The following is a 249,432-nucleotide window of genomic DNA, read 5'->3' on the forward strand; positions in this document are numbered from 1 at the left end:
TTCTTTCCCAATTCTTAAAAATTATGCATGGCTGAACCATGCATGACTGAGCCTTAGATTTTATAACATCAAGTTTTTCTACTCATCTTTCAGAATAGCCCCATTGTTTTGTAAATCTTCAACTGTAAAACAAACAAAAAAAAGTGCAGAGTTGCAAGATATGTCCATGAGACCACATATGTAAAAACATTTTTTCTAAGTTAGAAGAGACCAATATAAAGCTGGTTCTGCTGTTTTTCTGAATCTATGTTTTAAAAATAATTCTTTTTTCCATCTTTCAACAAAAGCTTTACATCCTAGTGATGTGTCTTATTATGGAGAAAGAAAAAAAAAAATCCCTAAATCCAGTCTTTGAATTGAAGTGACAATCTGTAATTTAAGAGCAAGCCATTCCACAAAACCACTCCCAACTGTTCTGGGGCCCACATCTCCTCATCCACTATCTGCTGTTTTCTCATGAGCCAAATTTCCACTCCCAGCATACTAACTGTTCAAATCTACTAAAAAAAAAAAAAAAAAAAAAGCCAAGCCTATTTCTACAAATTATGTCAATTCTCACAAATCCTTCAATTAGGAAAGATGAAAACACTCTAAATTTCCTTTGAAAATAACTGCAAAACTTTGAGAATCAAAATAATGACATCACTTTAACACAACCTTAGCAAATCTGCTGAGCAAGAGGCAACATAGTTCACAGGGAGGAAGGTCCTATCCTGTCCATTGTCAGATCAGCAACTCCTGCACATGTGGGAAGAAGCCACCACACCCATGGAGGCACCTTGGGGCAGGTGGGCACCTCTCAACCACGTTACGATGTAACTTGTACTGGGGAATAATCCAAAAATTCTAATATCCACAGCAACTACATTTCATAACAGCATGGCTCAGTCCAATATACACAGTTTATTTTAAATTATACCACTAGCACTTGGGGAAAAAAGTCATTTATTTGCATTGCTTCCATTTTTCTACTGTAGTGTTAGGACTTGACATAAGCATCGCTCTTCTACTTCCTATTTACAACTCATTCAGAATATTACTACAAATACAATATACAACTTTTAAAAACTTATGGGGAATTGCAGTTTTTGTTTTTCTTTCCTCTTTACAGTTTTCTCAAAATCATTCAAATTAAATGAAAATTTATATGGACATTTTCTGTACACATCTGAAAGGGCAGAGATCACACTGATAAAGCCAAAAGAATTTTGCACAAATACAATAAAATACAGAAAACAAAAACTATAGAAGATGTTATTTGGGGTACAAATATAAACAATACAGTACCATTTCAGTAATTTAGCAACATAACACTCATACTTCATAGAAATAAAACTGCAAACCTGGAGAATGCTCTGACAAATATTAAACATTATATATACAATGAGGTAAATGTACCTTGGTCTCTTGAGAGGTAATTTAAGTTTAAAGCAATTGACATTTTGAAGCATCTCCTTGACATATAAAGAAATATCAAACACCCCATTCCATTGGCACAATGTGAAAAAGGGATATCAAAACACGGTTCATGATATTCAATTCACAAATCTCGTTAAAAAATAAAAACAAATTCACTTAAGTTCTTTTTTAAGCTTTAAGAAACAGGTTGAATGTTATTAAACACATTCTTTAAAGTCTACAATTACAAATAAGATTGCATAATGGTGTTGAAAAGTTTAAGTGTACTGACAATCCTCAGAATGTCTTAGAATTCCAGCATTCCTAGAGAGAGGGCCCATGGGTAGTCCAGCATTCCAAAACAGACACAAGGAGCTACAGATTACATGTGCAGACCTATTCTTTAGGATCTCAAAAATATCTGAACTGGCATTTCCTGCCATGCTGTAACAGAACCATTATTTGGAATCTCCATCATTTGGAGCCAGAACACTGCCACAGTCAAGAAACAAAAAGAAACAGCTGACTTAATCACTCTTTCAGTGCAAGGATAAAAATAAACTCTTGATAGGACATGTCTAAGGGGATACTGATTTTGTTCTGCATTTTAATTAGCACTATGCCATCTTGTTTTATAAAATATTCTATACGGGACAGCTCTCAGATGTAGAGGGGGAACTGAAGGTAGCTCATGCATGAGCTGCAGAATGGCCAAGTGACCACTGAAATTTTGTAACAAGAACTGAAATGTGGAATTCTTGATGTTACTAACCATGTCACTGTGCACGGACTCAAGGCACTTCTTGAGCACTATCACTACAGCAGACTTAGACTCCGGGCTTCGGACCTCGCCCTGTCCCTTAGAGGACCCGATGTGCCGCTGCTTCTGGCACAGCTCCTGCTGCCATGACTGCTACCTCACTGCCTTCCCACTCCTTGGCCACAGCTGAAGTCACAACAAGGCAGCCAGCAGGGCCATCATCCACCCCATCTCCAAACCTGGAGAACCCTCCCAGCAACATTCAGTGACTCAAGGAAATGGAAGCATGTCCCACATTTCCATCAACCATTTTACTCTAGATTTCCAAAGCAGCTATTCAGTCAAAAGGCGGCTGAAGGGAGGTGGGCGAGGAAGGGTGGTGGCAAGGCAATTCATCTCTAAGTCAGGGACCAGCAAGAAGGCAGGTTGAGAGAAACTTCAGGAAGGGCAGGCCAGGGATACCTGTGCCCCACTGGGTCACACCTCCCGCATCCCCACTCCTCCGGGGTACTGACGAAATGGATGTGGACAAGTAATTGGTCTGAAGGTATATTTTAAACCAAGTTTAATTTTGGAAGGTGAGCATCTGAAGACAGGCAGTATAAACAAAGGCTTGTGTATCTAAATGAGAAAATCAATACTCTAGTCAAACGTTATCTGCAGTTATGGCCACAGTAATCATGATCTATTTCATTTTTAAGTGACTTTCATTTTCAATATTAACTAATCGGAGTTTATCAAACTGTCATTAGCCAGAAAAGGAATTTGCTGCAGTAATATGTAAACCGAATTTAGAACTAAACTCCAACTTTTAAAAAAATTCCCTGACTCACCAAAAGTACATTTTATCCACTTAGGCAAGAGTATAATTGCAACTCAATCTCTGATTTAATAAAGAGTATCTTCAGTAAAAGTTGATTACCTTATATGAAAGTGAGAAATCATGTATCTCAATTTTAAATCAGACAAGAACTTTTGGTATGTTCTTAAAATTATATAAAAATAGTTTTAGCATTGGTCCCCTGGATTTCATAAAGCAGATCTGGTAGGCGTAGAAATGGCCAAGAAAAAAAAAAAAGTACCTAATCAGAGAGCTAGAGATTACTAAACAGGAAATATAACATAATTATAAAAACAAAGCCCTCAACGTCTGTCATTCGTTTGCTTTGACAAAATCATGGTAACTACAGAAAAAAACTCAAATTTGGAGTCAAAATATTAACCTCTAAGCACATTTTTCCCCATGATGTTTTTAAACACATGAAACTGACACTAAATTCCTATGCATATGTCATTCATTCTAAAATTACTTTGGCTTTAAGACCAAATAGTCTTTCAAATTTATTCTATGTGTAAGAGAAAAGAGATGATCAGAATGCAGCTCAGTCAGCGTAAATGGCCACTATCTCTTACTGACCAAATACTATAAAGGTTATTCTGACCCTTTCATTTGGAAATTGATAGCACTATAAAGTCAATGTCTTGCCTCATTGCTATGATAGTTTTTCTTCCATCAGAATACGATCACAGTGATAAAGAGAACTCTGAAAACCGTAAAAACCCTAAAAGACTTTTAGCACTGGAAGTAAAAATCAGTTACTATAAGCCAGTTTCAACTTAGTGTGAAGATCATGACAAGTTTGCTTTAAACACAGAATTTGCCTGAAAACATCTGTAAACGGAGAACCAAATTTCAGAATGTTCTTTAGGTACCACTCTCCCAAATATCAAGGGTATACTAAACTTATTACCTAACCATGTAAATTAAGCAGTTGCAGTATCTGCACACAGAAGAAAAGACTGAATTAGAAGCTGCCTTCTTCAAAGTGTAGTGAGACCTCAGAACCACGCTAACTCTAACCTTAGTTACAAAGACAGAAAGTCCACCGAACACTGACTCCTACATAACAACTGTAACTCTCCTGCACACCTGTTACCTACTCAAATGATTAACTACCTTTACCTTCCTAGAAAAAGGCCTATTATTTAACATTAACACACCCTAATTTTAAATGTAATTCATTTCTTAAAAAAATAACACTGTCTTTGATCAGATAAAGAAAAAAAATGGCTTACAGAATGCCATACAACTTTTCACAAGCAGCTAGACAAATTTTCCCTTTTAGAAAAATTAGTCTGTATGCTACAAGTTTTAAATTATTAGAGTACTATAAGCATCTACAGTGCCACTTGATTTTTTTAAGGTATACTTAGACAACACAATTTAGATGCAAAAGCTTGATGTAAGAATATTAAAAAATGACCATGATAACATTTATCAATTAATGCCACTTCATTTCTTCAGTGGTTTAAGCACATTTTGGTAGGAGAAAGGCATTTTCAAAATGGAATACCAAATGACATACTACAAAAAGTCTTCCAATAAACAAAACAGAAAAGTCTGGGTTACCCAGATAAATAAATTTTTTGAATTAAAATACTACAGCTTTTAAGACACACAGACTGTAAGCGTTAGAAAGACACAGAAGCGGCACTTACTGGTATAGTACAATCCCATTTTGAAGGCATGTAATGTTCTGAATATGTGAAAGAACAGTAATAGTATACAAAATACAATTGCATAAATTATGTTCCTCACAACTATATGAGGTCATTTTTAGACTCAAGATAAGAGTTTTATAAGTGTTAGTTTTAAGATCCTGAAAATTATAGAACAGTACATTCAAAGTCTGAATCAAGGAAACTCTTTAGTGGTTCAGAATCCTCTGAGAATGTACTAACCAGGAATAAATCACTTTCTTTAAAAATAAGAAATGTTTTATATAACGCAACAATCCAGCTCCTTTACCCTTAAAGATGATCTTCAGCACAGCAGAGTTAACCTAAAGTTAAGACCAGCAATCATCTTTAAAAAAAACCAAAAAACAAAAAAACAAGTTTTGTGTTAATAAAAAATAAAGGTAGACTACACAACATTTTGTAACTGTCCTGGGAAAGAAGTGTTCATAGTGCACAGAAAGGACCCACACGGCCGTTTCCTGGGTCCAAAGAAATCCTGGGGAGTTTCTCGATGACCTTATTACACTGTTGCAAAGGGAAGCAATATCCTTCTATTCCCTCTCAGTGAGGTAGAACAATTGACCTCCCAAATTAAAACCCAGGAGCAGATCTGAAGGAGAAGCAGAGTTCAGGCAAAGCTGCAGAACTACATTTTGATGCCTTCCTGTTGACTGAGTTGTGACAATGTTTTCTTAATACGCAAAGCTGTAAGCCTCGCTGCTCCGTTGGCATACCAACATTCTCTCATAATTTAGCCATTACTCTCAAGGCCTGCAAAAATAATAGAAGAAAAATAATTAATGAGTGCCAATGAGTGCTTTCCATTCATCTGAATAAGATCTTTATTCTGTACATCTTCTTTCCAAGTGACATATGTTCAATTGTTTTATTTCCGCATTATTTGTAAGAGCAAATAGATAGAAATGACTTCAATTCCCATCAGTGGGGTATTGGTGTCAGCAGCTGGAAAGCAGATGGATGAGGGCCCAACTTACTTAGCAGACCTGAAAAAGCTGAATCCTAAACCCAGAGCTGTCAAGGCAAAAAAGGAACCTAACTCACATAGAAACTCCCTAGAACCAAGGAATTAACTGCATTGAGTTCCTCTGATGTGAAGTTCAAGCTAAAAACATGAGGATTGGCCAAAAGAGCTGGAACCCCAGATACCTGCCCCTCCCCGAGCTTCACACGGTTGGGTGACTGCCCCACTCTCACCCCAGCAAAAGATTAGAGGTTGTTTCTGGGAGGGTAAAACAGAGATTTCTGACTTGGGGAACATGGGGGCAAAGTTCCATACTGACAACTCACAAATGAGAAGACCACAGGTTTTCTCCCTAAAACACAGGCAGCAACTTGTAGATATTCCTCCAGGCAAGAGACTGGAAGAGTCTTCTCAGGGAAATGTGAGCCCAAGAGGAAAGACCTGAAGATACCGACATATCAGTGGCTCCCAACAACTGATGTAAGCAACCCAGTTAGGTCACCCTAAAGGTCACAGTGGGTAAGTGCTGTTCATATGCATAAAGCTTCCATCAGCTTCCAGTGTCCTGCCTTTAAACATGAAGAGAATAGGAGTTTATGTGCTACGGTGAGAGCTGTGAATTGTGTAAGACTGATGAATCACAGACCTGTACCCTTGAAACAAATAATACATTATATGTTAATTTAAAAAAAGAGAGAGAGAATAGGAGTTTGATCAGACATCAGAGAAAGCAGTATGAAGGCAGAAGCTGATACAAACAGACCAAAGTAACTTGAACAAAACAGTTGTACAGAGAAGAAAATACCAATAACTTATTAATATCCTCAAAGAGATAAAGAAAATACTCATATTCATCACTGACAGTTTCCTGCTTCTTGTTTGACTTTGCAAAAACGTGACAAAAGAACTGGAAAATAAACCTGATTAAAAAAAGATACAAGTTGATAAACCTTGCAGAAAGTTTAGAAAAAAAATCAAGGATGGATAAGAGGGAAAAGATAAGAAAATGAGAAGGCCTCTTAAGGGGTCTAACATTCAAAACTAGAGTGGAAAAAAGAGAACAGAGGAAAACAGAAAGGAACAAATCAAAGAAATACTTCAGGGACATTTCCTAGAAATGAACACTGGTTTCCATATAAAAATGACCAAATGCCCAACTCATACATATACTCAATTCTACAAAATTATAAATTTATGGAGAGCCTACCATTTACCAGAATCCATCCTAGGTACTGGGGATACAAAAGAGAACAGACAAAATCCCTATCTTCATAAAGCTCACGTTCTAGGGAGCCAAAGCATATCGTTAATAAACAAGTGAAATACATGGACCGTCAGTGGTAAGTGCTAAGGAGAAACATCATTTAGGGAAGGAGATACAATATGCCAGGGAAAGAAGGTGATATTTTAAAGGGGTATCATGTCTACTAATAAGGAAACATCTGAGCAGAGACTTAAAAGATGGCGGGAGTTGAATAAACCAAGAAACAGGAAGTCATGGGGTCCAGGAAGGAAGAGTCACTGTAACAGAGGCAAAGAGAATCCCAGGACAAAAGGTGAGGGATCTCCCGAGATGAAAGCTGCTCAGTTGGCCTAGGTAGCTACAAGTCCAGACTGGAAAAGCTCAGAAGGTTCTGGAAGATACTTCTTAGTTATTCTATCAGTTTCATGTTCTTAATGTGTTTCAACTATTGAGAGGAGATTTATAAACCCCAGAAAAGCAAAAGACTGAATTAGTGTAAAGTGAAACAGAAAACTAGCCAAATGGAGAAAAAACAAAAATGACAGCAATGGCATTAATTCAGCACGATGTGACAGTAACTGCAAATTGCATGTGTACTCTTAATGTTTTCTGTTAACTTTTCCTCATGCTTAAAAAGCCATCTGTTTAATAATGTGCCCTACTTATTTAATGAATACATGAATACTTCCAGTTTGCACTTTGCAATATCAAGATCAAATTTGTAAAAGACAAAATCTAGCCCAATTTCATTTGTTAAACATGCAAATTCTCTGAGCATGCTAAGACGTATTTTTATCTGGGCCTGGACACTTGATTTTGTTGGGAGGTAGCTAAGGAGCTCTCTCAATGTCTCGACCATTGAGTCCTACATTATTATTATTTTTTGAAGATTTTATTTATTTGACAGAGAGAGACACAGCGAGAGAGGGAACACAAGCAGGGAGAGTGGGAGAGGGAGAAGCAGGCTTTCCGCAGAGCAGGGAGCCCGATGCGGGGCTTGATCTCAGGACCCTGGGATCATGACCTGAGTGGAAAGCAGACGCTTAAGGACTGAGCCATCCAGGCGCCCCAAGTCCTACATTATTTTGATATGTAAAATCAACTACTTAAGTCACTAGCTTTTTATTCCTCTTCAGCTATAAAACTTCACACCTGGAGGAAAATGCTCTGCCTTGCCAATATTGTAACAGTGACAGCTAGCAATTACATATAGATTAAATAAAAATTGTCTTAGGAATTCTTTAAATTTACAAGTACAAAAATATTTCTAAAGTTTTTGTAAGAGCTGGGGTTGAGAATCTCAGACACTGCTGGAAAGCATTTTTCCTACATTCCTGGTGAATGGTCACACAGGCAATCAGATGAGTAAGATGTCAAATCATCAGAACCATCCTCCCAATCACCTTATCCAACTTCCTCCTTTTAAAAGGCACATTAGAGGGTGGGGGGATGGGTTAGCCTAGTGATGGGTATTAAAGAGGGCACGTACTGAATGGAGCATTGGGTGTTATACGCAAACAATGAATCATGGAACACTACATCAAAAACTAATGATGTAATGTATGGTGATTAACTTAACAATAAAAAATTAAAAAAATAAATAAAAGGCCTGTTAGGGTCTGGAAAACTGAAATGATATGCCCAAGTCAAACTCTGAAATGGTGCCCAGGCTGTCTAGAATCCAGGCTTCCTAATTTCCATCCAGATCCATCCTATTGTTCCGGGCTGCCCTGATCAAAAGGACACATTCATTTAAAATGCAGGTGGGGGCGCCTGGGTGGCTCAGTCATTAGGCGTCTACCTTCAGCTCAGGTCATGATCCCAGGGTCCTGGGATCAAGCCCCACATAGAACCCCACATCGGGCTCTCTGCTCAGCGGGAAGCCTGCTTCATCCTCTCCCACTCCCCCTGCTTGTGTTCCCTCTCTGTGTCTCTCTGTCAAATAAATACATAAAATCTTTAAAAAAAATAATAAAATGTAGGTGACCTCTATTTGCAGAGGACATGATACTATATATAGAAAACCCTAAAGACCACCAAAAAAACTACTGGAACTGATAAATGAATTCAGAAATCAACATACAGAAATCTGTTGCATTCCTACACAGTAATAATGAAACAGCAAAAGTGAAATTAAGAAAACAATCCCATTTACAATTGTACCCAAAACAACAAAGTACCTAGGAATAAACTTAACCAAAGAGGTAAAAGACCTGTACTCTGGAAACTATAAAACACTGATGAAAGAAGTTCAAGACGATGAAAGAAATGGAAAGACATTCTATGCTCATGGGTTAGAAGAACAAATATTGTTATACTACCCAAAGCAATCTACACATTTAAAGCAATCCCTATCAAAATACCAGCAGCATTTTTCATAGAACTTCAACAATCCTAAAATTTGTATGGAAACACAAAAAGAACCAAAGCAATCTTAGAAAAACAAAACAACAAAACTGGAGGTCTCACAACTCCAGACTGTTATATTACAAAGCTGTAGTAATTAAAACAGTATAATACTGGCATAAAAATAGACACAGAAATCAATGGAATTGGACAGAAAACCCAGAAATGAACCCACGATTATATGGTCAATTAATCTTTGACAATGGAGGAATGCATATACTAAGGGAAAAAGTCTCTTCAACAAATGGTATTGGGAAACCTGGACAGCTACATGCAAAAGAGCAAAACCGGAACACTTTCTTACACCATGCACAAAAATAAACTCATAATGGATTAAAAACCTAAATGTGAGACCTGAAACCATAAAAATCCTTGAAGAGAGCACAGGCAATAATTTCTCTGACATTGGCTGTAGCAACATTTTTCTAGATATGTCTCCCGAGGCAAGGGAAATAAAAGCAAAAATGAACTATTGGGACTACATCAAAATAAAAAGCTTCTGCACAGCAAAGTAAACAATCAACAAAACTAAAACAACCTACTGAATGGGAGATTTTTTTTAAAATTAATTTATTTATTTTAGAGTGAGAGAGAAAGAGAGAAGAGAGTGGGGGAAGGGGCAGAGGAAGCAGAGAGTCTTCAGCAGACTCCACGCTGAGTGCAGAGCTCGACAGGGGGCTCAATCTCACCACCCTGAGATCATGACTGAGCTGAAACCAAGAGCCGGATGCTTAACTGAACTGCACCACCCAGGCACCCAGAGAAGATATTTTTAAATGACATCTCTGATAAAGGGTTAGTATCCAAAATATATAAAGAACTGATATAACTCAATACCCAAAAAACAAAGAATCCAATTAAAAAATGGGCAGAAGACATGAACAGATATTTCTTCAAAGAAGACATCCAGATGGCCTACAGACACATGAAAAGATGCTCAACATCATGCATCATCAGGGAAATGCAAATCAAAACTACAATGAGATATCACCTCACACCTGTGAGATTGGCTAAAATCAAAAACACAAGAAACAACAAGTGTTGGCAAGGATGTGAAGAAAAAAGAACCCTCTTGCATTCTTGGTGGGAATGCAAACTGGTGCAGCCATTGTGGAAAATAGTATGGAGGTTCCTCAAAAAATTAAGAGAACTACTCTATGAACCAGGAATCACACTACTGGGGATTTACCCCCCAAATACAAAAACACTGAAAGGGTTACATGCACCCCTGTGTTTGTTGCAGCATTATTTTACAACAGCCAAACTATGGAAGCAACCATGTCCACTGATAGATGAATAGATAAAGAAAATGTGGTATATATACAATGGAATACTGGCCATAAAAAAAAAAATGAAATCTTGCCATTGGCAACAACATGCATGGAGCTAGAGAGTAAAATGCTAAGTGAAGCCAGTCAGTAAGAGAAAGACAAATACCATATGATCTCACTCATATGTAGAATTTAAGAAACAAAGGAGCAAAGAAAAAAAGTTAAGAGCAAGAGAGAGACACACACAAACCAAGAAACAGACTCATAACTACAGAGAACAAACTGATGATCACCAAAGGGGAGATGCATGGGGGGGATGGGTTAAATAGGTGATGGGGATTGGAGAGTGCACTTATTTAAAAAAAAAAAAAAAAGATGGTGAACTTAAACCTATCCATACTGATAAGTGCATTAAATGTAAATGGAATGAACATTCCATGTAAAAGACAGATAAAATGAAAATGCAGGTGCCTTGGTTCACTGGTAGATTTAAATACTATTCTGAGACATTGATGGCCACTGCAAATGCTCCATGGCCCTTTTGATGTCCTTGAGATTAAACATGAAAACCAAATTACTCTGTTTTTCTTTCACTGGTTCAACTGCCATGGGGTAAAAAAAAGAAAAAGAGAAAGAAGAAAAAAGAAAAGAAAAGAAAAGAAAATTCCTGTGTCTATTTTCCTTAAAGAAAAGTAGCAAATTTCCACATACCAAGCAGAAACAGTTTAGAAAATTGTGTAGTATCCAAAATAAATACTCACTTCACAACTCTGCCATCTGTTTGGAATATTTGGCCTTAACTTCTGTTCACAAACAACTTTTCTCATTTCTTCAACTGATGGATCAGAAGGTACAAGATCATAATAAGGCAGCTGGTAATCTTCATGAATTCCTATATTGGTTAAAAAATATATATTTTTTGAAGAATTTACTCAGATAATGCCAGACCATTCTTTGTCCAGGAAGACCCAAGAGTCCTATTTCAGGGTTCCATTAATTAATTAGCGAAGTGGAACAGGGCTTCTAGCTTGCTCTATCTCATCTACATCTGCATCAACAACCCATCTCTCTGAGTTGGTACTGGGCCCACACCTTGAAACTAAATATCACTATGGGATCAGCAAAACCTATTTTAATGATGGTTAACTATGAGCTGTAATGACCTGATTGATATTTTCCCGAAGAACCCTCATGTGCAAGAAATGAGAGTTTTTATTCTGTGAGTGCTCAGCCTTGGTATAGGGATATACACTCTACCATGGAGATGTAAATCCTACAGGCAAATCTGAGGTGCAAATCCTTTACCTCTACTTGGATCTGTCCTCTTTGCTACAATACAGAGACACACTCTCCCTGTTACTGCCACATAAACCTGAGACCCTAGTCTCAACCAAGCCTGGGCCACCAAGGATGAGAAACTATTGCTCAAGTAAATATCCAAAGTGCTCAATCTAAAATTAACTTAAAATAAACTTAGTTTAAAAAGTAGTATAATGGCAATGTAATTGTATTCTGTATATACAACTTCCAGCTAAGAAGTTAGACAAAAGAACCACACTCTTGGCGGGAAGGGGGGTAGTTTGACCCAGGTACATGCTAGAAACAGCTTCCTGGGTGGCCTCTCAAGTAGTCATCCATTCTAAATAACTATATTCCAAGATAACAAGGGCTTGGTTTCTGATGCTTCCCAAGATTCAAATGGAAATAAAAAAAGAATACACTAAAATAAGCATGTCATGTCATTTCCCCTTACTGCAGGTTTTATCTCCTTTATTTTCTTTGGCACTCTCAGTGATCACCTGGTGAACATAATTTTAGACCGCTGATGTGTATAATTTCATTCAATAAAAAAAAAGGCTATCCAGGAACAGCTTCTGTTCATAATAAACTATTGGGGGAGGGGGAGAAATTTACCACCAATGGAACATCGTCGAGCTATTTCCCAGAATACTAAGCCCATTGCATAGATGTCGGCACGTTTGAAGGATTCAAAGTGTTTCATATTTATGGAATCATCTAGAACTTCGGGGGCCATGTACCTAAAAAAGAAGTCAGCAATTTACTTTATGGAATGGTGGTCACTTTACTTTTGAACTGTTTCATATACTTTTTTTTTCCTGAGAATTTTTTTAAAAATCGGTATTAACTTTAAGACTTTTCTCCCCTTTCAGCATGGTTCTGCTACTTTTTAAAATGACTCATACTTATAAAAATTTTCTCAAAGTTCATAAAGTACAAAGTGAAAACTCATTCCATTACTACCACCCCTTGTTAACACTTTGATCAACATTCTTTCAGATATCACTATACATATATAGACATATATATTCAATATTATATAACTGAGATCATATTAAACTCAAGAAAAATATTAAATATCCAAACTGATTTGAAAATTAATGATGTCAACTAAATGCCGTGAAAAGCTGAAACAGCAATTTCACGCTATCTGCCTTATGATCTTAGCTTCCAATGAAAGACACATATGTAACAATCATGGCTATTAAGAATGTCTTAACACACACCGCCTACTTTGTCAAGTACTATGTGGGGACCACATATTTTAATCTATAAGTCTTCTCACTAAAACAGGATGAAAGGATGAGGACATAATCCAGGGAACAAAATAATAGATAAAAAATGAATGCCAGTCCTCCTACTGATGCCACGTTGTAGGGTTCTGAAGTTTTAAAAACCCTACTAAAGTTATACATCAGGATTCATGAAGACCTGCAGTGACCACTGTCCTGGGCGCCTAAGTCAAGAGTTCCGAGAGTCCTTGCTGAATCCAGAAATCATAAACACCACTGAGATAGAATGAAGCCTGGCTCTATCCGAGGCCGAGGCAGTGATGTGGAGATATGCTGTGGCAACATGCTGTGATAATACACAGAGTAAGGCCTTTTAGGTCAGAAAGGCCGAGGTTTGAATCTCTGCTCTTCAGGTTACCATGTGCATGAGGCTGACCCTGTGACTTGCCTTCCACGGGGCTGTTTCCTCATCTGTGAAATGAGGACAATGTCACCCACCTAGTCATGTTCTTTAGAAAACTTGTGGATTGAACAAACACAAGGCTGCTCTCAAGCAGCTTGCAAACCAATGGAACATACAGACAAATAAATGGAGAGTTATAATGTGCTAAGTGCCCTAATGGTCCAGGTTCAGCCTGCTATGAGAGCCCTTGGTAAGGGTACCTCAGTCCGGAAAGGGCTACCTCTGAGAAAGGAAGGGTGAGTACAAGTCAGGGAAACAGCAGGGCAAAGTCTGCTCTAGGATACAGTATATGCAGAAATTCTAAGGGAGAAAGAAAGGTGTATTTCCAGGAACTAAAAATCAGAAAATAGTTGGGCTAGCTACAGTATAGCATTTGAAGAGAGCATTAACTGAGATTATATATATATATGACACATTAAAATGATTGGCACATACTGGGCACCCTGTAAACATCAGCTACTATTGTTATTATAATTAATATAACAAATGATAATATTTTCTGGAAGGGCCACCTTTCATCAGCAGGCATCTTTAAAAGTCAGGTAACCTTGGCTTCAGAGCAGGCAAGACCATGAGATCTTCTACCTGTGGGCAATCTGATAAAGTACAGGTTTGAGTTTCAGAAGGTGTGTACATAAAAATGAGAAGGAAATGAAAAAGAAGCTGATTTCAGAAGCTAATAAACACTCTTCGCAAGCATACCTTTTTGTCCCCACTCTGTGGTTTGGAGCAATGTCAATCGTATCTGTGGCTGAGTCGTGTCTCACTGCCAGTCCTAAGTCTGCAATACAGCAAGTTCCATTCTTCTTTACCAAGATATTCTTGGATTTCAAATCTCTATGAGCAATGGCTGGTTTCCCTAAAGAAACCAAAAGTAAACGCGATTGCTTAAAAGGTGATACCAATCACAATTCTCCCCTTTAGGTTCAAAGCCTCTACTCCTATCCCAATGTCAAAGCATTTCAGCTCACATCACCCACAATACCTGGACAATTACTAAACAACCTCAAGTGAATCATTATACCAAAAGTTGCTAAAATTACATTTCTTCAAAGAAAATAGAGAAAATAAGATGCTCCAAAAAATGGTGCCCAAAAATTGTAAGTCTAACAACTCAAAGACTGGGGGTTAAAGATGTTTGTTTGTTGACATCTTATGAATTATTTATGGAACTCTTGTCACAGACTGATATTTCAGTCCAAGGACCAAGCATCTACACCATTTCCTTTACCTACCAACTATAATGCAGTCAGTATTAAATTTACAACCTTTAAATACTAACAGTGGAAACCCTGGAGCCCTCCCACACTGCTGGTAGGAATGTAAAATGGTGCAGCCACTTTGGAAAAAAGAATCACAGTCTGGTAACGCCTCAAAACCGTTAGTTGCTGTATAATCTAGTAATTCCACTGTATAAGAGAACTGAAAACACACACACACACACACACACAAACACACACACAGTGTACACCAATGTTCATAGAAGCATTATTCACAAAAGCCCAAAGTGGAAACAACCCAAGTGTCCATCAACTGATGGACAAATGTGGTATATCCAAACAATGGAATATTACTCAGCCATAAAAAGGAATGAAGTACTGATACATGCTATAACATGGATGAACCCTGAGAACATGCCAAGAGAAAAGAAGCCAGCTACAAAAGATCACATATGATACAATTCCACTTAAAGGAAATGTCCAGAATGAGCAAATCTATAGAGGCAGAAAGTAGATTAGTGGTTGCCCAGGACTAAGGAATTTGGGAGGATATGGGGAGTGACTGCTATGGGCACAGTGTTTCTTCTTGGAGTGATGAAAACATTCTAAAATGGACGTGGTGATGCACAACTCTGTGAATACACTAAAAGCCACTGAATTGTAACTTAAAATGAATTGTATATGTGAATCATAACGCAATACAACTGTTATTATCAACAACAGTAACAATTACAAAGATGAGGGAGAGACTAAGATGTGAAAGAGCATGTGTGTGGTAAAGTGGGGAGTGAGGGAGCCACCTGGTGGCAAGAGGATAATCACTAGAGGACAGAGATATATTGGCATTTGACAATCCTACATGGCATAAAAATCATACCATAACAATTTCGTAACTAAAATTTAGTATATAATTTTTCAACTACAAAATGGTCTCATGCAGTCTCCTTATCTCAGAGTCAAATATAATTATTAGATGGCCAGATAACATTAGGTGGCATGTTGATTTTTAAAAAAGCATTTTTCACATTACATTTGATACTACACATAAAAACACACATTCTTTCAAACTTGAATTCTGAAGTCGAGATCCTCAAAAATCACAAGACTAGATGCTACTTTTAAGAACTCGCATACATATCAGTGTTGTTACAACGACTAGAGAATCTCTAAACAAATTCCCATATTCCTAACTCCACCTGAGATTTTCAACAGAAAGATAAAATAATTTCATTAAAAACTGCATTTTAAACATCTTTACTTAGGCTGTCTTCTTAAAAAATTTTCTAACAGACATTAGATTCATGGGAATTTAAAGCTTAAATAACATAAGTACTTTGAGTTACCTTGGGTACCAACAATCTCCATGTGGAGATGGGCAAGTCCACTTGCTGTGGACAAAGCAAGTTTTATCATTCCTTCCACAGTAACTGTGTATCTGTTCAAATAATCAAAAAGGGATCCATGCTCATGATAATCTGAGACCAACCAGAGCTGAGTCCATGTGCCATTATCTGTAGAGTAGAGTAACAATGTTTCAGATGGTTTGTAGAACATCAATTTATCTATTCAGAAGTTACCACTTTTTACTCTCAATCCTGAATTCCACAACTGCAACCTGACGACAGTACCTTAGGTTTGAATATTATTTCCTTCATATTTTCACTTTGTCTTATACTTTTACATACATATCTTTTAGATCCCCTGAGTAAGCCCCCTATTCTTGAGATAAGGCAAGGATAACTAATCCCATTTAAGAGATAAGGAATCATAGTTCAAAGATGGTGATTTCGAATCTACACAGAAGATGGTAGCAGAGCTGGGACTCCTGAGTGGCTAGAAAAATGTCTGGTTCAGGTGGGGTGCTCAGTAGTTGTTTCTGGAAGGAGGAAGGGAAAGGGGAATGGGTGGAAGATGAGCAGTATCTGGAGCCTAGTGTAGCCACAGTAGGAATGGAATAGTATAGGATAAAACTGAAAGTGAGCTTAAATGAAGAAATGCAAGCTTTAATCACAGACTATATATTCAGTTCACAAAGAAGCCAGATAAGAGGATTATTATTCCAAGGTTTCCAGCTTAGAAAAAATATAAAAATAGTGGTATCATTGACAAATGGTAAAGCTGGAACAGAAACTAAAATGTCAGGAGGAAAAAAAGCTGGGGCTGAACCCTGTTTTACACAAGGTGATTCTGAACTTTGACAACTAGGAATATGTATTCCAAAAATACATGGATTTGAAATGTGTTTTCCCATGGGAATCATGGTAAAAACTCTGGCTAGGCTTCTAGGTTAGTCTGGTCCACAATAGCCTATTTAACCTAGGAGTAGCAAGAAAACCATACACTAGGAAGCAGCACAATTTAGTAAAAGATACACATTTGGAGTCATTCTGACCTGGGGGGAAATCCAGGGCCTAGTTATTATTGACTATGTGACCTCAGATAAGTTTCTTAACCAATGAGGCTCTGTTTCTTCTTTTACACAGCAAGAATACCTTACTTTTGCAAAACTGTTAAGAGTTAAAAAATAGAACTGATTAAGCATTTCATGGAATGCATGGGTCATAAGAATTTAAAATGGGCTGTCTCCTTCCCTATTGGTTGTAAAAAACAAACAAACAAACAAAACCCCACCCCAACTGACATAAAATAGATTCTATAATTTTGAAAGCTGTACTTGAAGGAAAGCAACTCTGATTAGATGAGATTAAGAAAGGTATTTTCAGAAGATTCGGGAGGGGATTTCTGGGTACTTTCAAAACAATTTAGATACTCACGACACTAGTTCTTTACAAACTTTATATATAAACAAAGCTTACTCTTCATAAACTTTATAAATTGATTCTATTCAAACTTGTACCTTTTCTTTTCCCTGATAGAAATGCATCACTATTTTTATCTGCATGCTTATTAGTCATGACTGAATTCTGAAAGGCTGACAAATTAAGAGGAACACAGGCAGATGGAAGAAAGGGAGATTTTCTGAGGTAATTAACAAGAGAAGCAGAAGAAGGATATGTAAGAGGCCGTGTAATATAAAGGGTTGTCTGAGGTGGAATTAACTATATCAGGAAGATAAAGATAAAGGAGAAGGGAAATAGAGTGGATGGGCTAGATTCTGGGCAAAGTCCATTAACCCCTGACAGAGAGAGTAAGGAAGATCCAAGAGGGTGAGCCAGTTCCCATGGTGACCACCAGATGACAGCACCAGCTTAGCTTGGCTGCTGCCTGAGCAAATGGGAAAAGAAAGTTCAGGGCACAAAGGCAAGGGCATTTTGCGACAGGGTGTTTGCAACTTGGAGTATGTCTAAAACATGTTGGGACTGGGTCAGGTTTGAGCCCCAAACGACAGATTTAAAAGCAACCACCACAGCTGAGTTTGAAACTATGCATGTGGCTAAGTCCTTCAAGGGAGCAATTACTGTTTGTAGACTTAGAGCCTTCATACAAATTAGTAAAAAGAGTTTTAGAAAACAAACACAACTACTAAGAAATAAGAAATAAACAGAAAATCTAGAGTCACAGAACATTGTTTGTAAGGTTGTTTTAAAAGTTAGAGGGGACGCTAAATGGTGCCAAAGGCAGAAGAAAATGAAAACTAAGGACTTGGTCAAACTATGATCACTGCTTTTGTTTGTCTTCTTTTTACATTAAGTAATACTGAATTGGTAGTAGCCACTGATAAATCACTGCCTACAGCCATGACATCCATCACTGCCCTAAGTCACAAAAAAGAGATAATCAAGGGGCGCCTGGGTGGTTCAGTCGGTTAAGCATCCAACCCTTCGTTTTTGGCTCAGGTCATGATCTCAGGGTTCTGAGATCAAGCCCCAGGTGGGGCTCTGAGTTCAGCGGGGAGTCTGCTTGAGATTCTTTCCCTTTCCCCCTCTCTCTCCCTCACCATCTGCTCCTCCCCCCACTTGTGCGCTTTCTCTCTCTCTAAAATAAACAAAATCTTTAAAGAAAGACCTAGATAATCAAATATTAGATGGCTCTTAATGTGATATATATATCAATATATAATATACAATACACAGTATGTTGTATACAAGTATATAATACAAAGTATACAATATATAGGAAGGCATACAATATTTTCAGGAAACCAATCCAATTACTCAGACTTAGTCTCTCATCCTAACTATCAGTTTTTAAATACAAGGACAAAGTTCAGAGATACTAAGGAAATTCACTCAATCAGATTCACACAATCCAGAATGTGATAAGCCCTACAGGACAAATAATCCAGTTTCTTCAAGAAACTGCAAGAAGAAAAACAAGAGAAACAAAGCAATTTTAAGGGATTTAAGATAAATATCAACCAAATGCCATGTGTGGACTTCATATCCTAAAGTGAGTAACCAATTGTTTAAAAAAAAAAGAAGACACAACTGCAGAAATGTGAAACTGACTGGATACTGATGACATTTTAAAAATTGACAACAGGTGGGCGCCTGGGTGGCTCAGATGGTTAAGCGTCTGCCTTCGGCTCGGGTCATGATCCCAGAGTCCTGGGATCGAGTCCCGCGTCGGGCTCCCTGCTCCTTGGGAGCCTGTTTCTCCCTCTGCCTCTCTCTCTCTCTCTCTCTCTCTGTCTTTCATGAATAAACAAACAAAATCTTTAAAAAAAATAAAATAAAAATTGAAAACAAGTTTGGTCACGCTGCATTAAGATTCCTTAATCTAAAGATACAAAAGAAAGGGGTTTATGGATAAAAAGATATATTATCATATCTTTGGCTTCAAATAATTCAGACAGAGGCAGAGTAGGCAGAATCAGATCAAATACGATTGGCAATGAGCTAATAATCACTGTTGAAGCTGGGTGACAGGTTTCTCTATACTCTACTCGCTCCACTTTTCTATATATTGGAAATTTTCTAGAAATAAACTAAAAAAAAAAACCCCAATAAATGCATACTGAGAATAAATCTGAAAATACAGAAAAGCAAAAGAGAAAATCATTAAACAATATTCTGAAGAAATAAATATCGTTGAAGAAAATGGGAAGCGAGGGCGCCTGGGTGGCTCAGTTGGTTGAGCGACTGCCTTCGGCTCGGGTCACGATCCCAGGGTCCTGGGACTGAGCCTCGCAACGGGCTCCCTGCTCAGTGGGGAGCCTGCTTCTCCCTCACCCTCTCCCTCTGCCTGCCACTGCCCCTGCTTGTGCTCTCTCTCACTGCCAAATAAATAAAAAATCTCTAAAAAAAAAAAAAAAAGAAGAAGTGCCTGTTTGTAAAGGTTTCTAATATATTCTTTTTGACTTAATGGGTCTAATCTGTACGACAAACATTTATCTCTCATCAAATCTGACAATGTTTAGTAGCCGTATTTGTAGAAAGGCTCAAGTAGGTTTCATTATACTCAAAGGAGAAGCAGATGTTACTGACCTTTATTGTCTGCTGCTATAAATCCCAAGATGTTTTCATGACGTAGCATTACGGTCTGATAAATCTCTGCCTCACGGAACCATGAGCGCTCTTCTCTAGAGGAGAATATTTTAACAGCAACTTCTTCTCCTCTCCACTTTCCTCGCCAAACTTCTCCAAATCGACCTTTGCCAATACTTTCTTGTAACACAATAGTTCTTGCAATTGTTCTCTGAACGAGCAGTGGTAAACCTAAAGATAAAAATAAGCATTAAAGAGTGACAGAAGAACTCCAAAAGCTCTGTCTTTAAGGAACTTAACAATCTCACTAAGGAGCAGCAGACTACATTTGCAAAAATAGTAATTCATAATAAAATGAAAATAGGATAAAAAATATAATAAAAGAATCTAGAAACTCCTGCCTAGAGAGTCCAGGTAGGCTTTATAAAGTAAATTGAATCTGACTGTCCTTTACAGAAGGGATAGCACCACAGGAGAAGAGGAAATAAGATTTTCAGGCAGGAGGAATATTAAAGCAAAGGTAGAAGAGGGAAATGAATGATTGTTTACGGAACCAGCTCAGTTAAACAGAAGGCAATGTGTGTGGTAAAGCAGTGGAAGAGAAGGGAAGCTGTCATCAGAGTATGAAGAGTACTGAATGCTGAGCTCAAGATGACCAATGAGAGGGGCGCCTGGGTGGCTCAGTTGGTTAAGTGTCTGCCTTCAGCTCAGGTCATGATCCCAGGGTCCTGGGATCTAGTCCTGCATCGGGCTCCTTGCTCAGTGGGAAGCCTGCTTCTCCCTCTCCCTCTGCCTGCCACTCCCCCAGCTTGTGCTCTCTCACTCTGTCAAATAAATAAAATCCTTAAAAAAAAAAAAAAAGACGACCAATGAGAGCTGTGGATGCAACAGGAACTATTAAAAATTTCTGAAAAGGTTCATGAATGAGGAGAAAACTGTGAACACAAGAAACATAAAATCAGTATGTACAATCCATACTGATTTTAATAAATCAGTAAAAATTATCACAGAAACCATTTCAAGACAAGCAATTTACGCACTAGGAACCTTAATTGTGTTGTTTAGTATAGATACTAATTTATAAAATTTTCTTTCAGCCTTTGAATGGGGTCATATGATATACTTCAAGATTTAAAGTACACTTAAGAGTTAACTTCAGGAGGCTACTCTGGAAGTTAGAAAGGCAAGGAGTACAGAAGAAAGGGGAATTACAAATGGGAAGTCTGAAAATGTCTAACACATTCAGGTCCCATGTAAATGATATGGTCAAGAAAGGCTACCAGGACAAAGAAAATTTTTGTCTCCCCATTATCACTGGATTCTAGATCCCAAACTAAAATTCAAAGCCAAATCTAGATTCATCATATTATCTATATTTAGTCACCATACACATGAATACATGAGCATTTTTAAAAAGTAGTAATTTTCTTCTAAAGAGAAAAATAAATAGGGCTAATTCAAATCTCTATGTTCTCTGCTTTCCTCTTCTGTATCCTTAGAACTGCTTGAGAGAAAAACTTCAATAGGGAAACAGGGTCTGAGCAGTTTCGCATGCAGTGAACAATAGAAATAAGACCTGAACAACCTGCGTACATTGTAAGAGATTATAAGCATGAACAAGACATAATGGACAGTGGCCTAAGAGATTCACACTCTTTCAAAAACTGGCACATGTGCACATGTACACACACACTTTACAATCTAATGACAGCTTAAATAAGGGCACACTCACAACCTGTGATTCAAATTAATGCAACAGGGATTAGGTTAGCTTCAGGCATAGAGCTGCCCACAGTGTCCAAGTTAAAGATACAGTCTTTGAGAAATAGAGACCAGGCCTTTCCTCCACTATGGTCATGATACTAAATAATAAGTATATGAGTTCATAACATGAAATGTTTAGTTTTACCTTTTCTCAATAAGCGAAAGAACAAAAGGGTATTACATAAAGACATTTTACTTACAGTCATGAGTCCCATGCATGAGACAGCATTAAGGCTTTATAATGACTAGAAGGGAAACAGGTGGCATTTTCTGCTATCATTCAACATAAGATAGCTTCTGTCTCAATAAATTTGGAGGCCATTCAGCACATAATGAACTATGACAGGAAGATCGCGATCTTCAACGAAGTTTTTTTGGTACAATGCAGCAAATTGATACCATATGTCAGATTTTTCTTCCAAATATCTTTCCAATAAGAGTAACACCTGTCATTTGGACAGAACTACAATTTATCAAAACATCTTGTCTCATTTGAATCTCACAACAATCCAATGACGTGCACAGGGCAGGGTTCTTTACTTTCGTTTTAAAGATAAAATAACTTGGGCATGAGACATCAGCTAACTGCCCGAAGCCACAGAGCTAGCAAACAACGTAGACAAGTTTTTGCAGGGTAAGGCATAAAAAGAGAGAGAGAAGCTTTCAGACAACAGAGCTGTGGTTCCTGATGTATCTAAAAATACAGATAAAATGGAAAAAGAGTGATTTCATTCTGGACTTCATGTCTGTATCTTAAAAAGTAAATAAATGTATTCTTATTCAGAACTCTGCCGCCTTCCAGACAGCAATTTCTTCTAATCCTTTAGGTAGGTTTATTCCCCTGGAGGCATGATAGAGTGCTACTGTGCCAAGTGGCATGAGCAGCTGTGATTTCCCTGGGTGTAAAGTTTGGCAACAAGGGTTTAATTCCAAATGATCTGTAGTCACCCTGATTTTCTGTGACTTTGGTCTTTGCTTATCACAGTTTTTTTGATCTAGGATGACTTCTAGAATGAGCCCGATCTCCTTTGGGAACCCTTTAGACTAACTCAGAATCAACTGGAAACCCTGGGGAAGCCCTAAAACAAGCTCTCTCCACTCCTCTACCACTCCAGCCCAAAGACGGTCACATCTTCAGTGCCAAGGCTGTTCCATCTCAATCCAACCTCTAGCTGCCTCCCTGCTCACAATGGTCTCAGGGATCCTTAAAGGCTGCCTTGAAAGACCTGGGTTCCAGTGCAAGCCTGTATGTGTCCTAGTGTCATGGATCGAAGTCACTTACTGAATATACATGGCCAAAGTCAACAGACGACTTCAGGCCAAGAAGTCAGTTTCTTCATACTTATATGACTCAACAGATATGCATATAAATCAATATATATTCATTTCCTTAAAATAAACAGACATTTGTCATTATGTGAACTTTCTGTAGTATCAGATGTGATTTCATGCTTCAGTCATATTCTTCCTCCGGTCACAACTTCTGCTTTAATGTTCATTTAGTAACTCGATTATAAAATTCGTGAAATTTTCATTGGGTATATTTTTTTTTTTTTTTAAGATTTTATTTATTTGACAGAGACACAGCGAGAGAGGGAACACAAGCAGGGGGAGTGGGAGAGGGAGAAGCAGGCTTCCCGAGGAGCAGGGTGCCCGATGCGGGGCTTGATCCCAGGACCCCGGGATCATGACCTGAGCCGAAGGCAGACGCTTAACAACGGAGCCACCCAGGCGCCACCATTATGTATATTTTCAAATCTTCATTTTATCCATAAACCTAGGCTTTCTTTGAAGTTGATTTATATTTTCCAAAAGACAGTATATCTCAGGATCTGTTCCATATTTGTGATGAGGAAACAGAAGCCCAAAAGAAGAAAAACAGTTTAACCAAGGTCAGAGCCAACCAATGACAAAATTTGCACTGGAATCTAGATCTCTTGATTCCTGGCCCAGTGTCAAATTACAATATTGTAGAGGACAGGGGTCTTTCTTTCTTAGTGTCCTTTCAAAGCACATGCAAGTGAAAAAATAAATCCCTTTCAGTTTAAACATGAAGCACTGCTATACCAAAATCCACTTCAAGGTATGATTCTGGCAATTAACCAGTCTATTTCTGAAACCACAAGAATCAGCAAATGGAACTGAGAAAAGCAAACATCACAGAGGCCATGAATCCATAAAGCTAGATTAAATAATAAGGTGGTTAGACATTTTTCTAAAGTGAGAAAATCATCATTAGTTTAATAAAAAACTAGGTCTGAGCTAAAGACAGCAATTTCGTATGTTAAAAAAGCAAAAAACCTTCACAATTCCAAACACATTTTCTGTCATGCTTGCTTTCAAATATAAAACTAAAGCTGCTAAACAGTCCTGAATAGAATGGGTAGCCGCAGATCATTTGAGTGTCCATGAACTTCAGCCTCACCCATAAGAAAATAATTATCCTTATTCTATCTCATGGAGTCGTAAGAAGGTGAGAAAGCTTTGAAATTTATACAAACATGAAGCTGACTTACTTATTTCAACAGTAAAATACATTCTAATTTGTCTATGCTAAACTAGTCACAGTCAGATCTTTATTGGGCTTAAAGTTGGAATCTGTATTCACACTACCCCAAGTTTTAAAACACACTAAGCCAAACTGGCTTAGCCAACTAATAAAATAAATAATCCAGTTAACTTTTAAAAGATTTCTTAGGAAAAAGAAAAAATAATTCCATTACCTGATCCAGAACCTGATGTCGTCATATCATAAATTAAATCTTTTAATGTAGTGCCCTCTGAAATAAAAGGGCGATCTAAGGAAGGATCCTCTTCATTTGGCACGCGATGGTGAATGACAGTACGGTTATGGCAGATATAAACCATCAACATGAGTGAGATGCAGACAAAGCAGACTGGTCCAGCAATGACAGCTGCCAGTTCGACGGGACCAAGGCCAGATGATGGCTTTCCTGAAAAAGGGCCTCAAATGAAATAAACATCAACAATAGCAAATACACTGAAGGTGGCAACCACAATTTCCTAATCCTCCACATTTCCTATACTTGGCCACTACTCCCATTAGTCAGAGAACCTCATTCCAGAAGCTCATAAAGGCTCAAATCCAGAACAAGTGAATCATCCAGTCTTCGCCCACTGGCCCCTCTTTCATGATCACCAGCTCAGTCAACATCCACTTACTCTTCCTCTGCTCTTCAGCCTTCATCTAAGGAAGTAACTTTCCCATTCTTGAGATCTTTATTTGGATTTCTTATGATAGAATCCTAATTCTAGTAATTTCGAGTACATGGGTCCTTATACACTGAATATGTAATTATCTAAAGATGGCTAATGCTTTTATATATGGAAAATCTTGACTGATCTAAAGAATTTGGGGTAACAATTAATATACGATGTTCCACCGCCTTTTGGTATTTAAAAAAAGAAGAAAATCTGAACTTTTTCTCTTTTAGAGGTAAGCAGTGTTACCTTGGGCTGAATGCATAAACAATTTTTTTCTTTATTCTTGAAACTGACACTTTTTTATTATATGTATTTGGTTAAGTATTTTTTCATTAATTTCATTAATTTTGGTAGCACATTCTTTTCTGTCTGCTTGTATGTCATTTTCTGGAATTTCTGTAGTAAGCATACTGGATCACCTAGATTTATCCTCTACATCTCTTAATTTGCTGTCTTTTTCTCCCTGAATTGTAACACAATTTCTCAAGCTTGTCTTGCCTTAAGCTTGTCTCACACTAGGCTCTAAAATATTAGTCTCCAGTCTACTACTCACTTTCAATATTACATTTTTAAAAATAATTCATCAATTGAGCTTTTTTTTTTTAAGATTTTATTTACTAATTTTGACAGAGAGAGAGAGCGCGCACGCGAGAGCAGAAACACAAGCAGGGGGAGTGGGAGAGGAAGAAGCAGGCTTCCCGCTGAGCAGGGAGCCTGATCTGGGACTCGATCCCAGGAGCCTGGGATCATGACCTGAGCCGAAGGCAGATGCTTAACGACTGAGCCACCCAGGCGCCCAACTGAGCTTTTCATCTAAAAGTGATCTTTAACTGAAAATGGACTTTGGACTGTCTGAAAGTTCTTCCGAGGTTAAGTCTTTTTCATAGGATGACACCTACTCTGATTTACCCAGTTCAGTTCACTTCTTTTGAACCACTGAATCTTTTCATTTGGTAATTTTTTGGCTGTTTGCTTAACAGAGACCTGGGAATGAGGGATTTATGTATGTTTAGCATTAGAAATGAAGTAAGTGCTTCACAAGGCTTTATAAGCCTTCATTTAGATATTTCAAGCCCAAACAATGGAAATGGGGAATTCCGGAATTATAATTTTCCTTGTCATATTAGAATTGCAGATACCCTAAATAGAAGTCAGAAAAATTAGTCATTTGAAACTTGCCGTGGGGAAGCTTCCCTATAAGGCTGAAGATCTGGTTTTACTTTGCTGTTATCACTTGAATGAAGAGGAGGACTGCCTCCCTCTGTAGCCTGCAGGACTGGCCCTTTTCAGCTCAACCACGGCAGTGCTTCCTACTTCAGTTAGCATGATGCCTGGATGAACTGTGAGTGGGGAGTGAGCACTCTGGTCTGCCTCCCTGAGCAATGAAACCAGGTGCTTCTTCCTAAAGGAGAATGAGCGTTTGCTCCTGTAACCTTCTCACCCCAAACCCCTCAGGTTAAGGTTTGGTGGGATTTTGTAAGAGGTCCTTTCACTTACTTCTTTTCATATGGGTAGTCAAACTTCACTAGTCTGAAGTTATCTGCACTACAAATTACAGAAGTTTCTCACAAGCGCAGGCATGAGGTTGGTGTTCTTCCATCAATGTGGCTGGCATGAATACAGATTTCCCGCATTTTTATATTCCTTTGATTATGACAGCAGAAATTTAGGATTTGAGGAAGGTGATGGAGGAGTTAAATACATGTGCTCAGACTAACATCTTAAACCAGAACCTGAAAATTAAACTAATCCTAAGAGTGTATAAAGCCTTCAAATTCCTGGCTCTGCCAGGACATTGTAAAATGTAAACTATGGCGACGGACCAAAACCTAGAAATCACATATAATGATTTATACATAAAGATCATAAAGCAAGGTTACATTACAAAATGAAGGCATCTGGACTGTTTAGTGCTGCTCTCAATTCCTGCCCATTATCAATTGCTTTAAAAGGCTGGAGCATTATATAAGGAAAAGAAATCCACTCGGAGGACAAAGTAGGGACCCCCTGAGGACATACTGCTATGGCAGCTTTGTCAGAATTCCCCTTTAAAGAGGCTAGACTTTAGGCCTAGCAGACCTCAGAGAAAGTCTATTATTGGAACCAACGTCAAACAACACATACCCAGAAGTCAGGATCTTGGCTACTCCTGTAACTCTACAACTATGGACAGGTTCCTTCTTGCCTGGGAACTGAATGAGCTAGGGTAGACGAAGTTCTAAGATCCCTTCCCGTTCTAAAACCATATTCAGAATCAGCTTTTCTTGTAGTATTAAAAAACAAAATCTTATACAACAACTTACCAACAGTTGGGAGTTCTATTTTATTGCAGTGGTCCTGGTTGCAGCAATAGGTTGTAGTAACAGACCCAGTTTTTGAAGATGGTGCACATACAAATGGTCTGTCTCGAGGAATTAGGTCAATTTCAGCTATACACATGCTATTGTGTATAACTTTGTCTGTGGTCTCTGTGACAGAGACAAAGCAGAGCCCATCTGTCACACAAGTAAAATTGTCTTTTGTACAAAGGTGGCAGAAACACTGTAATGCTGGAAAAAGAGAACAAGATTCTATTAGAAAAATTCTCCAGGTTAACAATTTGAAATTATCCCATATTCACTAAAATAATACATTCCTGATCCTATTATAATCATACAATTTCTTCACACTGTTCAAAAAACAAAACTCTAACTACTCTCAGAAGTTCCAAAATCTGTTGAGAACCACACATACGTAGGAGCCAAATATGATAAAATCTGGACTCACGTTTTTTTCGAAAACTTTTTTGCTTCCAAGTATAGACAAATTCTTACAAGTAATTTCATTAAGTTAAGGCAAGCATTTGCCCTCCCATTTGAAACACAGTACATTTAAATTTTTAATTGTTATTCTTAACAGCTCAAAGCTATATATTCACATAGTCCCCCATTGGGAAGCAATGTGTGAAAATACTTCTACCTACTCATGGTAGATTGGAAATGTCATTTGGGTGGATTTATGGCAATGGAATGAAATGGAAATAGATTTGTATTAAGCCAGACACTCTTTCCTCTTATGCAAACCCTAAGAAAGACATATATCTTCTAGCTAGGATTAGTGTACTTGCTCAGTAAGCCAAGGAGACTGCACCAGTAATACATAAATGCTCCAATCACACACCCAACCATAGACTGGAGAAACACTAGCTCCATGCCCACTTCTATCTTTTGGTCTTTCTGGCTCAACTCGAGAGGTGACTCCTTTAGGGAAGTCTTCCCCTAATTACCAATACCTTCCCATATACACAGACACACACACCCTCTACCATGCTCTGCAATGAGGTTAAATGCTGCCCAAAGCACACACTGCTTACCAGATTGCTAATTTTTCCTCTTCCCTACGAAACTATAAGCTCATTGAGGGCAGAGATCCATAGTAATCATTTCTTAAATCCATATTTAACACTAGGCCTAGTACAATACCAGCATTCAAAAATGATTTTTGTTAAGTGAATGACAGAATGGATACTTATATTTCACTACAAACTCATGAAACTGCAAAACAGAGATATGTCCTTAAGTCCAAAAAACTTGCCAATTACTTGTTGGAGAGGAAAAAGTTACAGTCCAGGTATGCAGTATGTAGAATGGCTACTTATGGTGAGGCCAAGGAGGTCCACAGAAACTGTATATCTAGAAAAAGAATAGCTAGGCAGGCAGGCCAGAAGAAAGCTAACTCTGCACAGCTAACTTGCTGGCCAACTTGAGTTGCTCAAACCCTGCACATTCCCAAGAAAGGCCTGTCTTCAGGCCTGGCCCCTGGCCAATCCCTAGGAAATGAGCTCTGAGCCCTTAAAATATTCTCCCTGATAAGAATGCTACAAGCCTGTGTGACTGAGCCCCAGTAAAAACCCCGGACACCAAGGCTCTGCTGAACTTCCTAGGCTGGCAACACTGTGCACGTGCTGTCATACCATTGCTGAGCTATATGGCATGCACCTGTACTACTGCACTAGCCGCGGACACCTGGAAGCTGGCATCTGGTTTCTCCTGGGATTTGTCCCATGTGCCTTTTCCTTTTGATGATTTAATACGTATCTTTCCCACTGCAGTAAGCAATAACCATGAGTACAACAGCTTTTCTGAGTCCTATGAGTCCTTCTAGCAAATCACTCACAGCCCGAGGATGGTCTTGGGGACGTCGACTCACTTGCTAAACCCAAACCTGGAATGTCAGGATCCCCTCAAGCAAGTGCTTTTTGGTTGCTGGCTTAATTAATATACTTGTTTATTACCTTTACAGACCAGCAAAGTTTTACCTTAATCATTATAAAAATTCTTTCTTCTGAGATGGTTCAACTATTTGAATTAACTCCTCCCAAACATAAGAACTCAAAGAGTATTTAAAGAGACACAATCATAGTCTAACATTTAAAAATTATTTTTTTATTTTTAAAAAATTTGTTATTTAAATTCAATTTAGTTAACATATAGTGTATTAGTTTCAGAGGTACAATTTAGTGATTCATCAGTTGCAGTAACACCCAGTGCTCATTACATCAAGTGTCCTCCTTAATGCCCATCACTCAATTACCCAGTCCCCCCACCCACCTTCCCTCTAGCAACCCTCAGCTTTTTTTTCAGAGTTAAGAGTCTCTTGTGGTTTGCCTCCCTGTTTTCATCTTATTTTATTTTTCCTTCCCTTCCCCTATGTTCATCTGTTTTGTTTGTTAAATTCCACATGAGTGAAATCATATTAACATTTAAAGATTAATAAAAGAGATGGTGGTTATTCATGGTGAGGTATAGAGGTGATTATAGGTTCAATTTCCTAAGGAGGAATTCTGAATAAGAAACCCATGGACTGGTTTCAGGGATACATGAATGCCATGAAACTGTCAAATGTTGTATGTATTTCCATTTTGGAGGTTCATAGCTTTCAAGAGAATCACAAAGGGGTCTACCACCCACAAATTAAAACCACCACTATAGGAGATTATCATCATTCTCTCCTGAATCCCCTTTACTCATGGTCAGTCACTCAACCAATATTTTCTAACCATTAGCTTTATCAGTTACTGTACCAAAAGCTTAGTGTACAAAGATTGATAATTCATGGTCCCAGCCCTGAAGAGCTCCAAGGCCTACAGAAAGAGAACACCATAATCCAATGTGGTAATTGCTATATTTAAAAAAATACTGCCATGAATATTCTCTCAGTTCTAAGATCTTCATCTTCTCCCTGAACATATATGGAATGAGACCTATATATGAAATGAGACCTAAACACTTGGTCTAACAAGACTTTTACGTTTGGGGTTCAACTTACCACTCACATTACAAATTCAATCTAGGGCCCACATGCTCCTCACCATTATAACAATCATGTCTTTCATGACCACGGTCTTTACACATATTCTCTCTGCCTAGTTTAAACCACCTCTCATCCTTTAAGACCCTATTCAAACAAGATCTTTTCCATGATAGGCTCTAAACTCTCCCCTACTCTTAAGATAAGTTGGCAGGTCCTTATAATATGTTCCCATAGTCCTCTCTGTATACCTTTAAGATAGAACAAATCTATATATAGTTTGCTGTTAAAATGTCTCTCATTACACTAAGAAGGGCCAAGTTTTTTTAAAATTTATTTTCCCACCATTGAATCCTGGACTCTTAGTGATCATAAAAATATATGCTAAAACAGTGTTTCCCAAACAGGAGGTTAGAAGTATGTTTGGAGAAGGGGAATCTAAGAATTGTGTACAAAATTTTGTTAATGTTTTCATTTAAAAGATAATCTAAAATTAATGATAAAAATGCTCAACCATAAGTACCCACAATCTAAACAAGTACTGTCAGAAGGCTTTCACTGATGCTTCTTCAGTTGTGTTAAAATCTCCTTCAGGCCAAATGTCCTGAGGGCACACTGTACAAGCAAAGCTCTCACAGTAACTGTAACCAACAGTGAAAAATACAGGAAACTAGAATCATCAGAGCATATGACAAGACAGGCATGGTATATCCAAAGCCAATAGTCTAACAGTTAATACCATATAAATGATACAAGTATTACATGGATCCTGTCTTTGTAGTATAATTGCAAAAGTTCATTAGAAGTAAATGTGGTTGGAAGTATCCAAAGACATTTTTCCATTCTCACTTCCAGCATGAGGTAGCGTAGAGAACCATTTAATAAAGACTTCAGTAATGACAGAACGTTAACCTCATCTTCAAATGAACACCACAGCTGACATCTCATTAAAATCGGTATTTGAGGGGGGCGCCTGGGTGGCTCAGTCGTTAGGCATCTGCCTTCGGAAATTGGTATCTGAGGAATGCTTGCTGGCAAGTGTTTCGGTTAGATACGAGGTCTGACTATCCCGAACATGCAAACAAAGCTTGAAGTCATTAATAGCACCTTGTACAACATTACTTATGGAGATGGGTACTTAGAGCTTTTAGTATCACTGAAGTTAAAATACAGAAACAAATATAAAATGGAATGAGACGTAAGGCTATTTTTTTCCTACTGTGAAACCTAAACATCATCCGTCCCACTGAATAATTGTATTAATTTGAAATTTGTTAGTTTTGTAGTTGTCTTTGTATTTAATTTGCAGGCTTGGTTTATAGTTGTAAACGAGCCAAAAACAAAAATTGTATATCTAGTTTCATAACTACACAATTTAAGTAACATGAAAAATACATTCCCTATGTTTCCTTTCAAAGGAGTCATTGCTTAAGGCAAGTTTGAGAAAGTCAGGGCTAAAGGGCTTCTCTTAACAAGAGTCTTTCAGTAAGAACGGGTCACTGGACAAATATAAACATTACTTAACATAAAGCTTAACCAGGTAAGGGTTTATTTCTTGAGGGAATTTTAAAATTCTGTTTTACCACTTTAAATCAGAGTTGAAACTGAATACAAGATTGCTGTTAAATGTATGAGATGCAGTAATATAGTTTAGGGAAAAAATAAGACAATTTAAAAATTCCCATGCATTCATGAACTTTAATTCCCATTTTTTTAAATTCAAATTTATTTTATTAATAGATAGATCTGACCCCTAGTTATCTCCCTTTCTTAATTAGGTTGTTGTTTCTGTTGATTTTTAAATGCATGTACAGGGCAAAATTTCTCCCTAACCAAGGTATACAATGATGTCTTCTTCCCACCCCACAGCCCAAGTTTCACACCCCACCCCACAGCATCCTTTAACATCAGCCTCGTCAACTTGACTCTTTCATTTAATTATGCCATTTTTCATTAAGCACACCCATATGCAGATGCTGCACAGGCTGTGGCGTGGAGGGATGAGTAAGACAAGCTGGACTGAAGGAGTTGACCAGAGTAGAAGAGTAAGGCATTAAACAGATCATTAAAACCCAGAGTCTGGAAGAGAATGATCAAAGTGCCTCAACTCTGCCAAGGTAGAAGGGAAGGCAAGAAAAGCTTCACAGGACATCCAAGTCAGAACTTGGAGAATATGTAAATCTGATCAATAGTTGAAGGTGAGAAAGTTGTCCTGACAGGGTTTTCTTTTCTCAGTGGCAGGATTTCATCTTTGGTGGCTATTATCCCAAGTGTTAATGAAACCATCAAATTTAAATAACTATTCAAGATACTAATCATAATGGTTTCATTTTATCAACAAAATGAACATAATACCTTCCGGACCTATTTCTTCATCTCAATGAGATTGTCAAATGAGATACTGTACATTAGCACATTTTGAAACTACTAATATAAATCACATGTGACAATACAGAATTATCAAATATAATCAATGGCATTGTTCCAAACACAGATATTATTTGTAGGCCACTAGAGGAACACATCTTCCCAAAAGCAATGTGTAAAATTCCACTCCACAATCCTAGACAGACAGGGCCACAGGAAACCTCAAAGGTTATCTCATTTTAATTCAGTTCTATCATTTTATTAATGAAAAAAACCTATCATTTTATTAATAAAAAACAAAACTTAAGAGTATCAAAATAATTTATAAACAATATTCTACCCATATTACAGGTCAATGTGAATTCCCACTACATTATCATCACAAACGTGATGGTTTTGGCATCTGTATGTTTCTGTGCTGGTATCCAACTACATTATCATCACAAACGTGATGGTTTTGGCATCTGTATGTTTCTGTGTTGGTATCCATATGTGAAGTAACTCAAACCTTTCAAGACTCCCCAGTGGTTCAATAGTACGGCTTCCTGTTTGGACCTCTTTTGAGTTTGACTCTCCTGCCCGACAGTAAAGATAAGAATCAAACTCCCTGTTCAGGACCTTTCTTCTACCTTGGCCACCTTTTGCTTCCGTGCCCTAATATCTACCAGCAGCCACAGCTTCTTCCATTCTAAAATGCACATTTTCCCACACTTTATAACTTCTGAAATCTGCATCTGCATTACAATCAAGGTAAAAAGAAAACTCCTGCTTTGGGACAGAAAGTTAAGACATGATACAGTTGTTGCAACCTCTGCATGTGCAAACTTGGGCATGTAAGGAAGGGATTATTCATTTAATCACCACTTTACTCATCTGCATTGGTAGCTCTCCTGAAACTAAAATTTAACTTAACCTTAACCCCTATTAAAGTCTTCATGAAGATTTCACCATGGCTCAGCACTACAATGAAAAGCAGCTGTATTCACAGAAAACTGTCAATCCTGTGCCAGGAAATATAATTACTAGCAATAGAAATTTCCAAAGATTGCAGAATAAATCAGAATTTTCAAAAATTTGAAGATGTTGGTGTGATTTGAAAGACTGTCAGAAACCAAACATCTAGCTGTGATCAAAGAAAGTGACAACAGTAACTGAGAGACAGCAGGATCCCTGAGGTTATCATCTTCAGTGATGGTGATATATCCCAAGTTGAGATTCTGGCTCTTCTTCCCAACTATAAAGGAAATTTCCATCATTGCCTCATTTCAGTGTGTCTGGAGGTCACACATCAAAACCCTATTCTACCTAATGCTAGGCCACCAAGGGTTGATTCACAAGCCTATATATCTGGCTACACAAATGGAAAAGTAGACAGCCTGTGAAGAGTATACAGAAAAGACATCTATAACTTCCGTTGATTAAATAAAAACTAGTACCAGAAACCCTGTTTTGCCTGGCCAAGAGTGATAGTGTCTATAAAACTTATCCCCCTTTTTATGTATATACTTCAATACTCTTTTTCAATGCTTCTTATTTGGTGTCTCGATCCTTCTTCCCCTCTATCAAGAACTTGACTGAAACATCTGATAAAATTCACTAGTGAATTCACAATGTTCTTTTCTAAAATTCTTTAGGATATGAGACACACTGACACATCTTTCTTTATTAGTTTACATGACATCACACTTCCCTAACTTACGTCCACAGTCAGCCCTTTGCCACATCTCAGATCCACATCTCTGCACTTCTTGACTTTACACTTGTGCTCCAGACTCATATTTTAACTGCCTTCCAAGAAATGCTCTGCTTGGCTTTTAGTGAAAAGTCAACACGTTTAAAACCAAATACAACATTATTCCTCTAATAGTGGTATATGTGATTAAAAGGCCCCTGCAAGAACTCCTAGGTTCTTTCTTGCTGAGACAGCTCAGCACTTAAAAAGGAACAGAGGGATGAAGATTTCTCTCACCAGAGACTGAATTCCAATCTTTTCACTACTCTGACTTCGCTGGTCATGACCCTTCTTTTCCTTCCCCTTCTCATTATAGCACAATTACACTTTACTACATAGTGAGAGTATTTCCAAATATTATAAACATGCACCAAGCACCAACCACCAACGGGCAGGTGAAGGACATGCACAATGCCTTTTATTCAGTCTGCTTAGCTACTGTTAAAAACAGAAGCTCATACCACTGTTGGCAAAGATGAAGGCAAAAGTTAGAAGTTGTAACAAATCTTTCAGGTACTACCCGCAACCCCATTACAATGTAGTCTGTGTCTCTACTCCAGTTCTGCCTTGCCCTCTTGCCGCTTCTCCCAATGCCACACCCTCTCTCAAGGAGACTTGTCCTCTTCTCCCTGTTCCCGCTCTGGGGAAAGCATATGTATGTTCTCTTCCTCTTTTTTAAATATGCTGCAAATCTCTGTAAACAAGGCTAAAACCCTGACCACCAACTGAGTTTTGTTCTTCAAAGCTCTCAACTGCACCCCTTTAGGTTACCTGGCAGCAGTAATGTCAAAGTCAGCTTGTCAAAATACCGAGGACCGTACAATGTGAAAGTGAATTCTCTAGTCCAGTCTAGATAACACTGCACTCTCAAATTTAGGGCTTCAAAACAAAAATATGATTTATCCAGACCTTTCTCCAGAAAGTCCAAGCACTTAAGAAGCATCATTCTGATTCATACAACTCCAACTTGGAAGACCAGGGGCACACCTAAATTCTCAAACACTTGTTTTTCCATTTTCTAGTCTTCTGAGCTCCATGGAATTAGTTGATATAATGTTAAATGGTATCAGAGAAACGCACACTAAGAATAGGCTGCCTAAATGGCAAGATGAGATTTAATAGGGGCAATTAATACAAAGGCTTTCATTTAGGCTCAAAATAAAATAAACTGCACAACTACAGGATAAAGATCTGCTTAGCAGATTTGGGGAATCTGTTTAACAACAGATTTAAGAGTCAACAGCATTGAGTGTTAACTGTAGCCATGGTGATGGGGGAGACAGAGGGAGAACTGGGCACAAAATTCCACAAATGTCCAAATAATAAGTAATCAGTAAGTGTTACTTGAACATCAATCTGCCATGTAAATATGAGTCAGAAAATCAAAGAATGAGATCAACAAAGTTCGATCTGAAAGGTATCTTAGCTGTGGAGACAACCACCTCATTTTATAGATGTAGTGTCAATTTACCTTACTCCAATATTAAATCGAATCATGATGTCAAGATGTGGTAAGTTTTGTTTCATAAAAATCATTTCTTAACTGCAGCTCCTCCCTACAATGAATTAACTGCCTCACAGAAAATTATGACTCCTCTGTCATTAGAGATACTTAGCAGGCGCTTAATAACCAATAGTCAGAATTTGTAAAGTAGGGATCTCCTGCACTAAGTAAAAGGTTAATCTAAATTCTACAATTCTTTTTTTTTTTTTTTTTAAGTAGGCTCCAAGCCCAGTGTGAGGCCCAGCATGGAGCCCAACATGGGGCCTGAACTCACATCCCTGCAATCAAGACCTGAGTGGAGATCAAGAGTCGAACACTTAACTGACTGAGCCACCCAAAGGTGCCTCTACAATTCTTTAAAAAGTAAGATTCTATTATTTTATAAGTTACATCAAATATTAAACATTCATGTTTTCATTTTTTGACTAATTGAACTTAAGTTGACATCTTCAAGGTACAGCGATTATGGCAGTGCATCTCATTTTATAATTGTTTGTTCATCTATTTCCTCCATTAAACTGCGAACTTCCTGGGGTCAGGACCTAGGTTAGTATTTTATGAGTACATTATGCATCTCTGCATTCCCAGATCCTGGCACACAGGAAAGGATCCAGTATGTTTCTTGCATAAACATCTCAGCAGTATCTCTTTAGTATGTGGGTGGTCGCTACCACCAAGGTCCTCAATCAAATGGCCGAGCAAGCAAATTTTCTCTTTTATCCTGTACTGCCTTCATTTTTGAAGGCCTTTTCCCACCTCTCAATGCTCTCCTTTCAATTGTCCAAAATTCTCACTTAGGTACCTCCCTTGAGCCCATCTGATGTACGATATCCCATTATCCAGAATAACCTCTTCCTCCATATAAATGGAAGGCAACCTGATGCTTTCAAAATGACAAATGAACATACCCTCTGACCCAGAAGGAATGTAGCCTATAGATATACTTTACATGCATAAAGTGCCTTACATACGTGGCTATTAATTTCCTAAGGGTTTATACTGTATTGTTTCTAATCTTGCCTATGCATCTATCAATAGAACCAGTAAAATAACATTATGGTACCAGTATAAAATGGAAGACCATAATATCAAAAAAAATTGATGTTTTCTATGTATTAATGTAGACTGACCCCCAAGATGTATTAAGTGAAAATCTGCAGAGTGCAGAACACTGTATTTGATATGGTGACATCTGCACTAAAAAGCAAAGAAAGGAAGGAAAATGCACACACACAGATATTACAAAGTATCTCTCTGGAAAAACAAAGAAATAAGTAACACTGGCTTCCAAGGAAGGGAACTGGGTACCCAGAAGAAAGGGGTGGGAGGAGACTTTTCACTATGCACTTATTTATACCTTTTGAATTTAGAAAAATATGAGTGTATTAGATCTATTCAAAGTTACAAAAAAAATTAAAAATGCCTTTCCATGCTCCATCCCTTTCCCTATACTATCTTCAAAACTCCAACTCAGGATATTTACTCTATGGAATATAGACACTTCGTGCTGGTTTCAAAACTTTAAAGTCCTTTCTGGAAAACAATTTGCCAAGACATAGTAAGAGCCTTTAAAGCCTAGTTCTTTTTTTTTTTTTTTAAGATTTTATTTATTTGACGAGAGAGACACAGCAAGAGAGGGAACACAAGCAGGGGGAGTGGGAGAGGGAGAAGCAGGCTTCCCGCTGAGCAGGGAGCCCGACGTGGGGCTCAAACCCAGGACCCTGGGACCATGACCTGAGCCGAAGGCAGATGCTTAACGACTGAGGCACCCAGGCGTCCCAAAGCCTAGTTCTTCCTAATCCTGTAATTCTACTTCTTAGGATTTAGCCCAAAGGAATAACAGGAGATAAGCGCAAAGATACAAGTACACAGATGTCTGTTATAGTACTCTGTGGCTGAAAACAGCCTATATGAATGACAAGGGCAGTGAGAAATGAAATTATGATACAATCATAAATGGGATACTATATAGGCATTAAAGCTGATACTTTAGAAGCATTTCTAAGGACAGGGAAATGGTCATACTATTAATAATATATACAATGTGATTACAATTTCATCGCTATGGGGTGATCATCTTGTTTTTTCCCACGGAGTTGAGGGGGTATGCTGGTATACATAACATATGTATGCACTGTAACTCACCCTAGCCCCTAAAAAGAATGGAGACATTTTTATTTCTGATGGTTAATACTAAAACAATAACTGAGTATCTTATTTTTCCCCAATCTGAACACATTTTTATAGTTTCTCATTATATTTTATGTTGACTAGTGGGTATTACAAGAGTATGGTTAATATAATGGAATTCAGAGACAAGAAGATTTCAGCTCAAATCCTATTTCTGCCAGATAGCTTCTAAGTAATCTTGGGGAAAACTGCTTAACTTTTTTGAGCCTGTTTTCTAAATTTGTAACAATAGCAATCTATGTACATACGTATACATATATACATATATAAGAATACATATATAAGATATACATATATAAGAATACTTAGCACAGTACCTGGCACATAAAATGCTCAACAATTAATTTATGCACTCATTCAACAGGTATTTTATAGCACCTACCATGTGTCAGTCCCTGTTATATATGCTGGACAGAGAATCAGAGCAAACCTTTACACAACCTTAGAAGACAACACTGACACACAGTATATAATGTAAACAGTGTGCACATAAAGCAGTGAACATTCCCAGTAGCTATTTCTCTATCTCCCTCCACTCGCAGATACCCATACAGAGTTTTTCAGCAATATGACTTTTTGAACAGGGTTATGCCCAAGAACTTGACTGTAGCAGGATGAGATGTACCTACAAGAAAGTTTATTTTCAGTTCCAACCCAAATTAACAAAGTGTTGGAACACACCCAGTGTGCACATATCCCTAATAAAGAATCATAACTGGGTGGCTTGGTCGGTTAAGTGTCTGACTCTTGATCTCAGCATTGTGAGTTCAAGCTCTGTGTTGGGCTTCATGCTGAGAGTGGAGCCTACTTTGGGAAAAAAAAAAAAAAAACTCATAAAATGTTCATGCTAAGAGGAACCTGATAATTACCTGATCTTAACCTCGTATTTTACAGATGAGGAAACAGAAGTGCCCAAAGAGTTACGTCAACATAATCTAGATATATTCTAAAAGCACAGGGAAAAAAAGATTGTTAGAAAATCTATGGTGATTTCCCCCAAGTAGGACAAGATGAAGGACTCAAGCCTTTCCCTCTGGAGAGCAAGAGTGGCTATAGGTGACGTGACTTGGTTGCACAGGTACTGAGGTACAATGCTGAACCTAAATGAAAGTGGCAAATCATCCTGGGCTAGAATGAAGTCCAAACAGAACTGTGGTAAGAGAAGGAAGTGGTAACCACCCACCAGCTGCCTTTGAATTAAAGGAAGAGGAGAGTCACACCTGGGCCTGCAAATAGCAAAAGGCCTCTTGGAGCCATAGTTGAAAAAACTAGCTGGTAGCACTACGCAGTTCATAATTTTTGAAGCACAGAGTAAGGCCTAAACATCTTTTACCAGAAAAGAACGGTGTATGCAACCTGTGTAAGAACAAAGAACACACCTTTAGGAGGACAGAGATACCTCGGATGAGATTCCTGCTCTTGAGACGCTCACAATGTAATGTGGAGAGCCACCATGTTACGGATAGAGGGTAACGCACACAAAGTGCTGAGAGGGCAGAGAGAAGGGAGACTTCTCTCAAAGACGGCGCCTCCCCTGAGGCTTAGAAGACTAAAGAAGAAAGGAAAGTCTTCCCAGGGAGATGCTGTACAAAGATACTGTACATAGTTTCAGGAATAAGAGACTTAAGTAGTTTAGGAAAATGTAAATAGATCATATAATCATGACATAAACAAAACCAAAAAAAAATTAACAAAATTCAGCACCTATTCATGATAAAACACAAAAGTCACTACATAAAAAAGTCAGCTTTTCTTAAACCAGCAATAAATAGAAAACAAAAATTCGGGACGCGTGGGTGGCTCACTCAGTTAAGCATCTGCCTTTGGCTCAGGTCATGATCCCAGAATCCTGGGATCAAGTCCCACATCGGGCTCCTTGCTCAGCAGGGAGCCTCCTTCTCCCTCTGCCTGCCACTCCCCCTGCTTGTGCAGGCTCTCTCTCTGACAAATAAATAAATAAAAATCTTAAAAAAAAGAAAACAAAAATTCAAAAATATATCATTTACAAAAGCATCCAAAATCCAATACCTGGAAATAAATCTAATATGTAGGACCTGACCTCTAAAGGGGAAGCTTCAAAGCATTACTTATTTGACATACATTACGAAGGATATAAAATACAATTTATTTATTTATAAATGTAGGAACATGCCAGCCTCCTTACTGGAAGATTCAATACTATAAGATATCAATATTCTGCGAAGAGATCTGTAGATTTAAAAAAATCAAATCAAAATCCTACTCTGTGTGTGTGTGTGTGTGTGTGTGTGTGTGTGTGTGTGTGTGTGTGTGTGTCTGTGAATTCACAAGCTGATTCTAAAATCTATACGGAAAAACATCCCAAGGAACAACCAAAGCAATACTGGAAAACAATGCTTTTGAAGACTCACACTATTGGATATCAAGACCCATCATAACATCATAATAATTAAGACAGTGTGGTATTGGCAAAAGAATAAACAGACCAAAGGAAAAGAACAGAGATTCCAGAAACAGATTCTCACATATACAACTACTTGATTTCTAACAGTGACACTGCAGTGCACTGGGAAAAGGAAGGTATTACCAACAAATAGTGCTAGATCAACTGGGCATACAGATTTTAAAAATAATAAAATACACACACACACACACACACACACACACACGAATATTACTCAGCCACAAAAAAGAATGAAATCTTGCCATTTGCAACAATGTATATGGAGCTAGAGAGTATTATGCTAAGTGAAATAAGTCAGAGAAACACAAATACCATATGATTTCACTCACATGTGGAATTTAAAAAAAAAGAGAGTGAGGCAAACCAAGAAACAGACTCCTAACTACAGAGAACTAACTATAGTTACCAGAGGGGAGGTGGGGGTAGGAGATGGGCTAGATGGGGGATGGGGGTTTAAGGACTGCACTCAATGTGATGAGCACCAGGTGCTGCATTTAAGTGTTGAGTAACTAAATTCTAAATCTGAAACTATTATTACACTGTATGTTAACTAACTGGAATTTAAGTAAAACTTGAGTGAAAAAATATTACACTATATGTTAACTAATTGGAATTAAAATTAAAACTTAAAGAATAAACAATACATAGATTTCATCCCATAATGAAAAATCATCTGCAGATGGGCTTTACATCTCAGCATTAAAATTACAGCAAGAAGCCTTTTACATGAAAACATAGGAAACATTTTCAAGACATTAGGTCGAGAAAGATTAATCAAATAGGATTCAAAAAGCCCTAACCTTTAAGAGAAAATAAAAGAGGTTGGACTACATTAAAATACATTGTTTGTCAAAAAGACACCATTCTCCTTTACCATTTTTCTATTCATGTCTTTTTCTTTTTTAGATTTATCAAGTATTTGTCTATTTTAGTAATGTGCTTAAAAAGAACCAGTTTGGTGTTTTATAGATCAAATCTATTTTTCTGAAGTTTTTTCTAAATCCTTATTTCCTTTATACACACTTAGTTGTTCCTTCTTCAGGTTGATTTGGATTTAGTTCCTGCTCCAGCTTGAAATCTTGTTTCCAAATTTCCCTTTGGGTACTGCTTTAGCAAAACTCCCACTAGTTTGGATATGTTCATTTCTAAATGTTTTGTAATTACAACTTGAACTTCTTCTTTACCCCAGGGATTAGTTAGAAGAATAATTTTATATTTCCAAGTGGATATACTATTTATTTTGGCTTTTTCTTTTAGTTGTTGTAAATTTCTAATCTGGGTGTTCTTTGTGGACTTTCATATCATCAATTTTCTGAAAAACTCAAGAAGTATTTTAAAAGAATACTGTTCATGATTACAAAATTGGAATGCATTATATCTTTATTATTATGTTATTCGGGTATTCTTTTCTTCATCTATAGTGAATTTATCAATTTCTTCTTGTATTTTTAACAGTTCTGACCTTATATATTTCAACATTATTAGTTGCATAAAGATTCATAACATGTCTTAAGAGATAGTACTTCATCAATATAAAATACACCTCTTTCTTCCTTTTAGTGCTTTTGTAGCTTAAGTTTTGTTGGGTATTAATCTTACTGTATTGTATCTACCTTTTTTTGGGTCAAATATGCCTTTTTCTATTTTACTATTTTCAACATTTTCACGTCATTTTAGGTGTCTTTCGAAAAAAAATAGCTAAGTTTGAAGGCCTCTGTGTACATATTAATCCAATCTAAGAATCTGACTTTTCAACAGGGAAATTCAACTCTTCATTTTTATTAAGCATTCATGGACAACTAACTGCCATACATTTACCACTATTTTTTTAACTTAGGTTTTATTTTTATTAAAGTTATGTATGTATAGAGTTTAAGGTGTCAAATAGTTCTACAAGACTGTACCCCACCCAACAAAAGAAGATAGCAGCTCCCCAACACCCAGCCCTTCCTATTTCCTGCTCCATAGAAGCAATCACACTTTCTATACTTAACTGAGTCTCTTGGTATTTAGCTTTATGTCATTCCCATACCTTTTCAGAACAAAAACTTACTGAATTTAGCTAACAGAGGGATGGAAGAGACACTGCTGGAAATTTCAGAAACTTGATGAACCACACATAGCTACACGAGTTTTAATTTCTTGACTTCCCTAGCCTGAAATGTTCATTCTCCTTGTCAAACAAAACATCAAAGCAAGCAGTTCAATCCTGAGTGCGGTCTCCTAGAGGGATATGGCTAAATTAAACCAAGCAAGGACAGAAAAGACCAGCCAAAATGGAGGGACTCTCATAATATTTTACAATATTCATGTTTTTATAGTATTTTATAGTATTTCTAACCATTAAATCCATGACCTCTTTTGGGGCATGAGGATGTGAATATCTAATGTTGTCTGGGCTCCTTTCAGAAGAACCAACCAAATAAAGTTTTCAGACATCACGATACAAACATCCAGAGGCTTGAGAAGATGGGTTTCAAACTGCTGTTGGCATTGATGCTACCTAGCATTTTGGTTACTGAAGAAGACCTCTAGTAGGGGGTTGGTTATTAAAAGATAAGGGTCTGCCAGGGCTTGATGTTATTTAGTCTTCAAAGAATTGAAGATAACAACATAGAATTATGCTGTATAGAATTATGCAGCATTTGTATAGAATTGATGACACCTATATAGAAGTCAATAATTACTAGGCCCTAGCTATGGTTTAGAATGGTTCATAGGTGATTGTACCCATTTGCTCCATGAGACCTTTTCTCCAGTTCCAGGATCTCTAAGTTAAATTAGATGCAAACACCCAATTGCTTAGAACAGCTATTTCCTTAGGGTATACCATCTGTTTGCAATGCCCAGCTAATTCTGAGTCTGTTGCTCCTTGAAGACTACCCCCTACGGTTTTTGCCTGACTCCTAAATTCAAATTTATTGAAACTCCTCCCTCCTTCCCCTTTTCCCATCATAAGGCAGGGGAAGGCTAGATCTGATAAAACTCAAATGATCAATGACAAAGGGTGGAACGTCCCTAGCTAAAAGAATATGTGGCCATGTTTTTTTGTTTTGATTTGTTTTTAAGATTTTATTTATTTATTTGACAGAGAGAGAGAGACAGTGAGAGCACGAACACAAGCAGGGGGAGTGGTAGAGGGAGAAGCAGGCCTCCCGCTGAGCAGGGAGCCTGATGCAGGGCTTGATCCCAGGACCCTGGGACTGGGATCATGACCTGAGCCGTAGGCAGTTGCTTTGATTCAACTGAGCCACCCAGGCAACCCTGTTTTTTTGTTTTTTAAAGAATTAAGTGGAAGAAACAATTGTGATCTTGGAAGAAAGACTACATGAGGGCAGGAAGACCCAAGCTTATAAATGCATTATAAATAAGGAAGGGAACAAAAGTTAAAATTTACCATGGGAAAGGTGAAAGAAAAAAAAATAGAGCATTTGTTCACAGGAAAGTGATCTACAGTGATAATTGTGTTAATTGGCTTGTTTGTTGGGTGATTAGGGAATTTCAAATTTGCAATGCACAACTATCCTTTGTAATTAAAAAAAAAGAGAGAGAGAAAAAAAGAAAAGAAAAAGTCATGACAGATCTGTGGTTCTCAATCCTTAAAGAATGTCAAAGAAAGGACCTAGAATGTATATCCCAGAGGTGCTGGACCCTGGTTGTTTTATTTCCTTTGGCTATAGCAAGTACTGCTGGTTTGTCTATATTTAAAGAGATCAATGACAGAAACACATCTGGGATGAGGAGATATAATTTTTTTCAATTACCCTCCACCAACTTTTTATTATCAAGATTTTCAGGGGCGCCTGGGTGGCTCAGCTGTTAAGCGTCTGCCTTCGGCTCAGGTCATGATCCAGGGGTCCTGGGATCGAGCCCCGCATCGGACTCCCTGCTCGGCGGGAAGCCTGCTTCTCCTTCTCCCACTCCCCCTGCTTGTGTTCCCTCTCTCGCTGTGTCTTTCTGTGAAATAAATAAATAAAATCTTTTAAAAAAAATAGAAAAGACTTTAAAAAAAAATTTCAAACATTCAGAAAAACTGCCAACTGTGAACACCTATATACCCACGACCTAAATTCTGTAGTTGTTACTATTTTGCTATATTGATTTTTATCATTATTTATCCATCTATGTATCCATCTGTTGAGGGTCTGATTTGATGGCATTTAAAGAGATCTTCCATAAATTTAGGAAATTTAAAAAAAAAAAATCATTCTCCCAATTGGAGACTTGGGAAGGAAAAGGGATGCTAAGTGAAGTTCTAAGTGAGGAAGATGCTGGACTCCTGTTTAGTCATTAGCTGAATTATTATCCTGAAATTATCCTGATTATCCTGAAATACCACATACCTTCTGAGCCCCAGTTTCCTCATCTGTAAAATAAAGTGAGACAAAATGATAATCCTGGTCCCCTTAGTTATGATCCTTTCTAGCCTAGAAATTCTATGTTTCTATGAAAAACAATTTTCTTAATAACTGCCATTTACTTTGTGTTTTCTATGTGGCAGGAAGTACGCTATAATCTCATTTAATCTTCACAGGTCCCTTAAAATTTTTGAGATACCACATTCATGAAAACTACCAATTGTTTTTAGTAGCACGTAGCCACTCTGACCTATTTCTAGTTGCACTTCCCCTTCACATTTTCAGTACTTTTTACTAGCATCAATTTTGTACTGCTTTGGTGGAACGGGCTAGAACCAGCAAACAGAAATTATCTTTGCTCACTGAGAAACACGAGCAAACTCTAGTCCCTGATTTGTAATTCTTTTTCCCAAACATAAAATGAGATAAAATAGCTACAACTACTTTAACTTGTTTATTTTGGTAAAATAATTACATATAATTATTGTTGAAGAAAATCTACAATACATAATCTTGGTGTTTTTATTTAAATCTGTTGCACATTGAATAACAAAATTAAAATGTCAGTTTTTCAATTGGAGAAAGTACTCAAATCAACAGCCATGTGCTAAACAAAGAGACTCAATTAGAGCACATTATGGTTTCATTTGGGAATGAATACATCAAGGAAAAAATAAACAAAGACCATACATATATTGTCGTGTTTGTATAAATGAAAAGCCATAGTTAGTGACTTTCTATCTCTACATTCCTCTTGAGGCTTAACTGTCTCCTCCATTTTCATTACCCTCATGTATCTTAGTTCTCACTTCTAAAAGAAAAAGCCACTTGTTTTTGCTTTTTTCCATGGGAGCTATTTGTATTTCAATGCATATTTAAAGATCTTATATTGTAGAAATGTAACAGGATGCCCGCACAAGGTGTCCTAGAACTATAAATACACACTATTATGTAATCAGTGAGGTTCACACCTAGGAAATCTGGATGGAATGGTTATCCTGAAGCAAATGAACAAAAAAAGGAGGTTCAGCCCTATTGATTAGAACAAGGAAACACTGGCAGCCCTATTGATTAGAATAAGGAAACACTGGAACTGCAGAATAAGAAAGGAAAGTGAATCTACTCAAGTCATAGAGAGTGATAAACCCAAACTCGTCACTTGATTTCCCATGCCCCTTTTACAAAGACTTCTATAATTGATTCTGCTCAAGAGCAGGAAGAAACTTGTTTTTCCAATGAAATCGGCATGTCTCTAATCAAAGAATATCCTTCATGGTGACATACGTGGGTATCTTTGATATGAATATTGGGGTTACTATGCAACCTACACGTGCAGGAACACACTCTCTGAGTAAATGTGGTCTCTCCAAAAGGAAGTCATTGTTCCCAACATCCATCACCCAGAAAGGAGGCAGCTCTTCAAACAGGAAACCCAAGCGAAGACACTCTCTGGACCTCGCTGTTTTGGCCCTGTTTGAAGAAAGATAAATGCCTGGCTCTATTCACTTCTGGTGGCAGCACTCAGATGATGTCTGCCAAATGGAGACAGGCCAAAAGATAAGGACATGAGGAAAATGTCTTTGTAAGCCAGCTTGAACAGTTTCATGTTGCTTTCTCTATTCATTATCCTCCAGCTTTTAGCAAAGCTTGATTTAAACGCTGCAGCCTTACATCAGCTGTTCCACCGGCATTAGGGTAAGACTAGTGTGTCCATACTTGGATCACAGCCTTAGCACCTTAGCATGAAGAAGAAAAATGGTAGCATGCTCCTCAATACATGTTGAAGAGGAAAACTCAGAACGAGAATCAGGGCTGAAGTCCAGCAACCCCTTACCACTTAGAGATTCTCCCTGCATTGCATCTTTGCGTCTGGGGCTCCTTATTATTAAGGAAGGTGGCAGCGTCCCATAAATGCTCAGTAATAGGCAATGAGATGCAAACTATCAGGTTCCCTTATTGCTCTCACTGCTAGAAAACTCAGAGCTGACTATTGTGTTCAACTACAAAAGCTTTCCTCAGCTAAAAGTTATGGATAATTGTTCTTTCTTTTCCCATTTATTGGTTCTTATCTTTCTGATCATTAGTTCTGGTTTTACTGCATATGTTTTTATTTCAAGTTTCCTAAATCCTTTTCTGGAAAACAGCCAGACTACACAAGCCCATCAGTGAATAAATTTTTCCCATATGAGAAAGTTACAAAATCGTGCTCATCTCAAAGCTATGAATGCTAGGAAGGCTGAGAACCTGTTATGTTGGCCTCTCTTCTACCTCATCCAGGAACCAGAGCAGATTCCCAGAGGTCAAAAGGGAGCCTGAAGGCTAATGTCAGTACAATCAGAAGATCACAAATAATTCTGAATACTTACTTCTGTGGTGTTGGAGGGGTAAGGGGAACAAAGCATGGATCTGTAACTCAGGAGAGAAGAATATCTCAGTGAATGGAGCAAGGCCCCAGATCTAAGCTAGGAGTTCAGGGTCAAAATAAATACTCCACTTAGGGTGGCTTTTTAGGGCACCAGAATTAAAAAAAGAGAATGAGAATGAGGTGGAAGGCACATGTTGACAACTGCTTCTTTGCCTAAGACTCTCTCCCATCTCCAACTGTGTCCCGGTCTGACGTCTTCGCTGCCTACTCCACTGGGCTATGCTACCTACACCTCAAACTCAACACGTTCAAACCAGATTTCATTTCCCCTCAATCTTTCTTTCAGCTAATTTATTACTAGTTAAAGGCATTATCCGGGTGTAAAAATCCTGGTCATTCTTTTTTGATTTCATGCAGTCCTTAATTTTTGTACTTCAACTTTCTACAACTAAGACCTACTGCCATTCAACAAATATGTACTGAGAGCCTATGATGCACCAGGTACTTTCTATGCACTTTACACTGGTGAACAACACAAAAATAGCCATTGTCATAGAGCTTATATTCTAGTAGGAAGAAGGAGACAACAGACATAGTAAATAAGTAAATATGGGTAAGTAAATAAAGGATTTCAGAAGGTAGTAAATGTTACAAAAAAGAAAAAGCAGAGTAAGATAATGGCAATTTTAAAAAGGGTGGTCAGGGTAAGCCTCACTGAGAAAAAGGTTACATTTGAGCAAAGATATGGAAGAGGTGAGGGAGGAGGCTGTGCAGGTATGGAGGCAAAGTGACAGCCCTGCAAAGGCCCTACTACCAGCTCCTCCGATTTCTTTGAAATGTCATACAGCCACCCTTCTACTCCATTCCCAACGCCATCATCAAACTCCAAAATCTCCTAGGTAGTCACCCTGCTCCATTTCCTGTGTGGTGCACTTAGACATTCATTTTGCACATCAAAACCATTCACCTGATTTTTAAGGCCCATAATTCTTTGAAGCCACCCTTTACATCATGAACTTCTATTTCTCCCCCTTAAAATTCTTGAAACTTAGCATGCTCCTTCTCCATATGCATCATCTTCCCCTGCCTAGGAGAGCTTTCTCTCTGCCCCTCATCCACTCTAAACTAACCATCTCACAAGGCAGGAGATCAATTCCTACCACTTCTGTAAAGCAGTGCCTGTGGTTGCTATTATTGAATCTGTATTTATCATATTTCCCAAGCATCCTATTTCTTGAAAGCAAATCAGCCTCTTTCTCTACTTCCCATTGTGTTGGTCATTACTAAATATTAAGTGAGCTATTTCTTCTACAAAGCTGAAGCTCTTTGCCAACTTAAAAACACTTTTTTAAAAAAGATTTTATTTATTTATTTATTTGAGAGAGAGAGAGCATGAGTGAGGTGAGGGGCAGGGGGAGAAGCAGGCTCCCCACTGAGCAGGGAACCCAACGTGGGGCTCGATCCAGGACTCCAGGATCATGACCTGAGCTGAAAGCAGATGCTTAATCAACCTAGCCACCCAGGCGCCCCTTAAAAACACTTTTATTAGCGGGGTGCGCCTGGGTGGCTCAGTGAGTTAAGTGTCTGTCTTCAGCTCAGCTCATGATCCCGAGGTCCTGGGATGAAGCCCCGCATTGGACTCCCTGCCTCTCCTTGTCTACTTGTCCCTCTCCCTCTCCCTATGCCCCTCCCTACCACTTGTGCACTCACTCACTCTTTTTTTTTTTTAAGATTTTATTTATTTGAGAGGGAGAGAATGAGAGATAGAGAGCACGAGAGGGAAGAGGGTCAGAGGGAGAAGCCGACTCCCTGCTGATCAGGGAGCCCGATGCGGGACTCGATCGCGGGACTCCAGGATCATGACCTGAGCTGAAGGCAGTCGCTTAACCAACTAAGCCACCCAGGTGCCCTCACTCGCTCGCTCTCACTTGCTCTCTCTCTCAAGTAAATAAATAAAATCTTTAAAAAAAAAACCACTTTTATTAGCTTTGATAAACTACTGAGACAGAATGATTAAAAAATGGTTTTATCATATTAAAAAAATGCATGGGGGGTAGAACAAGCCAAAGTGTTCATGATGGACAGTGATAGCTTTTTTCTTTCCTCAATTCAAATTTTCAGCTACTTTCAGGTCTGTGCTCGTGTTACTTTGAAAAGCAAAGAGTCTGCTATGAAAATATATAAATCAATATAGTGAGTGATCAACTATCATTAGACTCATCAGAGAGATTCAAATTACCTAAAAATATAATCCAAAGACTGCAAGCATCTGAGTAACTTGCAGTTGTGAAGAGGCAAATATAATTAAGACAAGCTGAAGCAAATTCTCATGGTTAAAAAAAGAAGAAGAAAATCCTTCCTGATGGTGACCAAAACAAGGTATTTACTGTATATGAAAGTAGCATGATGTACAGGAAAGAGTACACCTCTGAAATGCTCAAGTGCAAGTTCCACCATTTATTAACATCATGACCTCCGTTTCCTGGTCTGTAAAATGGAAACACAGAAGCTCTTCTTTTTACAAACTTTCATTGATTCAAACTAGGTTCCAATCTGAGCAAAAATCCTGTTAACTCTGCCTACCCAAGTACAATCATTTGAACCTTGGTGGTTACACTACTGTTAGTCTACAGACCTCTATTCTATCTGAAGCAGTGTCTTTTCTAATAAATATATTTATGATTAAAAGATGAAAGAATATTAACGTCTTTGGATAACATCTAAGAGAGCTGAAAAGAATCTTGGGTTGGAACCAATGTGATCAAACCTACAATTACCTTTTGAGCACTACTGGTCACCTGGACCTAGTAACAAATGGACTTTAAAAAAATCTTTTGGAATGGGGCACCTGGGTGATGTAGTCAGTTGCGAATCGACTCTTGGTTTCAGTTCAGGTCGTGATCTCCAACCAGGTCATGAGATGGAGCCCCTCACAATGGGCTCCACACTCAGTGAGGAGTCTGCTTGGGATTCTCTCTCTCTCTCCCTCTCTGCCCCTCCTGCTTATGCTCTCCCACATGCTCTCTCTCCCTAAAATAAATACATCTTTTAAAAAATCTTTTGGAAATTAAGTGGTACATAAGAAGATTTTGTGCTATTATACAACTGCCATCCAGGGTTGGTTATGAGAATTAAATGACACAAGGCAGATAGAATCCTGGCACATTCTTTTTTTTTTTAAGAATGAATTTGTTTATTTATTTATTTATTTATTTACTGAGAACACGAAGCAGGGGTAGTGGCAGAGGGGGAGGGAGAGAGAATCCCAAGCAGACTCCGCACCGAGTGCTCCTGTTCCATCTCACAACCCGGACACATCATGACCTGAGCCCAAACCAAGAGTCAAGGCTTACACCACTGAGCCACCCAAGCGTCCCTGGCATATTCTTATATTCTTTTCAGATTGATAAAATGGTACATGGACCACTGAATCTTCAAGAAATGTCACAGCAACTTGTGTGTATCCCCTGCAAGTCATATTTTTTTTAAGTTAAAAATCATTCTTTATAATGTGTATTCTCTTGGAATGCCAAAATAAGAGAGTAGCTTTACAAACGGCCAGATCTCATCTATAAAACTGGACCCATACAAATTGAATCCAGATTTACTTCACTCTCACTCTTCATAGTGTTTGAGAAAGTGTTTTTCTAAAGCAAAAAGCCTACAAATCAACCAATCATAAGTCCATATCAAAAAAAGGTAACCATAAGAAACCTACCAGCATTATCTGGGCCAAAACTATACAGCTAAAACTGGATCTATTTCAAAGTAGCAACAAATCTTAAAGTTTATGAATAATGCTTGGATTTCATATTGAGGAAACTCAGTTAAGAAAAGCACTAATTATCCTAAGTATTGGAGTTAGGCTGGGTCAAGACAGACCATAATTTTAAAGAAAATTCTGAAAGTTTTCTCAAGCCAGTTCTACGGGACAAAGCATGCAAACCCCTGAGAAACATGCCAGCATCTGCCCTCAATTCCAGAAGCAGGAAGCAAAGATGTGACCCAATCACATGATAATAAAGCACAGTCCATCTGTTCAGAGAACTTGCATTATGTAAGCCACGACCGAGAAAGAACAGCAAAAGGCAGGCAGTTTGTTATGTGCAGAGGGCTCTGTGGTTTGAAGAAACATGTTCTCATATTTCAAAAGGGCCATCCATAAAATAATGGCATTTTCAAAGCCCGGGTCATTAGAAATGAACATATTTGATGCACTACAAAGGTACTACCAGAATGGTGCTGAGTTCGGATTAACTGTTTCAACAGGCCTAGAAGAACCTTTCAGCAAAGGTCTTCTCCACATAAGCAGCCCTCCCCAGAAGAACAGATTTATCTCCCTCTTGATTACTTTGATCATGTCAGTTCCCTATTTAATTTCAACAACTAAGGAGAGCATCTAAAATTCTAAACCTAGACCATGTAACTGCAAGGCCTTTCAATTACATCCATTTTAATTAAACCCCAAACAGTTTCACCATCTTTTAAACTACTAAAGCCTACTCTTCTCAGTCAATAAGCTCTACACCTGGGCTTTTTATCAACAATATAAAAACGATATTGACCTTCTCTTGAGGACCTTTTAACCACCACCACCACCTCTCCCCGTCCACAGCCCATCAGAAGTCACTTTTCATAAGTTCTGTGAAATTCAAGATAACTTCACTTAGGTAAGTCACTCCATTAACCCTGCCCTCCCCCCCTCCAAAACCTTCATACTCTTTAAAGCACAGATTTGGAATGAGATAATCTAAATTCTTGTCTTAGTTCTGCCTGACCCTGAGAAATTCACCTAACCTCTGATGTCATTTTTTTCCCTTGTAAACTGAAGTGACTTAGAACTTTTACCAATCGAATGCCTACCCCTGGTGGGCAGCCCATAATATTATCTTCCCTTATTCATCCCACTTAGATTACCTTTTTATTTTGTTTCCAGTCACATATTACAGAGTTTTCAGAATTGGGGGAAAGAAATAGTGGGGAATACATCCAATCCAAACTCCACAGTATAGAATAATGAACTTAACTCTAAAGAGGAACTTGCCATCCAGTCAATAAAAGTTTTGGTTCTGCCCTGGAGTAGGCCCCAGGACAGCCTTACCACTCATCAAATCCCCCCTCTCTGCCTATTTAAGTTTGAGCTACCCTTCAAAGTCAGCGTAAGCCCTAAAGTGTCCAGAAAGCCTCCCCCAATCACATGAGCCTGCATTAATCATGTCCCTCTTTGCATGCTGATGCCTCTCTGTAGGGGTGATATTAAAATATCTAACAACTGGCTCCACAATGGTACCAACCGATCAGAAAGGATATCTGATCAATCAAAACACACGTGGTCCAGTGGAAATTGCTGGAGGAACATAGGTCCTACCTATTACTATCAATACAAAATAGCAACCTCAAACTCCAATACAACTTTCTCATTTGGTCTTCAAGATCTCAAGAATTAGGAAAAGTAGGTACCATCTAGATTTTCTACATAACAAGAGGTGAAGTCGGGACTAATAACCAAACCTAATAACCAACTGCTTTTTTCATCACATTAACAATTTTCCCATATTATACACACAGAATTGTCAATTAATATTGCATAAACTGTACTTATATAAAACAGTATAAATATTAAAGGAATGCTCAAATGGAATTCATTTAATCAACAAGCATGTAAGTTGAACAGAATATAAAACACAGTGCTGGGTTCTGAGAGCATAAAGGAAAGAAAAGACATACCTTTGCCCTCTGGGGACCTATAACACATTCAAACGTATAGATAAATGACAGTGCAAGATGGTAGAAATAAACAACACAAACTGTAACCCTAAGTGCTATACAGTTCGGGGAAAAAAGGAATTTAGGAACTAAACCAGTACATGAAGCCAGAACTGAGAACTTCTCTCCTTATACTCCCAAAAGGGGCAAAATTAAGTATGTAGTTAAAAGGCTAAAAAAATCAGGAGTCAGTGGAAAAACAGAAATTGCTGGAATTGAGGGTTTACAGTAGCAGCAAGAAGTGAGATCTTTGGCTGAATACTAGAGATGGCTCTAATCATAAGCCTCAAGTGCTGCTCTAAGTGCTGAATAGAAATGGAAAATCTTGTAAACCCTTTGTGAGGGTGGCTGAGGAAGATTAGCTTGGCAGTAGCCTATAGAAAAGTCTAGATGAGAGAAACTGGAAAGCAACTAGATTCAAGGGATAACAGGCAGGACTAAACTAATGGCTGCATACAAAGAAAGGAAGAGACATTCAAGAGGCACTGATATAAAGAAGAGTTGGGTTCTAGGCATGTTTTCAAATAAAAAACTTACATGATGGCAGAAAGTAAACTGGATTCTCCACATGGGATATATATGTAGACATACTGGTACGGTACCGTACAAATCTGTGTACTAGGGACAGGGAACCAATTTCCCTAGAGAAATCAATGTTAGAAAGAGGAGAAGCTGGGCAGAGAAATACAAAACTGATACCCAGACAATAAGGAACAACTGCAAGGTCTTAAAAAGGAAGCCAAATTATAAATTTAAAAGTGCATGTGAGCTTCTTCAGAATGTATGAAAGATCAACATCAACACAACAAACAAGCGTGGGCAGACCAGTTGAGGCAGTCTAGACTTAAGAATAATAGCACCTGGATCAGCTGTGTATTGTATGCATGCCAGTGTAGTCTGTAAACTCCTCCCCAGCATGGACTGAGCAATGTTCCATACATCAGTTAAGTCTAATACTGTTACTTGAATACACGAACACTTAGTGTGACTGGCTACGTGGAAAAGAGTGAACTATGCCATTAGAGTTAGGAGTGGTGTAGAAATGTTACTTTTGCTTGATACATAACTATCGATTCTCTCACCTGTCCACATATTTACTTTGCCCGCATGCCTTAGGCCAATGTCAAAAATCCAGTTTCCTCCACTGTAGGCCCAATATGAAGGGACTCCAGGAATGTACTAGGAGTCAGGAGGAAGCCAACCTGGTTTTCATATTGTGAGGGTAAAATCAAAAAATGAATAATAAAGACCAACTGCTCATTGCTGGACTGAACAGAAATACGGGTTCTGCCCGACAGAGGTGCGTATACACACACACACTTTAATATATAGGTTTTGGAAACACTGAACTCTGGGTGCAAATCCTTAACTCCTGTCCTTAGTAATCGAGTACTTAACCTGTTCGAAACTCAGTTTTCTCATCTATAAATGGGGAAAATGCCACTAACCCTGAGGGTTTCATCGTGAGCATTTGATAATGTACTTTGGTGTACTTTATGCATCTACATCATAGTAAGCTCTTAACAGACAGTAGATATTGGCACTCTCACTCTTGAGGTTTTTGTTTTTTAAAACATTTGGTATTCAATTTGAGAGACAGAAACGTACTTTCACTGTAATTTAGTTTCTAACACTAAGGATCTATATTTCAGTTTCTAGTATTTTAGTCTGGATGTTAACAGTTTTTCACTGTTCTTTCCACGGAGATTGGTCATGACCACGTACCCCATCCTGATTTAGTATTTTGGAAAACGGAGCAAACATTCTCCCTCGAAAACCAACTACACAGAGACTACTGATTCAAACTACTGTCACTCAAGAAAAGGAACACTGGCGATATTCCTTCGAGGAAATAAAAGCGTTTGATCAATTCACAGAGTCATTCCCATTCAAACATTCCAAACCCCGCAGAGTGAGCAAACGTTCGTTTCTACTACGAAAACAATCTGTAGCCTTCTGGTTACTGGATTCACTTCAACACTTTCCAGACGCACCAAAGAAGAAACATTCCGCACATCTTCGTGCCTCCTTCTCACACAAAGCTTCGCGGCTCCCCTTCCAAAGCCACCCCTGGCTGGAGAAGCAGCCCCTCTCGGCGGGGTCGGGCCGGCACCCACAGCCAGGGCGGTCCGGTGACCCGGGGGTCTCCGCCACACGTCGCCCCCTCCCACCGCCCCGCAGGCTCAGAGTTCCTAACCCGCCCGGGAAGCCTCTGGCGACCCCAACCCCGCCCCGAGCCCCGGGAGCCTCGGGCACCCTCCCGCTCTGGGTGGGGTGCCCAGACAACGCCACACGGCGCCCCAGCTCCGCCAGGCCCGGCCAGCCGCACACCCCCTAGCTCTCGGTCCGCGCCCCCTCGCTCCCCAGAAAGCAGCCCGGTCCTCGGCTCGCTCCGCCCGACACCACCTCCCCCGGGGGAACCCGGAGCAGGGGCCGCCGCCGGCTGCAGAGCACGTCCACCCGCTCTCGGACACACGCCCCTGCCCCGCCCCGCCCGCGCTCCCCGTTTGTGGTTAGCTCGGCGGCCGCCAGGCCAGGCCAGCCCGGCCCCGGCCCGGCGCCGCCACCTGCGCCCCCGGCCCCGCGCCATGTTTGAGAAAGAGAGGGAGCCAGCCAGAGGCCGGGCCCGGCCCGCGCGCGCCCCGCAGTCGCCCGCCAGCCCCGCAGCGCCGCCGCTCACCCGTCGTCCCCGGGACCAGTGTCGCCGCCGCCGCCAACACGAGGAGGAGCAGCCGGGGACGCGGAGCAGCGGCCGCCGCCTCCATGGTCCCGCCGCCACCGCCTGTGGCCCGGTCCGGCCCGGCCGCCGCCTCGCCTCAGCAAGCCTCGCCTCGCCCCACCTCCTGCCGCCGCGGCGGCCTCGCTCCGGCCCTTTGTAACTGCTCGAGGGCTGCGCGTCCATTGGCTGCCGGGCTCCCGCCGGCCCCGCCTCCCGGCTGTCGGCGAGCGGCCGAGCGGGACCCAGCCCGGAGCCCCGCCTACAGGCCCGCTGGACAGCCAATCCGCAGCCGCGGGCGCCGGCCTCTGTACACGCCCCCAGACTCCCCGGGGGCCGTGCTGCCAGACCCCTGCCCCAGCCCGAGGCGCTCCGCGCTAGGAGGAGACCGGGTAGGGCTAGGGTCTAGCGCGCCTCGACCCTGCCTAGCCTCCGGCCCCGGAGGACTAGGGTTACGCGAGGGGTGTGTCTGGGTGTGAGTAGCTTTCGGAAAAAGGCTGTGGCCGCTCTACGCTCTTTTCTTTAGCCTTCTCCAAGCACCTAAGATCTAGTGCTGACCCCAATCCCAACCCGACCCCCATTCACAGCCCTGAACCACCAATCCCCAACACGTTCACCCAGATCCGCGGCATCGTCACGCAGGCTTCAACTTCCACTTCTCAGATCCACGCCTCAACTTTCAACATCTCCCCCAAATCTTTCCTCAGTGCCTTCCATATACGACTCACGTCTTCTTTTTTCTTCCCGTTGTCAGTGTCTAACCCCAACCAAATTCCAGGCCCTGAAAGTCCTGAAATCCTGGCCTCGGACTTCATTCAGATCCTGAGCTCGGGCACGCCCCCCGAATAGCCTCTCTCCCTCCGGAACAAGGAGCGGACCCAGAAAGGGGCTCCACACTCTTTCCTTCTGACCTCTTCCTGATCCAGGTGGGAAAGGGAGGGTCCCCACCCCAACCCCCAAAGGAGTGGGACTCCCCTTCTTAGCTCGCAGCACTTCTCCTTTGGTGGAGGGGGAGCAGTCAATACTTTGACTTGCCTCTGACACGCCTGCACAATAATTCTGAGGTGTCACTAGAAACCCAAATAAACTCGGCTACGTTTTCATTCTGAATTCCTAATTTACTGTGAGACGCTCCACCCACCTTCCCTCTGGGACACCAAAATGAGCTCCAGATTTGTAATTCTTCCTGTCAGACTAGTCCTCTCTTCAGACACAAACACAGCCGAGGAGGCTGTTACATAGAACAGAGAACATTTTTCCGCAGAACCTTTTAAGGAGAAAATTTTATTTTCTGTGTGATTTGAGCTTGGAATTAAATAAACCTTGGTAGCAGGAATCAGAATCATCCTCTGGCATCAATTTGTAGATCATTTTAGCGCTGCTCCTCCATGAGCTTTTGACCTACCTGCCAGGACTTCCCTCCTGAGCTGTAAAAGGGCAGGGTGGGGGTGTTGGAGCTGGGATCTGAGACCTGCCCTACTCCCCTCCTGTGTAGGACCCTTATTTGAGCAAGTCCGTTAAGCTTTCTGAGTCTCCATGTCTTCATCTGTAAAATGGAAATAATATCTCCCTTGGTCAGTGAGAGGATATAAGATTTGGGGGTTCCCCTCCTGCTCTTTCAAGTTCTATTTCTAGGCCCTCCCTCCAGACACTTCATCTGCTCCTCCCTAGACAGGTAAGGGGGCCTGGGTATACACTGACCTGCCCACCTAGGGATGCAGCTACTACCAAAAACATGGCATAGCCTGCTCTCTTGCACTCTCTTGGCTGCTGGAGACCATCAGCAACAAGCTCTCCTCTTGCTCCCTGCGGCAGGGCCCACAAGGCAGGCAAAGACTGCTTCTGGCTGGCTCCAGGCCTGATCTGCTCCCTCGGTTCCAGTTTTTTCAGTGGAGATGTGGACGGTAAGTCAGGATCCTAATGATACCTGAGGTCTGTAGACTGTTCTTTCACTGCTCTATTCTCAGTGTCTTCCATGAGAGCTCAGGAGATATTGAATGAATGAATGAATGATTCACCTCAGACCAGTGAAGTGTCTTTCTCTCATCAGATTCTCATTAGATTCTTCATCTCTAAAATGAAATATTTATTTTAAAGATTTTATTTATTTATTTGACAGAGAGAGAGAGACACGGTGAGAGAGGGAACACAAGCAGGGGGAGAGGGAGAGGGAGGCTTCCCGCAGAGCAGGGAGCCCAATGCAGAGCTCGATCCCAGGACCCTGAGACCATGACCCGAGCGGGAGGCAGATGCTTAACGACTGAGCCACCCAGGCGCCCCTTTAAAATGAAATATTATTCCTACCCCATTTATAAATAAAAGGGACTGAATGACATGTCTTAGGCCCCTTAGATGATGTAATGTGTCTGGACCAGTGTCTAGAACATAGTAAATACATTTTTTTAGAACATAGTAAATATTTAGTTAATGCCATTCCCTTTGCCCAGCCCCTTCAGGCTCTGTTTGATTCTAATCAGCATTCATGTTCTGCTAACCTGTGCCTTTGACTTACAGAGCCTCAGTTAATCAGTGTTAGATTATCTTCTATGACACACTTCCAGTTCCTTAACATTTTCCATGGAATTGAGTGTCTTCATTAGAACACTGAGGAACAGGAAGGAGGAACAGACTATTTTTAAATTTTATTTTCCTGATATTAGGAAGACATTTCCATGAGCCATGGATCCACAAATAAACTACGTTGGAATGGAACAATAAATTATAAGTTTAAAATCATGGTTCTCAAACTTTAAAATGTCTCCAAATTCACTGGAGAACTTTTAAAAATGCAGCTTCCTGGGTGTCAGCCCTAGATAGTCTGCATCAGTTCATCTGAAGGAGGTCCAGGACTCTGCATGTGTAACAGAGACCCCATGTGATTCTGCTGCGGGTGTCACTGGGCCACACTTTAAAAGACACTGGTTTAGAAAGTGTTACCTTGAAACTCAATAAATAAAAATGCATGTACTTATTTCCCCTTTTGAGAAAGGGAGGGCAATGGAAAGAAACCTCTGGCTTTGGAGGCCTAGCTGGGGATGCTGGCTCTACCATTTACTACATGCAGGATCTGTGCACACTACTTGATTTCTCTGAGATTTCATATCCCCCAGTGTGAAATGGGATAATGACACTGACTCATATATTTGTTGTAAGGTCTAAATGAGCTATTGCACATAAAGAATCTATCGTAAATGTGAATTCCCTTCACAGTCTCTATAGGCTCTGAAAAAGGCTTGTTTACTCTGTCTTGATTTAATAGGGAAGAAACTGAGGACCAGCCCCCAGCAAGTCAGCTTCAGAGCCAGGACTAAGAGACTCTCACTCCTGTGCCTTGTCCTCTGCACAATGCTACCTCTTAGTCTTCATGCCAGGTACATTGTTTGCTTTTCCTTTTGGATTATTCCCTCAGGTAAAGTTTTCTCCCAAATGGAGACCAGAGATGGTTAGTTGCCTAAACTATATTCATTCCTACATTCACTTTATGAACAGAATCCTCATTTCCTTTGGGAAAGCAGTTCATCTAGCTAAAAATCTTTTCTCTGGCACCTGGCACCTAGATATGACCATGTGACAGAGTTCTGGCCAGTGAAATATAAGAAGCCTACCAGGTAGAGCTTGTTGGGAAGATACTGTTTTCTCTAAAAGGACTCGTCACATTCTCACCTTCTTTCCATCTGGAAAAAAGCTGCAACGCCTGGAAGTACAGCAGCCATTTTGTGAGCATAAGGATGGTGGCCATAACTAGGAATAGTAGAGAGAAACTAGGAATGGATAGAGTAGATAACTAGGAATGGAGAGAGTCTGGGTCCTTGATAAATTCCTTGAGCAACTGTACCAGCTCTAAATGCTTATCACTGACGTTCATATTAAATGAGAAAAATAAACATGTCCTCTTTTTTAACCTTAAAACACTTCAGTTCTGGTCAATGCTATCTATTATATACTTTGCTTCTAATTTTTTAACCTACAAGCTAGTATTGATTTATACCATTATTATCTATTGCTAACTCCTGGGCTCCTAACTAAATAACAAATCACCTCAAAACTTAGTGGCTTAGAATAATAACCATATTATTTCTCATGAGGCTGTGGGTAGGCTGGGCTGTTTTTCTTGGTCTAGGCCAATATAAGCTGATCTCAGCTGACCTCACATATGAGTCTGCGATCGGGTGGCAGGTCAACAGGGAGCTGAACAGGTCTATAATGGTCTAGTTCAGCTCCTTTATGTGGTTTTTCACTCTCTAGCAGGCTAGGCTAGGTTTGTTAACATGACAGTTCGGGGATCCAGGAGTTTACAACTGGCCCATCATTTCTGCCACCTCTCATTGGTTTGGGCCTGAATTAGGCCCAGCCCAAATTCAAAGGGTAGGGAAATTCCACCTCTTGATAAAAGGAACTGCAAGATCACATTGCAAAGGGGTGTAGATACCAAGAGAGACTAAGTGTGGTGATTTTTTGTAAACACTTTTTACCACTTTTTCTGATCTTCATTTTTCGTTATCCCTAGACTTTTCATCTCAAATCACTTTAATTCCACCTGAAGTATATAACCTTTCGAATTCCCTTTAGAGAGAGATGACTTGGTAGCAAACAATTTTAGTTTTTGTTTGACTGAGATGACTGTATTTAATCCTTATTTTTGGACAGTGTTTTCACTGGCTACAGAATTCTGGATTCGCAATTGCTTTCTCTCAACAATCAAAGCTATCATTCCACTATCTCTGGCTTCCATTGTTGCTTATGGGAAATCAAGTATTAGTCCATTTCTCCTTTGTAGGTAATTGGTCTTTTCTGTCTACTTTTTTTAAATAGACTTTATTTTTTATAAATAAAAATATTTGTAAGTGTTATAAATAAATAAAATATGTATTTTTTAGGTTCACAGCAAAATTGAGCATAAATTACATAGAGTTCCCATATATTCCCTGTCCCTACCCAGGCACAGCCTCCCCCACTATTAATATCCCCCATCAGAGGGCGCCTGGGTGGCTCAGTCGGTTAAGCGACTGCCTTCGGCTCAGGTCATGATCCCGGAGTCCCGGAATCGAGTCCCGCGTCGGGCTCCCTGCTCAGCGAGGAGCCTGCTTCTCCCTCTGACCCTCCCCCCTCATGTACTCTCTCTCTCTCATTCTCACTCTCTCAAATAAATAAATAAATCTTTAAAAAAAAAATATCCCCCGTCAGAGTGGTACATTTGTTATAATCAACGAACCTGCACTGACACATCATTATTACCCAAAGTCCATAACTTACCTTAGACTTCACTCTTTGTGCTGTATATTCTATGGGTTTTAACAAACGTTTAATGACATGTGTCTACCACTCCAGTATCATACACAGTAGTTTCCCTGCCCTAAAAATCCTCTCTGCTCAGCCTACTCATCCCTCCCTCCCCCTAACCCTTGGCACCCACCAATTTTTGTTGTCACCATAATTTTGCCTTTTCCAGAATGTCACATAGTCAAAATCATACTGTAGCCTTTTAAGATTGGCTTCTTTCACTTAGTAATATGCATTTAAGTTTCCTCCCTATCTTTTCATGGCTTGATAGTTCATTTCTTTTTAGCGCTGAATAACATTCCATTATATAGATTTACTAGAGTTTATTTATCCATTCACCCCCTGAAGGGTATCTTGGTTGCTTCCAAGTTTGGGCAATTATGGATGAAATGCTATAAACATCCCCGTGCAGGTTTTTGTGTGGACATAAGTTTTCGCCTCATTTGGGTAAATACCAAGGAGCATGATTGCTGGATCATATGATAAGAGTATGTTTAGCTTTGTAAGAAACTGCCAAACTATCTTCCAAAGCGGCTGTACCATTTTGCATTCCCACTAGCAGTGAATGAGAGTCCTGTTGCTCCATATCTGGCTGCTTTTATTTTATTGAATTTTTCATCTCTAGAAGTTTCATTTGGTTCTTTTAAAAATCTTCATTTCTCCTCTCATTATGTCTACATTTTTCTTTATATCCCTAAACATATGAAGCATATTTATAATAGCTGTTTTAATGTACTCATGGGATAATTCCATCTACTCTGTCATTTCTGGGTCTGTTTCTGTTTACTGATATTTTAGGCTCACATTTTCCTGCTGCTTCTTATGTCTAGTGGCTTTTTATTGGATGCCAGACATTGTAAATTTTAGGGTATGGAATGCTTTATTTTCCTGAAGAGTCTTGAACTTTTTTCTGACAGTGAGTTCAGTTACTTGCAGATTAGTTTCACCCTTTTGAGGCTTATTCTAAAACTCCTTTGAGGGGGCGCCTGGGTGGTTCAGTCATTAAGGGTCTGCCTTCAGCTCAGGTCATGATCCCCCGGTCCTGGGATCAAGCCCCGCATGGGGCTCCCTGCTCCGCGGGAAGCCTGCTTCTACCTCACCCACTCCCCCTGCTTGTGTTCCCTCTCTCGCTGTCTCTCTCTGTGTCAAATAAATAAAATCTTTAAAAAAATTAAAAAAAAATAAAACTCCTTTGGGACAAGTCCAAAATAACCATTATTCTAAGACTAATTCTGCAACACTTGTAAGGTATGTTCTTTCTGGGATCTCTGTCAAATGCTCTATATAGTGCACAAGATCTCTCTGCTCCGGTTGGAGAGGACTCAAATGATTCCTGAATTGGTCTCAACTCTGCGAATCTGTTTTATAGATTCTCAGCATTTTTTTCTTTCCTCCAAAGTTGTTCTTGCCAGCCTTGTGGGGGTTCATTCTCTGCATGCATGTATTAGTATTCAACCAAAGAGTCCAGAGGACCCGATGCGGACTTCTCAAACTCTATGCAGAACTCCTTCCTCTCCAGAACCCTGCCTTGCACATTCTAGCAGCTGCAGGCTCCCTGAGCACTGATCTCGATCTCCTCAACTCAGAGGAAATGCTGAGCATCTGTGTTTGTTATTTATTTGCATATCATCTTCTGTGAAGTGCCTGTCCAAGCCTTTTGCTCCAGTCTCATATTAATGATTTATAGGAGTTACCTGTATAACCTGGATATGAGTCTCGCCAAATGTGTGTATGGTGAATTTTTTGTTCTATTATTTTATTAATGTTATTTTTTAAAGAGTAGTCATTTTAATTGTTTTTCTTTACAGTTAGTTCTTTTTGTGTTCCGTCTAGAAAAATATGCCTACCCTCAACCACAGAGATATTCCTCTACATGTTCTTCCAGTTGCTTTAAAGTTTCAGCTTTTACATTTAAGTCTTTAAGCCACCTTGAATTAACTCTTGTATAAGATGTGAGGTATGAGTCAAGGTTTAATTTTTCCTGTACTGACATTCGGTTGATCCAGTATGATTTGCTGAAAAAACTTTTCTTTCCCTTTGAAACTACACTGGTATCTTTTCAAAAATTGTATGTTTGCAGGCTTATTTCTGGACTCTCTTTTCTTTTACATTGGTCTAATTGTCTGTCTTAATCCCAGTATCACTGTCTTGATTACTATACTTTATGGTAAGTTTTAAAATCATGTAGAGTTTGCCTCACAATTTTGTTCTTCTTCAACATTGTTTTGCCTACTGTAAGAAGTGAATTATAATCATAGTTTGTTGATATCCACAAAAAAAGCCTGCCAGAATTTTTATTGGGAATTGCATTGGATCTATAAATCAATTTCGGGAGAACTGACATCTTTATGATATTTATTATTCTAATCCAAAAAATGGTATCTCCATCTATTCAGATCTTTAATTTCTCTCAACAATGTTTTATAGTTTTTATTGGTGGAAGTCACTCATAACATTTGTTAAATTTATTTCTAGCTAAATTTTTGTGTTACAGTAAATGGAATTCATTTTAAATTTCATTTTCTAATTATTGTTTCCATTAAGTTTCCTAAAATTTTTAGTTTTAATTCTAGTGTAGTTAACATAGTGTTATATTAGTTTCAGGTGTGCAATATAGTGAGTCAACAATTCTCTACATTACTCATCATGATAAGTGTGCTCTTAATCCCCTTCACCTGCTTCACCCATCCCCCACCCCCCTCCCCTCTGGTGACTGGTTTGTTCTCTATGGTTAAGAGCCTGTTTCTTGGGATGTTTCTCTCTCTCTCTTTTTCCTTTGCTCATTTGTTTTGTTTCTTAAATTCCACATGGGAGTGAAACCATATGGTACTTGTCTTTCTCTGACTGACTTATTTCACTTAGCATTATACTCTCTAGCTCCATCCATGTTGTTACAAATGGCAAGATTTCATTCTTTTTTATGACTGGGTAATATTCCATTACACACACACGCACGCGTGCACACACACACACAACGCACACATCCTGTCTTCTTTATCCATTCATCTATCAATAGACAGTTGGGTGGCTTGCATAATTTGGCTATTGTAAATAATGCAATAAACATGGGGTGCATGTATCCCTTTGAATTAGCATTTTTGTATTTTGGGGGTAAATACCCAGTAGTGCGATTACTAGGTCATAGGGGAGTTCTATTTTTAACTTTTTGAGGAACCTCTATACTATTTTCCACAGTGACTGCACCAATTTGCATTCCCACCAACAGTGCAGGAGGGTTCCTTTTTCTCCACATCCTCGACAACACCTGTTGTTTTCTTGTGTTGTTGATTTAGCCATTCTGACAGGTGTGAGGTGATATCTCATTGTGGATTTTGATTTGCATTCCCTGATGATGAGTGATATTGAGCATCTTTTCCTATGTCTGTTGGCCATCTGGTTGTCTTGTTTGGAGAAATGTCTGTTCGTGTCTTCTGCCCATTTTTAGTTGAATTATTTATCGGGGTATTGAATTGTATATGTTCTCAAACATTTTGGATACTAACCCTTTATCTGATATGCGATTTGCGAATATCTTCTCTCATTCTGTAGGTTGTTTACTAGTTTAGTTGATTGTTTCCTTTGTTGTGCAGAAACTCTTCATTTTGATGTAGTCCCAGTAGTTTATTTTTGCTTTTGTTTCCCTTGCCTCAGGAGACATATCTAGAAAAATGTTGCAATGGCCGATGTTAGAGAAATTACTGCCTGGGCTCTCTTCTGGATTTTTATGGTTTCAGGTTAGGTCCTTAATCCATTTTGAGTTTATTTTTGTGTATGGCGTGAGAAAGTTGTCCAGTTTCATTCTTTTGCATGTGGCTGTCCAGTTTTCCCAACACCATTTGTTGAACAGACTCTCTTTTCCCCATTGCATATTCTTGCCTTCTTTGTTGAAGATTAATTGCCCATATAATCATGGGTTTATTTCTAAGCTCTCTATTCTGTTCTAGTGATCTCTGTGTCTCTTTCTGCTCTAGTACACACTGTTTTGATTATTACAGCTTTGTAGTATATCTTGTTACCTGGGATTATGATACCTCCAGTTTTGTTCTTTACATTATTTTATTTTTTTTAACAGTTTTGTTCTTTTTAAGGATTGCTTTGGCTGTTCAGGGTCTTTTCTAGTTCCATACAAAATTTGGAATTTTTTGTTCTAGTTCTGTGTAAAATGCTATAGGTATTTTGATAGGGATTGCATTAAATGTGTAGATTGCTTTGGGTATTATGGACATTTTAACAATATTTGTTCTTCCAATCCATGAGCGTGGAATGTCTTTCCATTTATTTGGGTCGTCTTCAATCTCTTTCATCCATGTTTTATAGTTTTCAGAGTACAGGTCTTTTACCTCCTTGGCTAAGTTTTATTCCTGGGTATCTTATTATTTTTGGTGCAATTATAAATGGGATTGTTTTCTTTTTTTTAAATGTTTTTATTGTTATGTTAATCACCATACTTTACATCATTAGTTCTTGATGTAGTGTTCCATGATTCATTGTTTGTGCATAACACCCAGTGCTCCACGCAGAACGTGCCCTCTTTAATACCCATCACCAGGCTAACCCATCCCCCCACCCCCTCCCCTCTAGAACCCTCAGTTTGTTTTTCAGAGTCCATCGTCTCTCATGGTTCGTCTCCCTCTCCGACTTACTCCCCTTCATTCTTCCCCTCCTGCTATCTTCTTCTTTTTCTTTTTTCTTAACATATGTTGCATGGGATTGTTTTCTTAATTTTTCTTTTTGCTACTTCATTATTAGTGTATAGAAATGGAACAGATTTCTGTGTATTGATTTTGTACCCTGCCACCTTACTGAATTTATTTATCAGTTCTAATAGCTTTTTGGTGGAGTCTTTAGGGCTTTCTATACATAATATGTCATGTGCAGTAGTGAAATTTTTACTTCTTCCTAGCCTTTCTTTTTCTTGTCTGATTGCTGTGGCTAGGACTTCTAATACCATGTTGAATAAAAGTGGAGAGAGTAGACATCTTGTCCTGTTCCTGACCTTATGGGAAAATCTCTCAATTTTTCACCATTGAATATGATGTTACCCTGTTGGGTTCATATATGGCTTTTATTAGGTTGAGGTATGTTTCCTCTAAATCTACTTTGTTGAGGGGTTTTATCATGAATGGATGTTGTATTTTGTCAAGTCCTTTTTCTGCATCTATTGAAATGATCGTTTGATTTTTATCCTTTCTCTTGTTGATATGGTGTATCAAGTTGATTGATTTGTGAATATTGAACCACCCTTGCATGCCGGAAATAGATTCCATTTGATTGTGGTGAATGATTTTTTTAATGTATTGCTGGATTTAGTCTGCTAATATTTTGTTGATGATTTTTGCATCTATATTCATCAGAGATATTGGCCTGTGCTTGTGTGTGTGTGTGTGTGTGTGTGTCTTTATCTGATTTTTGTATCAGGGTAATGCTATTCTCAGAATGAATTTGGAAGCTTTCTTTTCTATTTTTTGGAAGAGTTTGAGAAGAATAGGTATTAGCTTTTCTTTAAATGTTTGGGAGAATCCACTTGTGAAGCTCTCTAGTCCTGGGCTTTTGTTTGTTGGGAGTTTTTTGATTACTGATAAATTTCATTGCTAACAATTGGTCTGTTCAAATGTTCTATTTATTCCTGATTCAGTTTTGGAAGGTTATATGTTTCTAGGAACGTGTTCATTTCTTCTAGGTTGTCTAATTTTTTGGTATATAATTTTTCCTAATATTCTCTTATAATTGTATTTTGTAATTGGTTATACAATTGTATATTGGAATTGATTGTTATTTCTTCTTTCATTTTTCATTTTGTTTATTTGAGTTCCCTCTCTCTCTCTCAATGAATGTGACTAAAGGTTTATCAATTTTGTTGATCTTTTCGAAGAGCCAGCTCCTGGTTTCATTGATCTGTTTTATTGTTTTTTAAGCTTCTATTTCATTTATTTTTGCTCTAATGCTTATTATTTCTTTCCTTCTACTGGTTTTAGGTTTTCTTTGTTTTGCTTTTTCTAGATCTTTTAGCTGTGAGGTTAGGTTGTTTATTTGAGATTTTTCTTGCTTCTTGAGGTAGGCCTGTATTGCTATAAACTTCCCTCTTAAGATAGCTTTTGCTGCATCCCAAAGATTTTAGACCACTGTGTTTTAATTTTCATTTGTCTCCATGTATTTTTTTATTTCCTCTTTGATTTCTTGGTTGACCCACTCCTTGTTTAGTAGCATGCCAGTTAACCACCATGTATTTGTTTCCATTAAGTTTTAATTTTAATGTTTTTTTCATCTGTATAGGTTGTATTTGGATTTTTTCCAAATCTGTTGGAAAAAAATCCCCTTATTGTTCCTTGTTTCCAATGTGTGTTTTTCAATTTGGTCTTTTTTTAAAAAATCATTTAGAGCATTGGTATGTTAAAAAAAACATTGCAATCATCATTATTTCATAACTGTGTTTGTATATGATAATTCCAGCATTTGAACTCTTGTGGGTCTATTTCTGTGTCTGTTGTTTCTCATTTACACTGCATCTGTATACATATTGTTCCTTTTTATTGAAAGCGGTGCATTTTCTTTGGGATTTTATTTGCAGAAATTCTTTAAGTTCTGAGGTAAATGTCGGGTCCTCTGTGGAAGATTTACATTTGTTCTTGCAACCTGTACCCCTAGCAGTCTCAGGTTACTCTAAGAAATTATTGACTTGAATTTGGGGGCTTTTTTAAAATGTGTTTATTGTTTAGAACACACAGGTAATATGAATTGGGGCTTCAGACTGCATGAGGGACAGCTTATGCTTCCAGATTCTCAGTGATGACATTCTTTTTCTTTTTCTTTTTTTTTTTTTTTTTTGGCTCAACACCCATGTTCTTGCAACTCCCTGGTGGTTGATGAGGTTAATAGTTATTTCTGGTTCACCTTTTCACTGGGAGTGTAGACCTTTGGGGTCTCATCTTTATGGAGGAGGTGTCCAGAGGCCTTGGATGGCCCCTGATCTTTGTGCTCTGTGATTCCCTGTACTCTGGGAGACCAGACATCAGAAAGTCAAGTTCATCTGGTGCAATAGGTGCCCTCATAACAACAGCCACCTGCAGTGCTCCAGTTACCATGATGAGTCCCTTCTTCCACTTAGTATTTTGGCCCAAGAATCTCCTTACTTTCCTGCCAGCTGATAAATGCATTTAGGAAGATACATTTCCCCGGCATTTTTAGGTTTATTCCACGGGAGGGTCAGTCCACCAATTGTCAGGAATGAAACTCCTACTGCCTAACCTCCTATTACATAGACATCTTAAAAATCACTATCGAATTTTCTGCTGCGGCGTAACAGTTTTGTAACTCTTATAGGTATCAAAGGGGATTCAAACAAAAGCTATTTTGCCAATACAGTGCAAAAGAAATTCAGCTTCTGGCATTGTCTCGGCTGCTTTTCAAACATTAAAAATATGCTCACAGGCTGTCTATCCCACTCGCCTCTGTCAAGCTGGTTTCCCCAAATGCTTGGGTTGCTTTAAGAAAATGTTTTGTTTTGTGTTTTGTATTGTTTTGTTTTCATTTAGACTTTTGTTATGGATGTCTCCTTTTAAACACACTATGGATAAAGAATTTGTCCTCTGGATACTTTGTCTGCTTTGAGGACCTTATTTGTTAATTTTTGATTAATTTTATAAACGCCCCATGGATACTGGAAAACAGAAGTGGACTCTTTCATGCCTGTGAATTTTTGTGTGTGTATATGTGCATATGTTTAATCCTGGTAGTTAATCTTTGCTTAATTTTGACTGCTTGATCTGCAAAGGCACAGACGTGCAGTAAGCTCTCCCCACTGCCTTCCCTGTCTCCCCAGAGACACATCCTCTGGCCTTTGCCACCCGCCTTACCATGTCATAAAACTAAAGTAAGGCCACTTCCTGGCCCCTGTGACTTAGGGCTGAGGGCCAGCAGGCTGGAGGCGTCTTCTCTCCGACCCGAGAACCAGTCCCACGGCTGCTCCCCGCGGCTCTGTTTGTACCGGCCTTGCCCTCCAAGGGCTGGGTGGCACGCAGTCTCAGCCTCCCTCTCCGGGACGCAGCCTCCACTGGGAAGACAGCTAGGCTTCTGCCTCATTCCCATGTCTAGGCATGTCGCAGCAGGAGCCAGGCCCTGAGAAGCATCTCACTGGAGTCAAAAGCAATGGCTAGGACACACTTTGAGGAGAGATTCTGAAGAGCCTGGGCATTGGATGAGCACTACTCAGGTAGGGGCACACCATGCCAGCATCACCAACTCTGGCCCCCAGAGTACAGGTCTCGGCTCCTCCTTCAGGCCCCAGGATATAATTCAAACTCTTTCCTCATTTCTGGTAAAACAGTGGAGACAACTGGATACTTTCCAAAGGAGTTCGACCGTAAAGCTTAAGGAAATGAAAGAAGAAAATGCCATAGACCATCAAGCTTATAAAAATCTATGTGTTTCAGTTTCTGGAAGGTTCTGCTCCTCACCCGACTCGAGAGTTCCATTTATAGATGACTTCATATTATTTGAGATGGGCTCCTTCCTCCCAATCCCAGCAAAAAGCCAGTGGGGGTGGGGAGAGAGGTCAGGCGTCCCGCATACATGTTTTCTGTCTCCCAGCCCTCATGGGCCAGGTTGTATAGGGAAGGGCAGGGGCCCCTGGACGGACAGGACTAAAGCAGAGGTCTTTCCATGCAACTGTTTTTTCCTCTCTCAAACACAGGTACCTTACCTCCTTCCAGCCCAGCCCTTGTTTTCCTTCTAGGAGCTCACAGTTTAGTGAGGGAGATGGCTGCATACAATTAACTTATTGTAGGATCCTACCTTCAGTATCTCCAGACCACCGCCTAGATCCTGCATCATGTTTCATTGCAGAAACAACAGTCTGACTTTCCAAAGCACACACACAAAATGTCATTTACATTTTTATTGAAAATGAAATTTTTAATGGTGCCAGAAAGATGGCATTTAAGTGACTAAATGTGCCCTATGCCCCCCCATCCTCTCCCTCCCTCCCAACAGGCATGCCAACGTCTACCCAGTTAGCCTTCTCCCTCTGCTTCTCCCACTACCCAGATCTCCATCACAAAAGCCCTGGGCGTCTGGTAGGCAAGAGGACACCAGGTCTTGACAGGCTGCCAGAGTGGGCAGGCGGGACAACTGCCGCTGTTTGTGTCCCCCGCGGGATAGTGGGCCAGGTGCAGTGGTGGTGGCAGTCTTCTCTCCTACCACTTTCTTCTGTCTGTCCCCAAGCACTGTTGCTCCCCAGGATCTGTACTGGGTCCTCTCACTTTGACTCAATTCACACCTCTTCCTGGACAACGTCACTTGCTCCCTGGGCTTACCCTGGCACGGACATGCGGATGTCTCCTAAATCCCTGTTTCCCCAGGAATTCAGCTCCTGAGTGCCCAGGTTCTTCCAACATGTAAACTCCTCCCTGGGGGAACCTGGACCTTGAGAGGGACCCGGGGTCACCTACCACACTCTCTTTAGGACAGCAAAACCATGACTTTTATAAGTAGGTTATTGATGATGTAGCTTGGAAATCACCCTGTGTCTTGTTTGCTTTTTGGTCTCTCCTCCCTCCCTGGCAAGTTCTGGCCTGGGATGGGGGTAGGGTGGACAGTGAATAGCCTTTTTGTGTTTCAGACCAGATTGGGCATCTCCAAAGCATTTATTTGTCATGTTTCTGGGCCCATCAAAGGATTTGGTTGGATTTCCTAAGAGACAGATCCCTGGATTAATTGGGTCATGTGTCCCCTCACTGTGGCCATAGACTAAGATGTATCTTAGTCTGGGCCTAGGATTACTGCCCACCCATGAACCAATCATGGTGGCAACTGATCGCGATTATGGTAACTGGTTTACGTCAGTCAATGGATACTCCTAGAGCTCACCCAAACCACAAGTCTCTCCCACTGCGGAGAAAGAGAGACTAGGTGGCAGATAAGTAAGCAGCCAGTGTCCTCTGCAAAGTTCCTCTTGGGCAATGGCTTGCAAACCCTTTTTTGTATGTGATCCATGGTAAGACCCCCACACAGCTGAAAACAGAACTTCCACAAACCAGTATCTACCCTTTGCTTGCTACTGGGAATACATGCTGATATTTTGTAGTCCTGGCTTCTTGACCAGATAACACTCAATTTTTTCTCAGTTTTTAAAAGTCCTGGTCTACATGCACTAGATTGATTTCACAACTCACTAGGGGGTCACAGCCCACAGTTTGAAAAATGCTACTCTAAAGGTTTGCATGAACCGCCTGCATTGTTTAAATGGTTGTTAAAATGTGTCATAAATTTTCCAGGAATGTAACAGGGAAGTGTGTAAGGAAGTGGAAGTTGAATTAATGCAGAGTACAAGGTCATGAAGCATAGAGGGGGTGGCGCTTGCCACTTAGGATTCAGAAAGCAAGCCTTGAGAGCAGAGTTTTGAGTTCCAAAGTGGGACTCCAGCTTCAAGTAGTAAGCAGTCTATAGGACTTTCCCCTGGAATAGATCAGATTTGTGGCCACAAAGGACTTCTCTGGAGGTGGTATGGGTATGTAATACAACTGGGTGCCCCAAGATGTTTTGTTCCATGATTTTTGTTACCCAGAACCCGATTCCAACCTCTGACTAGACTTCTTCAATCCCTTGGTGACTGGATTATAGCGAGTAGACAGACGCTTTTTGATCATGCAAAGGCCAGGCTAGCCCAGGCACCTAGCCCAGGTGCACGGGATGTGTCTGTGTATGATGTGGAGGCTATGTGGGGGCAGTAAGGATAAATGGGCCATGTGCCCATTTATATAACATTAAATGACATACACAGGTTAAATAATATATTTTTAAGGATACATTGATATGATAAAATAATTCAAAATAGTTTAGTAGATTGAGAGAGAGAGAGAGAGAGCTAGGGAAAGGACAAAAGAAGGGCCTTCAACAGGGATGGTAAAACATTTTATTTCCTAATCTAAGTGGTAGATACACGGCTGGTTGTTTTATTATTCATTAAACATTAAAGATGCAATGTATGCATACATACATACCCACATGCAAGCACCTATTGGCGTATATGACAAAAATATAATAAGCCATGGACCCTATGCTTGGTGAGCTCACAGACTCAAGTGGAAGACAGACATAATCACAACTAATATATTACACAATTAGATCATAAGAAATATAAAGAAGGAATTCATTCTGGCTATTTATATGACCTTGGGTAAGTCATTTGATTTCTTGAAGCCTGAGGCTCTTGTGATATATCTGATACATACATGGATGGATGGATGGATGGATGGATGGATGGATGGATGGATAGATTGGATAGATGGATGGATGGATGGATGGATGGATGGATGGATGGATGGACGGATGGATGGATGGATGGATGGACAGATATACACACATATAGAATGGGTTTATTGTGAGACTCAATTGATATGTACTGCATGAGAAAATGTCTAACAAACTGTAAAACATGTGAGATAATATTATCACTCTGGGCATCTTTGCAACTGCTTTATTTCTTCTGTGAAACTGCTATCCCACACAGTTTTGTGCTCAAGTGGCAGTCTGAAGGAAGCAGGTTGTAAGTGACTGTAAATTATTCTCAATCGCACATATTTTATGTCTAGCACAATGAGACACAGAAAGAAAGGCGGCACGGGCTACTACTGAATAGCTCGTGATTGCCAGAACAGGGACTTGGAGCTTCAGAGACCCCGGGGAGGGCTAGTCTAGGGGGACCAGGGCTTTGAACTTGTGGGCTATGGGGGGGTAGTGAAGAGAGGAGAGTACTGTGCCTCCCCTTCCCCAGGGGCTCTTTCAGTCCAGCTAGCAGACCCCCACTGCCATTGTCACCCAGGTCCTAGCAGGTGCTGCCCCTCCTTCGTGCTCAGGCTGCAACATGGACACAAATCCCTTCTCCCAGCTTTTAGCAGCCTCGGAAAGCACAGGAGCACTCTGGCTTCTGATGTTTGCAGGGTAAGCTCTCTTTCAGGGGTCCTGGGCCCTGTTCTTGCCTTTCTGCCATCGGAGACACCTAGCACAAGCCAGATAGCAGTATAGCTCAGCAGGCTCCTTGTTCAGGGTCCTGATTTCTGGCTTGTTGCCATCTCCACGTGAGGAGTTCCACCCCAAGGTTTGGAGGTTTGTTCTCAGGAATGAAGTGAGAATTCATTATCAAGACTTGGGAGTTTAGGTTCAAGGCCACTCCAGGCAAAATGACTCCTGAACTTAGGCTCAGAATGTTGTCTCTCTTAGGATAGAGTATGTCCCAGGGATTAAGAGAGACTGAAGTCCCAGGTTGCAGTTAGGCAGTTTATCAGCCTGAGTCCCAACTGAACAGGTGACACGTGCAAATGGGGTAATTTGAGGAGAGTTTAATAAAAGGACTGTTTTCAAAGGGATGCCGGGTATGAAGAGACCAGGAGGAGAATGCGGAAGCCCACAGTGTTCCTGGGGCACCAGTAGCTGCAGGTGCTCTTATCAGCCCAGGCCTGAATGGGATGGAGGTGCAGGGAGGAGGAGCCCTGGCACCTGCAGAGAGAGGCCAGCACAGGATGCTGCTTGATGGGAGTTGTGCTTTTCGATGGACGGACGCAGCCAGACCTTGGAGAGCCCAAAGACAGGAAACCTGGCAGATAAATCCCCAGACCTTGCGCTGCTCCCTACACCACCCGCCCCCCCCCCCCCGCCAATCTCTAGCCAGTTGGCCTAACCCACCTGGGAGCCAAAGCACAAGGAAACCCAGTGCTGTGTAGGGCACAGAGCCAGGTGGGTCTGGAGGAGCAAGTGACCCCCAGGGCCTCACTGTGAAAGTGGGGGGGCAGGTTGAGGGGGGCCAGTCTGAGCAGCACAGCCCAACAGTTGGGATGGGGGAACCCAGAAGGTATCAGAGATGACAAAAACACTGTCAAGCAGTCGATTCAGGGAGACCATCTTCAGACCACAGGAATTCAGAAATCCAGAAGGCCCCAGGGAGGCCAGGGCACGTCCTTGATGGCTGAATTCAAGTGTCCTGTGTTTAAACAAGGATAGAGGCACATCTTTGCAGAGATATTTTTGGCATGCAAGAATCGAATTCATTTAGCAATTTCCCTTGCAGCAGCAGGTTGAAATTTCCCATCAACTGTTTTCAAGGACATTTAGAAGCAACGCCGTAGCAGACGCTCCATTATTTACTTTATGAAGCAGTCCTGAGTGACTTAGAGGCAAGATTCAGGTGCAACAATGCCGAAGATCTGGGTGCGAGACTTCCCTTTGCCTCAAACTCACTATGGTCCTTTAAATCACTCTCTTCCCATCTCTGGGCCTCAGTTTCCTTTTCTGCTATGTGACAGGATTGGCTGTGATCTGTAAGATCCCTTCTGATCCTAGCATGTTGACGTTCATAGAAACTATAAGATCAGAACAAGGCTTGACACACTGGTCTTAGCAATGATTTTTGGGGATAGGAAACCAGAAGCTCAAGCAACAAAAGCAAAAATAAGCAGAGCTACATTAAACTAAAAAGCTTCTGCTCAGCAAAGGAAACCATCAGCACAAGGAAGGGGCAACCTACAGAATAGGAGGAGATATTTGCAAACCATATATCTGATAAGGGGTTAATATCCAAAATATATAAAGAACTCATACAGCTCAACAGCAACAAACACATAAAAGAGAACCCTGATTTTAAAAATGGGCAAAGGACCAGAATGGACATTTTCCCAATGAAGACATCCACATGGCCAAGAGGTACATGAAAAGATGCTTGATATCACTCATCATCGGGGAAATGCATATCAAAACTACAATGAGATATCACCTCATACCTGTTAGGATGGTTATCACCAAAATGACAAAAGATAACTAGTATTGGAGAGGATGTGGGGAAAAGGGAACTCTTGTACGCTATTGGTAGGAATGCAAATTGGTACAGTCATTATGTAAAATAGTACGGAGGTTCCTTGGAAAATTAAAACTAGAACTACCATATGATCCAGCAACCCCTCTTCTGGGTACATATCCAAAGGAGATAAAATCAGTACCTGGAATCTATCTGTGCTCCCATGTTCATTGTTGCATGATTCACAATAGCCAGGATAACCTAAGGACACACACTGGAATATTATCCAGCCTTAAAAAAGGAGATAATGCCATTTATGACAACCTGGAAGAACCCAGAGGACATTATGTTAAGTGCAATAAGCCAGACACAGAAAGAAAAATCCTGTATGATCTCGCTTGTGTGTAGAATTTTACAAAAAGTCAAATTCATAGAGGCAGAGAGTAGAAAGGTGGTTACCAGAGGTGGGGAGGCCGAGGAAATGGGGAGATGTTGGGCAAGGGGTACAAAGTTGCAATTATGTAGTATGAATAAGTTCTAGAGATCTAATGTACAGGGCGGTGACTATATTAATAATATTGTATTGTAGGGACGCCTGGGTGGCTCAGTCGGTTAAGCGTCTACCTTCAGCTCAGGTCACGATCCCAGGGTCCTGGGATCGAGAGCCCCGTGTGGGGCTCGCTGCTCAGCGGCGAGCCTGCTTCTCCCTCTGCCTGACGCTTCTCCCTGCTTGTGCTCTCTCTCTGACAAATAAATAAATAAAATCTTTTTAAAACATAATATTGTATTGTATACTGGAAATTTGCTAAGGGAGTAGATCTCAGGTGCTCTCACCACACACACACACACACACACACACACACACACAAATACAAATAGTAACTACGTGGAGAGATGGATATGTTAATTAGGTTAACTGTAGTAATCTTTTCACTATGTATATGTATGTCAAAATGCTGTACACTTTAAATATACACAGTTTTATTTTTTCAAAAAAGAACCAGTCCTGACATACCAGCACAGCCAACTTGGCAGTCAGTCTGTGATTCCATTTTGTAAGTTACAAAATGGTTTCTTTGAAATCTCTCTTTTAAAACTGCTCCATTTCTCTGATGCAGCAAGAAGGCAAGAGAAAATAATTGCTTTCCAGTGGACTCATGCCCATGAAAACAAACCCAAGTGTACTGCTGCTAAAAAGGATCCAGTCTGCCACACTTCCTATTTATTTGGCTTTGGAGAATCGGACAGAGCAGAACCGAGGAAGGCATGACACAGCGCCCTGAGTCATCACCTGAAGCGGCTCCCACCTCCCAGAGCCTCGGGCCGGCTGGTGCGAAGGCAGGACCTTCTCTCACCGCTAACCCTCGGTCCTACGGTCGTACGTGTCTCCACGGAGGAAGCCGTAGCGCTCACTTCCTCATTACAATTCCTGCCCACAACGCGCATTTCTGGTTTAAGTTAGCAAAGAAAACAAAACCAGCCCGAGCGCGCACTCTTTCTTCGGTTCCTGGACTGCATTCAATCCGATCTCCTGTTGTGTTTGCCTGCCTAACTCCTTTTCCCGACTTAACAGAAACGGCAGTCTCACCTCCCCTCCTTCAAAATCTGCTCCATTCTGGTGGGGCTGCCAGGCGCAGATTCCGGACCCCCTCCCCGGCGATGACGCCACCGAAGCGTGACCAATCACAGACCCCAGTCCCGCAGCCTGGAGACTGAGGGCGGGGACTGGGGGAGGAGGCCGGAGCAGCTGCTGGGACTTACGTCAGGTTAAGCACGGGGAGGAGAGAGCAGCGTCCTCACTGCTCGAGGCCTCAGGGCCTCGCTGAGCTAAAGAACAGGTTAGGAGTTTCTGGTGGCCATGCTTCCTGTGCCCTGTCCTCGCCAGGATGAAGCCATCCCAAGTAAGGGGAAATGGGGCCTGAGCACACAGAAAAGTCAAGATGAGTGATGCAGGGCTAGGCATGGGAGTCGAGGGCGAAAAACTTGACAATACAATCTGTTTACTTGGACACAGTGAACCCAATGCCGCCCCCCTTCCCCACCTTTGTACAAGCACCAGTAACTCTTCTTTTCTAGGTAAAGGAGGGTTAACTGGATTTCTGTCCCACAACCAAGGAAGCCTGAATCCTACAGCAATTGGTCCCTGCACATGGAGATTCGTAAGTAATAAGGTAACAGACCCTAAAAGGTGGGACTGGCTCAGGCAAGGTGGTGCAGAGCCACCAGGATTCCTCTTTCCTGGGGAGAGAGGCTGGTATTCCGGGCCTTGTGCTGTCAGCCGCTGTTACAAGAAGTCTCCCTCAAAAGATGTCAGGATGTTGGAAGGGGTCATCTATGCTCTATCAAAAAGGATGCTTCCATCAAAGCTGGGCTGTTTGAAAGTGGAAGGGATTGGCAGATAAAAGAGAAGCCCTTTCTCCCCGCAGTAAGATTCCAAGGGTACAGAGAGCTGGAAGACCTTTTTCCTTGAAGAATTGCAAAAGTGGTAATCTTGGGCTGGGAAGGAGAGAACTGGTGTAAAGAGGAAGCATCTCATCTTGGAGCAGCATTGACTGCAGCACAGCCCAGGGCCTGCGTGGAACTTCCTCATCTCTTGGAGCTTCAAGCCAGCTCAGGCCAGGAAGCTGAGTCCCCAGGAAATGGACACTCCTCCAGGCCTGTGGCCAAGAGAAGAAATCCCTCCGCTATGGGGTCTGGTTTGCTCAGCAGAATTCCCCCAAGTCCCCCAAGAGGCAGGACCAAGAGGAGGGCAGAGGAATTTCCTCCTCTGCCAGAGAAGTGAGTTTTTGCCGTCTCTGTCCAGAGGATGGGATATAGGGATATAGGTAGTTGGCTGATGACAACCGGGAATTGCTTCCCCATTCCATTTTTTAAAAATGGAATTTTGCAAACACATAGGGAGTGGTTTCATGCATCATTTAGTCATAGATGGGAAGAGAATGAGTAGGTCTCATCGGCTTCTCAATTATAACCTGATCCAACTGTTGCTTTTTCAATTATTCAACACGTATTTATTGAGCACATACGAAATGGCAGATCTCTTTTAGATCCTGGGGATACAACAGTGAAGAAAACAACCAGCCAACCATGACTTATGACTTGGGGAGTCATTCCCATACCAGGAAGTAGGGACACCATCCAGGCAACTGGCCAGGCCCAAACCCCAGGAATCATTCTCTGACCACGGAGCCCTTTCAGGAGGCTCCTCCTAAATCCAACCCAAATCTGTCCACTTCTCACCGTGTCCTCGGCTTAGCCATGGCCCAAGACATCATGGCGTCTCGGCTAAATCACTGTGACAGTTTTCAAACCAGGCCATTTGCCTCCACGTTGCCCCCCAGTCCATTCAGCACACAGAAGTCACAGTGGTATTTGCAAAACAAAAAATCAGTTCATACATTGTCAAACCTAACGGATCTGCTGAGAGCAAACATCTAGATAGTTGTTATCTATGTCAATAATAAAATGAATGCTAGCAGCAGGAGGCAAGTATGTTTGTGAGACTCTGTGTATATGAAGAGTCAATGCTGGTTTTGTGTTCTCTGACAGTGGAAAATATCATAATGATACATTCAATTGTATAATTTGCTGCCTCCAAAAAATAAATAAAACCAGTTCATGTCCCCCTCCGCTTAAAAACCTCCGGTAGGGGCGCCTGGGTGGCTCAGTCGTTACGCGTCTGCCTTCGGCTCAGGTCATGATCCCAGGGTCCTGGGATCGAGCCCCACATCGAGCCCCACATCGAGCCCCACATCGGGCTCCCTGCTCGGCGGGAAGCCTGCTTCTCCCTCTCCCACTCCCCCTGCTTGTGTTCCTGCTCTCGCTGTCTCTCTCTCTGTGAAATAAATAAATAAAATCTTAAAAAAAAAAAAAAAACCTCCGGTAGCTGCTCAGAGCAACCAGACATAAAATCCAAACGCCTTACCTTAGTTGGCAGGAGCGTGGGTGGTCTGCCGCTGCCTACCATCCCCCCTCTGCCGGCGCTGTTTTCCCCCTCACTGTCTCTTGCTTCAGCTCTCCCAGCTTCTTTCTGCCCCTAACACATACCAACAGAGGTTGCATCTCAAGGCCTTTACCTTTGCAGTTCTTCCTTCTTGGGACACTCTTCCCCCAGACCTTTGCAAGCCCGTCCCCTTTCCATTGTTCAAAGGTAACAGGATACCCAGTGGGACTTTTCTTATTGTCCAGGAATTCCAGCTAAAGCCCAGAGATGGGGACAAAGAGGTTCTAAGCATCTACCATCTCAAGAGAGCTGCCCCACCCCCACCCCCGTAGCACCAGTTTCCCCTGCTGGGGCTTACTGAAAGGTACCCGGATGTCCCTATCAGCTGTGCTCCATGCCTCCTTTCTAATCTCCATGGGAGGACTGGGACAGAAGGGGAAAAAAGGTGGGCTAGAGCCAGAACCCTCTGCTTTGTGGGGAGAGCAGTGTTTGTAATGAGAGGTGACCCTCCCCCTAAGCCAAATACTGGGGAGGCGCCGGGAATCAGCCATAGACAAGGGGTCCCTGAGAGACCTGCGGTTGACAGCTGTGGCCAGGTGAGTAAAGGTACTTTGTCCAGTTTCCTCTCCCTCTGCTCTCCACAAACACACTGGGAGAGCAGGACCTTGCAGAAGCAGGGGGAGGGATATCCCAGAACCTGATCGCATTCCGTCCCCATCTTCGCTCCCAGGAGTCGGCATCCGAGCTCAGGAGAGGCAGAGATTTAAACCACTTGAGATTGTAGTCTAAAGGTAGAATGGACTTGTAATCACCCAGGAGGTCATGAAATCTTCCTGGGTCCGTCCTGGGTCCATTTGCCCTCAAGGTACATTTCTCACCCTTTCTCAAACTTGGGGGTTGGGGACCTGATCCCGGCAGGCCACGCAGCCCAAGCCGCTGGGTCAGCTGACTTCTGGCTACTTTTGGTAGGTGAGGGATTGGAAAGCAGGAGGAAAGAACAAGTTCGGGCTGCTTCTTCCATCCTCCCTGCTTCCAGTGCAATTTCTGGCTGTGGGGTCTTCTTCCTTTAGGAGTCCCAGCCTAGCATGGCCCAACTTTTGCTGTTTGCTCCTGGCCTCTGGACTTTGGGAACACATCCTCCTCCATTATGCCTCTCTTGACAATATCTGGAGAGTCTTACTGTGCCCTGTTCAGTTTCTAGGCCTTTCAATCACTTGTGTGACTAATTGTCTGCAGCAAATTTCCTCTGTTTCAAATACTTATGAAGAACTTTTTGTCTTCTGGATGGGCCTTTACTCATATAGTTCCCCACAGGTTTATAAGGGCCTATCCTGAACGGGACTGTGTTATAAATACAGCATCGTTGGGGACAGTATTTGTAAGAAATCAAATAATTTTATATTTATACCTTAATCAAGACATCTTAATACACCAGTTACAAATATCCCAACTCAAATGCTATGTTTTCAGAAGGGTATCTCAGCATCCCCTCCCCCAACCATATACCTAACTTACTTTGTCTTCTTAGAGGAATTTTCAGTACCTGAATCCACTTATTTGTATATTTCTTTGTATTTTTTAAAATATATTTTTTAAACATTTTTATTTATTCATTTGAGAGAGAAAGGACCAGAGAGAGCACAAGCAGGGGGAGAGGGAGAGGCAGAGGGAGAAGCAGACTCCCTGCTGAGCTGGGAGCCTGACGTGGGGCTCGATCCCAGGACCTGGAGATCATGCCTTGAGCTGAAAGCAGACGCTTAACCATCTGAGCCACACAGGCGCCCCTATTTCTTTGTATTTTCCATCCTCCCTTCTGCTGGAATAGAAGATCCTTGAGGGCACTCACTCTTTTCCTAACCCCTACCCTATGTGCTCAGTAAATGACTAACAGTTGACTGAGCAGCATCAGGACCTGGTGGAATGACATGAACATCAGCCACAGACCCTCAACTCACAGCAGCTAGGATGTAACAGCTGGATGTCACTTTGGTTGTTACATCGGAAAGAGGGGCTGAGTACATCTTTCCTATGTGTGAGTTAAAGCAGCCTTGGAATTGTGTATATGGGAATTGTGGATAGAGAGAGACCCTCACATGCAAGAAGTTGGATGCAAGGGGTCTTTTATTTTTACTTGCCAATTTGCATTTTCTTTCTTCTGTAGCATCATCCTTTCTTTGAGGGATTGCTCTCTATCCTACTCATACTATCTAAGAATGCAGAATTTGGAATAGACGACCAGATTTTTTTTATAATCTTTTAAATTTTACTTGTGGTTACAATATTTAGGCTATTTCTTTTTGCATCAGTTTTGCTCCTTACATCTCCACAGCACATTATCCATTATATCTATGCTTTAAAATTCATTATCAGTAGATTGTATATAGAATCTTTTAATTTTAAAAATGGCTTCTGTGTCAGTGGTTTATAGACTGTTTCATTATAATCCTGTGATTCAGTGAACCACTTCAATCCATAGATAAAACTCTTTCAGCTCAGGAAATTTTCTCTCATTATTTTGTTAATTAATATTTCACTTCTGGGGCGCCTGGCTGGCTCAGTCAGAAGAGCGTGTGACTCTTGGTCTCGGGGTCATGAGTACAAGCCTCACAGTTCGGTGTAGAGATTACTTAAAAAAAAAAAAACAAAAAACTATCCATTCCTCTTTCTGATTATAAAACTCCTGCTACATAGATATTGGAACATTTTATCTATCTTCCTCTCTCTTATTTTTCATCTGATGAATTTATCTTTTTGTCTGTGTTCTGAGGGGATCGTATTAATTCTTATGAGTTTATCTGATAACTCACTAAGTCAGTTTTCAATAGTATACATGCTGCAGTTCTATTTTATTTGGGGTCGCAGACAATTATTTTATTTTCAAGGATTGTTACTTGTTCTCCCAGTATCCTATTTTGTGCTTCTCCTGCCCTCTGTCTTTTCACCGAAATACAAACTTGAATTGTTTTAAAAGTTACATCCTGCTTTCTATAATAATTCTTCTTAATTGGCTCTGATTGATCTTCTGGTTCCATTTTGAGGCCACTTCATCTCCTCAAATGACTAACAGATGCTTGTTATTTGCCGGTATTTATAAATATGAAAATCTATATTGAAAAGGATTGATGGGTCTTCCGAGTGCTATGAGCAACTGTGCAGGTCACTGTGCACTTTCCTAGCTGCTCCTAGAGCAGGTTTGCCTCCAACCCCTACTGGCACAGTCCTGCGGACACCAGCAGCCGGACAGAATCACAGGCAGACACTGCCTGTGTCGTGTTTGCCAGATACCTGCTTGTGCCAGGTTTCTATCTCCCAACAAGTTCTCGAGGTTTCTGCCTGGTTGGCGTTGTTCTTGAAACAAAACCTGTGTTGGCTTCCCGTTAGATGGAGCCTGATTTAGCAGGTTTTACAGTGCCCAGCCTGGAGACCTCCAACTTGTGCTTGCCCAGAGTCTACCCTAAGAGCCTTCTCTGGTAGCCTGAGCCCACTCTGCCTGGGCATGGCCGCTCAGAAGCACTGGAATTTAACGCACCCCTGCCTTTCAGTGACTGATAGTGTATAACTACCACAGCTCCCTTGTCTCTTAGGTGGGAAATTCTGTGGTGCCTATTCATTGCATATTGGCTCCCAGAGTTTCTAAGAGGAGAGCATGATCTGGTCATCCACAGTGGTGACTAGATGTCTCCTTTATAGCCTGCCTTCCCTTCTTTGTCTCACTTCCCCACTTCCCTGTCAGGTGTGTTCTGGGATCACCTGCCACATAAACTACTTGCAAATGAATGCTCATCTAAGGGGGAAACTAAATGACAGCATGTGGCAGGCTCTTTAGAAAGTTCTCTCTCCTGATGTGGAGAATGAACTGGAGGGGGAAGCTGGAGGCCAGGCGATCAGCCTGGAGGTGTGAGCAGCAGTCCCACAGAAGGTAAGAGAGGAGCCAACACCCCACTGTGTCTCAAAGACCAACACCTGCAGCAGAGCAGAGTGCTCCGCCAAGATATTGGTAAAATACTGTGACATTTAGAAGAACAGAAAGTAGCCATCGTGGAAATATCTAGACTTTGCTGACCTTCCTAGCACTTACTTTTTTTTTAAATTGTTGTTGTTGTTGCTGTTATTACTACTTCTAAGGAAGCATTCAGTCAGTGTTTGTTGAACGAATGAGGGAAGGAAGAGATAAATGACTCCTTGGCGGCCGGCTGGGTGGCAGGGCCATTCACTGAGAGAAGGCCCAAGGGAAAAAGAGCAAGTCTGGGAGGGGGAGTGGGGCAGGCAATCTCCTCTGCAAACATATCAGATAACAGGGCACTCTGGGTACTTTCTGGAACTCAGGGTGCCGGGCAGGCGCAGGCAGGGGGATCATCAGACTATTTCATAGTCACTGTAGCACGTGCTCCTGTCAATCAGGAGGAATCCAGCCCCAGTGCCAGAGCTGAATCAGGGAGCCCCTGCAGAGCCAGATGATAACACTTTAGCTGTTGGATTATGGGGAGGAGGGGCAGAGGGTGAGGGTAGCCAGAAGCTTGGGCCTCTCATCCACTTAGGGGCTTGGGGCAGTGGATCTTCACCGACAGGTATAGTTGTATCCAGCGTGTACAGGTAGAGCCCGAGCCCTGGGCTTGAGGTCAGGCAGGGAAACCAGGCAGATTAGAAGACATCACCCAGCAAGTCAAGAACCCCAGCTCCTCCTTCCTGAGAAACATCAGGGCAGGCCAAAGACAGTGAGCACTTATGGGTGCTTACTCAGGGTGAGAACACCCTTTCTAGAGCTTCCAACAACTTAACTCAATAGAGAGTAGTTTTCCCATTACTATCTCTGTTTTATAGATGAAGAAACAGCTGCAGGGAAAGGTTGAGTGTAGGGGACGATCTTCTGTAACTTGCCTATGATTACAAGGTTCTTTGGGGGCAGAGCCCAAATTCAAACCCACACCAAGGCCTGCCTATACTCTGCTGCCCTGCAAGTTGGGTATAAGGTGGAAGGCAAAGGGGAAAGTCAGCCAGTGGGGATGGAAGAGCTGTGAGGGGCTCAGTGGTGTCTCGGTGACCCAGGAGCTCAAGGAGTAATCAGAAAAGTGCTTCTCCAGCTGCTAGGTTAGGCAGAGATTGCACACATATACTTGCCTCAACTGGTGAGGTCTCTGCGGAATTGGGAGAGAAGGAGATATACGTGAGGTCTGTAATAGTCTGTGGCCAGAGAATGTGTTCGGTGGGTTTAAAAAGTGGGGAGCTTCATCTGTCTTTGAACTTCCAAATCCAAACATAGTCCTGGGTACAAAATCATCATTCAAAAAGCATTTCTGAATGGATGAATGAATAAACAAAAGACCTGCTTGATTTTTCTCAAGCAAAGACCTGATCCCATATCTCATCTTCTTAAAATCTTCCCAACATATGCCACCAATTGCGGGATCAAGTTCAAATGCCTTATCCTAGAATGCAAGGCCAGCGAGATCTCACCTCTGTCCTCATCCACCACCACACCGCCCACACTTGGCACTTCCTGTGCGTACTGGGATTTTTGTTTGTTTGCTTGTTTGTTGTTTTCTCGACTTCCTGAGTCCCCATTTTCTGGTCATTGTAAACCTCACATTCTGGGTGGAGGAACCGTTCCTTCTGCACAGCTCATCCTGGGTGGAGCTGCCAATCCCAGTTCCAGGCACACAACACAGGTGGGCCGGATCAAGTCCTTTCCGGGAATTAATATAGTCCCAGAAGGGAGAAGTCTCTTTCCTCTGAGGCCAGTCTCTGCGGTGGTGGGGCAACATAAGCCTGGGGCTGTCTGTGATCAACCCCTGCCACATGAAGAACTCTTGTTCCTCCCTGGAGGGAAGGAAGCCAAATAAAGAGAAAAGCAGAAGCAAGACAGCAGACAGACAGTCTCTCTCTCTCTCTCTCTCTCTCTCTCTCTCTCACACACACACACACACACACACACACACACAGAACAGACTAAGTGACCACATCACTTGAGTTTCTTGCATTCCCCATCTTTCCTCCTGGTTTCCACAGCCAACACATTCCTTTCTGCGTGTTTGCTGTTTTGTGTTTTTGGCTTGTGAATTTGGCTTGTGTCCCCGTTACTGACTAGCATTCAGCGGACGGTTCCCTGAAGTCCATGCTGTCTCCTTCTGGCACTTTCTACAGGTTCCGACAACACAGTGCCTGCCGTACCAAGTCCGGAGGTGCAGGGCATGTAAAAGGGGCTCTTGTGATCCGTCCTCCTGGTTTCCTCGGTTCCCCTCCTGGCACCAGCATGGGGCGGGCTCTGACTAAAATGGATGGCATCTTCACTTGGCATCCTCAGGAGCCACAGGCCCCCTTCCTCTCTCAGTTCCTGTCCATTGCCAGGCAGCTCCCAGCCCCATCAATTTGGTAGGTGGGCCGGTCCTCCACAATCCACTTCTGGGACTTTCCAACCTGTAAGTGCCTTTGATTCTATGACTCATTAGAGATTCTCATCACTCTTCCATTTAGGAAGCCCCTAAGTGGAGGTTCTGGGCTGTGTGCTTTTTTGTTTTTTGTCCTCAGTTTCCTTCCTACCTCAAGGACTATTTGGGTGGATTCTGTTAGCCGACTTTCTGGGCCAGCCCAGCTGAATGGGAGGAAGTATCCCGGCATGCCCCTCGCCTGGTGATTCTGTCTCTCCTGCGGGGTTGAGCCAAGAGCCAGAGCATCACAGACTTGGAGCTGGAGGGGTCAGACAGGCAGCCTCCTGCAGTGGCTCCTTGCAAAGAGCTGACACAGACCGAGTCTGAAAGTAGCCCCACCACTCACCAGCTAGGCGACCTGGAACAAGTGACTTCCTGAGCCTCAACTTTTTTTTTCTTTCATTTGTAAAGTGGAGCTAAAAATACCTACGTTGCAGGGTTATTAAGAAAGGTAGGTGGGTCTTATAATAAGGCTGATGTTTAATAGCTGGGAGCTGATATTCGGGGGTTTTTTTTATCCCAACCTCCTTGAAAGAACAAGGCAGGCTTGCCCAAGGTCATGCGTTGCGGCAGTCACGATTCACCGCGTTTGCCCTGCCCGGGTTCTTCTGCCCACCCCACGCTGCCCCCACCAAGGGGGACACAACAGGCAGGCGCGCAGGAGCATGCCGGGAAATCCTCCTGTTCTCTGATCATCTCCTGAGGGCTGTGTAGCAGGGGCAGGGTGAGCAAACCCGCCCCGGGGCCACTTCCACATCAGCGGTGGAGAATAAAGGAACTTATAGGGCAAAGAGTCAAACAGAAGAAAGTGCCTGGAAAAGCTGTTTTTATGTTCACTTACATGGAAAAAAAAAATCAAAGTATACAGCACGAAGATATATGCGTCTCAGAAAAATTCATCCTGATGAACCTGTTGGTTCAACGGCAGTTGTAATCCGAGAGTTGCCCCATGGAAGTCATAAAATTGGGGGTGGGGGCGGGGGGAAGGGCCACCAAGGGAAAGGTAGTTATTATGCGCTATTTCTCTTCTAGTTGCAGATCATTTGGAGTTTGCACTTTTCCAGCAAGTCAGAGTCATATAAACAGGTGCCATACTAAAATATGATTGGGTAAAAATATAAAACTCCTAAAGCACGATGGCAATAATATTTTAGGAAATAAACAATAAGGCTGGTAATATCAGAAAATCCAAATGGGGTCATTCGAGCAGTTCTGTCTGTCTGTCTGAGCAGCCAAGGACGGCTGTATATTACGGATGCATGAAGAGTAAAGCGTTCGGTCGGCACATAGAAAGGGGAACATGTCTAAACACTGACTTTGTGAGAAAACATGAAGGACATCTTACACTCAGCAGCGATGGTTAAAGGAGGAAATTAGTTTCTGAAGGATGCAGGGGGCAGGATGCCAAGGCCTTTGTTTTCAACTTGCTCTTAACCGTGTTGGGATGTGTTCACACTGCACGGGGTCTCCTGCAGAATCTAGCACCAATAGATGGATCAGATTTTATTTGTGATCTGAGTCCTTTATGTCTTCAGTTTGGAGTGTATTGAGGTATGTTTTCTTTGGTTGCTGTTGTGACGAATGTGTAATAAAAAACTAATATTTACAACATTTAAACCTTTTAGATTTCAGTGTCAACTCTTCACATAAGGAAAACTGGAAAACGCTTACGAATCATTGGAAGGTCATTACTTCCTGGCATCTGTCATGAAACTGTTTTCGATACACAGAACAATGAGCCTATTAGCACAGCTATATGTTTTCTGGTCCAGAATCTTCCCTGCGCTCAGTGGGGAGGCCAGTCCCGTGACGGCCATGTCAGCCGTCCGCCACGCTTCACAGTAGTTATCCACAAGACGCACTCCGTGGGGGCTGGAGCCGTGCCAAATGACCTTCTGGGGCCTGCAAAGGAATTGCGGCACATTACCTTTGAGATGTCGCTTCCTCGTGGTGTACCTCACCGAAGAACAAACTGGCATAAGTCATGAATCAAGTCCAACTCTTGAGCCCTTCATGGTCTGACCCCACCACTGGGAGCCGTCACTCTTTCCGACTAGCTGAACACCCTGTCCTCCAACCCCACCAGGCTCGTCCCTGTTCTCAGCCCATACTCTCCGCTTTCGTGAATCGGAACCTTTGCTCACAAGGTCCCTTAGTCTGGAGTGGCTTCTCTTTCATTTTCAGACCAGGGATTCCTTTTGGTCTTTCAAAGTCCATTAAATGCCCCCTCTTACAGGCTGCTTTCTTGACTGTCAGCCCCAAATAAGGATAAATCTTTCCTCCATGTGTCCATCATAGTATCTGTTACTCCATTTTACAATTACAGTGTTCTGTCTAGAACTGTAGCTAGCTGGTGACTGTCCTCCCCTATAGACTGTGAGCCTTGTAAAGGCTTGGGGTCATGAGGCTTATTACTATGCCTTCCAGGTGGGCATCGGGCAGACACTGAGGAAAGCTTTGCCGAGTTGTCCTAATCTCAATAGCACACATCGTGTCCAAGGACTTAGGGCACAGTTCACAGTACGGGGTTAAAGGGCCGCCAAGAACAGCGTTCCTTACCACTCGCTGGGCGCCGACAGCATGCTAGCCATTCTTACACTTGTCGTCTTACGCTCACAGCAATCCTGTGGTACGGATATGATTATCTTGCCCATTTCACAGGGAGGCAGCTGAGGCTCAAAGAGTGGAGGAAATTTGAAAGGTCCCTTCTTAAGGTACTGGCCTCAGGTCTCCTGGCTGCAAGGCCAGGGGCTCTCTCCACGGCTCTCAGCTGCCTCGCTGAGGCTCTGTGCTAGCAACAGCCCTGAGGGGCAGCCGGTAAAAGCATTCCATTGCTAGAAGGTCTCCTAAAACTGTCTATCACACCATATACCCGCTACTCACCAGGAAGGATCCGTCATCACGTCTCGGCCATCAAAGGAATATATTGGAACGTGTGTATTGAACTGACCTCCGTGGCCAGAAAAAATTGAGTCCCAATTGTTGAAAAGTACTTGGCCCTGTGGAGACAGAAATGCCACATGGAGTCACTGTGCTATGGGCCGGCTAGTGGACTCTTTATTCGTTCTTCAAGGCCGAGAGGCCACCCCATGCCAAAGCCACCAGCCCCAATCGCAGAGCCTGGACAGAGCAGGAACTCAGGAAATGTTTGTGGTTTGATTTTACAATCCATCCTTGAACCCTTTGGGTTTTATTCCTTATTTCTCGAGGTACTTTCTCTTATTATAGGTGCATAAAGGCTCCTCCCCATCAAAACTGTGTTTTAGGTCTTTATTAATTTTTGCCTTTAAAAATTTTCTACATATATCTACACCAAACTTCAAATTTGTGCCAGGGCTTATCCAATCTGCACTGTAGGTGATACAGAGGTGACTCTCTCACTCCTTTTCCTGAAGGAGCCCAGTTTCCTTCAGTTATTTGTATTCCTAGAATACCGGTCATCTGAGTGGGCGAATGTGGCAGAACAGAACCTCAGGGAAAGAGACGGAAAGGGCCAGGTGTGGGGTCCAGAGGTACCAAACTGGAGCATGGGGGTCGCAGGGACTTAAGGGTCTCAAAGTACCTGTGAGATACAGTGAGAGGTCAGGGTCTAGGATGTGTGTGAGCAGAAAGACGGCTGTCCCTCTGAGGCCTTAAAGGAGCCGGCTATTTCCATGGTGGAACAGGGGCCATAGAAGGCCCTGCCTTACCAGCGAAAGGGGGCAGAGAATTATCTGCCAGGTTTGGGCAACTTAGATGTGCCGAGAGGACCAAAGTAGGGGGCAGGACAATGTGGCTCTGGTTTGGGACCAGTGCTCACCAGTTCTCTGGTGCCGTCCAGCCCATGCCCTACAGAGAGCGGCCTCGGGTGGAACTGGGAGCCCCAGACTGGGTGTCAAGGACCTGACTTCTGGTTTCTAGTGCCCTCCGGCAAACTCCTTTCTCCCTCTGTGCCTCAGTTTCCACATCTGACAATGTGAGGAAAAAACAACTCCCTCTTTTATTGGAAGCATCTATTAAGATTACGGATATAAAGTACTTTGTACTTGTCTGCTCCAAGAGTTGTACCGTCCAACCAGGAAGGGCCATGGTCAATGTCAGGAAACTGAGGCACAGAGAGGTTCAACTGACCCACCCAGGCACAGAGCCAAACAGGGACAGGTGGGGTCTGGAACCAGCATGCTTCTGATGATGTCAGGCAGTGGCAGCTCCTATGGTCCCTGTGGAGCCCAGGGCCTCCAGGAGACAATGGGGAGATTATTTATGTTTACCTTGAGGTTCACTATTGGAAGGCTGTATCTCTCTGCTTTCCTCACAACCGTGGAGAGGTCTTGCAGATGGGAGGATAAGAAGGCCCGGTAGGTGGACAACAGCCCTGCAGCCCTAGCCTGCTGGAAGCACTGCAAATCTGCTCGAAGGTCCCCGGAGAATGGTGTGTTCAGAGCAACCAAGTGCAGCTAAAAAAGTAAGTGAGAGTTAAAAGAGTTAGAAGCAAACTCCAACCCGCATGCCCATCTCGGGTTGCTAGTACGACCCCGGACTCCCTGGGACGGAAGGCACTACAGGTGGTCTCACTGAGCCTCTTCCCGGGGCGGCGTTCCAGCCCCGGCCTGACCAAATCCGAGGCAGGAGAGCTCGGAGCCCAGGCAGCGGGCTTCGGCTCTCTGAACTGCTCAACACGGTGGCAGTGTCTTCCATTTAGGAGAAAACAAAACAAAACAAAGCACTTCAGAGATCTGAATCCAGCGCGCAGGCCATTTGCTGGAGACTGCTGGGTCTGCCCTAGTTGAGCTTCCAAGAGGGTTTTAAGCCAGCTTTGGTACGGGATCCCAGAGCTCCGCCAACCACTCTGGCCTTGCCCTTTCCTCAACCTCCCGAGTAGGCTTGGGGCTGATCGTGAGGGGCCAGAGGGAAAGGCACTGAAAGGAGAAGGTTATGACACTTCTCGCTAAGACTGCCGGGTAGACCCTTTTAGGAACTAGGGGTTACACCGTAACACGAGCCTCACATCCCTGCCACCTTGGGCAGTAGCCAAAATAAGAGTCCTTCCATAGTGTTTTCTCCCACCCTTTCTCTCCCTAAACCCATCCCTCTCTCCCGGCCTTCGTGCTGTGCCCTCTAGAACACACGTGTCCAGGAGTGGCCGTCTCCCTCCTCGATGTCACCTCAGGAGTGACTTTGTTCTCACCATCAGAGAGCTGGGGAGGGCTGGTGCAGACCCTGGGCCCAAGTCTCCAGAAAAGAAAAATATTTCAAAATATCTTAAACCAAAAGACATGAAATGAGCCCCGTGGGGTGAGGCAAGAGGTGGTCCGTGCTCCTCCCCCCATTCCTGCGCTGCCTCTCCGGTCTGAACATCTCCAGCACCAAGCTTCTACATGGCCCGACACCGAGGGCCGCCATATTGGCATTCTCTGGCTCATCAAGGGTCCGGCCAGGTGGGCACAGCTCACTATGAACCACAACATTCAGACCGCCCCACGCAGTCCCTGCACTTCTCGGGGCATTCTTCTCTGTTTCGCCACCCCTTTCCTTCCCCATTTTGAAGAGAAGAGACTCCACGCATGCCACACCTCCCAATTTCTTCCTGTTTATTCATCCCTGGTTCGGCCTGTATCGCCACACTAGATAGAGGTCCAGGTGAAGCACACCCCCTGCCCCCCACCTGAGACAAGGCTTCCCCTGCAGCGCCCCCAGCAGCAGCCTGAGGATGGGGAGGGGGCTGCAGCATGCTGCTCACTCACCATGACTGCTTTCAGGCCACCAGACTTCCAGCCCCACACAAGCTCTGTCTTCCTCCCTCCCATGGATCTGCAGACCAGCACCCCAGCGATGAGGCCCTATGGTCTCATCACCCTCCAACCAGCACGCTTCTGCTGGCTAGACCCAAGGGTGGTCAGCAGAAGATGGCGTGCCCATAGCAGGGGACACCTAGGGAAGGTACAGAGGTACGTGCAGAGCTTCCCTGCCATGCCTCCAATCCTACCCACCTCCACCTCTCCTTTTTTACAAAGAAACATAAAGAACTGTCTGGAATGATGGGTGTTTCCAAATGGCGAGACTAGGGGCTGTTGTGCCCTCATGTCTGTATTTCTCTAAGGGCTGGGACATTTTTAATAACAAATATGCTATCGTTTTTATGAAGACAATACTGTTTCAACAATCAAGTGTTAAAAGGTTGATCTGGGGGACGGGTGTAGTTTTGGTAAAGTTATCGGGGATTTGCTGTTTCCTTCTCCATTCTTTTTATTTATTGTCCAAATTTTCTACAAAATACATATGATTTTAGTATATGTGCTGCCGAAGCGAGCACAATACATATGATTTTATAATTTATAAAATACTATTTAAAAAAATCCTTCAGCTGCTGCCCTAACTTCTCCCCTTCATGGCTGAGCTTTTGGAAGGGTTACCTCCACACGCTTCTCTCTTTCCTTATCTCACCTCCCATTTATTCCTCAAGCAGCTAGAATCTTGCTGGCATCTCCCCATGCCCCAGATATGCTCTTCTCTGGTTTCTAAATTTGGAAGACACCGTTTTGTTCTTTTGATGGGCCTCTTGGCAGCACCTGACGCTGCTGGCTTCTACCTTGTTTGGCGTTCTTTCTTCCTCTCGGGGGCTATGGCTTCTATTTGTCCCCATGGTTCTTCCATCGGTTCCTTTTTGCTTTTGCTCCTCACACTCCAACGTCTGCTCAATGTGCAGACACTCTTTTGGGAATCCTACCACCCCCTCACCCTTGCCATGGCTCGGAGGAAGCCTCCTAGGTCTTTTATCTCCAGACCAGGCCCCCTGATCCGACTCCCTCTGGGCGGCCTCCACTCACATATCCGATGGGGACCTCAGACTCACTGTGCCCCGATGAGGTCCTGCCTGATGAGTGGCAACACCACAGGAAACACATTTCTGGTGCGAGCCCAGGCCTTGTTCTTTGAAAATGCCCCCCCAACACTCGCTCAGAAGAGTGGCCTTAGGCCATTCAATCTCATTCTCTTGGCTACGTTTGATTTGGTGGGGAGTGGGCAATGAGGCCAAGAGGACCTATGTAGACAACCTCTCCCCAGACCCTGAACTGAGTCAGGCAGTACCGGGCTCTGCAGCTGTAAGATCACCTGGAGTTGAGGCCATGATCAGTGCCACGGCAACTCAACATGGCATGCAAGCTTTGTGGAGGTGACCGATGTCTCTGTGTTGGGATGGGGGGGGGAGAGAAGGCAGGAAGAAAAAGCCTTGCAGAAACTGCTCTGTACTGGAGCAGACTAACAGCAGGGACAGGAGTTCCACGGGCCTAGTTGTACTTCCTGCCGTTAAGTGTCAGGAGGTTCCTGCAATTATCTGAACAAGACCTTCTCTTAAGCTAGTAAAGGAAAAGAGTCAGAGTTTTAATTCTGGCAACAAAATGATCCTTGGGAAGGAAACCAGCACCACTCAATTATCCAAGCAGAAACTCGGGCATCATTCCTGACCTCCCTCATCCTCACGGCCCCATATCCATACCAGAGACCAAATCTGTCACTTCTGCCTTTTTATTTTCTCTCCAGTCTTATTTTTCTACATGTTCACTGCTGTGATCCTGGTTCAAAGAATACAACAGCCACCTGTCTTTGGGCCCCTGGGCCTGTCCCTGCCGATCCATTTGTACACTGTAACCAAGGTAATTTCTGAAATGCCAATCTTAGAGACCCTGTCCTTGTTTAAGACCCTTCAGTAGCTCCCCATTGTCTGCTGCAACAGGTCAAAGCCCTTAGCTTGGCTTACAGGCCCTTGATGACAAGCCCTTGTCCTCTGCAGACTAAACTTCTCCCTTCTCTGCCTTAAAACCTGCCTCTTCAGCCAGACTGAAGTACCTGCCGTTACAGTTACGCGAATGCCCATGCCCAGCACTCCCCCTTGACCCCCGCTGTTCCAAATCCCCTCTGCCTTGAACATGCCCACTCTCTCCCTCCCGGCTGGCTCTCTCCTGCTCTCAACTTTCCTTTAGGTCTTAGTTTAGAGGCTCCCTCCTCTAAAGAAGGCAGAATTCTTTGACATTCCTCATACCCCCAGCACCCTGTGTGCACCTCGCCTCACTGACCTACTGTAACTACCAACTACTGTAACTACCTGTTTGCCCCTCTTGCTAGTCTCTATGCATCCTGAGGGGAGGGCCCGTGCTCTAAGCATGCAGCAAGGACACACTAGACACGCATGCAGCATTTGCTGGGGATATGCATGAACTGTACTTACTGCAGGCCTCTCGTAGCCGACACTTGAAAGCGGCATCAGCGGAGGTGGTGGCTGATGTGGCTGTTACATAAAAGAGGAAAACAAACGGTCCTGAATAAGCATCCAATCTGTTCTTCAGAGTGCACCGAGGTGCAAGTGTGATACTTTACATAGTCTGTCATTGTCTTCAGGCCACTCTTAACTGCCGGGAGTTTCATGCCCCCCCCCGCCCCCCATGAAGACATGATCCTCAGGAAGGGAGGGGATATTCTCCAATCTTTTACAGAGAGCACTGAACCGAGGAAGCAGAAGACCTGTGTCTTAGAGCCAACTCATCCATTTCATAGAGCAGTCAGCAACGCAGAGCCTCAGTTTCCTGAACGGCAGGGTGGGGATAGCAAGACCTGCCTCAAAGGGTTGCTGTAGGGCCAAAAAATGGACAATGGAAGTTGCCAATGTTCTTATCAGGCAAAGAAGTCTCAGAGTGCAAAAAATAAAGGGCTCTTCTAGATCGCGTATGCCAACCATGATTTCACAGGGGAATAAACTGAGGCCGAGAAGGGCTGGAAGCCCATTGCCCAAGAGGATTCAGCTACGACACAGAAATAGCAGGTCTCCAGCCTCTGGGTCCAGTTCCTGCCCTGCTCTCCTGTGAGAACATTCTGTTGGCACTTGGTAATTTCTGGCCTTCTGTCAAATCCTAAACCATGCAGAGGTGGCTGGCCAGAGTTTGCAGAGCTTGGTTCTGGACACCAAGGGGGATTTCATGGATGCTGATGAGCGAAGGAGCGAGAAGTAAGGCAGGATGACTACTCACATTGCTGGAGAGCGCAGGGGGTGGTGGGCTGTCAGCGGGAATGGGGATCAGTTCTCCTAGCTTCAAGAAAACAGTACATTAAAAATGAAACATCCACTAGAGATTGTTAGCCTATTTTCAAAACAGGAAAAATGGCATTTCCAGGGGCAGTTTATTATTTTTAGAGGGTATGTGGAGGCAGTTTGTTAAAAAGAAGCTCAAGAATTAACCTGTAATTTCTTCCAACCATCTCGGACCCGAATGAAGAACTCAGTGCTGTCTCTCAGGTAGATGAACGTCCCTTCAATGACCAAATGTGCTTTCTGCAGCATGTCATCCATGGTGCTAAATGCCGTAACCTGTCAGAAAATTTTCCATTCCCAACAGTGTCATTATCGTTAGAGCGGTGGCACGATTTGAAAAACCGGCTGTCGCAAATTCAAACAGGAGTCATCCCCTGACAGCCACTGAAAAGGCTCTTTGTGCCTTAGAGACATATGTAACTTCATTCATAGCCAAAGGACATTCTTTAGGAGGAAACAAAAACACCAATTGGTTTGGAGCACAAATCTGAACTGTAATAAATCAAGGAAAACAGGAAGATGATATTCTAGGAGCACAAAGACAGTTAGAAACTGTACACAGAGTTGTCTTTCTTGGGTCTTGGTATTAGCAAAACCATGGGTACATTTTCCCACTTGCATCTGTGTGAGCCACTCGGTGGCCGTGACGTTGTTAAATGTGTTTAACTCCTGCTTGTCCTTAAAGAGTTTCGAGTTTGTTTTAATTTGGAATAAGAAATGCAAGCCGGTGAGCAATTCTGCTTAGGTTTTGAATCTTTTTTGCCCAGCTGGGTAGTTGTAATATTAAATACATACGAGAGGCAGAGGGGGTCTGTAATTTCTCGGTCTAGAAAATGGACAAAGATTAGCTACCCATCTTGGCAAATCCAAGAGCAGCCACAAAAGCTACCAAAATCTGCTGAAAAGCATCACACCTCTGAGAAATATTGGCCAAGAGAGCTTTTATTTTTCATCTCAACTGAGAAAGATCATAAAAAGTTAATTTTCACCTAGCCTTGAAAATAATGACTTTGTGCATTGAAATGGCTTAGACATCCCCCAAAGGTACCAGATAGCAACATTCTGTCAGCCGCTAGCTGGTTTTTTTCTTTGGCAGCCACATTTTCCAACTAAAATCCAGCCAAGATCCCAGAGCATTCCCAGGACTCCTGACATCCGTGTGAGGTGTTTGTCCCTCTTCCTGTGCATAGTAATAATCTCAGAGTGCTACACTCTGCACCCATGGTGTGCAGGGTAACAAAGGTACAGGAAATATCCCTGGGGAAGGAGCAAGAAGGCGGAATGACCCAGGGGAGATCTGACCAGCAACGGGGCCTTCTGGGATCCTGTTGATACTCTGGTGCCTATGGTTTCGGATGTAATCGAATTGGTTCTTGCGACAGCTTAGTCAATTAAGGATTAGAAGGGTGGAACCGAAGTCATAACTGAGTTTGTATTCCGTATCTTTGTACTTGGTAAGTCACCTAAAGAGATCATATATATTCCCTGTGTGTGGAATTGTTCCAATTCTATGGCCACGGAGGCCTAATTCTTACCTAAAAGGTGTGCCAGCCCCTACACACTTATAGCTGAAGTTCTAAGGAAACCCACCCAGAGCAGAAGGAGGAACACGCACTGATAATAACACTGACCAGATTTCTGGATCCGGGAAGCCCTGGCTGTCCTGGAGGGCCGGGTGGGCCCGGAAGGGCCACAGCTAAGACAAAGCAGAAAAGAGGAGTTACAAAAAGGCACCCTCTCTGGAAAATGGCTCCAGTGTCGGCTGGCCACCGAGGGGAGCACTCACAGCCCCATTCAGAGCGCCGCAGAGCATTGCGCCTTGCAAAGTGTACCTGGGGGCTGTGGGCCCAGCCCGGGACTCAGCCACAGTGACAGGTTTGGGAAAGAGCAGGGATTCTTGACCGTAGCCCCGGATGAAACCACACTAGGACTTTTCAGTTTTGTAAGTGAATGAATTCCTGTTGTTTTTGTTGTTTGTGCAGGTCAGTCTGAGTGGAGTTTCCAAAAATGTCCTGACTCATGCAAGTTACCTCAGCCTAGAGACAAGCAGGGGACTGCTGAACAGAGGAAGCAGGCTCAGAAAGAGGAAGAGAGGGGCGCCTGGGTGGCTCAGTTGGTTGAGCGACTGCCTTCGGCTCAGGTCATGATCCTGGAGTCCCGGGATCGAGTCCCGCATCGGGCTCCCTGCTCGGCGGGGAGTCTGCTTCTCCCTCCGACCGTCCCCCCCTCTCATGTGCTCTCTCTCTCTCTCTCTCTCTCTCATTCTCTCTCTCAAATAAATAAATAAAATCTTAAAAAAAAAAAAAAAGAAAGAAAGAGGAAGAGAAGGTGCTGGGCTGCAGAAGCAGGGCAAGCGGGAGTCTTGGCCTTGGGGCCGGGAGACCCAGACTGCGGCCCCTGAGCTGTCGTTTCTCAGCCGTGCAATCTCAGGGAAACAGTAAGCCCTGAACCCCTGCTTCCTCCCCTGTGAAATGTAAACCAGCTTTTCCTTTTCACTAGGCTGTGGTGAGAACAGAGAAAAGATGGAAACTAGGGATGTGCCTTGCACAAACTGCATAGCATGCAGCCAGAGGCTTGCAGTGTTTAAAGAGTCCGTGCCCTGTTCCCTAGAAAAATGCACCTGCCCGTGCTCTCCTTCTACCTCTCCAAACCCCATCCCCCTAAAAAATCTGCAAAGCTCTTGGCACTTCAGGATGTTTTTGCAAATCCCAGTAAAATCATTCTGTGAGATTTTTCAGGTGCAAGTTAAGTCCACAGTTCTGACACAGGACTTGAAAGTCATTACAGAGATGCTGAATGTCTGGTGAAGAGAGGGTCAGAGGACTTGGATTTGGACCCCAGCCAAGCCTTTACTAGTATTTGTGACCTTGAGCAAGTCTCCTAACCCCTCTGAGCCTCAGTGTCTTCACCCATGAAATGCGTTTTACAGTAATATCCATTTCCTCTCCTTCCCAGGGTCGCTGTGACGATTGAGTGGGCTAATTGATAGGAGAACATTCTGTAAGCCGTGGATGGCTGTGCATTGGGTGAGAGGCGGTCCTTAGTCAGTGGAGCGAGGAGCCCCGGGCAGCATCTCACGTAGAGCTGCTATGAACAACAGATTCTCTGCAGCCTGTAATGTCCTTCCTCCTCCTGCCACTCCTGCTCACCCCCCAAGGTGAGGGTGGCACCTATGGTTTTATCTCCCTAGCACCTTCTTTCTTTGTGGGACCAGGATCCTCACTTTCTCTTTCTCTTGAGATCTTTCCCTTCGCCCCCTACAAACATTTGGATTCAGAAGGCACTGTCCTGTTCTCATGTGGATCCTGCCTTCTGGCCACAGATGACTGGTCCCAGGTTGGGCATCTGGGCCAGGCCAGGTTCGTCAGAATTCTTCCCTAGGACCTCTCCACCCCAGGACCTTTCTAACTAAAACCGAGGAAGAAGGCCAAAATTTCTAGCTGACGGTTGAAAGTCTGAGTTGTCAGTAACCCTATTTCCCACCATGCAGGGGATGTGGTCTGTGGTGAAGAAACGCGAAGCGAGCCTAGAGAGAGAAGCCGAGACAGGAGATGGCCAGAGAATCCTCGCAGGGGTTGAGTCCCTGGTTCTGGCTGAGCCTAAGGTCCCCGCTGTAGGCCGGCCCATCCCACAAAGAATGATTCACCTCCTTCTTCACATCCAAAAAATTCCCCTTCTGCTTAAGCTAGTTTGAGTTGCATTTCTATCACTTGCAGCCAAAAAAACCCCAGACTAAGTGAAAGGCCCAGTCCCAAAGTCACCTCCTGGGTAAGGCTCTCCCTGTGCCCCCAACACTTCCCTTCCCGGGGCTCCTTCCACCACACATGGCTCGTGCCAGTGCCGGCAACAGTGACACATTCGTGCTATGACTGCTGCTTTTTCACCATGGGCCGAGTAGAAAGAACACGGGCTTCGGAGCGACACCGATCTGGGTCCGCATCCCGTCGGTGCCCCTGACTAGGAGTGCGACCTTGGAAACATCCCGTGGGTCTCACTTTCCTCATCTGTAAAATGGAGATGCTAACACTTTCCTTGAAGGGTTTTGTGAGAATTCCATGAAATGATGGAGGAGAGTAACGAGCGGAGTGCCTGGCGCTTGGTAAATGTTCAGTCAGTAAAGGGAGATTTTCTTCTACTTCACCCATTTGTTTTTGGAGGGAGTGAGGCATCTGTGGCTAGGGAGATTTTTATAGAGGGTTAGAAATCAATGCTGGTCCTCGAGTCCTCTCAGGGCCAGGCGTTGACAAAGCAGCCAAGAAGTTCCCACCCACCCATGAAAAGATGTTCCACGTCGTTAGACTTTAGGGTAAGGCGAATGAACACCACCGCGCGCTATCAGTTCACGGGAACGGGCGCTGGTTGGAATAAAATGGGTAGAATAAAAAGGGTGGGTGAAAGGAAGCAGACACCGGGGCCTGCCGGCGCTGCTGCAGGGGACGCAAAAATGGGGTAGCCACTTTGGAAAGCAGGTCCTCAAAAGGCGAAACAGAGTGAACACGAGTCTCTGCCACCCGGCAAGGCCACACCTAGGAGTACACACCCGGGAGAGTCGAAAACATACAAGAACGTGTACGCGACTGTTCATAGCAGCGCTGTCCCCGAAAGCCACGAAGCGGAAACAACCCAGATGTCCGTCAGCGGATGAGCGCATCAACAGAAGGTAGTGTGGGCCAGTACTCGGCCGAGCGAGGAAGTGCTGACACACGCTACCACACAGATGAGCCTGGAGCACGTTATGCCAAGGGGAAGAAGCCAGACACAGAAGGCCACATGTGGTGTGATTCCATGGGCATGACAAGTCCAGAGGAGGCAAAGCCAGAGAGACAGAAAGTATACCCGCAATGCCCAGGTCTGGGGTGGGGGCTGGGGGAGGGAAAGAATGACGGCTCATTGGTGCAGGATATCTTCTGGGGACAATGAAAATGTTCTGCAACTAGAGAAAGGAGATGGCTGCACGATCTTGTGAATATATTAAAAAACACTGAACTGTACCCTTTGAATGGGTAAATTTTATGGCATATAAATTATGTATCAATTTAAAAAAAAAAAGAAAAGAAAGAAAGCTCTGTCCAGGGAATAGCTCTCTGTCACACAATGTGGCCCGGACATGCCACTCGGATGTGGCGACTGACCCTGAGCACAATAGCAGGGACAGCATGAATGACCACCATTCACGGTACTGACCTGCTCCAAGGATCGCTGGTGGTCCTGGTGGCCCTGGGGGTCCTGGTGGCCCAGGGGATCCAGGTCTTCCAAAGCCAGGAGGCCCAGGCAGGCCAGGAGCCCCCGGGGGTCCCTGGGGCCCAACGACAGTCTCCCCTTTCTGGCCCTGTCAAGAGAGAGAACGCAGCACCAATCTCTAGAGGTCCCAGCTCTTCTCTGTAGGAGGGTGTTTGTAAAAAGTCAGTAACTACCAGCTCGGGCTATGGCCATCCTCCATGCCGGGCACAGCTTGGGTGGAATGAGACCTAGAGAACAGCTGCCCGGTCATCATGCTCAATGTCACCGCGTCCAACTCCAGAGAGCCCTGGAGTCAGAAGGGCCCTGACTTTGCATTTCACAGATTAGGAAACTCAGGCACAGAGAGGGGATGGGGCTTGTTCAGTGTCAAAGCCAATTCGCAGCAGAGGTGGAAGTGGACCCCTGGTCTCCAGGCTCTGCTGGGTCCACCCTCACACTGGGCACTGGGACCAGAGTTTGCTTAGGGTTCTGGAGGGTCATGGTCTGGTCTTTATCTCACGGGAGGTATAACCTGAATTTCTCTCTTGTGAGGCTGGAGAAACCTGGAATCCTAAGAAGACCAAGCCTATCTAGGGGCTCCTTCTTTGATGAAATCTCAGAAGAATCAAATAGCCCCCTCTAAAAATATCTCCCTCACCTTCCATTCTGCCTTCATTATCTCCTATGTTCACCATCAGTAACTCCTTGGGTTGAGAGAATTTTCCACCACTGACATGAATAAGGCGGTGTGGTTAGTGACCTGGAAGTTGCCTGGATGCATATGGCCACGGCCAGCTCCCTTTCCTCCGTGGGCCTCAACCAACCTCCCCATCAATAAATAAATACGAGGGAGAGAGGCCAATGCCCAAGTCCTGCCTCTAGCTTATGGTACTGTGACAGACCCTTGACTCTCCAACTGCCTAGTCCCGCTGGGGGGCTTCAGGGAAGGCTGTGACTCACTGAGGCAGATGGCGAGGAGAAGTCACTACTCACAACCAAGCCAGGACTTCCTGGCGGGCCTGGAGGCCCCGACACAGAGAAGTCACCGTGAGAGTCTCCTTTTTCTCCATTGATCCTCCGGTCTCCATTCTCCCCCTGCAAGCAGAGAGCATTCATTAAGAGGAAGATGAAGCAGTCTATGATGTAAGCCCAAGCACTCAGAAACACAGGCCAGGGTGCCTGGGCGGCTCAGTTGTTGGGCGTCTGCCTTCGGCTCAGGTCATGGTCCCGGGGTCCTGGGATCGAGCCCCACATCGGGCTCCCTGCTCCGCGGGAAACCTGCTCCTCCCTCTCCCACTCCCCCTGCTTGTGTTCCCTCTCTCGCTGTGTCTCTCTCTGACAAATAAATTAAAAAAAAAAAAAAAAAAAAAAACAGAAAATAGTTAAGTGTTGGCAAGCATGCAAAGAAATTGGAACCTTGTACACTGCTGATAAGAATATATGATAGGGGCGCCTGGGTGGCTCAGTTTGTTAAATGTCTGCCTTCGGCTTGGGTCATGGTTCCAGGGTCCTGGGATCGAGCCCCGCTTCGGGCTCCCTGCTCAGCGGAAGCCTACTCCTCCCTCCCCCACTCCCCTTGCTTGTGCTCCCTCTCTCGCTGTGTCTCTCTCTGCCAAATAAATAAATAAAATCTTTAAAAAAGAAAAGAAAAGAAAAGAAACACAGGCCAAATGTTTGGTAGAGAAAAACTCACCTTCAAGCTGTTCAGAAAGTGTCTCAGGTAAGCCGGGTCCACCGGAGGGCCTGAAAAAGAAATGCTATGTAAAATTCACAACGATAACCTCAGAAATTCAAAAATAAAAGTCTCCAGGGGCACCTGGGGGGCTCAGTCAGGTGGGTGTCCGGCTCTTGACTTCGGTTCAGGTCATGATATCAGGGTTGTGAGATCGAGCTTCGCATTGGGCTCCGTGCTTAGTGGGGTGTCTGGTTGAGGATTCTCTCTTTCCTTCTTTCTCTATCCCTTCCCCTGATGGCGCTCTCTCTCTCTCTCTCAAATAAATAATCTTTAAATAAATAAATAAATAAAAGTCTCCAAGTTGGCAACCATCATTATTCCCCAGTGGAAGTGACCTCACGTTGGTTTGGCTCACAGAGTGGGCACTGGAGTCCTAGGCTCGGCCCCACGACCCAGACACTGTGGGATCCTGGACATGTCGCTGGCCCTCTTTGGGCCTCATTTTGCACAGGAAGCATGAATGACTGGAAGTGGTCTCTCTCGACAATGTTCTATCATGGGTATGTGTGGCCCATGACTGGGTCTCTCTAGAACTCCGTGGAGCTTGTGGTCAGGGTGGTAATAAAATGTGCCTTACTTTCTGGCTCAGCTGGATTTCTCGGGAACAAAAATCAAAGGCGAGATCCGGAGCAACAGTTGGAATACCTGGTGGTCCTTGGGCCCCCTGGTCGCCTTTCTCTCCTTTCGAGCCTGGAAGACCCCAGGATCCTTTTTCCCCTTTAACACCTGCCACCAAACACATAAATGTTTAAAAAAAAAATGGAAAATCACCCTCATTCTATATGAAATGTTTCTGAGACAAGTTTTCACACTGAGCGCCTTTAGCAAAGTCCACTCATTACACGAAGGCCTATCGAAGGTACGAAATCCTTTGCTAAATGATGGGGAGGACAGAGGTAGATACATCAGACACAATTCCTCACTTTGCAAAGCTCGGTCTTTGGGGACCGATGGGGAGATGGACACAGTGAAGGACAACGTGACGCAGGAGGGAGTGAGTGCTAACCTCAAGGTGTCCGCAGTGCATGGTGGGGGCCCAGCAGAGGCTACAGGTAACCCTCTCCTGGCCGGCTTCATGCACGCAGCCTCACAGGCTCAACATCCAGTCAAACTCCCAGTCCCATCTCTTCTCTACCTGTGCAGCACGGTGGTGTAGGGGAGGAGAGGAATCTCCCAGGAGTGCCCGCAGAGGACACCAAGGGTGCTAAGTATTCCATGTACAGAGTTGGAAGGAGGCCAGCTGTGTCCCCCACCACCATCTCTTAGGATTTATGAGAAGCACCCTCTCTCTCCAACTCTTTCTATGCAGGAGAGGCATGGAGGGCGCCTTCTGGAACTTCGGCATTGGGGAAGGGAAGCAATCCCCTGTCCCCACTTTGACAGGTGGGGGAGACACTAGATCTCTGCATTCCTAGTTCCCAAGAGGTATGACAGATCAACCAAGCAGTACCCTTGAGCCTAGAGATAGGGTTGGGGGGCTCAGGCTTCTCAGCATGGGGGAAGGGGTGTGAGTACCAGAGGCATGATGCCACCAGCTGGGGGTCAGCAGGGAGATGCAATCGCGGGGCCAGGGGGGCATGCCTCCACCCACCCACAGTGGTGAAGCCCAGAGAAGGGGATACTGAGCTCACCAGCATCGATGAGGCTGCTCACCTCAGGGAGCAGGAGTAACAACCACAAGTAAGTAGCAGGACACAGGCTCACCGGGGGCTGTCCTGTCCAGAAATGTCTGTTCCCTCCCCTGCCTCCCAGAGCAGCCCCGTGAGGACGGGAAAGCACCGGGGATCTGAGACAGCAAATCCAACTCTACTCTGCCTCCCCAAGATCCACCTTGCACCAGGGGCCAGGGGAGAGCTTTGAACTGGATCTGAGCATGCAGGGTGAAAGCCGTCTGGACCCTGTAACCAAAAGCAACAGAAAAACCACGGGGCCAAATATCATCAGGGAGACCACCGCCCGGCGGGCCATGGACAACAGAGCAGAGCCAGGGGTCAGTCTTGGGGAAAAATGACCTTTACCTGTTTAAATGGCAAGTGTCCAGACCTCTCAATCAAAAGGGGGACAGACAGAGTGACCGCGGACATGGGGACAGGGACCAGAGTGATTGCTCCCCTGTTGGCTCCCGTCTCCTGACCTACGCCCTCTGTGGATATTTACTAATGAGACACCCAGAGCCAGCGCCTCTCACACTTTACTGAGCATACACCTCAGTGAGGAGCTTAAAGTGCAGCCTCTGACTCAGCAGGTCCACGGGGGAGCTTGAGATGCTGCATTTCTAACATGCTTTCAGGAGAGGCCGCTGCGGCTGGTCCAAGAACTCTCTGAAGCAAAGGTCTTCTGAGCTCCCATGGCCCTTCCCTGTACTCGTTCTTGGTACATTGCATTATCATGATTTCTAAACTAGCTCCATCTCATGGAGTCTAAGGGCCTGGGTGGCAGGAACGGTATAGGATTCCCCTGCCTCAGCCCAATGCAAGGGCTACACTCATGAACTATGGTCTCAGTGGATGCTTTATGAACAAATTAACAAAAATGTGGACAAATGGAGTACTTCTTGCTAGCTGGAAGTCCCAGCCAAGATGTACAGAACATACAGATGTGTGACAAAACAAAAAGAGGTGCCCAACCCCACAGCGCTGGCCCAGCGACCCCTGCTCCCACCACATGCAGCCAGACTCCCAGCCATGAGTCTTAGGTCCAGCACTGGGAGTGGAGGCCACCTCCTGCAGAGCTACAAGGGTCTGGAAAAGTCCCACAGAACCATAAGGTGAAGAAGGGAAACGGTACCATGAAAGGTGATGAGCTCTGAATTCCCAGGATGAGTGGTGTCAGCCTGGAGAGAAAGAGAGTCAAGGTCATAAAGTGCAAACCCTGTCCTGGGATTTGCATCCACAGGCCACCACTGTCCCCTGTCCTGGGGGCATGTGGTAGGAGGCACGCCGTCATGGAGTCAGGCCCGTCTTTGGCTCTGGAGCCCCCAAAAGCCCTGAGCTCCCCGGCAGCCCTCAATGCACAGGCCAAAGCAGGCCTTCAACTGGGGAGCGGGGGCAGTGGGCATTATGCAGCCAGGCCGGGGGGAGACTCACTGGCTGAACAACTCCGCAAGGGGAAAGCGCAAAGCTTCGAGATAAATCGTGGCCAGTTAGGAGCGTTCTTAGCCTCCTTTCTTGCGATTTAGGACTGATTCATGTGAAAGGTCAAGCATCTGAGTGAGTGACGTACCCAGCCATGAGGCTGCGCTGGCCATGAGTTCTGCTGTGGCATAGAATCAAGGATGCACGTAATGAACAGGAGCTGATGATGGTAGCGGTAATTAATAAGGGGGATTAGCGTTTGGTTGAAGGGCTATTCTAGACTCCCCATGACGAGGCAGGGGTCTGGCACCCAAGTTATCCTAGATAATACTCCTTCCTAGTTCATTCCCAGATTCCTGCATTTTCTTATCTAAAAAACAGAGCCATCTGTGACCCTGCTTTTAATACCCAACTTCACCCTTTGCCAGTTGATATGTGGGATCAAAATGACCCCTCTGGCACCAGGATCCTCCTACTTTTGGGTGGAGGGTCACAAGCTGCTCAGGGGTCACCAAGAGAAGAAAGGGGGCAGGGAGTGGATGGGAATCCCTAAGAACAACATTTCAAAGCTACGGATGAAAGTGGCAGTGCCAAGCTGATATCTCGCGGCTACGCTGATAGGGTTCTTCCACTCCCGACGTGGGCTGACACCGTGGTGGTGTTAGAAAGGGGCTGAAAGCAGAGGGGCTTATGGCATGATGGATGCTGTCATGGAAGATAGCAGTTCTTTTTCAAGTGTTCATTTTGAGAGCTGGTCCAGAAATGTCCATGGTGTCCGGCCAGGCAATGTGAAATCAAAAACTCATCAAAAATGCCCTGAGCTCATCTTTGGTTTCTTTTCAGGAAGCTCATGACCCCGGAGGCCACGGCTACGGCAAAGGGTCCTAGCACAGGCCGTGGTGACTGCAATGGCACTTTTACAATAATCTCAAGTTTGTCGAGTGCTGCCCCGTGGTTGTTCCATTGACACCTGAAACTGTGTTAGCGGAGGGGGCTTCGGGCACAAACTCACAGGGGCCCTAGAGCCGACGGTCTCTCCTTCTGTATGATGAGGTGGAATGCAGCCATCTCTCAGAGGCATCCCTTCAGGCCATGGATGTAGACATGACCTGGCTTGCTATGGTCCTCATGGAGATCTGGGAGCCAGCAGGGCCCCTTGTCATCTCAGTGGGTCCTATCGTCTGCATTCTAGGCCAGAGTTCTGGGCCCTGGGCTGCAGACTTGGGTGCCTCAAAATTTCAACACAGACAGATGTCCAGGCAAAACACTCAGCCAGACGGCGTCATTTTAAAGCTCCTGACCCAAGCCTCACCACCACACCCAATTATGAACCCACTTCAAGGAATCTTTGTAAACTGTCATTTGCAAGCTCCTGAGAAGGGAGGCCACGCCTGTTTAGTTCACCCCTGTGTCTCCAGGGCCCAGCAGAGTACTTGGCTCTCGGCAAGCCCTCAAGAAATACTTGTTGAATGAATGAGAAAGTGATCACACATTGTTCTGTGACTAATGCCTGTGCACGGGGACAGGCCCTCTCTCCCTGGCCTTCCCCATGGAAACAGGACCCTCCCCATATAGGGAAGACCTCAGCGACAGTGCCACTGCCTAGCTGGGTGACCGGGCACGTGCCTGACCCCTGGGAGTCACAGTGCCTGCAGCTGCTGCCTGGTGGCCAGGGGACTCGAGTGACGACCCCAGCTCTGTCAGGCCCGTGACCCAGGCAAGTCAGTGAACTTGTCTGAGTCACAGTTTGCTGGCTCTTTAAGTGGGCGGGAGAGTGCTGGCCTCTCACGGTTGTGTGGTATGCAACACACCTGCTGGGAAGGGAGAGGACACACTCAGTTGTAGGTCTTAGCCCACAGTTCCTAATGCAACGAACACTGATCAGAATTGTTTTATTTTCCCATTGATACTTTTAAGAGGTTTGTCTTCCTTCTTACTATACTGCTCCCCGCATGAGGCTAATGTGGTTACAATAACGAGACACTGCTCTCCTGATGCATTAAAAGAAACGCTCTGACAGCACGTGTACCTTTAGAAAATGCAGTACGTTTCATTGCCACGGTCTGCTATCTAGAAGCTTCTAGCTACTCACTTCAGGGTCTGTATATAAGTGATAGGAGACATCAAAGAGGACATTGATGGATTGCAGGGGCTCAAGGCAAAGACTGATCACCTTCTCTAGGTTGCTTTCTATGCCGAAGTCTGGTCTGTAAGGCGGTGACTCCACACTACTTACCGGCGTTTTGCAGTGTGGCCGGACTGGTATGGGGAAGACAGCCTGTGCGAAGTGAGAACAAGAGAAGCGAGGCCATCAGGACCGCCGACTCCAGCTTAGGCCAGTCTGGGGTCTGTTCCCCGCTGTCCCCTGAAGGTCTCCCTCCCCCGCCCCACCCAACTTACTCCTTTGATGTTAATCACAGCTCCAGGGGGTCCTGGGGGCCCTGGAGGACCGGGTAAGCCAGGTGGGCCCTGAAGGGAGAAGAAAGGCCATGCCTGAGTTCAGGTTATTGTGAGTGCAGAGGCACTGCGGGATATTTTCTCCAGGATTTGGGGGACACGACGTGAAAAGAAGAGTCCTCTAAAGTTGACTAACTTCTCCCACAGGTAGGCCTGACACTTCTACTAAAGAGCATGACTGCATCCAGGACCCCCATGGCATCTTTATAGCAACCCATGGGGGGGCAGCGGAGCAAACAGTCTCCCTGGTTTACAAATGGAGGCAGAGGCCCCGAGAGGGGAAGTGACCTGCTCAAGGCCACACAGTCAGAACTCAGATTCTGACTCCCAGAGCAGTGCTCAGCCGACACAGAACCCACCACTTCTCCACCAGCACATCCCTAGTATGGAGGGGGATGTGGGGTGGGGAGGCTCCTTCACCAGACTCAGTACCTGGGAGAGTGCCTCATAAATGCAAAAATAAATGCAAAACTCTTGCTCAATAGCAGAGCTATTTTCAAAGCCAGGTCAACCTGGCCTTAGTATCACACAATGTTTTCTTCTCCAAGCCTGGATCTGAAGCAGGACCTCGCAGTAGGAGGGGAGAGGCTCTGACCACAGGCACGAGGAGTCTGGCCTACTCAGAAGCCGCACTCATTATCCTAAGTGAAGGCATGAGTGTCTGCTTTTCCTAGCAGCTGCAGCGGGCCTGACGAGTGTGAGCCAGTCCCCACAAGCCTCGGTAAAACTGCGTTTCTGATTTCTGGACATACAAAGGAGAGACAGTGTGGCCCAAACAAAAGCAGACTTTGCAGACAGTCTGGTACATAGTAGGTACTCAATAAACGTTGGCTTCCTTATTGTAGATCCTGGAACCTGCTGATGTCCCCAGTGTCTGCCATCTTGGGAGGCTCCGCCTAAGTAGCTGGCCTACCTTTGAAATGCACTCACAAACGCATCCTGAGCCCTAGGGATGTGCCAAATCCCTGGGACTGTGTATGGATGGAAGACGGGATACTACCCCAGGGTCAGAAGACAGGGATTTGAGACCAGATTTCCTGACTACACCCGGATTGCTTTCTCCCACCCTCCCTTTTGGGTCTGGACAAGGAAGCTTATGGTCCACTAAGGTGCTTTCCGTGACAGGGACCCTCCTGAGAGTGAGCTGGAGGACGGCGATGGGCTGGAGGATCTTTGGAAGTGGCATTGGAGAAAGGAGAAAAACATTCCTAAAGATGCTGTCTGCAAGCCCCACTCGCTGGACCTGGCACTCTCTCCGTCCTCCTCTGGGCACTGGACTCAGGGCTCTGCCCCCGGGGAGTGTGGGGCTGGGGCAGTGGTCATGTCACTCACCGGCATCATGATCCCTCGGTCTCCTTTGGCGCCCTTGAGGCCATTCAGTCCCGGGCGACCCTGAAACCCACAGGTGATGCCTTAGTAAACCCACTGCCCAGCCGCTAGCCTGGCCCACATGTCCGCCCCTCACGTCCAGTCTGAGGAGCACCCACACCTACAGGTCGTCCGGGAAGGCCAAACTCTCCTTTGTGTCCCGGCGGTCCTTTGGGCCCCTAGAGGCAAAACAATTACCAGATTAGAAAAGAACAGAAAGTCAAGGGCCAAGGCGATGGGAGACACTGGCCTGACTTCACGAGCAGGGGTGAGGATGAATCACTGAGGGGAGGAGAGAGGACGACAGGCAATTATGAAGTATCCACCTGCCTGGCACCTTGCCTCCCAACCTCTCTGCTCTTGGCTGGGACAATCTGTCCCACACCTTACCTCCCCGTGCGTTCCGGCAGGCTCTGCCCCACCCCACACTCCGGACCCCACCCTCTCAGGGCTAACAAGGGAGCAAGAGGTCAGTAGTTCAGGGCCTCAGGTAGGTAGCAGGGTGCTGGGGTAGCTTAGAAGCTGGACCTTTGGGATGCCTGGGTGGCTCAACCGGCTAAAGCGTCTGTCTTTGGCTCCGGTCATGATCCCAGGGTCCTGACTGAGATCAAGTCCCGTATGGGGCTCCTTCCTCAGCGGGGAGCCTGCTTCTCCCTCTGCCTGCCACTCCCCCTGCTTGCGCGCTCTCTCTCTTTCTCTGACAAATAAATAAATAAAAATCTTAAAAAAAAAAAAAAAAAGCTGGACCTTTGCTCTGGGTCTTATGTCCCAGGACTCTCCCTGTCTCCAACTGGAATAATGCAGACCTGCCTCACCCCTCATGGAAGCCCAGCCCGAGAACCTGCTCCAGAATTGGGCTTCTGCCTTGCTCCTACCTGTCTCTCAGGACCAGAGTCTTGGGCTGGCACCCCACTTCTCCAGAGGAGTCCTTGACCTGTGGACCCTTATTCATCCCAGTGCTGGCTTTCTATGTCTTCAGGCTTCTAGAAACACTGCCCTATTCCAATCTCCTGCAGGAACCCTCACGCCTTCTGGCATCTGAGATACATACAATGCACACGATCTCTTCCCAGAAAAGTTCTCCCTCCAGTCTGCACGCTCCTACTTCTGTAGCTGGGTCTGCCCTGTCTCCCAAGGGGAATGACTAGTTTAAGCCAAGTCCCTTCATCCTGCTGCATTAACATATATGGCCATGCCCTGGAAAATGGCAAATAAAGCTGAGTGGAAACAGGCTCTGTACATAAAAGACCCAGCCCACATTACTCCTAATACAAGAAAAGCAAGAACAGAAGGAATCACAGGACACAGGCCACTTGGTGGTATGTTCCAGTGCAGAGCTTCTCAAACATTAGTGTGTATGGGCATCACCTGGGATCTTGTCAAAATGCAAATCCAAGAGGTCCAGGGTGGGGCCTAAGGCTCTGCAGTTCTAACAAGCTCCCAGGTGATGCTGATGATGCTGATCCAGGAGCCACGAGTAACATGGCTCTAGGGAATCTGTAAAGGAAGTGTAGGCTGCACTGGTCATGAGGGCCACGGCTGCCCTATATGGCACCTTTATGCAAATGAGGAGCAGGTGCTCCCTTACTGTCTGTACTTGGCAAGCTGTGCACACACTGGACTTCAGTAGGAACAATCGAAGTGGCCACCTGCAGTGGCCTGCTGGCCACCATTGCTAACTACCGCTACCTCCCATGGGAATGGATGCTAGTAAGTGATTAACCAGTGGTTAACAATACTCCCCCAGTCTGCCTTCACCCACAGTTTCTCCCCTGCAGGCCATCCGTTCTGCCTGACAGAGAGGTCCAAAGGCCTCAGAAGCCTCCTTGAAGGATGCACCTTGGAGGTTATGGGCCATTCATTCACCAAAGACATGTATACGTCTGTGAGGTCCTTTCTCCCCAGGCCTGAGGTCCGGCTTCAACGAAACAAACCCTGTGTGCAAATCTCCAGGCCAAAATGCTTCCAAAGAAATGTTTCCTGGAGGCAGTCAGAAAACCCTGGACATAGAGTCTGACAGGCTTGGTTAAATCCCCAGTGTACCGCTTACAAGCTGTGTGACAACGGGCAAGCTCCTCACTCTCTTTGACCTCAGTGTCCTGGTCTCTAAAATGGAGACTCTGATATTCACCTCTCAGAGTGCTAAGGATGAAATGAGATGGTGTGAGGTGTCAGCGTGTCTGAGCCACAGTGGGTGTCCACCACCTGAATTTTCTTGTTCTTTGTGGTTGGCGGGGGGATGACAAGACATGAGAGGTTTGTAGTTCATTCTGGAGAGAACTGGTAGCTTACAAAACCATTCAGCAGCCCAACTGGGTTACAGATTCCTAGAGCAAGTAAGGTGAGAAGGGCCCTATCATATCATCTAGTACTAATTCAATACCTTCACCTTACAGAAGCCCAGACAGAAGTGGACTCGCTCAAGGCCTCATGACAAAGGAGCCGAAAAAGCAGAGCGACTCTCTGGGACTCCTCCGAGGGGCTCCCGGGGCACTGGACCCTCAGCTGGCAAGCACGGGCAAGCACGGGGTACCTGTGCATGTGCAGCACCATCCGGAGCTCCTTGCCTTCCTGGACACACAGCTCAACCACACGTTTGTGCGTCCCCCTATCCTCCCCCCTGGCGCATCTGAGTTCTTTCTGGCCGGTAGAATGTGCTAAAGGTAATGTTCATCATCTTCCATGACCTCTTCCCCCCCACCCCCCCACCCCCAGCCTCAGCCTGCCCGCTGGAAGATGTCAGTGTGGCCTTGAAGCCACCAGATGGAGTCACAGGACGGAAGCATCCTGGGTTCCTGAGTCACTGCTGGGAGGGGAGATGCCCGCCGAGGAACCACCACCCATGGGCTTGCGGGACCGAGAAACAAGCTGCTTCTCTGTTAAACCAGTGAGACTTTTACTTCATTACAATTAGCCTACCCTAATCCACACGCATCTTGCCACATCCCTTCTATTTTCACAACCGGGACAACTCAGTCTAATGGAGCCAAAGTACGATAAACCCTTCAGCCCCCAGGCCACACCCGAATGAGAGATGCTCTGGCTTACCATTGGTCCCGGGGCTCCATGCACTCCAGGTTCACCCTAAAGCAGGGAGACAGAACTTGTCATTCAGAGGGACACAGCCTGTGGCAGGAACAAACATGGGATGCTGACGCAGATGTGTGCCTTCAGGGTCTGGCGACATGATTACCTTTCTCCCCTGCAGCCGTTCCAGAGGAATGTCCCCGGTCAGGATGGCACCTGGCTCTCCCTTCTCACCCTGCAATTCAGAGAACCTTTCGATGAAGTGGGGCCTCCTCCTCACTGCCTCATCTGGAGCCTCCCTCGGCCCCGCAGTCCTGCAGCCTCGCCCCCGCCCCTCCAGCCCCACCACTCTGACATAACTTGTCACTGGAGAGAGAACTGCAGCAGCCTCCTCGGGGGGTGCCCTCTGGGTCATCCCCTCCATACACCACAGGACCAGGTGGGGGTCCTGCTAGCCCCCCCAGAGCTCCCGCTGCTGACGGATCTGCATCCTCAACCCCTGCCCTCCAGGAGCCAGCCTGACAAGGTCCTCCCCACCTCTTGCTACATGGCACCCCTCTGAGAACCTCTGGCTCCTAATTTATTTGGTGGCTGCCTTTCCTAACAATCCTTATTCTTGTTAAAACCTCTGCAATTGGTGAAGAGACAAAGGTATGAACACCAGAAGCCTCTCTCAACACAGAGGCCTTGTGTCTCCATGTGGAACTTTGTCCCCTAACTCTAGAATCCTGTGCAAGCCTGATCAGGGCAAAGTTATCTCAGATGCTGGGGAACTGGGGAGATGGGTAGACTGGTGGCAAATCCTGCCCCAGATCCTGTCCTCAGCAGAGCCGTCTACTTAACCCAGGAGGCTTCCAAGAAGATATTTGTGCACAGAGAAGGCCAGGTGGAGGAACCCTCTGTATCATTCTGAGGCTTTGGCTCCAACTTCAGCACTGGCCCCTGGGGGGCTGGGCTGGGCCCCGCTCAAGTCTCCCTTCCACGGGGCCAGAAGCAGCCAGGACAGCCTCTTCCATCCGTCCCCCTAAGGCCGCACCTCATATCCGGATCTTACCACTGTGCTGGTGAGAGAAGGCAGTCCTGAGCACGGCAGCAGCGAGAAGGACAAGCACAAAAGCGTTAGAGGCAGAGCAAGAGAAAGCGCGTTTGCCGTGAGGGCCGGAGCATAGCTGGCTGGGCGCGCATCCCAGTTTTCAAGATGGCAGGAGATTAGGGTGATGGCGTATAGGTCCCGCTAGAAACTGTGTTTAAGGCAAGAACCACTCTTGCTTGACCAGGCCTCCTCCCAAGCCAGAGCAGCTGCTTGCCAAAGGCCCAAGGCAGCGAGAAGCATCCCGAGACATCACCCCATGTGGCGCCAAACTTAGACCCCTTCGCCCAGCACACTGCCCCCCTCCCCCCTAAGATTGTGGTCCAACACACGCTGGAGCCTCTGTTGCGGGGCCAGGGTGAAATGGTGGGGGAGGAGAAAAGAGAGAAGCTTAATGCTCCCTCCTCTTGAAGACATACCCACCCTCCGAGACTCTCAAGGCAGGCTCCAGGGCTGCTCCTACTGGCTTCACACAGACCTCCAGCACAGCAATGGCCATACTTTCTGTTGGCTAATTGCACGTCTGTTCCTCCTATCTTACTTCTATGTCCCTAGTGCCTACTATGGGAAACTGGCCGGCACACCCCAGGGAACGGATATACGACAGATGAGTACACAAAGGGATAGATGAATTAATGACCCAGTCCCCAGTCATTGCAATCTGTGTAGGGATGTCACTCTCTGCCTTATCCATAAAAACCAACTGGGATGTTAATTCCAAGAGGCAAATGTGGAAGGATATAAAGGTCCGTTCAGTGTCCCGGGAGCTCCAAGGACATGCTTTGCACGCTAAATATTTATTCCAAAGCTTTTGGACCAAGACTGCCATCCAAATGCAGAATGCCCAGCTTATAATTTCTAAATATTAGCATTCATTGTACTTATTAATTATATATTCTTTCATCCAATAAATGCCTTGGGTGCCATCTGTGTACCAGGACCTATGCTAAGCACTGGAAGTATAGAAAAGAAATTGGCATGTGGTCTGCCCTCGGGGAACGCACACTCTAATGGGGGTGCCCAACAGGTAGTTAGACAAAGCACAGCACATGTGACAACAACATTCAAGGCGTGTTGAGTTCTTTTCCCAAACTGTGATGAGAATCAATTTCTCCACCCATGGCTCACCTACACCTTGGAGGACCATGGAGATTAGAAAAGTTAATAGCTGGGAAGTGACTGCTAATAACTGTGGAGTTTCTTCTCGGCATGAAAATGTCCAAGAATTCAGTAGTGGTGATGGTTGCACAACCTTGTGAATATACTACAAGTCACTGGACTTTATAATCCTTTAAGGAGTGGATTTTGTGGTATGTGAATTGTATCTCAGAAATTTGTAAAAAGTTAACTGCTTCTTTCAGCCAACTGGAAATCCTTAGCAAATTCTGGAGCATGATCTCACTCAATACCTGGCTCTCTCTTACCTGTTCTCCTTTCAGTCCTGGAAATCCAGGCACACCGGTGTCACCTTTTGGTCCTCGAGGGCCCTGGAAGGAATCATCAGGTTTTTTTGTGACTTGTTAAGATGAAAATGTCTTAACCAAATGGAAGTATTTTTTTTTTTTTCAAAAAGTAGAAGAATAGAGTGTGTCATTCCACCGGTGGGAGGAAGTGACCATGAGCCATGAAGTTGTGGTCTGGTGGGAAGAAGACAACACTGAGCGTGAGCAGGCCTGGAGCTCCTCCGACGAGCACTGCTGAAACAGCCTGGTTCTGCTGCCTCTGCTGGCCCCGTGGGTCCTCCCTGGCCACCCTGCAGCCGGCCTCCACCCACCATTCACCTTCCGTAATTCCTACTTCTTCTCTGGTTCCCTACCATTTATGGGACAGGATCCAAACATCCCAGCCTGACACCCAAACCCAGCCCAGCCATCAGCACCTCATCCCCTGCTCCCTGTCACCCTACCAGGGTAAGCCTTTCCCCTTCCCCTCTGCGCCTCCACCCATGCCCTTCCCCCTGCAGGAACACCCATCCGCCCCTCTACAGAGCCAAGTTCTGCACACCCAGCCAGAGGTGACCTCTTCTCAACTCCCAACAGACACTGAATACCTGTGACGATGACTCATAGCCAGACGTCTGCCCCAAAAAGGCTTACATGCTTTACTGCCATGGAGCTTTGTGCTAGTCCCTGTCCTCTGTGCTGGGTTAAAGGGTGAGTTACCCACAAAAGCAGTGGCTTTCAATATTTGTTATTATTATTTTTTAGCAATGAAGCTCTTTTCTTTCCTTTCTTCAAACAAGACTTCAGTGAAAACCCAATATATAAAATACATCAAATGGAGCTTCTCTATTGGAGGTCAGGGGACCGGAACCTGCCTTTGTGGCCCCCTCTTTACTCCCTAAAAGTGGCCCTGGAGGCTGCCTCAGGAACACAGAACAACTCCTCTAGCGGAAAACGTATTCTGGAACATGCCACCAGTTTGAAGCAGCCAAACCACGGCCGGAGCTCAGAGGTGTGGCCTCTTCTTTCCCTAACGAAGAGGCGTCCTCCACAGCTGCCACTCTCTCTCATGTGTCTAAGGTCTAGTTCATACGCATTTTCATTGTCATCATTGGATATGTTCCTTTTACAAAATGTAAAAAGTTCAGAAAAGTAGAAATAGAAAAAGAAATCGCTTATAATTCCACCATCAAGAATAAATTTATGACGCAGTTTTGATAAATTTCCTTCATTTATCCGGAGACAGTGCATAGGCCTGTCGGCATTGGGACCTTTTGAAGCTGTAGTGTCTTGGAGAAACCATGTAGATTTCACTCTGGAGCCTTGAGCTTCAGCACTGGCTCAACGTTTCAGATAGAACTGATCACTTTCTCCGCAGAAATGCATATGCGCCTTCCACGGAGGAAACCCCAATAGTGTGCACACAGACGATGGATTGTGGGACTTCTAGTCCGTGATTCTCCTTCCCCCATCCTCCATCACTAACATCTTCTCACTTTAGGAAACTGATCTGCTGGGACTGTATCGACTGTGTCTGTCTGTCTGTCTGTCTATCTATCTATCTATCTATCTATCTATCTACCTATCTACCTATCTATCTAGACTGAAATGCTTGACTCATCTACTTGCATTCATAGAAAGCCAATCACTGGCTCTGGTTTCTGCTGGTACTGTGGGAGAGAGAGATAAGACCCAACCTCCACAAGCTGTTCACAGTAAAATTGAGAAAAAAAGACAAGGACCCAAATAACTGTTATTCAGGGCAGAAAAGAATCACAGCAGAGCTGAACATAAAGCCTATGGGACTCCGAGGAGGAAAGGATCACTCCAGGTGGAGGTCAACGAGGACAGGTTTCATGCACAAGATGGCACCAGAGCTTGGTCATGCAGAAAGGGAATGGCATTCCAGGTGGAAGGAACAGAATGAACACAGATCCAGGGCACAGAGGGAAAAGGTCTATTGTGGTACTTACTGGAAATCCTGGCAGCCCAGGTACGCCCTCCGGACCCTGTGACATACCAAAAACCAAGCAGGCGGGTTAGGGGTAGCATTTCCAGAGCCGGCAGGAACGCTGTGCCTCCAGGGCCCACCCCTCCCAGAACCTCCCAAAGGCCTAAGCATGTTCCTACAGAGGTGGGGGGAGGGGGATCTCATGATCCGTTTGTAGAGGAGGATGCCAAGGCCCGGGAGGGGAAGGAACTGTGCAGTCACACGGCTAGTTGGTGACAGAGCCAGACACTGTGCCCAGGAGCCCCCGGGCCCCACTCCCACCCCAGCCCCAGGCAGGATTCTGCATTTGAAGTGGCTGACCCCTGCTCTGTGAAATCACTCAGTGCCAACCTCGACCCATGTTCTTGGAGCATAAGACCCTCATTTCTGAGGAGTAAGCCCAAAGAGTGCACTGAGGTATTTGGGGGTGGGAGTGGGGGCGTGTTGCTGACACTCAGTTCTTCTCCCTCAGAGAAGAATACACAAAGAGTCTGTGCTTCACTCCCACACCGGCCAGGGCTCTGCCTGCTGGCTCAGGTACCCACAGACTCATTAAACGTCTGTGAGTTTGGCAGAATACATGAAGAGAGAGACCGCCGGAGAGCAGCACGTTTCTCGATACCCTATCTACACAGTGGCGTGGGAAGGCATGAGGGTGCTGGCCGCGACTTGAGTCCCTTCAGAGAGGGAAGGGCCTCTGAGTAGGAAAACCCTGGCCCTTCATTAGGACCGAAAAGGACCCTGAGGGTCTGGATTTGCTAAGGGGAGGACAGGGATTGGCGGGGAAGGTGGATTCTACAGGTGGGGAGAGGGAGAAGAGGTGGGGGCAGACAAGGCCCAAAGACTCTCAGAACAGAGAGGCCAAATCTTGGATTTGAGCCTGTACGCTGCTTTAGTAATAACCCACCCAATACCCTAGACCTATAATAGTGTGAGAAATACCAAGACCCCCTGCGAGATGACTTTGGCTTGACAGCTGGTTTGCCTTAGGGGTTGATTACTGGGTGGTTTTGAGTGATTTTCCAGAAATCAAGGAAAGGGAGCCCCAGGAGATGTAATTCAGAAGATACAGTGGAAGGACCCACCAACAGAGGTCACCCAGCAGGAGAGACTGGCTCTAGAAGGCTAGATATCTGCAGAAGCCTCGGGGAGAGCACCGAGGTCCCCCAGGACATGGGTGGTGTGGGTTCAGGCCAACCTCAGTGGGGACTGCAGGGGTGGGTGACCCCTGAAGACATCTGGGCTGCCCAGCTGTGGAAGCATAAGCCTCAGTCTCCATGCGGGCTTGCAAAGAGTGCGCCATTTGCAAAGCAGGTCCACATGCACCAACCTCTCACGAGCTGCCCCAGAGCTGGTGAGGCATTATCAGAGAGTGACTCAGAGGCTCAGGGGGTGTGTGACAGACGGGCTGGAACCCCAACTCTCCTCAGAGCTCTTTCCTCTCTCCCTAGCTGGTGCAATGGGGAATGTATGGCACAGACTGCAGGAAGAAGCTTCCCTCCTCTTAGGCGCTGTTGTGCCATAGACCAACTCTGTGGACTCACAGAGATGCTGTAGCTCCACTGACTGTTCCTGATCCCTAACAGGGGGCTAGAAAGACTGAAGCAAGTCATGTTCTCTCCTTGTGCAGTGGTTTTCCCATTAGCACAAGGTTAGGTCTCTCTTAGGCTCTTCCTGTTCTATGAAATGAGATCATGTTAAGAAAAGCAGGCCAAAGCCATCACATGGACATCATGGGTTTGTTACTTATGATTCTCTGATTTCCATGACACATACTTCTGATACATGAGACTGGGAGCTTCCACTGCGTTGGACAAAACTCCCTGAACGATCAAATTTATGTAATAGCAACTTCTCAGAAATGCAAAGTTCTTTTTCCATTCTATTCTGATATATTCTAGCTCCAGTGCTTCAGGAGCTAAAAGGGCTCCACACCAACCCAACTTCATTTCCACAGGGGCATCTGGGTAGGACCCTCACTCTAGGGCAGCTATGGATACGCACCGGAGGCCCAGTGAGCTCAGGGATGTCCGAGAGATTCATGAACCCGTGGGTGACGTTGGCCAAGGACTGAAGAGAAAGAAAACGGACAATGAGACAGAGGGTAGCACATGCCCACCCTGCCCCTGGCAGTGGAGGCTGTAACTGAAGTCACCCCAGCATGACAGAACACAGGCGGACATGATCACACCCTCAACTCGCTGCCAACACATCCATCCCCTCCCCCACTTCTTATAAAACAGCCCGGAGCTGCTGTAGCACCTCCTTCTTTCAGCTAACCTTAAACTTGCACAACATGTGAATGCCTGCTCTCTTTTAAAATTTTAAACACATGTCTCTGTTTTTAAGCACACACACACACACACACACACACACACACACACACATACACATACTCACACACACATATCTCCACAGTAAGCTTACAGTGTTGGCAGTGTGTGTGCTTGTGTCCACACGCCTGTTTTACATAAAAGGCATCAGACTGTGTGTATTATTTTTCCACTTGTTTTCTCCAACCCTACAGCATGGCCATCCTTCCACGTGGAACTGGCGGTTACGGACATTTTTAGTTTTAAGGGCTTGCTAAAGAGCTGTCTAAAGGGGCGGTACAATTTACACTGTCGCCAAAGCATACGAGATTAACTATTTCATCACACCCTTGATATTTTTATTTCCCCCCCCCATTTTTTTTAAACTCTAGTCATCCTTTTTTCCTAGTTATTTGGGACATTTTGTCTTTCTGTCATCTACCAGTATGACATCATTTGTCTCCAAAGGGCCACAGTTTTTCACCAATGTGATGCCCTAACATGAAGGGGACCTTGCTCTGGTCTCGAGCACATCCCAGCCTTCTCTACAAATTTCCATCACTCTCCACCCCCTCCACAGCCATCAGCTCCCTGTGCCTTGGACACACTCGTGTTTTCTCTTCTGAGCTGTGGCTCAGGGTGTGCCTGCCACCTGACTTCTGGAAGTCCTGTCCTTCACACTTAACCTGGTAAGATCCTTCTCAGCTCTCGAGTCTCCACTCAAAGGCACTTCCTCCAGAAAGTCTTCCTTAATTTCTCATATCCCAAAACATCTTCCTCACTTGTTCCCCCGCCTGTGTTCCTCTGCCTCTCTGTTACAGCTCTGTTGCTGTCATTCTCTTAACTGCAAATGCTGCCAACCAGGGGAATGTTCTGGAAGCACCATGCGAGACAGGTGGTACTGGGGTAGGAACAGACATGCAGGGCATGCTGGCAGTGAAAACTCCAACGTCAGAAGCCAGCTACGTGCCCTCTGTGTAACCACCAGCCCTGAAGGCCCTAAAGTTGTGGACAACCTTCTCTCCCCTTTAGCAGAGGCAGAAAATACGTAGCCATACTCCAACCCGGATGATACTCACACTGGACAAGACCTCGATGCGACCGGGCGGCCCCCTGGGTCCAGGGGGTCCCACAATGCTGGCTCCATCCATGCCTCTGTCACCCTGGATACAACAGTGATAGTGGGGAAAAAAAAATTCACTGTACATGAATAACGCTCCTAGAACGTGGCTGGAAATTTCCCCCCACCCCACCTCAGATCTGTAACCTCACCTTGGGTCCCTGGTCTCCTTTTTCTCCTTTGGGACCCTGGTAAAACAAACAAACACTCTTTGGTTTTCTTCTCTTCCCTTTGCTTACTCCCCATCTGTCCTCCCATCTTGCCATCTCTCCCTAAGTGCCCACATGGATTTTGCCCCCAGATAATAGGAGTAAAAGATGATGGGCAGAGTCCCCTTCCAGAGTCAGAAAGAAGGAACACCCACAGAAGCTCTCTCCCAGCACAGGGTGTGTGTCCTCTTAAGCCTGAATCTCAGAGCCCTCTGCAACTGGAGGATAGGGAAGGGTCTTATTTAACCATGGACGGGGCGATGCTGCTTGCCCCTATAAGGCTCTTTCTCTTGGACCAGTATGCTCAGCTCTGGGTCCCATCTGACAAAGATAATGAGATCGGTCCTCTCGAGAGCAGGAATCATTGCAGGAGATGGACCACACCTCCCTGGGGCTCGATGCAAGGGGGAGGAGCTCCTGTCAGGAGCGCAGAGTTCTGAAATGAGGGAAGGGTGAGTACGGAGGGGGGCAGCAGGTAGGAGGCAATGAAACAGAGATGCTTGATGGCAAGGGACGAGAGAGACAGAGAGGACTTTCAAGTTTTCCCCTATGGATGTCTTGTGCAAAACGTCTGTGCTGCTCCTCAAAGAAACAAGCTATAAAGAGCACTTCGTCTCCCCATGGCACAGCTGGAAGCTGAAGGCATGGAGAGGGAGAATTACTGAAAATAGCAGAGCCAGGATGGCACCCCCACCACTTCCTCACTCCAGCATGCCAGTCCTCCAAATGAAGGCTTCCAAACTCAACCTACACTCGGAGCCACTGGTCCAGAGATTCTGGGTTCGTGTAACAGCCTGATGCTTCCAGATCCTTCAGTATCCTGGGGAAGGGAGGAGAATGAGAATTTCATATCCAATTCCTGAGCACCTCCTGGTGCCAGGTGTGGAGCTGGGCCCTGGGGCTGGGCTCAGTGTGGGAGTCACCACCGTCTCTGCCATTGGACCAGTGTTCTGTTAGCTGGTTTTTCCAACAGTCCCCAGCGCACACTGTTCTTGAACCACAGAAAGGGGGGAAATTACCTCAAACCCAAGTCCCGTTGCACATCCAGGACCCGGGGGCCCTGGGGGTCCAGGAGGCCCAGGGGGTCCCATGACCCCAGGAGAGCCAACTTGTCCATTTTTCCCTGGAGGTCCTGGTAAGCCTCTGTTGCCAGGGTCGCCCTGTAAGGAAGAGGGCAGGTTTATTGTGCAGCCCTGGGTTCACTTGTGAAAGGTGAATGCCTGAGTCCGAAAATCATTCTTTGAACTTAAGGAGGTTGATGGGTTCTCTGACGGGCACTGCTTCGAGTACAGAAACTGCTGTCTTGCTAGTGGACATTTCACTTGGAGACAAGCTGAAGCACCCTGTGTGGAGGGCAGGGGAAGGGAGCAGACACGGCAGGTTGTTCAGCCCTCCATCTCCAGCCACTCTGCTTTCCCGGAGCAGTTCCTGAGATCTGGCTCTCTCTGCTCCCTGACACGCAAAGGCTCAGCACTCCAGCCCAACAGTCCAATTATAGTAAACCCAGAGGAAGGAGAATAAGAGGAAAGCTTTTTCTTTTTCTTTTACCTTTTCACCGACTGAGCCATTAGGCCCTCTTGCGCCCTGTAAAACACACACACAAACAAAACAAAAAACATGAAAAAGGGCCAATTAATATACATCTTGTTTGGTATAATCAAAAGAAAAGAAAATGCAGAATTATCAACTCTTAAGTAACAGGATCTTAAAATGGGCTGATGTCTCCAAGCCGAGGGCATTATAGTTGTCAGTTTTCTAGGCAAGTTACACTGAAAGCTTGAGAAATCCATTTTTCAACTATTAGCTCATTACCTGGAGAAGTTGAAGATGAACCAGGGAGAGACTGTAGAGGAAGAATTCCCTTGGAGAACTGCCCGTGTCCGAGCCAGTCTCCTACCCCACCCTCCCATGATGCAAGTAAAGGGATATGTCCCTTACTTGAAGCCAAGAAAGGAGCTCAAAGAACTTGATATGTATTCCCTAGACTTTTAGAGATTTGTGGAATGATGACTGACTTCCTTCTGGATATATCTAAAGACCAAAAGCTGCCTGGGGTGGCCCCAGAATGGGGTTGGGGGGGTATCACTCTAAAGTAGGTTGCATGTCCATGTCCAATGGGGACCACAGTAGAGGTTTAGATGCGGAGATGGGTTAGATGTGGATCCCGTAGAATAGAGCCAGCTGTGAGCTCTGAGCAGACAGGAGGACCGATGGGGGGCTGGTGGCCAGGAATGGTCAACCACAAGAGACGTGGCCCTATATCAGGGGGCTGTGGGCGGGGGGCCCGCAGTGGGAGAATCTCTCAGGATTCACGAGAGGAGCCAGGAAAAGGTCCCGACACCTGATTGTGATGTACCCACCCTCTATGGCTGTGCCATTCTCCCCAATCCCCTCTTTCCCTCGGCTGGATCGCCCTTCTATATCAAATCCATAGAAAGGACAGAACGGATAGTTCCAAAATAATATGCTCAAAAGTAAGATGGCAAATGACACTGCACCTGAAAATAGCGAGGAACACCAAAGGGAAAACACAGGAAACTGAAGCCAGAGGCTTGGGTAGTGGAGAGAAAGCACAGGGGGAAAAAGTATCCTACAGAGTGGTGGGTGTGGCTCCGATGGGCAGAGATGTTGAAATTCCGGAGCAGGAAGGCCAGCAAGCCCTGCCCATTCCCCCTCATCTCCCAGCGCCTGCTCCTACAAGAACAATAAGCGCTGTTTCCTGGAGTCAGCACATAGAGCAGAGCCCTGAGAGGCGAGGGAAACCTTGGGAGGTCCAGGGGTATCCCAAACTCATAAGTGCAGCTGCTGAGGGGCCCTGCCTGATGGCACACCCCACTGTCCCCGTCTTCTCTCCAAAACCTGCAAGTCTCTGAAGTAGCTGCTGCCCAACTCCCCAACAATCGGAACACAGAGAAGCAGAGGACAGACCGAAGAGAGGTTCCAATTTCAAAAGCAAACACACAAGCAAGAAACACCACACATTCGAGGGAAGGCAACACTGTGAAAGGGAGGTGGCAGTGCCAGCAACGGGGTGTCCACCCGGGGGAGGAGCGTGAAAATCAGCTGCCAATCAGGACTCTAAGTGCATACAATACGCATTCTCAGGGACAGAAGGGAGGGCGTCCCAGCCACAGAACATGGGCAAACCATCATGAAATGAGCACAGTGGTTCTAGAAAAGAATCAGTTAGAGATCTGGGAAACAAAAAGCAAGTGTTCTATAGGGACTGAATCACAAGAGATGCACCTGAGGAGAGAATTACAGAATCAGGCTGCAGCACCCCACCGCCACCCCCACCCCAGGACATTAGGGGGTGACGGGAGGGGAAGGGGTGCCGGGAGAAGGAAGTGGTGGTGGCCAGGCTCAGAGGCTTCTCTGCTGACCAGCCTGACCGGAGAGAAACTATATGGGACTTTTCACCACGGGCAGAAACAAAAAGAATCGCGTTCTGGTTCCCCCGCCTAATCTGGAGGCTACAGTTTCTGTGCCTGCTTTTCTTGGGTGTGACCAGCCACGCGGTCCTCTGCGGCCTGTCGCCATCTGTCCTTGAAGGAAATGCCAACCTCATGCACCTTTCCAGTCACACTGCAGTCAGGGATATTGTGACATAGAAGTTAAATTAGGCTTCTCTCTTGACTTCTGGACTCTAACCTCTGAAAACCTTATGGTGTTGCCAGCTGAGCGGGTTAAAGAAAATTACATTTGGAAAGTGAAAAACAGTCTTTTATAAGTTACCTTCCCAGCTCTTCAAATCAAGAGTACATCTTGTAGCAGTTTCAAAGGAAGTTCTAGAAGGTATTTTGGACCTTGAGTTATTGGTCTCAGAAACAGATGATTTTATCCAGCTTGTACATGCAAAAAGGTAGTATTTGGACCCATTCCATTGGCTCACAGATTTGGTGGCCACCATTTTGGAATCTGAGCAGATTGGCTTGGGGCATGGAAGAGCTCATATTATTGGAGTTTACATGAGCAAGTACAGTGAAAACTAGGAACTCCAATTACAAGAGTCGGCAAAGACTCCCTGCTCCCAAAATGATGGGGTAGAGCTATACTTCATTGCTCAGTGTGAGACCTGAGGATCTTGGAATTCCAGCCAGCCAAGCCGCGGGGTTGGCTGTGGCGGTGAAGTATGGAGAGGCCAGTTCCACAACGGAAATACTGCAAAAGACCGAGCTGCAGGAGTGCTACAAAATCATGCTTCAGAATTCATTAGAAATTTCCTCTCGTTATGGTAACTGGATTTGCTAAGGACTTTATTAGACTTCAATGTACAGGAACATCAAAGAACCTAATAAGTACATCAATTTTTTTTCCCTGTTGTGATATCTGAGATGGCAGATACCTCGCACTGCCTCGTGCGTGTCTATCAGCTGAGCTCACGGTGTTTGTTATACTGATAACTTCAACTTGTTACAATTATAATTGACCATGGTCGATTTGGTTTGATGGAGGCCTAGAATCCTGATTTTGTACCAAACACATCTGATGGTTAAAGAAGATATGCAATTGGAAATCGGGCCAATATTGGAACGTTCAAGTGAAATAAGCTGTTACCAGCTCCAAACCCATTACTGGATCTTTGTTAAGTGTGGCTCACACGTAGGTTCTTGGGGGGCACCCTGTTCTGTAATGTGTAAGATTTAGAGAATTGCTCAAAGCCCAGGTAGGGCTCAGTGGAGAAAGGGAAGCTGATGATGATTTATTTGCATTTCCCCTCATCTCACGGGCAAGACAGAATCTATTATACGAGGCCCAGCAATGACATTTCGGCAGCTCTGTGAATCCCTCAAAGCCCGTTCCTGGGAGCTCAGTGCCCCTCAGAAATTCTGGGTACTGAAGAAAACTTCAAAACACAAACTCTTTCCTGCCTGGCTGTCCCAGCACCTTTTGACACTGAAGAATACAGTGAATGATTCAGATTAAAGAAGGAGGACAAGAGTGATGATCGCAAACACTACATGTGTGCTGAAGATCTGGGCGGCACAGTGTGCCGGGCACAAAGCAGGGAGGAATTTTCCAGAGATATCATCGAACTCAACATAAAATAATCTATTTCATAAATTCTTAATGACCATCCACATTTGGATGACAATCCCAACTTGAAAATAATGAATGTATAGGATAATATTTTTTTTTTGCCAGCCACATAATTCTTTGGGAGAAAATTCTTTATTCTTTGGGAGAAAACTCCCCTTTAGACAACTGCCCAGACTGGTGTCCATGCCCTGAAAGTGAGAAGAGAGGCTGCTTTCTGAGCAGCATGAGGAACAATCCCCCTACATGTGTCCACGCACTGCCTGGCAGGCAATGAGTCCCTTGTCACTGGAGGTGTGCAAGCTGAGGAACAGATACTGTGGAGGGAAGTCAAGGATCAAATGTGTCACTGGATCCCATGTTGTGTGACATCCCGGAGACTGCTCATTTTCTCTAGCACCCATCTGTCATTTGACATCCATACCATGCTCCTTGGTTTACTTTTGTCTTTTAAGAAATTTTTTTTTTTTTTTTTTTTTTTTAAGGGCGCCTGGGTGGCTCAGTTGGTTAAGCGACTGCCTTCGGCTCAGGTCATGATCCTGGAGTCCCGGGATCGAGTCCCACAACCGGCTCCCTGCTCAGCAGGGAGTCTGCTTCTCCCTCTGACCTTCTTCCCTCTCATGCTCTCTCTCTACCATTCTCTCTCTCTCTCTCAATAAATAAATAAAAATCTTTAAAAAAAAATTGTTTTTTAGGTAAGTGTTATCTGCAAGGTTTCCTTCAAGTTTTCTAGATGCAAATTTCCAAGTCCTTCTAGAGTCTGCTTTCACTTGACCAGAAAGCATCTTATGCACATGGTGCAACAAATTCGGACTCATAGCAAATTTGGGGGAGAAAACTGTAATTTATCTCCAACAGTGATCCTGGGCGAGCCTGCTGCCCTGAGCATTGCAGACTGTGCCTGCCCCGTGTCAGTGTGCGGATGTGGGCATGGGTATTTTTAAATACCAGACAAGCATGGGAGGGGTGTGTGGGGGCGGGTAGGGGAGAGCTGGTAAGAAGGACAGGGAAGAACAGTGTAGGTCTGTGATGTTTCCTGAAAAATCTAATTTCTTATGAAATAGTTGGTACATGTAAAATGAGTCCTATAAAACTTGACAACTAGTTTCTTTCTTCTTTTTGTGAGACATGAGCTTTCCACGAAAATTGAGGTACTGTTTCCATTGAAATAAACACACCTGGGAGCTGATGGAAACTGGAAATTCAGTTCAGCGAAGACGGTGGTATCTGGGGAGTTAGCATTTTCCACGACTTCATGCAGTGGAGTCCCCAGAAGGTCTTGCTCCCTATCTCAGCTGGGAGGGAGCCTCCCTCCTCCAAACCCCAGTGAAACTCACCACTGCTTCACTGCAAGGAGGTTTACTTCTTTTTTTTTTTTTTTTTTGGTGTTCCACGATTCGTTATTTGTGTATATACCTTATCTTGATTGCTCTCCTTTGCAGGGCATGGCTTATCTCATCAAAGAGGCTTGGAACTGCTGTAGGCGCAGGAACCCCGCCCCCACAGCACCTTGTGGGGTTTGCAGACAGAGAACAACACAGGCTTACAGAGAATGAAGAGAGTGAAGGGAACTGCCGATTCACTGATCAAACGTGCTAACGGAGGCCTGAGCCAGATTCTAAGGACACATAGACAGTGCTAAAGCTGTTCGTCACAGATAAGCTAACAGGGGCTCAGCAGAATCAATGCTGTGCTAATGGGAAGTACAGGAAGGAGGGCTGCTTTCTGCTCATAGGGAGTCTGAAAGGGCTTCTCAGAGGATATATCTGAACGGGCCCTTGGGGGAATGAGGAAAGGGAAAGTCACCCGAGATGGCGGAAAGCATGTGCAAAGGCCAGGGGGTCATCCAGGAAGAGCATGCCCAGAGCCCCGCAGCAGGACTGCTGGCTGACCCAGAAGCTGTGTGAGGGAGCTGCAGGAGATGGAGCTGGGAAGGCAGGTCTGGACTCCGTCAGCGTTTGGTCCCACAGGCAGCGGCTAGCCTTGATACCTTCTCAGCAGAGACCAGCAGAAGCCTGCTGCAAGGAGCATGGACAGGTGGGGCGGGTGGGTGGAAGATGCATGGCGGGTGGGGAGAACGGGACACTGGCACGAAGCCTGAGGCTGCCGTGCGGGTGAGGAGAGATGAACCTCAGATCAGGGTGGAGAGGGGCAAGGGATGTGGATGGCAGACGGGCCCGTCCTGGCAACAGGTGGGGCACGGCAGGAAAGGGAGATGAAGGAGGGCTCAGAGAAGATTCTGCCATTGAGTCCTTGTGACTGGGTGGATGGCAGCACCATTCACTGAAGCTGGAGATGCTGAGCTCAGATTTGGGCATCAAGAGCCCTGGGATGGAGACATCCAGCAGAGAGAGGATTGGGAGGGGATTAGAAAGGGCCATTCACCTAAGAGGCAAGGGCGGGCCTAGAGGTCAGAGAGAGGTGGTGTTGGGGCCTGGTGGCCCCCATGTGTCGGACCCCTCCCACCCTGTCCGTACCTTCTCTCCCTTCATCCCAGGAAGGCCGGAGGCTCCATCAGCTCCAGGCTGTCCCTCAGGGCCCTGGGAACATCAAGGACAATCAGCCCACAACATCTCTGATAAGAATCACGTATGAAGCCTTCCAAGAGAAGGAGGCCATGGCTGGGAGGACCAAGCAGGTGAGGTCAGTGGGTCCAGGAGCCTTGTATCGGTCTAGGCTGGAATGCCAGTCCCTGGCCCCAGCATGGCCACTGCTGACCATACGCCTGTGGATGAGTGTCCTTCATTCTGCGGGTGGCATCGTCCTCTCTTGGGGCGAGCTGGGGGCAGGGCCGGACCAGACGGTCTCTGGGGGCCTCGTGTTCCAGGCCCAGCACTCCGATGTCCTAGGATCCCAAGATTCCACATGAGCCCGCGTCTCCTATACTCACTAAGATAAAGCAGCAGTGTGCAGGATGGTATATTTCTTGGTTTCTGCTTCTTATGAGTCTTAGCCACGACTCAGCTGAGGACTCTTTGTTTACAAACATTAGCTAGCTGCTCACTCTCTGTGATGAGCCTTCGTGCTGGGGTCTGGGGGTCTCTGCGCCCCTTCCTGGCTAGAGGAAGCCTCATGGCCGCGGGGATGGGGAGATGGCCCCAGTGGCTCACCGGGGGCCCGGGTTCACCAGCAGCTCCATCCTGCCCAGGCGATCCAGGGGGTCCCATGAAAACATCAGTTCCTGGTTTTCCTGGAATCCCAGGGGGGCCCGGGGGGCCCGGGGGACCCTAAAAAACAGATACTCTGTTAAGAAACAGTGGGGGAGGGGACAAACATATACTAAGCTAAGCATGTATGTTCCGTCCATTCTCTCTGTTCCTCACACTAGCACCGCACGTAGAAACTGGTGTTCGCACTTAGCCAGTGGGGGAAACTGAGGCTCAATGAGATAATGCGACTTGGTCTGGGCTCACATACTCACAGCTAATTATTAGAAGAGCTGGGATTTGAACCCAGGTCTTTTTGAGCCCCTCACACCAGGTTTTCTCCCTAGATGTATGTATATGATAAAAATCCAATCCGAATCTTCAGAGGTGTCCTGACCAATTTAGTTTTCTGATTACCTGACAGAGCAGTCAAAAACTGCCTGTTGCTAACCCTGATTAAAACTCTTTAGCCTCCGGCTGGGTTGGCTGATCCCACCAGCCTGGAAGACCTACGTGGCTCCCACCCTACTTATACCCGGTGAGTCCAGAACCCTTCCGGCCCTATCCTGAGGAGCGGGCCAAAGGGCACCTGAGTGGAGTCTTCTGGGTGGGGATTCAGCACAGGGGTTCAGAGTGAGCTTGGGGGCCTCGGGACAAAGCCACCAGCTGCAGCTGGAGCAGGGAGGTGCTCCCCAGGAACCAGGAACCAGTGGGGGCCCTGCCTTGGGCAGGAGGCTGAGGGAGCAAGAGCAAAGAGGAAGAAGGGGTGGTTGAAGAGGTAGGAGGGGCTGCCTCAGGGTGGGGTGGATTTCCAGAAGGGTCTGGAAGCCAAAGTGTGAAATACTACCTCAAGAAGAGGTCCGTGGTTCTCTATAACGGGTAAAGGGGATGGGGGCAAAGCCAAGTAAGAGGTGAAGGTCATGGGCATACTTGCTGTGGGACAGTCCTGGATGCCAGGGAAAGGGGGCAAGTGGTGAAGTAGAGATCCTGAAGAGAAACTAAGGCTCATATTCACTTAAAACAGAACAACACTGATCAGAGTGGAAAATGCCAAACATAGACACGTGGAAGGGAAAATATAATCCTCCCGATTACTGGGAAGGCAGTCCCAAACGCCAGGCTGTTCCACTCTCACACTTACTCTTAACAGCTCCTCACCGCGCACGGGCTCACCAGAGCCAGAGCCGCCGTCCGAGCCCCAGCCCAGGCCGGAGCCCTCGGCCTCAGCTCCCACCTGGAGAGAGAAGAAATTCCCACCGCTTGGTTTCACCTGCCACTCCCTAAGGACAGCCTTGTCACCAAAAGTCTTCCCTTACTCTGTAGCCCTATAACTGCTGCTGTCAACCTTCCTTCTGGTCTTTTCCCCACTCCCCTCTACCCCTCCCCTCCTTCCCCACCACCTCTGGCCGCACAGCCAACGGGCAGCCAGTCCTCAAACATACTGTGCTCTTTCACATCTTCTCAGCCTCCCTTCCTGCCTTCCAACCCCCTACTCATCCTTCAAGGCCTAGTTCCACTGTCACCACCTCCAGAAAACCCTCCCCGCCCATTTCCAGGTGGAGGTAGAATTCATTTCTCCCTACTGTGTGCTCTCACCAACTTCTGCTGAGGTCTTGAGTTGGTAGTAGGACCACCCGACTTGAAGCTCAGTTGTGTGTATGTCTGTCAGCCCCTTTAGACTAGGACCCCTCCAGGGTTGGCCCATCCCGAGATACCTCTGGATGCCCAGTATCTTAGCACACGATCTGGTACCAAGAAGGTACTCGGTGCATACTTGTTGAATGCCATCAAATTCCTCCAAAGAACAAAAGGGAATTTCTAAAAACCCCTTTCTGGGACTTAATTCCTGAGCACAAGAAGCAGGGGAGGCTGAAGTAAATCATGGAACGTGCATGGAGCACGGGCTCCGAGGCCCGGAGGAGGACCTGGGCTGGAGGTTAGGGCAGGGTTGAGATGGGTGGCAGTGGTGTGCGCATGCGGGTGGCAGAAGGGAGGCGGGGACAGGGGGCCTGCTGCCACTGTCTGAGGGACGGGCTAGACTCGGGGCTTGGAGGCTGGCTGGATGGGGCGCGGGAGGCGGAGGGCCACTGGGGGAGGTTTCCTGATTTCTGTCTTGATATCCAGGAAGATGGGGCGCCACTCCCAGAGGCGGGGCATCCTGAGGGAGGAGCAGGTCTGGGGCATGGTGACGGAGTCGTTTGGGATGTGGCTGAGAGACATGTGGGTCCTTCAGGGCGCAGGATATAAATGGGATGTAAACAGACTGCTCCCGAGCTCCCTGAGGGCTCTGATAGAGGTGAGGGTCCCGGCGTGTCACTGGAAGGCACCCCGAGCCTGTGCCTGTGCCTATTGCTCGGCATCAGCCCCCTGCACGCTGTGTGCCGAGCCCGGATAGGGGGTCTCACCGTGGGTCCGGTAGGCCTGGCAGGTTCAGGGGGGCCAGGAAGCCCCTCCCCAGCTTCGGCCTAAAGAGAACAAGAAGGTCAGTGGAGTGCTGGCCACACCCCCCTCCACACGCACACACACTGTCCCCACACCCCCCTCCACACACACACACACACACACACACACACACACACACACACACTGTCCCCACACCCCCTCCACACACACACACACACACACACACACACTGTCCGCACACCCCCCTCCACACACACACACACACACACACACACACTGTCCCCACACCCCCTCCACACACACACACACACACACACACTGTCCCCACACCCCCTCCACACACACACACACACACACACACACACACTGTCCGCACACCCCCCTCCACACACACACACACACACACACACACACTGTCCCCACACCCCCCTCCACACACACACACACACACACACACACACACACTCTCCCCACACCCCCCTCCACACACACACACACACACACACTGTCCCCACACCCCCTACACACACACACACACACACACACACACACACACACACACACACTGTCCCCTCTCCTCCCTGTAGGAACTACTCATGTTTAAGATGGGGCTTATGCAGGGCTGAAGAAGGCTTGTTCTTCATGAGCCAGCCCAAGGGGCACCCGACCCACTCTGGGCTCAGGAGCCCTTCGTTTCTGCACCACACGCATAGCGTGGATGGGAATGATGGAAGGAAGGAGGCAGTAGGGACCCTCCCCATCCCGTCACCTAGGGCCCCCCCGCTCGACGCCCCAGTCCAGGTCCTATGAAAGCTTGGTAGCCAGGCCCCGTGTGTCTCCCTCTGAAGTGGGTCCTGGCCACCCTGCTCCCCCCACCAGCCCTGTAGCCTGCCCAGAGCCTTTACTGCTCGTAGGCTTGCCTCTCCGGGACAGGGGGCTCCTGGAGGGCAGGCCTGGTGCCTGAATCACCTCCAGGCTCCGGCGCCTGGCCCCTGGCCGGTGCTCAGGAAACGCTTCCGAGTGACAGGAACACCCACTTGGAAAGGAGAAGGAGAAAAGAAAAATGAAGCAGAAAATGAGAAAGGGCAGCATCCCCGGGGACATTTAGCTGTCACGGGGTCCAGAGAAATGGCTGCTCTGACAAAAAAGGTGACAGAATGGCGTGGGCCACCAAAAGGAACGGAAACATGAAGAGGGAATTCGCACAAAACCTGTGTGGCGTGATGCCCTCCTCAGACTCCCTTACTGCTCCCCGGAACCCTGCTGGCACCTGAAGCCCACTGAGGAGGCCAGCTCAAAGTGAGGATACCACCCTCCCCAGACCCCAAGCCCTCCTTCCCCTCCATCCCCACCGGCAGCCTCATGGGGCACCAGGGCCAGAGCACCCTCCATCCTGGGGAAGGTGGCAGCGGGGCTGGGCGAAGACTGAGACCAGCATGCAGACGAGAAGGTCCCCAGAGCAGGCTCTGTGGGTGGGACCTCCACAGGCTGTGGGACTCCTGGGGGCCCTGGTCCTGGCGGCTGTGGGCACAGCCCCTCGGTGACAGTTTAACGTCAGGGCTGCTTCAAGAGGAGTCTGTTATCATTCTGTGGTGACAGACACCAGACAAAACATTCCCACCAATGTCACCTCATTTCATTCTGACAACATCCTCGAGGAGGTAGTCATCGTCACCCCCATTTTACAGATGGAGAAATTGGAGCACAGAAGTGGTAAAGACCTCTCCGGGAATCCTACAACTACCAAGAAGCAAACCCAGGTCTCTGAAGCTCCCGTGTGCCCAAGCTTTCCCAGGAAGAAAATCAGGGGCAGAGACTGGAGCCTAGCCACAGAAAACACCAGAATTGGAAGGACCCTCTGATTACAAATGGGGAAGCTGAGGCCTGCAGAGGTCAAGGTCTCCAGCCGGTGAAGAGAGGTGGCCAGAACTGAGCCCCACGCCATTTTTGTGGATCTCCTAGACTCCCAGTTCGGGCTCTTTGGGACTCGGTCCTCTTACTGCCTCTGCTATTTCCTTGATCAGAACTGACTAGGTTAACTCCAAATAACAGGCTCCAGGCACCTGACCAGAGCCAATGCATTCTCCGAACGGTCACAGCACCAGCCTTTTCTGCTTGGGGCCCAACCTGCCCTTTCCTTCCCACAAGGCCTCTCTGAGCTGAAGACAAGAAGGTGTCATTGGAACCTGGTCTGTGTCCCAAAGACATGACAGAGCAGCTCAGCTCTGATGCGTGAACCCTTTAGCAAGCTGAGGGTGGCCTGAGGGATTGCAGCGAGCCCCTGCAGGGGTGTGGCCACCTAGCCTCTGCCATGCCGCTCACACCCAGCAGATACTAGGCTCTTGGTAAGTATTCTCCAAGTGACTAGTGGGAAGACCTTAGACATGGAGTGACCTCATTTAGACCACGTGGACCCTGATGACCGGCTTCTGGCTCATGTCTGAAGACGGGTGGCTGGGGACAGTGCAAAACACAAAGGGACAAAGTCCAAATACTAAGGCTTTTACCCCTACTCATATCCTGGGAGCTGTATGACCCTGAGCAAACCCCTAACCCTCTCTGGGCCTCATCTGCAACATAATTCTATATACGTAATTGGTTGGGTGTATGCCACGCGGTAGAAAAACTTTTCCATGTACTGGTTCATTTAATCCTCACCACAACCCAAGAGGTAGGTACTAGGACCCCATGTTACGTATGAGTAAACAGAGAGAGAGATGAGAAGAGCTGTGGCAGAGCCAGACCTGGATGTCCGTTTCCCCCACTGGCTTGGGTGGCTGAGATTCACAGGGATCCTAAGGACGTTCTGGGGTGGGTGCTCGCTTGGCTGTCCCTACCACGTGCTTTTAAACCATTTGCTCATGAACTGAGGCTTCCACTTCCCTTCAATGACAGTTCCTGACACAGGCACTTAAGGGTGATCAGTCTTCGTCAGTCACGTGCCAGGATGAATTACCATCTGTTTGGCTCCCCCTTTCCCTGTTCTCCCCCATGCCTGGACTCTTCTTAGAGCTTTTACAAATTCCCACTGTAAAAGTCATAAACGCCCATGGTGAAAACACCAAAATGTATTAGGAACCTGCCAGGCCTCCCCAGGCCTACCACTTTGAAGTCACAACTGCTAACATTCACATATTTCCTTCCAGAGTTTGCACGTGAGCGTAGTTTTAAATAGTTACGACCACACAACGTACTCAAGTTTATAACCAGCTTTTATCATCTAACCTTAGGTTGTATTTCCCCCACCACTAAATACTCCTAACAAGTATAATTTTAAGAGCTGCATAATGTTCCGTTATTGGAATATACTTTACTCGACCAACCCCCCTACGGTTGTCTAGTTAAACTGTGTCCGATTTGTTTTCTATTATGGGTAATACGGAGATTAGCAAATCTGTATACAACCAAGCCTTTTTACATAGCAGACTATCTCCTTTAGGATTAATTCCCAGAACAGAAGCTTCTGGGTCAACACTATGTAGTTTCATGGTTGTTAATATGTGTTAGCAAAGAGCTTCTCAGAAGTAGTAAGCCCATCAGCACTACCACCAACAGAGCTGGTTTAACTAGATACCATAGGGGTTAGTCCTGGAGTGCTGTAGCCTGAGCCTCAAGGCTTTGGACGTGCAGGTGACCAGGTCTTACAAGCTTCCCTGAATCCGGGATGGGGCCCTCGTGACATCTGAGATGGGGTCTTGGCGTCTTTGGCCAGCTCTGTCTGTTACAAAGTTCTCATTTGAATTTGGGGACAATTTGGGACATGAAGCCAAGTGCCCCACCTTTTTACCTCTTGCTTTTTCCTCTGCACCCTGCAGCTTCCTTGTGTGTTCCCAGGTTGCACGCCCCTCAAATGCCCAAATCTGGAACTTTATGAACCAAAATGAAACCCACCTCTAAGCAAGCCAGGGGCAGGTCCCTCCCAGGACTCTGGCCTTTCTTTTTCTCCTCGGTCAGACAGGCCACGCCAAATCTTCGCGCCTCTACGCCACTTACCGGAGTAACCCCTCTTTCAGAAGCCACTGTGGGTATGGGCAGTGGTGGCCCCTCAGGGGGACTGCTGTCCAGCTCTTCGGCCACAGTCCCAGACAGGGACTCCTCTCTTGCGGCTGCTGCCAGGTCCTCCTCATCACCAGAACCCTGAAAAGCAAAACCAACGAGAGGAATCACCTCACCTGGCCTGTGACGCAAGGCGCAGCAGGCTGCCCGAGAGTCTGGGTGACTGTCATTCCTACGGTGCTAGTCCAATTTCACAACACTTGCTTACCTTCAACCGTCGTTACGCGCGACATGGTCACAGAAGCCCAGACTCATAATCCCCCTCCCATACGTGCATCTCCTCCTTCCCCCTGTCCCTAGCAGCCCTTTCCGACTTGGCAGCACTCTGAGAAAATTCTTGGACAAAGCTAGGAAGTAGCAGGGTTGGGCACCTGATTCTCTGACCTGCTTCCAGACACCCTGCCTCCCTCCAGTGGTGCCGACCCGTGATCTGTGCTCTCCCAAAGCTGAGTGTTGCATTCGCCGCTCGGGAGGCCAGCGACTGTTCTTGTCTCACGACACTGACCCCTCTCCCTGCTGTGAGCCAGACAGAAAATGCTAGGAGACACTTACAGAAGCAACCACTTGCTCAGGGGCCGCTGTGGGTGTAGGGGGAACCAGGCCACCTGTGGGGACCCTGCGAGTCTCCTCTTCCTCAGAAGTGCTGAGGGGCACTTCTGCTGCAGCTGCTGGTGTTGTGAACATTCCTTCACCGACTGCAACCTGAAAAAAAATGGCATGAGAATCGGCCACTTCTTCTACCCCCTGGTTCAGCAGGCGTGTGACTGCAGGGAAGCAAGCCGCTGGGCCACCAGATAGGTAACTCACATGGCCACAGCTCTGCTCATGCAAGACCCGCCTTGGCCCACAGAGCCCCGGAACCCCAGGCTGGAGCGCACCTCTCAGGTCAGTGCACCCATCCCCCGGACGCCCCTACAGCACACCGCTGCCGAGGGCTTTGGCCGGATAAGTGTCTGACGAGCCACCCAGGCGCTGCTGGGATGGTACTTCCTTGACAAAGTGGTATTTGAGCTGAACTCTGAAGGATCAGCCAGGATTAAAGGCAAAGCAGAAGGAAGAAAAGGTTCTAGGCGGAGAGGAGAGGGTCCGGGCACATTCAAGAAACTGAAGGAAGGTCAGTGAGGTGGGAGCACTGAGAGCCAGGGAGACAGTGACCCACGATGTGGTCACCGAGGCTGGCCAGGCCAGACCCTGAAAGGTCCTGTGGCCAGGTCGGGGAGCAGAGTCTGCAGCGAGGGCAGCGGGAAGCTCCAAGCAGAAGGCTGCCCCCACAGGAGGAGGTGGGGCAGGGGACGAAGGAGGTGAGGCAGGGGCCTCAGCCATTGTCTGGCCTGGGGACGTGCTGTCTCAGTCCACAGGCTGGCACTGGGGAAGGGCAGAAGGAGGCAGGTGCATAGTGGACTTAGGTAGAAAAATCAACAAGACTTGATGCATGCTTGACGGGATGTGGGGAGTCAGGAAGACAGAAGAGAATCCTGGATTGGCCGATTGGGGGGCAGTGGTCCCAGTCTTTTGAGGTGGGAAATCTTTTGAGATGGGATCACAAGAGTGGACACAAGGAGTCCAGGTTTGAGTCTGAGTCTGAAGAACTTGCAGGACCGCCGCTGTAATGACATTTTAGGGATAGGCCTGCCAGGTGTCCTGAAATATTTGCATCCCGCCTTCACGAGCTGGGAACGTTATCTCCATGCTGCCTAAGGACAGGGTTGAGGAGGCTTGGCCCTGCCCTTGACCCTGAACTTCCTTTGCCCTCTGACAGCCCATGCTTGTGGGCTGCCCACCATCACCTCTTCCGCTCACATCCAGGCTCCTCCACCCTGGCTCCTGCCCTACTGCTGGTGGAGGGAGTGGGCCCCTGAGACCACCCCACCTCGCTGGCTCTCCACCTGCTCCCAGCCTGGCTCCCCACTGGCCTGCTGGGGCTGTCAGCGTGTGCAGTCCCGGAGCCAACAGGGCTCCAGCACACGTGCACCCAGGCCTTGGCCAGCTCCCCTTCAGAGAGGTGCCCCATTCAGGCTCCTCTGGATGCGCGGAGCAGAATGAAGACTGGTCCTCCGAGAAGGTCAGGACCTGCTCCAGCTATGACCTTGACCCTGCGGCACTTGGCACTCCTCACCCGTGTCACCCCTTCCCCGGTGTCCTGGATGGCCATGGAGAAGGTGGCTCCCCCCATGGGTACACTGCCAGTCTCCACTTCCCCGGCGGTGCTCCCGGGCACCTCGGCCTCTCCAGCTGCAGCGGCTGCCGAGCCTTCTTCAGCGGCTGCCGAGCCTTCTTCAGCATCTGCACCCTGAACAGGAAGACATCACAAGGGAGCTGTCAGCGGTCCACTGCGGTCAGTGTGGCTGGAGGTAGCCGACAGCCCGGGCCCCTCAGGCGCCTGCACCTCCTAGTCCTCACCTTGTGCTGATGCCGCGAACGTGGCACCCATGCAGAAAGCCGTGCCTCGCACACCACTTGAGGCGTGAGTCCCTGACCAACGTGCCACCTGTGTGGCTCACCCCATTCCTCCCCGCCACCCTCGGTGCTGCCCACCACAGTCCCTGCCATCTCCCTTCCGCGACTCCCAGGGGTGGGACTTTCACCGACGCCCAGTCGTGGTGCTGGGGCAAAACCCAGGGTCTCGCAAATGCACAGCCTTCTTTCTCATTAGCGCAGCTGGCTGCCCTCGCGGACCACTTGCTCGTCTCACTCTCCTTCCCACCCCTCCCGCATCCCTAACCCTGCGCTCCCCACGGTCACCGACAGTCACCGTGGCAGATCCGCTGGGCGCCTTCCAGGCCTTTACTCGCTGAGACTCTTGGCGGGATACGACATCGCTGACCGAACCCGGAGCAAGCCAATACCGCCCGTTGCCCGGACCACGACACAGCCTCTGATCCCGGGCCCGGCCTCCAGGCTTGCTTCTCCCACCCTTCCTCCACTTTCTCAGTCCTTCTCTGACCAGGTCACTAGCCCTTCAGTTACTCCCCACTTCGGAACACACGCCAGCTCCACCTCACGGCTCCCAGGGCCTCAGGGGCCTCCCTGCACCCCCTTGTTCACACACGGACCCTCTTTTCATGTTCCTGTTGATGCCGCCAGGCCTCTGCTCCTGCTGGCCCCCCTCCTAGAGCACCTGTTTCACTCCCAGCTGCCAGGCTCCTTCTACGTGTCCCCATAGTCTCGCCTTCGGCATTCTTTCCCCAGGAAGGCTTCCAGGACCCCCAAGTCTGGGTTCTGGGCCCTTTTCGGTGCTTCTCCTATTGCACCTCTTACAGCTCTGTGCCCAGGAACTGGTCTACCGGATTTACCTGTGCCCAGCATAACACATCACTCCGCAAACATCTGCTGAATGAGGCAACAAGACCCTTCAGCCTCCGAATCAGTGTCTACTCAGACTTGATCCCACAAGGCCATCACTCCGCATTCTGCCGACTGACAAGGAAGACCTAAGATGCCCACCCTCCCCCAGAAACGGCATATGCTCTGAGCTACTTACCAGAGTGACCCCTTCCCCCATGACCTCAGTGGACAAGGAGAGGGCTGGCCCCCCAGTGGGCACACCGCTGGTCTCTGCTTCCCTGGCGGTGCTGGTGGGCACCTCAGCCTCCCCGACTGCCGCTGTGGCTGCCAAACCTTCTCCGGCATGCACACCCTGAAACAAAAGCATCATGAGGGACCATGTCACTTGGGCCCATGGCTCCGATCAGTGTGCCTGTGGCTGGACAGAAAAGACTGCTCACACCCCTCTTTCTATCAGCTTGCATTTCTGTAGCTTCCTTCTCTCAAGGCACTTTCTTATCTATGACGTCACCCCAGCCCCACGACAGTCCCAGAATCACAGAATCCCAGGGACAGGAGAGGTCGCAAGGCAACTGTATCTCCTGTTTGATTCCAAGCATCTGTTTGCACATGCCCAGTGACCAGGAGATCCCTGTCTCCGGAGTCAGCCTGCTCCAGCTCCAGACACGTCTATCTAGACACATCTGTCTCCCTGTGACCTTCCCTATGTGCCCGTCCAGAAGCCATAAAAACAAGTCGAATGCCTTTGCCCCTGATGGAGATTCAGAGATATGCAGGCAACAACTCTGTCCTCCCCAGCCTTCTCCAGACTGAACCCCATGATTCTTCTCTCTCTGGGACTCAGTTTCCTTGGGAAAAGCATAACCTTCTCTGGAGGTTACACAGCAGATGCATGAAATGGAAACAGCAGTTTGGCTGCTAGGGTCATCAAACTATGTTTTATCGCAGTTTCCAAAGGTTTTTTTTTTTTTCTTTTAAATTTGAGGGGCACGGGGGTCATTCTGTTTTGTTCTGTTTTGCAAAAAGTAGCTCTTTACCACTAAGCTTATCAAGGTTAGATTTCCTTGCTGTAGGACTTTAAGGGGTCTATAATAAGGAGGATATAAAGTGGAGAATTTCCCAAATGTATCTGACCACAGAACCTTTTTTCCTACAACATGAATCCTTGCAGAATTATTGTCTTCCCCCCAAAAAAGAGAGAAAAGATGATGTCACAGATTTTTAAATGAGACTCTTTCTGCCTCAAATTCAGCTGAAGTCCCAAGGGGCTTACACTAAAATACAATTAAGAACAATTAATTCATTGTACAATTAAGTACACTTCACATGCTAGAAGCAGGAACCAGACCACTTGTGTGGGATGTACTAAGAGACAAGAAAGGAAATCAGTTCTATCAGGGTTAGCCTGCCACCTGCCTCTGGGCTATAGAGGAAAAGGTAAAGAATTCCTTTGGAGACAATCATCAGTGTGCTGGGACTTTCTCCTCCCTTCTCCCCACTACAAACCATTTGTGACCTGGATATGTGTTCCTTGGAATTTGGGAGACAAAGGGACTAAATTTTAATATTATGCTGGACTGGACTTTGGAAGTAGCTGTGAAAATAGGTTATTATCAGGTCATGGCTGGGAGAGCATGAGAAGTGTCTGAGTTTCATCCCAGGATAGCAGAAAGAATGAGCTGAACCTGTGGATTTTTAGCAGAGGTTGTTGTGAGAAGAAGACATTTGCTTTAATTTCACACCTTACTGTGTCTAGCATTTAAAAAATTGGCTTTGCAGGTGTAAAAGCCAATTACATAACAATGGTGGACATGCATGTGTGCAATCAATCTGGTTCTGTCTTAAAGGGGCTCCAAAGGAAAAGGCTGTGTGTCTTCACAAATGAGCAGGAGGGAGGTGGGTACTGTGGTGAGGAGCCGGCACGCATCCCCCGCGGAAGGTGTGAGGACCAGCTTGTGCTGCACCTCCTCCCCCTGTCTTGGTGCTTCCCTGGAGAGCCTCCTGGGCCCTGGTCTCCTCTCTTCTGTACCATGATGTTCAGCGAAAACCCTCTTGATTCTTTACCATGCCTAACACAAGTCACCATCAAGTCTGAAATGAGCAAACAAACTTACTGACTTAGCAAATGAAATTTACCATTCACTCACCTCTTCAGTGACATGAATGAAGGCCCCATCCCCAGAGCCAACATCTGTAATGGGGGCACCGTCCATAGTATGAACTCCCTCCAGTGTGCCATTCAGGACCTCACCAGACCCTACGGAAGCAGGCATTCTGTAATTGATAACTGCACTTTGTAATCTTGGAAAAGAATGAAGTATCTTTTTACCTATTAACTTGAAAAGATGTCCATAATACAGGATTAAGAGGGGAAAAAACCAAGTTGCAGAAAAAATGACGTTGAAGGGCAATGTCACACCGTGCTTTGATCACAGGCTCCGGCACCACCTGTGGGGTGGGAACCCGGCTTTGCCGCTTACTAGGAATGTGATCTGTGGCGAGTCATTCAACCGGGGCCTCAGGTTCCTCATCCATAAATTGGGAACAACAATTCCTATTTTACAAGGTTGTTTGGAAGGTTACGTGCTTCAAGGATTAAATAAGTTAATACAGAAAAAGCATTGAGGACAGTCCCTAAATAGAGTTAGCAATTTAGTTAGCCATTCATAAATCTTCACTGTCAGTGTGGTTCTAAGTGTGTAGAGGGAAAAAAAAACTATTTGAGTGTACAAGTTTTATGATCATTATATATATAATCATCACTATATAACTAACACAATTATTAAGTAACATTTGTAATATATAGATACATTATGTGTGTGCAGATAAACCACACAAAGTTGGCTAACCCATGCTTACTACTGGTTTCCTCCAGAGGATAGGAAAGGAAATTGCTATTTTGGAGGGTTCATACAACTCTGCATTGATTGAACTGTTACCACAAGCACATAACTCTTTTGCAATTTAAAAAACCAGTGGGGGGCACCCGGGTGGCTCAGTCGGTTAAGCGTCTGCCTTCGGCTCAGGTCATGATCCCAGGGACCTGGGACATGGAGTCCCACATCAGGCTCCCTGCTCAGCGGGAAGCCTGCTTCTCCCTCTCCCTCTGCCTGCTGCTCCCTGCTCCCCCCGCTTGTGCTCTCTCTGTCAAATAAATAAATAAGATCTTTAAAATAAATAAATAAATAAACAAGTAGAGTCTTAAAGCAAAGACAAATAAATTATACTAATATGAATGTATGCCTGTCCCATGCACTACCTAACTTAATCTTCCCGCTAGCCCATCTGCCCTACCCACAAGGACCGTCCCACTGCCTGACAGCTGGGGGAGCTGAGCCAGGACAGGAATCCCGCGTTTTCAGGCTGCCCACTATCACCTCGTGGCATGTGTGTGCTACTCTGATGTGCACATTAGCACTTTATTATGATTAACCTCATTTTGTTGAGGAGGAACAGGGTCCCACAGAAAGTAAGTGACTTGGAGGGGCCCTGAAGCCAGGTCAGCCTGTCCCCGCGTCAGGCCATATCCACCCATGCTGTACTAACGCATGTCCCACAGTGAGAACTGTGTGGGCAGGGGAAGATGCTGAAGGACCCCTGCCGGCATCACCACTCTCTCTTGTCTTCCCGGATCTGGCCACCAGAGGGTGCTGTGCAAACAACAGGCCAGACCCCATACCTCTGAGTCCCCACTCCTTGGAGGATGTTAGGTTGGGGGGTGGAGGGAGGGGTGCCCTGGGCCAAGATGGTGTCAGGAAAGCTTGGAATAAAACTACTAGGTAGCTTTCCCTAGAAGGGGACAGGGCTCAGGGTTCAGGCCCCTTTCTCCTCACCATCTGGGCTGTCCACCCAATAAGAACAGGAACACTTCAGCAAGCTCTGTTGTTTCTGTTTGGCCTTTTCTCTGCCAGTAAAGGAGTCTGGCTGATCGCAGGAAACAGACGAGCAGTGCTTGGATCTCTGTCCCAGTCTGCATTTGGCTCCCACCTCCTTTGCACTCACCGCCCCCCCCCCCCCCCCCAGTCTAGGAGAGGCTCTTGCCTGGCCCTGCAGCCTCTGCCCGCTCCTTGCCCCTCCTCAGAGATCCTAATTCCACCCAGGAGAACAGCCTTCACAATTCATAAACCACTTTCACATCCCTGGGAAGGGTTTAATCCTCTAAACTACCTGGGAGGCAGGGACTGTGAACCCTCCAGAGGGGAGGTAAAGACCCTGAAGCTTGGGGCGCCTGGGTGGCTCAGTCAGTTAAGGGGCTGCCTGAATTCAGCTCAGGTCATGATCCTGGGATTGAGCCCCACATCGGGCTCCCTGCTCAGCAGGGAGCCCGCTTCTCCCTCTCCCCTACCCCTGCTCATGTACTCTCTCTCTCTCTCAAATAAATAAATAATCTTAAAAAAAAAAGAGAATCTAAAGCTTGGAAATATTAAGCAATGTGCCCCAGGCCCAAGAGCAAATAGGTGGCTGAGCAGAGCTTCTGTCCAAACTGTCTGCTCTGTCCCCAGTCTTCCCCGGCAACACCCTGACTCCGTGCTTGTATTATGACTGTATGAAATTATGATACAAATTTTTTCCTATTCAGTACTGTATACCTGCTCTCACCCACAGACGTCTCAATTTAGTTGTTAAAATAACATGCATTTACTAATGGCAGAAGTGAAAAGAAGAATGATACATATGATTACAGAAGGCTTGTTAAACACAGAAGTAAAGAAAGAAAAGCCACCCACAATCCTACCACCCAGATAACTACTTAGAACATTTTGTTGTCTATTTCTCTCTCTCTCTCACATACACACACACACACAACACACACACATACACCACATACACACACTGCTCTAATATAAATAGATATAAATAATATATTCAAAGTTAGGGTTACAGCACACATAGAGTTTTGAAATCTGCTTTTTTCGTGGAGTATAGCACGAGTCCGTTGCTGGGTCATTACATCTTCTGCATCACCAGCATCAGAGCCATACCTATACATGAAAGACAACTTGCCCACCCAGTCTTTCCTACAGGCCGAGTGCGTTTTCGTCCTTGTTTTCTGCCCTGCATTTTGGTGCTCTGGCATGAGCAGTAACCTCGGTCTGAAGCTGCTGCCCTTCTGATAAAGGGCAGGAAGTGCAGACCCGTCTCAGTCTTGGACACATGTCACGCTGCAGCAGATCTTGGGTTTTGACCAGGTTGTCCTCTGCACACATCGGGGGACAAGGGTCAGGGGCAAGAGCCCTGGATTGGGAGCCAGGGGGCCAGCACTCCCCCTGAGCCTGCTGCTGACCCGTGGGTGCCTGCCTGTCTCTCTCTCTGGCCACCTGTTTCCCTTGCGTGCCCCACAGGAGTTCTGATGACCTGATCTTATCCTCTGAGAGTCAGGAGTTTGCAGCTGAAGCTGGAAAGGGATTCTGGAGTCGGGCCTGGGCACATGGTCCGTCCCACCACTCACTAGCTGTGTGACTGTGGGCATGTCACTTACCTTTCCAAGCATCATTTTTTCCACCCATAAAATACTGGCCAATAATACCAACCAGGAGATGGACTGTCAGGATTGGAGATGAAGTAGGTGAACACTTGGCAAACAGTAGGTATTTCATTAACGGCAACAATTACTGCAAGCTTTTCTGTTGGAACTCAAGCCCTTCCAGAGTCCAGGGTTAAAAGTGCAAGTATCAGGGGCGCCTGGGGGGCTCAGTCAGTTTAGCGTCTGCCTTTGGCTCAGGTCATGCTACCAGGGTCCTGGGATCGAGCCCCACATCGGGCAGGAGGTCTGCTTCTCCCTCTGCCTCTGCCTCTCTCTCGCTCTTGTGCGCACATGTTCTCTCTCTCTCTCTCTCAAATAAACAAATAAAATCTTAAAAAAAAAAAAAAAGTTCAAGTATCCAAGTTCAAATGCAGCTCTGCCATTTACAAGCCAAAGTGCCCCAGCTAGGTAACTTAACTTCTCTGTGACATGATTTCCCCATCCTGTCTATAAAATGAGGATGGTTATAATTCCTTCCTCGGAAGACTGAGGGGAAGGTGAAATGAGAGGCTCTACGTGGCATATGTCACACAGGCTGGGCACACAGGAATCACTCCATAAAAGACCACTGTGGATGAAGGCGCTTCGGGGACTTGCCTTGCTCAGGGCTTCTGTGCGTGATGACACTCAAGTTGGTGGTTTCCGGAGTCCCCTCAGGTACAGGCTCACCAGAAAGCTCCGCATCCTCAGAAGGAGGTGATGGAGTTGGAGGTGTGTTTATGGGTTCAACTTTTGCTTCTTTAGACTGAAGGGAGGGAAAACGAGAGCTAAAAACGAGAGCTTACTTGGGAGGAAAGCAGAAAAAATGGCAGTGATTTTCACTGGAGGAAATAATACATCCACAGCATGCTGAACAAACCCAGAAAAATGCCTGGACCTGCCTATTATATACGTAGGCTATCACTGAACCTCCCAGGACCTGAAAAAGGTGCATGCTAGGGGTAATTAAATTCTGTTCTGTTTATAGTAAGACTCTGCTCATCTTGGCTGAAGCTCAAGCACAAGGACCCCACATCTCGGACCAGCACAGAGGAGATGCCCAATAAAGATCTCTTAGATGAGGGGATGAATGAGTAAACAAATGAATGAACCAGGCTGTCCTCAGTAAAAACCATATAAATCCAGTCCCAGATGTGAACTGCATGCCTATGAAATAAATATAAGATGGGTGTGATTTCCTTCCAAGGAAACTTCAGGATCTGGGCAGCTTTTCCAAAAGCAGTCAGTGTCTTAATTAAATTTACCAAGTAGAGAAAAATGAACAGACAAAAGCCCCCAACAGTTGGAAACACAGAGCAGCTTCAAGATCTAGGCAGAAATCCTGATGGGGGGGGCCACAAAGGTCATGACATCATCCCTAGAGCCAGGATCAGGTAGCAGCTCCTAAGCCCAGGGCTTGGGGATGTTCAAACAGTCTCATCCCTTTCTGAGCTCAAGGAGTTGCAGGTGGTGAATGGAAGGATCCTGCAGACCAGTGTTGGACCTGTGGTATGAATAAGAAACAACTCAGCCACTGAGATTTTTAGGGCTGATTTTTGTTATAGTAGCATGACTCGCCTAGCCTAATAACAGAAGATTATTTCCTTAATGTCAGAATCCAGCGTACAAACAATAAGTCTCTGGTCCATCAGAACAGAGGGGATTCTTATGGGCACCATAACTTGGGATTCAATGGTTCAGTTCTTACAATCAAATTTAGGTCAAATCTCTGCACTCCACTTACTGGCTACTTTTTACTGGGCAAGTCATATAACCTTCCTCCTTTGCAAAATGGGACAACAGTGACTACTCACAGGGTAGAAAGCACACGGAGGAGCTCAACACAGAGCCAGGCCCATAGTATGAACCTACGTATTATTATTATTATTCACATCACTGGAATTTTAAATTTTTGAGAAAGAGCAACCCCTATTGAGGCACCCAGAGTGCTTTGCTCTGGGTGTTGGTATTAAAGGTGACTGCTTTATCTTTTTTGCTCACCTGGAGTTGCAGTTTTTCCAATAACGAGTATGGAATATTTATGTATGAAAAAGAAAATATAGGTTATTGTACTATAAAATCTCCAGGGTAGAAGCAGGAATGGAAGCCTCCAAGAAGTTGGGACTTCAAGAATGAGGAGAGTTACAGAAGACAGGGATGGAGGGAGGCGCTGGGTAAGACGAGACACAGCATTGTCAGGGCCTGGCTACCTGTGCCTGGCAAGGGTTTGAGGGTTCAGGGAGGGAAGAGGGAGACAGAGCCGGGGGTGGCAGAGAGCAGGGAGGCCAGTTCTTTGGTGAGAAGTCTGGCCTTGGACCTGGGGCCTTCATGGGTAGCATGCTCAAGAGAAGTGTGTGCTTTGGGGAGTTCACCCTGGCACCAATGAGAGCATGGATTTGAGGGTTGAGAGTTGAGGTTTAGGTCAGGAGACCAGGAGGCTGCATGACAGAGGACCAGCGAGGCTAGAACCAGGGCGGGCAGTGGGAGCAGAGAGCAGGTGCCACCACCGGAAGTTGTGAGGAACTCCACGCGGGCTTCCCTGCTCCTCCCCGACTGCGCGGTGCCCCAGCAGGGTGGTAAGAGCTCCACCCCAGGCAGTTCCTCTCCTTTCCCTTCAAGGAGCAGGGGGCACTCTGCCGTGGTTCTTGGAGGACGTCCCTGCTGGTAAGCTGACCCTTGGTGGTTCGGGCCAGGTGTCTTGCCTCCAACAGGTGGCCGTTGGTTTTCAGGGGTTAGTGTGGATGCGGATCCTGTGTGGCTGATGATGAAATGGGACTGTCGAGTCTCAAGACTTGGTATTAAAAGTGTAGAGGTTTGCTGAGCCTCTCTCTCATTCACAGAGTTATTCATTCCACATGTATTTCCTGAGGCCCCCTGGTGTGCCAGGTCCTTCGCTGGCCCCCAGGGATACAAAAATGAAGAAATAAGACAGAGTGTCTACCCTTACACTGCTGGACTATGGGGAGACCCAGACTCAGACACAGTGTGGTTGACTGTGGCGCGTGGGACACCAGAGGTGAGAGCCGAGTGCAGGAGGGAAGCTCCAACAAGGGATTCTGAAGGAGAAGTTAGGAATTGGCCAGGTAGGGTGGGGGGTGCGGGCAGGGCCCTCCAGGCAAACAGACCACCGGGGCCAAGGCCTGGACTAAGAGATTACAAATGTTTATGGAGTCTGGGAAAACTGTGAGCATTTAGGTGTGGATGGAAGAGAGTTCCTGGCTGTGGATCAGAATCACCTGCAGAGCTTTCGTAAGTACACTTTCTTGGACCTCACTCCAGACCCCCTGAAGCTGAATGTCCAGGTAGGTATGCAGCCCAGACGTAACCGCCCCCACCCCCACTGCCCCACCACCCCCCGCCAAGACACACACGCAGTTTTGATGCACAGCCAGGGCTGAGAACCATAGGGACATTAATTCTAACTAAGCATGATAGAACTTTCCAGAAATGGAAAGGTGTGTCAACAGAAGCTGACTTAGGGGGAAGCATGGGGTAGCAGGGACTTCTGCCCTAAATGGGGAAGAGGTGAGGAGGGCTGGCTTTTTAAGTCCCTGTCTGCTCAGGCAGCCCATGATTCAGTTTGCTGGTCATGGCTTGTGTCTTGCAGGGTGGCAGGTTGGAAGAGGAGAGGACAGGGAAGTGAGATTCATTCCAAGAGAGAAGGCAGACAGATGGGAGGGGAATGTCTGCATGAAGAGGGAAATTCCCCCGTCCTGGAGGGGTGGCCACGAGGGGGAGCCACGGAGCCCCTCCAGGAGATGGTGACGTGCCTGACAGAGCCCTAGACCCGAGCTGGAGACCTGGCTCTGCCACCTCCAGGCTGGGCAGCCCTGAGGACAAAGCTCTTCACTCCTCTGTGCTCCAGTGCCTCCTCTGAGGAATGAATGGAAAAGCACCTCCCGGCAAAAAGCAAAGTGAACGCTCTGCAGGAGCCATGCCGGGAGCCTGAGAACGGGACTCTGATACCAGGAACAGACTAGTTAGCATGAGGACCCACAGCCCAGAGAGAATTCTGTTAAGGACCAAGGGCAACCACAGCGGTTTGGCATGCCCTGCAGCCCCAGTCTCCAGCCAACCAGGAAGCAGGTGGTGGGAAGGGGGGCCTCAAGAGGAACAGGGCACTCTAGCACAATAAATTTACCAGTCAAGGGGCACCTGGGTGGCTCAGTTGGTTAAGCAACTGCCTTCGGCTCAGGTCATGATCCTGGAGTCCCAGGATCGAGTCCCGTGTCAGGCTCCCCTTTCAGTGGGGAGTCTGCTTCTCCCTCTGACCCTCCCCCCCTCATGCTCTCTCTCAAATAAATAAATAAAATCTTAAAAAAAAAAATTTATCAGTCAAGAGCAACACCCACCACCACACACCGAGGGCTGCCGTGTGCCAAGTGCTGCCCGTGTTTCACGGGGGCCACGTAACTTGCACCAGCCTGGTGATGTAGGCACGCCGCATCTCAACCCAGGAGGAGGAAGTTACTGACTCTCGGTCCACAACGAGTAAGGGGCCGAGCTGAACCACACCTGGTGGGACTCTGATACGCACCAGTTCTCTTAACACCACTGAGGACCGTGGGGCTGGGAAGTCTATGAAAGAAAGTGTTCAGGGGGGCCTCAGGGGCCACTGAGTCCCTCAAATGTCTTTTCTCTTCTCCAGATCCTGGAGGGATGTATTCCTTACTTCCTCCCGGCTGCAGCGTCCTCGTGCACCTGCCCCGCGTCTGCGGCACTGTGGCCTGAGGTCCTGACTTCACCACTGCCTGACCCTGGCAAAGCCGCCCTCTTCCCTGAGCACCTGCCGCCACCTCCCGTGCAAGGCTGTTGCAAGGATTAAATCAAGTCATGTCTACACAAGCACCAGGCCCACAGTGAGTATCGAGAAATGCTGGTCCTCTTCCATCCCCTCCCTTTCTCGACCCCTGTCCAGAGCTGCCCAGCTTCAATGCCTCCTCCACCAGAAAGTCCTCCCTGACCAGTCCCTGCTGCCATGATCATCTCATGCTCTCAAACCTCACTCCTCTTTCCCGTCCCTCTCACGAGGCCACCATGTGTTACTGGCGTCTCTGCCTGAGCTGGACTCAAGCCTAGCTGTGAACTGGTACACTGGGGGACAGCATCAGGCTAGAAGGCCCAAGGGACCACCGCTCTGTGCCCTGCTGCAGGTGCCCTGCACACGCCACCGGGGGGGCCCAGAGCTGTGGCACACAGGGTTACAACACTGCCCAGAGCAGCCACCATCACCATCACCTCCCAGACCACCTTGGACCCTTGCCTCTTCCATCTCATCTGCCCTAGAATTGGCTGTGATCCTAGGGATGAACCTCTGCAACACCGCCCAGGCCAGAAGCACAGGGCTGTAGCCTGACCCCTGGATGAGGCATCAGGGGGCCCATGCTCTAGCCTCAGCTCTGCCCAGGCACCCAAGGGCCAATCTTGTCCCCTGTCGGGGCCTCAGTTTGTCCATCTGTACAAAGGGCAGTTTTCCATATACCTCTGAACAGAAAGAGGGTAACTTTAAGCACCACCCCCTGCACTAACAGACTATAGTTCTATTCTGCCCCACCCAAACCTCTGTCACCAGAGGTCTATAATCTATAGCCTCTGCCTTATTCCCTTGCTTTCTTTTATCAGAGATGAGTCTATAGAATGTGCTAGACCAGTCAAGGAGATTGCTGGGCTTCTGTGTTCAATGACTCAGACACTGCTGGCTGTTTTCATTAAAAATGGGCTCCAGCCGTCCCCACAGTCTGACTCAGTGCTTTCAAAACCACTTCCTTGTCTGGGCCACAGAGTACATTCCCAGGAGGGAGGAGGCCCCCATCACTGTGAGGATGGCCACCTTTCTCATGGGGCCAGAAGGGAGGTCCTGGGAAGACTGCATCTCCCAGGAGCGGGGGCCCTGCCTTCTTTCTCAGAGTCCAGAGCCCGGAGCAAATGTGACACCAGCCACCATTCAGGGCCACTTCCCTCGTGCCAGACACTAGGCCCTGACCCTGCACTGCTTCATTTGACCCTCCCAACACGTCCTTGAGACAGGACTCTGATTAGCAGGAAGAGGAGCTGAGGCTCAGAGAAGCTGAGTATGCTACCTAAGCTCACAGAGCCGAGAGGCAGGGCAGCACAACGTTTGCCTTTGGACAGTCCTCTTGCGGCCATGGCACAAAGTGGCCCAGAGATAACGGGCACGGGGCTATGGCCAAATGCCTTTGGCCAGGACTTTCCTGACCTTCCCAGGTGAGCCCACAATTGAAGCCACAGATCTAAGAACAGAGATATCAGGCCCAGGCACGCTCCATTGACTCCAGGCCCCTAAAAGCTGGCCGAGAAGGTACGGCCCTTCTGCGTGAGAAGAAGGACTCACCGGGGCTTGAGTGTAGGTGACAGCTTCCAAGATCTCAGCGACGCCCTCTGTCTCCAGAAGCCCGCTGGCTTCTCCTGAAGCCTGTGTGAAGACAAATCATGCCAGGAGAAGAGAAGTCACAGACGGTCACTCCTTTGGAGAAACTGCGTGTGTGTGTGTGTGTGTGTGTGTGTGTGTGTGTGTGTGTGTGTGTGTGTGTAAGAGAGAAAGAGATGGACAGAGCCAGAGAGAGGAACTGAGAGAGAGCACAGTGGCTATTCTTTTCACTGTTCCTTCCATATTTTATTGCTCACGCAGATGAGAAACTACAGTCAATATATAGTCTCTCTAACATACCCACTTTCATTGTGTCCAGGTCCCTTCAATCTCTCCCAGAGGTACTCCCATTTGCATGGCTATCAAGTGAATGAAGCTGGAGAACCATGACATTTGGAAAACATCTTCCTATTGCTACCTTATCTTCATAATGAGCCGTTTAATCTAGATGAAAGTACGGTCTCCACATGTTCGCTGGAGGGAGGCTGGGGGGCCATCATTTTGTAAGTAATACCTTACTCTTGGACTCTTGGGCATCTTCTACCTTTCCAGTACTAACAACACTGCAGAAAGAAGGGTATGAATACACGGAAGATTTCCCTCCTCCCAGCTTCATTGGAACGTCAGGCCAGGATCATGGCCTCAGGCAGGGCAAACATTCTTACAGAGCCAAATTCCACCTCTGAAGGGCTCTCCCACTAAACAGGAAGCATTTTTTTCTAAATGAATGAAATCAACTTATGCTTTGCTTTGGGGTTAATACCCCCCCCCAAAGAGAAACAGAAGCTCTAGGAATATGGCACGCTGTGCTCCCCTCTGACTTTTTGCATCAAGCTAAGGCTTCTGCTTGAAACACCTTTTCTCCCTCATCCAGCTGATACTTGCTTGTCATTGGTCAGGTATCAGCTCCTCCCTTGCCTACTCTGGTTCCTCTCCTTTCAGCTTCATGTCCCCCACCCAACCCAGAGAGCTCGGGTTTGAGGACCTCCCGGGTTCCAGTCACCCCTAGCTCTGTCACTGCCTCTGGGCGTGTAAGTGTGTGTGAGCAGCTTGAGGACAGAGACAGTTGCCAGTGTGTCTCATTATTTCCAGCATCCCCCAGGACTGTCACCTAGCAGGGACTCAGTAGATCCATAGATCCTGGGAGGGGGGAGGGAGGCAGAAGGGGAAGGGGGGCATGGAAGGACCCATCTTTCTTCCCTGCCTGCCACTCCATCCCCAACTTAGGAACAGATTCATTTGCCAAGCATAAAAGCTAAATTTAGGTTCGCTTTTATAGGAATTTACACTCATGCCTTAGAGTTTTAACTTTGATTTTAGAATCCTGACACCCTTTCTTGGCAGGAAGTCTGGAAATCAGGCCACGGACTGCCACAGCCACGGAAGAACCTAACACCTTAGAAGAAACGCAACCCACCCCCGCCCCCCCCCGCCCCCCCCAAAAGAGATGGCTGAAGCTCTTAAAAATGAATAAATAAATAAAGCCAAAAAGCCCAAAATAGGACTTGAGGCAGCGCTTGACAAGTTGAGAGATTTTAGAGACTCCATGACGTTGGGAAAGAGGAATTGCCTGGGCGTCCAGCCGTCCCGGGCCAACTGGCAGCTGGGGGCAGGGGCAGGGGAGATGGGGGCTCACCGAGGATTCTTCGGCTTCACACATCTCCTCAGGGATTCTGGGGTCAGGGTGGACGGTGAGCTGCTGTATGGAGCCCTGGGGGAAGAGCACAGGGTCAGAAGTCACCACTTGCTCGTCCACAGCATGACCACAAGTGGCAAGCATGATTGTCCTTGGAACGGAGACCAGGCCACCAAGAGAGAGGCCAGGTGTGAGAAATGTGCTGCCTGGGGCCATGACAAGGGAACAAGCCACCTCTTGGCCTGCTCTCATTTACAGGGCCCTCCTTGGGCCAATGTAATATGAGCTCCACCAGCTGGAGAAGCCCCTGGGGAGTACTGTGTTCAAAGCACAGACTCACAGCAGCTTCCTAACTGGTCCCAGGTCCCCAGCCTGTAAGTGGGTACCCTAGGATGCCTGTCTCCCCTCTCCCAGAAAGTGTCCTTCCCCTGTGGCTCGAAGCTCCTTGGCTGGCAGGCCTCATGTGAAGAAGAGTGGCCAGCCAGCCTCCCTGCCTCCACTCCCGCCTCCTCTCTCCACCCCCGACAGTTCGTTCTCCATGATGCTCCCAACGTGAGTGTGGAAAAATTGTAACTGGATTTTAACTTCTTCAGATTCACTCATCGTCTCCTGCTGTACTACAAGTAAACCCAAACTCTTCCCCCGCTACCATCCTGTATCAGTTAGCTAAGGTATATGTGTGCTGACTAGATGCGTAACTACAGTAACTTAGGGATTTTCTTAGAATGGCTTATTCCTAAAAGCCTGTTTTGACAGGAGAGTTAATTTTCTGCTATTTTTTCAGGGCACGTTGTCCAAAAGGAGAGAGAGAAACTACCTCTCCCTCTGGCCTTCTAGCTGCCTCCACCTTCGCAGAAATTACTTAAATGCACCTGGCACTCCTCTCCAAAGGTAAAAAATTGCTGAAGAAATAATAAACCTTCCTCCTTTTATAATGTCTTAAAATGCACAAAGAACTTTCACTCAGGCCATCCCACTTGACTCTACCACTCCATGGCGTAGGTTTGCTTATCATCGCCTACAGATAAGAAGACCCAGAGAAGATCAGAGAATCCATGCTCTAACATCATCAGGCTAAACTGAAAACAGGACTGAAATCTAGGTTTTGGGTCCCAGGAGTGCGGCTTTTCCCGCCGCACACACATGCCTCTCTGAGGCTATAAGAACAAAATAATAAGAGTAGTTGCTTGGGTTGGTTGCCCGGCGTCCAGGGGCCTCCCTGATCTGCAGGGCTTAGACTCACGGTGAATCTCTCCAGCCCCGTTGCTCCTGCATTGCCCACAAAGATTCCTGCACTGGGCTCAAAAGCCAAGGGCTGAGAGGACCGCTGGAAGGGGACGTGGCTGTGCTCCTCGCAGTCCACGAGGAGGATCACCTCCTCGCCCTGGACGACCACCGCAAAGCGGGTCCACCTGTGGGTCATCACGGGCACCAGGAAGGCAGCAGCCTCGTGAGACACGTGGGAGCCCGGCTCCGTGTAGTAGAGGATGACCCGCTGGCGGCCCTCCTCCACGCCCGAGAGCCGCAGGCCCAGGTAGATGATCTTCTGGAAGGCATCGGTGACAGCAAAGAGTACGCCGCCTCTGTCACTGCTGGGCTTCACCGTGACACTGATGGCAAAGTCCCTGAAGAAGGCAGGTGGGATGAGGGTCCTGGCCGGGCGGCCGACGTTGGCACCAGGCCCGAAGCTGTAGGCTGGGAAGCCACCATAGCCCGTGACAAAGGACACAGATGAGGGCAATGGCACACCGATGAGCTCCGTGAGGTCCAGGTGGCCCTGGGAAGCCGACTCTGCAGGGGAGGGAGACAGAGGCCATGGCTCACACATATATTCTCCTGTGCTTGGAAATGGGGAAGAAAGAAAAAGTCCCAAGTGAAATGGGATTCCTCAGACACCCCACTGTAGTTCCTTAATTACTAGTTCTCAAGCTTTTTCGACAATGACCCACAACAAGAAATGCATTTATATTGCAACCCAATAGGCCCGTGCAACCCAACAGGCCTGTTTCAATAAACATGTATCTGTAACATCAAAACAATGTTTCATAAAACATTATCTGCTTTCAGTACTCACCAGGCACTCTGATATTTTCCTTTTGGGAATTCTTTTCCTCTTTTTTTTTAATTTTTAAATTTTTTTAAAGATTTTATTTATTTATTTGACAGAGAGAGACATAGCGAGAGAGGGAACACAAGCAGGGGGAGTGGGAGAGGGAGAAGCAGGCTTCCCGCTGAGCAGGGAGCCCGATGTGGGGCTCGATCCCAGGACCCCGGGATCATGACCCAAGCCGAAGGCAGACGCTTAACTGACTGAGCCACCCAGGCGCCCCCTCTTTTCCTCTTTTATTTTATTAAAAGCATGCTGGAGGGGGTGCCTGGGTGGCTCAGTCAGTTAAGCGTCAGACTCTTGGTTTTGGCTCAGGTCATGATCTCAGCATCATGAGACTGAGCCCTGCGTTGGGCTCCATGCTCAGCGGGGAGTCTGCTTAGGATTCTCTCCCTCTCCCTCTCCCTCTGCCTCTGTCCACTCCCCTCAAATAAATGAATAGAATCTTTAAAAGCATGCTGGCAACGACCTACTAAATTGATTTCATTACCCACTAAAAAGTCCTGACCTGCAGTTTGGAAACATTTTTAAGTATGTCCTAGAATATTCGCAGACTATCTAAGGTTCTCCCATCAACTTACAGATTGTTCCTCGTTTCTTTCTATAAAACTGGGTAGGTTCGTTTTGTTTGTTTTGAATGAGGTCTACTGTTGAAGTGCCTCAGGGTATGGGGAAAAACTGGGACAAGGTGAAGTGTTCCCAGACCTCAGGGCAGTTGAAATTCACATCATCATCATCATGGACATTCCCTGAGTTCTTCTGCGTGGGGCCCTGCTCTAAACTCCTCACATACATTAGCGCATCTAACCCTCACAACTCTGTACCCTTAGCCTCATTTTACTTCAGGGAGAAGTTAAGAAATTTGCCCTGGTTCAAAGCCAGAGCATCTGACCCCAGAGCCTGAGCTCTTATCTGGCCGAAATCCTAGGGCTCCACTGTGGTGGCCGGCAAAGGCCCCCAGGCTCAGGAGCCTCAATCCGCCCAACCCTGGTACCCTGGGAGCAGGCTTCGGGCTGGCTCGCAGCGATGGGCACCCATTCCTGAGGAGGTGCCCAGGATGCCAGCAGTGAGACAGGAAGGCAGCTGTTGAGGACAGTAGACAGGACCCCTGCAGGCAGGACAATGATACTCAGGGCACCTTGGCCCCCGAAGTGAAGCCAGATCCTGAGGATCAGTCCAAGGAGGAGGGCTGGAGTGAGCGAGGGTCAGAATTGAGCAGGGTCCTTCCCCAGAGACCAAGGAGCACAGCAGACATTTGGTGACTACCTGGACGATGGCCAAAGGCCAGAGGACCCTGAGAGTCTGAGTGACCACAGGGGACCTGCGTTTGTGTCCGGAGAAGACCCAAGCCATTCAAGGGCACTGCAAGTAAAGCCCCATCTGACAAATCGAGGCTGCCTTCTAGTTTACCAACTTGTCCCTGTCTGACTGGACAACTAATTAGCCAGTGAGTCATTTCACAGCTCCAAGGCTGTGTCTCCCTCTATGTTATGGGCCCCACGAAAATGATTAAAGGAGACCATCCATGTAACCCTGGTAAATACGGTGGTAATGCAATAACCATTCACTACTTTTTCCTTTGATTACATCCACTCAACAAGCCCAAAAGGTTGATGGACAGGGGTTATCAACCGCACTGTGCTGACAAGGAGAGGGAGGCCAAGATGGGGGCCTGGACACCCTGCCTCTGTATCCCCTGAGCTCCCCACATAGAATAAAAATGACCGGGTTTTTCATACGTGGTTTTACTTCATCCTCACTGCAGCCCGGGATTAACTGCCATTCTCCCACCCTACAGATCAAGAACCAAGGCTCGGGAAGATGGAGTGACTCCCTGAGGTGACACGGTAAATGGCAGATGTTTTCAAGCCATGACTGGTCTGACCTCAGGTTGGTTCACTGCCTCAGTCTCTTAAGACAGGGGTCCCTCCCAGGGGTTCTGAAGGGAGCTCGACCTAGTCAGTCTGCCATGGGAATGACTCTTTAGCAGCACGAGGTGCAACTGAATTCTGGGTGGCCCAGAAACTCAAATTTTTTCCTGAAGGATGGGAGCGTGAGAGAAAGAGAGAGAGAGAGAGAGAGAGAGAGAGATGCCCTGACTCCAGAGCCCCTCCCCCAGCACCGCCAGAGGAGGCTGCACAACATCAGCAGCTAGCCTGTGTGTGCATATGCGTGTGTCACAAAGTTAGTACGAAATATTTAGGACCTACCGAAAAGCATAAATGATAATAGGAGACACATACTAAATGTTAAAATGGTCGATTTTATGTATTTATATTTTGGCCCATGATTTTAAAAAGGAGTAAATGAGAGGATTAAATGAAATAGTCTGAGGTGCGGCACCTGCTCAATCACGGTGGAAATCATCATCATCATCATCATCATCATCATCATCATCATCATCTTCAACGTTCAGGTTCTGAAAGGAATCTCAGAGGGCCCCTGATACAATCTCTACCAGAGATGTGGTCACCCCACACTGTCCAGCGTGGTAGCCATTAGCCATGCGTGGCTGTTGAGCACTTAAAATGTGGGTCACCCCAACTGAGCTGCGCTACAAGTGTACCTACGAATTGGATTTCAAAGACTTCATTTGGACAAAGGAACGTAAGATATCTCATTAATTGTGTGTCTATGGATTACATGAGGAAATGATAATTTGGGGAAATACTGGGTTAAACAGAATATATTATTAAAATAATTTCTGAAGAACATGATGAAGAACAGGCATGTGTCCACCCCTCTGCTGGAGAAAGTACTGATTCAGCTCTCGAACACTCTCCAGTCCCATTCCCCTGGCCACGCCGCAAAGGCAGCCTCTCTGAGGCATGCGGTGTGCATATTCCCAGGCATGTCTTTGTATGTTTGCTATATGAACATGGACGTGCCTGTGACAGGATGTGCTACCACTGTGCATGTCTCTAAACTTCGTGTCAGTGTTGGTATGCCGCGTGGACTCCTCTGACATTCTTTTTTTTCCCACTCGACATTGTATTTTGAAGGTTGACCTTTGTTGACGCGTGCGACTCTGGCTCTTTTACTTTCACAACAGTACTCTAGGGCATCAGGAAGTCATACAGAGTGGCTCACTTTTCTGTTGGTGGGAAGGGAGGTTTTCCTGACTATGCAAAACACTACCGCTGTGGACTTCTTACACACATCTCCTGGTGCTTACCTGGGGGGTGGGGGTAGTGCAATGACTGGATGCTGTGGGGCTATACACCTGCAAATTCACTGAACGCTGCTACAGTGTCGTCCGAAGCAGGACAAAGTCACCCGTGCTCACTTTTTTTTAATTGGGACATAAGTGATATATAACATTGTATAAGTTTAAGGTATACAATGTGTTGATCTGATCTATTGCTATATTGCAATACGATTACCACCACAGCTTTAGCTAACACCTCCATCAACATCACATAACTGACATTTCTTTTTTGGTGGTAAGAACATTTCAGATGCCGCTGTGCCCACCTGCAGCATATTCCTACCAACCTTCAGGGGAGGCAGGGAGATGAGCCATGGGAGCCGTCTGTGGGGCTTTTCAACTATAGCGATAATGTTTACTTCTGAAACTAAGCAATATTTACAAATATTCATTGTAGTATTGTTTATAAAACATGTCATGGAAAGTATTTCACAACATTTTAAGGAAAACAATTACCCACCCTCAACAAAAGAGCAAATCTGATCATGTTGGCGCTCTGCTGAGCAGCCTATGGCCACCCAGCCCAGGGCCCTGGGTCTGCAGTCAGCATGGGGGGTGGGGGGCGGCCGCTGCCTCCTGGCTTGAGAAGCCCTTGTGGTCCGACCCAGCTGCTCTCCCTGCTCCCCAGCAAGCCCCCTGCTGGGGCAGGTCCTCCCCTCTCCATAGCGAGTGCACTCCCCTCTGTCGCCCACCCCATCTCACCCGACCCAGAGAATCAGAGCTGATTCTCCATCCAATGCTTTTCCTCTCCAGTTTGCAGCTTGCATTAAAACAGGAATTAATTTTAAGTATGAGAAACCCCAGAAGGCACACATGAAAAGGTTGATAAATCTGGTTAAATTTAACTCCACCGAAATTCTTCAAGTTCCGCATAGCAACAAAAATTCCCAAACTGGTGTCAAATAAAATCCCAAACTGGACAAAAATATTTGCTGCATACATCACAGACAACAAACTAGTTACCTTACATACAACACAGGTGAGCAATAGCCCCATGGAAAAATGGGAGAAGAACAGGGAAAAAGAACTGTAAAAAAAAAAAAAAAATTAAAATGGCTCTTAAACATGTGAAAAGATACTCCACCTCACTCAGGAGAGAAATACAAGTTAAGGCTGTGAGGAGATACCATTTTCCCCTCTCAGACTGGCACACATCAGAATGTCAGACAGTATGCCGTCTCATGCGTTGCTCGTGGGACCACACACTGGTGTAATGTTTGTGGGAGGCTCTTTGACAATAGTTACCAAAATTACAAGTACACATAGGCCCTTTGATCCAGGAATTCTACTTCTGTGGATTCTTTAACAGATAAAGTTACATATGTGAAATATAAAGCATGTACAAGAATTTTCATTGCAGCATTGTTGAAAATGTATCTAGCCGTCCATCTTTGGGCATGGTTAAATAAATAATCAGTTTTGATATACCATGAAGCCTTTAAAAAGAGTGATTCCTTAGGTAATAATAGGAAACAATCAATAAGATGTGTTAAGTAAAAACAGACCCAAAAAAAGCATGCAGAACAGAATCAATATCAGTTAGAAATACATAGATTAATACATATTTCATATATACATATATAGATTTTAAAATATATATTGGATTATCTCTAGAAAGACACACAAGAAACTGGGACTAGAGATTGTCTCCAGGGAAGGGAGCCGGTAGGTGGGGAACATGAGACTTTCTTTTCTCTAGACACTCTTTTGTACTTTTCGAAATTTTGTACCATATACATGGTGTGAAAAAGACATTTACATATTTTAAAGACATTAACTCCTTCCATCCCCTTTTAGAAATTATAAGCCCTGCTCTTCTTGTTTGTCCTGACTCAGATATGGTCCGTCTGGGTATAGAAAGAAAGGGGTAGAAAGAAAGGGGACAAAAAGAGTGAAAAGGAAAGAAACAGAAATAAAAGCAAACACCCCACTGAGATTTTTCTCCCCTCCGGGTTTAAAGATAAAAACACAACCAAACCAACAGCCCCCTGCTGACAGCCCTGCTTTCTTCTTCCCTGATTCCAAGTGAAGGTCTTCCTCCTGGTCCAATCTCCCCCCTCCCAAGAAGAAAGGAAGCCCCTTTCTAGTGAGCCCCTCCAGCTTTGGAGAATGTGCCCTTCGACGGACAGTAAAGGGGCCAAGCTCTCATCCAGCCAGCAGCTCGTTCCCAAGTGGTGTCCCCAAGGCTTCAGGGACAGGTGAGGGTTCAGAGGACCTGGGGGCAGAGGCAGAGAGGCCAGGAAACCTGCTTAAACCAGCCCAGCACTGCCATGGCCGGTGCAGCCCAGGCTGCCACGTGGCAATTCTGGGAATCCTGTTATCCCCAGAGAATCCTGCTTAAAAAAAAAAAAAAAATCACAAGTCTATCCAACCTCCTTGTTTTATAGCTAGGAAGATGAGCGGTCAGGACGTTCTGTGACTATAAGCCACAGCCGGGAAGTGGCAGACGAGCAGAGGGCAAGGATGAACAGAGGGGAGGTGAGATTTGGTCCTGCTGTCCCAGCCTCTCTGGGCGCTGGTGGTGGGTTGGCCATCTGGAGAGTGGGCAGAGGAAGCCACGTGCAGAGGAGAATTCTTGGCATCGGGCAGAACTGGGTTTGGATCCAGACTTTGCCATTTACCAAGTGGGCAGCCTTTGGGTGGATGACTTAGCGGGGACGTGGGGACATTCAGCCCACCTCACATGTGGGGAGCAAATGAAACGAAGGGTGGGAAGTGTCAATGCTCAGCAAATGGTAGCAACTGGTGTTCTGTTTGACTGAAAGGTATAAGCTTAGCAAAAACCCAAGCCTGCAAAGAGGACCCTCCCTAAACGCCCCCTGCCCTCCTGCTGCCCAGGCCCCAGCTGTGTGAGGGAAGACAAATGCGCAGGAGCCTGGCCACAGGCCTTGTTTCCACTGGGTTGGCCACAGAGGGAGCCAAGCTACAATTTGCAGGAAGCCCAAGTCAGCCCAGCTCTGCTCTCAGCAACCCCTACCTCCCTCCAAACGCAGTGTCCCGCGGCGTGATGTGGTGGGGAGTGACCCCTGGCCTGGAGTGACCCACACTCAGGGTTGCACCCGGGCCTACTGGCTCATTTCCCCTTGGCTTCTGCAGGAGGGCCACCTGCTCAGGCGGCCACCAGGGAGGGGAGAGAAGCCAGGGAGCCAAGACAAACAGGCCCAGCAACTTGGTCCATAGGCTTGTCCTGGGATGGCTCTGTGCTGGGTGGGAAGTGGGAGGGTGGGGAATCACAGCTGGTGGGAACACATCCCACCATTGGGGGGGGGGCAAGATCGGAGGGGGCAGTCTGGCAGGGTCTGCTCCTGGAACTCTGGAACTCTCTGGCCTCAGGAACCTTGGGGCCCTTTGTGGGAGGGGGCCACACTTCTCCACAGAAATTAACACCTATTCTCACAGGACAGCTGTGTAACTCGAGTGAAATAATACATCTAAAATGCTTAGCCCACAGGAAGTGCCAGGATCAGAATCTGAGGCCCTGGTGAAGGTGAGTGAGATCAGGCTCAGGCTCCACATCTAACAAGGATCTCACTGCATGCTCGTCCATCACCTGGAGATCCAAGCTCCCTCCCATTCCCATGATGTTAGGTCCATGGGCCCAGGGAGCCCTCCAGGCATGAACACAGACATGGGGCCATGAGAGATGCCCAGGGAGGGATACAGGACTCTCCAGTTGAGTCCCAGCTCTGCCACTGACTCCATCTGTGCCCTTGGGCAAGCTGTTCTCCATCCCTGACCTCAGTTTTCCTATGTGCATATCAAGGTGTTAGATGAGATGGACTCTCAGAGCCATAGCCATATAGACATACTCTAGGAGTCTTCGCGGCCTTCCAAATACCTCCTGGGCCTGACCCTGACTTCAGTCTTCATCTCTCACTTCATTAATGCATAACAATAGCTTCATCTCCAATGGGGATTTCTCAACCCATTTTTCCAATCCACAAATTGATAACATTTATAAAGCCCCCACATTCTGCCTGTGCGCCACTGGGGATATGATACTGAATCTAGAATGCAGGCGCTCAAGAAGCTCATGATCTAGGCGTCTGGGTTAGCAGTCATCCATTCATGCTACTTACAAGCTCCAAAGCCTTCCATGGCTCCCTAGTGCCCACAGGATCAAATCAAAATTCCAGAGTAGACACCCTCTGCTTCATCTCTTCATTCACCCCCCCCACCCCCATCTCTGTCTCTGCTCAAGCTGTTCCTTCGATTCCTATCTTCTCAGAGCTGAATCATCTAGGAAGAGCCCCACCCTCCCACTTCCTGCCCTTGCTCAGCTGCACTCAAAGACACCAGGGCCCTCCTTCCACCCTATACACAGAACCACAGCGTCAATCCCTCTAAATACTCAAATCAGGGCTGGGCACAGAGCAGGCGCTCAGTGCCGTGGCCTGATGAAAGGGGGACAGACAGAGGCCCCTGTGCCTCTAGTCTTTGGCTCAGGCTCCTGAGCAGAGCTCTGGGCAGCCCCTCCCGAGGACACGGGGAGGAGGCATCAGACAGCTTTAGAGATGGACCAGGCAGAGGAAAATCTGAACAGTCAGTCAGTCACTGCAGGGTGCAACTTTCCTCCCAGGGGTCCAAAGCCAGTTTCCATGGAAACCAGGGCAGATTCCTAGCGATGAAGAAACAAACAAGACAGGGTTCAGGTTTTCCTTCCACACAGACGACTGCAACCTGGCCAGAGGAGGTGAAGCACGGGAACCCTTCCCTCTCCTCTTCGCAGCCACAGACTCCAGGACATCCGGCATCTCTCTTCCCCAGGCAAGCCTCGGTTTCTCCTTCTTTGTAATGGGCTGGTTCAGCCCTTCCATCTGTGGGGTGCTGAGGCAGTGCCTAGGGCTAGTCTGGGCTTTGGAGCCTTGCCTCCCTAGAGAACTGTATTTGGCTTTGCAAAGCTCCATCTCACAGATGATCATCTGGGACCTGCGCCCAGCGCTCGCGCTTGTTAGCATTTAAGGCCGGAAGGAGCTAAGGAGCGCTCCTCTGGCTCTAGGTCAACGAGGGCTGCCGAGAAGCCAGACAGGGAGGGAGGAGGCTGAGGACACCCCAGCATGGTGCTTGGCAGCGGCCCCCAGTGGCCACAAGGAGAACTGCGCCTCCGTGAAACCCAAGGAAGGCTTCCCAGGCTGCAGTTAGGAGGGACACTGCCTGTGCCTGGGGAAACTGGGAGGGCAGGGATGGCAACAACAGAACCAGAGTCAGAGGTCTGGGAGGGTCCCAAGAGAGCAGGCCTGAGGTCATGCAGGTTGATGTGGCCAAGCCAGGCCTAGAACTTAGATGCCTATCTCCTATCCTCACTTTTCCTGTGCTGGCTGCCTGGGAAAGCAAAAGGTGCCCCCCACATCTCTCATGCCTACCCGTGACTGTGAGGACCCATGGGACACTTTCATCAGCTTAAATGGGGACACAGGATTCCTTCAAGCTGGTTGGTGTATTTCACCGGAGACAGGGCTCAGGGGGTCCAGAGGACCCCGTGTTGTTGTGGCCTGGGGTTGGAGCCAGTAGGCTGAGGGAGTGCAGGTAAAGTGGAGGTGACTACCCTGGGAACCCCAGCAGGGCCCCTCTGCACTCAGGCTCTGGGGAGAAAGGAGTTCCCCAATACTTCTTTTGCTCCAGCAGCATAAACTGGGGAGCCTCAGAGAACCAAGTGTCCCTCCTCTTGCTCCTTCTCAGGCCATCCTGCCTGGGAGGGAGACATTCCTGCATCTTCTCAGGACTGTTCTTTCCCTTCCCTTTGGATACCGCTACAGGGACATGGCCCCCAAGGATTCTAGGTTATCAGTCAGACCTCCTCGCCCGTGGCTTCCCTTCCTCCCCCTTCCCCACAGAGAAAGGAAACTGGGGCCGCAGCAAGCCACAGGCTCTATGCGGGGAGAGTACGGCTCACCGTCTGGAGAAGGGGTTTCCCCCACCACATACCCACCAAAAGGCCACGTGCAAGGGTTCTGTGTGCACAGGTCCACTGTTGGGGAGTTTGTCCCTCTCGTGACAACCCTGACCACTGCTGGACAGTCTTTAGTCTTCAGACCTCTTTCTCCCGATGGACCGAGGCGGTCTCCCTTAGCTCGCACCCACCAGGCTGGGCCCTCCTCTGCACTCTGGGACCACACTCAAGTCAGCCTTGACTTCTGCATCAGGGCCTCTCAGAAGCATGGAGTGGGGGAGAGGGCTGGCCTGGGAGGCAGACTGTTAGTAGCTCAATGTATGATCTTGAGCAAGCCCTTCTCTTCTCTGGGCCTCAGGATGATGGTTTCCAGAGGCCCCTGCCAGGTCTGCGAGTCTCCAATCCTGCGTCCTTCTCATCTCCCATCTATTTTCCAGTTTCTCTAATCACTCCTCACCGTCCGTTCCTCCAGTGCACAGCCTTCAGGCCTGGAAGGAATGACTCCAGTAGAGAGCAGGACAAACCCAGCCCTTCCCAACAGACTTCCTCGTCATTGGGCAGCACAGCCTGGCCAGAGGCATGGAGTGCTGTGCCCAGGAAAATGTCACAACTCTGCCTGCGAGGAAGCATCGCCCCACCCAGGCTGGAGCCCGCAGAGGCTCCCGGCTCTACCTGACTCCCTTCCTGAGGAAAAGGAACACAACAGAATTCAGGCTGCATGGGATCCATCAGCACCCTGCAAAGATGCAAGAGGTTCTTAGCGAAACCTGCCACCCAATGCATTCCTTAGAAAAATAACCATTTTCCTGCCGGGGCGGGGGTGGGGCGGGGAATCCTGGATCAACTTAGAAAGGAGACCTGGGCTTGGCAACAATCAAAGACCTCATTTTTCTGAATTACAGAAGAGCATTTTTCTACATGTAAACTTAGAACGCCTCCTTCCCTTTTCCGGTTTTCATATATAGCATAGGAATTTTCATGCTCAATGAAGTTACTGTGTGAGCTCTCCTCCCTCTCTTTCTCTTGCTTTCTTGCTCTCTCAGGCCTTTGGCCTAAACCGAGAGAAGGGTGGCTTTGAAGGTGCCTGGATGTGGGTGGAGACGGACCAGGTGTGGGCCTGTGGCCTGCCTGCCCCGCCCACCCGGCAGGAAGGAGAAGTCGTCCCCCACCCAGCACCCTCTCCGGCTTCCAGAGCATCCCCTTGCCTGAGCACCCCCCACCAGAGGGGAGGCAAGGCATGATTCCTCTCTCCTTTCAAAGAGGAGGAGATCAAGCCCCAACCTTACTGGAAGCCCCAGTGCAGGAACCAGCACTGAAGACTCGACGCTGGGCTCTGCCCATCACAAGCCATGGCCTCCTGGGCTGCCCTTGGGACTCCTCCGGGTGCAGCTGCACATCTTTGTGTCCCCACAGCCCCCACCCATCCCTCACCCAAACAGCCTCATCTCTCTGCATTCTGGTGGTGTGTCCCCTTCCCTCTCTGATATGATGACACATGAGCTTCTGGGCATAGACCATGGGGACCCCTCTCAGTCCCCAGGGCTGGCAGAGCCTGGCAAGGATGATCAGTGAATGAAGACAAGAAAGAAGAACGTCAGCAGCTAAGATTTACCGTGGGCTTGCTGCATGACAGGCATGGTTCAATGAGCTTTCCATGAATCATTTCATCTTCCTACAGACTCTCTATGAGGTAGATAATATTATTAGCCCCATTTTACAGGTTAGAAAACAGGCTTGGAGAAGTTCATCACCACTTCAAGGCTATGAGGACAATAAATGATTAAAGTCAGGATTCAAATCAGAATGGGTGGTACAGCATGGTGTGAAGGTTCCAGTCCTACCCACACAGCACAGTCACCCAGGGAGCTTTTAAAAACAGAGGTCTGCCCCTCGTGCCTGGCCCTGGGGACCCCAGTGTCTTCCAGGGTCTAGCCTGGGTAAGTCTGATGCCCTCTCCCAGGGGGCAGCCACAGGTAAGGGTTACTCCTCTCCCCAACCCCAGGCTTGGCTATCAGGCAGACCTTGGCTATCTGGCAAACGGGTGTATGGCCTTGCGAAGGCGACTTCACTCCTCTGAGCTGTACGGAGGGGCAGCAACAGAAACTGGCTCACAGAGTCATCATGCGAATGGACAACACAATGAGGACCGTGCCTGGCAGAGGGCTGACACGTCTGAAAACTCAGGACCCACTGTGGGTCCTAGCTAACTTGACTGGGCCAACTCTGGGAGCAGTACTCCCATGCTCTCGCCAGCCAGCCTCCAACTGTTAGCCATTAAAGAATTAATAATATAATTGGATAAGTCGGCCCAGCAACTAAGGAACTGAAGAGTTTAGCCTGGAGAGAATATATGATGACTCCTTCATTCTGTGACCCAGGTCTGCTCACTACCTCCTCCTACGCGTGTGTGCACGTGCACACACACACACTCTCTCTCTCTCTCTCTCTCTCTAACCCCTTGGACTAGGCAGAAATCAGCTCCGGCGCAAGAGCCATGTGCAAGCCTCAGGAAGCATGCCGTGGGTCTTGTGTCTTGCTGCAGTGAGGGTCTTTTCCAAACCTGTTCCAGAAACCAGGGACCACGTGTACCAGTGCCGCGTGAAGGCCAGCAGGTGTGGGCAGGCGGGAGCATCTGGGAAGAGTTTTCTAGTCAACTCTTCTCGACGTATGGACCTTCCTTTTCCATTTGGGGAACAAAGACTCTTTGAGTGTGATGAGGGCCTTGAATCCCGAGGATGACATCAACTGTAATGAGTCATCACTCCCAGCAGGCAGCTCTGGAGGACTCGGCTCAGGGTGCCGTGAGGAAAACTCATGGAAAACGAGCATGGGGGGGACAGGGCCTGTCGGGGGCACCTGAGGGGCACCAGATGGGAGCATGCAGCCACCTGCTATGAGTGGGCACCCTGCAACCCGCAGCTCCTGAAAACTGCCAGGCTTGGCACCAGATGGAGACAAGGAACCAAGAGCCGGAGGCCAGGCAGGGTCAGGGTAGACATCTGGACCAGAGGGTTTCAAACTGCATTCCCCAGGGCCAGAGGTGGGGCTCAGGGGAGGGAGTGTACAGAGGGGGCTGCCAGCTGGAGGAGGCAGATGAAGGAGGAGAAAGCCTGCCCGTGGGGCCCCTAACACACACACACACACACACACAGCCACACACACAGCCACACGGACGCTCACACGCACACACAAGCACTCTCACACACAGATGCATCTATTCATACACACACGTTCACACACGGACACATACACCCACTCTGACACCTTCACTCACACTCATCCCCTATACACACTCATGGAGTCACATGCACACTCATCTGCTCATACACTCACACACTCACACGTTCATTTGCAGATACTCTATCACACACTAACACATATTCACACACACTCACCCACCGTCACACGCACACTTGCACCAAAGCAACTCAGACTTCATTTGTTTCACATATTCGTGTGATTTGTTCCAATCACAGCCTCATTTGAAGAAAGGGTTCAGCAGCTAAAAACCAACCAACTAACCCCAAACCCCACTATCAAAAGTCTTCCATGTTACTGATGTTCACGAGGGAGCACTGCAAGGGAAGCTGTTGGCCGAGGGGACCACGGAGAGTCTGCAGCCAACTCTTTCTTCTCCAGCTACCTCTTTAAGGGTTTGGAGACCTTTGCCTACATCCTACACACAGGGTTTCGGTTTCTCTCGTGTGGTTACCTTTTCTGAATTTCCCCCCTCATCAGTAAAACCTTCTCAGAATGTCAGATTTGGGTCATGTCTTCACAAAGCATTGAACCCAACTGACTCATTTTCTTAGAAGCAATGCTAGAAATGGTTGATCAATGAATATGAACAGCTGACCTGTACAGGTGATTCTTGGCATAGAGCCTGGCACAGGTAGGCGCCCCATAAAGGCCAGTTTCAGGAACGTAAGAGTGCATTTCTGCGTAACGATAGCTCATGTGTATTGAGCCCTCACTGTGTCCTGGGTGCAAGTGCTTTACCCGCATGGCAGTGGTTCTCAGCTCTGGCTACCCAGTGGAATCACTGGGGAGCTTTTCAAAAATGCTACTGCCCATGCCTCACTCCAAGACAGTTTGATTCAGATGGTCTAAGCGTGGCCTGGGCTAGTGAAGTTGCAAAAGATGATACTCATTCACAGCCCCTGAGTTGTATTTTTTTTTTCAAGATTTTATTTGAGAGAGAGAGCACGCATGTGCAGGAGGAACAGAGTGAGAGAGAGAGAGAGAGAGAGGGAGAGAGAGAGAATCTCAAGCAGACTCCATGCTCAGCATGGAGGCCGACATGGGGCTGGATCCCAGGACCCTGAGATGATGACCTGAGCCGAAATCAAGAGCCAAACACTTAACCACCTGAGTCACCCAGGCGCCCCAACACAGCTCCCGAGTTCTTCACGACAATCCCTCTTATTGTTCCCAATCTACAGATGTGGGAACAGAGGAATGGAGCAGTTAAATAACTTGCCCAAGGGCACACAGCTATCAGGTCCCCAAAACGGTGACTTTAAACCTTCATTCTGTCAGATGTGAGTTGAGTCTCCATCTGCTCCTTTCCAGGAATGTCACTTCAATCCAAGGCTGCCCCACTCCAGGGAGCACCCCCTGTTTAGCCCTCAGCGATCTTGGGCCCATCTGCCTCTCTATCTCCATTGCCCTGACAGCCCCTCCCCATTGCTCTTAGGATCAACACAGCCTCTCCCTACCAGTCACCAGGAAGAGGGCTCTTCTGCCAGCCAGAGACAGTCTCTCCTGGGCTTCATCTTCTGAGCAGATCTGGGAGGGCCACATCTCTTATCTTGGCTGGCTGGACATATTTTCAGAGCTGGGAGAAGGATCTCCAAGCAGCACAGTGTTGGGGAGAAAGACAGCTCTGGCTTCAAATCCCAGCTCTGCATTTAAAAGTTGTGCAACTTTGGACAAAACACTTCCCTTCTCTGAGCCTCAGGCTCTAAATCCATAACATAGGAATGATGTCACCTACTGCAGGAAAGAGTTTGGAGAATGACCTGGGATAGATAACAGATATAAAATACTGAGCGGAGGGCCTAGCAAACTCAGACATTTAGTAGAGCATATTGGTTGTGGGTATTGCTATTATTATCAATGACATAAGCTTTCCTTCCTCTCCCCTGAACTACTGTAATTGCCATGAAAGGCAGCGTTGAGCAACTTTCCCTCTGGGTCTCAGTTTTCTCACCAGCAGATAGGGTGATACTGCTTCCTTCCCTAGGTTGCAGAGGAGGCCACATGTGGCTCTGAATGGGCAAATGCTTTGTCAAGTGCAGCCTACTCAGGTGTAAGGAACAATTTATAAGGACAGAGGGCTCCAAACAGGTGTCTGGGAGCTGAGAGTGCTGTTTTTCTCAGATTAGTGAAATCTGAAGTGCGGCCAGCGTCACTTCAGAAGCAGAACTCCCTGCCCCAGGCTGGGAATGGCCTGAGTACCATGGGGCCAGTGCAGAAGAGCTGGAGCCTGGAAACTGGTTTAGCAGCCCCCTCAGTCCGCGCCCCCCGCCGCCGCCACCCCAGGGCAGGAAGCTGGGGTCAGGCCTAACTGCAGCTGCTAGAGGAAACAACAACTAAACACGAATAATGACCACGTTCACCGCAGCAGGTGGAATGATGGCCCTCCAAAAAGGTATGTCCACGTCCTAGTTCCCGGAACCTGTGAGTGTGACCTTATTCGGAAGAAGGGTCTTTCACAGATATATTTAAATTAAGGGCCTTGAAATGAAGAGATCATCCTAGATTATCCAGGTATGCCTTAAATCCAATGACAAGTGTCCTTACAAGAGACACACGGGGGAGCGCAGACAGACAAAAGGGAGGAGACACTGTGACCACGGAGGCAGAGCTTGGAGGGAGGCCACCGCAAGTCGAGGAATGCCAGTAGCCAGCAGAAGCCGAAGACGGCCAGGAAGGATCCGCCCCTGTGGCCTCCAGAGGGGGTGCGGCCCTGCTAACACCTTGATTCTGGACTTCTTGCCTCCAGAACTTTACAAGAACAAATTTCTGTTGTTTGGAGCCACCCGATTTGCAGCATTTTGTGACAGTGGCCAAGGAAACGCATACATTCGCTGAATGCTTACTCTGTGCCAAGTGGGACCTGGATGGGGTCATTCCGTGCTCACAGTAGCCCGGATTATAGATGAGGAGACTGAAGCGTGGAGGCATGGGTTCACACAGATGGTAAGTGACAGAGACAAGATCCGGACCCAGATAGCCTGGGTTCAAGCCCCATAGCCCATCTGCTTAACCATGACACTGATGGTTCTCAAAGTGTGGTTCCTGGGCCAGCAGCAACAGCATCACCTGGGAACCCAGAGCTACAAAACCTCAGGCTCTCCTCCAGACCTAAGGAATCAGAAACTCTGCAGCAAAGGTCCGCATCTATGTTTGGACCATCACCCTCAGGTTGGTGACACCTGTCGTACACAGTGCTGGTGGAGGCTAAGGTTGTGGCCTAAGGCTGAAACAGAGGCCAATGGCGGGGAACCACAGAGAAGGAGATGTGAGTAGACAGCCAGCAGCAGAGAAGTCCGCTGCAGGGCTAGGACCCAGACATAGGGTTGGGCAGGACTCCAGCTGCTTCCACAGGGCGACAGACCTGGGCAGGGCCCCAGCCGGCCTTGATGAGCTGCAAATGAGTGACTTCCTAGCCAGGCCAATGGAATGCTGAATCCCCTGAGCGATTAGATCCCACTGATTGACAACAGGAGGGCCTCAGGGCCTGGAGTGAGGTGGCCAAGTGGCCCCAGGCTGGAGGTAAGTGGATACAGGGAGGATTCTGCAGCCAGAAGTAAGCTGATGGCCTCCAGTGGAGCTAGTACCCAGGGAAAGCCTGTCCTGAGCAGAAGGAGCCCATGCCTTCCAGAGGGGGTGGCGACAGCTACGTGCCTTGCCTCCCCCACCTTCCCCTTGCCCTGCACTTGGCTTAAGGGGCCTGAAGACACCCAGGGAAGTCCACTTCAGCCACACTGGGAAGCTGGGCCTCAGAGCCCACTCCTTCTGGACGACTACAAATGAGTCACCCCATCTTGCCAAGAAATCTTCCCTGGGTGAGTTTCTCAGGAAGCTCCAATTTCTCACTACTCTGTTAGTATCTGTTTACTTGCCTATGTCTCCCACCGGCTTATGAGCCCTTCAGGGTACAGACATCAGGTTCTGGCTTTATTTCTGTATCTTCCAACTTCACCCACCCCTCTAGCATGGGACCTTGCCCGGGATAAGTAAAAACTGAGCATGGACAGATGGACGGATGGATGGACAGACGGATGGACAAATAATGCACATGTGTGACTGAATGAATGGGCTCAGTGGATTCTGGACGAGAGTGATTGCATGCTTGCCCTAATATCTCATGTTGATTGTCATCAATCAAAAGAATTCTGATGAATGCCAGCTGTTGTCATAGTAATCCCACAAGCACCATTAGCTCAATATGCACCTAATAGCCTGGCTCTCATCTGATCCCCACTGCTGAGATATAATGGAATATTATTAATATTACAAAGGCTTGATGTTAACTTTTGTGAGGGCTGCAGTCTTCCATGCTTTTGGCTGACCCTTAAGCAAGAGGGCTTTGAATGACCAGTCTTCTGCAAAATTCCTGCCCTTGGCTCTCACCCACTGACTGAGCTGGGAGTACCTCCCTTAAACACACTGGCCTCTCAGACTTCAGACTAAATTCCAGCCACCCCCACTTTCCCCCTCCCTGAAACGAGGGTCTGGGTGGAGGACATGAGCGACACATGCCTCCCCTTCTCTCTTACAAACTGTTAGGGTCTTGAAGTTGGGCTGGAGGCCTTGGGGAAGTTGCTCATAGACCGTCTGGTTATCCGACATGAACTGGGGCCACTGGACAAGTGGGGTGGGATGGGGCAGTCCAGCCCTCCGCGCCCGGGGGGGGGGGAGGGAAAGATTCCTGCTCCTGGCTGCATCCCCTACCCCCACCCTCACCCCCACCCAGGAAATAAGGCACTGGGTGGGAGGGGCACCAAGCGGTGGGAGGAGCTTGACAGACTTACAATTCTGGAGCTTTCTAAGTCTTTCTCTAAGTGAGGCATATCCTCAGGTGTTTCTTGAGTTTTTTGGCATGGGTGACACCACCTGGTCAGTAAAATCTCTTCAAGAGTTGCTATCCACACAAGGCTTCAGTTAACATGCTAAGGATTGTGGAACCTTATATAGCATGGGGGTACCCAAATCTGAAGTCGGTGAACGAAGTTCAACAAGAGTTGCTATCCACATACCTCAATCCAGCCATCATTTACATTAGCCCAGCCCCAGTGCAGCCACAAGGGGAGAGTGGATCCTGGACGGATCTTTCCTTTCACTCTATCCTGGTCCCAGTCGAGGGTTCTGGCCTAGCCTACAACCAGCGTCCCGTGGCTGAGCTGGTCCAAACTTGGCTCTGAGGTAGACTCTGGGGGATGGAGAGGATGCAGCAGCTGGTCCCCAAGTAGCTCTCAGCCTAGTAGAGGGGACAAGACCCCAACGCAGAGCCCCACTACAGGTGGCTTGAACTGGAGGCTTTGCACAGGTGAACGTGGTGGCGGGAGCAGAGCACAGGCTAACCCACTGTAAGGAAAACGAGGGGTATGTGAGTGGTTCCAGGGGAGTGGAGGAAGGGACCCTTAGATAACCTCTGCCATTAGAGCAGAAAGGGAAGATTTACAAATCCAGGGAAACACAGATGTAGAAGTGTTAAAGTGACATGCAGTAGCTCACTTAATCTCAGGACAATTTGGTAAGGTGGGGACTACTGCTCTCTCATTTTGCAGACGAAAGCCACAGAGCTGGTGAGCGGATGGTTGGGACCTGCAGGGAGTCACCTGAGGTCCTTCCCAGCTCTTTCTACTCTCACCAGTTTTTCACGCAGGAAGACAGGAGCCAGATTGCAGAAAGGCTTGAAAGCCAAGGAGACCAAAATGTATCCAGGAGGCCACAGGGAGCCTCAGCAGGCTTCTGAGGAAAGCCACTGCTGACCATTTTAGGAGGCATCGCCACCTCACCCCGAGCTGCTGCCCCTGGCAGCCGAGCCCCCCCCCCCACCTTCCCTTGCCAAGGAGAGAGTGGAATTGGAGAATTGGAATGCAGAGCGAAGGCGGTAGTTTGGCAACGGCAGGAGACATACTTTCCTGCAGCCTCTCCGGGCACTTGGCATGTTATGCTCCGGGCGAGTCATGCCGCCCTGGGAACAGCCCGGGGCGTCCCAACAGACGAGTTTATGTGAACTGAGCCAGTGCAGAGAAGCGGCCAGGCAGAGTGAGCTCACGGCTTCAGCAGGCACCCTGAAATCCAGCCCACACAGACCGAGGCCAGTGGAGGCCTTCAGAGCCGGGGAGGACCTCAGGAAACACCAGTCCAGTGTCCCCAAGATGAGAAAACCAGGGCCCAGACTGATGATGGGAGTCGCCCAAGCACCCATGGCCTGTTCCCACAGCTATCTAGTCCCCAGGCCACTCTCCCCCAAAACCCTAAAGAAGGTATGGGATGGGGAAGTGCCTCAGCCTGTGCTTGGCACACAGTAGGGGCCCAATGTGGGAGCTAATGCATTCGTGCCTGTGGTGGGGGCCTGCGGTCCACACATACAATGACTTGGGTGCTGATGCGCAGGCGGAAACAAACCACCTAAGCAATCTGTCCCACAGCTGTCACCACACTGCTTCTTTCTACAGATTGTCCCGCTCAACTGTGCAGAGAGCAGGGAGTGGTCCCTGCTGGACACTGGAGCCCATTTGGCTCTGCTGTGGGACTGGAGTTTCAGCGAACAGCTGGAACAGATGGTGACCCTAAAGTCATATTTTGCAACAGGCTGACTCTTGTTTAATCTAGATGAAAGTACAGTCTTCACATGTTTGCTGGAGGGAGAGTGGTGCAGTGACCAGAGGGGGAGTCAGAGCTTCCAAGATGAGTATGCGGGAGATGCTCCCACCTGGAAACCCAAAACTGAGGGTAACGTTGGAGGAATCCCAGGAGGACCAGTGTCACCCCACAGGTTCAGGGGAAAGGACGGGGAATTCAGCGCCAGACAGACCTGTGTGCAAGTCCTTGCTCCACCACTTACTTGCCGGTAACCTTGGGCCAGTTCTTTAACATCTCTGAGGCTTAGTTTCTTTCTCTGGCCATACAGATGGTAATAGCTAGCTCTCAGGGTGGTAGTGCAGGGCAAGGATGTGCCAAGCACATCCTGTCCATCTGTTTGTTCACTCATTTATCCATCCATCCATTTACTCACTCCTAAACAGTATCCAGCACCAATCACCACATGCCTGGCACTTCTAGTCTTGGAGATTCACCAGTCTTCATGGTCTGTGTGGTCTAGAACTGAGCTCCTCATCCTTGGCAGAACCACCACCGGGGGCTTTAGAACACTAATGCCTGGTGGCTGCCCTACCCATACCCTCTAGGAATGAGTGAGGCCAGGGATGCTGCTGTGCAGTAGCGTGAGGTTCACGGTTTAGGGAAACCTCCCATCCACTGAAGGCCTGCTGCCTCTGGCTCTCTCCAAGCACTCCCCTAGCATTACTTGCTGAATGCCTCACACGGCCCTGGAGGCAGGACCTCCACCCACCCCCCGCCCCACATCCAGGCGAGGAAACCATCCCTTCTTCTGAGCCATCTGCCCAAGCCACATAGTTCAGAAAAGGAAGACCTGGGATTTGAAGTCCATCTGATGTTTCCAAAGCTCAGTTCTAACCACATGCTGCCACATACAAAAGGGACCTCAGCATCTGTGAATGCCTGTCCTCGGCTCTCTTCCCACGTCCCTGGGGGTGGGACAGACTGACCATGCGTCTAGAGTCACGCTGCGCTGGGGAATTTCAGGGTGGTGCGATGCCCTCACCTGGACTTCAGAAGACCCAGATCCAGGCCTTCCGTAGTCCAGCTGTGTGGCTCTCATCTTTCTGTCTGTAATTTAGAACTAGAATAGATGATCCTAAAAGCCCCACATGTTCGGGGTCCTCAAGGTTCCCAGGGGGTTTTGATGGAGGCAAGGTGTTTGGGGGACCTCCGGGCCCTTTCAGAAGAGCACCCTAGGAGCCCAGCCCTCCAAGGTGCATGAACAGTGAACTGTGCCTTCTCCACAGGAGCCACTATGTGGCACGGACCACACTGGGTAGGAGGCTACCTCCAAAGGGAGGTTCTCAGAAACCCTGAACTTGAGTGGGACTGGCCAGTCTCCTGCATGCATACGCATGAGTGGCATTTCTCACATTACACTTAACCTCCCATGCTAATGCTGCCCCACACACTCATTCCTGGAAAGGTAAATGCAGATTGAGAGGGGAAAGCTTCTTGTAGCCATAAACACACACACACACACACACACACACACACACACACACACACACACACACACACACACACACACACACACATCTATTCATTCAACCAGCATTCACCGAGCAACTGCTGTCTGCCAGGCACTATTCGAGGTCCTGGGGATCCAGCAGTGACAGACAGACAAGTTCCTTCCCTCATGGAATGGACAGTTCTAGTACAAGAGCTTTGGAAAGCAATGATCTTCCTCTTGTCAACAACAACAATAACAAAAAGTTAATAACCCCTTCTGCACACAGGCGCATTAGATATCTGCAGACAGAGATAATGTTTATACAAGAATGGGTTGTGGCACCCACTGCCATGATTCTGAACCTCCCCCACAAGTAGGGGACCTCAAATCTATATACAACATCATCTCCACTTATGCATCCTACCATCAGGGAGAAGAGACCCCTATGCCTGAGGATCTGGGTCTAGACAAAGAGTCCCAGAGCTTAGAGACTTAATGAAAGCCTCCTGCTTTAACTCTAAAAGCACTCAACTTTTGCACCTTACTCCGTAACATATGTGTGCTTTTCCTTTTAGTATAAAATGTCCTTAATTATTCCCTAGTCATCACTGGACTCCCCACTCCCACCCCAAGTCTCCAACCTCTGAGTGAAATGGATGCAGGAAATAAACAACATGACTTTGCATGCCATGGTCACACAGCCACGAGCCAAGGGCACCGCAAATGTGAGATAGTCTCTGAAGGAGTGGCCTGGAGAGGAGGGGGTAATGCATCATCCATATCCCACCATTTCTAAAGAAGTTGCTCTCCTGTGTAGACACATCTAAAAGCTTTCCACCAGAGTTATTAGCCACAAGATCTTGTTTCTGTTCCCTGGTGAGAGAATTCTGCATTGTGTTTATGGATGCACATTCTGACTACCGAGATCCAGAAAAGGACAAAAATCAAAAGAAGAGTATCAGATCTGGATGGGCCTGAGAGCTGGTCTAACCCCTTCATTTCCTAGACAGGAAGAAGCTTTTCAAAGCAAAGACTAACTGGAGTCTAACTGCAGAGGGCAATTCTTAGAATCCTTTCCCCGTGTGACATTCATGGCCTCTTGGTGAGACAGCGGTGACAGGCTCTGGGTGGCTCTCACTCAGCCCTGCTCCCCTATCATTTTGCTGCAAGTCTCTTAAATGCAGTTCTCCTGTGCAACACAGAGGTGGAGACCCTGTACCTCCTCCTTGAAGCAATTCACTCTCAGCAAATAGAGGCAAGAGGAGCAGGGCAGGAGGCAGGACCCAGAGGCCCCCAGCCCACGGATCCTGGGCTATGAGTACTGCACAGGATAGAAGGAAGCCAGGATGCTCGCCCAGGGCCAGGCTTGAGAAAGCACCTACTGGATGGAGGTTCTGCTTTCCACCTGAGACTCCCCGCACCTACAGGCTGCTGTTTCCACCCTCTCTTCATTCTGCTCCCTTGATCTGGAACATTCCATTTCCCTTCCAACCCACCAGCCCCACCCCCTTTCCTGGCTAAATCGATTCACCCCTCACATCTCACTGTAAATGTCACTCCTTGTGGAGACTTTCCTGACACCTCAGTGCTGATCAGAATGGCCAGGGCTGGGGTTTCAGAGCTCCATGTTACTTATTCATAACATCTGTTCACCACGTACAAATATTTAGGGTTTTTTGCACAATTATTTATTCAGTGTCTGTGTCCTCCACAGACTGTAGGCTCCCTGAGTGGTGGGAACTATGCCTCTCTTGTTCATCATCTGATGCCCAGCACATACCACATTGCCTTGTACCAAGTAGGCAGTCAATGAACATTTATTCAGTAACCATGAGTGAACAAATGAATGAATGAAAAACCTGGGGCACCTGGGTGGCTCCATCGGTTAAGCATCCGACTCTTGATTTTGGCTCAGGTCATAATCTCAGTGGTATGGGATCGAGCCCCGAGCTGGGCTCTGTGCTGGGCATGGAACCTACTTGGGATTCTCTCTCTCCCTCTGCCCCTCCCCCTCTTTCTCTCTCTTAAGAAAGAAAGAAAGATCGACAACGTATGACAGGCAGGATGGCAAAGTCTACTGAGGCCAGAGCTTTAGGATTAATTCTATCCCACCTACCTACCCACCCTTGCAAAGTCCTTGTACAGCTATATTTCACTTTTCCCACAACAGAGCATGGCTTTTTACGTTCCCTCCACTAGAAGGTCAATGATTCTAGAGATGAATGACCTCGTCCCAGCCCTCCTCATCCTTCGCAAGACGGACCTGCACAGGAATTCCGAGCCCTGATGGACTGAAGCAGGTGCGAGCACTGTGCTAACGGCTATGGGGACATGAGCTCATGGCCTCATCACAAGAACACTGAAATGGGCACCGTTATTATCTCCCACTCTACAAACGAGGAAACTGAGGCCAGAAGAGGATTAGTAAGCCATCCCAAATCACCAGCCAGTATGTGCAGAGCCTGGACCTGAAGCTCTGGGTGGCCCCACAGCCCCGACACTTAACCACCATGCTACAGAGGCCAAGCGTGCACACCCGCATCCCTGAGGGGCCTAAGCGATGCTGACCTGGGACCCTGCATTTCTAGCAAGCTCCCAGCTGATGCCCACATGCTGGTACAGGGACCAGTATGAACAGTAAGTCTACCGAGGAGAAAAGGCACATGAGGGCTTCGGTAGGGCAAGGAGAGGATCCCAGCCTGCAGGTAGGCATGTGCAAGGGCTGGGTGAAGGGAACATGCTGTGAAGTTCAGAGACCAGCAAGTAGTTGAGTGTGGCTAGAGCCAGGGCATGAGGAGGGATGGGAGGAGACAAGCAGCCTTGAGCTCCAGCCCAAAGAGAGTGGAATTTAAGGTGTAATGGAAAGCATGGAAGGGTTTTAAGAGGGGGCGTGACATGATGGGACCTGTGTTTCCACGAGCCACTCTGCCTGAAGGCCGTGCTTGGGAATGGAGACATGGAGGTCCCACTGGCAAGGGAGCTTGTTACAACACTCCATTAGAGGACATGACACAGGCCTGACCCCAGGGGGGAGGGGGGTGGAGACGGATGGATGCGGGACGTTGGATGCAACAGACATCGCAAGGGTAAGACCAATTTCTTTCCAACAAAGCAGCAGTATTCTTTCCAGGTACTAACAATTTCTCAGCCCCTCCACGCCCGGGGGCCATGATGCAGAGCTGGTGGCAGATGTAAAGTCAGGTGCATACAATTCCACTGGAGTCTCAAACAGAACGACTCTTAGAAATGGGGCCCACCAACCACTCCTTCCAGTCTGGCCACACAGTCTCCACAGGGAGCTGTCTCCAAAGGACACCTTTTCCTGCCTTGCTCCCTAAGCATCTGAATCCCGGAGCGGCAGTGACTTGGTCAAGCTCCCACAGCCTCCTTGAGGCCTGGCATCAAGGAATCCGACCACTAAGCTAGTGCTGTGCATTTCAGAGAATTTCCCCTGGCGGAGAAAACAAAGACATGCAGTTGTAATGTGGTATCAGCTTCCAAATATTAAACAAGCAAAAACATTCCATTTCTTCAACTGGAAGTTTACATTCTAAAAGAAGAGGGGGGAGACCCTGAAACGGAGCCATCTACTCTAGACAGTTAAACCTGAAGTAAAATTAGAAAATATGTCACATGGAAAAACTCTGCAGTGAGAAATACTTTCTCTCCCCCCCTTCCCTCTTTCTGTGGGAGAGTGAGTAATTTGGCATTTTAACTAGACAGGGGAAGAGGGCAGCTGTGGTCTCTGTTTTGTGCCAAATGCACAGTTGTCGGGCACAGTTTTGTATCCTGCCTTGTGGACGGGGATGCAGTGAGGCATCTGCCTAGCAACCAGATGAGCAGAATGAGGGCTGCAGAGTTCAATTGCTTCCCCTGAGTGCCACAGCATCTGGCCAAACCGAATTCAGGCATGCTAGAATGTTCATGCTCACGGTGCGTTTAGGGTTCACCTGGTCCAACCCCCTCACTTCTCAGATGGGAAGCCAAGGCCCCCAAAGAGGCAGAGATCCGTCCAAGACAAAAGAAAAACAGGGAAACATCAAAGTTGAGTTTCTGGGCAGGTGTCTACCATGTCTCCCCTCATCATGGCTGTCTTTGCCTCCTGAAGATAGGGGAGCCCCTCCATGGCTGATGGTCACCTGCATGTACCAGGTTTCCACCAGGTTATTCGTTTCACAAGCATTGCCTGAGTACCTACCAGGGGCCAGGCAAGGTGCTAGGTGCTGGGGGTAGAGGGGAGAAGGTCCCAAGTTTAGATTCTTGAGGTGGCCCTCCGCCAGATCCCAACCACTCTGGAGGCTATGCAGTTTGAGATCAGGCTGTGAGGAGGGATATTCTGGGAGACAAGGCCAGAACAGCACATTGGTGGGATGTCAGGGGTCTCAAATGCCATGCTAGGAAGTGTTGTCATTGTTCTCTATGGCTACTGTAAATCACCACAAATTTTGTGACTTACAGCAAAAAAAAAAAAAAAAAAAAAGCATCTTATAATCTTACAGTTCTGTAGGTCAGAAGTCCAACACAGGTCTTACTCGGATAAAAAGTAAGGTATCAACAGTGTTCCTTCCTGAAAGCTTTAAGGGAAAATCCATTTCTTGCCTTTTCCAGCTTCTAGAGGCCACCTGTGTTCCTTGGCTCATGGTCCCTTCCTGCGTCTTCAGTGCCAGCAAAGAAGGCCGGTCAAGTTCTTCCCATATTGCATCTCACCGACCTCCTCTCCTGCCCCCACTTCTACTCTTAAGGACCCTTGTGATTATGCTGGGTCCACCTGCATCATCCAGGATCCTTACCTTCTTTTAAGGTCAGCTAATTAACAACCTGAATTCCATCTCCAGCCTTAGTTCTCCTACACCATGTGACTGAACACATTCACAGGCTCTGGAGATTAAGATGCAGACACCTTTGGAGGGCCATGACCACCTACCACAGGTGGTTAGCATGGGAAGATGACAAAGGGCTTTAAGCAGGGGTGACATGATCAGAGTTGGTGTTACAGTGCTGCTCAAACTGTAATGTGCACGTGAATCATCGGGAATCTTGTTAAAATGCACGTTCTGATTTAGTGGGTCTGTGGGTGGGACTGGGGATGCTGCTGATGCTGCTGGTCCTCGGACCACATCCAAGTAGCAAGAAGCTAGAAGACCACCGTTGGCCGCAGGTGGGGGATGCCCTGAGGGTGGAGGGAGACAGACTTATGTGCTGAAAATAAAGATGGAAGAAGACAGGGCGCCTGGGTGGCTCAGTTGGTTAAGCGACTGCCTTCGGCTCAGGTCATGATCCTGGAGTCCCGGGATCGAGTCCTGCATCGGGCTCCCTGCTCGGCGGGGAGTCTGCTTCTCCCTCTGACCCTCTTCCCTCTCGTGCTCTCTGTCTCTCATTCTCTCTCTCTCAAATAAATAAAAATAAAATCTTAAAAAAAAAAAGATGGAAGAAGACAGTCACTAAGATGTATGGCTGGGAGGGGAGAAGCAGCTGACTGACCCACCTTCAGATGGAGTTATGCATGGGATGCTGTAGAAATTGCATGAATTTAGGTTCAGTTTGTCCAGCAGCGCTTGGGCTCTCTGGACTTCTATTCTAGAACGGTTATAACTTTCCAGCACCCAAAAAGCATACCTTCATTTTCCTTTGGTGACATGTATTCTATCCCCGACCTATCTATTATATCCAGGTCCCTGCTCCACCCCCGCTCTGGTCCCCGCACCATCCATCGCAGCAGATGGCTGCAGGTGGCCTCCCAGCAGGGCTGGAAGCACGCACAGACTTTGCTATGGTCAAGGGTTCATAAAGCTGGGTTTTTGCTCAGATCTCCACAGTCTCAGGCTTTGAATGATTCATTCATTAATGTATTCAAATGCTCATTGTGTCCGTTTGGGGCCATGTCAGATGCTGAGGAAACATGGATAAATAAAATAGGGTTCCGACCCTCAGGGAACCCACAGTGATGTGGGAGCAGAGAAGGAAGGAGGTACTGAACGGGTCACCGATTACAGGCCCAATGCTCACCTCCTTAGTCTTCATAGTAGGAATTATTGGCTTAATCTACAGGTAAGGAGAATAAGGCAGAGAGGTCGCTCAATGGGAAGTGGCAGAGCTGAGATCTGAACCCAAGACCCAGGCTCCCAGAGCTCATCTGTCTGAACTATACCCCCTGAAGCTCCCTCTGAGATCCAGTGCCGACTCTGCCCTCCTGTGTGGCAATCATGGGCAGGTATCTTCCTCTCTGGGATTCAGGATCACCACGTCAGAAAGGAGGCCTTTGGGCCGCACCAGTGGTTCTCAACCCTGGCTGCACTCCAGAATCATACCAGGAGCTTTTAAAACCTGCCAATGACTCAACCTCACCCCGGATGAGTTCAGCATCCTGGAAGTGGGGAAAGCTGGGCAACGGGTTCGTTCTGAATCTCCAAGTGATTCTAAGGTGCAGCCAAGGTTGAGAACCACCAAGGTCCTTACAACCTGACCTCTGGAACTCCAGTTTCCTGAAAGATCCTCTTCTCTTCCAGTCCTTGCAGGACATGTGCAAAATGAATGAACGAAGTGGGAAGGGAATAGGGAGGAAGGATTCACAACTCCTTTCAACTAAGGGCAATATGGGGCAGTCATGCAGCACTGTCCCTCTACCTGCTGTCACTTTCTCCCTTTGTTTTGTTTAAGATTTTATTTATTTATCTGAGACAAAGAGAGAGAGCAAGAAAGAGAGCGAGGGTGGGGGAGGACACAGAAGAGGGAGAGGCAGACTCTCCGCTGAGCAGGGAGCCCAACACACAGGGTTCGATCCCAGGACCCTGCGATCAAGACCTGAGTTGAAGGCAGATGCTTAACTGACTGAGCCACCCAGGTGCCCCGTCTCCCTTTAGATTAGAGAAGTAGCAGCAACAGATAAAGGTGGGGTGAGCTCATCCTGTGTGCTGCTGCAGGGAGTAGAATCACTACTGGCTTTCCAAAGAACGCAACAGAAGCTTTAAAAATGGGCATGCACTAGAGCCAACAATTTGCTTCAGGAATTTGTGCTAGGGAATAACTGCAGAAAAGGTCAAATACAGAGCTACATAAATGGGGTCATCACGATAGTGTTTATAGCAGCAGACAACCAGAAACCGTCTAAAGGCATAAAAGGGGACTAGTTTAATTATGGGACGTATATACGATGAAATACTATTTCAATTACAAAGGATGTTAGGGAATAATATTTAATGCTCCAGAGGAAGTATTTAGATGATGATTAAGGGGGAAAAAATGCCAAGCAACAAAACACAATGTACAGAATGATCTATTCTTTTTATAACCTATGTGCATATTTAGGCAAATATTTGAAAAACTGTCCACCAAATGTTAGCAACATTTATTGCTGAGTCATGAGATAGTATGTGGCATTTATAAACTCCTTCCCCCCTCCAGATTTTTACAATGACTATGAATTCTACTATCAATTTTTTAATGTAATTGAAAAAATAAAGCTCCTCTTTCAAAACCTGCTTCCCTCCCCCCGTCCGCCCCATCTTCTGGTGGAAGTAGACATCCCTACTTTGGTAGTGCAGAGGCTTGCTTGCACCCGCATTAGGACACACAGGATAAGTTCCCTAGCATTTAAGCTGGCCGCAGCACGCTGGTTTCTACTACTGAACTGTGAGTCACTCTAGGATGGGTCCTCACTCCAGTGCATCCTTTTAGTCACCCACCGCCCATCCCAAAGACCTCTGTGAGAGGAGGCAGTCAGGAAATATGGGAAGAAGACAGAAATCTATATATCTATAAGTGTATACATCTATATAGTAGCCAGAACACAGAACAAGGGCTGATGGTTTTTCAGACTTCAACTTCGTGGAAAGACTAGTTGAGAAAGCCCTCCTGGTGGTAGAGGGGGCTTTTAAGCTGGGCCCCATGTAAATCCCTCAGTGATGGAAGGGTGACTCCTGGAGACGCTAAAGGCAAGGCGGCTCCCTACAAATCAGACTCTAGCCAAGCTCCCCCAAATACCTGAAGTCAGGGGTCTTGCTCATTTGAGGGTGATACCAGGACCCTCAGAATAGTTTTCTTCCCTGTCTAATCCTTCAAGTCAGCCATGCCATGCAACAACTGCTAAATGAATTGGATTGGATAAAATTGGGTTGGGTTGGGTTGTACTAGATTAGGTTGGGTTGAGTTGAATTGAGTTGAGTTCTGATGGGGAAAAGGAGTGGAATGCACTCATTAGGTGACCCCGGTCTCATACTTCCCTCATTAAAGTTTGCCCAATAATAGGTCTGGATCTTCTTCCAGGTTCTGCCCTAACCCTAGACTTTTTCTCTCTTGAATTAGGGTGGAGCAGAAGAAGGTGGTCAGTCAGCAAACCTGATCCTCCCAACACCTCTGATGCATCTCTGCCTCCCCTGGGCTCTGTGTCAACAGTAGTAGCTCAGGCCCCATGATCTGCTGCTCTGACTTTGGAAACTTGATTTGCTCATCCATTCTCCTTATTGCACATTAGTATCTTCAACTGAATGTGATTATAAGATTTCCTCCCTTTTGATAACCCTCACTTGCCCACCACCACTCCAACACTCCCACTAGCCGATCATATCATGAGAAAATTCTATGATAAATCAATCTGTACTAAAAAATATATGGCCTAATGAATGAGACAGGGGTGACTTCCCTTACCAGATTTTAAAACATATTACAATGCAGTGATTACCAAGACCATGTGAGATTTTATTTATTTTTTATTTTTTAAAGATTTTATTTATTCATTTGAGAGGGAGATTGAGAGCACACAAGCAGAGGGAGTTGATGCGGGGTTCGATCCCAGGACCCTGGGATCATGACCTGAGCCGAAGGCAGATGCTTAACCATCTGAGCCACCCAGGCGCCCCAAGACCATGTGAGATTTTTAAAAACAGGCACACACACAGTCACAAGAAGGGACCAATAGTAGAGTTTGAGAAAAAAATTTCTAACGTTCAAGAAAAAAATTATGTGATAACCAAAAGCAACACAACGATGGGTAGATCACTCACGTCTTAATTAGTATTTTGGGGAACCCTGGATACCACTTTGAAAAAAAACTGACTTCAGATTACATGCTATGTAATCTATGTAATTAACATAATTTACGGTCCATTTTAAGTAGGCCAAGCTGTAGACATTCAAAGAAACCTTGGAAAATAAACTCAATATTTAGCGAGCAGAAAAAAGATACATGTACAACTTCTGATAAAATGGAGGCCATCAGGAATAAAATGAGTGGGGATAAGCTAGACAACACTGTTTATGCGATTACATATAACGAAAAAAAGATGAAGAGCAAAATAACATTAGCATTAATTCCTAACTAGTTATTAAAGTTACTAAAGAGAAAAAAACCTAAAAGCCCCATAATATACCCTCATTACTCAGCCACGCTCACCCCACAGTTGGCAGAGCTGCGGAAGAATTGAGATGAGTTACAATTACAGTTGACATAGTGAACCGGCACATTGTCTCCAGGCAATAAGCTGGACCGACCCATTCATTCCCTCTTTGATTCACTGACAGAGTTTTTGCTGAGTACTCACTCCGCCAGGCCCTGGGCTAGGCTCTAGGATTCAGAGGTGGAAATGCCCAGTCCCTGCCTCTTGGAGATTCCTGTGTAGTAGGGAAGGCAGAAGAATCATCAGTGGTCACCGTCCATCTGAGAAGCCCTGTGACTGAGGCATGGGTTGATCGTGTCAGCCCAGAGGAAAGACAACCAACAGCCTTCCCAGAGACGATGGGTAAAGGATGAATGGTGGGCTGCCAGGTGGGCAAGGAGAAAGGTATTCTCGGAGTGACCAGCCCAGGCAGAGACACAGAGGTGAGTCATCGCATGTCTTATTCCACCAGCCACCAGTGGTATGGTATGAGCCCAAGTCAGTAGGGGCTCTGTGTCACTGGAGAGACTGGGAGGCCACAAAGGGCCCTCTGCAGCAAGAAGCATGACCCCCTCTTAGGTACAGTAAGAACCCAGTGAGAGCAATTAAAGTAGCAAGGAGAATGATTAAATTTGTATCTAAGACAGATCCATCTAAATACGGAAGAACTGGGGTGCCTGTTCTTGGGAGGGCGGCTCAGTCGTTAAGTGTCTGCCTTCAGCTCAGGTCGTGATCCCAGGATGCTGGGATCGAGCCCCGCATCGGGCTCCCTGCTCCAGGGGAAGCCTGCTTCTCCCTCTCCCACTCCCCCTGCTTGTATTCCCTCTCTTGCTGTGTCTCTCTCTGTAAAATAAATAAATAAAATCTTTAAAAATAAATAAATAAATAAATACAGAAGAACTATCCAACTACTTCTATTCTTTGATGGGCAAGTCTGTTCTGTTTTGGGTAATCTAGTAAAAAAAAAAATACAAAAGGAAAACAAAGGCCATTTGTCAGAATATGGTCCCAGCAGCACTGTTCATAATAATGACAAAACAGCTGAAGTCCAAGTGGCCAACTCTGGACAAACGAGGCATGACCCACACTCTCAAAGTGCTCCCACGGAAAAGAGATACAACCATACTGACACTAGAGGGGGGGACAGTGGCTGGCGCTGGGAGAGACAGATGAAGGTAATGGGGAACTCAGTGGTGAGAAAGCTCGTCTGGAGAGATGCCTCTAAAGGGGGCCATGTAAGCTGGTTGGTAGCATTAGGCCTTAAAGAGAAACAGAGGGCAAGGCAGTGTGCTCCAGAGGGGGTGATGAGTTCACATCTTGTGCAAAGCCAAAGAGACTACAAAATCCCAACTCGTCATGGGAAGCTGTGAGTGGCTCCGTGTGCCAGTTTTCAGCTCATGCTCTGCCGTAAAACACACAGGCAGCACGGGATGCTCCCACGGGCATTTCCCACCTTCTACAAAACCGAAAAGTTTACCCAGTAATTAAAACACTACAATCATTTATCTTCATCACAACTTCTAATGGTATGTGAGCAACAGTAGCTCACTACAGGCCATGGCCCAGGGGAGGCAAGAGGCCAGAGATCGGAAATCTCAGGTGTGACTCCTCCCCACTCCTCTCTCCTTCAGGAAAGCACATCAGACGGACATGAGCGAGAGTGAGATGGTTAGAGGAAAATCCCAAACTGGCTCTGGTGAGCATTCAGATTTGTCTCTAAAGAAGACCTACAGATGGCCAACAAACCTGTGAAAAGATGCTCAACGTCATTAGTCATTAGGGAAACGCAAATCAAAACAACAAGGAGGGACCACTTCACACCCACTAAGATAACTGTAATTTAAACACGGAAAATAAGAAGGTTGACAGGGATGTGGAAAAATCAGAGCTCTGCACACTGCCGGTGGGACCATGGACTAGGACAGCCACTGTGGAAAAGAGTTTGGGAATTTCTACAAAACCTAAGCATGGAATGACCACAGGACCCAGCAGTTCTACTAGGTATAGACCCAAAATAATTAAAACAAGTACTCAAATTCCTGTACACAAATGTTCATAACAGCACTATTCATCATAGCTAAAAGGAGGAAACAACCCAAATGTCCCCGTCAATGGGGGAATGGATAAATGAATTGTGTTCTACCCATGCAGTAGCATATTATGCAGCCATAAAAAGCAATGAAGTCCTGACACACGCTACAACATGGATGACTCTCAATAATATTATGGTAAGTGAAAGAAGCCAAACACAAAAGATACAGGTTATATGATGTCATTTATATGAAACAGTCAGAAAAGGCAAAACCAGAGAGAAGGCAGATCAGTGGTTGCCAAGGGCTGGTGGGGTGAGCATGGGGGTAATGGCGAATGACGAGTTAATAGAAACAAGGCTTTTCACTCTTTGGAGTAATGAACACGTTTTGCAACTAGACAGAGAAAACAGCTGTACAACAATATTAATGTATGAACTGCCACCGAATGGTACACATGAAAGTGGCTAGTTTCATGTTGTGTGAATTTCACCTCAGTAAAAAAAAAAAAAGTCAACCAGGATAACCAGAGATCCAATAAATATATGAAAAGGCAATCAACTTAATAATCAGGAAAACGTAAGTTAAGACTACAGTAAGATTCTACTATGTACTCCTCAAAAGGGCTGAAATTCAGCCCAGTGACAAGACCAAGCACTGGTGGGGATTTGAAGAAGGGGGAGCTCTTATACCAGGCTGGTGACCGTGCACCTCAGTACAACCATCGTGTAAGATGGGCGGGCACTGTCTGTTCAGCTGGAGGAGCTACATACCCCATTACCCAGCACTCCACCCCTAGATATGGAACCAACAGCAATACGCGCCCCTGTGAATGTTCAGAAACACATCGCTGTATCTGCCAAAATGGAAACATCCCAAATGTTGTTGGAGAAAAATGGACAGATAATGTATAGCATATTAATACCAGTAGGAAATTATACAGCGACAAAGATGAATTCACTACGGCCCACATATAACAGCATAAGTGAATCTCAGAGCTTAAGATTCAGTGAAAGACGCCATGCGTAAAGTTCAAACTCAAGTCAAGTGGAACTGTAGAAATTGGGGATACATGCTCAGGTACTAAAGTTATTTCTAAAAAGTAAGGAAGCAGTCACCATAAAAGTCAAGGTGATGGTGACTTCTGAGGGCAAGGAGGGGGTAATCACAGCCAAGGGGCACAAGAGAGCTTCTGGGGCTATCCTATTTCTTGACCTGGGTTATATGGATGTTTGCTCCATGATAAATCAGTGGGCTGTACTTCCTGTGTGCATTTCTCTGCATGGATGTTATATTTCATGGTAAAACAGTTTAAAGAAAAGTAAGTAATTTGCACATATAAGGATTTTATTAGCAGGAACAAATTACTTGTAGAGCCACTGCCCCCACCTATCTGCTAAACTAGCAGGTATTCCAATGGCACTGTAACTTTACTGGCTCGGTCATGATGTGTTAGGGGCACAAGGATCAGTGTGGAGGACACGGTCCCATTGACAAGGGTCTCTTTAAACAGGGCAGGCCAGGAAAACCTCAGGAGCTGAGAAGCCTTGAGACACTGGGCCTTGGTTTCCTTATTAAAGCACAGATATAATAGCAGTCCCAGTCCCTGCCTCCTGGAGTGATTTTGAGGACTGGATGAAGGTAACCCAGACCTGCTCACACCTCTGCCTGAAAGTATCAAGTGGTTTGTTTATAAGTGTTAGCCTGATTAAACTGCATGCAAAATTTGGTTTGCAGGAGGGTATTTCACAGGTCTAGGAAGAGTCTCTGCAGAGGCCCAGAGGGACTCTGAATACCCATCAGTTGCAAATGGCCCTTTCGTTGCCCTTTTCAGCTCCTGAGGGTTTCCTGGCACTCCCTTTTTACGTTATGGATGGGAACAGGACTTCCTCTGTGTTGTTTCTAACAACTAACTTGACATCATGGGGTCCAGCCTTCAAACACAGGAGAAGAAAGAAACACCAAAGTCTCTTTCCCCAGAATCTTCTTCCTTTTTGAAGGTGGGGGTTACGGCAAAATCCACGAAAGACCACGAAACATGAAGCTGCCCTCTGCTGCTGAGCTGGCAGTACCCTCTATCACATGCAAAACTGCAACGTTTCGACATGGGCCATGGTGCTGAGAAGCCAAAACTGGGCTCCAGCTGCCCTTTGATCTGCAAGAAATGCCAGGCTGGAGGCTCTGGCAGGAAAAAGTGGCCTTTGAGTTTGGGTCTTGCTCCCAAAAAGACAATGGTCTAGGCTGTCCGAGGTTTCCTCTGGCACACAAAGAGTTAACCCAGGCCACCCTCAATCGTCAGTTTCCTTCAAAGGGACAGATGCTGTTCCCCCTTCTCACACATTTACTCTACTGAGGCTAAGTACTGGTTTTCTAAATCCAAAAGGGGTGGGAGGCTACTGTTGGACCAACAGAGTTCCGCAGCGCGGCAAGGAGAAAGAGCTGAGGGAGGAAGGATGGGAGCCCAGGGATCTGGGCGCGAGTCCTGCCTTTGGGACAGGCCACTTCCCAAGCCTCTCTCATCCTCAGTGTCCTGTCAACTGCTTGCATTGCTTGCTCACACAGCTATTTCAAGGATCAACCCAAAAGTTCTACCACTTACTTTGTGCCTAGTACGGGCCACAGTGTGAAAAGCCTATTATTTCTAATACCTCTCTTAATCTTCACAGCATCCCTAGGAGGAAAAGTAGTCTAATTATTCCCGTTTTTTGGAAACTGGGGCACAGAGAGGTGAAATTCATTGTCCTGAGTTGGGTCACCTAACTCAGCCAACAATTTAAGCCCAGACAGCCTGAACACACACTTTAACCAAAATCTATTTTAAACTCAGACCCTACCAGTCATCCCCCTGCCTCTGGGTTCTGGTGGGGAAACTGAGGCTCAGGGAACAGAAGAGACCAGATCCCTTGGCTCCCCGCCCCTAGCTCTTCTCATCACCCATGGCGCCACTGCCCACAATGGATGGGACTCCCCTAGGTAACTCAGGACTAAGTTAGGCATGGAGGTAATTCAGTCCGGGTATTTCTTGCGCGGCAAAAGCGCCAGGTGTCCCTGCTGGTGGTCACGCTCCCGCACCTGTGTACAGAGAGGGCACCAGACCTGCCCTTACAATGAACCAGCCAACACGCACGCCCTGCGCGCGGGCGCTGGGTGAGCTGGAGCTAACTGTCCCCGCGGAGCCGCGGGCGCTGTCACTGTGCTTCCAAAGTCCCTCTCTGCCCACGATCCGAGGGGCCGCGCCTCGCTCCACAGTGCCCAGACGGCGCGCCACCCGCCCAGCGGGTCAGGGACTCCCCTTCGCCCCTCGCATCCCCTGCACCGCCCGGGGGAAGCGGCGGGACCGCCAGTGCGCACGGAGCGGCGAGGACTCCCTTTTATGTCCAGGAATGAGGAGCGCACCGCAGGCACGCCCGCCGCCAAAACCAACTTCCCCGCGGCGCGGAGGCAGCCGGTGCCACCCTCGGGCCGGGTCGCTTACCTGTCGCGGAGCGGGTCCGGGTGACAGCGGGGAGAAGCGCAGAGACCGAAAGCAGCCACAGTAGGCGCCAGCAGCGCGCGTTCCTCCTGCAAGAAGTGGCGGGGGGCGAGAAGGTGAGGCGGGCGGGAGGGCCGAGGGGCCGGGGTGCGGGGAAGCGAGTCCTACCTTGGCGCCATCTCGCAGGCCTGCCGAGCCCCCGAAGGCACTGTCCGCCCGGCTGCGCGCTGGCCGCGGCTCGCCCTTCCTGCGGCGAACAAAGGCGGCGCTGGGCAGCGGCGGCGGCGGCGGGCAGCCTCGCGGCTCCCCTGAGTCACCCGCGCTCTGAAACCCGACTCCGCCGCGCCCTGCGCTCACCCGCGCGCCGCGCCGCGCCCACCTCGGCCAGCGGCGCCGCACTCACGCCCCGGGGGTCCCCGCCGCCGCCGCCGTCCCCACGCCCCTTTCCCCCTTCGATGGACGCGCCCTCCCGGCCGGGGCAGCCACCGGGGTCGGCCTTACGTAACCTCGAGAAAAGCCCCGCGCCCGCGCTCCTCTGGGTAAGCGAGACGCGGCTCCCTCCCGCCCTAACGTCTGTACCAGTCGGGGCTGCCCCGCAGTCGAAGTCTCCTTTCATGGGCCAATGGAATTCTCTCAACAGCCCGGGAAGGCCGGAGTCATTGTGATTTCCTTAAATGACGGATGAACAAACTGAGGCTCAGGGAGATGGAGCGAATGTCCAAGAGCACACAGCGGGGCTGAGTTCCTGACTGCTGTGCCTGCCCTGCACGCCGGACACACGAACCCCACAGAAGTGGCCCCGCTTTGAGGGGTACAGTGATACATATAAGCACATGCGGCAAAAATAATCCTAATAAAAAAGTTAAATGTATCTAATATTTCCAAGGTTTTCCTCGCTATAACTTGCCTGCTGCACCCCGCTCCACCCCCCTGCCGGGGAATGTAAGTTTCAGGAGGGAGAGAGTGTATTTGTTTTGTTATCTGGCTAAAATAGTACCCCGTGGAAGGAAATGCCAATAAACATTGGGTGAATGAAGGAGCACAGTCTCCGCTGAGACCACTCAACGCACTGTGATGATGTGGGAGAGGTGAACCAGGCTCAGCCTCCAAAAGCCATCCCTGGTGTGTGTGACTATCCCACGTGTACGGAGCTTAGCACAGGGCCTGGCATTGGCTAAACCCTCAAATGGTGACTTTCTATTACGGTTACCAGCAGGCACAGCAGAGCAAGATTTGGGGGAGCGGGGAGGCACCACGGAGGTCCGAGGAGACCTGCACAGTTCTGAAGCTTGGCAAACCCCAGGGGCCTCTCTTCCTGATGCACCAAGGGGCCACAGTGGGCTATGGCACTGTACTCAGTTCCTGGTTTTCCTTTCTAGTAATTTGAGTTAGGCCCCCAGAGATGGGATGCGGATGGACATGGTAGCTAACATTTATTGAGTGCTGATTACTTCCCAGGCCCTGTACTAAATAAATGCTTTACAGGATCCCCCCAAGTTCGGAAAGTAGAGTGTTCCTATAAAATCTTTGATGAGCCAAAGTGGTGTAAAGTGAAGAAGCAATTACCATTAATTTATACGGAAAAATGTTTGAGAGTTCCCAGACCCCAAAAATAACCCCTCTTAGGCTTTTCTGATACTTTAGGACACATCTTATTAGCGATACCCAAAATAAACTGAGATAAAGCACAGATGCTCACAGACAGTCCAAAGCAGTGGCAGCTTGATGCTGCATCTCTATGCTTGCGGGGGCCGATCCCACTGCTTGGGGTCCCTGCTGCATCTATAATCACTTGCCCACAAAACATGGAGCACTATTTCCACTTTGCCCCTTTTCTCCAAAAAGTGAAAATCCTCTTCGGATTTCTTTCAGTTATGGAAAACAGGTATCCCCATAGGTCTTTCATAAAAGCAAAGTGGCAAAATGTGAACTTTTGAAAAGCAGGGGTACCTATACCTGTGTTATCTCGCTCAATCCCTACCACAGCCCTGGAAAGGAAGGGCTGCAAAGATCTTCATTTCACACATGAGGAAGCCAAGGTTTAAAACATGCCCAGCCTATGTGGGACAGGTGCCGGCATCCATACTCTTCACCACTCAGTCACACTGCGGGCCCAAGGACAAAGTGGTTAGACCCACTGGAGACACGCAGCACCCTGGCACGGAAGGGTTAATGTCTGCCCGGCCAGTGAGGACTCTGAAGGGAGCTCCAGCCTGTGGTCAGGAGCTGGGTTTCCAGTCCAGTTCTGGCCTGGGCTACAGAGTAAAGTTGAGCAAATCCTACCGTTTTCTGTTTTTTTCATTTTTTCATCTCTATAGTGGACATGATGGTCCTGAGGTGGGCAAGTGACTGTGAGTCTGTCGATAAGAAAACTTGCACACCACAGTGCTCTGTCCCCTGTAAAGGGCTGCGTATCCGGGATCTGTACATAGCTGGGATTCATGTGAACAGCCTTCAGGACTGGAAGAGAGCAGCATGGCCTGTAGAAGGCAGGAGAGGCTTCAAGATGAAAGTGAACTTCACCCAGCCCCTGGGTCTGAGGAGAGTTTGGGGGGAGGGGTTCAGAGGAGGGAGAGGAAGGCAGTACTCCTACAGATGCACACTCAAGCAGCAAATGGATAAAGACTTCCTGGGTTGGAGAGCGGAATGGCGGGCAGGGTAACACTACAGAGCCAAGACCTTCGATGACATGCCAATTGATGGGTACGCATGTGGCCTTGAAATCATTGGTATTCCCTGAGCATTTGGAATCCTGGAACATTTACAGTGTAGAGAGGCTGAGAAATCTGATCCAGCCATCTCCCTCCTGTCCCCATTTTACTGATGGAGAAACTGAGGCTCAGAAAGGCCATGTAATTTACCAACTATCCAGTAAGTGAAAGATTGACAAGTCCAAGAGCCAAGGAGGAACACGCATAAGAGGAGAGAATGGGTAAGGTCTTCAAATGTTGCAGAAGATCCTCAAGGGTGGTGAATTCCCTGTCACAAGAGAGACAGACCCCTTAACAAACAAGAGGTCCCAGAGAAGGTAGGAATTATGAACTGGGGCTCTGGGATCATGCTGCTTGGTGAATCCTGGCTCTGTTACTAATGAGCTATATGAAATGTGGGCAAATCTGTAAAATGAAGATGACAAAGTTGTTGGGAGGATGAAGATGTTTCCGAGATACACAGCATTTATCAGAGTGTCTGGTGCAAGATAATGCACCAAGTTAACATCATCTAGATGTTAACTTCTATAATTGATGGTGGTGAGATTCTGGCAAGGGCCATGACTGCGAGAAAGACGACACCCCAAGCCCAGCCCTCAGGAGGCTGAGGCATCAGCAGCCAAAGCAGCTCTAGAGCTAGGATGGCCCCGTGTGGAATTAACACACAAGGCAAAGTACATTCTAACAAAATCGTCTGCTTCAGGCTTCTTTCTTCATCTGTTTGTATTCTCTGTGAATATGAATTCTCTCCCACTAGCAGCCATTCTGTGCTGGAATACTTTATTTTAGTATGAATTACTAACCATAGAGAATTTGCTTTCTTAGTTCTCTATTTCTCTATTGCTTATAAAGTATCACATCAACTGGAGATATAATTGACCTCCTTAGAAGTCAAACTTAGAATATATTTCTACACTGCTTAGAAAAAGCCATATCAACTACGATTGTCTGATAGGTCTGTGGTTCTATTTGACTGTTAAAACCAGAGGCTGTGAACTGGTGGCCATTGGCTCAATTTGGCCTACAGGTATGTTTTGTTTGACTTGTCTGGTCACAAGCGCAAAATTAAATTTGTTAGCAATATTGGACAATTAAGTGATTTTACATTAAAGTCTAGATTTCTGGCTTCTTTTTAAATTTTTGGAAAACCTGGCAACATGGGGCCTGCATTCCCTGTGCCAACAGTTGATTGGCATTGAAAAGGAGCTGTTGCCTTCAGTTAAGGCTGTGCTCCACTTTGCCATAGTTCCACTACTCCCTATTGTTCCTCAACACCAAGGCTATGAATCATTTGCCATCACACACACTTTGTCTTTCTTATAAAAAGAAAAGTGGGGAGTACCTGGGTGGCTCAATCGGTTAAGCATCCAACTCTTGATTTTGGCTCAGGTCATGATCACATGGTTGTGAGATGGAGCCTCACATCCGGATTTACGCTGGTCATGGAGTCTACTTAAGATTCTCTCTCTCCTTCTCCCGCTGCCCCTCCCCACCCCTCCCCCTCTTAAAAAAAAAAGGAAGAAAAGTGGAATAGATTGAGTGCTCATGTCTTTGTTTAAAAATGGGTAAAAAAATAAAAAGATGTCTAGATACATAGAGTCAGGTTTCAAGAAAGATGTGGAAGAACATTCTGCATGTTTAATATATAAAGTACATCTACCTTGAAAAAAAAGAAAAGAAAACTGAGATGTTATTGTGAAACAAGCCTTGTCCTCCTCAATTATGTACCAGCCAGAAGGATGAAGGCATGGCTGCATTTTGCCTGGTGGGCTTTAACTGGGGTCCCATTTATAATTCAAGGTACATACAGATGATCTCAGACTTACGATGGTTTGACTTATGACTCTGACTCTACAATGGTATGAAAGCAATATGTAGTCAGTACAATAGAAACTGTACTTCAGATTTTGAAATTGATTGTTTCGTGGGCTATAGGTGTATGCAGGATGGCCCTCTCTCTCTCGAGTGGGGCAGTGGCAACCAGCTGCAGCCCCCGTCAGCTACCCAATCATGAGGGTAAACAACCCATACACTTACAATCATTCGTACCCATGCAACCGTTCTGTTTTTCACTTTCAGTAAGTATTCACTAAGTTACATGCCATATTCAATGCTTTATCATAAAATAAGCTTTGTGTTAGGAGATTTTGCCCAACTGTAGGCTAATGTAAGTGTTCTGAGCACATTTAAGGAAGGGGAGGCTAAGCTACAATGTTCTGTAGGTTAGATGCATTAAATGCATTTTCAACTTAGGATATTTTCAACGGACCATGGGTTTATTGGGACTTAACCCCACTGTAAGTAGAGGAAGATCTGTAGGCTTAAGGCAGCAGATTCCTTTACTACTCTGGCAGGGGGATCCTGTGTGTACATTCCATATTTTGCTGCTTCTGTGTACATATCGGATAATATCCAGTTCACTGGAAACTAAAGGTGAAAGTCCCCAAAGCACATTTCTTCTGTACAAATGCCTGGAAACAAATGCATGTCAATATTGTTAATTTTGTACCTGCTTCACCTGGGAAGCCAGGCCATGTAGGGCTGTAGTAGGGCTCTCATTCTGGAGTTGGGCCCAGAGGTGGGAACTGTGAGCTCAGCCTGATGGAAGTCAGGGAGGGAGCAGGGTATCCAAATGGTCGCAGCTGCAGGTGTGGGAGGGATGGGGGCAGGATGCCAAGCGAGGCATTTCGCCTCCTGCCAGACTGTGTTTTGAGGGTTTCAGCGATTTCCTTCCATTCAATATGAAGTGGTAGAAATAGCCAAGAGGAAGCCTCATGTCATACCCAAGCAGGTCTTAAATTGTTTACCACAGCTTCAGTACAATCTGAGAGATTAGAACATGTGGAGACGTGGGGATCTTATGTCCCGGCTCTTCCAGGACTCAGCTAAATTAATGTGCTGTTTCATCTTCCCATAATCCACCCAAGTGTCCCAGAAAACACAGTCTTTAAAAACATTCTCCAGACTGTCTCCAGCAGCTGGAAGGGGTACAAAAATCAGTGAAAAGAATCCCAAATTTTGGTTTGGGAAGAAGTTGCCAACCTCATAGCACACGTCTTCCCAAACCTGCTTCTTCGGGACACAGAGATAATACCTCCCTCATGGACTTGTGACAGAGTTCCCACAGGCACCCAAAGCTTGCATCCTCATCTGATTCCATGGGCAGAAAAAGGGGAATAAACTTAGATAGCCGACTAGAAAAGAGTTTATTAGAATAACCAAAGAGGGCTGCTTTTTGGGTGACCCAGAGGAAACAATGACCGTTTAAGCCCCCACCTGCTTTCCAGCCAGGAGCCTGGTCCCAATGAACACCTTGATGTGTTCAGATGTGCAAAAGGGGAACCGAGGGCTGCATAAAAGGAAAAGATGAATTTGAAAATCTGACAATCCTTAAGGGAAGAGGACGAGAAGTGGGAGTGTGTCAGATGCTCTTCAGTGCCACTGTCAGGGTCTGGTGCTCCAACCCTCTGCCTTTGTCATTCGTGTGTATTATTGGCAAAGGCTTCCAACTGCCCCCTGCCTCCCTTTCCCTGAGCCCTTTCTCTGACCCCTGGAGACTGCTCTGCCCACAGGGACCTGGGGGACTGCCACTGACCCAGCAGCTCTTAACCAATGCCTGGCAGTCGGCTCCCTCTCCCACTTGGTGGGAACGCGTAGAGGCAGCCAGAGTCCCTTGTCCCCCGTGCGCCATGCTCACATGGAATACCTCTGGCTTCCCGCCCCAGGGCTCCCTGTGGATGCGGCCACACTGCGTGATCCACTCAGCACGAGCAACCTGGAAGTGATGTGCAAATAACTCCCTGGGAAGCCAACTTTTCGCCAGTGGAAGCCACCAGATACGTGTTTCTTCCCACTTCTCCCAGATGCACTGTCCCCAGAAAGCCGCGTACAAAGCATCTCAGAAGACGGTCTCAAGAGACCGATGCCTGTCATCTAATGCATCGTATGGGCTCCTCCTCCTTCCCCGCCTCACTCCCCTTTCCTTCACCTCTGCTTCCTGGGACTGTACTCCCCAGTGCCAGAGCGACACCAATAACTGCTGCCTGAGAATGTAGGGTAAGGTGGGGCAGAGCCTACCTCTCATTCTCTCACCCTCGTGTGTCATAACGGAATCTAGGTGGTTGTCACATCCCTCTCACCAGGTGCAGTTAGCATGATGCCATCGACGGAGGGGACTAGCATCATGACCTGTGGCATATCAGGACAGAGTCCCCGTGGGCTATATTGTAACCAAGAACAGGGGAATTAACACCGTCCTGGGGCAAAAAAAAAAAAAAAGTAAACATGTCGTACTCTCCTTGCCATATGGAAGCATATTGCTTTCAGTTCTCCCCACTGACAGGGATTGTGCCTGTACTTACCAGATCACGGTGTGCCCCAAGTGCCCAAGGCTGTGTTGATATTTTCCAGTAAAGACACTGCATCTGGCATGGCAGCTTCAAGTGAGGCTACCATCTGGTCAAGTTTACGGCAATCCACTGTTACCCATCACAATCTATTTGGCTTTTGAAAGAGCCATGGAAGTGAATTAGTGGAAATATAATGGGACTCACCTCCCCAGTACCACTGAAATCTTAATAGTGGCTCTAATCTCTGCAATGCTTCCTGGGAGGTGGTATTTTACTCTTGGAGATGGAGAAAGGGAGGTAGTGTTAAGGACTTCCACTTGACCTTTCCCACCAGGCTCTCTAAGTGTGACAGCAACTACCTTATGAGGGCAGAGAGGAACTCAAGTAATTTCATGGGGATTTTTTTTTTAAAGATTTTATTTATTTATTTGAAGAGAGAGACACAGCAAAAGAAGGAACACAAGCAGGGGGAGTGTGAGAGGGAGAAGCAGGCTTCCCGCCAAGCAGGGAGCCTGATGCAGGGCTCAATCCCAGGACCCTAGGATCATGACCTGAGCTGAAGGTAGACGCCCAACGACTGAGCCACCCAGGTGCCCCTTCATGGGATTTTTTGGTCCCTCCATATTCCATACTGATGGCAAATGAAACAATCAAGGCAACAAACAGATCAGATTTTTTTTTAAGATTTATTTATTTATTTGAGAGAGAGTGCGCCTCTATACAAGTGGGGGGAGGGGCAGAGGGAGAGACAGAGAGAATCTCAAGCAGACTCCCCACTAAGCGCCGAGCTCCACACAGGTCTCAATCTCACGACCCTAGGTCATGACCTGAGCCAAAACCAAGAGTCGGACGCTTAACCGACTAAGCCAGCCAGGCACCCCCAGGTCAGATTCTCAAAGGATAAAGGTCCAGGTCACCTCACTAAGTGAAGAAACTCAGACCATCCAAAGTGTGGGCCAAAAGTAAGAGAAATCTAGAATGGGCAATGGAGAAGGGAAGTGGCACTGGCTGTAGCTGGGAGATTGTAGGATGTTTCACTAACTCTCCTGCCTACAATCTTCCAGAAGATCTCAGTCGGCTATGATCTTGAAAGGAACTCTCTGACTGGCTGGACTTGCACTTGAAGAGAACATCTTGTTCTCACAATATCGGGGGCCCCATATCCTAGCATGGGAGCCAGATCTACTGGGAGGGCACATGCAAACCTAAGAGGTACAGGGGTGGACTGGATTAGACATCCCTAGCACACCACTTCAAATCCTCCCATGTCACCAGCCTCCAGGTGGCCATGGGTTCCAGCCACAGGCTTCGCTGCAGCCACCACTTCTGTAGGGATTCCAGCCAACTGTGCACACAGCCTGGCAGCCTTACACCCAGACTGGGTACCACCCTCCTCCTGCTTTAGGACTTCTTCAATCCTGAAGGCTGAGATGCCACAGGATTCACTTATGGCGAAGCACAAGCAACTTGGAAATCCAAAGGAAATACTATGTGGCAGACTTCTGAACAATGGGGGATGGAAGCCAGTGAATTGATATTTCTCCCTCCTTCTTTCAGATGAACCACCCTACAGATCGGCTTCTTTTTTTTTTTTTTAAGATTTTATTTATTTATTTGAGAGAAAGAGAATGAGAGAGAGCACGAGAGGGAAGAGGGTCAGAGGGAGAAGCAGACTCCCTGCTGAGCAGGGAGCCCGATGTGGGACTCGATTCCAGGACTCCAGGATCATGACCTGAGCTGAAGGCAGTCGCTTAACCAACTGAGCCACCCAGGCGCCCAGATCGGCTTCTTAAAAGAAAATCCCACAAGAGGGAGAAATCATTTCCACTTGATGCCTCTTATGTATCTTTCTTGTTCCTTGATTCATTCCCACTTCCCTCATTCTAGGGACTGTACTCCGTAACAAAGTAGCCTAGAAGTCTTTGCCTTGAGCTCTGCTTTCTGAAACCCAGGTTAACACAGAGAACAAGAGCTTATAAGCAGCATCAACACAGAGGCCAGAAAGTCTGTAGATGATGCAGCCAGTGAAACATTCGTAGCAGGTGTGGCCCCAGACCATTGGAGAAACTATAAAGCTAAGGTACAGTTTGGAACTGTGTGCATTCGAGCAATGGAAACTCCTCCTGCCAGTCCCCTTCCTGAAGCCACAACAACAGAAGACTTCAATCAAGTTTGCCAAATACATAAATGCCTTGTGAAAACGGGGTTTTATGGACATCAACTGGGAGATGAATTCCATACCTTGGCCAAGAGACCAGAACAAAGGCTGCACACATAGGATGCGCTGATGAGCTATTACTGGAACTTAGTAGGAACAAGAGTTCAGCCTCAGAGGTAAGCATAAGAACTTCAGCTTTCTGAGAATTTGCTTAGATATTGAGGATGACTCCGGGCTTCCAAAAGGCACAGAATGGTGGAGGCAAAGGTCATTTTCAAGGGGCAGAAGGACTCCATCCAACAATATCTGACATATGAGTAGCAGAGAGCATCCAAAATCAGACTGTATAGGTTTAAATTTGTGGATTGTCTCTCACTGACTGTGTGACCTTAGGAAAGTCACTTAACGTCTCTGCCTCAAGTGTCATGAATTGAAAAATAGTTATACTGGGGCGCCTAGGTGGCTCAGTCAGTTAAGCGTCTGCCTTTGGCTGAGATCATGATCTCAGGGTCCTGGGACAGAGTTCTGTGTTGGGCTCCCCGTTCAGCAAGGAGTCTGCTTCTCCCTCTCCCTCTGCCCCGACCCCCACTTGTGCTCTATTTCTCTCTCAAATAAATAAATAAAATCTTTAAAAAAGAAAAATAGTTACAGTAATATAGAGTGGGCACATGGCAGTCACTAAGGAATTTTCTATTATTATTTAGTGCCTTTGTCTTTTCAATATAAATAAAAGCCCATACTTATAGAATATCAGATCTAGAAGGGGCTCCTGGGTGGCTCAGTCAGTTAAGCATCTGCCTTCAGCTCAGGTCATGATCCCAAGGTCCTGGGATTGAGCCCCACGTCAGGCTCTCTGCTCAGCAGGAGCCTGCTTCTCCCTCCCCTGCCGCTCCCCTTGCTTGTATTCTCTGTGTGTCAAATAAATAAATAAAATCTTAAAAAAAAAAAAAAGAATATCAGTTCTAGAAGAGTTCTCAGAGATTGTCAAGCCAGTCTCCACTCCTGCCCAGACAGAGGAAGGGGCTTGCCCAGGGCCACAGTTACTCCAGGGCAAAGCCAGAGCCAGAGCCAAGTGCCTGTCCAGTGATCGTCTTCCTGCCTTGTGGGGCTCCTGCCAAGTTCCCCCATATAATCAGAATCAAGACCATTACAAATCAGAAAGATTATAAGAAATGAATGATTCATTCTCATGAGATGCTGCTTTGCTAAGTGCCGCCCTAGAGCATTTCACTCTGCAGCTAAGTATTAGTCAGCCCTGGTCCAGACCAGAGTTTTTTTAACCTGTGGCCCACATGCATCAGATTTATTTTGTGGGAGGGCGCCTGGGTGGCTCAGTTGGTTAAGCGACTGCCTTCAGCTCAGGTCATGATCCTGGAGTCCTGGGATCGAGTCCCGCATTGGTCTTCCTGCTCAGCAAGGGGTCTGCTTCTCCCTCTGACCCTCCCCCCTCTCATGTGCTCTCTCTCTCAAATAAATAAATAAAATCTTTAAAAAAAAAAAAGAACTATTTTGTGGGAGAATGTTAAAAATGCAGATTCTGAGTCTCTACCTAACACCTTCCAAATCAGAATGTCTGCAGGCAGACCCTGGAAACTGGAATTTTAAGAAGCTCCTCTGACCCTTTTGCACACTGAAGTTTCATTGCCATTGGCCTAAAAGTTTCAACATCTCTATTTTTCACAGCACCTGGTTCCTGAACTTTACCTTGGCACTGTGTGCATTAGGACACTTTCCATTTGAAATATAACCCCATACAATGATACATTTACAATTACTAGCTCTGACAGACTGCCAAGACCTCTCCTGGATGGACTTCCCCACTCACCACACCCTTGAAAGAGCAAGAGATCATATGTTGAGTTAAGGCCTTTAGAATCCAAGATTTTGGAGACAACGCGCAGCTCAGAACTACAAGAGACCTTGCACCTGATTCCAAAGCCAATCCGATTAGGCTCTGGTGTACAGCTTTAAAGAAATAAGACAGCTCGGGGATCCCCTGGATATCATTTGGCCAAAGAAGGGAGGTCTATCGAACAGGATATAGGCAAATCCCACACCCATGGAAGGCTGCCTGCCTTCCATCTTACCCCAACACCCTCATCAACACACCAGATAATACCCGTCACTTCCCTAATATCTGTAAAGAAGGTGATAGCAAATATGGAAGCACTACAGTTCACAGCTATTTTTGTCTCAAGGAGGAAGAGAGTTGATAAATGTGTCCTTGCAATAAGCTGGAGAAGGCAGGACATGAAGTCTGTCCAAAGTGATAAGAGCTTTATCACTGATTAAGGACTGATGTCCCCAGATGGCAGGGCCACCCCTTGCTTCTGAGAGTGGCCAGTAGAACAGTTAATGAAACACACAGCCATTCTCTCCCCACTTCCGAGCCACTCTGCCTCCTACCCCAGCTCTGCTGGGCTTGACTGCAAAGCAGGAGTAGTGTTGGATCAACAACGGGTTGCTACTTCCTCTTTTCTCAATCCTATAGGTTCAGGGTCTGGTCAGAGGCACCCCTAGGAGGTGTTCAGAAATGTACAGGTAGGGAAGTTCCTTTGTCACAACGAATGGGGATGCTCCTGGCATCTGGTGGCAGGGGCCAGGGCTGCTAAATTCTGCAATGGGAGAGGCGGTCTATACAACAGAGAAATATCCAAGCAACAGTGCCAATTGTTTCCCACTAAGAAATGCTGGCAGATTGTGGCTTTCTAACTTTTCTGAACAAGACCCTTGGTCTCACAATCTCATAAACACACACTATTTTTTTAAGATTTTTTTATTATTTGAGATAGAGAGAGAGAGAGAAAACACAAGTTGGGGGGGGAGGGCCAGAGGGAGAGGGAGGAGCAGACCCCCTGATGAGCAGGGACCCCCCGCCCCCCCGCCGTGGGGTTTGATCCCAGGACCCTGGGATCATGACCTGCGCCGAAGGCAGACACTTAACCGACTGAGCCACCCAGACGCTCCCATTTCAAAATTCTCAATCAGCACCAGTGAGTGGAAATATGAAACATGTTGGGAATCTCTCTGTAAGCATTAGTCATCTGCTCTCACCCTCTCTACTTGAGTTACAAATCTCAGAGCTAAAGTGAAAGCCCCAGTGACTTCTGATGAGCTAAACTAGGCTTGCTCTGTCTCCCAAAACCAGATGCCCAAAGAGAGACAAACAATTGTCCATTGCCGAGGCCTGCGGTTTTCACAGGGCCCTGCTCTGAGGCTGGTGGCCCATGTGTTTTGCATTTCCCCATGGGGTGGGAGAACAGATGGATCCTAGCCATTCAAAGGTTTTACATCACAGTGGACAAAGGAACCAGCCACAGTGAGAGTGGACTGGGGCTGAGGGCTCTTAGCTTCAAGCTGAGGGGGCTTAAGGGAGTATTTCTCACCTTCCTAAGCCACAGCCTGGTTCTCCGAATCCATTCCACACTTCCCTGCCACGGTGTGCAAGCAGACCAGGTTCTAACGTGTGGGAAGAAGCACAAGAACAGACGCCAACCATAAGGCCAAGGGCAGGGCCACGCTCAAGGAGTGGGGCCTGTGACACTGGTTGGCGGGGCCACCAACCACCCTTTAACTAGCCCCTGACCACTAACATCCATCACAAACTAAATAATCAGATCCTTCCCTCCCATTGCGTCCTCTAATATTCTTACCACACTCTTAAATATCATCATATCAACATATTACTTTAAAATGGTTGAAAAGACACCATTTTCAGAAAAAGTGGCCTCCCCCTGCCTCTCCGTGGACAGTCCCTTCTTATCTTGGTTTAAGCTTTCCCTGCTTCCTGGATTTAGTGACTCAGTATTCTTGCATGTAGAGTCATTGCGTAAAGCAGCACACACTCTCCCTGCAGGACCCTGGTGCTGCCCAGGTCTGGACGCCCCCTAACCCACTCCCCTGCTCGCCGCAGCGCTCCAGGCCCTGGGGGGGCCCAACCCTTCCAGGGCTCCCATTCCGAAGGACAGGCGAGATTCCAGGTTCTGCCACCAAAAAGCAAACAAAATAAAACTGGCTGGCACCGGCCTGAGCAGGTCTGTGTTCTTAAAATCTAAACGAGATTATGACGACTCACTGAGGTAGGGGCCTTCGCGGTTCCTCACTGCTTCTCTCACATGATCCTCACGGGAGCCCTGGAGGCGGCAGGGCACCTCTCCCCCACCACACCCCAGCTCTCCGGGTGACCCCTGGCAAGACAGCTGAGAGATTCTCACCTTCGCAGTAGGGGTTGCAGGAGCATCGCAGGACTTCCGAGGGTGATGGGAGCTTCTCATAGCCACGTGCATCCAAGGAAATCCCATCACGCCTTGTTCACCACCTCAGCATGGCGCTTCACATATAACATGTGCCAAGAGGGACTCTGGCTGATGTGCGTACCTCGCTGTTTGCTTGGGGTGGGCCCATGGGACCCCCGATTCCAAGAGCTGCCTGTGGTCTGCGGGTCAAGAGGAGGAATCCAAGCTGGGGTTGGCATATTCAGTCCAAGGAGGTGGCAGCATGCTAGAGGTAACCCACACCTGGGAGGCTGGTCCCTGAACCCAGAGACAGGGGAGACCTCCCTAAGAGCCCCTCATCTGTGACCGTTTTGTGAAGGAGAAAGTAGCCTCTCCACCGCAGAAATTCCTGGAAGTACTCAGGTATTACGCCCAGAGAAAATAGCTGATGGGTATGCCGATCACATGAGCCTTGGAGAAAAAGGTTTGACAGTGCTCTGTGGGCTCTTTTTAGAAAAGCTCAGCAGTGTAAAACATCTCAGAAAAGACTCTCATCGAAAACAAATAAAATAAGAAGCAACTTTTTAATAGTTTTCATTTAAAAGGGCAAGCTTTAAATGACTTAGAAAATGATCAGAAGTGCCCTTCGCCCAAAGTTTTACATACATGTGTTACAAGGGATTTTCTTAAAGCCAAATTTCCTTTTTTTAATGTTTGTGAACCTTATGAAATGGAACACCTACCTTCTTCAAAAGATACTTTGAAGCCATAAAAATGTTCATACTCTTTGACTCAATAATCCCCTTCTGGGAAGCTAGCCTAAGAAAATACCCTGAAATATGGAAAAAGCCATATGCAGAAAAATATTCATCAAAGAGTTGCTTAGTGAAAAACTGGAAGCAGCCCAAATATTCAAAAAAGGAAAGAGAGGATGGTAAAGTAAATTATGGTATAAGCCTTGAAGAAATGTTCTATAACCATTAAAAATGATTGGTATGGAATTTATGAAGGATCACAGAAAATACTTATGATGAAAGTGCTGGGTGTGGAAAGTCTGGAACAATATTTGTACACATGTGACTTGTAAAAACAGGAAAAGAACATAAAAATATAGTTGTTCCTATGTCAAAGTGGTAGGCATATAGATCTTCCTTATTTTCAAAAATGTCTAACATTATTGTATCTCTACTTTTTACAAAAGTTCAATCCCTAAAAAAAAACATGTGGGGGGTTGGAGGGACAGTAGATGCTGTTCATGCTTTAAGTAGGAAGAAACATTAGTAGAGGTCAGGGGTAATTAAGATGGGAAACTACCCATCTTAGTGCCCAAAGTATTGTTTTTAGAATGCTTTCATGTTTTAGGAAATAAATATATAATACATGTGAAAGGCAGTTTTGTTAAAGGCTCAAACCACCAAAATTATATTACTGCAGGAAGCATTCAGGGTTTACAGAGTCTCTTATTTCTGTGTTTTGGGTTGCTTTGGATCCACTTATAAGGGGCTTCTTGTCAAGGAGCCTGGAACTGACGCTTCATATCTCTCTACATTTTTATATCATCTGTAGCACTCAATATGCCATGGATATGAATGTTGGACTCAGAAAACAAATCTCATTTTCTCCCTCCACCATCCAGGACACTTATAATAATGGAAGAATTGAAAGGAATTCAAGGTCATTCATGTATACATGTATGTATACATACACATGTATACTCCTTGGCAGGAGTCCATTTCACAGCGATGTAGGTGGGGAGTTGGACATTCAGCATCTTGGGAGTGCTATGAAGTGTGAATCTGGAGTCAAAGTCCTACCTGGGAACAAGACAAGGCCCGTGTGCAAAGGTAAAAACAAACCACAAATCCAAATCCAAATCCCTAGGAAAATACAAACTAGAAATGTAAATCAAAGGGACATGGTTCTTAACGCAATTAAAAAAAAAAAAAAGGAAACATAATGACACCTGTCGCAGTTATCTAATGTTGCACAACAAACTACCCTAAAATTTAGCAGCTTGAAACAAACACCATTTTATCGTATTTCATGATTTTATGGGTCAAGAATTTAGGCAAGGCTCATCTGAGAAACATTTTTGCCCTTCATGGCCTCTGAGGGCACTCACTAGTACTTGGCTGGAAAATGAATCCAGAGGATCCAAGGGTCCCCTCATGTGCCTGATGCCTGGGGTGGCTGGCAGAATGGGCTCGGCTGCAGGTACTGGCCACAGCTCCTACACTAAGCCCCTCTAGAATGGCAGTCTCTTCGGCAAGGTTGGAGCTCTTATGTGGTAGGAGGCATCTCCCAGAGCAAGCATGCAAAGATACCCAGCCAAAAGCTGCAAGACTTCTTGCAACTTAGCTCAGAAGTTCCAGAACACCACTTCTGTCACAAACTGTCAACACATCATTGAGGCCAGCCCAGGTCAAAGGCAGGGAATTAGACCTCATCTCTCAACGGGAGAGATAGCAAAGAATCTATATTCATCCCTGGTCAACCACAGCATCGGTCTACATGAATTAGATCAGGAGGGAAATGACAGGGAGCAAGCAGTGCAGACAAAGGCATCGAGATGGAGTTCATGCATAATATATTCATGGTGATGGTGTCGATGGGTACCACGTTTTGAGAAGGCACCTCGTCAATATGTACAGAATGTATAAAATCGGAGGAAGGCTATGAGGATTCACCAAGAATTCACCTGCCCTAAAGCTGGGCTTTCTTAATGCTAGTTGCCACTGGTCTCACCTGGGGGCTTTCAAAACTACTCCTGCTTGATCCCACTCCCAGTAATTCTGAAGTGCGTGGTCTGAGGCATGGCCAGAGGCAAAGGGATTCCTAGAAGCTCCCCCAAGTGACTTCAATGTGCAGCCAAGACTGAATTCCTGCCATGGGGCCTTGTGATACTTCTCATAAAAATCAAGTGAATGAATAAAATCAGCTTTTTCCTTATTGCACTTTAGGGCTAAATGCCACTGGATGGGGTCTTACGGTCCAAAGGTTTGGGAGCTTAAAGGAAAATTTAACTCCTCGGACACTAGGGTCAACTCTGGAATGTTGTCAGATGTTCAGAGCTTGGAGATTTTGCCAAGACGGGGTTTAAGTTTGCATTTTTTTTTTTTTAACATGGTGAATAGCTCTGTGTTGATTCCCTCTTTCCCTTATTATTTTGCAATGGCACGTGTTCAAAGACTGGAAAAATTCAATGTACCATGCCCCTGATATAGATGTCTAAGAATAAGTTAGAATACATTTCAAATATATTTAGAAAAAAATACCATTTTGTACTACAAGGATTGAGGGTCTATAGAAAGACGTCTTTCAGAATAAATGTCAGGCATTCTTTTAGGATGAATAAGTCCCTACAGAGATCCCATGGTGACCAGTCAGTTCATCCTCCAACAACTCATGACTGCTCATTGATTCTGTGCAAGGCCTTCTGGAATGGGGTTGGGGCCGCAACACACGCATGGATGACATGGAAACTCTTGGTCCAGTCCTGGGAGATTAATGCTTTCTTTCCTTTCACAAACCAGAGGGACCCAGCAGGGTTTGCTCAGACTTTTCTTTTTCACTCTCCGAATCTTCATGCCCCCTGGGATCTGATGAGCAAGGGCTACAAAAGAAGTATGACAAATAGTGCTGTGGTTCTCGAAGTATGGACCCTGTACCAGCAGCATCCGCGTCACCGGAGAACTCGTTAGAAATGCAAACTCTCCTGCCCACACAGCAGACCTACTAAATCAGTAATCGTCGGGTGGGGCCCAGCCATCAGTGTTTTAACCGACCTTCCAGGAGATTCTGGCCCACTAGAGCTGGGAACCACTGATTAAGCACACAGACGGAACATGAGCAGACTTTGCTTCAGATGCCAGCTCTCCAGCTTACTTCTTGGGTAAGTCACTTCACCTTTCTCATCCTGTTTCCTCATCTGTAAACTCAGAATACTAGCATGTCCTGCTGTAGGGTTATTTGAGGATTTAGGGAGTGGATGCAAGCAGACTATCAAGCACTGTTCACTAAGCAGTTCTTTGATAAATATTTTTCTGCATATGGCTTTTTCCATATTTCAGGGTATTTTGCAGGGCCGGGATGAGGGTGAGGTAGGTGAGGCACCTGCCATGCTGTGGGTACTTCTGTAAATTCTGCCCCCATGGGGGGGGTTCACTCACCTCACCCTAGTGCCAGCTCTGGTTCTTGATATTCCAAAAGTGCTCAGTGAGTGGCTGCTACTATTATATTATTAAGGAATCTGAGGTTTCATCCATTTTCAGGACGTTGGTCAGGCAGAGTTCCAGAGTCAAAGTCTTTGAACCGTTTGATGTAGAGGAAAGAGCACTGGCTTTGTAGTCCACAGGTCTGAACTCTAGGAATATCAGCCAAGGAGCGGGGTGCAGAGCAGCAGCAGAAGAAGAGAAAGCCTCCTTTCACTGGGCAGGGCTCTTTCTTCCCCTCTCCTTTCTGAGAGAAGGCAGAGGCCACTCCTGAGTCTGGACTCTCCCATCCGTGATCACTGGATTTTCTGTATCCGTAGACACTGACAACATCCAAGATCCATTCCTGATTGAAAGTCTCGGCAAATTAGGAATCGAAGGGGAATAGAAGGAGGCCTCTTCTATCTGTCCAAGAGTACCCACAGAAGAACCCACTGGTAACATCTTCCTTAACGGTCAAAACTGGCCCCTTCCCCTAGGATCAGGAACAAGGTGAGCATGTCTCACTCCTCTCTGAGGTACCAGAGGTTCTAGTTAGTTCCTTAAAGCAAGAAAAAGAAATGAAAGGCATCCAGATTGGAAAAGAAGAAGTAAAATCGCCTTTATGCACAGATGCCATGATTATCTGTAGATAATCTTTACAGAAGAAAAGTTACTGGAACTAAGAAATGTGCTCAGCAAGGTTGATCTGCTGATACCAGATCAATACACAAAATATTCTGTAAAGTTACTGGAACTAAGAAATGTGCTCAGCAAGGTTGATGTGCTGATACCAGATCAATACACAAAATCAGTTGTATTTCTATACACTAGCAACAAAAAATTGGAATTTGAAATTAAAAAACAACATCATTTACAATAGCATAAAAAGTACAAAATGCATAGGTACAAGTTTTTGTATACAGCATGAGGGAGGGGACCAACTTCATTCTTTTGTGTGTGGATATCCAGTTGTCCCAATACCATTTGTTGAAGACCCTGTTTTCCTCCCATTGAATGGTCTTGGCACCACTGCAGAAAATCAACTGATCATAAAAGTGAGGGTTTCTTTCTGGACTTTCATTCTGTTCCATTGCACAGATGTCTATCTTTATGATAGTACTACCCCATCTTGATTGCTGTGGATTTGTAGTAAGTTTTGACATTGTGATGTTACTCTTTTTCAAGATTGTTTTGGCTGTTCTACATTTGGACAACTGATTTTTGACAAAGACATAAAGGTAGTTCAGTGGAGAAAGCACAGTCTTCCCCATAAATAGAGTTCCGGAACAATTAGACATCCATATGCCCTTGGTTTTCACTCTCTTCTTCCTGTTACCCTTGCTTTTGGCTCAACCCCTGTTTTCTGAAATGCTTCTATTCTTCCAGAAGTCGTTTCCTTATGTCTTTTCAAAAACATAAATTTAATTAAATTTAATTCAATTTAAGTCTTCTCAGTCTGTGCTTTCTCTTTTTGCAGGCTGTGACTGATCTCCCCATTCAAAGATTATTTCGGAAATCTGGGAGTGTGAGCTGCTTAAAGAGAAAGACTGCGGGGAGTGGGGAGGGCAGCCTGTGAATCTGTCCTCGGTGCCTTCCCCAGACAAATGGCCCTTCCTCCCCTGGCTGGCCCTGGGAAGCCTGGGCGACCACAGCTACAAGGACTCGGGCACCTGCAGGCCCATCAGTCATGGGGCAACTGCTCTCACTTGGTTTCTGAAGGAGTCAAGGCCTCCTCAGCCACTTTGTCCATTAGCATAATGTGTGTCTACATGACATAAATCAAGAATCTAGTGCACATGGATGTCCAGCTAAGCTGTGCAAACAGGCCTTAGAAGGCCCAGATTTGGCCATCGGTGGGGCGGGAGGTACCAGGAGAGTTCTGTGTAGCACAGAGTTCTCACGGTGTGCCCCCCCCCCCCCAATCCAGCAGCATCTGTCTCACTTGAGAAAGAAATCAAAGCAACACCTTGTTAGAAATTAAATTCTCAGGCCCCACCCCAAAGCTGTTGAGTCAGAAACTCTGGGGTGGGGCCCAGCAATCCGTGTTTTATCCAGCCCTTCAGGTGATTCTGATGCCCCTAGACAGTTAAAGCGCTTATCTGCTTGGCACTAAATTACCAAAATTTCATATCCTGCTTCTGCCATTTGCTGCCTATTACTTAAAATCTCTGGGGCCCAGTGCCCCCATCTGTACAGTGAAGATGATAATATCATATCATGTTCCTAGAGGCTCTTGTTCGCGTTAATGGAACAATCTATCTAAATTACTTAGGAAGCACTTAATAACCACTAGCTTATAAACTGAATTTCCCTTGCCTTCCCTGTTTCTGAAAATTCATTGTCACATGTAATCTTCATATAACACTTCTTAAAATTTCTCAAAGAACTTCATATGATGGCCTTACTCATGTTTCTAAGAAGTAAAGTAGGTACTGTCATCCACGTATAGAAACGGAAGCCGGGATGCAGTACTGTCTTTCCAGGGGTCATAGTAATAAAGCCTTTCCAGCAGGGTCATAGTAATAAAGTCATGGGTCTGAGACGTAAGCCACTTCTGACTGGAGCATCTGTGTCTTTTGTCACATCATGAGTTCTCAGAGGGCAGGCCTGAAATCTCAGGCAACACAGGTTTAAGTGTTTTAATCAGCTACCTTTATTTATCCCCTGTAGGAAGAAAGATGTGGTTAAGGTGATGCAGTTAGTCATATATAAAGTTTTCTGCAGGGGGCGCCTGGGTGCCTCAGTCAGTTAAGCGTCTGCCTTCTGCTCAGGTCATGATCCCAGGGTCCTGGGATCGAGTCCCACGTCTGGCTCCCTACTCAGCGGGGAGCCTGCATCTCCCTCTCCCTCTGCTTGTGCTCTCTCCCTCTCTCTATCAAATAAAAAAATAAAATATTTAAAAAATAAAAATAAATAAAGTTCTTTGCAGGGCCCAGCCTAGCACCTTACTCACTGCTCTCCAAGAGTCCTCACTCCTGAAAGGGGAAATGCTGTCCCATGAGGTGGAACAGGCCTACTCCACTCCACCTTCTGGCTCCATCTCCGAGCTGAGCGCGTGACCTTGAACAAGGCACCTTGCCTCTTAGAACTTCCTTTTCCTCTTCTGTAAAAGGAGGTGTTATTCCTCCCCTGCCCAGGTCCCAGAACAGCGTTGGGTCTCAAATGAAATGGTAGATGTGGAAGGACCTTGCAAACTGTAAAGTGCATGCACAAGCATGGAATTAGAAGCTGCAGAGGTGATAAAGGAAGAGTTTGCTGAAGACAAATACTGCCGGCCCCCCCAGCACTCAACAGCCCTGTGGTTTGGCAAAGCCAAAGCCCTGCGCAGCTGGTGGGAAGTAGGTGGGGCCTGGGGGAGAATTCTCAGGGTGTGTGGTCTGAACCTTACTGGGGAGCAGGCTGCGGGGCAGAGGGAACTCAGAGATCCTGCCAGGCAGAGCCACGGGCATATGCCATCCCAGGTGGGAGCCATAGGCTCGGGGAACCCCTCTGCTGCCCTGCTTGCTGACTGGCCCAAGGTGCTCTGGGATCACCAGAAGTGAAACAAGCTCTCGTCTCAGCTGCCAGTTCACAAGAAGACCCTGGGCAAGACCCTCACTACTTTGGCCTTAGTTCTACAACACAAGTGGCTGGTTCTCAACCATCCCACCGCCCCTCTGATTATGCCTCCTACATCTAGTACATGCATCTGAAAGTTTTCTCTACCAATAGCCTTCCCTGAGTAAGGACGAATGTGTTTGCCCTTTTGCAGTTCTGACAAGCATACAACTGAGCTCTAGGAGACTGTGTCCGAGTGGCTGAGGGTTGGAGCTAGGGAATCGGTCTGCCTGGATTGGAATCCTGGCTGACTGTATGTGTGGCTGCAGGCAACTTGGACCCGCAGGTTCTCCACCTGCAAAATAGAGATCATAAAGCTTTCCCACCTTACTGGGTTGGGGATTGGTGAAATGATATGTGTCAAGGGCTTTGCCCCCAGCTCCTGGCAGAGGATAGCTCAGTGAGAAGCTGTTATTGTATCTAGCAACACCAGCATACAGAGAACCACCCTGAGTTGCTATCAGAAAAACACAGAGACACCTAATATTGTTAGGAGCCTGTGAGCACACACACACACACACACGCACACACACACACACACACAGGCTATCTCCTGTGTCTTTTGGGCTTGTGGAAAAGCTGGAAATAGTCTGAGGAACCCCAGCACCCAGGGCCCCTAGTCTGGGAACTACTGACGGAAAAAGTCTGAAAGCTTCTTCTAGCTCTGACAGCATCTTAGTTATGCTGAAGGTCAGCCCAACCTCCTAAAAGCAATCCGTGTGGTCAGTGGCAGCTGGGCAGCGGTGAGTCCAAGGCAGACCCCAAGAGGAGCCATCACAGCCCAGAGTACTATCTCCGGGGCCAGGGCCCCTGGAGAAGTGTCCCACATCAGAGGGAAGCTTGCAGCCTCCTGTTCAGCTCATCCAGGAACTGAATCTCCACACCCCCTCCCACCTCTCTGATCTGAAAAGGCCAGGAGAGAGGAAGTGGTTATTTCAAAGGCTGGGTGAGCCCCCTTTGCAGAGGGATCAGAAAGCCTGAGCCTTGAGTCCCCCAAGGAACTGCTGAAAGAGAGAACTTTGCCTGTTTCCTTCTCTTCATGTCCCCTTTCCTCTCCTTGCAGGCTTGTTCTAAATATATATCTTAGAGGTCAAGAGACAGGATGGCAAGGAACAGGAACTAGCCACCAAAGGTAGAGAGAAAACTTAGGAGCTGGGCGGGGTGGGAGTGACTGGGGCGAGTGGTGGTCAGCCATGCCGGTGAGATCGTCCAGGGCAGAGGCCACAGCTGATGGGAATGCTGCACAACACTCCCGTCTGTGATGCCTTCACACCCTTCTCTCTCTGGGTGCTCCCACCATCCCCAAGACAGCCAAGGCAAGGCTTCTTATTCCTTTGGCACAGAGGGAGAAACTGAAAGCCAGAAAGGAGGCAAACACACTAAAATCAGAGCTCACTTCTATTGAGCACTTACTCATTGGCCAATAGGCACTAAGAACTTTGTATGTATTAGCTAACACATTAGGATGTATTTGATCCCCACAAGAATCCTACAAAGGCGGTACTAGTACTACTAAACCCAATTACAGATAAGGAAAGTAAGGCACAGAGATATCAAGTAACTTCTCTTCTGTCGGACAGCAGAGCCCACACTTGTGTAATCACTGGCTATGCCAGCCCTGCCCAAGGACCACAAGAGTCAGAGGAAGGGCCAAGAGCCAAGCCAAGTTCAGTGCTCTATCCCTGCCACTCCTCTGTGGTCAACATAAGGATGGGCTATTCTAGGCATCAGATCTATACCAAAAAAAAAAAGGACCAGCTGTGTGGGAGGGAGGGAGCTCTCCATCACCGAGGGGCATCCTAGCCCAAACTACATGATCACTTGGGGAGGGGTGTTATGGAGGTGATTGGGGTGGGCCCTAATGTTCTTCCCAGACATGAGCCTCTACATTCCAGGCTGGAAGGAGACAGTCACTGAAGTTGCTGAGCAAACCTCCAAAACCGATTTCTAGGTCCCATTTTTCCTTTCCATTTCGTGTCATTCTTTGCTCTCCCGTGCTACGATTTCCTAAGAGCCTCCTATGTGCTAGGCACTGGGTCAGAGAAGATGGATCGGACAGACACAGCCCCTCCCGTCCTGGAGCTTCTGCCCAGTGACCCACACAACCCAGGGGCCTTTCTGGAACTTCCTCTACGAAACCAAGATTTCCCACTCTGGACCTTGGCTCATTCTGCTTCCCTGCCACCCATGCCTCATGCTGAAATGAAACCCAGCTCAGACACCCTTCCTGGTCTTCCCCACAGCGGCACCACGCCTGCCAGGCTCCCGGACCACTGCAAGGCGTTTATGGGCCTCATGGGCAGCCATGCTGACCTGCTCCGAATTTCCGGTAGGATGGTGTGGGGATGGCAGGTTCTTGCACAAGACCACAAGCTCACGAACAGCAGGGATCATGTCCTACCTTGGCTTTCCAAAGCTGGGCATCCCGACACAGGTAAGATACTCATTCGCTCACTCATTCATCTAACAGGTATCCCTGAGCACTGAGGATGTGGCAGGCTCTGTGCTGCCTCTGGGTTTACATCAGCAAACAAAGCAGGCCCAGAGCCCTGTCCTCGCTGACGTTCTAGCGGCAGCTCCTAGGCAGACAAATCAATGACTGAATGAATAGGCACTGAATCGTGAAAACTCCTTTTGAGACCCTACACCTAGAAAAAGGTATATTTTAGGACCATTCGTATAGCCACAGTCCACGTATTTATCTAAACTAAGTGAGCTCCTGAAGGAAGCCTACCTTCCCCGGCAGTGTGAGTGTTTAAAAATCACCGGAAAGAGACTGTGTTGGAATTAGTCTTTGCAAGAGGACCTAGCTTGGGGGATCCAAAGCCTTGAGGTATTAGTTGGAGGCTCGGATAAAAAAAAAATAAACTAAGCTTTGGAGTCACAGAAATAATTCAATTTGAGGAAACACCAGGCTGAGGGACAGTAATAACAAAAATAATCATAGTGAACACTTACATAGCACAGACGGTGTGCCAGGCCCGGGAGAAATCCCTGGTTCCCGACAGATGACGAGGCTGTGTTGGAAGGAAGGGGAGGCCACGAGAGGGGTGACCCTGACTGGCGCTGTCCCTCGAGATTGGACCATTGTTCACTTGTACTCCTCTTGTCCCATGACTCTCAGCAAGCTTGCCAGCCGGGGCCTTTGAAATTCCCAGGACATCAACAGCAGAAAAGACAGGTCTTCACAAGTGAAAGGAAATTTGATTTCCTAAAACAGAAAAATTGTGCTCAGGGAAGGAAATTCCCGGAACTATGGAGGTGTCTTTATTCCCTGAAAAGAAGATGAAAAAAATTACATGGACTGAGCACCTATTCCAGGCCAGGCATGGTGCTGGGGCCCGATGGGAACTGTCATTTACTCACTGCTGGGTGCTCTTCTAATGTGAGGCCACAGCCAGGAATGAATGCAATAGATATTGCCAGCCCTGACATGCAGCCAGGATGTCCCTATGTAACTGTCCCACTTATTAAGTATTTACATGTTCTGTTCTAGCCTGTACAGAGCAGCTGCCCCGAGCCCCTGGGTGCCCCACTCTCTGCCCTAGCTGCTCCAGGCCCTCTTCCCATCCTGCCTCCCCCCCCAACTTCCCTATGATCCAACTACTCAGGAGTTGACTCTAGCCCAACTGGGAGCCTAGAAGACCTGGCTTCCATCAGTGGCCCAGGCTGATGTGATTGTCCAGTGCCTGTTAAATGTTCTGCTTTTCACCCCTTGCCTGGCTCTCGTGGATCTTCCAAGCCAATGGGTATCTCACTTAACCGCTAGCAGCCTTGTGAGGGGGAACCGTTGGCCCTCTCAGACTCCTTCCAGATCCTCAAATGCCATTGGCCCCCACGCTTCCTTCCACATCCACTGCCTTCTTATTCCTCACCATGTCCTCTAGTGATTTGTCTCCAGCGATCTGGTTTCCTACCTACTCACACCCCCTGAATTTGTTTCTCCCGCCTGGACCTCTCTCCTGAGCTGGCCCTATTGGCCAACTGCCTCCTGGCTATCTCCCTGGGAAGTCTGCTGCCACCTCAAGCCCAAGCCATCCCCAAATAACTGAGGTCAGCTTCCTTCCCAGACCTCTCCTCCTCCCCCCAATCCTGCAGCATCCCCCATTTCTCTCATTCACACAGGCACGTATTCATGGCAGAAATTCCCATAGAGCATCCCTGATGTGCTAGGCATGGTGCCTGACATTGAAGATGAGGAAGGAACCAAGATAAACCTTCAAGGAGCCTGCAGTCCCTCCGGTGCCCTGGCTAGAAACCTGAGCATCACCTCCGACTCCTCCTTCCCTCACCTCTGCAGGAATGTGAAACAAATCCCACAGTTTGCATCTTTCCCTCCATTTCCACTGCTAGAGCCCAAGCCTGGACCCTCACCTATCTCACTGAGGTGACCCACCAGCCCCCTCATCCTCCCTCCTGCGGGTCACTCTCCAGTTCTCTGCAAATAGCCAGAGGGGCATCTCTAGCACACATCAAAATCTGCCCTCTCCTTAGTTTAGAGCCTTCCATGGCTCCTCATTGCCCTCGGGAGAAAGTCCACACTCCCTGGCCTGGCATTCAAGACCCATCCTGACGTCTCTTGCTCCAACAGGGTTGGCCTAGCAGGAAATGAGCTGTGGGTGGTGAGGCCATTTAGAGTTCAGTTCATGTGTGAATGTGTACCTCACGCTGTCACACCTCCACCTGAGGCTAATGGGCATCTCACCCCCTGAGGCTGAACCATGGCAGGGCCACGACATTGGCTGGCTGTGAAGAGCTCTTCAGGGAAGTGTTTATTCCGTGAATAAATGCCTGACAGGAATTCCTGGACGTCCAGCTCCAGGAATGTTGTGTGCCCGGCGTAATCCCTACGGAAGCTGGGCTTCCATTGAGCACAATGCCCTGTAGGGATAACAGCGGCGAGAGGGGTCTGTGGGACCTGAGCCTCTAAACCTGACTTCAACACATTTGTACTGTGTGTCTTTGGGCAAATCACTTAACCTCCCTCAGCGTCTATTACTTCATCAGGATAATGGAAATGTTCCCCTAATAAACCAACTCCTTAGGGTTAGGGTGAGGATCACTAAATGATATAATGTGTATGAAAGACTTATTTATTTATTTATTTTTTAAGATTTTATTTATTTATTTTGACAGAGACAGCGAGAGAGGGAACACAAGCAGGGGGAGTGGGAGAGGGAGAAGAAGGCTTCCCGCCGAGCAGGGAGCCCGATGCGGGACTCGATCCCAGGACCCTGGGATCATGACCTGAGCCGAAGGCAGACACTTAAGGACTGAGCCACCCAGGCGCCCCTGAAAGACTTTTTTAGGGTTTGGGATAAAAATTAGTATTTGTACATTCTTATGGTCAAGGCACAAAATCAAACAAATGCTAAGTGCAATTGGATTCAGGGATAGAGTGGCCCCTTGGGTTGTAAGTGAAACACAGAAGAGGAAAGGGAATAAAACATTGAAACAATTAAATTCAGGCAATTAAAGAGGGTGGGAGGAAACCTTGGGGGTAAATGACATGTTTATGGCACAGATGGCGGTGATAGTTTCATGGATGTATACTTCTCTCTAAACTCATCAGATTGTATACATTAAACATGGACAGGTTTTTGTATGTCAATCACACCTCAATAAAGTAGGTTTTTTTTTAAAAGACTTTATTTATTTGACAGAGAGAGAGACAGCGAGAGAGGGAACACAAGCAGGGGGAGTGGGAGAGGGAGAAGCAGGCTTCCCGCTGAGCAAGGAGCCCGATGCGGGGCTCGATCCCAGGACCCTGGGATCATGACCCCAGCCGGAGGCAGATGCTTAACAACTGAGCCACCCAGGCGCCCCAGTAAAGTGGTTTTACAAAATAATAAAGTCAGGCATTAGTATGAATTAATCACTGTAGAGTCACATCCTAAATAGGTTAGGTTCTAAATTTAGCACATATGGGAAAAAAACTGTGTATGTTCAAAACACTTTGAAACCATCTAGGATTGCATATACGATGTTGTCCAATGTCAAAAATAATTCTTATGCACACTGGAAATTGAGGACCCCTGAAATAGAATGAAGGCGGGAATGAAAGGAACTTCTATATGCAAATGTCTGGGCATTTTCTGCTTTTAAAATGACTCTCAAATCTCTAGTGAATCGGGGTTGGGGGTGGAGAATTTCAGAATTTCTGCTTATCTACTCTCTGTTCTTTTGAAAACATTTTCTATATGGTCGACATTAGCATTGTCCAGCAATATTTTGGTTTTTTTTCCACCTGCGAACACAATGGAGTTGGACGTCCCCGCTTCCTTGAGCAAAGGGGAGACCACGTGACCTGCTTGGGCCAGTGAAATGTGAACTGACATGTGTTGCAAGGGGGCAGAAGCATTAAAGTGCTGAATTCTTCATCTTCTCCTCCCCCTGCTGCAGTGACCAACAACATTCCAGATGGTGAATTCTGAGTATCCAAGAGAGGCCAGTGTGGGGCAGAGACCCCACCAACCCACAATGGATGTGCAGCATGAGTGAGAAATGACCATTGGCTGTTTTAAGCCATTCGTATTTGGGAGCTTTGTGTTCCTGCAGCAAACCCCAGCTCAACCTAATGTGCTTCATAATCCTAGTACACATAAATAGATTTGTTTGTTGTTGTGAAGATTTTTTTTTTTTTAAGTGGCTTTACATCTTATAGGGGAGTCAGTTTGTTAAGTTCAATGAGCCTCGTGCACTCTCACTGCACTTATGCACTGCCCATGTTCCTTCCAGACAGAATCTGTAGCAGCTCATGGAGTCAAAATACATATTCGCAAGCAGAGTAGCTAATACAATGATGGAGGAGAGATGGGGATCCATTCAGAGAAAATGGGAGAGGATTGCACCTGGAAGCTTTGCCAAATGGCAGGAATGAAATATTGTATCATGGGTCAGTGAAAGCATTTAGGAGTGGGTAATAGAAGAAATCAGTACCAAGAGGCTCTGGACCAGAGGGCTGGGAGGGAACCATGTTTCCTGAATGCCTCCTGTGTGCCAGATAGTGTGTTGCATGCAGCAAAAATATAATTTCTTTACTTATTAGTCTCACTAAAGCTCAATGAAGCAGAAACTGAGGCTCACAGAGGTCAAATAAGTTGCTAGAGGTCACACAGTGGCAGAGTAAGCTTCAGACCCATGTTGGCCTTGCTCTTACCCAGATGCTCTTATTGGAGTCATAGGGAGGCTGAGTTTGGCAGGATATACCGGCATGGCAACAGGCTAGCATTCAGCCTCCCAACAGCTCAGCTGTGAAGGTCTATCAGAGGGGACCAGGGTGTCCAGAGGGCCAGCCCCACACAGGGCAGCCCTGCTTATGGCCTCCTGCTCGGCAACCCCAAGGGTCCCAGGCTTCTTGGGAGTATCCTCCGAGGAAGAAGCAGCATTCCAGGCCCAGATGCAGACAGCTGTGTGCTTCCTGCAGCCTCGGGTGACTCATGCTGGGACAAGAAAGCCGCTTCTTTCCTGGATTCCCTGTCCCCAAATCCTCATCTGGGGAAAGCTGCCTTAAGCTCCCTGCACACGAGACTCGGTCTGGGTGGCTCACACCCTAGAAGGGTAGAGGCCAGTGACATCCAGAACAAAGAGGAAATTCAGGGCAGGAGATCATTTTCTCTCCCTGGCACGCCTCCTGCAGCCATCTGGCTGAGGGGGCTGTTATTCAAACCTCTGGATCGCGGACTGTTTGTTTTTCAGGAGTTTGCAGCTGATTATTTTCATCAGATTCCCTACAACCCACTGCGCTGGCTCCCTTTGCAGGCAAACCTGTGCAGCCAGCACGTCCTCCCGGCCGGGTTCACAGTCCCCTCACAGAGAAGCAGTCGCCATGCTCTTCCCTAACCAAGGAGGTGGCCCTGGGCCAGGATGGGGCCTTCACCTCTGGATGCCTGGGCCAGCCCGCCAGATGTTCTGGCTGATGTCAACTGGAGAGACTGCAGTGAGAGGGGCATTTGAGAGATCAGAAAGCCCCTGGTGGCCAGGCCAGCTCCAGCGGCCACCCCAGCTCTGAAAAGGCAGCATCAACCTTTTCTGGGCATCTCCAGAGAAGCGGAATGTGAAGATCTCAGAGAGGCCTGTTACTCTCGCTGTATGGCAGCTGGGCCTCCGTTTCCTCCTCTTGGGGGTTGGGACAGTCAAGTTTTAGGTCCCTGGGCTATTGCATGCATATGCATACACACGTAATGATACAGGTAAAAGGCCCAAGGCCGTGTCTGTACATAGCAGGTTTGCAGTAAATACCATGAGTTCTCTTCTTTCATCTCTTCAAAGATACAAGGCCCTGGCCTTTCCACTCCACAGCTTCACGCACAAGCAGGAGGGCTGGTGGTCCTCACCATGGGAGACAGGGTGCAGGGACTGAGGACTTCCTTTCCAGATGGGATAAGAACGCGATTAAGTCCGTGTCTCCAAAGTAACTGGGTAATAACTCTTCACCCAGAAAATTGAATTCAAATGGTTTGGTAAGATGTGAGCTCGGTTATGCAATATGCCTTCTGGATGTCGGCCTGTCCGTGGGGATCAGAGAGATGGACCCAGGCAGCGGGGTGGGGTCAGAAACCGATTGTCTGGCATGAGGGAAGACGTGTCTCCTCTACTGCAGGAATCACAAAAAGCTCTGTGTGAAAGTCGGGCAGCCCCTAACCTAAGAATCCGCGTTATGGCAATTTCTAAACCAAACACTGTTTTTCATTTTTTGTATCTTAACTTCTCAGAACTCCTCTCTTTTGGTAGTAAGAGAAATGGCTCCCCACTCCCAGCCCTCTCTTCTCCCCACAATTGAGGCGGCCCCAGATCCATGGCGCTGCCTTCCTTCGGGGTGCTCAGAGGGCTCAGCTCTGGTGGGCCTGGCGGCTGGGCCAGGAGGGAAGGGCTTGATACCAGTCCTGGCCTTGCAGCCCATTTCATCAGGATCACTGGAGTCCCTAACCCAAAGACTTGAATCCTGACCCCAAGCCTCAGGCCTATGGCTCCCGGACTTCCTCAGAAGCCACCCACTTCCCTAGAACCTCCATAGTGCCCACTCCTCAGCCCCTGGTCACTGCTCTGACTGCTGCGGGCCTCTCTGGACCTCCAGACACTATTGCTTCCAGCCCAGCCCCAGACGGAGCCCCATGCCGTGCAGCTGAGCTGACCCACACCACTTGCCAGCAGAGGCATCTCACTGCCCATGGCTATGGTGCCCCTGGGGTCCTTCCTTACCTGAGGAACCCACTGTTCACAGGACAAGAGAGCTTTAGGAATGAGCAAATGACAATGTACAGCGAGAATTGCAGTGGAGATGCACAGAGCATGGAAAGGTCTTCTTAGACGAGGAGAACACACTCTACCCCAAGGTATGGGAAGGGAGCTCTGGGGAGGAAACGTGGTCCAACTAGGAGTTTAAAAGCAGAATAGGAGACCAGACTGGGACAGCCAGCTTCTCATTAATTCAATGGTCACTTCTATCTTCACCATAATTTGTCCCTTTTGTGGCTGTCTTCTTCTAATTCACTTAGTTTTGCCTCTGAACTACAAATTCAAGGCAGAATCCTGTCCTAAGTTAAAAACTCTGGATTTTCTTTAGTAGAACAGCTAGTAAGGGAGCCCTGGGTGTGGAATCAGAAGCCCCTGGAGGAAGCCTTGCATCTCTTGATCTTTAGAAGTGACTCTCACCACTCTAAACCTCAATTTACTCATCAGAAAAGCAGAGAAAATAATTCCATCCAGGTCAGTTGCACGGTTCAGATGAAGTAATGTGTGTGAGGCCACTTCATGAATGGGCAGCCCCTCTGCCCATTGGAGAATTTGTCATGGCAGCAAGACCTTCCCATGGGCTGATCCAACTGCTTCCCAAGACATGGACGTAGCTACGAGAAAAATCCTAAATCTTTATTTCCTCCTGTTTGCATGCCTATGATTGCTGGGTTTGCTGGGCAACATGTACCTTACAAATGAGCTTCTAGCAGGCCTGGCATTTTGTACCTATGTGCTCCTGCAACTGTTTTTCAGCAGAGAAATCCCACCTGAGCAACAAGAATACACACCCAAGGTCCCTCAGAATAAGCTTCTGTGTGTGCGAGATCGGTGAGTCCAACGGCAAGGTGTGGGTTGTTGGAGTGTCATTTTAAAAAAAGGCAGGAAGGAGGAAGGAGGGAGCTCTGTTTGAGGGGAAGGGAAATGCTCACACTTGCCCAAAGCTAAAGAAACCTTGGTGAAGGTAGCAGGTATATACACGCTGCTGACCTGCTCCCGACCTCTCCAAGGGAGGCCCAGAGAAGGAAAGCTCTGGAGGGGAAACCAGAGCTGGAAGTGGCTTTCAATTGCTTTTCAACTGCTGGCCATGGAAAAACAGGAAGACAGCATTCAAAGCAGGGAGCTCTCGTAGGTTGAGGTTCTCAGAGCTGGTGGGAGCCCCACTGACGTTGGTCGGGGGAGGGGACACCAGCAGGGAGACATGCCAACCCTGAACCTGCTGACAGAGCCCCATCCTGAGGTTGACCTGAACTGAGGGGATAGGAGAAACGTTGGATCTGAGCCCCAGATGAGTCCCTTCTACCCTGCGAGCCTCAGTTTCCCCTTGTGGGCAGCTGGAGGATGGGACTGTGCCATCTCTAGGCATCCTTCCCAAACTGACTTGTGTGGTCTCTGATGCAAATGTCCCGTGAAGAAACTCAGGGACCGGAGGAGGGTGTCTGGTCACTGAATTCCACACCCCTCCTCTCTGTCCGCTGGATTTCCCGATCAGCATCCATGCTTGTTTACTGAGTTCCTAACAAAAGCAGGCTGCTCCCCAACACTGACACAGGTCTGCAGAGTCTGTCCACCATGTTGTCCTGTTCACTCCTCCCAACGGTCCCATGAATAAATAACCATAGCCACGGCTGATTGATATTCCGTACCAAGCAGTATTCTCAGCCATTTAATATTTCATTTTACTTAATCCTCACTGTCATAGGAGGCATAGGTACTACTGTCCCCAGTTTACTGATGTCCCCTTGCCCTGCCACACATGAGCCGGTCCACAGGGCTCCTCTAGATGCCCATGGACCCGGAGCCTCTGAGCCTGACCTGCATGCTCTCCACTGGAGCTCTAGCCCCCCTGGGCCAGCTCCCGCCTGTTTGCCTTGGGCCTATATTTCCTCCCAGCTGTCCTTGGCTCTGGTCTCCCTCCTACAGGACAGTCTTGAGAAATCATTTTCCTGCTACAGCAGGAAGAGGCCACTCGGGTGGGCTGGGTGGTGAGGAAGAGGCTGAACTACTTTCCACAGGTCTGCTCCTCCCCAGAGGAGGGCTGGCTCCCAGGGCAGCCTGACAAGTGTCTGTTCTAGAAACTTGGCCGAATGTTCTTCCTTCCTCGCTGGCTCAGAGGATCTGGGGTCATGTCTGCTGGGCTCAGCCCTCCACCTGTGTCCTAGATCCCAGGACAGCCCTCTCCCGCACAGCCTCTCCTCCCTGGCAGCCCCCCACCCCCCGCTCCCCCTCTGCTGGCTCCTTCCCATCCACTGTAGCTGAAGTGCAGCAGAGAAAGCCCAGACATGGAGTCTGAAGACAGAATCAAATCCAGCCCTGCCATTTATCAAACGCATGACTCTAGACAGGACAAGCCACCCAGCTATGCCTCGGTTTCCCTAATGGAAGTTGGGGCTATGAAGGCAATGAATGGGATAGGATATTCCAGTCTGATTTCAACTACTCCCATCTTGCTGCCTCTGCTCCATCCCGACCTGTTTCCTGCCCGTGGATTCTCTAACAAATTCACTCACCAGACAGCCCAGGCACAGAGGACATAGGCCCTGCTATCAAGGTGTCCACTGTCTAGTGCGGCAGGGAGACAACAAACAGGGGATACAAGACAATGTCCCGAGAACTGTGATGTCAGAGGTGAGAGTGTTGAGGCAATGGGATGAAAAGTGTCTAACTCAGGCCTTGGGTTCCTGCAGAGGCTTCCCAGAGGAGGAGACATCAAGCTGGGAACCGAGGGCTGGTAGCAATCAGCTCTCTGAAGGAGGGAAAGAGTATTCCAGGCAGAGGCAACAGCTTTACCATGGCCCAAAGACAACAGAGGGTGAGCAGGTTAGGGGGTATGAATGTGATTTGATTTGGTCAGACCACAGAATATATGCATGCATGGGGGCATGTGTGTGTGTGAGGGGGATATGCCTGCATGTGCATGTGTACGCACGCTGGAGTACAAGAGGACAGAAGGGCGAGCCTGGAGAGGTGGGCATGCACTGGCTCACGCAGAACAAGACTCTAGGTATTATACCGAGAGCAATGGGGCCTAATGAGGGAATTTGAAATAGGGAAGGGACATGGTCAGGAGCGTATTCTAAAAAGATCCACCTGTCTGCCACGGGCAAACGGGGACCTGATTGAAAAAAGAAAAGATTAATAATAGTAAGCGTCTTTGAGGATGTGGAGCCTCTGGAACGCCCATACTCAGATACACTGAGAAATGCACGTGTAACCTGCCCTACACTGTAAAGAACCATTTGCAATACCTAGTAAAGTAGAAGATCTGTTTACTCTTGACCGAGCAACTCTTGTTTCTTGGGGGACATGTGTGAGGATATTCACCACAGCGCCATTTGTAATAGTGAAAATAGAAATGAACTAACCAGGCATCTGGTAGGGGAGCAACTCTATAAACAATTAATTCTTATAACAGAATCTACATGATGGTTAAATGAATGAACTAGATCTTCATGTAACAAGGACAAATCTGAAAATATAATGAGCAGTGGAGGAAAAAAGGCAACTTGCAAAAGAACATGAACCTAATACCATATGGTTTGTAGGTCATCAGTAAAAAAGGTAGAAAAACACATGTGGGAATAAATCATATCCACTTTAGGATGTTTACTCTGTGATGGAGTGTTAAGGGATAGGGTGGGAATGTAGCTGAGATGATAATGTTGTTTCTGTAAAAGACAAAGCTGAAGTAAATATAGTGAAATGTTATCTACTGAATCAAAATTTCTTATTTACTGTACTTTTTTTATGTGTTTGAAGTGGTTTTTTTTTTTCAGTTAAATTGACAACAGATTGGTGGAAAACAAGACAAGGAGGGGATATCTGCTGGAGAGGCTTAGGCTGTGTCCAGGGGAGGGGTGCCAGTGAGCCAGACCAGAGGAGGGCCCAGAGCGGATGGAGAGAAGTGGATGTCAGTGAACAATACTCAGGAAGTAGAATCAACACAACTCCCTGCCCACTGCAATGTCTTCCTTCCTTCTCCTTGCTCTATCCTTAGGTACTAATCAGAATTCTGCCTCCAGGAAGCTTCCTCAACTACTCTACTTCTCGGAGATCTCTCTACTCTGACATTCTTTCCCTACTCTGAAGCCCTCACCATCTTGGTTCACTCCAGGAATCACTTCATGCAACAATGCCTGAACTTGTGGTGTCCATATGTCTCATCTCTCCAGTAAAACCCAAAGAACCGGAACCGTCTCTCATGTTCTTGATGGCTGTCCCTCCAGGCCTATGTGGCTAATTGCTGAATCATGGGGCCTCACATAATGCCAGACCCATGATCAGTGCAGGAAAAATTCTAGTTGAATGAATAAATGAACAGATAAGTGAGTGACTAAATGAGTTCCAGAAAGAATTGTTGAAGAAATACCAAGAGGCAATGTGGCAGCCCTGAATTCAAACCATGACTTTGCCATTAATAAGCAGTAATTTTGGGTAAAGTCACTTAATCTCTCTGAATCCATTTCCCCACCTCTGAAATGGAGAAAACACCCATCTTTCAGGATTAATGCTTATGGATATTATATACTGCTTATATATACCTATGGACTTTATGTTATGGAGATTATATCCATAATACATCTATAAGAATGCCTCTCATTTCCTCTCCAACCACACTCATGTTTCATAGAATTTTCCTTGTCCCTAGCCCAGAAAAATGTAGCCTTTTATACCAGATGACCGACCCAGTCCCTTCTGCAGACAGCTGATGGAGCTCCAACCCAAGCTGGGCCAATCACATTGTCCCTCCCAGGAATTTGAACTACAGAGACCTAGTCAATTGGCATGCCTTCATCAAACATTTGATGAGCAGCCTCCTCTAACCATGCCCTGAGCTTGCATAGATGTATATTTTAGCCAATGTGCTGCAATGCAAGATGAGAGCCTGGGAACTTGGGGCGGGGAAGGGGTGGGGTGGGAAATAGGACACCATCTCTCTCCTGCCCCATACCACAAGCCGCCTTGTAGGGCTTTTGGGGACAAGGCTTCTCTCTTTCACAAAGCGAGTCCCGACTTGCTCTGCCCCATAGCACTTGGTCTAGTGCCTGGCACTGAGAAGGTATTCCAGTAACATGGATGCAAATGCATTGTGTTGGATTTGAATGGAACTAGACCAAGACTCATGAGGGAGAGAAAGCAGGCTGGTTGAGTGCAGACAAATCCAAATCCTAGGAGGCATGTTTTGAGCAATTATAGACGTTTAACTTGCAGCAGAAAAAGCTTGTGGACAGCAAACGAGAAAAGGGATCTGATGTTCTTTGTGACTAAGAGAATCAAATGTGGCATCATACTAGGAAAAATTGTGTCAGACCGGCTCATAGACATAATGGATTGTTTTGTAAGGCCCCCTGTTTGGGAGGTGTGCAAGCAGAGACCAGGGGCCATGCAGCCGCTACTTGGGCACTGTGTGAGTGTGTTGGGCTAGATGCCCTGCAAAGCTCCTTGCAGCTGGAAGTATCTAAGTTTATGCTGTTATTTATTGGTGCACCCTAGATGAAACTGTTAGTCAAAGTTCTAGTTATTAATGAGACCTCTCAGAACCCTTGGCCATGTGTTCTGAAATAAATATCAGACAAAGAGCATCCATGAAATAACTGTTATGAATTATCATTTCAGTTTTTATTACAGTTTTATTAGTGTTGGATAGAGTTTTAAGAAAAGCTGCTTTTTTTTTTGTCCTAAAAATGTTAATGGGTTGCCTGTCAGCTTCAAAAGAAGGAAAACTGCTAACAAGAAAAGTATGTAGTTTGAGTGTTAACCTGGAAGTGGAAAGCAGCAGCAAAGTTCCAACAGAGGGTCTGGCATATGCTCAACACATGGACATGTCCTGTTCTTTCCCCTTTTACAGCCTGTCCAAGTCACCAAGAGGACAAAATCAAGATGAGACCAGGCCAGCTTTGCAGAATCCAATGGGAGTTTGTTGCCTATGTGATAACAGCTGACTGAAGAGAGAGAGGCAATATTCCAAAGTTGTATGTGGAATAAGAAGTTCCCCCACCTCATAATGATGCCTCCACTGGTCCCCTTCCAATGCTCCTGCCACCATAACAATACACTCCCTGAATAAGCAGGCCACTCTCAGAAGAGGCAGAAGAAAGTGGAAAGCTTGAGGGGCTCTTTGGGGGCTCCACCCTGCTCCTATCTTCTTCTTGGATCTTTTGGCATCTTGGTGTTTGCCAATAAGCCAACCCCAGGTAGACCCAGCCATCAAGCAGGCATGTAATTCTATGCATGCAGCTTCCAGGATCCATACATCAAAGCTAGAGAAGCATCTACATGGCAAACAGCAATGATGAAGGATCTTATTATCAGACAGATACCTACAACCATAGTTTTTTTAACCTTGGCTGTGGGAGCTTTTAAAAACCCAATACCGTACATCTAAAACCATAAAAATCAGAATCTCTAGGGGTGGGACACAGATATCAGCATTTTTACCTTTAAAAAAATGAGATACACTTGACATACCTCGGAAATTTATAGAACTTAACTATACATCTTAATGTATTTTTTTATTAACACATAATGTATTATTTGTTTCAGGGGTACAGGTCTGTGATTCATCAGTCTTACACAATTCACAGCGCTCACCATAGCACATACCCTCCCCAGGGTCCATCACCCAACGACCCCATCCCTCCCACCCCCGGCTCCACTCACGCAACCCTCAGTTTGTTTCCTGACATTAAGAGTCTCTTATGGTTTGTCTCCCTCTCTGGTTTTGTCTTCTTTCATTTTTCCCTCTCTTCCCCTATGATCCTCTGTCTTGTTTCTCAAATTCCTCATATCGGTGAGATCATATAATTATCTTTCTCTGATTGACTTATTTTGCTACATCTTAATGTATTTTAACAAATGCATAGGGGTGCCTGGGTGGCTCAGTCAGTTAAGCACCTGCCTTCAGCTCAGGTCATATCTTCAGTCCTGGGATCAGCCTGCATTGGGCTCCCTGTCTGCTTCTCTCTCTCTCTCTCTCTCTCTTTCTCTCCCTCCCTCCCCATCTGCCCCTCCCCACTGCTTGTTCTCTCTCTCTCAAATAAATAAATAAAATCTTAAAAAAAAAATGCATAGACCTGTGTAGCTTATACCCCTATCAAGACATGGAACATTTCTATCACCTCAGAAAATTCCCTCCTGTCCCTTCCCAATCAATCCCCATCCTCAGACCTCAAGATGCAACCATTGTTCTGATTTTCCTACCTTGGATTATTTTTGCTTGTTCCAGAATTGGAATTCTATATTAAATATATAGAATATGTTCTATATATATGTAGATATAGTGTTCTATATATTATATATACATATGTTGGAATTCTAGAATTGGAATCATTCTATAAATAGAATGATACAGTATGAACTCCTTTCTGTCTGGCTTCTTTTACTTAGCATATGCTTTTTAGATTCATCCGTATTTTGTATATATCAGTAGTGCAATCCTTTGTCATTGCTTACTTATATTCCATTGTATAGATTAATACAATTCATTGCTCCATTCAGCAGTTGATTTCGGTTGTTTCCAGTTTGTGATGATTCTGAATAAAGCCTCCATAAACATTCACATACAAGTCTTTGTGACAATATGTTTTTCTTTCTCTTGGGTAAGTACTCAGGAGTGAGATTGCTGGGTTATATCACAAGTATATGTTTAACTTTATAAGAAACTCACAAACTGTTTTCCAAGGTATTCCATTTTACACTCCCACCAGCAATGGAAGAGAGTGCCAGTTGCTCCACATCCATGCCAGCACTTGTTATGTCAGGTTTTTTAGTAACCTTTTTATTTTAGAAACAGTTTTAGACTTACAGAAAATTTACAAAGGTAGCAAAAGACAGGTCTCATGTATCCTGTACCCAGTTTCCCTTATTATTAACATCTTACATTGGTATGGTATATTTATTATAGTAAGTAAACCATTATTGGTACTTTTTTATTAACTAAAGTCCATTCTTTACTGAGATTTCTTTAGTTTTTTCCTAACGTCTTTCTTCTGTTCCAGGATTCCACCCACGCTACTACAACACATCTAGTTATCATGCCTTCTTAGGCTCCCCTTGCCTGTGATGAGCTGGACAGTTTTGAGAAGTATGAGTATGTGAAATTTTCCTCAATATTAGACAGGAGTTAAGGATTTTGGAAAGGAAGACCACAGAGGTAAAGTATGATTCTCATCACATCATACCAAGGGTACATACTATCACCATGATTTATGACTGTCGATGACCTCAGTCATGTGGCTGAAGTACAGAGAAAAAAGTCTTCAACATGCCCACATATTTATGTACTTTTCCAATTCCTTCTGCAGTATCCAATCTGCTTTATCCAATCCAGTGAATTTTTAACATTTTGGATATTAGGTTTTTTAGCTCTAGAATTTGTTTGGTTCTCTTTTGTCATTTCCATTTCTCTGTTGAGATTCTCCTATCTGTTCACTTATTATGTCCATCTCTTCCTTTTTTTTAAAAATCTATGAACATATTGATAATAGCTGTGTAAAGCTTTTAGCTACTAATTCCATCATTTTATCATCTCTGGACCCGTTTTTATTAACTGTTCTTTCTTCTAGTTTGGTGCGCATTTCCCTGCTTTTTTGTGTTTCTGGTAATTTTTGTTTATTTGCTGGACACTGTTGATACTATATTGACAGTATGGATTGTTACCTTCAAGATGTCATGTCTTTTGTTTTGTTTTGTCTGGCAGGCAGTTAACTTTACTCTAAAGAGATAAAGGCACAGACTTCCCGAGGTCTCAACTGACGGTCCATGCTACTGAGTGAGGGCTCTCTAATATAGCTAGTCAGAAATCCAGTATCCATCAGCACTGTGAGTCTACCAAAATCTCTGTTGAGCTCGTGCCCTCCAGGAGCTGTTTCCTGATAGGTTTCTCAGAGTCTCACTCTGCGCATGTACAGATTACTACTCAGCAAAAAAACCTAAGAGGACTCCATGAAAATTTCACATCAGTATATTTAAAGCTCCTTTAGTGATTCCAGCGCACAGCCAAGGTTGAGAACATTGACCATAATTACCTGATTGTGAAGGAACAGGAAAAAAACGCTCTGGTACCAAAGAAAATGCAGAACACCTGCAGAAGTGGTCTGGGACAAAGTCATGAAGGATGTCGATAAAGGAGCTCTACTCTAAAATGACTCTAATCTGGGAAACATAAAGGAACAGAATCTAAGATAAATCAATGAGTGAAGTTTAGTGTACTTCCTGTTTTAATTTGAGGAGCTACAATACTCTTACTTTGCTTGAATAGTCCCCTTTAGGACTTTCCCATCACCTAAAATGCAGACACTAAAGTGATATCTGGTTAAAAAGAATTCCTGATGCACTAAAGCCATCAGGTAGAGGAATTTATTTTTATTTATTTATTTATTTATTTTAAAGATAGAGGAATTTGGATGTACCCTTAGTGATCTCCTATCAGTTGTCAGGTTCCAAGCTCAGAGGATATAGAGAAGTTTAAGAGGTCAGTCCTGCCCCCCAAGTAGCTCCCAATCTAGTTGAAATCCCAGTAGATGGAGAGCTAAATGAAATACGTTTTAGGCTGTGATTCGTCCGGAGCACGGCAGAGATACATTCAAAGTGCTTTTAGGAGTGTAAGTTTCTAACTTTGGGTCTGAAAGTCTTCACAAAGGAAAAGCTTTTAATCTGAGTTCCATTAAGGACAAGAAGGGTGAAGAAGGTGGGGGAGTGAGGAAGGGAAGGATATTCCAGGTAAAGAGAACATATTCAAGGGAGAATAAATAGAACATTAGGGGAAATTTGGGAAGTTAAGAGTAGAGGCGTAGCATATAGAAAGGCAGAAAGATGACATCACCCTCCCCATTGAGTGAAAAGAATCAAATTCAGGAAGTCAAAAATAACTTAAAACCAGTTCCTGCTGATTTATAATGAATCACACCTCACTTAGTAGATCCTTAGCAGAAGTTTAACAAAGGTCTGCTGTAGTGGGGGACATCTAAACAGACAGTGTCCATAGAACCAGACATGTCTGACCATGTGAATCTAATCTGAAGAACGTCACCTCACTGAAGTCCCACCATTGCATTTTGGCGTAAAACTGTGGAGAGTGATCTTTACACAAGGGTGGTGATCCTTCACTTGTTATATTGGCCCAGACAAAATCTCTGGGTGGACTGGGAGGCTTGAGGATCAAAGACACTTAGCCAGATGTGTCTTGGAGACCTCCCGTGGTCAGTGAATGTGAGTCTGAGGCCTGTGGCTCCCATTTACTACAAACTGTAAAGTCCTGTGATTCCTCCGACCCTCAGTCCCCTCCTCCGTGAAATGGGCACATTAAGGCCTGCTCGCTCTACTGTCTCATGGGATTCTCAGAAAGACCAAATGACCTACTTTGTGTGGAAAAGCCTTGTAAGGTTTAGAGCCCAATTGTGATGGTTATTATTACTAATAACAAACAAGAAGAATGTGGGACAATGACCAGAACTTCCTGTTGAGATAACAACTCCATGAAACCATTAAGAGAGGTAGGATGTTTGTCAATTCCATAATGAGAGTTATGCGCGGGTATTGTTTCAACATCTCCAGGGAATAAAGGGTTTGACAGTAATAAAAAATGAGCCACTTTGTCCTAAAGATTCTTGTTCTCTTTAGAATCATTTCAATAGCTTTCTATGCCTCCCCCAGGCTTTTCCTGCCTATTCTGCCATGACTGATGAGAACTGAGCATTATTCAATTAATTTTTTCCTTAAAAGAATTTGTCTCTCCTTGTGCTAATACTCCCATAATTCAAGTCTGTGAATATACCGCCCCCCCCCCCAACCAGGCAGCCCTCAGGCACAATGCTGGGGCCCCGCAGAACTTGATTTCCTCAATGACTTCAGAAGTTTCTTCTAGTTACCAAGAAGAGGAAAATGCGTGCCTGACACCAAACCAGTCGGCCAGAACCCCTTCATTCCCTTCTATCGGCTCAGGATGAGAAAGGAGTGTGGGCACAGCCTTCTGGGGGATACACACTGCCCTTCAGAGATGCAACAGAAGGATTCTTCCTTGTTGGTCTAATGATGCCTGGTGGTGATTTTGATGACCTTTGGGATGTCGTTTTCATGTCCTGGCTTCATACCCAGCAGCCGACTGCCCCCCTCCCCCATATCCTGTCACAAAGAGCCTGTGGGTTCTGGTCCCACATGGTTGACGTGGGAAATAAAGGCAGAAGGAAATGTAGATAAAATTAAATGTCCTTATAACCTGCAGCCCAGTGACAAATACTTGAGGCAGGCAGAATATAATGTTCCTCCAGGAAGCTCCCAACTGTCTTAATGTTAACGGCTTGCTAGAGGGAAAACAACCTTGGTTTGACAATAGCAGGGCCTGTGGCAACCTGTGAGTCTTTAGCAGATGAAAATCCTTTTGAAACTTCCCATATCTTTACTTCCCCCAACCCCAAAGTATATAGTCAGTTGCCCCTCACAATCCCAGGGCAGCAGCTCCTTCTGAGCATGGGTCTTGTCCCAGTGCTTTAATAAAACCACCTTTTTGCACCGAAGACATCTCAAGAATTCTTTCTTGGCCATCGGCTCCGGACCTCACCCCACCAACACCAACACACCAACATTCAAAATCTACATCATGGTAATCCAAAGCCTTTTGTTGAACAACTCCAAATTGACACTAAAATAATCAAACTCCTATAATAACAGGGAAAATCAGCATCACCACCAAAACCTGGAAAGCATTCCGTCTCGCTAGAATTTTCAGCACTTCTCAAATTTTAATGGGCCTGCGAATCATCTGGGTATCTTGTTAAAATGCAGATTCTGGGAGCGCCTGGGTGGCTCAGTCAGTTAAGTGTCTGCCTTCAGCTCAGTTCAAGATCTCTCAGGATCCTGGGATCGAGTCCCACGTCAGGCTCTCTGCTCAGCAGGATTCCGTTTCTCCCTCTCCTCTGGGTTCTCTCTCTCTCTCAAGTTAATAAATAAAATATTTTCTAAAAATGCAGATTCTGATTCAGTAGGCCTGGGATGGGGCCCAAGAAATTGCATTTCTAACAAACTCCTGGAAGGTGCTCATACTGCTGGGCCTTGGACCACACTCTGAAGAGCCGGAAATCAGAAGACAAATTCTGAGCAGTTCTCTCAGAACTCAAAGGAAGTGGTTAAGGAGATACACATGGAGAAAGAAAAGTTGAAAAGGGAGCCAAGAGCTACAACAGAGCTTCTACATATAGAAAAGAACAGGAGTTAGAGAAAAAGGATGGAAGTTGCACGTATGCTTCCACTGCGGAAAAGCTTATTCGTCAAATTCAGCATATTACTCTAGCAAAGCAGAAATGCCACACAATTATTTTGATAGATGACCAAAATCATTTGAGAATATTCAACACTCCATCCTCCTCCTCCTCCTCATTGTCACCATCACTGCCATCAGGTGAGAGTATTTTCTTAAAGTGACAAATGTACTCTAGGTAAGATCAAGTCCAGCAGGATGCTTAGTGGCGAGATCCTAGAGCCATTCCCATTCCCATCAGTAACCAAAGAGATGTCCATGCCTGTCAGTGTGATTAACCCTGTTCTGCAAATCCAGACAGCCAAATACAAAACTGAAATTAGGGGTGATAACAGTGGGGGTGATGTTCCGTTTCATGTCATGGCTTGGACAAAACAGAAGTGTCTTCCACTCTTGCCTAAATTGGAGGGAGCAGAGCAGGCTGGCACAGCCGTAATCCCGTGACTTAGGAGACCTAGGCCTATCTGGCTCTCTGTTCAGTCTTCACGGAAGGGGCTCTCCCGTGGCAGCTCTGCGCTAGCTGGCACACGTATCTGGTAGCTCAGACCTCATGAATATTTAGTGCTTCCTTGGTCCTTCCAGCTCACAGATGCTCTGCTTACTTTATCTAGAATGTCTCACATAGCTACTTGCTCCTATTGCTCTCTAAGGCAGAACATAAATTTTTAAATAATATAGCAATACGCATGACATGAAATCTATTACCTTAATCAATAAAGTTAAACAAAAATAATGAACATATGGTAATAACTAGGCATTTTTAAATGAGTGATAATATAAACTTATCCTAACAAATATGAAATTGTATCATAAAAGGGCAAGAAAGTTAACAGTATGCTAGCAGCTGAAAAGAAGGCAGACAGCTCCATGCAGAAAAGAAAGGTCAGAAATAGTCCTGACTATTTATAGAAAGTAGTAGATGCTAAGGCTATTGTTTCCAAATCAATGAGAAAAAGATGTATTGTGATACAATTTGCTAACTATATGGAAAAAAATAAAATTAGGTGCCTACCTCACACCATTTATAGATTCCAGATGAATGAAAGCTAAAAATGTAAAAATGAAACCATGAAAATATGACAGGAAAAGCTGTAGGACTTTAAATAATCTTGGGTTGGAAAATGACTTTTAAACCTGCCAGCAAGAGGCACCTGGGTGGCTCAGTCGTTAAGCGTCTACCTTCAGCTCGGCTCATGATCCCAGGGTCCTGGCATTGAGCCCCACATCGGGCTCCCTGCTCGGCGGGGAGCCTGCTTCTCCCTCTCCCACTCCCCCTGCTTGTGTTCCCTCTCTCAGTGTCTCTCTCTGTCAAATAAATAAAAATCTTTAAAATAAATAAATAAATAAACAAAGAAACAAGCCTGTCAGCAAAAACAGAAGAAAAATGAAAATGCCAATCGATTTGATTCTTAATTTTCTTTCTCTCTCTTTTTTTTAAGATTTTATTTTTAAGTAATCGCCACACCCATTGTGGGGCTTGAACTCATGACCCTGAGATCAAGAGTCGTGTGCTCCACCAACCAAGCCAGCCAGGTGCCCCAATTCTTTTTTTTTTTTAAGATTTTATTTATATATTTGAGAGGGAGCGCAAGCAGGGGGAGTGGCAGAGGGAGAGAGAGAAGCAGACTCCCTGCTGAGCAGGGAGCCCTACAAGGGGCTGGATCCCAGGACCCTGAGATCATGACCTCAGGGTGAATGCAGATGCTTAACCGACTGAGCCACCCAGGTGCCCCTATTCTTAATTTTAAAGGTCTGTATGATTCTTGTAAAAAGCCACAATTGAACTGCAGTAGTGAAGAAAGAAGGATCTGGAACAGGCCTAGCTAGACTAGCCTATTTCTTCAGCAGGTCCATGAAGAAGCATTGGTAGGTCACACCAAATGGACACTACAGTTTTGTGAGTATGCTAGGTGAAAGTTGATACACATATATAATTTTTAATTGTTCAAAAAGTATGTGATCAACATGGGTGAACCTTGAAAATAGTATTCTAAATGAAAGTCAGACCTGATAGGCCACATGTCATGGGATTCTTTTTTTAATGAAAATTCCAGAATAAACAAAACCATAGAGACAGAAAGCAGATTAGTGGCTGCTGAGCCTGGGGGTGGTTTGGGGGGCTGGGGTGTGACTCTAATGTATATGGGGCATCTTTTGGGGATGATGAAAATGTTCTGGAATTACAGGTGATGATTGCATAACTTTGTGAATATACTAAAAACCATGAGTTGTACACTTTAAAAGGGCATGTTTTATGGTATGAGAATTATATCTCAATAAAAAAGAAGAGAAAAGAAAAGAGTACGCTACAATTCACTACCAAGAGTGCATTCAGTTCTCAACTGATCCTACTGCCTCTACAACACAGTGAGTTAAAAGAACTCCCTTAGGTTCATTAAGACTTGGTGCCTGAGCAAGGCTCACTGAAGGGATCTTTTCAGCCTGATGGCCAAGGGGACATGCCTCCTCACTCTATGATGTGGGCCTCATACAGGATAAGCCAATCCATAAACCCACTACCAGGTTAGATCGAGCCACGCATACTCTGAACAACTCAAAAAACTCTGCTTTTAGTTTATAAATTAGACTAAGCACGTCTGAACTTCCAGTGGGTGGATTTGGCCATCTGTAGTTTCAGAGCATTTCTAAGCTTTTGGTTCCAAAACCATGGCCTTGAACTCATGAGGATTGGGATCCTCTCCCAGAACTCCAACCCCATCACCTTCCAGCAACTCTGTGTCAGTGGGCCTTTTGTCCATTGGATATCGTGTAACTTACAGACATGGCTTATCAGAGCCGGAAGGAAACTCAGACATAATCAGTCTGACTACCCTAACTCCCGCCTCCTACAATCACATTTAATGGATGAGGTCCAGAAAGGAGAAGGAGCCATCCACAGTGTACCCACACAAATAAGTGCGGAAACTAGAATTAAGTTAAATTTCTGTGTCCCAGTCCCCAAAGCCCATGTGGTTGTATATCCAATTATTTCTGTTGCAATATTGGCCTTAGTGACTCCAGTTGCAATTAAATAGTCTCCCACACAGTGAAAAGCAAATGGAATGGCACAAGCCCAGCATCAGGACAAGGGTTTTAACCCTTTCAGGATGCTCCTGACAACACAGCAATTTGAAAGCCCAGGCCTAAAGCCTTAGGCAGACACTGTGAGAACACATACCTACTCCAAGTTTCCTAGGACTCAATAAAATTATCCTTATTCATAGCTACAGATGGAACTACTAGGAGGGACCCAAGTACCTGCAAAGCAAATCTGATAGTCTCATAAAATTTCCTCCTCCTCTCCTATCAATGAAGCGGTTTCTCCTACATTGCCAGGTAACCCATTCATTCATCCATTCCACCAACAAACACTTTCTAAACATCGATAGCGCGCCTGGCCCTGTGTTGGACACTGAGACATGGAAATGGATCAAGCATAAACCTGCCTTCAAGGAGCCCCCAATCTACTGGGAGATGCTGCTTATAGCACCAGCCTTGACAGAAGGGAAAGGTAAGGGTCAGAGAGTTTATGCAAAGCACCATGGAGACACAGGAGAGGTCATGTTTCTGGCTTGCAGGTCAGGAAGGCTTCCTGATGTTGATGACATTTAAGCCGCACCTTGAACGTCTTCAAAGGGCAGAGTGGGGAGAAAGCTCTTATGGCACAGGGAACAGATGAGCAAAGGCACAAAGAATGAGGAACATAGCGTGTTCAGGAAAGGGGAGGAGACTGGGGTCCTTGGAGCTGTGTTATGCTGACCTGTTCCCCGTGAGTCTCCATCACTAAAATATGGGTTTCTTGGGTCAGCTAGGGACTGTGCATTATCCCCTTCCGAATCTCCATCACCTGGCACAGTGCCTAGCACCTAGTCAGAACTCAGCAAACTTTTTCCAAGTGAACAGATAAGAGCAAAGGAGTTAACAGGCATTAGGCACTATCTCCATGGCAGGCATTGTAGTGAGTGCTTTTTATACACGAAATAAACCTTATGGATTTGGTATTATTATTATTCCTATTGTTATAACACCCACCCACCCCACCCCACCCTTAACAGAGGAGATGATGAAGACACAGAGGCCTCCCACAACTGGCAAGAGGACTATCTGGTCTTCAGACCCAAGTCTCTACCAGATGAATGTCCTCTCCTGCTTCAGGTCTGTCTCTCCACTACCCTAGCGGCCAAGGCTACATCTAGTTCCTGGACTTTGCTCTCTTAAATGCTGCTCTCTCACTGTAGTGGGGATGAATGGTGGGCGAGAGAGGCAGGGCCCAGGTCGTAAAGAGCCTTGGCCGCTAGGCGTGGGGTTCTGACCTGAACCTTAAAGATGATGGAAGGTTCAACACAAGCCAGCACACGTGCCCAGTCCTTTTAGTACCTAGCATGAGCCTTGCCATGGACTCGGAAGCCAGCACAGATTTCCTAGGAAGACGGAAATGGAACCCTAAATTCCTTTGTTCTGTGTCAAGGCAGTACAACCAGATATCTGAGAAGCGGTGAGTGGGACAAAAGCCCCCATGGGTTAAGGCTTTCTCCCATGATAGTCTCAAACATTTGGCTCTTTCCTATGCTCTAAATTTAGAACAACTAGATACCGACTTCCTCCTAATCAAGATAAGCCCAGGGCCGAGAATCCAGACAATTGTGCTAGGTCATTTAATTGCCTTCCTTTTGGAAACCTTGAGCCAGCCATAGGGAAATTCTCCAGCCAAGGCAAAGAATAAAGGTCAACACCATGTCGTATCGTGATGCCTTTTACAGACCTTTTACAGGAGCCACAGGAGAAATCAATTCCAGTCAAACGAGTTGTGATTTTTTTTTTTTTTGAGTAGAGCCAAAATTTTAAAATTCTCCAGGTTATGGAAAAATATACACTAAGAACATGAAAACAACACTCACTGTCTCCAACAGCACAAAACTTACTTCTCATTGTTGTCTAAATAAAACCAGGCGGACTCCATCAGGGGGCTGTGTTCTGTAACCCACATAAAATGATGTGTTATGAAATATTAATGGAAAAAATAGTATTATAAGTTATTCCTACTTTTCCTGGCTGCCCACAATTTTGTTATTAACCATGCTTTCTTTGAGCTTTTTTTTTTTTCTGACTATGAAAGTATTAGATACTTATTGTTGAAATTCTGGAAAATAAAGAGAAAAACAAAGAAATAAAAATCACTGCAACCTACTATTAACAAGTGATTTTTTAAACAAAAATTGAGGTCACCCTGTATATAAAGTCTGAAGTTCTTTTTTCATTTATCATTTATAAGTAGCATAATTCTATATACCCAGTCTTCTTCAAATATGTCATTTTTATCAGTTATATGACATTGCTCAGTGTGGAAGTGCCCTAACTAATTTAATTACCAGCCAAGGGACATTCAGGTTGCTTCCAGTCTTTTGATTTTATATGAATCAAAATTTAGATGAATTTTAATGAATGTGTGAACATTCTTATACAACTATCTTTGTCCTTCTCTCTAAGGATTTCTTTAGGAAGTAGAATTACTAAACCAAGGGATATGAAAAACTTAAGGTCCTTGACAGATATTGCCAAATTGCCTTCCATTTGTTCGACAAATATGCACTGGGTGCCTAAATGCAAGGCATGGTTCTGGGCACGCAGTGAATGGGAGACAAACTTTCTGCCCTCTGGAGCTGTATCCTAGTGATGGTACCAACAGCTTCCCACCAGCCATGTATGAGCATGCCTGGCTCCTCAGCCCCTCACCAGCGTGATGATCTGTTTATGAGTAAACCTTGGGTAATCCAATAGTCTACAAATGTTCTTTTTTTAAACTATGGATTTCATTTGCTAGCTTTTGATTAACATGCTTCCCCATCTACATAGCAATCATCTCCATTTGTATGTATGAATTTTGTGCTCATGTTCATTTCTGTATGAAGATGTTTGCCTCCTCTCATTGGCCAAAGCTTGTCATACATTCTAGATGTTCACTTGCTGCCTGCCATCTTGTACAAATACTTTTCATCTGCATTCTGGATATTTATGGTGCTAATTTTCATTCATTCGGCAAATCCTGAGCACCTACCAGCACGGGGGATGGAGAGGTGGACAGAAACAGACATGGTCCCCATGGGGGAGACAAAGTTGCTTCATGAGAGAAGATGGCAAAGGACCGAGAGATGGCATGCAAGGGTCCCTCTTATGATCGAGAGCGTGAGTCTTGGGGACAACTCCTGAGGAGCAGAGGCTGAGGCAGGGAGGTCTTCAGGGAATGCTCTTTGGGAAAAACCTACAGAGAGTGAGGGAAGCAGAAAGGGAAGGGGAGCACATTGGCAGGAGAATGTGTTCTCCTGTGAAGTCTCTCTCGGTCCTGATCCCTGCCAGCTCCGTAGCATAGCCTGCACAGCAGGGATTCTCTCCCTGAGGCGAGGTGGGTGGTCTCTTGTGAACCCAACCACCAAGTCAGACACTGGCCATGAGATGCTTCTGAAGGGAGGGGAACGTGGCCTCCCAGGTAGGTAGCTGCCCAGAAGAGGCAGCTGTGAGTGTCAGCAGTCAAGGCTGCTGCAGCTGGAGATGGGTGCGGGGGGCCTGGCGAGGGGGATCTGGGTGGGGCACCCTGGTGTGTTCCGCATGCGTCAGAGAGGCTGAAAGGCTGAGGTGGCAGGAGGGGTGTGAGGGCAGCAACACGACCAGCGCTGCAGTTTGCAGAGATCAGTCTGGCTTCAGTGTGGAGAATGGACAATGGGCAGGAAGAGCGGGCAGAGACGGGCTGCAGGGTGCAGTGAGTTTGGGGTGTGCACAATACCCAGTCCCCCTGCCTTGGCTGGAGTTACTGGGCCCATGATTAGCATGCCAAAGCCTCTGAGAAACCCACAATACAGAAACTTGATTAACTTTGCTCAAACCCGCAATTCTCAAGAAATCACAGAGGAACAGAAAGGACAGCACAACAATATAAAGGGTCAACCCCAATATAAGGAGAGACCGGGGCCTGGAGTACAGCAGTCCAGAACTGCGGGGAAGTGGGTGTGGTGAAAGCATATCTAGGAATTAAAGACCACAGGACTTAACTGAAGATTGGATATGGAATGAGAGGGAGGGAAATGTCAAGGACGACTCCTATGCTTCTGATTTGAGCATCTGGATGGTGACACGTCACTCTGAGAGAAGAATCGGGTCTGAGATCAAGAGGTGGGGAAAGGACCGTGCATTTGCAGATAGATGTTACCCTTAATATTTTGAGTTAGTAAATGCCAGCAAAACATGGCACATGGGCAGAGCCCTGGATGAAAGACTTGGGTTTTCCATCCAGCTCTACCAACAAGTGACTCCATAACCCTGAGCAGGTCCCTTCACCCCACTGAGCCTCAGTTTCCCCACCTGGAAAATGGAGATAAGTCCTATTCTAACTACCTCATCCTGCTGTCATTTTGATCAAATAGAAAAAGAGAAATAAAAATACATCCTAAATTGTAGAATGCAACCCAAACACACAAGAGTGGTGTTATGATTTTTTTTTTTAAAGATTTATTTATTTACTTGACAGAAAGAGACACAGCGAGAGAAGGAACACAAGCCTGGGGAGTGGGAGAGGGAGAAGCAGGCTTCCCGCCGAGCAGGGAGCCCAATGCGGGGCTCGATCCCAGGACCCTGGGACCATGACCTGAGCCGAAGGCAGACGCTTAACGACTGAGCCAGCCGGGTGCCCCAAGAGTGGTGTTATGATTACTATTAACAGTCTTTAGAGGGCACCCCAGCTGCAACACCCCAAGGAATCAAGTCAGAGCAAGCCATGAGGCCAACAGACTCGGAGACATACATCCAGGAGGTGGCTGTGTTATAAAACTAATTACTCAGATTGACTTAGAATCATCCCAACATTTTTTCAGGCAGGAAACAATTTTCTTTTTTTTTTAAATATTTTATTTATTTATTTGACACAGAGAGAGACAGTGAGAGAGGGAACACAAGCAGGGGGAGTGGGAGAGGGAGAAGCAGGCTTCCTGCTGAGCAGGGAGCCCGATGCGGGGCTCGATCCCAGGACCCTGGGACCACGACCTGAGCCGAAGGCAGACGCTTAACGACTGAGCCACCCAGGTGCCCAGGAAACAATTTTCTTCTCTGTCATGAATGTCTCTCCTTCTCTCATTCTCACTCAGCCAGGCCTTTCAAGCAGGGTCACCCCCACCCCATCAAAAACCTGCTCTCAAGGAATCACCCACTGACTGGCATTAAAGACATAGTGCCAATCAACCTCGAAGTGTGTTCTTCCCTGGGGATGCTTGCCCCTCCTCAGCAGAGAAGCAAATTCTCTGACAAAGTCGGGATTCTGAATGGGGCAGGAGAGCCCCGAGCAGCAGTAGTCCAGCATGGGGGATGGGGAGGGGGTCAGAAACAGACATGGTCAGAACCCCCATGGGGTTCTGAGAGGTTCTGAGAGTGCAGGAAGCTGGTCACAAAGGACAAATGCTGGAGGAGTCCCCTTCTATGATGCACCTGGAGCAGTCAGATTTGCAGAGACAGAAAGTCAAAGGGGGGCTGTCCGGGGCAGGGCATGGGAAGAATGGAGCATCGGTGTTTAATGGGGACAGGGTTCTGGAGATGGGTGGTGGTGATGGTTGCACAGTAATGCAAATATACTTCATACCACTGAGCTGTGCACTTAAAAATGGTTAGGATGGTAAATTTTGTGTGTATTTTACCCTAATAATGTATTGAGGAGGTTCAGGGTCACATCATTATAAATTTGCCAACCCCCTAGAATGTGCAATAGTAAGAGAGAAGCCCCATGTAAACTATGGACTTTGGGTGATGATGCTCCTACGGAGATCTCTGGGTTGTAACAAATGTCGCACTGCGGTGCAGGATAGTGGGGGAGGCTGTGCAGGTTTGGAGGCAGGAGGTTTATGGGCAATCTCTAGACCTTCTGCTCAACTTGGCTCTGAATCTAAAACTGCTCTAAAAAATAAAACTATTTTTAAAATAATAAAAGAGGTACTGAGGAGGTTTGCCCTGGTACTCAAGCAATCATTAGGCAGAGGGAGCCTGTTACGACACACGCATATGCATACACACACACACACACACCCATGTCATGCACACGCACCCAGCCCTGCCCCCTCAGCTAGGCAAGGAGAACTGGTTGCAGTCATTTGGACTCGTTTGGGGTTTACTCTGGAAATTTTAATATTCAAAGGAATCTTTGTACTCACCATGGAGCCATTTCTCATCCCATCTAGGGCTTACATAAGACATGCTTTGGATCTGATATATGGGGGGGGACATTTCCTATTTTACTCATTTTGAATAAACTAAAAATAACGATCCTCCCCATTTCCTGGAGCCAATAAAGACTGCTTGGAAAGAACAGAGGAAAGAAAGACATGGAATATGAAAAAGAACCTGAGGCTGGGCATACAGAAGCCTGGGTTCAAAACCTGGCTCTGCCCTCATCTGTTGTGTGACTCAGGCACGTCCCGGTCCCTCTCCAGGCCTCAAGCACCTCATCTACCAAATGAGGGGTTATGCTGGAACCTCTGGCCTTTGAGATTCCTTCAGCTCTGACATCCTACTCTTCTGTGTGAGGAGTTGAGGCATCTTATTTTGCTAGCCATCCCGTAGATGAATCATTCTTATTATTCAGAAACTTTTCCAAATTAATTTTGACGTGATCCTGTGTGGTAAGAAACAGCTAATGTCATCTCTCCTCCCATTCCTGTTCAAGTGTCTAGAAATAGTCATTAATACTCACAGTCTCCACTTCCTCAACTCCCGCTACCCACCCTGAAGTCCAGCTTCTGACTCCCCAGTCCTTTGAAACTGTTCTTGTCAAGGTCACCATAACCTCCTGTGGTGGAATCAACAGGCATGTGTCCCGGTCCTTCGCTTCCTCCCTCGACTTCTCAGAAACATTCCCCATAAGGGACCATCCTCTTTTTCTTGAGACACTCTCCTCCCTGGGGCTGAGAGGGAAAATGACTTTGCCCTCCCAGAACCCTGAGTGCCAACGCCAGGGTTTGTACCCATGATGTTAGTGCCAAAAGCCTGGGCCTCAATGGGGTAGGTACCACATCAGCCTTTGTAGGGATTTGCTTTCCCACTGGGCTCATTTTACCACCAGATTCTAGATTCTCTAGGTCATTCATTCATTCATTCATTCATCATTACTTGTCAAGAGCCAGCTAGCTCTTTACCAGGCGCTATGTAATGCGGTGGGGGTGGAGCAAGACCAGCATGACCCCTGCCCTCTCAGCATTTATAATGCAGTGGAAGAGTCAGGCATTAAACAGCTAAGTACAAGAGACACGTATTAATTCCAAATATGAGGAGTTCTCTGAAGGAAAATGCCAGGGGGACTGACCGGATGTAGGCAAGTGCCATTGGGAGAGAGTGACAATGCCAGGAGAGAAAGCTGGCAGAAAGGGTAGAGAGGGTAGGAGGACTCCAGGCAGAGGAAACGGCACACACCCCCTCATTGGGGTCTGGCTGGGGGGTGGCATCTTGAAGGGGGGCCCAGGGGACTTGGCCTTGTCATGTACCTACAGCCTCCTGCTTTTACTTAGATGGAGGTTTTTGGAGTGGCGTGGGGAAGCAGATGAAGACTCTGGAGGACCTAAAGGCCCATCTCCACCCCCACCCACCCCTTGGCACCGCCGCTGGGGCCAGGTCCAAAGGAGGCTGTGGCTGGACCATTTTAGGGCCTTACAAGGGGCCAGAGTGACTGAGAGGGCAGAGCAATGGGCAGGGGGTCAGGCAGGGCTGGATCCCACAAGGCTCAGAGGACACCCTAAGGAGGGATCCAGTTCATGTTTCAGAAAAAGTACTCTGCTGATCTATGGAGAATTGGCTGGGGGGGGGGGGGCAATGGCGGCAGAAGGGTAACGTGTGGAGGCCAGTTCTTTTATGCTGATCCTGCTTACTTCCAAGAGGTATAGAATCAGAAATATTTTGCCACAGAGGAAGGAATAAAACTCTCTTCCTCAGCTTCCTTATGGAGGGCAAGTATTTGTTCCTTATTCTTTATTTAAGAAGCCCACAGGACCCCTTGGAGGTGACCTGGTCCCCCTCCTCGGTGCACAGATAAGGAAACTGAGGCCAGCCAGCGGCAGGGACTCCCAGGCAGGATCATACCGCCAGCAAGCAGCACAAGTAGAACCGAAACTTTGTCTGCCTGTCTCCAAAGTCCTCACCTTGTCCATGCGTCACCTTTGGATGCCACCTGGACCAACTGGCTTTGTCTTACCGAAGAGGAAGTGGACCCTCAAGGGCCGGAACCCGATCCCTAGAAGCCTGCCCCTGCTGCTTCCCGTGCTCCAAGCGGCCTCCTTTTGGGGGGCAGAAGAGAAAGTGTCCCCCGAATAAAGGCCATAACCACAGGGCTGTGAACAAAACAGCGTCCCAAACAGCGGCCCTGTGGCGGGGAGCAGCGCAAGGCCCATGTGGGGAGAGGGGCCTTCCCCGAGCAGCTGGTGTAGGGACTGGAGCCGCTGCTGCCGCCCCCTCTCCCAGGAACATAAAACTCAGGACCTCGCGTTGGGCAGGAGCCCGGACACCGTCCTGCACTTCCCTCTGCAGGGCCCGCAGTGGCTGATGAAGCTCCCCGCGAAATTCTGGCCCAACCTCGGCCTGCCACCAGGGGAGGTGTGCCACCAGGGGCTCACCGCAAGCCCCCCTCTAAGCCCGCCACCTCCAAGCCCAGAGGGGCCGCGTCTCCCCGGGGCCACACCCCGCCCCTGGAAATCTGGAGCGCGTTAGGGGGATTTAGACAGATGTTGCTCTCTCCAGTTTCCTGTGGAAATTCAGTGAGACCACGAAGCAGCTCACTCAGGGGAGGAGATGAGATATGCAATACAGGAGGTGTTTGTTTGCAAAGCAGTTGTCCCTCCCTTGCTTGGGGCTCCTCTGAAGGAAGGTCAGCTCCAGCAGGGCACTCGGGAGGCAGCGAGCCGCGGGCCAGCCCCAGCTTCCAGCCCCACCCCAGGGTGCCCAGCGCGGGGAGCCCGTGGGTGGCACACTTCTGAGGCTTTCCACAGGCTGCTGCTGTTTGCAGTGCGCTTCCGTACCTTCTCTCTCTGGAGAACCTCTACTCAGCCCTCAGGGCCCAGCCCGGGCTCCCTGCTTCCCACCGTGCCAGGCCCCAGGGCAGGCCCCTCCTCTTTCACCCTTCACCCTGGAAACTTCTCCACAGCGGCCATCTTGTTACGCTGCGTGGGCCTGGAAGGCCAGTAGTTATTGCACCTGTCTCCCCCGTGAGCCTTCGGCGAGTGCTGCACCTCGACCGCCTCGTGTCCACAGGGCCGAGCAGAGGGCCTGGTGCAGAAGAATTTCGGAGGAAAGTTGCGGGGAGAGAGAAATGGAAGGACGGAAGGAAAGACGTAGGAAGAAGAAAGGTGGATATACGGATTTCTTCAGGATATTTGCAAATCCCTAACGCTTCCATCAACTTGAGCCCACACCCGCCTCAGAATGAACAGGCCTCCAGAAATCCCTCCATGCTGCTGGGCTGAGCTTGAGCTGAGCTCCGCAAGCCCTAGTGGCTTAAAGGAGACAGGAGATCATGCCTCACTCACGTGGAAGTCGTACTGAGTATGGAGAGGCTGCTTTTTGAAGTCGTCACGGGCCCAAGCCGCTCTGTCTTGTTGCCCCGCCGTTCCAGGGGTGTTGGCCTCATCCTGGTGCGCACCATCACGTCCCCAGTCGCGGGAGGGGCATAGGGCAAGGGAAGGCACGCTTCTGCCTTGCAGAGCCTGGCTGGCTTTTGAGCGCCTCGCGCCCCTCGCCTCCCAGGGCCACGCCCAGCGCCCAGCGCCCAGCGCAAGGCAGACTGGGGTTTGTGGTCTCGCACCGAGCGTCTGTGTGCCAAGCTGTAAGTTTTATTTCAATGTAAGCGAGGGGAAATGGATTTTTGGAAACAGCCAGAAATCTTTTCCAAAATAAGAACTGACAGAAAGGGTTTTTTTTTTTAACACATTTCAAAAAATGCCCCAGCGTGTTCTTTATATATTTGTCCATCCCGGCAAATATAGGGATGAATATGATCCCTATCTCCCTGGGAAGAAACTGATGCTCAAGGGCGGAAGTGCCTTTGAATGAAGGCACTATAGGCAGTGAAGGGGGCGCCTGGGTGGCTCAGTTGGTTGGGCGACTGCCTTCGGCTCAGGTCATGATCCTGGAGCCTTGGGATCGAGTCCCGCATCGGGCTCCCTGCTCAGCAGGGAGTCTGCTTCTTCCTCTGACCCTCCCCCCTCTCATGCTCTCTCTCTGTCTCATTCTCTCTCTCAAATAAATAATTTAAAAAAAAATCACACACACTATGAGCAGTGAAGGAATGGGACAGATTATATGGTCTAATATGGCATTTCAGTTTAAAACCGCCCAAATACTAGAAAGAAGAAAAGGAAGTTATGGCTGGACAGCTGGCTGTTTATAAGGAGAAGATCTGGGGGTCTGAGGTGAACCCCAGTTCAGTGTATCTGCTGTTATATGTCTGTTCCCAGAGCTACCTTAATTAAGGCTAATGTCCAGAACAAATGGGTGAGTGGTCACCCTTCCCTGAGCTGGTCAAACTGTACCTGGAATGCTGTGTTCTGGAGGCCAGCCCTTAACGGGAACACTGAGTCACGGAAAGCTGTCTGGGGACTAGACAAGCTGGGAAGGGTCTGGACACCATGTCCTGTGAAGAAAGAATCACAGCTGAACACCATGGAGAAGGGCAAAATCTGGGGGATTTAATTCCTTATCTTCTCGTCTCTGTCACAGTGAGGACTAAGTGATCTCTCCTGGGTGGCTGTGAGGAGCAGGACCAGGACCAATGGAGAAAGTCACTGGGAGGCCGAGCCAGTGCAAAGAACAGGAGGTGAAGAGAGTGGAGCAATGATGCAGGTGTGGCTGCCGTGGCAGGTGTTGGCAGGTGGCGAGGCTTCACTGTCAGAGGGCTCTCAACCAGGGATGGAGATGCTGCAGAAAGGATTCTTCTAAAGCAGAAGTTTCTACCTGGAAGCTCTGGAGGGCAGGTGTGGTGGGGGTGTGTTTGTGTGCAGGGCACATATGTGTGCTTGCCTATGGACAGGGGCCACAGCTTCCTTGAGATTCTCTAGTCTGTCACCCAGCAAGATTCAGTGGGCTGGACCGCGGGGCACCTCCAGGGCCCCTGCTCTCTCTAAGATGCCCCCGCCCCAATGTAGGTGCACAAACATCCCCAGTGCGGAGGGATAAAGAAGAATTCAGTGGCAGAAGGAAATAGGGGCTCTCCAGGACTGAAGATGGCACTGAGTCCCCCCTCCCTCCCCTGCCAGGAGATGCCATGAAATCCAACTATGCAAACCTCCACTTGGCAAACTTGGAGCAGACATTCCTCCCCTTCCTGAGGCTGGAGTGCCCCAGCAGCCCAACTGCAAGGGATCCAGGGATCCTACCTTTGTCACACACCAGGTGAGGGGACTGACACAGGACCAGCCACGTCATTTGTGGGGCTCAATGCCAAATGAAAATTGAAGCCCCCTCTTTCAAAAAGTATTAAGAATTTCATGATGGTAATGGGAGAGCATTAAACCAAGTGGGCCCCTTTTATTTGTGGCGGCTAGGGAGTAGGTCAGACACCCAAGAAGCTGGCCTGACTGGATCAGAGATGGTCCCACAGTGAGTTGGAAGCTCATTCAGTCTAAACCTCAGGCCTCCTGAGCCCTACCCCAGTCCCAGCCCCCTTTCTCTATCACATCCCAGCCCCTCACCCTTCCCTCTGAGCTTAGCTGGCTTTGGACATCTAGCTACAGCCGGGGGGTGGGGACCCAGCGGAGGGAAGGCTGGTGAGGGTCTTGTGGCTCCTCACACCCCAAGGTCTCTGGTTCTATAGTGCTAGGCAAAAGAGGCCTGACCTCTCTCAGGCCTGAAAGTTCTTCTGGTTCCGTGGGCCTGGTCCACCTGGGCAGTTCTGTACCATGCTCAGCTGATGGTGCAGGGGTGGGAGACAGCACCAAGAAGAGGGAAGGAGGCCCCAGAGACAAGCTCTGGCAACCTCACGATTTCACACCCACTCTGCCCAGGGCCACCGGCAGCAGTCAGAGCCAGATCATTCTTTACGAGACCCAACAGAGCCAGGGGAGTGGTTGAACACTGTCTGGGTCAGATCTGCTTTTAGAAAGACCACACTGCCAAGTGGGGAGAAGGAGAAATTAAGATGGCAAGTCTGGAGAGGAGGCTGCTTGATCGGTGATGCTGTGGGTTAGGGAAGAGAGGATATGGGTTTGAACTGAGACAGCAGAAATGGGGAGGGCAGGGAGGAGAGTGGCATGGGAGATGGCTGGCAGGACTGAGGGCCTTTCAGTACTCCCGGGATGTGGGGAGTGAGTCTGGAGGTGACCCCAGTTTTCTGGCTTAAGTGGCTAAATAAATGGTACTCTGCCATTCAGGGAGACAGATGTAGCAGAACACTTGGTTACAACTGGCTGACCTTGGTCACAATCAAACTGACCTGTATGAAAAGGAACAGGGGAGTGGGCTGGCTCCTACAACTGAACAGTATGAGGATGGATTTCACTCACTTTAGTCACACCTGGATCCCAGGGCCCAACCCATATCATCAGTATATGCTCTCCCCGTCTCTTGGCTCAGGTACTCTGTGCTGACTGTTCTTGATGGCTCTTCTTGCATTGCCGCAGGATGACCACCAGCCTCATGGTCACAAGATGGCTGCCAACGCCTCTCTGAGCTATATCCTTCGAGGTTTAAATCATATAGAAATCAAACATAGGCTGGTGTCTTAGCATCTCCGTGAAAGCGCTGAGACTCACTCTGGTTGGACCAGCTTAGATCACATGCTGGCCCCTGAACCAGTCACTGTGGTTGTGCTCACTGGCTTGGACCTGGTCCATGAGCTCTGCTGGAGCCATGTGGACCACAGAGACTAAGAGGGGAAGGGGTAGATCCCAAAGACACACTGTGGCTCTTGCCAGAGTAGAGGGAAACAGATGCCAAGGGGACAAACCACATCTTTCAGCTTTGCGGACGGCATGGGAAGAACAGCAGGCTGGGGGAAGACAAGACCCGAGTCTGGGCTCGCATGAGTTATGTAGCAGCATTGGCACAACCAGAGGGAAATGCTCAGCAGGCAGCAGGGTGGGGAAGACCCGGGCCGCAGAGACCTGCACGTTGCCGGTGTGCAGGGGCTGAGAGAAAAGCTTAAGAGGGCAAATAATGCTTCAGACTCTGGAGTCATTCTGGACTCCCTGCCTCGGGAACAGTAAGTCCAGCTGAGTGAGAGCCTCTTCCTCCCTTTGCGTGCCAGGATTTGGCAGTGGAGCAGCCCCGGCCGTCCTGCACTGAGCAACACCCCAGCTCCATCTTCCAACACGAGATTGCTTTGCACCTTCATCTCCCTTAGTTGCTATCAGGACACGAATATATCTGACAGTGAAATGAGCCACTGAAGTTGCAAAGGAACAAGATCCATGCCAGGCCGTGGTGCCAGGCCACGACATGACAGAGCCAGGATCCCTCTGGGCTGATGAGCATGGGCTGGGAATCACAGGCCAACACCTCACTAAGAGTCAGAGGGACAGGAAACTCCAAAGGTGGACAGTGTTGGTGACTCCTCTTGCCTCTCTTCAGCCAGCAGGTCTTTTGCTCTCGACCCTTCTCCTTCTCCTTGAATGAAGACAAACGGAATGCTTGTGGGGGGAAGGGGGCAGCCATCTTGCAATCACAGTGTGACAAGAATGTATGGAAAGACGGAATGAGCCTCCCTCCCTCATGGCACCGTGAAGTCACCATATCAGCCCTGAAATGCCTGACTCTGAATATCCTCCTACATAAGACTAATAAGACCTTGAATTTTATTGTCACTGTTTTTCAGCTCGCAGGTAAATACAAGTCCTAACTGATAGACCCAAGTAACTGTTAGCATTTAAGCCATGCCTATGGGCCCCTCACAAGAGGATCCTGGGAAATGTGGCTCAAGAATGTGGAGAGAAAACCCATGGAAGTGATTGAGATGAGATGAGTCTGGGGTGGGTGGGAACTAAGAAACATAGTGGGGTGGCCAGAACCACCGAGGAGAGAATTCTAACAGGAGACAGGGCTAGAGCAGGCCAAATGCAGTGCTGAGACGCAGGGACATGTAGAGGAAACTTTTCAAGGGATTTCGTATATGAGAGGCCCTTGACCCTGGCAGGAGAGGTTCAGTGCAGGGTTGGGGACAGAAGCCAAACCACACAGTGTGATAGAATCCCAGCCCTCGGCAGCTCATTCGTGGGGGATGGGTGCTTGGGGGAGGGATGATGCAATGTGAAGAAGTGGCTCCTTGGCCAGTTGCTGTCCTGCCCTGCTTGCAAAGACCATTTCTCCTCCTTGCCTCCAGGACGAAGTCTAAATTCTTCAGCTTAGCATCTGAGCCAGCTGAGATAGGGCCCCAGCCAGGACGTGGCTCACCCTCCCAGCCTCCCTTCCCCATGTTCTGGCAACACCACCACCCACCCTTTCTGGCCCTGCCACCCTCCCCTCAGACCACCTTCCCCTGCCAATCCATGGCCTGCTCAGCCTTTCAAGATGGCACAGATGTCACCCTTCTATCATGACAAAGAGATCAATCCCTTTTTTTAAGGCTCCTTCCATCTCTCTGTGTCTACCTTGAATCAAAATTGCGTGGGTCCAAGTGGGTTTTACTCCCTGGGGTGGGGACAGTGTCTGATTGTCTGGCACATGTGGGGGCCAGTAGCCTTGGTGAGTGGTCCTGGGCCGGTGACAGTATGCCTTCCGTGGAGCTCCCAGGTTCAAGGGGAACATTTGGGCATTCTCAGGTCCACATCTGTCCCTTCCACTCCCACATAGCTGGCTTTGGAGAGCTCAGGAAGGAAGCAGAGCAATCAACAGAGAAGCACGAGGGCTTTCTTCCCTTCTCCTCTCTGGAGATTTCCCAGAGGGCAGCTGCATCCTCCCTCTCGTTTTAGAACAAGAAGATGCGATTGTGACCAAATTTAGAAAATAACCAAAAATTAAAATGAAATACAACCCATATTTTAAAATCCGTTCTGACAGCTCCACCCCGCTCAAAGGAGTGTCTCTTCGGAGCCACGTGGGTGAGGGATCAGCAGCAGAAGCAGCAGCAAGGCGGGCTGGGACGTCACAGGCTCGGAGGCTGTTGGGGAGCAGAGGGTCTTCCCACCAAAGACACACAGGCCTGCCCCACCAGCACACGGGTGGGATGGGGAGACCCCCGGGGAAGGTGGGGCCGGGCATAGGGCAGAAGTGCCCCAACTCAAGGAAGCATCTTCTTGGCTTCTTATTTCTGCCAATAGCTGGGGAGGAAGGATGCTTCTTGGAAGCCAGCTCAGAGACCAACCACAGTGGATGGGCTCCTCCTTAGCACAAGGCTACTTTTAGCACATTCTTCTGCTGTGTTTTGTGGGGAACAGAGGGAAACCCAGGGAACCAAACAAACAATGTCACCCACCTCATATTATAATCATAGCA

At 46.8% G+C, this 249,432-nt stretch overlaps 2 protein-coding genes and 1 long non-coding RNA gene across 4 annotated transcripts; all 3 read right to left on the reverse strand.

Annotated features, from left to right (window-relative positions):
* Positions 1–893: 893 nt before the first annotated feature.
* Positions 894–56,043, reverse strand: TGFBR1 (transforming growth factor beta receptor 1). Its single transcript, XM_027615585.2, is given in 10 exon segments — positions 894–5,428; positions 5,431–5,449; positions 11,342–11,472; positions 12,495–12,619; positions 14,277–14,433; positions 16,138–16,305; positions 20,182–20,412; positions 24,669–24,899; positions 27,474–27,719; positions 55,865–56,043. Coding segments are annotated over 10 exon segments (1,497 nt in total). The 5' UTR covers positions 55,950–56,043; the 3' UTR covers positions 894–5,324.
* Positions 56,044–86,140: 30,097 nt separating this feature from the next.
* On the reverse strand, positions 86,141–188,916 carry COL15A1 (collagen type XV alpha 1 chain). Of its 2 annotated transcripts, none has more exons than XM_027615536.2 (42): positions 188,865–188,916; positions 188,454–188,532; positions 188,289–188,374; positions 152,137–152,684; positions 150,894–150,968; positions 149,222–149,302; positions 143,488–143,635; positions 139,514–139,623; positions 137,563–137,718; positions 136,198–136,371; positions 134,634–134,783; positions 134,019–134,162; positions 130,028–130,087; positions 128,764–128,856; positions 127,587–127,703; positions 126,954–127,016; positions 120,988–121,023; positions 120,459–120,599; positions 120,191–120,259; positions 119,383–119,418; positions 119,190–119,273; positions 117,803–117,868; positions 115,782–115,817; positions 113,791–113,853; positions 111,443–111,511; positions 111,298–111,333; positions 108,375–108,428; positions 108,214–108,273; positions 106,825–106,893; positions 106,598–106,702; positions 104,138–104,183; positions 101,996–102,076; positions 101,309–101,358; positions 100,609–100,710; positions 99,580–99,724; positions 96,027–96,091; positions 94,543–94,671; positions 94,334–94,393; positions 93,538–93,597; positions 89,582–89,767; positions 88,215–88,330; positions 86,141–87,233 (listed from the first exon to the last, which is right to left on the reverse strand). In XM_027615536.2, the coding sequence occupies exons 1-42, from the start codon at positions 188,899–188,901 to the stop codon at positions 87,020–87,022; spliced, it is 4,299 nt and encodes a 1,432-aa protein (XP_027471337.1). In that variant the 5' UTR covers positions 188,902–188,916; the 3' UTR covers positions 86,141–87,019. The 2 variants fall into 2 exon arrangements, with proteins under 2 accessions (XP_027471337.1, XP_027471338.1); XM_027615537.2 differs by having other exon boundaries at positions 87,020–87,233; positions 106,661–106,702.
* An 11,929-nt stretch (positions 188,917–200,845) lies between these two features.
* LOC113934896 lies at positions 200,846–212,714 on the reverse strand. The gene is made up of 3 exons (XR_003523826.1): positions 212,466–212,714; positions 201,718–201,938; positions 200,846–200,962 (listed from the first exon to the last, which is right to left on the reverse strand). It is a non-coding gene; the product is annotated as an uncharacterized LOC113934896 (long non-coding RNA).
* Between the last annotated feature and the right edge of the window lie 36,718 nt (positions 212,715–249,432).

Source organism: Zalophus californianus, chromosome 13 (assembly GCF_009762305.2).
Source record: "Zalophus californianus isolate mZalCal1 chromosome 13, mZalCal1.pri.v2, whole genome shotgun sequence".
NCBI lineage: Eukaryota > Metazoa > Chordata > Mammalia > Carnivora > Otariidae > Zalophus > Zalophus californianus.

What these genes read in the sequence shown, in the direction of transcription:
- COL15A1 (XM_027615536.2), bottom strand. Translation starts at nt 188,901, where the DNA reads ATGAAAGGAGACTTCGACTGCGGGGCAGCCCCGACTG. An exon ending in GCCTGCGAGATGGCGCCAAG is followed by an intron (nt 188,375 to 188,453) that starts GTAGGACTCGCT and finishes CACTTCTTGCAG; the next exon opens with GAGGAACGCGCGCTGCTGGC. An exon ending in CGGGGCTGGAGAGATTCACC is followed by an intron (nt 150,969 to 152,136) that starts GTGAGTCTAAGC and finishes CTCTTCCCCCAG; the next exon opens with GGCTCCATACAGCAGCTCAC.